The following is a 280,874-nucleotide window of genomic DNA, read 5'->3' on the forward strand; positions in this document are numbered from 1 at the left end:
TCTTGTTAGTAAGAGGTTTATACATTCATATTCCTAATTTTTTTTGTCTGTGGGAATCTTCTCTTCAAGGCTGATGTTTTGAAATGTCATGTTTAGGTGCCTCATGGTGCTAGGTACTGGGTGGACCTTTGATCTGAAGACCTCATCCTTTGGTTCTGGCAAATTTTCCTATATTCTTTCTTTGATAATTTCCTAAATTTTTTAAAGAAAAATTTAGAAAATTTCCTAAATTTTTCCAATTTTTTTAAAAAGATTTTATTTTTTAAGTAATCTTGACAACAAATGTGGGGCTCAAACTTATACCCCCAAGATCAAGAGTCCCACACAAAACCGACTGAGCCAGCTAGGCACCATGGTCCTCTAATTTTCTTCTTTTTCTCTCTTATTTTCCATTTATCTTTTTGTTCAATGTTTTGGGAAACTTCCTTTATCTTTAAACCCTTTATTAATTTTTTCTGCTGCCATATTTTAACTTCTAAGTTATCTTGTTCTTATTTCATGAATGCAGTATCTTCACTTATTCTGAAGAATTATGGAGTCTTTAAAATGTTCTGTGCATATACCATATCTGTTTTCATTGAGTTCCTCTATTTGCTTACTTGTTTTGGTCTTTCTTTCATGGCGGCACTTTTTTCTCTGATGTCTATGATCTTTATTTGTATATTCCTATTTATGAGTGAGATGCTGAAAACTGACTACAAGTTCTGTGTACCAGCTGGCTTATTTTTTTTCAGAACCTATAGACTTAGTTTGTTTCTTCAAAGAATCATCTTTCAATCTCCTGCCTGGAGGAGGGAAGGTGGTAGAAGCTTAGGTGCCAGAGTCCTGGAGTTAGCTGGAAAAGGCAACTGCTGAACCCCACTGATAATCATAATCTTTTTTATTCCTCTGGTTGTCCAAACAGACCCTCATCACATACCCACCTCTGTGCCCGGTATCCTCATGTCTAGGGCCTCTCTGGTTCAGTGTCTCAAGGGAACAAAACTTTTTTTCTTTCTTTCTTTCTTTCTTTCTTTCTTTCTTTCTTTCTTTCTTTTTTTAAAGAGAGAGCATGTGAACAAGGGAGAGGGACAGAGGGAGAGAGAGATAGAATCCCAAGCAGGCTTTACATTGTTAGTGTGGAGCCCAAGACCCTGGGCTTGATCCTGAGACACTGGGATCTTGACCTGAGCCAAAATCAAGAGTGAGATGCCCAACTGACTGAGCCACCCTGGTGCCCCACAAGGGTACATACTTACTGCCCTCGGTGGAGACAAAGAAGTGGTGACCTAGCTGTAAGACTAGAGAGTAAAGACAACTTGAAGGCCTAGCTGAAGCTTACATAAAGATTTTCAACCAAACTCGCATTTTTAGGCTCCCACCTGGACCCCACCTTCCCTGATATCAGGTTCCTCCAATTTCTGATTGTTTCTGAAACTACATGGGTGCTTAGGTTTGACCCACACCCACTCTTCTGGATGACTGCTGTTCCTTTGCTTTCTGTATTCATGTATTATGACTTGGGAGTATAAATACATCCTAGTTTTATTGAAAATAGTGACAGCTTTTGTTTTTTGGCCTCTTTGCTTTTGGAGTGATGTTGAGAGAAGGGGAGAAGAAATGTCTCCATGCCACCATTTAAATCCCCAAGTCTCTGCCTTGGTTTTTACCATAACTGTGATTATGGTTTTGGTTTCCTATATCCTCCAAATTTTCTGCGATGCACATGTATTACTTTAATAACACACACACACACACACACACACACACACACACACGTTATCTGAAGTCAAGAAAGCCCAAGAAGGCCTAGAGCACCCAACCCTGTATTTCCTTCCCTCTTTTGCTGAGCCAGCTGGACCTAAGAAGTCCCCTTGTCTTTCACACTTCAACTTCTTGACACCATGCAGCCATCCATGTGGCCTCAAGTACCTGCCAGAGAGCACCACAGCCTCCCAGGAGTACATTCTTGGCTTCTTCATCTGTGGACCAGGGCTGGCTATGGAGCAGCCCTCCCCAATCATTCAAGCTAATTTGCATACAGTGTGGGTCCCTTAATGCATTCTGAATGGTCATGCCTCCAGAGCCACAACAGTTTGTATAAAAAGAGAATTCAGTGTGTGTGTGTGTGGTGCTTTGCCACAGCATCTGCAGCTTTTTGTTCCCACTGATGCCATTCCAGTCAATACAGGGTGACTGTTAGCTGGGTGTTTCTCCATTACCACTTCCTACAGACCTGTCCAGTCCCTCCACTTGGACATATGAGTGGCCCTTGTGAAGAAGGAACCTTGGACCTTTGAACACTCTTGATCTTCACTGCCTGAACCAGGTCCAAGAGAATCAGAGACCCCAAGATCTACCACACCCCACAGGCTCCCACAGGCTCTGGACTCATGATGTTAACAGGAACCCAATAAGAAAATTCCAAAGCAGAAGGACTACTATGTCCCCTGAGCTCTCTCTCTGACTGGGCTCCACCCAGGTCTGAGGACACTGCTACTTCATTTGTCCCAGTAAGCACAAGGGATTCCAAGACCCAGGGCCCAGGAAGGCTCTTTTCCTCCTCCTCACCACTAGGATCACAGGGTTTACAGCCTGGCCTACAAGTAGAACTCCCTGGGAGCCCAAGGAGAACTGACCCAGTCAATTAAGTTGGGAAATTGCTCTCTGAATTTGACATGTCCATCAACTCATCTCTCTCTCCCTCTCTGGCTTGGTGGACTGAGGCTTCAAGGTTTTCCTTAATCCATCATAAACTATACTGGGCTTCTCCCACTTCAGAGGCATATTCATTTCTCAGTCATTTTCAGCTTTATTAAACTAAGCCTTATAAATACCTCATAAAACAGCCCTCATTACTACTCTCCTGCTGGGCTCATGCATTTCCACCCTGGAGTGGTTGCCTAGAAGAGCTGCTAAGGGAATGGGCAGAAAAATCTCCTATTGTGTTGCCTTTGGTGTACCTTGTGTTCCTACTTAGGGTTTTGCTTGTCCCTAATTTATTTTCCAAAAAGTATGTACATATACTCACAAGTGGAAAGATCCCCTCTATGAAAGTCAGGCTCTATGTGGGTCATTTTCTCCACCCCGAGAAGACCATCTATTAGTCCAGTGCATTGCTCTGATTGCTCTAACCCACACCAAGAGGAGCTCACACACATATGCATAAAGACAGAATTACATTTGGAGACTGGATATCATCTTTAATAATGCCACAGCCCAACATCCTTTTTGTTACTGTAGCATGTTGTGAGTGTTTGTGTGTGTGTGTGTGTGGGGGTGGGTGTGTGTGTGTGTTCCTGAACAGATGAAGGGCCAGCAGAGACTCCCAAGCAGGTCTCAGCCAACATCTCTACTAAGCAGCAGCTAGAAGACAGTCTCCATAGTGGCATGGAGGCTGGACTCCTGCTTCCCTTTCTCTTGGGCCACCTGTTGTGCATTCTGATGGTAAAGCTGAGGCCTGTGCCAACCCAGATTAAAGGGCTTCTTAGCAAAGTTCAATCTTCAGTCCCCAGCCCTCACTGCCTCTGACCAGAGGGATGTCCCTGGGGAAAGTACAGACTGCTAGGCAAAGGTGGACAACCTGGGCCAGCCTTGGTCCCCAGGTCACACTGGGGCAGCACCACAGCGGCCCAGCCCTGGGTGGAGAATCCAGAGCTTCTGGGGCCATTTGATTGGTTCCTCTCAGAGATAATCAGGATGTAGCCTACGCCCTTCCTGAGGCCAGCCAGAGAGGGACAGCCTTGGCCTGTGATGGCCACATGAGCGTCATTTCCAACCCAAACTTAAGAGCCTGCTGTTCGGCCATCTCCACTCTCCAGTTCCTCGCACACCCAGTAGGTCCACAGCCCAGACAAGGCAGGGGATATCAGCACGGTAGTGAATTGCAAGGAGGCCATGAGAGACCTGGGCTGTGCTGGAACTGCAGCCACGTGCCAGCCTGAAGCCAGCCCTCTCCCCCATGGTCACCGCCAGCCAGAGCTCTTTGAAGTTGGATGGGACCCCAACAGGCAAGGCAGCAAGTTCTTGGCCTGGTGCAGAAGGAGAAAACCAAACTGGCTCCACCGTCCCATTTCCACCTGCTCTGTGCCTTAAAAAGGCAAGGAGCCCAAGTCCCCAGGACAGTGTTATCAGCTGTTGGGGAAGCACCGTTGTCCAGGTGAGGCCTCAGGCCGGAAGCTGTGTTTGTTCAGCGGGCTGGGATAGTAGGTGGTTGTGTACACATTGGTCTGCTGCAGTGGGTAGAAATTGGCTCTGTCATCAGGGATCAGGTTATTCTTGTTCAGGGTCTGTGGAAGAAGGTAGGAACCAGAAAGAAAGGGGTGAGGGAGGGATGGGGAAAGGCGACAGGCCAGGGCAAGATCAGGGACTAGTCAGTGAAAAAACATTCTGGCTGCTGACGCAGCTCACGATACCCTGTGCCCTCCCGAGTGCCCAGCCCAGTCATGCCCAGCTCAGGGCCAGAACCACTGCCCCCTTTACCCTGCACTCTGCTTCTACAGGTAGGCTCCCACCTTGAACTCCATGGGCGTGTACTTCTCGTTCTTGGGGGTGCCCCCACCCTTGTAGTGCAGGTGGTTGGGGGTGGCAGGATGGACGAGTGTGGATTCCTGGGACTGGCGCTGGCAGTGCTGGCAGGACAGGTACACCGCCAAGGTCAGCAGCCCAGAGCCCAGGAAGCAGGAGACACCTGTGGCTACCAGGTGGATAAGACTGAACCCTGGGAGAGGCAGAGGCAAGTGGTAAGGAAAGGGCCACTGCGAAGAGAAAAGACTCCTGACTGCCTCCCAGCAGGAAACTCTGAGTTCTAAAGAAAGGGCTTTGAGGCCAGAGCCCATGAAAACAGGAAGAAACAGGAAGGCGGGGCAGCCTGCCGCCAGGGGCCTCTCTTAGGGGACACCTTTGGTTTAGGTCAGAGGAGGCAACCACAGGGTGTGGAGTTGGGTGACTCTTCTTGAATACAGACTTGGTGACCGTCGGCTAGTTGGGGGGCATGGATGGAACCTCCCAGCCCCCGCCCCCACGCATGGTCTAAAGCAGCCAGGATCTCCACAAGGTTTGTCTCTAGAGCAAGAAATTGAGAAACTCCAGATTTCAGGGTAGGGCTGGTCTCCTCCTTGGGGAGGAGAGGGAGAAAGCATCACGAGGTGGGGCAGGTTCCTTTTACCTCCACAGCTGGTGGCCTCCTCCATGCTAGAGGCAGGCAGGATCACTGCAGGAAGACAAACAGAGAGGGTGTTGGGGCAGGGAGGAAAGAAGGGTCCCTCTTGGTCTAGGTATATCTTTAGGAAGACCCATGTGTCAGTGCTGAGCTGTGGGACGGGGCCTGGGGAACTTCATTCCACCCTGTCCCCACTCTCTCAGAATGGGGGGTCAGCCCATTCTCTAGGTGAGAAGGGGCAAAAGCTCAAAGTGTGTACCCCTCCCACTCTGGTGTTTCATCCTAGACCCACCAAGATTCTTCAGAAGGAGAAGGAAGTTGGGGACACGGGGTAGGAAGGATGGGTGTGAAGGTGCTGGCTTGAGGACCTACCAGGAATCTCGCTGTAGGGGCAGGGGCGGCTCTGGCTGCTGTTTCCAGCACAGGTGCTGGGCCCTGGGACCAGCTCCTCACAGTGCCGGCTGCGGCTTTGGACTCCGTCCTCAGTGCATGCACTCCACTCAGACCACGGTGACCAGCCTTCTGTGGGTTGTGGGCTGGGATGAAGTTAACCGCTCTGGGACCCCCTGGTGGGGATCCGAGGGATCCATGGTGCTCCCCAGCCCTGGCCGGATGTTCTCAATACCTGGGCAAGCCTGTGTAGCACACAGCGCCTCCTCTGTGTGCAGACCAAGACAGATGTCCTCGCCCGGGGAGGGCGCGGGGCTGGTGCAGGAACGTGTTCGTTGATAGTGGCCTCCACCACAAGACGCTGAGCATGGGGACCATGAAGTCCAGCAGGACCAAGCACCCCGCACTGCAAGTGGACAGGGTGTGTGATGGGGGCTGCAGGTGCAGGCACAGCCCAAGACAGTCTTCTACCTTATGGCACGCTAGGCCACCCTGCCCTGGGCCACCCTGACCCCATCATTTGCACCACCCCCACAGCCCACTGTTAAGGATTGCCCCTATCCCCTCAGGGGTGCAGTGGGGAAATGAGGCTGCAAAGGAGACATCAAAAACCAACTCCACCTCAAATCAATCTCTTTAGCTAGCTAACCTACTAGGGACAGAGAAGAGAGTGACACGGAAGGTGAGAAAAGGCCCTGCTCTGTGGGACAAGCCACTGTATCCAAGTTCAGGGCACAAACTTGCTCTAGGGCCCAGTGGACAGAGCAGCCAAAAACAAAAACAAAACAAAAACAAAAACAAAAAACGAGGAAGATGAGGTCCTCTGGGCATGAGGTGTAGCCTAGGGGGGTCTCCTAGATGGGGATTCCTAAGCGGAAGGTCACCTGGACAAGCCTGGGGGTTGCAGTCCTGGTAATCGGCAGCGTCGCCCACGCATGGCAGGCCTCCGTTGCGGGGCTCCGGGTTCGTGCACGTTCTCTTGCGGACACGGAAGCCCAGCTCGCAGTCCCGGGAGCAGGACGACCACGGGCCCCACGCGGCCCAGCCCCCGCTCACAGAGTGCGGGGAAGTGGCCCCGCTGCGCAGGAGATCCTCCACCAGGGCTGGGTGGGGCACGGGTGGGGAGACTGGCCTCAGCGACAGGACACCCAGCGGCCCCCACTCCCGCCCCACACACAGTCCTTCTGGCTCCTTCCAAACCCCGCGATTCACCGCCCTGAGCTCCACCGGACCCCGGCCTCCCCCAGCCCCGCGCCAGAACTCTGAGCCTGGGAGGGAAGGGGCCGCGCGGCGCTGTACCATCGGTGTCGCAGGCGCCCGAGCCATCCGCGGGGCAGGTTCTGGTCTCCGTCCTCCTCCGGCCAAACTGCAGGCCGTGGGGGTCGGGCAGGGGCGCGCGGCACGTGAAGCGGAAGCGTTGTTCCTGCCGCGCCCCGCCCTGAGTCACGTTCACCGGCAGCCAAGGTGTCCAAGGGGTGTTGCGCCGCACTTCCGGGCAGCCGTCTGGGTTGCACGTCTTGAACTCCTTCGGGATGGGAGCACGCGCTGTCTCGTGACTTACAGCCCCAGGCCGGCCCTGCGCCCCCTCCCGCTCTCCCCTTGGTGCAGGCCCTCCTGCCCGCGCCCCCTCTTCAGGCCCTCACCACGCCGCAGCCTGGGCAGGAGTTGCCGTTCTCACAGGACCGCCGCCGCGATTGCACGCCGCCCCCACAGTTGCTGCTGCACTTGCTCCAGGAACCCCACGACGCCCAGAAGATGGGCACCGGGCAAGGCGTGTTTTCGTTACAGAACCTGAGGGGAAGGGTGTGTGTTGGGGGCGGGGGAGAGCAGGCAGCCCCTTCCCTAACAAGAGGTCACTGGGAGTGCAAGCCGGGAAGGTCAAGAATCCACCGCAACACTCAGAGAATCCAGGCCACTTTCTAGGAGGCCGGGGAGGTCTGGGACCTCAGGGCTAGCTTGTCTGAGGAAACTCTGGCCACACCCTCGCTCACCGCTCCTCCCGGCTCTTGCCCACGCAGATTCGGCCCCCGTGGCGGGGAGCAGGGTTGCTGCAACTTCGCTGGCGGACCTGGAATCCGATCCCACAGGACGTGCTGCACAGGGCCCACGAGGACCACGGCGTCCACGCCCCATTCCTGGTGGGGTCAGAGGGGACAGGGACAGATGACGCTCTGAGTCCTGGCTACCCAGATCTAGTCTGTCTCTGGGCGGGTGGGTTTTATGTTGTTGTCTGGAAGTTGTCAGACAGTGACACAGAAAATATCAGCTCCTAACCGGGCCGTCTCAGGCAGACTTATTTATGTGATCATTTGTTCCTTCATTCCCCAAACATGTGTTGAGAACCTTCTTCCATATATCAGGAGGTGCTCGGGGCTAAGGGCATAGAGATAGGGCATAGGCATGGAGATACTCACACAGCAAAAGGACACATTCTCTAGAGAAGGCCCCAGTTGCCTTTACAATATGCAACGTTTGTTTCAGCCTTCTTGGTTGTCCAAGCTTTGCACTCAAACCCATGCTCTCTCCCCTGTTCTACATCAACACGTGCTTTGCTCCAACCTCAGACACTATTCACTGTTGTCTACTTTGATTCCAGTTTTCAAGTTCTGGCTGTACCGCTTACTGGCTATATAAGCCTGGAACTGTTACTGAAAATTTCTGTGCCTTGCAATAATACTCTTATCATTAAAGTAAGGATAATGATTGTATTCCTACCCCCATGAGGTTGTTTTGACCGTCAAATCAATAAACATATATAGACTTGAGTTATTTTAAGAGAGTCCAAGGTTGCACCTAGAGTGGCATTTCATGATTGGCACCCGGTCTGCCTACTTTACTAACATCCCCTGCTGTCCCTTGTGTTTGGAACAGCAAGGCTTACTGAGGCTGTCGTCTGTGACTCCTGTGCCTGTACAGCCTTCCTCTTTGTATCAAGAGCCCCCACGAGGCAGAGACTTCTCTCCCAGTAGAGTCGAAACTCCCCCAAGGCTCATGTTTTAGCTACCTTTCCAGTCTCCTGCACAGCTCTGAAGTGGTTTCTGTCTCTTTGTGGGAACACCTGCCTGAAGATGCCCCATTTCCTCTATTCCACCCTCCTCCAGTCCAAGGCAGGCAGCCACCACCCAAGTCCTGTATCCTCATATACCTGGAACAGTTGGCAATGTGGATGGCTGGCCCCAGGCAGTCTCGGCCCCCACAGCGGGGTCGGGGGGAGTCACAGTCTCGGGCCCGACAAAGGCAAGAGCCCGAATTGTCCCCATCTAAGTGCTCACATGGTTGCCATGGTGACCACTGGCCGAAACCCCCATCCCGAGTCACATTCCGCACCTGCAAATACATAGCAAACAGGTCACACAAGTCAGGGATAGGGAAGGCACCAGGTCCCAGGGGATATGGGGATTCTGATGGACAGTCACAGCCTGAATTAGGGGGAGAGGTCCCAGGTGGGGAGCATGAAAGGGTTCTCACAGGACACGTGGTTATGTTCTGCGTCCAGAGGCTCATGTTGGAGCTGTCCTCAAGCGTGCTGCAACGTTGCTGCTTCCCGTCCCAGCCGCAGTATGGGTCCCGTGCCCCCAGGCATGCCCTGCCAGACAGAGGTCCTGAGACTCAAGCCAGCTGCCTCTCAGTCTCACCTGTATCCCATTAACACACCTAGGTACTCTCCTCTGGGTGCCCTTATCCATCCAGTCACCCTTCACAGCAATAACTAAGCTCATTGAACACTTACTGCGTGCCGGGAATCCTTTAAAACACTTTACAAGCATGAATTAATTTAATACAGCAACCCAATGAGGAAGGTACTGTTATTATCCCCACGATATATGCAGGAAACCCAAAGAGCTGGACAAGGATTAAAACCCATGCCTTCCAGAGCCCACACACTTAACCTCGCCTTCCCCAAGCCTGGGTGCCCCATTCTCTTCATCTAGGTCCACTGGAGAAGATGTGGTAAACAGAAATCCAAAGTAGTGTCTGTCAGACACTATAATAGAGTCCTAAAACATTAATGATGGAAAGCATCTTAGAGACGGTCTGGCCCAGTGGTTCTCAACCCTGGCTGCACATTAGAATCACTAAAGAAGCTTTCAAAAAATATTGATAACCCCCCCACCCCCACCCCAACAAAAATCTCTGGGGATAGGGAGGTTTTTAAAAGTTCCCAGGTGATTCTAATGGGAGCCAAGTTGAGAGTTACTGGGATCCACAGTACAACCTTTTTGTTGTACAAAGGAAGAAACAGAGAGAAGGAAGAGGAGTTTCCCCGAGATCACACAAATTGCACATGGCAGAGCTGGGGCTAGAACCTAGACTTTCTGACCACGCTTTTCCCACCACGCTCTTCCTTCCCAGCTGGAGGCTGTGTCTGACTTCACACACTGAGTGCACATAGGCCCATGCCTTAAAACACAGGCACAGGGTCAGGGAACACCTAGGCATAGTTCAAGGTCGCCTGGGGCATCCACATGCTTGTGCTGCTCAGGGGCAGGAACCAGAGTCCAGTGTGTTAGCATCATGAGAATGAGCTCAGGCTGCTGGGAGAGGGGTCACACATCCGAGGTCCCCCTTCCTGGTCCCTCAGGGTTGGCCTATCTGCAATGACCCAGAAAAGGTAATTGATCACACACCAATGAATGCACCAAGTGCCTTTACTTCTCATATTCTAGGCCTCCTCTCTTCCCTTTCTCTTTCAGACTTACTCATTGTATCCTTTACAGTTTTTTTTTTTTTTTTAACAACAACAACAACAACAAATTAAATCTCAGGGTTCCTGGCTGGCTCAGTCAGAAGAGCAACACTTGATCTCAGGGTGATGAGTTTGAGCCCCCGTGTTGGGCGTAGAGATAACTAAAAACAAACAAACAACAAACAAATATGTAAAAATGATCAAATATCTACTAGTAAGCCTTCAAGGAGGAAAAAAAAGAGTATGGAAAACATTTTAAGGTTATTTATTTATTTTGAGAGAAACAGAGAGAGCACAAGTCGGGGCGGGGCAGAGAGAGAGGCAGACAGAGATCCCAAGCAGGCTCTGTGCTGTCAGCACAGAGCCTGATGCAGGGCTCAACCCACAAAACCGTGAAATCATGACCTGAGCCAAGATCAAGAGTCAGATGCTTAACAGACTGAGCCACCCAGGCACCCCGAGTGTGGAAATTATAGAATCAGGATTTGCTGTTCATTGCTAAGCAAAGAGAGCATCAGACTCTGGCACCTGAAGGAAGTTCCCTACAATACCCAGAGAGCCTACTGCCGACCCCAGGGGATACCCTGGATCCTTTCTGCCTCCTTTCCCCAGCTTCCACCCTTTTTCCTAGGCCTGGCTGCTCCACTGCAGTGGGCCTGCAAGAGCGGGTCTAGAGAGAGCACTGGGACTGGGGGCAGAAATTGGAAGTTAGGAAGCAGAAAAGCTTTCAGGTAAAGGAGGTTCTGGACTGCAAGGAGGGTGGGGGAGTCCACACCATGACGTGACACTACAGAGTGATTTCTGATTGGCCAAAGGGGCCAAGGGTTAAAGGAATACATGAAAGAGTCAAGGGGTTGCTCTTTTTGGTGTTTTCAGGATAGAATCTCTCTTTTCACTTGAAGCTTCAGGGAAAGTCTCCTGTCAGGTGAGTTCTTTATTTTCAGTGGTTCAACAGACCGTGTCAGGTTCAGAGACCTTACGAAGAAGAAGAGGGTTGGGGCTTCCCCTTGTTGCCAGAGAAGCAACAATGATGCCCCAATGATTCTGGCCCCAATGATGCCAGAAGAAGACAATGATGCCCCTTGCTCAGGCAGCCCCTGGTCTCATGTAAGGGAGGTGATGCCTGGGGCTTCAATGGGCGAGGGCCTTGATGGACCCCAGTAAGCACACTCTGGCCCACCCAGAAATCCAAAACATTCATCTGTTACTCAAGAATCTGTTTCCATTTTATTCACTCAAGAACAATTTGTGTAAATTGTACAATATAAGTGTGTTCATATTTTCATCGGGGATCCAAAGGTTTGATTTGGGGGTGTTTCACCAGCAGAATGAATCAAACTAGACATCATGGGACTAAATGCAGTACATATGCAAAGTAGTCCCAGTAGCATGTGGTTTTGAGATTCTGCTCTTCTGGCTGACATTTGAACCAAATTTGCTGCTAGCAAATTCAACCAATCAGAACTCAATAAAACCCACTCCTGAGGGTATTTCCCTCAGCCCTCAGAAGGCAGTATCAAACTCTAGAAGCAGCTGATGTGGCACTTTGTAAGCTACATAAATTAAATGGAAAAAAAGCCATGACTAGTGATTAATAATAATAATAAATAAGATTCTATTCATCAAAAACAAATGTCTGCCAGTAGAGAATATGGATAAAAGCAGAAAATCTGAATCGGTTTATACAAGATAAAAGCAGTAAATACTGGAAGATTGCAATTTGCCTCATGCTACTTCTTTAATCTAGGGTCTAACCAGTTCTAGAACAATTGTTTCCAGTTTTGACTGCAAATTAGAATCTCCTGGCGATCTTTTTTAAAAGCTTCAGCAAACAAAATAAAAAACCCACCTATATCTGGGCCTTCTGGATCAGAGGAGGCCCAGGCACTGGAATCTTTTAAACACTCCCCAGGTGATTCTAAAGTATAGCATGGTTGATCATTGCTTTTCTAAGGCTACATTGGTCAGGGTTCTTAAGCTAAGAGATGAAATGTCTTGTCTTTCCAATCCATGACAGAATAAGAAAAGAATAAGGATGGAAGAAAAACACAGATTGGATGCTGGCCCCAACCCCCTAACTCCCACCCCTGCCCCGCTTAGGCTCCCTCGCCCTCTCAGCCTGCTCTCAGTTCTCCCAGAGAGGAGACTAGATTCTCCACAGATACGCCTGCCCTGGCCTGCCCCTGCCCCTGCCCCTGCCCCTGCCCCTGGCTCTGGCTGCCTGAGGAAGCTTGCATGACTCCCTTGGAGCCAATGCTTGAGCTCTCTCCTTGTCCACATTTGCTGCTTTGGGCCAAAGACCACTCCAAAGCTTACAGAGCAGGGAATGTTCTTAAGAAAATTAAAGCTCCAAGGAGAGAATTAAAGTGTGTCTGACTGTAAGAATGGGTAGCAATTGAGAGTTCCTTCCATAGAAGCAGCCATTAGACTGATAATATATTACCATGTCTTTTTTACTGCAGTGTCTTAAGCAGCCATTACAAAAGGGAACAGGTTCATTCCATGGGCTGGGAGGCAGGACAGAGATGGATGGTGGAAGTTGAAAGCAGGCAGATTCCAGAACCCTGCAGCAATAGTTTCACAATGGGAGCTGTCCAAGGTGGAGCTTGAGAGCAAGTGGCCATTATTTAAGATGGCAGTGGAGGAAAACCCAGATTTCCTGCCTGGGAGGGAGGTGGGAAGGAGATACTCTGATCCACGTTCCTGAGTGAGCTGGTGTAGGCACCCCCACGCCTCCTCCAGTGCCTCAGGAAGGGCATGCTGGAAGGAGGAAGGGGTGGTTCATGCACAAAGCATCTGCTTTTTAGAGCCAGTCAGCAGCTGATTCCCTCTGCTCCACCTTTTGTGAGCCCTGGTCTCTCTCTGGCCAGGCCAGGATCCTGGTCATGCCCTATGGGGCTGAGATTTGCCTGAGTGAAAGGAGAGGGCTGGAGACAAGCCCCTGGATTCCGGGCACAGGAGGGAGCGTGAAGAGGCCTCTGCGCATCCATCCTCACCCTCCTGCCAGTTCTGTTAGGAACGAGGAAAAAGGCATGAAATGTCTATCCCGGGACACAGTAAACCCGTGTGACAATCTGCCCCACAATAGCACAGATTCTCATATAGTGTGATAGTTGGCTTCCAGACTCTGGAGTGCATGGATTGGTGGCTACACAGCCTCACCCTGGTCATTTTATTAACTTTGCAATAATGAGACCTCACATTTTCAGGTCCACCTCTAGTTTTATGGCAGGATCTCACTGTACACATCAAAGGCTCAGATCCCAAATTCAGGAGTTCAAACAGGGTGAAAGGATCAGATTCCAAACTGACTTCTTTCTCCCTTGCTGTTCCACCTGGCCATGCTCTGCACCCTCCCTGTCCCCTCTCTGCAGCACCATGTGAGTGGTGAAATGTCCCAGCGTCTTCCTTCCTCTGGTTCCACTGCAGACCCCATTACTTGATATCCAGCCTGGAGCCGCACTACCTCATGCTGGCCGACCATCTGACCCTCTACAGTGCTGCATGCCACTGTCTCCTTGATGGCTGTCAAACACCTATTCACACTGCCTGTCACTCCACTTCCCCCACTTCAGTGCCTATAGCCACAGATTGGGATCAAATCCTCCCTTGGCATTCTCAGCTGGCCTCAGTACTATTCCTCACTCCTCTCCTGCACCAACCTCCTGTCTCAGGCCAAATAATCAATCTGCTGATGGATCAGTCATGTGTGGAAGGCCATTTTGTGCCTGGGGCTGGGCACGGTCCCCTGGTGAAGTAGAAAAAGTACTGGGACAGGGGTGCCTGGGTGGCGCAGTCGGTTAAGCGTCCGACTTCAGCCAGGTCACGATCTCGCGGTCCGTGAGTTCGAGCCCCGCGTCAGGCTCTGGGCTGATGGCTCGGAGCCTGGAGCCTGTTTCCGATTCTGTGTCTCCCTCTCTCTCTGCCCCTCCCCCGTTCATGCTCTGTCTCTCTCTGTCCCAAAAATAAAATAAAAAACGTTGAAAAAAAAATTAAAAAAAAAAAAAGAAAAAGTACTGGGACAGTGAGTTTGCCTTCAAGGATTTACAACCTCTCAAAGAAAAAGGCACACGTGAGGGGCACCTGGGTGGCTCAGTCGGTTAAGCGTCCGACCTCGGCTCAGGTCATGATCTCATGGCTCGTGGGGTTCAAGCCCCAAATTGGAATCTGTGCTGACAGCTCAGAGTCTGGAGCCTGTTTCGGATTCTGTGTCTCCCTCTCTCTCTGCCCCTCCCCCAGTAACACTCTGCCTCTCTCTCAAAAATAAATTAAAAAAAAACAACAACAATTATTTAAAGAACAAGGCATATGTGAAAAGTTTAATAACAACACACGAGTTAAAGAAGAATACAAGATATGGGAGAAACACTGCCAGTAGACAGCCTATCATTCATGCCACGCAGTATTACCTGTACTCAATGTCAGAGATGCTGAGACTCCAGAGATCCCAGGAGGCTGCAGGGCCCCTAAATGCATTTGTGGAGATGGGAAAGGAATAAGGACACTAGCTACGACTTGTTGGGCTAGGCACTTCATGGATGTAATTCCCAATCCTTACAACATCTCTGCCAAAACCAACTATCGTTTACTCCATCACGGTTTCCCCATTTTCCCCTGAGAGGAAAGCTCAACAGGTAAAGTAACTTGCTCAAGATGACACAGCCAGTAGATGACGGAGCTGAGGGAGAATCCTAGGTGTGTCCCATTCTGCCACATAAGCCCTGCCTAGTATGCCTCACACGTCCAACACAGGGTGAGGTTCTCTCCCCAGCCAGACATCTACAGCTCTGAGGGAAACGAGAGTGTTCTAGGCCGCGTTCTTGCCTCTCCCCTCTCACACGGACAGCTTTGCAAAGTGCTCTGAGCGTGGGAGGGCTTAGTAAATGTTTGGTGTTTTGCTGACGGAGCCATGTGTTCAGACTGAGGGGAGCCTGAGTGTCTGCGCACTGCCCTCCCTTTCTTCCTCTCTGGCTGCCACACCATGGCCATCCAGTGTCCTCCCCTGCCCTCCAGACCTCTGCCCAGCTCCCAGCACACCCCACAGGGGCTGGAGAACGACCCTTGGCAGCAGGGATACCATTTGTCTCTAAATTCTCAGGACAGATGGGCACAGCCAGGAGGTTTCTGTGTTGCAAAGGCCACAGGAGCCCATGTGGCTGTGGCTATGCCAGCCAAGGCAGCCTTTGATTATCTCAAAAATGAGGGGGCACAGCTCAGGGGAGCTTCACGTGGTAGGCATCTGAGATGCATTTCTATTTGGCTTTGGAATAGGCTTTTTGTTTTCCCCCCTAAATGCCAGTGCCGTTATTGCCAAATTTGTGAATCCACTTGAAGCTTAAGGTCTCAGAAGCAGTTGGGAAGCAAACACAACAAACAACTCCACATGGTTCCTCACCTCCACCCCACCCAAGCCAGTCCTCTCTGCCTCCTCTAAGTCAGGAAGGAAGAAAAGCAAAGACCTGGTGCTGACTCAAAAGTATCATCTCTCATCTCCCCCTCCACATCTAGGTAGTAAGTACTGTGGTTTCAAAGATAAAGACCTTTCTCTGAATTAAAGGGGCTGAGAATAAATCAGCTAAGCTAGAGCTGGCTGGGAGGCCTTAACTTTGGGGTTGACAACAGGGATAACAGCAGCCCCCACCATTTGCTAAGCACACACTTCTCCCCCAGGCAGTGATAAGTGGTTTAGGCAGACTATCTCAATTAACCTTTACAAAATCCCTGCAGATATTTTATGAGAAGGAAACCAAGGTTCAGAGAGGTTAAGTGACTTGTCCAAAGGCAAATAACGAGACTGGGTCAGGATGCCACCCTGGGTGGCTCCAAAGCTCTGCCTCTTAGGCGCCACCTCCGAGGTGCGATTGGCGGGCGTAAGCCTCGGGAGGCCCGGAGCCCGCCCACCCGCCGTCCCGCGGCCCCCGCTTACCCCTGGCTGCGGTAGGCGGCGCACCTCTCCAGCGGGACCCGCAGCACGCCGTCGCTCAGCCCCACGAAGAGCGCGCGGGCGCTGTGCAGGATGCGGAGGCTGCGCAGGGGCTCGCGGCGCCCGGGGGGCAGGACGTGCAGCTCCTCCAGGTAGCAGCCGCGGAGGCTGCGGCTCGTCGTGGACAGTGCCTTGAGGATGGTGCCCGACTCTGCAGGGGCCAGACGCAGGTGGCCTTGAAGGACCAGCCCAGCCCCCGCCCCTCAACCTCTTCCCCACCGGGAGCCGGGCTGGACGGGGAGGCTCACCCGTGCCGATGTAGAGCACGTGGTAGAGCGTGTCCTTGGCCTGCACAAGGTCTACTACGAGGTGTGAGAAGCGCACGCTGTCCTGGGTGACACAGGGCTCGGGCGTTACCGGCTGCACAGCTTCGCTCATCAGGAAAAGGCGCTGTGCGTCCTGCAGGCTTCGCTCTGTCAGGTTCTCGTTGGGGCCCACCTCTGGCAGGGTGCCGCACTGCAGCGGGGAGGGGGTGGGGTCACACGTGCCCAGCCAACCGGCTGCCGCAGTCCCCTATCCCTCTCCTTCCTCATCGTAACCCAGGTGGCAGGTTCTGATTCTCCAATCCCGGCTTCCCACCCCCAACATCGCTGCGGCGGGGAGGGGGCGGCTGCAACCCCTTCCAGGGAGCAATACCTCTTTTTTGAGAACTAAGGGAACATGAGGCAGGGAAGATGGGGAGGAGGGACGTTCTGGGGATGGTGAAGAGGACGGGGAGATGAAATAGGAGCTGGGATTATCTAAAAATGAATCATTTGAGTGCCAAAAACAGTGTCCTGTGATTTTATGCTGTTGCTGTAGGGGCTCCTCCCCCATGCTGGGCCACAACCTGCCTTTCCTTTCGTGGGTTCCTACCAGCTCCAAGCTCTTATGCCTTCTAAACCCAAGCTGGAAGGCAACTACCATTTATTGAGCACTTCTACAGTCCAGGCACTGTGTCAGGTACATATTAACCCTTGCATTTATCTTTGAGGTTGAGAGCATTATCCCTATGTACCAGAGAAGGGTAAAGAGGCTCAAGGAGGTTGGGTGACTTGGCCAAGGTCAAGATCACCCAGAGGGAGGGCTAGATCTGGATCAGGATAATCCCACTGCAAATGGTGAGGTCTTCACCTGCTCCATACTGCCCCGTGGGCAGGAAGTTGGATGGATGTGAAAGTCAACCACCTGTAGGTTCCTTTGCCTCATGGCTCTTTCCTCTTCTCCACCACAGCACTAGGTATGCTTTCATTACCCAACGGCTCGGCGCTGACCACTCCTGGCACTCAGACCCTCCAGGAATGAGTACCCAGGCTGGGGAGACTATAAGCAAACTCCAGCTAAAATCCCCAAATTCTGGCCAGACAGCTTGTGAGTGCTTTCCTGGTCCCCTACATTGAGTCTCCCTGGGGGTGAGACATCACATTTAGAGATGGCTCAGAGCATGCTCCCTTGCTCTGCATCCTACCCACTCTCCCTTTCTCAGTCCACAGTCTTAGATGTTACCACCCTCTTAGGGAACTATTGCAGACGGCACAGATGGGTGCAGACCTGCAGGGGCAGGTTTGGTGTTCGTGCTGAGCAGCTGAGAGCCAGCTGGTGGCTGCTCCGCTAGGGAAAGGTGGTCTGTGAGGAGAGGGAACGGGGAGGAAAAGTTGTACCTGGAAGTTGGGGATGGGGTTAGCGATGGGGAGCCAGGCAGCCCTGGGGTTCTCCTGGGAGCGAAATGGGCCATTAAAAGCCTGGGAGATGGCACTGAGGTTGAAGGCGCAGACAGCAGAAGCGGCAATGCTGTTTCTGAAAGGCAAGAGATGGCGGGATGCTGCCCTCCCTGTGGGGCTCAATGCCTGTAACCCCACCTCCCCCCACCGCCAGCTGTCACGTCACGCCATGGCCCGGCTCCGAGGCTGGCTGAGGACCTGGGTGAGCCTGGTGCTTCCCACACCATGGGGTGTCACAGGAGGAGGAGATATGGCCCTCAAACTCTGGAAACTCGGGGGGGGGGGGAAGCCCCCTGACGAGAAGCACTGGGGGGGTCATTCTGTGCTACTTCCTCATCCCTTTCCCTTCTCCAGTGGGAGGCTCAAAAAAGTTAGTGTTTTTCAAACATTCTGGCCACAGCCCACTGTAAGAGATACATTTCATATTACAACTCAGAATAGCACACACATGAGCACACACATCTGTGAAGAATCTTCATGAAACAATACTGGCCCTTACTAAATACATTATTGTACTCTGATACTTCTATTCCATTCTATTCTGCTGTCTTCATTTTATTTTATTTTTAAAGCTGGTTATCAAACCACTGATTCATGCTGCATCCCACAATACTCTGAGCCGGATGACCTCTTAAGACCCTTTCAGTCCCAGAATTAGGTGTTTCTATGAGTCTGATGTGAACAGGTCACAGAGGCTACACCACTCCCCCAAATGTTTCCAGTTCTGTTCTCTGCATTTAGTCTGTGTCTACTTCCCACCCCCACCCCCCCCCCGCCCCCATCTGGGGTCAGCCACCCTCATCTCCTGCTGGATGCTGTGTTGTCCTCTTGGCTGGCCTCCCTGTAGCCTGTTCAGTCTCCTGGAATCCATTCTCCACACAGCAGCCACAGCAAACATTTCAAAATGCACATCCAAGCTAGTCTCTGGTCAGCTTTAAGCCTTCAATAATTTCCCCTTGCTCTTAGAATAAAGATCAAAACACTTAAGCAGTCTGTAAGGTCTTTGGGACATAATTCTTCTTGTCCCAGCCCCTCAGCCTCCTCTCCTGTTCTCTTCCTCATCCTCCAGGCTCCTGTCATGCTGGTCTCCACTAAGTTCCTCAAACATTTCTTTCTTCCCACCCCCAAACTCTTTCCTAGTTAACTCCCATTCATCCTGTAGATGTCACTTCCTACAGGAAGGCTTCCCTGATCACCACCCCTCCACACTGGTAGAGGCTCTCAGCACACTGCCTTTGCCCTTTGTAGCATTTATCACAGTTAAAACTGGGTGTTTAATAACCACTATTTCTAGAATGTAAGCTTCTTAAGGGCAGAACCAGGTCTTTTTTTTAATGGCATCCTGCTTTCCCCCCCACCCCCCACCATGACACACACCTGGCATGGAAAAGGCACACAATACATAAGCTCCTTACAATCCATACCGATGTCATCATTTCCCCCCGATGCCTCTCCAGAAGCTCCTGCCCTTTGCTCATGGTTGCACACTTTCTGGTGCTGACTGCCAGGCTGGTCACTAAGTCCTGGCTATCAGCTCATGGCTGTATGGGCTATGCTGCATGTCTGTCCCTTGCCTTGGATAGCCTCTCTGTTCCTGTTTCCCAGCTTTCCTCCCATCCCTGTGCATCCCCTCAGACCGTCCTTCCTATAGCTAGCCTGGCCCTCATCCAATCCCTGCTACCTGGGGCCAAGGGTAAGCAAACACCAGTCTAGGGCGCATATGTTTCAGAGGTCCTCACAAAGAAGCCCCAGCAGCATCCTGCACTACAGATGTGTTCCTTGGTCTGTGCTGCCCATTCAGCATTCTGTATAAGAAAATCACCTGATTGGGTCAGCCTTTACACAGAAGGAGGCGGTGGGGGCAGAGTCTCATGATCTCCTTATACCAAGGAAACAAAAGGAGTTCTAATTCCCAGCCTGTGTTTCCCAGTGCCATCAGGACTGGCAGAAGACTCTGCTGGTTAGGTTTAGCAGGTTCACGGAGTCCTGAGGTGGAAGGGACCAGAAAGACTTCCCTCTGAGCTTACCAGTAAAGGGCTGCTCCTGGACCCTCCGGGGCTTCCATCCCCTAGGAGGGCTATTTCCCTTTCACCACCAGCAATTTCTTCCTCCACAGAGCCATAATCCAGCTCCATTTACTTTCTTCAGATCTGGTCTAGGCCTGCCCTTCATGGCAATCTAGAATAAGTGCTTACCACTCCAGAGGCAGCAAGTCACAAGCAAGTAAGGAGTGCGTTATCTGGGAGCAAGTTAACCCTTAAGACCAGATAAGTGCTGTTACACTCAGACTACCCAGGGCGGAAGGCACGCACTCCCCATCTTACAGAAGGAGAAACAAGGGCTCAAAGAGGGACCTGCCCACTCCCACCAGGCTGCGAGGACCAGAAGGGGCGGCAGAGGGCAAGGGACTCACACGTTGGTGGTGAAGACCCCGTAGATGAGGTCCTGCTCAGGCAGGTGGAAGGCACTCTGCAGCTCGTTGTAGTAGAAGGGGACCTCGCCCGGGCGGGAGCAGTTGAGCCGGGCCTTCATGAACGTGGTCCACGTGTCCTCCAGCAGGAAGCGGCCGCCCACGTCATTCTTGCATACTCGGGCCACACGAGAATACACCGTGCGTCCGCAGTCATGCTCCACCGCGTTCTCCCGCAGGAAGAAGTAGGCGAACAGCCCGATGTCGTAGGCTGCCACAAAGTTTGGCTCTGGGGGGCAGAAGAGGAGGAGTGGGTCGGGCCAGCAGGGAGGAAGGGGACAGAGTCTGGAGTACCTACTACTTCCGTTTCCCCGGATGGGCATCCTGACACTCTGGCCAGCTTGGGGACCTGGGCGCTCTAACTAACCCTGTTCCTACCTCCAATGCAAAGTGCAGGTATGATGACAGTTAACACGTGCTTCCAAGCACTCACTGCATACCAGACAGTATTATAAGTACTTTATAGGATCCTCTCAGCAACCTATGAGGTAAGTGCTATGATTATCCCCCTATTATGGATGAGAACATTGTGGCAGAGGGAGGTCAAGTACTTGCTCAAGGCCACATAGCCAGTCAGGGGAGAAGCTGGAATTCAATGCCAGGGGGTTGAAACTCATACCACCCTCTCCCAATCTATTCTTTCCCATAACCCTTTCTCCTAATTAATTCCTAACTCCTCCTCTGCCCTCACAGCCTCCCCTTCATCTGTTCTGGGTACTCAGGACATCTGTGGTTTCATCCGGAGTCCATCTCTGATGTGCTATGGTCCTTGGGCAAATATCTCCCTGCCTCTGGGCCTTTTGATGAAGCAAGTGTGAGCCCTTTCAGAGGCTGGGAAGGAAGGAGGATTGATAGGGGTCAGGTGGGCTGGCTGGCAGGAGAACCCCCAACCCCGGGGCTGTGCCCCCTTACCATTGAGCCACTTGGAGTTATACTGGGCGGTGCGAAGAGGTGGCCCGCTGCCCAGGCTTCGGTAGATGGCGGGGTCCCGACCTGAGAAGTCGATGACGGTAGCCGCGTAGAGCTCCCCCTGAGAGGAGATGACAGCTGTGGAGTTGTGGCGCGGGTCGTAGGGGCAGCGGGCCACACCATTGATCTTCTCTATGGTCCGGCTGAGGTTCCCCACCTGGGGATGACGGGCAGATAGGGGCACTTTTCCCTGACACCCAGGGGCTCCCTGTTCTCCCCTGCAACCCCAGAATTTGCTTCCTCCTGGATTCCTGGTCTCTCGGGGCCTTTCTCTGTCTCCAACCTCTTCCTCACTCCCTCCCCCACACATAGCCCTCTGAGGGAGCAGCCATCATGGAGGGGGGAGACTGAGTCACAGGAGCTCCATCTGCCTCTGTTCCCTGCATCCCAGTCAGAACCCTCCAAGGTGAGGCTGACTGATAAAATACAGCAGGCCCAGTTGAATTTTTGATGACTAATGAATAATTGTTTAGTATAAGTGTATCCCAAATCTCCCATGGGACATACTTACACTAAATATAATTTGATGTTTATCTGAAATTAAATTTAATTGGACATTCTTTTGTGTGTGTGTGTGTGTGTGCGTGTGCCTAAATTTGGCCACCCACCCCAAGGCTGTGTAGTGCCTGGGAAAGACAACCTCTTGTGACCCCTTCAGTTTGTCTTGCCCTGAGGGGGCCCCACCTGTCTGCTGGAGCACACTGGGGAAAAGGCATTGGTCCCACACATGAACACTTTCCGGCCAGTGACAATCAGGACTCGCACGTAGTTCTGACATTCCTCCTGAAGCAAGAAGGGGAAGTAATAAAGGAACAAGAACACCGGGTGTGGGGCTGGGTGTCTTTCCCTCACACCACTGCCCCACAGACATTTGAAAGCACTCCCCTCTGCCCCAGATGTGCCCTGCTCTGAAGTTCAGGTTGCATCTGTGGACATCCCCTGCCCTCACATCTCCCTCCCAGGCCAGGTGGCTGCATCGCTGACCAATCGGATCAGGCTGGGCTTCAAACACAGGCAGCCTCGTGCCCACATGGTGACCCTCCATCCCCACAACCACACACCTGACAGCTCTAAGCCAGACGCCTGCACCCACCAGGGCCACATACCTCAGTCTTCCCTTTGCTTTGGCAGGAGCGACGCGTGTCCTCATTGGAGGCCCACTCTGTGGCCTGCGGGAGGAGCACACAGACATCATATGGCCGTGGCACTCACGGCCGGGGCAGGCAGCAGTCAGGGTCAGGAGTGGACCGGAAGCTGGGAAAGGGTCAATGACAGCCTGCAGGGTAAGGGTTCCCCTCACCACATCTACTCGGACCCAGAGGGCTGCCAGATCTCCTTACTCAGAGACCTTTAAGGAGGATGTGCCCTCAGTCCCTCCCCACCTGCCTGGGTCAGGGAGGCCTAGAGTAACAACTTCCTCATGCTGAATTACCCCCATGCAGCTCTGTCCCAGGACTCTCTGTCCTTCCTTCCCCAGGTCAGCCAGGGAGCTGGAAGTGGCCAAGGACGACCTTCAGAACCACCCCAGACCCAGAGCCCGAGATGGAAAATGTGCTCCCTATGTGTCAGATGTCTCTCAAATGAGTGGGAAGAAAGGCTAGATTTTGCAAACCTCAGAGATAGATCTATTTAATTTTCCCACTATTATCCTGCAAAGTGTTTTTTTTTTCCTTAACAGATGAAGAAACTCAGATTCTGTGTGACTTGCTGCTGCCATGTGCTAGAGCAGGAATTGGAACCCTCATTCTTGATTCAAAGGCTCTGTGTGTTTTTTCTCTTTATCCTGCTGTATCAGGACCTTGGGGTCCCTATTTTTTTTTTCTTTTTAAAAAAATTTATTGATTTATTTTGAGAGAGAGAGAGAGAGCAAGCGCATGCAAGTGGGGGAGGGGCAAAGAGAGAGGGAGAGAGAGAATCCCAAGACTCTGCACTGTCAGTGCAGAGCCCAATGTGGGGCTTGAACTCACAAAGCATGAGATCATGACCTGAGCCGAAGTCAGACGCTTAACCAACCGAGCCACCCAGGCGACCCTGGGATTCCTATTTCTTAATTGCTACCTCTCTTCCAGATTCTGTGCTGTCTGCTTCCCTTCTTGTTTCCCTTGTAGCATCACTCGTGCTCTATTATGGGGTGCACCATGGGGTGCTAGGGGACACAGTTTTCACTCAGGGCCTCATGTTTCCAAGTGTCCATGGCATTAGGAGAGGGCTATTCCCCACCTGGGAACCCCTCTGCCCCTTCACCTATTCTGTCTCCACTCTGAGACATCCCTCCCAGCCTCTGAAGAGCATCTGGAGGGAAGATTGCTACCCTCCAGGTCCAGGCAATGTCAACAGCCCTGGTGTGTGGCTCATTATATATTTCTGGGTCACATGTATAAACATGAACTGCCTACCTGTCCTAGGAGAGGGAGCCTTGAGCAAGCAGGTCTTCCATCCAAACAGGGGGGAAAAAACCCCATCTGCTTTTCATTTCTCACAGAGCTTCCTCTAGCTGTGAAGTCCCTGCCTGCAGAGCTCCAGGGTTGGGGTGTGGAGGGGGGTTGCCTGAAGAGGGAGCAGCAGGCTGCAATCCACCCACAGCTCTGAGATGGCTGCTTTGTGGGGCAGAGGGAGGGCTGGTTCCTGCAGACCCTGGATTCAGGAGCCGGGGGGCAAGTTGGTCATGCCACCATCAGACCTTTGAGCAGGCTGGGCTCACCCTGCCATGCCGGGCCCGGAGCTCAGGCAGGCCTCTGCTCCCAGACCTTGAAGGAGGGCCCATGACCCTGGCATCTGGCCACAGAGCCATGAGGTTTATCTGGACAGGAACAATGGAGCCATTGTCACCCTCCGGACCCCATCAGTTCCCTGGCTGAGCCTGATGTGAGAAGAGGGACATAAACAAGCAATTTCAGGGCCTTTGGGGTCAGAAAAGAGCAGTGACCCATAGACACTGTAGATGTCCAGGCTTAAGACTCTGGATAACGGATAGCTGTTGGGGTGTGGGGGGGTGCTGGTGGTGGGCAAAGGGGCCTTGCTCATAAGGGGGTGAGATTTCCATTGGGTGGGTGGGTGGGGCAGTTGTACAAATGTACAAATGTACAAATGAAAAGCAGACACCCGGACAGGCTCTGTGCCAGGGACTGACACACCTCTCTTGGATCTTCACTGCAGCCACTAAAAAACATTTAGACTTCTGCTCATTTTACAGGTGAGGAAAATAAAGTTCAGAGAAGTTGAGCAACTTGCCCAAGGTCACAAAGCTAGTAAGCAGCAGACCCAAGATGCAAACCCGGATAGCTGACACCAGAGCTGAGCTCTCTCCGTTACATCCTGCAGCTTCTCACAGTGAATAGATTTCTCAAACCCAAAGTTAGAACATATGGCCTGTAAAGAATATGTATATTTATAATGATAACAGCACAGAACAGGCTTGTTTGAGTCATTTTTAAAATTTTTATTTTATTTAAAAAATTATTTATATCAAAGTAATGATAAAAAAAAGAGTAATGATGCACAGAGTTGAAAAAGTTAGAGGATATGAAAAAATTATTTAAAAAAAACCCCAACAACTCACTCCTCCTCCGCCCCAATCCCATTTCCTAAGGACAACTTCTTTCAATGCTTTTAGCTGTTTCTCTGTGTGTGTGTCTTTTAATCCAATTTCTTGAAAATATGTATCAAACTCAGACTTTTTCTTCTTACTTCCTGTTAATGGGGGTGAAGATTTTTCCCACTCACCCATCCCATTCTCCCCCCACGTTAAAGCACACATACATTTCCCTTCTCCTCATCCACCCACTATAATTATGTAATATTAAACTAATTTAATATATTAATATAATTATTTAATTTTAAATTAAAATCATCAGTATTTACATTATTATGAATATATAAAAATTGTTCACTACTACCAGTCAGTACCCTGGATTTCACTGAATGTAAGACACCATTGATTGTAATATGAAACACCAAGAAAGAAAATATGCTGCCAATCAAATACTTTATTGCTTAAATTTTTAATGTAAACTTATTCAAAATGCTCTTACTGAGACCTACGATTTTTATCACCTATCAATCTTATGAGTACAACAAAGAAAAATGTAAGCAAAATTAATTATTCCAAAACCTTCTTTGAATTCAGAGTTCACCTCTTCTGAATCACTTTTCTCTTTGGTTGTCAGTGCTCATTTGTTTTGTTTGTTTGCTTGTTTTAGAGTATCATTTTTTGAACCACCCAGGGTTTCAGTGATACCACAGTTCTTAAAGAATATTCCACTCTGGTCTCCAGACTTTTCTTCCAAGCTATTGTTCCCATTCTGCAAGTTTGGATGCTGATACTCTCTTGATCTTACCAGAAGGTATCCACAGAAGGTTTTCTGAAAAAACCAGGACTCAAATTCCCTCCTCATATGATCCTGAAATGTTAATGTGTGCTGTTACCGGAATACCAGGAATGATGACCAAGTTATTGGTCAATGTCCAACAGCTGCTACAAATCCCTCTCGATATCATTTATTAAATGTAAACACAAATGGTTCTGATCATCTATTCAGTCCCATCCTCTTTCTTCTGCCCCTAGGCTCCAGCCTCCTGCCCCATTGTGGACTGGTTGCTCCTGGGGCTTCCCTGCTTCGCTGTTATCCTGGGACTTACCTTCTCTCCTCTCCTTTTCACTGAATCCTATGTTTCCCAATTTTTTGATTTACTTATTTTGGTAAAACACATCTCCACTATCTTCCTAAGAAAAGGAACATGATAGATCAATTTTTAAAAATTCATTGGGGCACATGGGTAGCTCAGTGGGTTAAACATCAAACTCTTGATATTGGCTCAGGTCATGATCTCATGGTTCATGAGATTGAGCCCCACGATAGGCTCTGCACTGTCAGTGCAGAGTCTGCTTGGGATTCCCTCTCTCCCTCTCTCTCTCTGCCCCTCCCCCACATGCATTGGAGTGTGCACGTTCTCTCTCTCAAAATAAACATTAACAATTTTTTTTAAAAAGATAAAAATTTTTGCATGTCTGATTCATTTTATCTCCATACTTGATTGATAGCTTTGATACAGAATTCTAGGTTAAAAATAATTTTCACTCAGAATTTTAAAGGCATTCATTCCCCCACTGTTTTCTAGATTCCAGTGTTGTGATTGAGAAGTCTGATGTAATTCTTATTCCCCAACTTTTCTAGTTTTTTCTTTTTCTTTAGGCTCTAGAAACTTTTTGGATCTTCTCTTTCATTACAATATCCTGAATTTCCAACTGAGGTGTCTTAGTGCATGACCTTTTTGGGAACTCACTCGGCCCTTTCAGTGTGAAGCCTCATCCTCCATGCTGGCAGATTTTCTTATGTTATTTCATCCTTAATTTCTTCCTCAACTTTTCCTCTGTTCTCTTTTTTGTAACTCTTATGAATCCAACCAAGTGATGGCCGTTGTGCATTGATCCTCTAATATTCTGTTATTTCTCTCCTGTTCGTGATTTCTTATTTTTTTCTTGTTCTAATTCCAGGGAGATTTTTATTCAACTTCATCTTATATTCTTCAATTCGATTTTTATTTCCCCAATCACATTTTTAGTATATTAAAAAATATATTTTTATATATCAGAAGATTCAATGAGTTTTTTCTAATTACTTTTTAAGATGTTTTCTTATATTTCTCTAATTGTCCCTGCACCTTTCTTCATTCCTTCTGCTTGTTTGTTTTGATCTTTCTCTTTCACTTTATAGGCTTTTTTTTAAATGTCTAGTGATTTGGGGCTATTTGTTTGTATTTAAAATAAATCAACTAACCATTTCCCACTGAAAGGAACCGGCATCTTAGAGTAATGGCTGAGTCCGGGTCTGAGGTTAGGAAATGTACAAGGTGAGCCTGGAGCATCTCTTCACACCAAATAGCAAGGATGCAACCAAAGGCAAAAGGGCCATCAGGTCAAAGGACCCAGGAACCAACCTGAAGAGGCTTTGTCCTGGAAGAGATGGCATAGCCATGAAAGATAAGTGCAATGGACTGAGACACATCAATAGTGTTTAAAGCCATTTTGAGTTTGTAATAATAATAATAATAAAAGAATAAGATTAATTGATCATCGCAGACACTAGGAAAACAGCTCATTCTTTGAAAGGTGGTAGATGAAGAGTATCAAACATTTACCCTGCTTTTCCTATACGACTCTATCATTGGGTAACCAAATAGGAGATGAGAAGTTTTTCTTTGTAGAAGTCCAACTAATACAATGTAATCCCCACAACATTAATGGATCTGGGAAACAATCAATGGCTGCTAACATTTAAAAAAAACACAGAGAAAATCATATACAACATACCTCCTAAAAAAAAGTACACAAAACACTTATGAAGTAACCTTGCTGGAATCTAAACTGAATAAAGTCTTTAGATCTAGCATCAATTTACAGATGATACAGAGAATAGTGGAACATGTTAAGATGTACCACTTGGATTGCAATCAGAAAAATCTGGACTGTGGAAAACGCTATTGGACAAATGACCAGGTTCTTCAGTAAATAAATTGCATAAAGAGAGAAAGAAGAGAAACATTGTTCTAGCACCATACCCCGTTAGTGTCCTTCAGCTTTCTTGGAGTCTCCAAATTTGGAGACTCACCAGTTGGCTCTTTAGAGTAAGGGTCTTAGTCTCTCTTTGTTGGGGAAGGGGTGAAATGGATGAAGGGATTGCTGTGTAGGATGGGATAGAATCCCTGGATTACAATCTCTCAATTTAGACAATTTCAACTGCCCCCCCCCCCACCTTATACCTCATCTTCACATTCCACAATACCCAACATCCCAACTTCTAAGCCCTTCCAGGGGCTGGGATCAGTTTGCTTCTCTGCCATATTTTCCTCTGTAAACTGTTCTGTTCTGCCTAGTCAATTATGACTATCCATCCACTTTCCATCTCCCTAAAATATGTTTAATCTCTTCTCCATTGATGTCTCTTTTGTTCTCTCTGTCATTGTGGACCTATACCTTTTAAAATTCCTCACTGTCTTTTTAGTGGGTTTTGTGAAGGAGTAGAGATATACATGTATGATCAATCAATCTGCCATGCATAAAGCTTTAAACTAGGACTGTCCCAGAAATTCTAATACGGCAATCTCCAGTAACAGAGTAACTGTATGGTTTTCTGCTACGGGAGAGAGCAGGCAAGACGGCCAGGGCCTGGATAATCTCCTTGCAGACCCAGCAACTTCCTTGGACACCAGCGACAATGGCTGATCATTAAAACATTTTCTGAGCATTAGGTCCACCATTCAGCAGACAGTTTAGATTTCAAATAACTTGAGAGCTGCCAGACCAGCTTGGAGAATGTAGAGATAACTAGAAGAGAGCTCAGAATCAGCTTTACTGTCTGCCAAGGCCCAACAAAGCCCCATGTGTATCCTGATGGGGTATGTGTAGAAAAAGTCCGTGTTTCTGCACTTCCAGGACATCTAGCAGCCCAAGATCATGAATCCATTGCAATTAGGCCTCCAGACACATCATTCCCTGAACTACTCTGGCAAAGGCCAGAAAATTGCCAAATCCAGGATAGCTCATCACACGGCAACCCCCTGACACTGTTGACCACTCGCCACCTTTTCTTTCTCCAAACCAGTTCAGGTTACACTGATAAATAACCATCACAGAGGAGCTGATTTTATTTCCCCTTCCTGACTGCAAGCAGCAGTAAACACACACACACACACACACACACACACACACGTATGCATGCACTCATGCACTGCCCTCTGTGCTGCTACCTGTATCTCACCTCTTGTGCTTGGAGAATTGGGAAGGAGGCTGGGTATTTAGATTTTCCTGAAGGAATAGTAGTTCACGTAAACTGTTTAATAGGGGTTAGGCACTTAGAAGTCCTTTTAATGGACACTGGTTTGCATAAACTGTTTGTATTTAGATTTTTTTAAGGGATGTTAATTATTTAAGCTATCAATAAAGCATTGTTAAATCCTTCCTTGGAGTCAGTGGATCATTTGGCTGTAACTTAGAGTTACCGCTTTGCACCCCCAGGAAGTATGGACAGTAGAGGAAGCTGGCTTGGAGGACTGGGTCCTACCTCCTCCTGACACTGGTGTTCAGCTTTTGGTTAGCACTTGGTTTCTGTAAGCAATTGTGATAGCAGATGCTGAGGACTGAAAGCTTATGAGCAGGAACCCCAAAGCCCCAAATAGGGCAATGGAAGGGTACTTGCGGAGGCCAGGCTTCTGTGGTCAAAAGTCAAGGCTTTCTCACCAGGCCAGATGACAGACCAGGGGACCTGAGCCAGGGGTTCACCTCCAGTCTGCCCAGGAATGCTGGACAGCCCACTCTAACTTCTCTCCCTTTCTTTCCCCTTTGTGGTCAGATGGTAGTCCACTATGGTAGGGATGTGGACATGAAATCCTCTCCTTATTCTGTCATGGAAAATCTAGTCTAGACTCCTGAGATCAGGCTCCAAAGAGACATCTTGGGAAGGTGGTGAAACCAATTCCTAGTGTACCTGTGGCTGGTTGGCAGCAACCTTCAGAGAAGCCCCTGCAGCTGAGCCTTTGCTCCAAGTGCGAGTTATGGGGTTAGCATAAGATATCTTCTCACGGCAGAGGCCAACTCAACACAGAGAGGTTTGAACCAAATGTCAGGCCTCATCATCAAGCCAGAGAGTCCTAACATCTGATAAGGTATGGGACCCGGGAACTGTGGGCCAACTGTCAGAAGCCAAACCAGGCAGGCAGCACCTACAGAAAAGGCATTGACATCCTAGAGCAGCGGTTCCTAAATTTGGCTGCGTGCTGTAAGCACCTGGGAGCTTTAAAAAATCCCAGTGCCGGGGCGCCTGGGTGGCTCAGTTGGTTAAGCATCGATTTCAGCTCAGGTCATGACCTCACAGTTTGTGAGTTCAAGTCCCACATCAGGCTCTTTGCTGACAGCTCAGAGCCTAGAGCCTGCTTCAGATTCTGTGTCTCCCTCTCTCTCTGCTCCTCCCTCGCTCATGCTCTGTCTCTCTCTTGTCTCTCAAAAATAAATTAACATTAAAAAAAATTTTTTTTTTAAATTCCCAGTGCCCAGCTGCACCTCAGACAGATCAAGTCAGAATCTCTGAGGTTGGGACCAAGCATCAGTGTTTTTCAAATCTCTCCTGGTGATTCTACTGGGCAGTCAAGGCAGAACTACTGCCAAGAGCCAGGATAGCTTCATTCCCAACCTGATTTATGCTACCCAGCTTTGTAAGCCAGAGCCCTGGATGGCACCACCGTGGGCCAAGCCTTTGGCCGAGCCCCCCAGAGCTGCTAACTTCCCTTCCTCCTTCACGCAAAAGACAGTGTGCCTGATGCGTCCTGGAGCTGTTTGATGTTGTGACCTTCTGTGTTTCCGTCACCTGCAGATCTTCCTCCTTCTTCTCTCCATCCCCACCCCCTGCCTTAGTTCAGTTTTCCCCATCACTCACCTGGGCTATTGCAGTGGCCTCCTAACAGGCTCCCTGACTAACCCATTCTCTGCACCAGGCCAGGTGCAAAGTGGTCTCTCTCTTTTCCCAGGCCTCATCTCCCACCCTTTTCCCACTCATACCCCATGATCCTGCCACCAGGTCCCTCAGTGCTCCATGCTATTTCACACCTCTGTGTCCCCTCCTGAGCTGCCTGGAAAATCCCCATCCTTCAAGCTCCAGGCCAAGGGCAGCTTTCCGAGAAGGCTTTGCAGACCATGCTGAGCCTGATGGGTTTCTAGTGCCTCTGGTGCCACCAGTGCCACCACTGAACCTAGCCTTCACCCCTCCCTGCATGCTTTGCACGGCATCTGTTTCTCTTTCTCTCTGGGACCACTTTACTGCTCCTAGAAGATCTTCACTTGCAGACCTTGGGAACCTAACAAAAAGCCGACTGCCTGGGCTCAGGGTAGGACCCCTGCCCAGGTCCACTTCTTCTCACCCACTTTGAACCACCTCTGCGCCCACTCTCCCCAGGCCCTGACCTGCTGCGCTTGGCAACTTGGTTTCATTTTCTGTGGATGTCAATTGGTAAGTAGGCTCTAGATGGGCTGCTTGTGACCAAGCCAGCAGGTCACTGAGGCTGCTCTAGCCCAGGCCCCAAGATCATGCCACAGAAATCCCATCCAGGACAGGGAATCCTTTGTGATCTCATCTGCTTATTCCTTGAGGCCAGGGACTAAGCCTTATTCAACTTTGGATCTCAAATGCTTAGTACCATGGCTCCAACCAGACCCAGCATTCTGTAGGTACTCAATAAATGTTAATTGGGTGGGTAGTTGGATGAATGGATGGCAGCTTGGCTGGTAAGGGTAAGGACTGAAGGATAGATGGAGCCATAAATGAATGAATGGTGTTTCCTTTCTATTTGCCCTAGTTCCTCCCTTCTGATGGTCAGACCTTTTCTGCTCCCTTATACCTCCCCTCTGGCAGTCAGCTGCAATGGCCCATGGGGGTATACACCCAGGTGCAGCTAGAAAAGGTCAGACCAGAATGTCACAACAGCTCACCAAGGAGGTGTTCCCTTGCCCGAATGCCATTTGCAGTGAGACTGTACCCCAAACCATCCAGCACCTGACTGCCTCCTTTAACCATTCTGTAATTAGGTTAGATGCATCACTCACCATCTTTTCTTGGCTATACAGTGAGCCCTAGAGGTCAGAGACTCTGCTTGTCTTACAACCCCTCCTCCCCCAGCTCAGATCTGATGCACAACAAATACTCAAGCCTCCTAGACACAAGAACGGAGGCTTTCCCCTCATTGAGGAAGAGATGGACTTCTTTCATCTAGAAAGTTCCGCCTCTGCAGAGATGGTTTGGCATCTGTTTCTCAATCTGGGATAAATGTTCTGGATCAAGGAGTCCTATTAAAATGCCTCCTAGAGCACTTAGGGAATTATGCTTGGGGAGTCCTTCTTGGCAGCAGATAATAAATCAATCACAGTCCAGTGAAAACGCTGAGTTAGAATGGGATCACTCAGGCCAAGCTAAAAAAGGAACCAGGGATACCCTTTCTCTTGAGGCCAAAACTCAGTCCTTTCTGTAAGACTTAGAATGACCAACCAGTCCAGTTTGCCCAATTCTCTCCCAGATTTAGCACCTAAAGTCCTGCATCCCAAGACCCCTCAGTCTCAGGCACACAAGGCCAGTTGGTCATTCTCACTTGGGTGCTCCTTCTCTCCCCTTGTCAGCAGTTCCCCTGCACAATGCAGGAGTCCCATGTGTGCCTCCATGTTTATGTGGGTGACCCTCACTTCCAAATACCTTCCCGGCTGTTAGACCTGGAAGCCAGCGTGAGTCCACGGCCAGTGAAAAGAGCATGGGGCTCCTGTTTTCAACCATAGGGGCTGAATTCTGAACCTTGCTCCCTGTGCTACCCCAGCCCCAGCTCCCAAATACCGGGGAAATCACAAAGAAAGGGAAGGGAAGGGAGGCAAATGTACCTGAAGGAGGGAAACATTGGCAAGGCTGAGTCTGAAGAGGTAGTTCCTGTGAAAACAGAGACAAGAATCATAAATCAAGCTGGTTCTGCAGGCAGGTCCCCAGGAAGCAGCTTCCCGGCTCCAGCTTCATAAGGTGCCAGGACAGGGTGCAGACTGCAGAGGGCCTGTGGTGGGTCAACCCCCTGGGAGAGTTTTATCTCCATTGGCTCTGTTAACCCTCACAGAAACTCCATGAGTGGAGAGGGAAAACTGCATTTACAGATGAGGAAACAGGTTGGCCAAGTCATAGACAGTAAGTGAAGGAGTTGCGATTCACGCCCAGACTTGTCTACTCCTGAAGCCCACACCGTCCCTGCTCCCTGGCTGTCCTGGCAGGTCCAGGGAGCAGCCCCACCACCTTCCTCCCAGCCAGAGAGCCCACTTCTGTTAAACGTGATGCCTCATGGAGCTCCTGCAGGAGCCTAAACACACCATCTCCTTCCTTCCACCCAGACCCACTCCTGTCTGACTCCCCTCCTCAGACAGACCAGCCATCTCTCCTAACACCATGCCTGGGGCCCCTGGAGTCCTGTCTGCCTCCTCATCTCCCGTAGCCCCTGCCTGCGGTGACTCTGGATCTGACCTTCCCACGATCCCCTCCCTGGATCACCCTATCCGCTTTTGCCCCAGTGGCCCCCTCAGCGCCCCCACGATTCCTCTCCTGCGCCCCCCACCCCCAGCCCACATGGGGCTGCCAGCTTCATCTGCCTCAAATACTGTTTTCATCACATTAGCCTCCTGCTCAAAAACCGTAAATAAAGAAACGTGTCCACACAAAAACCTGCACATGGATGTTTATAGCAGCATTATTCACAATTGCTCAAATTTGGAAGCAACCAAGAAGCCTTTCAGCAGGTGAATGGATAAATACACTGTGGTGTATCCAGATAATAGAATATTATTCAGAGCAAAAAGGAAATGAGCTATCAAGTCATGAAAAGACATGGAGGAAACTTAGATGCATAATAGTAAGTGAAAGAAGCCAATCTGAAAAGGCTACACACTGTATGATTCCAATTATATGACATTTTGGGAAAGGCAAAACTATGGAGACAGTAAGAGATCAGTGGTTGAGGAGAGGGAGGATGAACAGGTGGAACACAGGATTTTTAGGGCAGTGAACCTCCTCTGTATGACGCTGTAACACTGGATACATGTCATTATACCTTTGTCCAAACTCCCAGAATGTACAACACTAAGAGACCATAATATAAACTATAGATGTGGGGTGATAATGATGTATGTGTCAATGCAGTTCTTCAGCGACAACAAATGTACCCCTCTGGTGGTGGAGGCTATGGGAACAGGAGACACATGGGAAACATGTGTACCTTCTTATCAAGTCTGCTGTCAGCCTAGAAATGCTCTAAAAATAATATAGTCGTAATTTTTAAAAAGGCCTTAAATAGCAGTGATAATGATACTACTACCTCAGTTAGTCACCCATTGAGTACTCACAGCGTCAGACACTGAGGAAATTGCTTTGCCTGGACTCTGGAGCCACAAGCCCACTATCACTATGCACAGACTTGGAGGGGGACAGGGCCACAGTCAACACGCCACACAAAAGTGGCTGCAGGCTCACAGAGTAGACCCTGCAGCGGAGGCAGGGAGAATCCCAGCTTGGCTTCTTTCTGGGGACATTGTGGGGGCCTCAGTGTCTGTGTCTGTAAAATGGAGAAACTAACGCCGTCTTTCTCATTTCACAGGACTGTGGAGACAGGGGATGGTGTGGTGCATGTTAAAAGGCTTTATTAATATCAAACAGATGTAAAGTCTTGGTTTTCCCTAAAAATTTTTTTTTCTCTCCTTCTAACATTTTCTTTTAGCTATTCCCCTTTTGGTTCCTGAGGTTTTTAGGAATAATTGCTTTAGAACATTCTGGCCTACCTCGGCTGTACTGAGAAGAGAATTGAAGGGAAACGCTGTGGAGTGGGCCAGGAGGAGATGGGGGGTGGAGGGGTCCCTGTTGAATGAATCCAGGGGCCTGAAGGAGACACTTCAGCCTGGAGGCTTCTTGTCCCCAGCTCTGGCTCCAGGCCCAGCCGCCGCTTAGCTTCTTTGCTGTTCTGGGGCCGGACAGGCCTCGCCATTGACCTTGGCTGCAGGCCTCTGCTGTCCCTCCCCAGCCCCCTGCCCTGCAGAGCTTCCCCACCCCCTCCCTCCTGGCCTGAGAACAGATGGACTCGGACTCTGCCCCAGCTGTCTGCTCAGGTAACAGAGGCATCTGCTCACAGCTTTAGAAAATTAGGGGAAACATTGCATCACTTTATTAATTTTTATCCCATCAAAAATCGTTTATCACAGCAACGTAGTCTGCTCCTCTTGGAGACGAGAACAGAGAGAAATCTCTTCAGCCTGACCTGCCCCTAAATCCCCTATGGAACAAGGCAGGGTATAAATAAATAAAAAATATTTCCAGCTGAATTCCAGAGACCTAGGGGGTCAGAAAGAAGAGGGAGAATGTCAGGCAGAAGGACGGGAGGAAGGAAAGTTCTTTCTCCCTAGAGAACGGGGGAGAAGAAACTGAGGAACCACTTCATTTGCTGTGAGGGGTGCAAGGGACCATGTCCTGCCTGACTGTCCCCTGTCTCTGAGGGCACAGCCAGGCTCAAAATGCCAGGAAAAGGCATGCCTGTCGTTTGGGGAAGCCCCAGAGTGGATCCGAAACAGCAGCGAGAACACAGGCAGGCGGCCTAACCCTTCTGAGCTTCAGTTTCCTAATCCATACAGTAGGGATAATTACAGAACCCTCTGCCCGGCGTTCATGTGAAGGTTAGGTGATTTATTATATGCCTGATTTACTATATGCTCTAGATGCTTTACTACATATATGGTACATAAAATAGTGCCTGTCACATGGCTGGCACAGAAAGACCAGCAGTTTTCAAAATGTGTCCACAAGGTTCAGAGCAGAGGCATCAGTGGTATCCTTTTGGGTTTAAGAAGTACAGCTGTGAGACTGGCAGGACCTGAATAAGGGAAGATGGTCTCAATGTCAGCTTCCTAACTGCAATGCACTGTCATTATGCAAGATGTCACCACCGGGGGAAGCTGGGTGAAGGGTATGTGGACTGACTTCCTACAACTGCATGGAAATCCATAATTATCTGAAAATAAAAAGTAAAACCATTACAGCTGACCCTTGAACAACTCCAGTTTGTTCTACACACAGATTTCTTTTCAATACCGTACTGTAAATGTGTTTGCTCTTTCTTATGATTCTCTTAATAACACTTTTTTCCCTAGCTTATTTTGTTGTAAGAACACATTATATAATACATATAACACACAAAATACGTGTTCATCGACCATTTATGTTATCAGTAAGGCTTCCAATCAACAGTAGGCTTTGAGTAGTTAGGCTTGGGGAGCCAAAAGTTATGGGTAGATTTTCAACTGCACGGAAGGGGAGGGAGGTCAGTGCCCTTAACTCCCCATGTTGTTCAAGGGTTAACGGTATTTTATTTGCTGGGAAAAATAAAGCCCATACCCTTGTATATTTGCGTAAGCACAGATTACCTCTGGAAGGACACATACTTGTCACAGGATGTGCCTCCAAGAAGGCGTCCTGTTTGGTGTGTGTGTGTGTCTTTCATTGTATATTCTTTTGTACTTTTTGAATGTTTTACCATGACACATTCATATCGCTGATGCAAAATAATTAGTTAATTAAAAAAATGCTTTCAGCCCTGGCTTCACAACAGTCCTGAGAGGTTGGCAACACAGAAGACTGGAAGCCAGACTTTACAGATGGTTCAGAGGTCAGTATCCTAAGAGCAGTGCAGCTCCTCTGGTCTTTGTCCAGAGCTCTGCTTGGTTTGCTTCCTTTTCATAATGTAAATAGGGGGTGGGTACACTCTGGAAAACCTGAAGGTCAAGGTTGGTAAGCCACGCAGGATAGCCTGGGGTTGCCCAACCTAGTGGCCACCCTCCCCTACCTTCAGACCTGCTGAATCTGAACATCTGGGGTGGAGAGCTTCTGAAAAACACCAGTGCAGTCAAAGGTGATAAGGGACTGGCAGAAAAAAACTCTAGCCCAGAGGTAAGGAGACAGGAGTTCTAGCCCCATACTCTGTTGTCGTCTTGTTCAATGGGATCTTGGGAAGGTCAATTCCCCTCTCCTGTCCCTTGCCTCCTCATATTGAAATTGAAGGCAGTTAGATTAGACTAGTGATTTTCAAACCTAGGAGTCCTCAGACTCACCTGGAGGGCTTGCTAAAACACATTGCTGGGCCCCACCCCCAGGGTTTCTGATTCAGCAGACCTGGGGTGAGGCCCAAGAATTTACATTTCTAACAAGTTCCTGGTGCTGTTGGTACCACTGGTCCGGGGATCACTCTCTGAGACCCACTGGAGTAAACCATCTCTAAGCTCCCTTCTCTACTAGAGCTAAGAGTCTACAATTTTGTAAGGTCTCCACAAGCCCTCCCTAGAGCCAGAATAGTGAGGCTAAACAAGATTAGGCAACAGGGAGGGAAGTGAGGTGCTTCATACAAGAAGGCCACGGCCTGAGTCCAGCATCCCAGGTGCAGGCGGCCAGCCAGCCAGCAGGGGGCTCTTGGGCACCTTCCCTGCATGGAGCTCTCAGGGAGGACTTTGCCTGGGCAGTCCAGGAAGCAGGGTAGGGACGCGGGGTAGAAGGTGGCCAGCAGGTGTTCCTGCTCTTGAAAACTACCAGCCACGGAATCTGGGGGTCTAGAGGTCACCCTCCTCCCCGCCTCTTAATGCTTCCTCTTGTGGGAGACAGACATTCAGATACAGAGAGGGCCTGGCAGAGAGGAACACGGGCCCAGGATGAGGGCCTGCCCATAGCGGGCTCATCCCAAATGATATTCCCTCCATCCAATCCTAAGCACACTACCCCTCGTGGCACCAACCCTCCTGCACCTCGTTACCTGGCTCCCACGATGAGCTGGTTCCTGGAGGGATCCAGAGCAAGCTGGGAGAAGTCTCGGGCTCCAGGGTAGGTGAAGTTGAAGACCCACGGCTTCAGATCTGGTGGAGGGAGAGGCAAGCATTCCAGTTACTGTTGGACCAGCTGTGCCAGCACTGGACCCCACAATGAAAGGGCGAACATCAGCGAGCGGTGAGGTGGAAGGAGACTTGGCACCCCCTAAACCTGGGTTCCACTTGGCCCCTCTGTGAGCAGCCAGCTGGGGGAGAGGGGGTGGGGGTGTCGCCACTGTTCCTGCTATGTCCGCTATCTCAGAGAAGGGCTCCACCTAACCCCTAGCTGCCCAAAGGGAAAACTGTAATCATCCTTCCCTCCCCTAAACCCTCACCAGCACTTAAAAACACTCAGAAATCTTGTCTGTCCCACTTCCAAGAAATCCATCCCTTTTGCCCTCTGTACCCTATCCCCATCCAAGCTAGTATCATCTCTTGCCTGGCCTGGTGCCAGGAGCATCCTATCTAGCCTGGCCTCCACTCCTGTCCCTCTGGTCGGTCCATTTCCTACATAGCAACCAGAGCGATCTTTCTAAAATGCAAATCTGGTTTTGTTGTTCTGCAGCTTAGAACCCTTTAATAGCTCCCAGTTGACCCCAGGAAAAGTCTCAACTCCTATGAAGGCCTTTGGGCTCTGCACTGTCTTCCCAGTTTGGATGCCTGGCACATTAATTATTTAGTGCCACAGAAAGAATCATACTTCATATTTTACATTTCCCCTCAAACTACTGCTCCAGCCATACTAAACTAGAACACTGTGCAGATCTATCCCACCAGAGCCTGCAAACTTTGCCTTTCTGTTCTCCCTCAGTAGAACAGTTCCTGTTCAGCCCCATCCCCACCCTACCTCCTCCAAGAACCGTTTCCTGACTCCCGAAAGCCTGGGTGAAGCCTCTACTTTACTGCCATCAAAGCCCCCATATTGCTGGGTGTATATCCCCCTTGTTTTCCCTGGGGGGTAGGGAAGCCCTTGCTTCTTAGATCTCTAGGCTGTGTCCAGCACCTGGAAGGAATTGAGTAAATGCAGGATCAATCCACAATTCCCATCTGTACAAGAAGAACCAAGTTTTCAAACAAGCTTCCGTGGAGGTGGGAAACAGAAGGTGGGTTTATCCCTGTCTATCCCTGTCTCCAAGGAAGGAGCTTCCCAGCCGAGGCCAAAGTCTTCCATGGAGATTGGTGGGCAGAGAGGAGATCTCACAGCCCTCTGGATGGATGGGGCAGTGGTCTGTGGGAGGTACGCCTGGGGAAGGTACGTCAGGGTACGCTGACCTTCCCTCTCTCCCTTCCACTGGAGACCCACTTCTCCCACTCCTTAATAGCACTCCTCAGCCTCTGCCTCATAGATGGGAGGGAACTGACCAATAACGAGAGAGCCAGAGAACCATGGGGCAGAGAACTTTCATGTCAATGGAGATAAAGATGAGGGGGGAATGTGAGGCCCGGTGCTTTCTCCCCACAGTCTATTAGCAACTGGCTCACAGAAGGCCCAGAGAAGTGCGTGCGTGCATGTGTGTGTGTGTGTAATCCAGGGGAAATAAATCATTGCTCATCATCCCTCCACTACAGAGTAAAAGCAGCCCTTCATTTCTGCACGACAAGCAAACACTTAATCGCTCCCTGGAGAACTTGAGGTTTTGTGAGTTGGATGTTTTTCAGAAAACTGTGATATGCATGATTAAAAAAAAGAAGAAGAAAGAAATTCTACAGCAAAATGTAGCAAACCCCTTGGGTCTGCCTCTGTCCTCAGCAGGGGACTATAGGTTAGCAAGAATTACTGTGAAGTTGCAATGGCATTTGGGCAATATCGGTATAAGAAGTGGATCAGGAGTCGGGTAAGCTGGATTTTTAGTTGACCTCAGGGCCACACTCAGAAATCCTGGTAGAATAGTATACTACTTTATAGACTAAGCCAAGGACTCTCCTCCAGGAAGACTTCCTGGATCACAACCTCTCCACCCTGATTTTATTTTGCTCCATATTCTCTCTACCTTGTCTATTCTGTTCACAGTGTATTTTTTTGTCACTCTGAATGTGCTCAAGCCTGTTTTCTGTGGTGGGGGTGGGGAAGATATGGAGGGCTTGCCTGTCACCATCAGATGAGTGCTCCCCAAAGGTAGCAACTGAGTCACCCTTTAGTTCCTTTTGTCCCCTCCGACAGGGGTCTTCCAGATGTGGGCAGCTGAACAGGGGAAGGGGTGGCATGACTGGTGTGCAGCAAACCAGGAGAAACTCCATGTGGGGGCTTCTCAGCTCAGTCTTCACTCAGGCCCTTCCCTGGGGCAGGGAAGGGAAAGGAAGACGAAACAGGGTAGGAGATGTGAAGACAATGGGAGGCAGGGGCAGAGGAAGGAGTGGAGGGTGACGGCCGCTTCCAGTTTCTTGTAACTGACAAGGGCAAGGGGAAAGGGGCGAGGGGGGAGAGAGGCAGGCGGGTGCAGCACGCTGATCTTGGGGGAGCTGTCTTGGGAAAGGAGCCAGCTTCCTCTTATTAAACAGGCAAACAGGACCAGAGGGAAACCTGTCTTTAAAACACCAAGCACGTTCTGAGCTCCGTGTGCAGGGAAGGCTTTGGACGGCGACTTTACGAGAAAAATGACATTCTCCATGACGCGCCTGTGATTTTAATTATAGTCAATTCAATTACCCAGTTTGTGGATTAACCACTGTCAGTGTTAACTCCATCCTGGCTTCTCCCTGCCTCCTAGAAATTCCATGCCGTGGCAGAAGGAATAACGTGCAGGCCAAAGAGAGACACAGGTGGGCCCCCCTTAAAAGAAGGAGAAAATTCAACCTTACAAGATGGAAAAACGCCTGCCAGACTCTGCAACTGGCAGGTCCTCTAGGGTATTTAGGGGTTATTCACAGATCAGCCAGATGTCAGGGGAGAAGGCAACTCACAGCTACCGAGTTGGAAGCCTACTGATCAGTCAGAAATAAAATGTAACATCTGAGGGGATCCTGGAAGCTGGGGGTTGGCACTGGGCTGGGTTATATGGCAACCTCTCTGGAACGGCAGCATCACCCAGAACACAGTTCCCAACATGAATTGAGTCCCTGGTGTGTGCTCACCAGTACTAAAGGGTGTGGGGAGACAAGAGGACCAGTCCTAGTGCAGGACCAACTGCACTGGCAGACCAAAGGGAATGATCTTTAAGGAACAACAAGAGATACTCGAGTACCCAAAGGGAAACTCTTACCTCTGAAGTCCCACAGCATCTAGCCCTGTCCTTGGTTCAAGTAGGGCCCAATAACAATTTGGTGAATGGATAGGAAAATCCAAAGCTGTCAGAACGGATACCCAGGTGAGTGGAGGGGAGGCCAGGAGGGCTGGGGAGGAAAAGTAGAGATGATGCCACACTCTAGGGCTGTCAGTCTAGGATGATGGACATCTCTGCTTGCTGGGGCTAAGGGGATTCCTTAGTTACTCCATGACAATCTGAGCCTCATTCCTCCATTCTGAAAGAGGGTGGGGAAGGAGGTTATTTCATTCAAGTAATATACACCTTAAGATAAAAAATGGTGGGAATAAAGCCAGGCATTCAAGGAACACATCTTCCACCTGTCCATTACCCCTACCCCCCTATCTAGTTTGCCCCAGTACAGACCAGCCTGGCTGGGGGACAGAAATTCTCTTGCTCTCCTTCCGTTGTACCTGCCCCAAGAATCCACCAGGCCAACAGTGGCCTCCAGCAAAGCCCCTCAGAGGAAATGGTTCATTAGGAGTTGCCATGGGGCATCCAAGGTGAGGATAGCCCTGAGAGTCCTGCTCCTTCTGTCCCGCACTTGGTCCTTCCCTTCAGTGACAGCCACCAGCACGCTGGGAGCCATCAGAAGTCTGAGAGTGTACGGGTGTTTTGTAGCCTTAAGGACATTGCTAATTTACTTTAATCCACTTAAGCCTTCAAAGCCTTGGATCCCAGCTCAAACAAGACAGCACTGAGAAGACAGCTGCAAATTCTCCTCCCTGAGGCAGGAGCCAGCCCACAGCTGGGAATCCCACACTTCCCAGCCGCCCCAGCCTCCCCACCTTGCTAACCCTAACACCTATCCATATCACCCCTCCTATCCCCCAAATCCCATGCCAGCCTCGCACTCGGGCATTTATTTTTCTGCTCTGGTTTCCATCTCTGCCCTCTCGATTAGCTGTGTGGAATCCCGAGGACGGCTCCTCACCCTCCTGCCCGTGGCACCTAGAAGGTGGAGCCCCGATCGCTCTGCCACGGGGAGTAGAAAGAGCACTGGATGCCCAACGTGAAGGCCTGCCTCTGACAAGTCTCTCCCACCCTCTACACCTCAGCCCTCCCATTTGTAAAGGGAGGTGACAGTCCTTGCCTTGCCTCCTTGCAGGGTACTTGTGATGAGGAAATAGGGCAGGTGTCTATCAGACTTAAGAACCTGGGGACCTCTGAAGCTACATCCGCAGATCCCAGTGTGAGCTGCCATGCAGGTGACGGATTCGGAAGTGCTGATGTGGTCCTAGCACCACCAGGGAGCCCCAAACTGGCCAACAGGTCATGGGAAAACATCCTGCATGTTCTGGTATTTATGTTTTGTTTTGGTTTTCGATTATCATCGACTGTATGTATTAATTTTAGAAACCCTTATTGAGAATTTATAGGCCTCTCAGAATACTCCCAGTGATTCACAAATTCCAGTTTGGGAAACACTTTAACAGGACACTCTCATGCCCTCCCTTGACAGACAGAGGGAGTTATCAGTCACCAAGGACCCGTTTCCCTGTGGGTTCCCAGGGCCCTGAAGACAGGCATCTGCAACTGTCTTAGAGCAGAAGGAAGCCTTCCAGAGATTTCCAGGCACCTCCTAAGGAGTGAGTCATCTTCATTCTGGCCCCCCAACGAAGCTAAGAAATACTCATGCTTCCAGAAGAGCTAGAGCTGAGATGGCCGATGAACCCTTGTCCACTCTACCCAGAGTACCCACAACCCCTCCTCCTAGCAGGAATGCCAGAGCAAGGTGCCCTCCTCCTCCAGGTAAACATGGATGGAAGGCTTAAATAAATTGGAGACTAAAATCAGACCCCTCCAGCCCATGGCTACTCATCCTTCTAACATTTATCCCTAGGGGAACATCCCAGGACTTCCAACATCAAAGAGACCCTGCTGAGTTCAGACCTAAGTCCTTCAAGGCACAGCCACTGCAAAAAGGACCGAGTGGGAAGTGGCTCTCACCTGCAAAGGCCACAGTGGGGTGTTCCCTCAGGGTGCACAGCTGCTGCTCACTGCTAGGTTCAGTGACGACATCCTGGGAGCTGGACAGGTGGAACACCAGCAGTGTGAGGCTGGGCGGCAACAGGGTGACAGCCAGGGGTCCCAGGAACACCATCGTTGGGCCCCTCTGCAGTCCTAGCTCCGGAGGCAGGCAGGTAAGGTCTGCAATGCAAACATTGACTCTCACCACGAGCTCCCTCAGCAAGGCCCACTTCTCCCAGTTTCCTCCATGGTTGTTGGCAGGCCCACGGGCTGTGTTTGCTTGTTTAAATACATTTACATTTTACCTATGTTACTTACAGTTTACTCTACTCTAGTAACACAGAGTTATAGATCATACCTGGAGAGCTAATTTCCCTTGCAATGGTATTCTGGATAAAACTGACAAATTATAGAGCTTTTTCTATTATGATCCCAAATGGCGTAAAATTAGTTTTAATGATAAAGGTGGTATCTGGGGATCTTAATAAGTGGAGCTAGGACCGTGGGTAGCCATTTGTAAAAAGATAAATTTGGATCCATAACCCACACCTTGTACTAGGAAAAATTCCAACTGGATAAAAGATTTAGGTGTTAAGAATAAAACCATAAAAATACTAGAAGAAAATGCGGGCAGAATTCTTTATAATTTTGGAATAAAGAACCGGGACTCAAAATCCAGAAGCTATTAAAGAAAAGATTGACATATTTAACTACATAAAACTTCAAACTTCTGCATGCCCCACCCCCTGCAAACAAACACCAAACAAAATCAAAAGGCAAATGACAAACTGGAAAAAAATATTTGCATTACATATCACAGACAAGGGGCTAATATTCCTAATGTATAAATAATTCCTGGGAATCAAGAGGAAAAAGGTCAATAATACAGTACAAAATAGGCAAAGAATATATGTACAAATAGGGCTTAAAGATATGAATGACACTGGAGCACCTGGGTGGCTCAGTTGTTAAGTATCCGACTCTTTTTTTTTTGTAACATTTATTTATTTTTGAGAGAGAGAGAGAGAGAGACAGTGTGAGTGAGGGAGAGGCAGAGAGAAGGAGACACAGAATCCGAAGCAGGCTCCAGGCTCTGAGCTGCCAACACAGAGCCCGATGAAGGGCTCGAACCCACAAACCACGAGATCATGACCTGAGTTGAAGTCAGACACTCAAGGCACTGAGCCACCCAGGTGCCTCAAGCATCTGACTCTTGATTTTAGCTCAGGTCTTGATCTCAGAGTCATGAGATCTAGCCCTGCAGACAGTTTGGTGTGGATGGAGCCTGCTTAAGATTCTCTCTGTCCCTCTCTCTCTGCCCCTCCACTGCTTGTGCATGTGTGCATGCGTTCTCTCTCTCTCTCTGTAAATAAATAAATACTTTAATTAATTAAGACACTATTTTCACTCACAATAAGAACAATGCAGATTAAAACCTAGACTGAGCTACTACTGTTCACCTATGAGTTTAGCAAAATTCCAAGACAGATGACACTCTCGGCGAGGCTGTGGGGAAGGGGGCACTCTCATATACCATCGTGCAACAATGGTACAAGCCCTATGGAGAGGAATCTGGCAAAAAGACAGAGGCATGTACCTTTTGATCTAATTTCTGGGAGTCTTAACCAGTGCTACTCAAAGTGCGGTCCGCAGATCAGTGTCAAATCCACAAACTGTGACAACTTCGTTGTAAGATAAATGCAGAAACTTGAGAGTGTTTAAAAATCTTTATAGTAATGTGACAGAGTAATTTTCATGTCTATTGGATCTAATAAAATTTGGAGGTTTGTATTTTTCATAGTTTTTTTGTCAATTCACTTCTCCAGTAATTCACTTTTATTGAATTTTATGTAAGTATCCATCTGCGACAGATTGTAAATTGAAATGTAAAACCTGCTCCTTCACCAGAGATAGTTGAGAAGCAAAAATAGACTAAACAGGCACCTGTACATGTGCCAGGTGATTTATGCACAAAATTACTCCTTGGGGTCATTCTCTGAAGTAACAGAAGACAGGAAACAACCAAACACCTAGCAACTGGAGACTGCTTGAATATGCGAGGGTGTATTTGTGTAACGGAATACTACACAGCTCTAGAAAAGAATGGGGATTTTTCCCTAGATTTCGATATGGAGAAATCTCCAGGTATAGTGACTGGAAAAAACCCAATGCAGAACAGGGTATTAGCTTGATACCTTTTGTGTAAAAAAGAAGGTGGAAATAAGAATACATATTTATAATTGCTGGTATGAGCATTAACAGACACTGGAAAAATAAACCCAAACTAATTTTAAATCAGGCTACCTATAAATAGCAAAATCATGACAGATGCTCCTTAATACATACCTTAAAAAATTTTTTTACATTTATTTATGTTTGAGAGACAGGGCACTAGTGGGGGATGAGGGGGGAGAGAGAGAGAGAGAGAGCAGGAGACACAGAATCCAAAGCAGGCTCCAAGCTCTGAGAGGTCAGCACAGAGCTCGATGCAGGGCTCAAACTCAAAGACCATCAGATGATGACCTGAGCCGAAGTCGGACGCTTAATTGACTGAGCCATCCAGGTGCCCCAATATATATACCTTTTTATATTATCTTCACTTTTGATTATTAAATGTTTAATATCACCCATTCAATAAAAACCTCAAAAACTTTTTATTTTTTTAAAGTTTATTTATTTTGAGGTGGGGGTGGGGAAGAGAGTAGGAGAGGGACAGAGAAAGAGGGAGCCAGAAAATCCCAAGTAGGCTTTGCGCTGTCAGCTCAGAGTCAGATTCGGGGCTCGAACTCACAAACCCAGACTAGTTTTGGTTCCCTAAAACTTCTAATATGGGGCAGCACAACACTTCCTCTGGAGCTTGACTCAGACACTCTGAATCAGCTCCCACCTCCCTCCTTTCCTGGCCCATCCAACGTGTCACCCACCAAGCCTTTCTGACATCACATCCCTCACAGGTCCCTAACCCACCGATAGACCTCCTTGGTGACACTGTCGTCATCTGTGAAATAAAAGGTTGGACTAGATCAGGGATTCCCTGCTGGAGGTGGGGACAAATCAGAACCCCTTCCACTGGAGGTGGGGTCCTGGGACCAGCAGGTGAGTGATTCCAAAGATGACTGTGACAAACCTCTGCAGGGACTAGGGGCCCCTAGGGTTCCTTTCCTCTCGAACATCCTTTGCTCCTAACCCCTCCTCTCTTCCTTTCCTACCACCACTACCTTACTCTAGGTCTGGAAAATGAGAGTAGGATGACTGTCTTCTTGTCTGTCTCCTCACACCTGTGTGAGATGGGGTAACTCCTGTCATCGTGTTGCTGAGAGGCTTTGAGGAAATACCCCAGTGACTATGCAGACGGTGCACCTGGACGAGCTCCCTTCTCCCTTACCTGGCCTCATCCTGGCTCCCAGGGGGCCTTAGTCTCTGGAGCACCTCTTGGTCCCCACATCCTTCAAATGTGGAATTCTCGGTCCCTCCCCAGGAGAGGTTGGACACCCCTGCTAGTGGAAACCCTCTGGGAGGGAGCTTTGGCCCAGACATCCTCCCTGGAGTGACTTTCACATGGCCGCTCACGTGGCATTATTCCTGAGAGCTAAACTGGGTCTTTCCTGCTGCATGGGGCTGGCACTGCTATGGAATTTCCTCTTGCCCTTTGACACTTGTGCTGGATGCTTTCTATTTGTCCCTCTACTCTGTCCCTCCTCCGTGCTCAGTGCCTGGGCTGCAACAGGGGACTCCTTCCCTCTGTTTGGCCAGTGGGGACACTGGCGGAAGATGGGAGGAATGGGAGAGAGAGGAGGCAGCTGGGTGAGCAGCCACATCCCCCCACAGAAGGTCAGAGTTAAGCTCCCCCTCCTCTCTTTGCCTGGGGTGGTGCCAGCCCCTCATTATCAGCGGCGGCAGGGTAGAGCCCAGTGAGCAGTCCCATATGGCTCCCAAACCCCTTCCCACACCTTCGTAAATAGTTCCTTTATTAAACTGCCCTCCCATTTCCCAGTTTGAGTGTGCCATCTGTTTCCGGGGAGGGGGGGACCCTGACTGATATAACATCTCATTGGTGATATTCGATGCCTATGCAAATATCATCTTTTTAGACCTTAGCTGGGGCTTTTCCTCCATCAGCCATCAGCCCTTCATCTGAGGCGGTGTGACAGCCACCCTCCCCTCATTATTCCCAAGCCTCCCCTGGCCCCTGCTTCCCCCAGGAGCCAGGCCTTAAAGTACCTAATTTCCACAGCAGAAGCTCCACTCACATTATGGTTTTTATGTAAATATGTCCTCCAAGTCCCTCTGGAATCAATAATTACTAGATTACCATCACCTGGTCCACCTGGGCCCCAGCACAGCATGCCTGCTCTTTAAGGAGAAGGGAAGGGAAGGGAAGGGAATGCAGCATGTGGATGGGGGTGGGGAAGGACTGGGGGCAGGACCTAGATCCAGATCGGCTCCACTCAGGTGAGGGAGGAAAAAGGAATAGAGAGCCAGAGCAGTGGATGGACATGTACACAGCACACCGACCAGAAAGCCCCCAGAGAGAGACAGACTGAAGGCTAAGCAGGAAGAAGATAGGAACAGCCTTTATTCAGATGAGCATTCCAGTCCTTAGGGATGCAAGTATGGGCCAAGGTGCTGACTTCGGGGATCCCATGGGGGCACACGCACAGGCCTATTTTGCCATCACCTTCAAGGACGCCTTCTGTCCTTAGTAAGGAAGCCAGTAGACCCTAAGAGGGGTACAAAGGAAGGAGAGAAGCAGGGCACCGAGGAGTGGGGCTGGGGTGTGGGGTGCTGGTGGTCAAGGCAGAGCTCGATGAGCCAGGGCTTGCGGCTTAGCAAATGTCAGCAAAAGTCAAGGGCGCCATACTGAAAAAAGGAGAATGGTCAATCCCCACATCACTGAGTGTTACAGGACTGGTCTTTGTGAGCAGAGTTCTAGATACTTGGGTGGGGGGTGAATTTCTAGCTCCCGAGAATCCCCCTTCTTTGGAAATTATCTCCCCCTTCCCTCCACAGGTCAAAGGGGTAGGCCCCCTCAGCCTTACATATGCCTATCCCCACTCCACCATAGCTGCGTGCACCAAGGATAGTCATGTCAAAACAGACCAATCAGATGTTCTCTCATGGCAACGTGGGGCTGTAACCCCCATCCAACCCCCAGGGTCAAGTCAAGTCAGTGTTGTAGAGGAACCTGGAACAAGCAACATGGGCCCTGTGGGGTGGCCATCTTTTACCTGTCATGTGGGCTGAGGAGGGGAGCAGAGGCAGTCTGAAGACAGAGAGCCAGGACAGGAGACAGACAGCAGAGCCTCTCTGGGATGCTAACAGACTCCCAATTCTAGCCCTTTCCTGAGGCCTGACTACTTTCTACTACCACGAGCCATCAGCCGACTTCCTGGATCCTTGTAATAAAATCTCCCATTTTCTCTTAAGCCAGCCAGAGTTGTGTCAGACCAGGAGTTGCCTGCACAGTATTGCCTCCTTGGTGTCCATTCTCACCGCCTCCTTCCTAAAGGAGCTTCTGCGTCGGTGGGGGTTAGGGGGAAAGGTACCCTGCTCAAAGCCATCCAGACAGGGGTGGCCAGTGAGATGTGTGAGGAAGTCATCGGTAGGGCTTGTGGGGAAGCTCTCTAAGAGGGCTTTCCTTCTCCCAGAGCGGCCGGTAGCTAGGATGGATGATGCTACATTACTTAGCATCCCTTAGCCTTGTGATCCAGACTGCGGTGCAGAAAGATAGGTGGGACCTGGGAGATTGATGACAGAATCAGGCAGCTCTGGCCTGCCCTCCTCCAGACTTCTTTCTGTGATGTTTGCTCATCATACTTCTGTGCCTGTTTCCTTGTCTGTAAAATGGGGAGAATAACACCTACTGCAGAGAGGTGTTATGAAGATTGAATGAGTTATTTTGTCTAACAGGCTTAGAGCAGCAGCTACCCCAAGGTACACAGCATGGGATACACAACCTATCCCATACAGCTTGGGTTTTCATTCTTATACCCAAATATGCCTATGACAAACAGGAATTTCTATTTGTAGTATATTTGTCTGATCTGACACTAAAATAATCCGGGAGTTTCTCCGCCGGCAGTGCGCAGCGGAGGCCTCTCGATCTTCCTGAGGGCTGTAGTTACCACAGCAAGTCCTGAGCTCAGGAGGCCACCAGGTCTCTACAGATCTTAGTTCTGTCACCTATAAATTGGGCTAATATTTCCCTGCCTTGGAACTATGTCTGGCACAAGTAGTCCCTTTATGAAATCCACCTGTAAAAATGTATTCGTGTACATAAAACACTCCCTAGTCACTGAAATGTCTTCCCAGATTCATCCATTCAGTTGTTTATACAATACTTCACTGAGCATTTGCTGAACACCTACTATGTGCTGGTTCTGGTACAGATGGGGGAAATGAGGGATGGGGGAACACTCCTTGAAAAAGTATGGTCCCTGCCTTCAGGGAGCTTACAGTTTAATAGAAGAGAGGAGACAGTTCTCCAAGGAACAATATATCACAAGGCAGACACAGTGAGCTGGGGCCTGGACAGGTAAGGGAGCACAGAAAGCCTGTGCTTCATCCTGTAGTGGAGCCACGTGGCGCTGGCACTGTGTGGTAGGGTGCTCTAGGAGTGGGGAAAAAGGGAGACGTAGCAGCAGCCGACTCCTGCTATTTTGGGAAAGCTTCAGTGATAAGGAAAGCATTTTCCTAAATCATTGGCCAGAGCTTCCATTGCTTTCTCTCTCGTTGCTGCCCCAATTCCCTGTGGTCCTCGATATGGGGTCACTCCGATGACACTGGGAGGCATGTGATGCATGTGCTTGTGTGTGAGAGAGGACGCACACCCACACATGCACCCCCCTGAGGACTCCTCGCCTTCCATGGGACTCCTCCAGGGCTTACTTTCCCAGCACAGACAGTGGGAGGAGGATTAGCTGCAACCGGGGGAGGGGATGAAATTGCTGAGTGCAAAGGAGAGAAAGCAAGAGAAGGACAGAGGGCCAGGGCCAGGCCTGCTGGAAGGCCCAGTTACACAAGGACCTTTGCTCTTCTCTCTGGGGCAAAGGAAGAGGGAAACAGGGGTGGAATGTGTGTGTGTGTTTGTGTGTGTGTGTGTGTGTGTGCGTGTGTGTGTGCGTGTGTGTGTGTGTGTGTGTGTATGTGTTATGAGAGAGAGAGAGAGAGCGGGCTGAATCCCCCCCAAAAGCCCAAAGCAGACCGTGCTGCTTGCTGGAGCGCTGACTGCCCAGACCTTCCTGCAGCGGGAAGAAGCTGAACTACTGCACTGGAGACCATCTTCATTCACCAAGCCATTCAGTGCCGGGAGGAACAAAGGGGCCTCAGTGTCCGGCAGGTTACAGTCCTACAAAGGAGATGAAGGCCTGAGTGCACGATGAGCAGGAAGCAGATGACGAGGGGGGCCTGAGACAGGTGCAAGGTGACCTGGGAAAGGGAGAGAGAGGAATGCCAGGGGCCGGAGGTCTAAGATGCCTCCTGCAGAAGGGAGAACTCAAATAGGGCCTTGAAGGAAAGAAGGTGGGAGCTTCCCCGGCCATCACGGGCAAAGAGCATTCCAGAACGATGGAATGGCAAACAGCACAGGCAAAGACTTGGCCCTGGACCATCCTCACATAATCTAGCAAGGCTGGAGAACGGGGCAGAGGGAGCTGAGTCTGGAGAGGAAGACCAAGGCCAAATCATGGCGAGACTAAACCTAAAGCGTTGCGAGATTTCCTTCTGCTGAAACAGAGGACTCATTAGTGGCTGGGGCAGTGGAAAGATGTGGTCACATCTGTGCTTTGGGAAGTTGGGTGGCAGTGGACAGTGACAGCAATAGGTTAAAGCAGCCATCAGTCTGCAGGACAACTCAGAGAATGGAAGTGGGTGTGCCTCTTGCTCCAAGAGACTTGAGCCCCACGCCTGGAGCACGGCAGATCTCAGCTCCACCTACTCCCCCGCAGGGGACATATCAGCTCAACTACAGGCAGTGGCCCTGCAAAAAGGCTGGGAGTGACTGAGGGATCAGGTAGGAGAGGGTGTGTCATAGGGATGAGTCAAAGGGGAAGACCACTCAAATTGCTACTGCCAGGGGGTCCTCTCCAGAGAGACCAGGGACCTCTTTCCTTTTGATTGATAAAAAGAGTAATTGGAAAGGAAAAGACAACCTACAACCCTAAAGATAAGGGCTTAAATAAGCATGGTTGCTGTGTATGGAGAAGTGCCAGGTACTGTGCTAAGCTCTTTCCCGGCAAGACCTCATGGCATTTTGGCAAGAAAGCTGAGAGATGCCCTTGTAATCATCATTCGAAGATCATCATTCATAGCTGATATGAAGAAACAGAGGTTAGCCAGGCTGAGGACCATGCCCCAGGTCCTAGTGCCAGTTAATAACTGAGTAGGGATTTGAACCTGAGACTGTCTGCTGTAGACACAGGCCACTACACACACAGTGTCCTCCCTGGAGGAGAACTGGCCTCAGCCCTCCTGGCACCTTCCAGAGCCCTAACTCCATGCACTCTCCAAGCAGCCTTCAGAATTTAATTTGGTTTCCTGAGTTGGCTTCCCAACCAGGGAGAGCACTTTCTGGCTATAAATTATTAAACTGACTTCCTGCTGCAAATCAGTCTCCTGTGAGTTTGGGCTGTGGGAGCCAGTTTTCCAGGTCTTGAGCGGCTATGGAGAAGGAAATTCCAGAGGTTGCCTACAGACAGGGCAGAATCCAGACCCCAGCCAGAGCACTGACAGCCACAGCCCACCCCCCAGCACAGGCTGTACAGCTAGGGGCCAGGGTGGGTGGGAGAGAATGAGACGCTTCTGTTTGTCCCCACCTCAAGCTCAGCCCAGGAGCCCTTGAGTACCTTCCAGGAAGGGTGCACTGCTGCTCCTCCTTCCCGGCCCCTCCCTTCTTGCCACCATTCAAAGTCCCCACTTGGCTGCCTGCCTGGGAAAGAGGGAGAAAAAGAGAAGGAAAAGAAAAGAAGAGGAAACAGGGGGAAACCAAGAGCAGGAAAGAATGCATTCTGTCTGCGGTTTGGTAAGGAGGGGAAGGCGCGGGGGTGCCCCTCACTCCCCCAAGGGGGCCACCAATGCCATCTTCCCACCCACCCATCACTCACCACTTGGGGGGCAAAGTTTAGCCAGGCTCAGCACAAAGATAAAATTGAGATGCAGATTCCTTCCCATTGCTCTGAATAGAGCAGATTGGATACGGATTTTCCTCTTTTCTTCCCATTTAGACCATCTGGGCGACTGGGGCCCAGAGGGAAGGGTTGGGACCAGGTGGGGGAGGGACAGAGGCTCGGAAAAACTTAGCACTTTTCAGCTCTGGAACCTGGGAGTGGGGGTGGGGATGCTCCCCCTGTCCCAGGTCAAGTTCACTCCCTGCCTTTGCACCATGCTCTCTGCTCTCTGGCCAGGCCAGGCCCTGCTTGGGTTCTCCTCTCCTCTGTCTGTTCCTAGCAAACTCCAGGTTGTGCATTTGCCCTATCAGCGTTGGGCAGTCCTTGCCATCCCACCCACATCCTCCCAACTGCAGTGAGACCCAGGGGGAAGATAAAAGGAAAAGGGTGATCATAAAAAAGTTAAACAGGAAGGGCTCTTGAAGATCATTTAGTTCAATCCCATATTTTACAGATGAGGAAACTGAGGCTTGGGGGAGCGTATCTAGCTCAAGGTTGGGCAGGGAGGTGGTGGGAGATCCAAAACTAAGTAAATAGCAACAACAGAGACATGTTTTCATACATCAGGTGGTATTCTTTTTTAAAAAAATTTTTTACTGTTTTATTTTATTTTTTTTGAAAGACAGAGAGAGACAGAGTGCTAGCAGGGGAGGGGCAGAGAGAGAGGGAGACACAGAATCAAAAGCAAGCTCCAGGCTCTGAGCTGTCAGCACAGGGCCTGATGCGGGGCTCCAGCCCAAGATCATGACCTGAGCTGAAGTAGGACGCTCAACTGACTGAGCCACCCAGGCGACCCTCAGGTGGTATTCTATGCTCGTTATGCCATTTAATCCACACAATAACCCTGTGAGGCACATACTATTATCATACCCATTTCATAGACAGGGAAACTGAGGCATCAACCAGTTAAGTAGCTTGCATACGGTCAAACTGGTATCCAGATCCAAACCCAGGCAGTCAGGCTCCAGAGCCTCTCCCTTACACAGTCTCAGTGCACCAGGCAGGAAAATGGCATTATTTGACATAGCTTCCGGAGCTTCTCACCAGGGCTCAGGCTGCTCCAGTGATCATTCGCAGATGGGAACCCTCTAATGCATTCAGTCATTCTGTATTTATAATCACGGAGCCTGGACTTGCTCCTGTGAACAAAGTATGTCCACACAAGGTAAGAATTGAAAACAGGAGTACAAAGGGAATGTTCACATTACTTGGGAAAGCAAGCAAACGTGAACCTCATGGGGGCAACTTTGTAGGAAACAACACGTGTGTGGAGGAAGCTGGACCAAACGCACAAAGAGAGAATGAGTGCAGAAGGGAGATGCCATGGGTTAGGCCCAGGACACTGCCTCACAGTTGCCACGCAGCTTAAGCGAAGCAGGGTGAATAAATGTTTGGTTCGTGCCTTGCACAGATAACTGTCCTGAATGGTGATAGTGGTCCCACAAAGGTAGTATGACAATGAGTAGGGATTCTTCCCCCAAACATTCTGTGATATTTTATTGTTTTTGCAAGGAAAAGGAAAACAAAGGAGACTTGCCTACTTTAATTGCTAGAATTAAATGCTAAGGATGTTGCCAAACACAAATCAAGCTTATCTATTCATTAGAGCAGCCTCCTTTTCCTCCTCCCCATGGGCAAGCTCTCTCTGTGGAAACATTTTGCTATCAGATATTCAGTTACTGCATAAAAGGAAAACTGCATTTGAAAACATGCCTACAGCTCAAAAATAGAAGGCAAATCCAGCTGAAGGCCTGGGCTTCCTCGGGGTTTCAATGACAGATTCACTTGCTCAACATAAACCTTTGCAAAGAGGGCCCGTCTCCACTCACTCTCCTGAGCATGGCTCTCCACACCCTGGGTGGTGCTGACGGTTGCACAGCAGTGTGAATGTATGGAAGACCACTGACCTGGACACTTAAAAATGGCTAAAATGGGTTGGTGGGAATGTAAAATGGCACAGCAGCTATGCAAAACAACATGGTGGTTCCTCAGTAAATTAAAAGTAGAAATGGGGCACCTGGGTGGCTCAGTCGGCTAAGCATCCGACCTCTGCTCAGGTCATGATCTCTCGATTTGTGACTTGGAGCCCCACATCGGGCTCTGCGCTGACAGCTCAGAGCTTGGAGTCTGCTTTGGATTCCGTGTCCCAATCTCTCTGCTTCTCCCCCACTCTCGCTCCAGTCTCTCTCTGTCTCTCAAAAGTAAAATAAACGTAAAAAAAAAAAACAATAGAATCATCATCTGATCCAGCAATTCCACTTTGGGTACACACCCCAAAGAACTGAAAGCAGGGACTGGAAAAGGTATTTGGACACCTATGTTCCCAGCAGCATTATTCACAACAGCCAAAAGGGGGAAGCAACCTAAGTGACCACTGGCAGGCGAATCGATAAACAAGATGTGGTACATACATACAATGAAATATTATTCAGCCTAAAAAGGAAGGAAATTCTGACACATGCTGTGACGTGGATGAACTTGGAGGACCTTATGCAGAATAAAATAAGCCAGACACAAAAGGCCAAATATGTGATTCAACTTAGATGAGGTACCTAGAATGGGCAAATTCATAGACACAGGAAGTAGAGTAGTGGTTCCCAGGAACCAGGGAGAAGGGAAGATGGGGAGGTCATTATTTAATGGGTGCAGAGTTTCAGTTTGCAAGAGGAAAGAGAGCTGGAGACGGATGGTGGTAATGGTTGCACAACAATGTGAATGTACCAATACTACTGAGCTGTATACTTCAAAATGGCTAAGAAGGTAAGTCTTATCTTCTGTGTATGTTGACACAATTAAAAAAAAAAAAAAAAAAAAAAAAAAAAGAACTCCTAAAATCCACTGGTCCAAGGAGGACCAGGAGATCCCAGGAGGTGAGCTACTGGCACACCTTACCCCTGAACTGAGTGAGAAGAGGCCCCCTACTGTCCATCCACAGCTTGGCTGTGTGGCTGAGACATCGAGCGGCTCAGGGATGAGGTGTGGGCAGCCAGAGATGGAGGGGAGCCATAGGACACCCAAGAGACACAGGCCCCAGAACCAGCTGAAATCACTCAGCAAAAGGGGGAATTTTTGGGTGAGTCCATAAGCACGAGGTGAAGGAGGCAAAAGAGACAAGGTCAGGTGTGAGGTCAGACTGCTCCACAGACAGGGTGGTTGTCCCTGCACTTGCTTCCTGTTGCTGCTGAAACCAATTACTACAGACCTCATGGCCTCAGGCGACACATTTATTCTCTTACAGCTCTGTGGGTAACAAGTCCGACTTGGGTTCTGCTGGGCTAAAATCATGGTGTCAGTAAGGCTGCCTGCCTTTCCAGAGGCCCTAGGGGAGAATCCATTTCCTTGCTTTTTCTAGCTTCTAGAGGCCTCCCATATTCCATCTCAGAGCCAGCAACACTGGCTCCCTTTACCCATTCGTCCATACTTACATCCCTCTCTATCAAAGCTGGGAAAGAGTCTCTGCTTTTTTTTTTTCCTCTAAGGTTTATTCATTTTTGAGAGAGAGAGAGAGAGAGATAATAGAGCATGAGCAGGGGAGGGGTTGAGAGAGGGGGAGACACAGAATCCTTAGCAGGCTCCCGGCTCTCAGCTGTCAGTACAGAGCCCAACACGGGGCTCGAACCCACAAACCATGAGATCATGACCTGAAGCTGAAGTCAGAAACCCAACTGAGCCACCCAGGTGCCCCTTTAAAAATTTTTTTTAATGTTTATTTGTTTTTGAGACAGAGAGAAAGAGCACAAGCTGGGAGGGGCAGAGAGAGAGATGAAGACACAGAATCCAAAGCAGGCTCCAGGCTCCGAGCTGTCAGCACAGAGCCTGGTGCGGAGCTCGAACTCACGAACTGAACCGTGAGATCGTGACCTGAGCAGAAGTTGGACGCTTAACCGACTGAGCCACCCAAGCACCCCAAGAGTCTCTGCTTTTCAGGCCCCCTGTGATTACGATGGGCCCACCTGGATAATCCAGGATGCTCTCCCCATCTCAGCATCCTCAGCTGAACCACATCTGCAAAGTCCCTTTTGCTGCATAAGGTAACATACTCACAGGTTCCAGGGTAAGGACAAGGGTATCTTTAGTGGCCTACCACACCCGTCATACATATTCCCACCCAAGTGGTCACACGTGGCAAACATATCTAATGTCCAGAGACTGATCTGTGCCTGAATTTTGGAAGAAGGAAAAGCAGCAGCCAGTAAAGAGTCACGGGCAAGTCAGGGCCACACAGTCTGGGGGTGGGGGAGAGTGGTCAGGGGGTGTGATAGGAGAACCCTAGGGGGCAGGGAGAGGGGGCTACACATTGGACAGCACACACAGGGAAGGGGCACAGTGTGTCCCGTGGAAAAGAAGATGGTCACAAGATGAAAAGAGGAGGTCACGAGAAAGACTTTACAGGTGAACCGCACTTCAGACAAAGAAATTCTTGAATATTGGCACAAAAGTTTTACCAAAGCATGATTATTCTTCACTTCCCAAAAGGATTTTCCAAAGCTTTCTTCAAGTAATGAGTTCCACTGTGTTCTTAAAATAGGATTTACACCCAATTTTTCAGTAACACATAAAGGGATGCTTGTAAATCTATTGAAATGAAGTGAGACCAGTAACATCTGCTGCCTTCTGTGCTGTTGGTGTCAGGGGGAGTGGGAAGGAGCTTCTGTTGGGGGTGACGGGCCCAGACTCCAGCCTGGACGGCCCCACCCCACGAAAGCCAGCCACTTAATCCTCATGGCAACATTCCCTCATTCTGCACATGGACGAAGCAGCGGCAGAGAGGTGACAGAAAGGACAGCCGCAGGCTGGGGACTGGCCCCAGGCCTCTCTGACTCCACAGCCCTGTTCCTTCCGCCTCTCCCGAGAGAGGAGAGATTTTTGGGGTGGCAAGGAGTTGTGTGTCTGTGTTGGCTACAGAAGCTGTACCCCTCCTACATCCACACTCAGGGCTGCTGCTTACCTAGTGGGTCGTTTCCAGGATGATACTGCAACTTTCCAGTAGGGACAAAGCCTTTCATTCTAAAGTTATTAGAGAAAAGACTCTGGGTGGCCTGAAAAGGGTAGAACTGCCATGATGTAAATGCTTGATTTCACGCATCTTTGGGGAGCCAGCAAACACAGAGCGCCAGAGGAACAAGGGCTTTAGCCCCATTTCCTTCCCTTGGGCCATAGAGCTTGCTGGAAGTACCCCTTGGGCTTCAAAGCAAGTAATATAGAGGAAGGTGCCATAAAAATCTTGGACGCGATGCCTACTTCTCTGTCATTTCACTGTCCACGTTCTTCCCAACCTCTCAGTCGGCCCTAACTTTCATTTCTAGCTCTTTCTCCCAGATACGTGGTTCTCCAAGTTTCTATTCTCAATTCCCTCTTCTCTCACTCTGCTCCCAGGATCGTCTCAGCCCCCGCTCCCTCTTCCCAGTGTTCCCACCTGGACTCCAGCTCCCTCAGCTGCCCAGATCTCCAGCCCCTCTCTTCAAACGCCAGACCACACGGAGTGTGGTCACACTCCATCTCTACCTCAGGTCACACAGACATGACCACTGCAGCCTTCCCCAAATTAATTTGTCACTTTTCTTCCTTAACTTACTCCTCCCATGTCCCCCATTTCTGTCAATGGAACTACAACCCCCCCCCCCCACGTCCCAAGGTATCCTGACTCACATCTCGGCATTCCCAGACTACCCCCTTCCTCATCTCCCATACCCAACCCATTGTCAAGTCCTGGGACTTGTGTCTCTGTAATGGATCCCAAACCCAGAAGTCCTCAGGGGCAGCAGGGACACATGAGCGAGGTGGTGAGGGAGGGGGCAGTGGAGGATGGAAAGACACATACTCCATCTGGACAGGACAGCTGTGTCTCAGTTCCCTCTTCTCCAGCTGACTGTTGCCTTCTCAGGGCATAGGGCTTGATCTGTCCATTAAAAAAATATATATTTATCTATTTTTGAGAGAGTACAAGCAGGGGAGGGGCAGAGAGAGAGGGACAGACGCGGACAGGCTGACAGCAACGAGCCCCATGTGGGGCTCAGACTCAAAAAACCGCGAGATCATGACCTGAGCTGAAGTCAGATGCTCAACCGACCGAGCCACCCAGGTATCCCACATCTGCCCATTTTTAAAGAAAGTCTACACATCCATCTGGATTTATGTGAAATTCCCTTATTTTTATGTTTATTTATTTTGAAAGAGAGAGGGAGAGGGAGAGTAAGCACACGTGGGGGAGGGGTAAAGAGAAGGAGAGACAGAATCCCAGGCAGGCTCTGGACCATCAGCACAGAGCCTGATGCAGAGCTCAGACCCATGAGCCAAGAGATCGTGACCTGGGCTGAGATCAAGAGTGGGACGCTTAACTGACTGAGCCACTCAGGTGCCCTGAAATTCCCTTATTTTTAAATGGCGGCAAATACTTGCATTTTTCCAGTCCCTGTATGCACCAGACAAAACAGGTCTGTGACCTCAGGGCTTCATCCTCTCTCCCACTATGACTTTCCTCTGTTCCCAACGCCAGTATGCCAGCATGTCCATGCTCCTCTCCTGGACAAGGGAACCCCCCTTCGGGACAAAGGAACCCCCTCCTGAGCCACTTTCTCCATATTCCCTCTGCTGGTCTCAGGCCCCCTGCACCAATATTGGCCTCTTCAGGTTTACAGAGATCAGTAAGGGTGAAGGAGACAGATAAGAGAAGGCTGATGCCACTCAGGGTAAGAGAGCCATTAATTAACAGAGTTAAACATCTGGTGTTTAATTAACACTTCCCCTGCTCTTTCATCCTCCCTCCCATTTTCCTTTCCCAAAGGGGCTCCACGGTGGGTAAAAGTAAAGTGAAAACCAGGAGGGCAGAAGGCAGATGCGGGGAATGGGGAGGTTGTGGCTGGCAGTGGGCCGGGGGTGGGGAGGAGGAGAGACGGTCTCCATGTGAGGAAGGGGAAAAGGACAGGCTAGAAAGAGTCAGGTTACGATTCAGCAGGGGGGGCTCGGATCAGTACAAAAGTTTCTTGGGCAGGAGCTAGGGGCAGAAGCTCACCGCCCAGGTTTGTACAAGGAAGTCCACAGCTCTTCTTGCGGCAGCAACTAGTGACGTTCACTCCCCCATCATCCTCAGTGACACCCCACGTTGCAGAGTGGCCACGCTGCCAGCCCCGGGTAAGATGCTTTCCCAACTTGCATGCAGTGAGGTGGCTATGTGCAGCCAATTAGAAATAAACAGAAGTCAGCTGCAGATTCTGGGAAAGTGCTGCTTTCCTTATAAGAGAATAGAGTCAGCTGGCCCCTCCTGCCACCTTCCTGCCCCGCAGAGGAATGTGATGTCTTGAGCTATGGCAGCCACGTTGGCACAATGAGAGACAGGCCGAGAGAATCAGAGAATATCCTGATGCTGTTGAGCCAGGGAGCAAAGGCCAGCAGCTGCTGTCACCTCCGACCACCTTTGAGCGGTTAAATACGTCCTCATGTTTAAAGTTATTCTGGTGGTGTTCTCCGTCGCTTGCAGCCAAAAGCATTCCTAGGTGACACACTCCCTCCTCTAAAACCTCTTCTCTCTTGGGAGGGAACAAACCGACCACTTGCTTATGTAGAGTTGAGCGAAGTAAAGAGCAAACACTGCTGCTCAGCCTGGACTGCATAGGCCCAGGGATTAGGGACTGGAAAGATGACAGCAGTGTGGGCCATGTTTGCATGAGATGGTGAGTTTCAGGGGGAGCCCTCTCCCCACTGCCCTCCCAGAACCAAGCACAGAGCCTGCCATGTAATGGGAACTCAGCTGACACGTGTTGTGTGAATGAATGGATGAACGGACGGATGTGCCACTGCTTGGCACAGGTCTCCCAGTGACAACCAGCTGGCAGGAAGGGATTATTTAGCAGCTAGCTTGAATCTAGCCGATTCAAGACCCACCCTTCTCCAAGGCCAGCCTGGAGCACCTCTCACCTTCAGAAGACCCCCCCCCCACATCCAGTTCCTATGATGCCCACCTAATCCTCTCAGTTGGCATTCGATCCAACCTCCCTCTTTGTTATATATCTGACTCCCTGGTTAGACTGAAAGAAAGCCCCTTAGGCAGATGCCACAATATTTTTAAAGTCCCCAGAAACTACCAGTGTCTTGAACACTGAAGACAGTTGATAGAAATTTTCATTTGAGGTTGATGCTTTGGAGAGGTGCTAAGAGTTTGACGATTTAAAGAGCTCTTTTTAGGAAAGAGCTCCCCTAAAAAGAATAGTCCCTAGATGTCTGTAGTACCACCTGAAACTTTACTGTTAGAAATGGACTACTTTGATTTAGCTGAGTCACCTTATGTAAAACACATAAACATTCTAAGCAACAGTTTGTATAATGGGAATAATAATAAAAGCTGTTTCGCAGTGCCCTTTTGGGAATCAAGTCAGCACGAAATCTCATTGTAAGAATGTTTATTAAAATAAGCCTTTATGTGTGATTAGTCTTGGAAGAATTATCCCAATAATTATTCACTTTTGAGTGCAATCTTGTAGACTTTAGGCTAGAGAAGAACTTTAGACTTCCCTCTTACAATCACCCCACAAATGACCTCTATATGGTCTTCAGAAGTACATGAGGAACTTCTTGAGTTTAATTAATGCGGCTTTTCACAGGAGAGAAAGAGGAGAGGACTGATGTGGGACTGGAATAGCTGTGTAGCAGGTGCTGTTGGCGCCTTGCCCAGACCCCCATTCCTGGGCCAGGGTACCCATCCCCCATGTCCCAGCAACCTTCTCGAGAGGCTGGCCCTGAGCCCAGGGCAGTCGCCTCGTGGAGATACGCCTGGGAGACTAGGGGGCAATCACGACTGACACAGAAGTATAAAAGCCCAGCCCCCTGTCTTGGATGTACCAAGTTCTGTTGCGTAATTCACACCCCAGAGCTCCCAGCGGGATCAGGCAGGCTTCCCCGGACAGTGCATTTTCACCTGGCTTTGTCTTCTGTCCCATCCTGCTTCCCTCTCAGGTGCTTACAAGGGCTCTCCCAGTCAATCACTTGCACAAGAATCCCAGGTCAGGCTCCGCTTCTAGGGAAACTGCCCTAAGAAAAGCCCTTCAGAGGCTTTGCAGAGGAGGGCTGATGAGGAGCTAGGGGAAGGAGTGAGCTGGGGTCGGGACTAAACTGCACACATTGTTTGGTCTGGGGCTCTTCCCCTCACCCTGTATGCAAGGCAAAGTGTGGGCCAGGCCCAGACCTCCATCCTTGCCAGGGCTGGAACCTTCGCCAGGGCTGGTGTCTGCATCTCCCTCCTCCAAGGAAAGGTGTGCATCCTTTCCAAGGCCCCACAGTGTTTTCCTGAAAAGCTGTGAATCCAGAAATCAAATGGTCTCCATGTCACCCGATTACCAGGGTTGGCCCCCAGGAATGTTTAGGCTCATAGACTCACACGGTATTTGTGCAGAAAAAGCCTTGGGGGATAGTGTGACTCCCTTTCGCAGTTTAATTTGGATTATACTTCTGCACCCGTGCTCTCCCTGCTCATTATAATTGTGATAATTATGGGTTGCTTTAGTTTTCACTAAGCCACTTACACAGCTGGACAGAATCAGAAATGCATGGATGTTAATCTCCCACCTCAGGCCCTTTTTTCAGGGCTAGTCTCCCCAGAAGCAATGAACCTGGGTCAGAAGGAACAGTGGTCCTGGGGGTGATCTAGCAGTGGGGTGGGGGTGGGGCTGAGAGGGCCGGAGGCGTCCCTCGTCCAAGAACTGTCCCTTTCAGATTGGAAAAGAGGGCAGTTATTTGCATCCCAAACCCCACACCAAACACAATTGGAAATAATCATTTCTTTGTAAGAAAGGGCAGGGGGAAAGCAGGTAAAAATTTGGATCTTCCTGGGGTTAATAATGCTTTGTGTGGACATCTGAGGTAATTCTGTTCATTCTCCCCAGGTTCTAGGTAAAATAGCTCCTCCCCACTCCAAGGCAGCTGGATTTGAGGAGGGGAGGGGTCACTTCACATTAACCACATCTCTCAGTGACCTCATCAGTGTCTGGTACCCATCACTAACAGGACATTCTTGCATCTCTTCTGCTACATGAACCAACACTTATCAAGGGCCCTAATAAATGCCACGGGCCCCAAGTACTGGGGAAGGACAGTGTCTCTTTCGTTGGAGGACTCCTCTTTTGAGAATTACATGACCTTCTGCTCACTTATTAATGCTTACATCCGAATCCATTTTCCTCACCAATGATCCCAGCTTGCCAAAATTCAATACCAGGTCTTCCGGTGGAAAATACAGTTTCTGCTCTGTGATAATTATAATTATATGTAAGCTTTTTGTGTTCTTTATTCTATGACACAGTGTGCTAATTGTTTTACAAATGTTGTCTCATTTTATCTTCACCATATGCCTATAAAATAGGCTTTACTGACTTTGACAGGTGAGAAAACAGAGAGGTTGGGTGGCTTGTCCAGAGTCATACAGGCAGTGAACTGAGCTGGGATCTGACCTCAGATCCGTTTGATGCCAAAGCCTGTGCTCTTAGTCAGCCTGCTTCCTGTCTCTAGACAGGGCTCTTGTAGAGGGGTGTTCCCTCTAGAAGGAAGGCGGGCATTAGGGTGGCATGGGGGTACAGAACAGGGAAGCTTCCTGAGTCTCCTCTGCACCCCTGTGTCCAAGGCTGAGTCCAGCTCAGTTCCTCTCCCACAGCCCAGAGCGTCCGCCCCACATCCCATCCCATCCTACTCCATGCAGGGTTCTGGGTCCATTTTCAGTTGTGCTTCTCTGTTCTAGCCTCAGCAATGAGAGCTCCCAGCTCCACCTCCATCCTGCTCCATCCCCCAGACATCACAGCACCCCCCCCCCCACCGCCCCGGTCCTCCAAGCCTTCCCAGAGCCCACCTGTATTGATACTTCTGGGGTGGACAAAGTCCCCACACCTAGCTGAGCTGCTCACTGCTGGGGAGCTGGAGGCACCAGCCCTTCTGCTTCTCCACGTTAGCCATCACTTTCCAGTCACTGCTCATCAGCTGGGCCAATAGCGGGGGTGGCACAGAGCAGCCAGGCAGATAATCCAAGGTAGTGGGGAATGTAAAAATCATCTCTATTTGGCTGCGGAAGGTATTTTTGGACCTAGAGTTGAATGTGGGTGTGTATGATGTGCTGGGAATTCACAACACTTCAAACCAAATCCTGAAGTGAAATCAGCACGACCTGACTGCTGGTTTGGGGAAGGAGAAAACCGCTACCCTGTACCTATTTCCTGCTGGGCCAGGTGGCTCAGCATCTCTGGGCATTCTCCTGACCTCCTGATGCTCAGGAGCAGCTGAAGCAGAGCTGCTGCCTCTCCATGAGTCGGATCTACACAGTCCCCTGACCCAGAGCCCTGGCTGCAAATTCAGATGCCTGCCGACAGGGGCTGGGCGGCCAAGTAAGTGGGGCCAGCTGGTGTAACGCAGAAGGGAGCAGCAGAGTGAAGACTGTAACCCCTTCAAAAGGACACAGCCACTCCTCAGGGGCAGCTGCTATTCAGCTCCAGCTGATGACAGAAGCCAAACAAAACACATCTGTAGAAGAATTTGGCCCCCTGACAGCCAATTTGCAGTCTCCAGCCCAGAGGTTCTCACATTTTAGCATGCATTAGAATCGCCCGGAGGGCTTGTTAAAAGACATTGTTGGGCCCCTTCCCCAGAATTTCTGATTCAGTGGTTCTGAGGTGGAGCCCAAGATTTGCATTTCTAGCAAGTTCCCAGGTGCTGCCGAGTCCAGGGCCACATTTCAGGAACCACTGCTCTGGCCTAGTGGTCCTACAACAGAGGGCCTGATACGTCCTTACCTTCTAATACTTGCTAGGCTTTTCTCAGTAAGTGTCAGCTCCAGAGGTAATCATGTCCTTAAGAAGTTGAAAGTCATTTGTACACTGAAGGAAGGGTGGCCACCCATCTAATAAATGGCAAACATGCATCAGAAACTTTCATGAATAGGATCTCATTTAATGGCTGCAGCAGTCCTGGAAGGCAGCGATTATTGCCCCACTACGGCTGAAGAGCTAAGGTGCAGAGATGTTTACAACTTGCTTCAGCCCCACAGCTAGGAAGTGACAGTTCTGGGCCTGGAATCCACATCAGCCTAACTCCAGTGCCCCCTTTGCCAAGCCAACAAACTCCACAGAGGAAATAAGGCCCCTCTTCTGTCCTCTTTCTGGGAGGTGAACAGAATGGCCTCTTCTTTTCAGAGGATCCTCTGAGCTCTGTCCATTGGGGCAACTCTCATAAGAAGGGCTGGATCAAAAGCCAGGAGACCTGGGGAGTTATAGGCATCCTTTTCCTCCCTCCAAAGGGAGGGATCAACCAACACTTGGTCCTTGGGTACTGCCCTGTGGCTTATCATTCCCAGATGGGATGGGCTGACCCTGGGGCAGCAAAGGACCCTAGGAATGCCATGCCTGCTGGAGACACTCCTGAACAAAGCACCTTAGTCCTTGGGGACACATCAGGGCAGGATGGGGGAATTGTCTGGTTAATGTCTGTAAACTCCAAAGGGCAGGAACCATGTCTTTTTTGCTCAGCACTGTATCTCCAGTTCCTCACACAATACGTAATGTGTAGACCCTGAATTATTTGTTAAATGAAAGAATGACTGAATGATGGAACAAAAGGTAGGGAATCTTCGGTCTTAGCCAAGGGGACTTTAGATAACGTGCCCACTCATGATTGAAAGTTTAGATACTCATAAAGCAGCCAGCTTTGAGAAGGAGAATGTGGCAGGTGATAATTCTGCTCAAGGTAATTGATAGGAAATGTTTTCTGAATCCAGTGTGGGCTGAGAGGCAAAGATATTAACAGGTCTGCTAAAATCTGAAAAGAATAATGTCATATTCATCTCTGGATCCCCAGCCCCGAAGTCTGTTGAATGAATGAATGAATGTGAGTCTCCCATCCTGAATGCCCAATGAGGAAGGTGTTCACACACTGCTGCGTGGGTGGTGTCGTGCCTCTGCAGAGGAAGCCTTCCCCAAGGCTTTTGGGAAGGCGGGTGGGGTGTGGTGACAACAGCGTGGACTTTGCATGCAAAACCCTGGCTCTGTCCCTGAAATAGTCAACGGGCACAATCCCAGGTGGGCCAGGGCCAGGCACTGTGCCCTGAATTGTTGGGCCCCACTGCCTCCCTTCTCTGTAAAAGAAGGATGATGACAACAGCAACAATAGCAATCATGACAACTCCTTCCTTGACTTGGCAGGAAGACAAAATGCTTGTGGATGTGGTAGCACCACCATGAATAGAGTCGGTGCTCAACAAATGCCTATTAACCGAATGACTTCATTGAGAGACCCACTGTGGCTAGGTCACTTCTCCAGTCTAGATGGTTGGAGAAGAGTTCCTCAGCTCTCCAGACAGAAGGTACTTCCAGGGTCTAATTTGTCTTCCTCCTAGAGCAACGGGAAGCTTCTTACTCTGCTGTTCATGATGACAGGGAATAGGATAGCAGTTGGTGGGACCTTTCTACAGTACTCATATTCTCCAGTATTTCCAGGAAACCAGCAGTAACACGTTGTGGAGCTGTGCACTGACATTGTGAAGAGTGTGCATTGACTTAACGGATGATATGTCCAAATCAACGCAACTCCAAACCACACGGTAACATGTAGGGTGCTGGTGCCCCATGAGAAGCGTGTCAGCTGTTTTCCCTGCCACCCGGCACACGCTGGACCTCCCTGTTAATCCAGTTGTGTATGTGCAACACTCAGCCTGGACTAGCCATCCTCAGAACTTGAATCAAATAAAATTTGTTCAAGGGTTGCACACTGTTTTGCATTATCTGCGCTATGGGCTATGATTCAACTTCATTCAGCTCTTTGTTTAACCCACTAGCTCCAGATGATCCCACTCATGCCCTCGGGCTAATAGGTCCAGCACTGGGGAGAGAGGTCCCCAGGAGTTTGTGAGAGTGGTTAGGATGCTGGCTTGGGTGCAGGTGAACTGACTCAGCGGAAAGGCTGGTGTCAAGGATCACACATATCCCCTTTCCTTTGATGGGCTTGTGCTGCTCTTTATAGCCATGATCCCATTGGATCCCCTTTGCAGTCTGCAGGAGGGTTGTCATCCCTTCCACTTAACAGATGAGAAGTCGGAGGCCTTGAGAGCCATCACAGATCCAAATGCTCAGAATGTGAAGTTAACCCAGATCTGCCCTCCCCTGCTGTACCTTGCCAGACCTTGGATACAATATTCTCCCCAAGTCAAGCCTTGATGGTTCACACTGGATAAGGCTCTGAGCAACTTGAGCTGAGCCTGAAACCGAGAGAGCCCCTACTCTGGATGACAGGTAATTCAGAGCATCCACACACCTTGATTCAGAAATCTGGGAGCTAGAAATGACTGAATCCCAACGTCTCCAGAAAAATCACTCTAAATACCCCCTTTGGGGAGTGAACAGTCCTAAGACCAGGGCAGGAAAGAGACATGATAGCTATTCATCCAGCCTGGATCCCTAGCCTCCCTGAATCCAGCCTGTGCTCCTTACATTTCTGTCCTCTCTCTGCCTACCCCCAGTCTCCCAGTCAGAGCTGGGAGAGCCAAGTGGGCCTGGGTCCCCAGACCCCTGAGGGAAGCCAGCCAATGAGCTGCCCAGCCCAGGGTGCCCAAGCTGCTCCAGCTCGGCTTCTAGGATGCAGCCACCCAAGGATGGCATCCAACCCTTTGTGCTGCAGGTGTGTCTTCTCTCCTACCTCGAGGTGAGCGGGGCAGAGCCTGGCAGCATGCAGAAGGTGCTGGAGTCTGCCCCCTTTCCTCTTATAGGAAGGAAGGAAGGAAGGAAGGAAGGAAGGAAGGAAGGAAGGGAAGGAGTGGAGAGGGGTGGAGGAGGAAGGCGGGAGCGATGTAATAAGAACAGGGACCATAAGGGAACAAAGAAAACTGAACAGCTCATCTGTTAAGGTCACGAAATGGAGGGAGATTTTTTCTTTGGTTTATGTTATTGCTGTTATGGTGGTGTTCGTGCAATAAATAAAACAGCAAAGGGATAAGAGACTGGAGTCTGTGCTCATGCAGAGTTGGTATCCCTGCACATTCCCAGGGAAGGCAGACAGTGTGGAGCCCAGGTTAGGGGAGGGAGAGGCAAGGAGTGACTCCAGCAGGGTTTCCTCCTGGAGGGCTGAGAGTTTTCTTTACCAGGCTCAGTTCCTGGTGATCTGGATCCTGCCAGCTCAGATTCCCAAACTTCCAGAACATAATTGTGTCCCAACTCATTGGGGCAAGGCCATGGGCTGGCTGTGAGCCGGCTGCCATTCCCTGTGCACGCCCCATCGGCACCCAGATCCATCTGGCAGCAAATGGTTGGCTCAGAGAAGCTGGGAGAAAGAGCTCAGGGACACCAGCCCCCATCTGCTCCCCACACATGCTACACACTTCAGCCCAGGGAGGAGAAAGGCTCACAGGTGGTTGGCTGATGGGGAGGGGAGGCTGGGACGCAATCAGGGCACACACGCTGTCTAGCCCTAGCAAGGAGACTTTTCAGAAAATGCTTCCATCACCCTTCCTTGCCAGGTGAGCCCCATCTCTCCTGCACAAACAGGTGAAGAGTGGGTCTGAATGAAGACCAGGTCTGGGATTGCACCACCACCACTGCCCCAAACGCACACCCTCAACATGTGAATATGCATGCGTGTACACACTCAACTGTGCACACACACGCACACACGCTCAGATGCCTACAAGGCTTCTGTAGGTACAATAAGAGCCTCACTGCTGCCCTAGCCCCAGGCACCTATGAAGCAGGTCCTTCTCGTTTGGGTGTGGGGGGCAGCACAGGGCCCATGCTCAAAGACCTCTCAGGTGGACAGTATCCAGGAGGTGAGCAAGGCTCAGAGCTTTGTGGAGGGCAAAACAGAGAGCTTCAGCCCTGGGCCAGGGGATGGGAGGAGAGGAGGGGGGTCTTTAAGAGAAGTACAGTGAGCTCTTTCTGACCTGGTATAAAAGCAGCCCTTCTTAGAGACAGAAAGATGGTCAAGATCTGACAAAGCCCTTCCAGTGCTTAATGAATGTCTCTCTTTAAACCTGGTCATTGGTGCCAAAGTCCCTAAGCTCTGCATTCATGGACCCCAGTTATAATAAGAATAACAGCTAACAGGCTTACTATTTGCAGGCATTTTTCTTCTATAAGGACTTTATTACTCACCCTACAGGTCCTGCCCCCAGCCCCATTTCCTTTTCAGTAATGGAACTGCCTGGGTATAGAGTGGCCATGGTATGGGCCTGTTGGAGGAACATCTGAAATGCAAGAATTCTGGGAAGGTGCCTAGAAGTGTCTGCTGCTCAGGCTCAAGAACAGCGGGGACACAGAAGGGAGTAGGGAGCAATGTCCTTTTTCTTCTAGAAGTTTTAATTAAGTGACTACAGGTGTGGTTTGCAGGCAGCTGTGGGGAGCACTGGATGAGGAGGCACAGAGAGTGGGCGCTGGGCCAGGGGGGCAGGGTGGAGGGAGGCACAGCTAAGCCTCTGCTTGCCGGGAAAGCAGTGCTGCTAGCTGGTGGGGAGGGACAGTGATGGCTGCTCCCCCGCCCAGCTGCACCTCTCCCGTCTCAGGCCTCAGCCTCAGCAGGGAAGTGAATGAGGCCCCGAGCCAGGGGACATGGATGACTATCTGCAGAAGTGGAGACCAAGGTAGGGACCTGCTGGCCTCCTGCTCCTCCCCATCACCCCCCTTGCCTTTGTGTGAACACTCACACAAAATGCATGGCCCTCGGTTCAAGTCCCAACCTGGACATTCCTTAACCTCTCTGAGTTGGTTTCCTCATCTGTAAGACCAAGCAGGGCAGTTGTGAAGATTAAAAAAGAATGTTTGCAAAATGCAGATAGCACTGGCTGGCACCTAGAAAGCACTCGATAAATGTTAGCCATTATTTTATCATCATTATTAGTGTCATGATTATGCGGACCCTCCACATCGCTCACTGCAGATGCTCACAATAGCCTCCTAAGGACACTGCCTATCTTTCATCTCTCCTCCCCAATCTGTCCTACACAGAGCTGCCAGAACAATAGTCTATGGCGATGATTTGGTCACATCATTTTGCTGCTAATAAACCTTCACCGGCTTCCCACTGCCTATATGATCAAATCCAAATCCATCTGGCATGAGCTACCGTTCCTGCCTCCTCTCTGGCCACTCCCTCTCCACCCCACTTCCCCCAGCTCATCCCAAATCCAGCTACCCCCCATGCACTTGCCCACCTCTACTGTTCCCTCTGTTTAGAACGCACTCTCCTCCAACAAAAACCTCTCCATCTTTCGAGGCTCACAGACAATGCTGGCTCTTCTGCAAAACCTGTTCTGACCCCCACACAGCTAATGGCTTCCTCTGCTAACAGATGTGGCGTGTGGTTTATACTAGCATTTATCCATCTTGTGTTTGGCTGTGTGTGTGTGGGCAGTGCTTCTCAAAGTGTGGTCCCTGCACCAGCAGCATCTGTATCCCTTGGGAACTTGTAAGAAATGCAAATTCTCACCCCCACCCCAGATCTACTAGATTCGAAAGTCTGGGAATGAGGCCCGGTAATTTGCTTTAAGCAGCTCTCCACACTCGGATGCACTCTCCGTCAGGGAACCACCAATGCAGGGTACCTGTACCCTGCAGGTGATGCCCAGTGCACAGTGAGAAGTGAGGGGTTAGATCAGATCACCTGGGTAGCTTTGAAAAGATCCTGCTGCCTGGGCCTCACCTGGGAAGATTCTGACTTAATTGCTCTGGGATGGGACCTACGTATCCAGGTTTTTTTCCTCCCAACCTTTTATGAATACCTTCAAGCACACCAAGTAGTTAGAATATTGTACAGTGAACACCTGTATACCCATCACCTAGATTTTATCATCAATGTTTTGCTGTATTTGCTTTATCACATATCTATCTATTCATCATCCTTCTACCCATGCATTCATCCATTTTATTTTTTTGATGCATTTCAAAGTTAATTGCAGACATCATACACATCACCCAAATACATACATGGGAGTGATTTAAAATCCCTCCAGGTGGTTCCACTGTGCAGCCAGGGCTGCTCTGATCTCAGTTGGGAACCTCTGACAGCCCCCTAGCCTCAGTTCCCACTGTGAAATGGGGATAGGATTGCTCTGCCTCCCTATCATTGTAAGGATGGAATGAGATCACATCAGAGAAAGCCCTTTGTGAAGGGAATATAATTAACAAGAACCAGTCGCTGACTCCAGGCTCCAGAGAAAAGTGTGCAGAGCTGTTATAGGGTTGCCAGATGAAATACAGGATGCCCAGTAAGATTTGAATTGCAGATAAATAACAGATAATTCTTTTAGTATAAGTATGTCCCAAATACTGCATGAGTCATACTTACACTAAAATATTTCATTGCTTATCTGAAATTCAAATTTCATTGGGTATCCTGTATTTTCATTTGCTAAGTCTGGCAATAATATCTAAACCCTGTCCTGTGGAGGGCAGCGGGGTCAGGACCCTCCACCCAGAAAAGAGTCAGGGCTGGGCCACAGCAACTACTGCTCTGCCCAGTCAGTCTCTCTGGTGCTTTAGAGCATGTGCCTACAAAGCCAGGGCTGATGGGCAGAGCCAGGCAGGGGTCTGCTTTAAGCTGACATCTGCCCAAGTGTGACTATGACGGCTAGGACCTTGCACATAGCAAAACAGTGTATTAGTCAAGGTTGTTTAGACAAACAGAACCAATAGGGTGTGTGTGTGTGTGTGTGTGTGTGTGTGTGTGTGTCTGTGTGTGTGTGTGTGTGTGTGTGTGTGTCTGTGTGTTGTGTGTCTGTGTCGAGGGGGGGTGTTTATTTTAAGGAACTGGTTCATGTGATAATAGAGGCTGACAAGCCCAAAATCTGCAGGGTGGGCTGGCAGATTCCCTCTTGCTGAGAGGAGATCAGTCTTTGTTTTATCCAGGCCTTCAACTGATTGGATGAGGCGTACCTACATTATAGAGAGCAATCAGCTTAATTCAAAGTCCACCAATTTACATGTTAATCTCATCCAAAAACATCTTCACAGAAACATCTAGAATAGTTTTTGAACAAATATCTGGGCACTATGGCCCAGCCACATTGACACAAAATTAACCATTACAGCCAGCAAGTCTCAAACATTAGGGCACAAAAGTATCACTTGGGGGAACTGATTAAAATGCAGATCCCCAGGCTCCACCCAGAGATTCTGATGCATTAGGTCTGGCGTGGTGCCCAGGAGCCAGAATTTTAACCATCATTCCAGATGGTTCCAATCCCAAAACTCCATGGGCCCACTTTGGGAAGCACTACAGTTTGAGCTCAATAAATATTTGCCAACTAAAGGAACGCTGCAGGCAACAGTGTGGGCAGGAAGATGTCCAAGCCAGGGCGAGACTGCCCCTGCAAGACTGTGTGCTGGGGGCTCTGGTGTGGGGGCAGCGAATGGCAGATGGGAAGCCTGCCAGCTAGTCCTGCCCCAGGTGGGGATCCACAGCAGCATGTGCAGAGAGACATGGGAGACAGAGGGCAAGACCGTGACTACCCAAACCCTGGAACTAACCTCAGGAGTGAAGCCCTGAACCTGAACCTCCCCGAACCCCACTCAGACCCTAGAATGCCCCCGTCTCTCCAGCGTGAGTCTACGTGCTCAGCCTCTCATGAGCCGATGAGATCATGGCTCAGGAATCTGTGCAGTCGGTTGCCCCTGAAAAGAACCACTCACTCGGCTGGGGAAGTGAGCAGCTGAATGCTCACAGGCCAGTGGGGGAGGCTGGGTGTCGGGCTGCGGGATCGCAGCCTCCCAAACACCAGCCAGCCAGCATTCTTCCTTTTCTGCAGAAAGGAGGAAAAATTGATCCAGGACAGTAGAAGCCCATTATAACTCAGCTTGTTTTTTAATGGACTCCCATAAACCATGGGTCAAAGTTATGTCCCTGAAAACCTAACAGCTAAATAGGTGACAGCTTGGGAGTGAAGGAAGTTAGGCAGGCAGAGAAACTCGGTGGTTGATTAGCCAGTCTCCCAGTACTAGCTTCTCAGAGTAATATATTAGGGGAATGGAAGCCTCAGCCATGAGGCCCAGAGTAAGGCTCTGCAGGGTTGCAGAGGAAGGACACAGGCTCCATTCCAGGAGACTCATTCACCCCCAGCTCTCCACGGAGCGTGTAGGTACTCCATAAATGCGTGATCAGCCTAACTGGGCAAAGGGTGAGGGAAAGCACAGGGCAGGAAAGGAAGCTGAGGACTGTTCCTTCTTCTAGGGCCATTCGGCACCTGTTACCATGTCCTGTAGCTCTAGGCCGCTCTGTCTCTGCCCCTTTCCTGGGATCTCAAAGCCACCATGCTCCCTCACCTCCAGTCATCCTGCCCAGGTGCTTCTGACTTCTTCAGCTGGTCCTGAGATTGCATAGTGGCTGGGAGTGGGGGTTCAGAGGGAGATGTGGGGTGCAAGGAACACCTCAAAAGAAAGGATAAAGGGTTGGGACTCTACAGACTGGAAAAGGAACAAAATATCGGTGGAACTGGAGTTAGGGGGGCAATCAAAATTTTTAAGTCTCTGAAGGGCTATCACCTAGAGAGGATGACCAGAGACAGCCACTGCTCCAAGGACAAAACAAGGCAAAGAGCATAGGAAAAATGAGAACCGAAGCCAGGGGGCAGACTTAGCTCTCAGAGCACTTGGAAATGCCGTGCCGCCTGACACAGACCACAGAAGCTGGCCCTGCAGCCTGGCTTCCCTGACCACCCATTATGGCTTGTCATCCATGAACATTTTTGCGCTCTCCCTGAGTCTATTCCTATATTAAGCTTATGCCACCTCTGGGGGTTACAAGTTCCACATACACTTACTACCTGCCTTGTAAATAGCACTTACTTACTCACGTTTGTGCGAAAGCTGCCTTTTGCCAGATCCTCATTCTGATTTCAGGGACTTGGAGATCAAGTCCATATGTCACCTCAACCACAGCGTTAATAGGGAGATGGCATTCACAGTGTGGATGGTCCCCACCTCCCGATTTCCTTCCTGTCCTGGAGTCCTGGTAGACTCAGTCTCACCTTGAAAAGACAATCCTTTCATGAAAGAACAACAGGCTACATGTCCGGTTTTGCTGAGGTCAGAACCAAATGCCGTGCTCTTTCCCTCACTGTAACCCCTGGCTATTTGGCTAGTCTTTTTGTCCAAACCAACGCATAAGGCCAAAGCCTTTAGGGAAATACTTCCAACAGCTTCTTAGATTGGCTGGGCTGTGTCAGACCAATGGCATCTCCCAACTTGTGGACATGACTTTACTTATTTTCCCTAAATGGCCTCATACATCTGAGGTAAAGTGGAGCTGACACTGTTTGGGGCCACACACACCAGCTGACCTGACATTTCATCACTCGGAAGCTTTTGATGTCATCCACATTTTCTATGAGACTCTGCCTTTGGCTTCCCCCATGTGAAAAAGTATCATTTCCTTCTGTTTTGTTAGGCCAGTCTCATGACACAAACCCCTCTCATCCCAGGATGACCTACTGTGATGTCGATCTGAAAGACTCAAGGAAGGTCTCCCTGTCTCCAGGGGTGTGGGATGCTGGGCAGGGCAGTGGAAATCCCATGTTCTCTGGAGAGCTTCAAGGTCAAGGCAAGGCTGATCATTCTAGCCAGCACAGCTCTTCCCAGGGGCAGGGCAATGGCTCAAATTACTATAATTTTTTATTGTGGTGAAAAATGCATAACATAAATTTACCATTTTAATCATTTTTAAGTGTATAGTGACATTAAGTACATTCACATTGCTACCATCACCACCATCCATCTCTAGAACTTTCTTCATCTTCTCTAAGTGAAACTCTGTACCCATTAAACACTAACTCCTCATTCCCTCTTCTCTCACAGCCCCTAGTAACCATCTACTTTCTGTCTCCATGAATTTAACTACTTTAGGTACCTCATATTAGTGGAATCATACAGTATTTGTCCTTTTGTTACTGGCTTATTTCACTTAGCGTAACATCTTCAAGATTCATCCATACTGTAGCACGTATCACCAAAATATTTTTTAACGTTTATTTATTTTTGAGAGAGAGAGGGAACTAGAGCATGAGCGGGGGAGGGGCAGAGTGAGAGAGGGAGGCACACAATCTGAAGCAGGCTCCAGGCTCTAAGCTGTTAGCACAGACCCCAAGCTGGGGCTCAAATCCACGAACCATGAGATCATGACCTGAGCCGAAGTTGGACACTTAACTGACTGAGCCACCCAGATGCCCCCAAAATATATTTTTTAAGTAAGCCTTATGCCCAGTGTGGGGCTTGAACTCTACTGATGGAGTCCATGGGTCCCATGCTCTACTGACGGGTCCCATGCTCTACTGATCAAGGGTCCCATGCTCTACTGACGGAGCCAGCCAGGTGCCCCCTCACCAAAATATTTTTTAAGACATGTCAGCAGGTGGCACTGTGAAGGCATGATGAACTGAGAATGGGCCCAGTTACCAGAGTGGCACCCATAAACATGGACATGTGCATGCACTTGGCTCCTGCAGATCCATGTGTATAAATGTGCATGTGCTTACAAACTCTCCTCCATGTGACCTCCATGAATCCCAGAGGGCTGCCCTCTGTCATCTAGGAGCATTACCTCTAGGTAATGCACAGACCTCCTTGTGCATTACAGACATGAGAAGGGCTCGTCACAATGCCAGTCCCAGGCCCTGCAGAGATTGCTTCGGGCAGAGTACATCAGGTGATGCTGAGTCAGGGGGACCAGGTGCCATGCAGTCATGGGAGCTGTTGCATGTGCAATAAAAAGAGGACTTGACCTCAGCCTGAGCTCATGTGTGGACAGTTTGTATTGGACAGCTTCTTGTGAAAACCGACAGACAAGTGCTCTGTCGGGAAATGAGGTCATCAGGGTTTTGGAGACCTAGCTGGACCTACGACAGTCAGCTCTAACTTGCTACTTCCATTCCAGGGGGTGTTCCCATCCTCTCTACTCAAGTAACCCCTGGACAGCACAGGCCAATGGCAAGACACTGTCCTGGGGGTTCCACAGGGAGGACAGACTAAGCAAGAAGTTCCAGGGTGTCTGGGTAGAATGAGACAAGAACGCCACAGCTGTCACACAGGTAAAGCTTAACATGAGCCATAAGAGAGGCACATCAGCCACTGGTTTTTCTGAGCAGAGAGAGAGAAAGAGAGAGAGCACTTTCAGAGCAGGGACAGCTCTTCAGAGGAGGTGGAACTTGAGATCAACAGAGTCCTGACAGCAGATACAGGAGATGAGGCAAGAACCGAGGTGCGGCTTTGGGAGTCAGCCAGGATTCAGTGCAATATGCATGGATAAAGTCTCTGAGTCAGAATTCTGGGTCCAATTCCAAGTGCTTTGCATTTAGCCATGTGACTGTGGCAAGCCACCAGGCCCTATAGGCTGTTGTTCCTAATGTCAAGAGCATGGCTGGAGTGATGGGAGAGAAGGTTGAGACCTCGTTGTGGAGGGCCTTTCGTGCACTTAATTCAGGGAGAAGCTGGCAGCCATTCAGTGCTCTAGAGCAGAGGCTCATGCTCCTCTTTTTTAAGCCACAGGCTTGCTGGGGGATGTGGGAGTCTCTCTTGACGAGTGCCCTCCCATGAGACTGCCCTGGTTAGCCTAACACTTCCAATCTCTTCTTCATTTCCCACTTCGGGGATTCCCTCCAGTGAGTGCATAATCCCTGGAAGAGGGTTTCCTCTGGCTTCTGGGAGGATTTACAGCCCCCTCCCAGCACCCGTTCACAAAATCACGAAATGTGAACTCTAAATAATTTATAAACATGTTAAATAAGACTGGTTCTAGCCTTGATCCCTGGGGAGCTCGCTGTTAATACTTCCCTCATTTAACATCAGCCTGAGCCAGACATCATTAGGAAGGGAAATCTCCTTCTCTCTCTTTTAAAAATCATGTAGCTTAAATGGTTTGGGATTATTTGCTGCTTTGAATCATTCTTGCCACTGCTCCCTCCCATTACGGGGATAATTAAGAATTGACTATGGTTGGCAAAAAGCATTCGACAGCCAACTTTTCATTTGGTTTTTCAAGTGCCCCCGCCCTCCCTGCCCACCCCCCAGTCTTCCTTTTCTTGTCCCTGCAGCCTTGCAGCCCGGTCCCCAGGGCTCCCCCCACTCAGGTCTGCTGCCTATAAACACACTTGGGGCCCCATGGAAACCACACACTGAATGGAGGGAAAGCAGGGAGGCCATTCACTCTCCTCTTATTCCACTGCCCCATTTCCTCCAGGCACCTTGCCTGGTGTCCCTTGGGCCCGGGGCCAAAGTGTGTTTGTTCGGCTGCCCTGGTCACCCAGGAATGGGGTGGGCTCAGATCCCAGGCCTGTCCCCCAGCTGCTCATTCTTTCTTTCAAGAGTCACTCTCTCTGACGGGCTAAGGCAGGATTAGAGGCTTCAGGAGGAAGAGCATATCTCTGAAGAGCATGATCAGAAGAAGGGGTCACGACACCGGGTGACCTCCAAGGCCAGCCAGTCAGGGCACTGTGGGGTGAGGTACCACCTGTCTCCATCTTCCCCGCCCCACCACCACACACAGAGCCTCCTCAATCTCCTGCTGATCAGAAAAGGCAAGGGGTTGAGGTGCCTGGGTGGCTCAGTCAGTTAAGCACCTGATTTCGGCTCAGGTCATGATCTCACAGTCCGTGAGTTCGAGCCCTGCATCGGGCTCTGTGCTGACAGCTCAGAGCCTCGAGCCTGTTTCAGAGTCTGTGTCTCCTTCTCTCTCTGTTCCTCCCCCATTCACACACACACACACACTCTCTCTCTCTCTCTCTCTCTCTCTCTCTCTCTCTCCCTCTCTCTCTCTCTCTCTCAAAAGTAAATAAAGATTTTAAAAAAGAGAAGAAAGGAAAGAAAAGGCAAGGGGCACCCAGCCAGCCTAATTCTTTGAGGGCAGCCCCCAGACTGGGGTGACCTCTATTTCCCTGCCCCCAGCCAGAACCACATCTCAATCATTGCACGGATTTTCTGCCTCTATCTCCATGTCACTGATTTCTAGATTTCTAAATTCTTTTTGTAGTCTAACTTCAATCTTTTCTGCTGTAGGTTCAATGAATTATGGGTTGTTCTGGGTTCAGGAAGCAGAGGCTTTGTCTCTTTCCTCTAATAAATCATCATGGAAACAAAAACCACCCATAAAGGCACACAGGTAGTTGAGCTACCTTTTCGGGGAGATTGGGATCAGAACGGAGAGAAGCTTCTAGAGTGGTTGCCAAAGGTCTTTTTCTCCACCTGGGCGGTGGCGTAGGGCATTAACCTTAATATAACTTGTTACTAAAACATCTATGTTGTGGTTTTCTATATTTGTTTTCTAATATCTCAACTAAAGTTAAAAGGAAAAAATAAATCATCATAGTGTTAAAAATAATCAGTCATTTGAATCATCATTCAGGCCGCCCTCCCTATGAGCTCTTCTTTGGGGTGAAAAACCCCAACTTCTTTAGCATCTCCTCCAAGGTTCAGGCTCCTGCACCAAATGGTTAGCTAAACCCTGTGACATTTGTCTCAAGGGACCATTTCAGGCCAGGTGCTGCTGGCCCACTTAAAAGGGCAGAGTTAGCACTTCCCTGAGCTTCCAGAAGAGGTTATATGACTGTTTTGTGCTGGGTTACTAATAAATATCTACATATAGAGAGAATTTGGACTAAGAATTATCTATACAGAGAGAATTTGGACTGAGAATTATCTATATATAGAGAGAATTTGCCTTTAATGGCAACCTGGTAGTGAGGTGGGAAGGGGCCCATAGCCCCCACTTAACCCCTAAAGGTTCAAAGTACTCAAGTTTACCAAAAAGAATGAAGACTCAGGCAGTTCATCTCAGCCAAGCACCTAGTAACTGCTCAATAAATGGTAGCTATCATGACTCCCCCCATTACCACCGCTGTGAAGAAGAGGGGTGGGGGTGGCAGGGAATGTGGTATATGAAGGGAAAAGAGGGGGAGGGAGAGAGAAACAAGGGCAGGTCACCCTCAGGGTTTGGCCCTAGAAAGGCATTAATTCATCAGCTTCATAATGTCCTGCTGTGAAAAGAGGTAAATAAATAAACAGCTGGCAGGGCTGATAGGAGCCACCCTTAGCATCTTACAGTATTTTGCTTCAGAGGGTTTGCCCATAATTCTCCAACTAACCTTCCCCCCTCCCTTCTCATTGGCTCCCCAAGTGGCTCCCATAGGCTCATTCATATAGGGTTGTCCTCCAGGTATTGGAAGCTGCAAACGTAGGCCCAAAGGCCCAGAGTGGACCCTCCTCTTGGGGATGGGCTCACTGTTAGGAGGGTGTCTGGGTTTACTCCTAAAGTCCTCTTTCTTTGTCCCTTGTCAGTTGGGGGCTGCCAATGTGTCCATGTCTCTTTATATCCATCTGTGGTCTTTATCTCTTTGCTATCTCCAGCACTCTTGGACTCCTCTGCTCCAACCAAAAGCCACAGTGGAATTCTGGGTGTATCACACATGTTTTTCTTTAAGAATAATGACAAAGGACGCCACAGAGGAGGGAAGAGGAAAGTAGATTTCATTCTAAATTTGCTGAACACAGGAGATTCCCCAGAGACAAGACTGAAAATGTGAAGGCCTGGAAGAAACACGTAAAGCAAAAAAAATAATTCCCCCTCTGTTTTGTCCCAAGGACTTCTTTGAAACAGATTATTTCAAATATGTTTCGGCATTCTAAAACTTTTTCAGCATGAATAAAGTGTTGAGGATGGAGTGTTTTTACGTTTCCAAACCGTTTCTAAAAATTACACAATAAGATTTTATGTTAAACGAACTGTATCAATCTTTTTGTCTGCATATAATGATGTGCCTTGTTTGACATTCCTTTCTCAATGACCTCCTCCAGAAAAATCAATTGTTCCTGGGAATCCAAGTACATCTCCACTTATAAGTACAGAGGAAAGTAAAATAAATTACTTTAATCAAGTATGGGAAAAATTTTATCCTCAGCAACTCAAATTGTTGTGGAAGCCCTGGGTCCAGGATTCAGAGGCAGATTTGCAGGCAGGCGGGAGGGGAATAGCCACAGCGCTTAACAGAGCCACTAAAATAAACACAAACCATGCCCTAGCTGCTCAGGGCTGCAGACAGTGATGGTATCAGTGGAGGCCTGAGTCTAGGGAAAGCAGGGTTGGGGGGGGGGGTCCCAAGCAAATCCCCCCAACATGGTGGCCTTGCTTGCCATCCTATGGCTCCAATCTGCCCCCCAAAATATCTTATTGCACGTGACGGACATGGAGCCATACTTGGAAAAACATGGTGCAAATCAAGAGATGAATTAATATGTGAAAAAGGAGAGAAGTTTGTCTCCAACTAGGCAAATCTTCAGTTTTCAAGACTCTGGAAAGACCACAAAAATGCAGGGTTGGAAGAATCCAGAATGACTCAAGGTGAGGGCTCAGAGGATCAGGCTGCTTAGAGAAAGTTCTGTGGAGCAAACTGCATCCAGCGAGATTGGAAGGTCTCCCTCTTCTTTTTTCCACAATTCCCTTTCTGAAAATAAGTGCTTTTCTGTTTCTCCCAGCACCAAGTCCAGAAAACATAATACTGTCCTTTGTCTTGTTCTAAGTGTATTTATTGTAGATGGAGTCTTCTGTTCAAGGTTTTACTACTTCTTAAAAACGATCAGAAGAGAAAGGATGCCAGGCTTCTGAAAGGGTGGGCACTTCACAATGGGAAACTTGGAATTATTAGCAGAATAAACTGCAGCAATTTCACATACCCAGCAAGCTAATTTTCTTTTTTAAAAAATCAATTCTATACAACCATTTTTGATGTTTCAAAACAAAGGGAGATCACCAAAGGGAAGTTTTAGATGTATGTTCATTTTCTTTCTAATATTTGAAAAAAAAACATTCAATCGTTTTTCCTCACGCCTCCCAAATTTCTGAGAATGTTTAAATCCAAAATACCACACTCCAGGTGTTCCCCAGAAAGCAGAAGGAGAGGCAGGATGGGGCACTGGGAGGGGAGGCCCACTCCAGACACATGTGTGCACATGTGTCTATTTGTGTGTTGGTGTGTGTTGCCCTCCCCACCCCGCCCCCCTGTCTGGTGGACAGAAAGAAACAAGGGACACACACACACACACACACACACACACACACACACACACACACGGAAGGGCATCCACTCAGCCAGGAAAAAACTCTCAGCTGAGGTTAACCCCATAACCCTGCATTCGCTCTGCCCTCTTCAAAAGAGATTTTGAATTCTTTCCCCAACTTTGCTGCACTTTCCATGAGAATGGGGATGTTCCTGCATAAAACATGAGTTTGGGAGTGAAGGAGCTGCAGGCTTGGGGGAGCCTTGGGGAGTTAGGGGGAGTGGGCAGGGAGAACAGAGCAGTGGGGGAAGGGAAGGGAGGCTGTTTTCTCAGGCTGCATTTCTTGCAGGCTCCTTGGAGACCAGAGAAAGGCCGGGAAAGGTCTCAGCTGGGGCCAGCCGCTCACAGAACCAGTGCAAAGCGGGATGCTGAGCGTGACCTGATGGAGCCTGACCAGCAGGGGTTTGAGGACCTCCAGGAAACTGATGCCAGCTGTCTGCACCGAGCAAGGAGAGAGGCTTTGAGCAAGGGGAAAGGCCTGCAGGAGGAGGGAGGAAGCCAGTATTAAAAGCTGTGGACTGTGGCACTGGTCCCCCCTTTAGACTGTCAGTTCACAGAGGGCAGGGACAAAGGTTCTATTTCTTTCGGTATCATCACAGAATCCAGTCTAGCGCCAGACCTTTTGCACGTTGTTTTGTGAATGGCTGCAGGTGGCCAGACAGGATTCCTAGCCTGTTATCAGCACCCCAGCGAGTAGGATTTAGGGGTCTGTGAGAGGTCTGCTCACCGGCAAACCGGTTATTAGTATTGCTTGAATTAACTCAGCAATGGGCTAAATGCCAGCAGCGGGAGAGAGATGTTAGGGCATTCTGCTCCTCTGGGGAGAGAGGCATTATTAAAGTCACTGGGGCAGACCTGTGGATGCTGCTGTGGGGGGTGTGCGGGGAGGATCAGAGCAGGGCATCCCGTGAGGCGAGCAGCCAGCCGTGGTTCTCAGGTCTGTGGTGTGCACGCGCCCCAACCCCAGGTTTCTGATTCTGTGGTCTAGGGGGAGGCCTGAGAATCTGCATTCCTAACAAGTACTCAGGTGATGCTGATGTTGCCGGTCTGAGGACCACACAAAGAGGACCCCTGTTCCAGTACAGGTCTTCATTTTATATACGATGGACAAGCATCGATGCTTTAATGGTAGAGCCAGGTACCAACAGCCCCTTTCTCGGAGCCCTGAGCTTAGTGGAATAGGAGAATGTGGAGGTGAGCTGAGGAGAGGAAAAATATCAGAGAGCTAAAATCTAACATATCCCCTCCCTCTATCCTCCACGTGTTCAGGTAGAGTTTCCAGGAACACCAGCCACGTGGGTCCCACTGGAGGGTCGGAGCGGGCAACCAGGGAGGAAGTGACAGTTCCAAAGCTGGACAGGCAGACAGCAGCAGGAGGAGGAAAGGCAGGAGCAAACAGATTGTGGAAAGCAATTAACTGAGAGCAGAGAATAGAGGGGCACCAAGGAGCCTCCTGCCAGCCCCGGGAGGCAGAGATTAACAAGCCCCTTTAGGACCTGGCAGTTTGGGAGCAGCCCCACTGCTTCCAGCTGTGACTTGACCCCACAACTCTGTTATCTCCCCAAAGCCTTGGGGTGGGGCCTGGAAAGCTCTGCTGGGAGAAGAGCCAAAAACCCAATTAATCTGGACCTCAAATGGGCTCCCACAGCTGTGTGAGGACCACCATGTCTCAATCAGCCTCCATCCTTCTTCCCCTGGCTGTGAGTGCCGTGAAGCTGGAGAGGGTGTCACCCGGCACCGGGCTGGCAAGCGCTCTATAAAAGTTGGATAAAGAAATGGATGTCGTAATGAATGTAGCCTCCTCTTCCCAAAGAAGCGGGCTCTGCCCTCAGTATACTTCCTCAAGAGGAGTCACATCTGCTTAAGCTTTCAGTGTAACTCCCAGGTGGAGATGGCTAGCAGGGCTCCTGTTGCTAACTGGCATGGGCAGAAGTCCCCTTCACAATGCCACATCTCTCCACATCTCTCTCCCTCCCTGCTCCACTATGGGAAAAAAGGTTTTTGCATCTGACAAGCACATGTTCTGGGAGTCTGACAGAGTCTGACCTCTACTCAGGGAACTGGGCTGGGAACCTCATGACCACCCATCCAGTTCCCAGACTCAGGCCCTGCTGTTTCCCAGCAGCCACACAGAGGCAGCTGGTGGGCCCGAGGGGGCTGTGTTAGGGATGCTGCCTAATGTCACCAGGGCTCGCTGGTACAAAGAAAGGTCCCACGTGCAGGGCTGTGCCATGACTTTCCCCTGTAAGCTGACCCTGAAACGGCCCACCAAGACCCCAGATGGGGCTTCCTGATTTGTGCCTAGTCTCACATACATAGGCGTGTGCCCTCTGTGGGAGCAACGAGGGCTTCTGTCCTTCCGAGTCACCTCTCTGTCTCTGTTCCACAGCGGAGGAGTCTCATGTAAGCCCTGGAAGTTACATAAACCCAGGCCTGGCCCTGCCCATGGGCCCTGTATTCCTATATGACCAGCCAGCCCCGAAAAACACAGAAAAGTAGGTGGGGACCCAGCTCCCTCTTGGGACCACAAAACTGCAAACCTCAGAGCATTATCACAACACTATAGGTTCAAAAGCTGCAGATCACAGAGCTGTTTATTGCCCCAATACTCCACCTATAATGAGATTTCTCTCCCCTTCTCCAATGCCCATCAGGCTTTTCAGAGAATAACTGGCTTGCTGAGGGAGACAGGGCCAGGAAAAGGGAAGGTCGAAGGCTCCCAAAGAGTTGCTGGGGAAAACAGTCTGTGTACTTAGGTGGAGACCATGGAGACTCAGGCCTAAGGACAATGTGCTGTGGCTTAGCTGGGATAACCAGAGAGGCCAGGCAACACTGTGCAGCCACCTCCCCATCCCTGAAGTTCAGACACTGTTTGGGGACTGTAAACTCACCCACCAGAATCAAGCATCATTAGAAGATATAATCTGCTGAAATGGATCACGGGAGGTATTTCAAAGCTCAGCAGGCTGATTAGATGATGATTTGCTGGTTCGTGTCACCTGAAGCACCTCTCTGCTCTATTCAACAAATCAGAATTTGGCCATCATTTCTCTGCAGCATGGGGCTTTCTGTAAGTCCCTCCTCTGTGCTGGGGGTGGGAGGGTCTGCCTTCCAGCTCTGAAGACAAGTTTCAGCAGAGTAGATGGGAGGCATGGAGAAAAAGGGCTGGCACCTGCTTATTCAAGGAGGAAGGAAGGACACGCCTTAGCCAGCTTCTCTACCTGCCCCCCCCCCACCCAGAGTCACTGTCAGATAAAAGATCCAAGGGCTTCACACACACACACACACACACACACACACACACACACACACACATGCACCATGCTGCCTCTGCCCACATTATAGGCTCTGAAATATCTCCTCCTTTATGAAGTCCTCCTGGATTGATGAAGGGCAAGACCACCATGATCCCACAGAGATTCTGATAAACCAAGAAACTCAAGAGCCTTCTTCTCCCCTTGATTGTTCTTACTGATAAGTAATTTGCCTAGAAGGATGAAACTTAATCCAAACAAGGCACAGAATCCTTTCGATTGGTTTATCTCTTTATTAGTACGTAATAGGATGTCCATCTCACTCTGCAAGTTCCCCAAGGCAAGGCTGGCCTCCACATCATTCATTCAGTACAGGGTCCAGAAAGCTGCAACCAAGTGCGTGTGCATATATACGTGCACATGTGTGCATATTCACACTTGCCCTGGGTACAGAACCCATCCTGGCTCCCATGCCACTTTTGGCTTTTGGGAAAATGTCAGGAAGAAATGGTGGTATCCTGGAGTGGGGTTTTCTTTCCCAGACCTCATCCCCCACAGAAGGGAGGCCCTACCCAGCCCCACTGACCCTGACCACTATGTTTCCACCAAGAAAATCTGGAAGTTGGTGGACACAGGGGAGGGCTAGAAGTGATTCTCCACCTACACTGAGAGAAATCACTCAAGCCCAGACCCCAGGTGTCTGTATTCCTAGGCCAGGGATGGCGACACTTCACTTGGCCACATTGGACCCAGTCCCATGAGGCCAAAGGAGAGACTATAGAAGCAACAGCATTAACATGAACCAGCAATTCTCAACTGCTGTAATTTTGTCCCTGGGCAAAATTTGGTAACGTCTGGAGATATTTTTTGGTGTCACAAACGAAAGTGGTAGAGTCCAGGGATACTGTTAAACATCCTACAGGGCACAGGACAGTCCTCCCCCGCCCCCCCCCCCACCAAGAATCATCCAGCCCCAAATTTCAGTGGTACCACTGCTGAGAAAACCTGCCCTAAATACACACTGCTTGCCCAGCTCTAAGCCATGATTTTGGAATCATAAGGTCAGAATTCTCAAATGAGTCAGAACCACAGTTCTCTAGCCATGCCTTGGATTTCAGATAGGCCTCAAAGGATGGAGGTATAACAGGACATAGGGTTACAGAGTTGTCCCCCAGTGATCCTCCAGAAAGATGTTCTTCAAAGGGACCTCAGAAGTCATCATGTCCAAACGCATTCACTGTATGACACTTATGCAGATATAGGCAGACTGTGCAATCACAAGGGAACAGAAAACATGATCACAGACATGTTTGGAAAGCTAGAAAGCATGCACTTGACTGTGGACTCAAAAGAGACAATCAAGGGCTCATATAGGAGTATAGGAAGTATGACTTCATCCAGCATGTGGCAGCCTCCCAGACCTCCTTATTCCCAGAGGCAGCCCACGCTGAGAACATAACCGTAACCACCAAGGACAGCGCTCTTTTAGAGGGATAGGCAGGGACCAGGGCTACCACAGAGAGCCCCAGGGTCCCAAGGCCGCATCTCCCCGGCCTTGCTGGGTCTCACTCTGCACATGTGAGGGGGAGACTGCTACTGTCCCATGCCCTGCCCTGGGAGTGCTGACAGCAATCTGGCCCTCAGGAGGCAGCCCACGGATCTGAGGGAGCAAGGAAAAGAACTAAAGGGCCCTCTTCAATGGCCCCAGGATGATGACATCAGAGTGGGAAGAGGCAATAAGCCACATGGCCAGATAGGAAAAGGGGAACCTCACTGAGCCCTTCAACCAGCAGGGTTTGGGCAGCAAGAGTGCAGCTGGCCCCAAAGCCTGAAACACCTGTGAGGAGCAGGCATTTTGGGGGCAGCCTTTCCTCCACACGCTGCTTAGGTACATCTCTACCCAATCGGGAGAGGGAGCCAGTGAGAGAAGCTTCTCCTTTCAGGGACCTCTTTGTCCTAAGAAAAAACACTTGCAGCCCCAGTTGCATGAAGCTCACCTCCACCCCCCCGCCTCAGGTTGGCCCTGCTCCCTAGATTTTCTACCTCACCCAGCTGGCACGAGGTGAGGCAAATTAATGTCTATTCTCTCTGAAAATAAAGCTGCAGAGCCAAGCCACTGTGACTCGTGCAGGGCATGGCCAATGAACATGAAAAGGGACATCTGTCCAAGTACTCACCACTAGCAGTTCAGCCGCGGGCACCCAAGGCTCAAACACGGTTTAGGCAGGAGAAGCAATCCTGGGGAAGCCAGCACCGTCAGCCCGGCTGTCAGAGCCCAGGCGAGCAACCATGCTCTCATGCTCCTCACCCCCAGGGCTAGCACTCACGACCCCAGCCCCAGCCTAGGAGCAGAGCCAGGGCCACAGGCACGCCCAGCTCCCAGGTCTCTGAAAGGGGCTGGGGGGGGCTTCCTTGGGATGGTGAGGGGCCAGGGCTTGAGTCCCTGCTAGTGTTTCTCAGTCCAGGGGACCAAGGCTGCTGCCACTGCTTTCAGGAAGAAACACTTGCTGATAAATCGACCCGGGCTTCTGCGCTCAGGTTAGCCAGAAAACACCTCCGTCCTGTCTTGGGGCTCTGGTAGCTCGGTCTGGCCACAGGGACAGCAGGACACGATGCAGCAGCCTGCCCGAGCAGCTCTGATTGTCCCTCACACTGCTGAGCCTTGCTCCCAGCATCAGACAAAAGCACGGGAAACAGCTTGCAGCCCCAGGCGTGACACACCAATCACCAGCTCCCAGGCTGTCCTCCGGGCCACCCCACAGAGGGCTGGCTCTGTCTCCCGAGTTTCCTCAAAGGCGCCTGAGGATGGTTTGGGATGATTTATCCTCATGGAGTAGACTGCTCATCCCAGAAATACTCCAACTTTGGCTGGACCGGAGAGCAGTGGTGTGATGCTTATGGAGACAGAGAAAAGAGAGACCTGCAAGAGTTTGTGTGTGTGTGTGTGTGTGTGTGTGTGTGTGCACGAGCGCGCGCGCGCGTGGGTGTGCATGTGAGCAGGAGTGTGAGAGGCAGGGTGTGTGCATCTTCCTGGGGTGTCTGTCCCTCTCTCTCCTTCTGGGTTTTGAGCCTGAGGGTGCGTGGGGGGATGGGTGGTGAGAGACACAGATTCCAGAACAGGCAGGAGACACCACTCACCCCCCCTCCCGCCCCGGAGGGTGATAATGCCACCCCTCTAGCTCCCGCCGCCTCCACAGCTGCTGCTGTCAGCAGTCAGCTTCCTCTGCCGCACACTCTCGGGTAACAACTTTGGAGGAAGCAGTGTTTCACAAAAGAGTCAGCAGCGCAATCTCTCTTTTTTCTAGCCCAAGTCATTTCCTGTCCCCATTTTGGTCATCGTCCTCCCTGCTCCCATCCCAGTGCCCACTCTCCCAAAGATGGAGAGCCCAGAAACCTTCCCCATCTTCTCCCATCACAGAGCCATATCCTTCTCCTTCACCCTCCCGGGGGTCCTGGGCTAGGAAAGGAGAAGCCAGCCACTGTGGAGCTTCCCACCAGGGGAAACAGGGAAGACAGTAAGCAGGGTGCAGGCCCTGGAATAGGATGAGTGCTTTGGAGAAAAACCACCAGGTGTGCCACCCAAGGCCTAGGTCATGGGCTTGGCCATGCAAGGTGGCCACCTGGGCAGCTTGGTCTTGTGGGTAACTGCCTACGCTCGGGAGTTAGGCACAACTAGGACTTTGAAACTTATTAACTGTGTGATCTTGAGCAAACTGCTAAATCTCTGACATTCAGTGTCCCTACATGAAAACTGGGTGAATGCTGTGAGGGTTCAGTGAGATACGATGTATAAGGTGCCTCCCACATGCCTGGCCTGTATCAGGCCCCCAGGAAAGCCTGGAGCCTGGTTTTCTTCATCTGTGGAATCCTGAGATGGTTGTGGTGGTTCCTACAATGGGCAGGTGTCCAGGGGGCTGACTGGAGAAGAAGGCCTTGGCTCTAAAACACTAAGAGAAGCAGGTAGAAAGTGCAGAGCCAGCACGTAAATCTGGAAAGGAGAGGCTAAACGGAAGCATGCTGGAAAAGTGAGTCTAGCAGAGGAGGCAGAACATAAAACAGAGCAACCGTGCTGGAGAATAGGGCCCACAGGAATTGTAGGAGAGAAGCAGGCATAGTTGTTGGTGGTGGTAGAGAGAGCCGCCTGCCCAGAACGAATGTTGTTAGTCTGAGGTTTTCTAGAAAAGAATCCAGAGACTGAGGCAGAGAGTGGCTGGATGGGCACCAGCAATCAGAAGCCAAAACGGACAGGGGCACCTGGCTGACTCAGCTGGGGAGCCTGAGACCCTTGATCTCAGAGTTGCGAGTTGGAGCCACATGTTGGGCGCTGAGATTACTTAGATAAACAAACAAACAAATAAACCTTCTTAAAAAAAAAAAAGAGGACAAGCCAAAATGAACAAACTGAGACCTAAATAGAAGAGAGCCAGCTCTACTGGACTCCACCAGAAAACCCTCAATAAACTCCAAGGCCCACAGGGATGGACGATAGGGGAGCCACAACCCAAAGATCTGGGCCTGGAGACAGCTCCAGGGCTGAAGACGCCACAACTGGAGGTTGATCGTGGAGGTCTTGCTTCACACCTGAAGTGACTTTGCCTGGGTCACACATGATTTACACCCGGAAGCCCCTTTTGGCAGAGGAAAAGCTAAGAGGGGCATGGCACCCAAACTCAAGAGGTGGGCCTGACTGTTGGACAGAGAGGGGGAAATAGGAGAACTGCTAGGGTGGAGAAGTGGTGTTGGCCATGAATGCTCAGACCAGCACCTTCAAAAAGGCAGCTCAGTATCATGGAGTGATGGGGGAACCAGGGGGTTTGGGCTCCAGTCCCCATTCTTCTAGCAACTGGGCCAGGCTACTGGCCTTCTCTGGACCTCTGTATCTTCCTCTTTGAAACGAGACCAGATCTGTGGCCTTCAAACTTTCGTTTTCAGCAGCAGAATCCATTCTTTCAAATGAAATCTTATCTAGAACATCCATATCTAGATCAGATAGAAGTAGAGTTACACTGGTGGGCAGGGAGCTGGGCCCTGGGTGTTCAGCCTCTCTCAGCAACTCTCAAGGTAGCTCACAGGAAGCCCAGAGTTCCTGGAACATGAAACTACAGTCCTAGCTATCTCTGGAGTCCTTTCACCTTTCTGACACCAAGGTTTTTTATTCCCAGGGGAAGTTAAGCAGACACCAGCTAGGATGGGTACCAGCTAGAGGCCCTAGTAGGAGAGGGTCCCAAGACAGGGAACAGGCTGCCTGCCCCCCATCCCCTCAAGGAGCACCTGTTGGGGCTGCAGGCCCTGCAGGAGAGGCTACTGAAGGTGGGAGCTGTGGCTACATATGGCAGAAGGGAGGCAAGCCTGGTCCCAGGCTCCAGGGTGAAAAATGTACTACACGGAGAGGCCAGATGGATGCCCCTGCCCTTGGCACTGTGGCTCCTCCAGGAAACACTGGGCTGCTTTTCAGACCCTGGATGGTTGCAGGCTCACTCTCTCCCCAACTCAGCCAAATCATAAATCTAGCCTGCCAGGGGAGCTGGCCACCCTGACCCCAGCCCTGTGCTTCCCCCGTCTTGGACTTGCCTCATGCCAAGATGGAGATCCAGACACGAGCAGCAGAAGGAGGAACCGTGGGTGGAGCTGGGCCACATGGACTGAGGCTCCTGTCTTAGTTTGGCTTTCCAGAACTCCTTCATCCAGATTTTTCTCTTTTTGCCTTTCGCATCCTTTCCCTCTCCTGTCTCAGATTCTGCCTTGGGCTTTTACCACGCTCCCCTCACACCAGCCTCCTCAGTCAAGAGTTTCAAGTGTGACAGAAATTGGGGAGTGCCACGACACCTCGAAGCCCCAGTCTGCCTTCTCCCTTCCCCGGGCGTCTGGGAAGGAAGCTTCCTCCTGCCCTAGTCCCACTTGGGCTGTTCTCACCCAGGCAAAGGCTCCATTGCTGGAGATGCAGCCTGCCACTGGCAGCTGCCTGGATTCTCTGTCTCCCACAGGGAACACAAACAGCCTCACCAAGGGAGGGTTTTATTTCCTCCTCGGTCCACCTTTGGTTATTTCCTTCCCACTCCCTACCCCTCTCCTCTACCTACATCCCCAGGAAAGAAAAGGTTCATGAAAGGATCTCCCCTGGCTCCCTGCCCCCAGCCTTCCCTGCCTCTCTTGTCAGTGCTTTTTATTGCGAATTCAGCATGTTAATTTGTGTGGTACTTTATGGTTTGTAACCTGCTTCTTTTTTTTTTAATCCTTGTATCCCCAGCACCACGTTTCAGGTATGGAAGCCAAGGTTCAGAGAGCCTGACTCGCTAGTGATGGGGTGGAGACTCAACCTCTGAGCTCTGTGTGTTTCTTACTTTATCACGGCTCTCTTCTCCCCATGTCTATCTCTACCCTCCTCTTTTCTCCCCTTTCTTTCTGGTGTCTCATCTCAATCCTTCCTCTGCCCCCACTCCAAAAGACCTCCTCTAGACCACCTGAGGTCAGAGCAGGTAGGGACCTCGGGCCCATCTCCCCCCATCCCCTGGTTTACAGATGAGGAGACTGAGGCCACATTACCAGGCTTGGTCCCCAGGCCTCTTCTCCCTCTCCACCAGGGCACGTAGGTGCCTGCGGGAGGCCGAGAGGGGTAATGGATTTCTGAAGTCATCCTGATTTTATTACTTGAAGCATTTCTAGGGCAGGACGCAGACAAATGCTTGCTGGTGTGCTCCCTCCCTCCCTCCCTCTGCAGCAAAGACTGCATCTCGGCATAATGCTTGCACCCTATTTCACTCAGAAAGGAAAGGTCAAGGTCTCGTGTCTCTGCAGTCAAAGTCACCAGCAGTTGACTTTGAGAAGTTTATCTACTTGCTTCCTGCCTCTACTCCCAGGGCAGGAGACCCTACCCCTCCCCACACCACACAGAGGGGTTTCTCTCCTTGCTGGGTCTCCTTATTGTCTGTCTCCCTGGGACAGAAATCTTCCCCACCTCTATGGATCACCCTTTCTCATTCTCACTCCCTCACTTTAGGGCATTCCCCAGTTAGATACAAACTCAGGGGCTCTGCAAACACTGTCTGAGCACTGCCATGCCAGGGACTGCCATGCTGGGTTCGGTGGCATGTGTGGCTGTGCCCAGCTCTCAGCAACCATGCCACGGTCTGTCATGAACCACGGAGCCTGCCCGGGAGCCTTTGTACCGCAGATTGGACGCCATCACCCTCCACGCCAGCCTGATCTTTCCCACCCCCACAGCCAGCTCACAAAGCCATGTCCCAGGTGGCTGTGCAGGCCCTCAGCGTGCTCTTCGTAGGGAGGCCAGTAGAGGTGGCCTGCCAGGCACGACAAACTAGCCAGATAGGGCAGAAAGGACATGGGCTTTGGAATCAAGAACCTTGAGTTGAATCCTGATTATCACTGATTAGCAACTTAACCTTACCTTGAGTGAGTCACTGCTCTCAGCCTCCATTTTTCATCCATTAAATGGGGGAGATAAAGGTTCCAAGTTTATCTATTTCACCAGGTGTAAGAGGATTAAACAAGATGATGCAGGTGAACGTGTTCTGGAAATGGATACAAGGCACTATGCAGAGCTGCCAACATTCCGCTTTATCCACGCGGCTCCAAGCCTACCCTGAGAGGTGACTCGTTTTTGTTTTAGGACAGTGCCACCTAGCTTCCTCTATGTGTGGCTTTGTCCCTGACTCCTGGCCTCCCTGAGCCCCCAGGTAGGAGCCTGTAGTCCCATGCTCCCTCTTCCCAAGGGCTCCATTAAGTGAAAACAAAATCCAAGTCTCATCTACTCATTACTAGAAGTGGAGAGATTTACTTCTGAGGCCTTCATTATCACCTAATTGTGTTCCCACTAAAAACTCATTAATTAGCCATTCTAAAGCTGTCGGCACATTTAAATAGACTTATAGACTTACAAACTTTTAGAGTTGGAAGAGAACTTTGGCAAGTCCAACCTGTTCAACCCCTTTATGTTAGAAATGAAGAGGGTGAGGCCCAGAGAGGTCAAGTGACTCAACCAAGGTCACACAGCAGGCTAGTGATGGAATCAGGGCTAGAAACTCAAGCTGTTGAGTTCTAGCCCAGAGACCCTTCTTCCCACTCTGCTACTTTTCTAAAGGAAAGCAATGTCATGCCTCACCTTCTCTCATCTATCCTTTTCCCAAAGGAGTGATTCTAGATTGAGGCATGACCCCACCTGGAAGGAGATGTAAATGTGGAATTTTAAGTAGATATTTTTAAATGATGATATATGTACCTGAGGTGTAACATGCGGAAGGGCTTCATGCTTCCTGGGGGCGGGGGCAGCAGAGGCCCTCCCCTTCCTGGACAATAGCAGACACAGAGACTGGACCTACAGAGCTAGAGGCCGGTGCTGTGGAGGCCACCAGTGGCAAGTTAAATACAGATTCTTGGTCCCCAGCTGGATATCCTGCCTCAGAATCTCTGGCGTGGGGCCCAAGAATCTGCATTTTGAGTACCACTGCCTAATAGAGGTTCTAAAAAAAAAAGAAAACAGTAACAAACATATACAACAACTACGGAGAGAGAAGAAAAGAGAAATACCGTGGAAGTAGACTTCTAATGAAAGGCACACAGGAACAGCCCTCTGGAATGATCACATGGAGTGAGGGCAGGACTGGGAACAGAGTCAAGGAAGCACAGGTTCCCAAGGGCGGCTCAGGTCCAGGACCCTGGGTAACTGCCCATACCTGGAGCCAAGGTTCTCAGTCCCGGTGGCCACTGGCCCAGCTGTTTCTGAAGCAAGTGTCTGCCAGGAGCACAGTTTGGACCTGAGGCCAAGTGAGGAGCCCGGGAGGCCTGGGTAAGAATAGCGAATGCTTCTATGGCACTCGGTGCGCACGGGCTGTCCTAAGTCTTCGTATATATCAACATCAAATTCTACTTCAACTCCGTGGAGTGGGGGCATTGTTAGCACTCCACACTACAGTGAGGAACCAGGCTAGGAAACTAGTCACAGGGCCGTAAGTGGCAGAGCAGGGGCTCAGACCTGACTCCGCTGCACTGCCTCCTGCATCTGGAGAAGATCAGAAGCTCATCATTGAGCCTGGAGTGCACAGTGTTTCTCAATGAAGGAGCCTATGACATGTTTTGAGGGCTATGCCTCCCCTGTGCCCTGCACAGACTTAGATCCCTGGCTTCTACCACCAAATGACAATAGAGTTTCTAAGTCACCCTCACAACAAAAAGAGCCCCACACTTCAAGACCCCTGTGTGGGGGGTGGGTCCAACCTAGGAGTACCACCTGAGGTGGGAATGAAGGATGGAGTAGGGAGATGCATTGGCTCCCAGAGGCTCAGCTCCCGCTGTGGGGGGCTGTGGTGGCAAAGGAGCGGGCCGAGCCATGCAGCCATGTGAAGGGTGCCCGGGAGGAGCAGGGGGAGTTTGTATCCAAGAGCCCCTCAATGCTCAGGCTACTGGGCTGCTGCAGGAGGGATAGGCAAGGGTGATGCTGGAAGGAAGAGGGAGAGAGTGAGAAGAAACCATAAATCCAGACACCAAGGCTTGAAAGGGAAACCCCAGGTCAGTCTGAGTGTGGGATTTCCTCAACTGCCTTCCGTTGACCTCAGCATCTCCTCGTGCTCTCGCATGGTAGCACAGAGTGGCCCTGGCTCTCAGAATCTCAGAGGGCGACCGTTTCTGCAGAGGCCTGGGTAGCAGCAGGAGTATCGTAGAGAAAAAGAGAGAAACAAGTCTGAGAACCCAAGCCACTGACTTTAGAGAAGAAACCATCCCCCCACCACCATTTTTTAAAGCTTGGTTGGTGGCAGGAGAAAATTCGCAAAGAGCGCTAGCAGTCCCGAACGGGCTAGGAGAGCCCTGTGTCCTTGTTTGCGAGGAACCCCTCCATCTCATCATCAGACGTGGCATCAGAGCAGCGCACACGCGGTCCTTCAATCCTTTCTCTCATAGTATTCAAGACACCAAACCCTCAGCGTGCAACTCTGTGCTTCCCACCGCTCTCCCCTTCAGAACTCCCGGGGACTAAATGCTCAGAATGAATTTGTAATGTACTGAGGAATGCATTCAGATATTATAAACCGTGTTCACACCCACTCATCCCCTTAAAAACCCAGGCTTCGTGACTCCCAAATTCAGTCTCACAGTGAGTGGCCAGGCAAGGTACTCAGAGGCAGAGGGAGTGAGCACAGATAATCCATAAAGTAGAACTCTAAGAGGCGATGACATTCCTCAGGTATTTATTGAGTAACCCAGCCCTTTGAAAACTCTAAAATTCTACAGGATAAGGTAAACGCTAGGTGCTGTGCATCATATGAGAGCAATGTAAAACATAATCCTTGCCCTCCAGGAAACAAGGCATACACACAAAGCCATTTTCGAAATAATGTCAAAATAAGTGTTCTACACAACAATTTCTATTGATGCTCAGAAGCAAAGCAGAGATCGTTTCACCATAACCAAAGGCATAGGCATCAGAACAGGCTGTGCACCACACCATGGCAGGCATCGTTAGCAAGGCTCTGGCAGGAGAAGAGTTCAAGTGCAGGAAAACAAAAATAGGTTAGGTCCATGAGGCAATGGGGGGCGAGAAGGGAAGGGCTAGTGTGAGAGCATCATTTTGGGGTGGGGGCAGCAGAGGCCCTCGGCAGGCATGTTCAGGTAGGCAGGCATCACGGAAGGAGGGATGTGGTAGAGATAACTTTTCACTTTTCAATGAACCTCATGCACTGTGTACTGAAGGGGCCCTTCACAGCTTTGATATATACAGGGGAAGGCCTTCACTGGGCAGAAGGGAACTTCAGAGTTCCCAAATGGCTTTGTGTGGATACCCATTGTGACTTGCGCCCGGAGCAAAAAACCCGCAAGTTTCACAGTTCATTTTTAGCTGCAAAACTTAGGAGAGCAGAGGGAGGCGAACTCCAGTTTCTTTCATTGGGGAGCGCAACCCAGTTTGAAGAGTAAGTGCCAATTAGCTAGGTGAGAAGCTCAAGCTGTGAATCTTGAAGAGCTCTAAGCTGATGGCAAATTGCAATTCTTCAGGTGGCAGTGGGAGGTAGGGTCAGTGCCATCCGGAAGCCCAGACCCGCAGATGCTGATCATTACGTTATTTATGTCTCTTAGTGACCACAGGAGTACCCGTGTAGGAGAAGTCTTGTAAGAGAGACTCCTTTTGGAGCACAGGGGTTATCTGTTCTAATAGGAAGTGCTTTGGATGCCACTTCAAAATTAAATTTGTTAAGAACCAATGATAACATTAAGCTTCATGTAAATCCACTGAACTTTGGTTTTCTTCTCTGTAAAATGGGAATGATCCTGGCCCTGTTTCCTGAGATAAGGTCCAGGTGGTGTTTTGTATGCTGGAAAGCACTACAAAAAATTACCAGTGTTAAGAGTTTGTGGCGTGTCTTTAATATTCTAAAACCTTGATAGGTAAAGGGCAACAAGCTCATATAATTGCCAACAGGAAGGAGAATGCACCCCGCAGATACAGGCAGGCTGCTGAGTTTAAGTCAATTTAACAATTTTTTGAACGTCCAGTAAGTGCAGAGCACTGTGAAAAGTACTGGGGATACAAAGATGAACGAGAAGTAGTCATTAACCACCTGGAAAAACTCAGGAAGAAACAAACTCTTCAAAATCAAAACACAAAACCACACTTCTGAGAAACCAAAACAGAGTAACGAAGTACACATACGAAAGTCCCCAGGCCTCACCCAGAACCCACTCACTTTTATTTCATATATTGGATTTTTATCCATTGGTATGCTTTTAGCTATAAGTAACCCCGAACCCTACTCAATTCAAAGGAGCTTAAACCAAAGCAAGTATAATAATTCACATGAGAGGAGGTTTAGACATTCAACCCCCCACCAGCTCATGGTGCTTTCCAATTTCTCCACTACGGCAGCCTCTGTAATTCCACGTCCCTCTCTGCCATCCCCAGTCGATTTTTCCCAAAGAAGGCGACTAGAGCTGTGTCTTTTCACTTATGTCTACTTGGAGAATGACTTCCCATGGCCGTCTATTACTAGTGAGGAAGAACTTTCTCAGAGATCAGGGGAGAACCTCTCTTCAAATCCCATTAGTCAAAATTGCATCATGTGTCCATTTAGGACCCAACACTAAAGAAGGAAGACAGTGTTCCCTTAAACCAATCAGGTCACCTCCTCAGGCTGAGGTCAATCTCAAATGTCATTGCTGCCACTCAGGGAGAGGGTGTGGAATGAATAATGGCAAGTTAACCACAGATTTCCTACCCAATTACAAGGACTTTAGTTATCCATTTCCCAAAACCATATAATAAATGCAAATTGAAAGTGAAGAGACATTTGCTTTAGGCAGGTACATTATGTCTAGCAAGAAGGGACATCAGTCAGCAAGAAGTACAGCTGGAAAAACTAAAAAGCAGACACAAAAACTCAAAACCTCAGGGGGCCATTTGGTATAAGCAAATTGTCCCATAAGCCCCACTGAATTATAGCTCAATACATTAATTAAGGTTCCTAACATACCCGTGGGACATCAAGAAAAGGTTACATTTATGCTTGTGTGACTGTTTAAAAAGTCAGGGACGCATGTAATACATTTTACACAGAATCACAAACACAGTGGCTGACAATTTTTTTAAGTGTTGTTGCTTAAAAGGACAAATCTTAAGCTGGTTAGAGAACTTTGAAATTTGGAATGACCCAGCCCAGCTTCCCTGGAGAGCTGGGCTTTCGTGTTCAGACTGTAAGACTGTAAATAGGGTACAAGGCAGGCGGCGAGATGTCACGGCTGGCCTCCTCCCAGACTCCTTCGCGCTGATGGAAATTGATTGCCCCTCATCTCCTGACTAGGTGGCTGATTACCAATGCCAAACAAATAGTAGGTATTCGAATAATGGTGTTGCTCCTCTACAACAAATATTCAGACTCTCGGCCCCGCCTAGATCTATCAAATCAGAGTCTCACAGGTGTGGCCTTAAAGTTCCCCTAGAAAAATCTGATGATCAGCCAGACCAAACCTCACACTAGCTCTCTGAGAATCCAGAATGCTCTGCAAAGAGCAAAAGCCCTACAGATGAGAGAATCAGGTCTTATGAACTCTAAGAGGCCGCTTCTTTTGTACTTTCTTGTAACAGGAAGGCCAGCATGAAACGTCAGAAACAGTGAACACTCTGGGCACTCACCCCTTACAGCTCAGCTCCCCCCACCCAACAGGAAGGCCCCAATACTACCCGACACACATCACCATCAGGTAACTCTCTCTTGCTCAAGAACCACAGCCAATCCACCTCCTAGGCCCAGCTGCTCCCCTCCTCCACCCCTTCCTGCCCACAGCCTTCCCCTACCAGGCCTTGCCCCCACAGCTTGACAGCTGGTCCCTCCCCAGCCAGGAATGATATTCTTTGTTTCCCATTAAATGACACCACCACTCCACAGGTTACCTTTGTAACTGACCCCCCCCCCCACTCCATCCTGTCCCACTCTTCAAGACCTTATTTGTGTTATGTCCAGCCCCAGTCCCTGTCATTGCAACTGGCTGAGCGTGGGGGTGGAATAGGGACTCAGGACTCCGTGGTCACCAGAATGTGACTCTCAGACAACAAAGGGTGGTTGGCCTGAAAGTGATATGTGTTCTTTACCTTTTTCCAGGCAAGGGAGAGCACAATGTCCTGACCTCTAACACTCCAGCCAGGGAGATTTGGGTCCCAGGCCAGACAGAAATAACTGCAGACAAAAAACTAAAAATAGAACTACCCTACGATCCAGCAATTGCACTACTAGGTATTTACCCAAAGGATACAAAAAATACAGATTTGAAGGGGTACATGCACCCTAATGGTTATAGGAGTATTATAAACAATAGCCAAATTATGGAAAGAGCCCAAATGTCAATCAACTGATGAATGGATAAAGAAGAAGTAATGTACGTATGTGTATGTACACATATATACATACACACACAATGGAATATTACTCAGCCATCAAAAAGAATAAAATTCTCTCTCTCTCTCTCTCTCTCTCTCTCTCAAACAAAGTGGGGTGGTGCCCAGGGTTATGGGATCAAACCCCATGTCAGGCTCTGCTCTGAGTGTGAAGCCTGCTTAAGATTCTCTCTCTTTCTCTGCCCCCCTCCCTGCTCTCTCTCTCTCTCTCTCTCTCTCTCTTAAAAAAATAAAGAATGAAATCCTGCCATTTGCAACGACATGGACGGAGCTAGAATGTATTACGCTAAGCAAAATAAGTCAATCAGAGAAAGACAAGTACCATATGATTTCACTCATATGTGGAATTTAAGTAACAAAACAGATGACCATGTGGGGAGGAGGGAAAAAGAGCAGAGAGGGAAGCAAACCTAAGAAGCTCTTAACTATAGAGAACAGACTGAGTGTTGCTGGAGGGGAGGTGTGTGGGCTAGATGGGTGATGGGCATTAAGAAGGGCACTTGTGATGAGCACTGGGTGTTGTATGTAAGTGATGAATCACTAAATTCTACTCCTGAAACCAATATTGCACTGTATGTTAACTAAAATTTAAACATTTTTTAAAAAGAATGAAATATTACTTAGCAACAAATAACAATTTACCAACACATTAAAAAAAAAAAAAGTGACTGCAGACAAAGGTCACCATATCCTGTAGGCCAGCCCTCAGCTTCTTTGACACTCTGCCTCCAACTTCCCAACTCCTGTGACCTTTTGTTACCAGTCTCTGTGCAGCCAGAGATTATGGGATTGACCATTACCCGAAGGCTCTTCCAGTCCTGGCCCCACCTAGCACCACCTGTGTGACCTTGAAGATGGCCTACAACCTCTCTGAGCCTCAGTTTCCTCTTCTGGGATGGATAATGCTTGTCTTGGTTCATCTCCCCAACTCTCATGAGGCTTAAAACACACAACAAATGTGAATGGGCTCTGTCAACCAGAAAGCACTGTTCACTCATGAAGGATCACTGTCCACTGGGCTCAGAACATCTCCAGCTGGGAAAAGTGTCTCATTCATCTTTGTGTCTCCAGTGTCTGGAGCTGGCAAATGTCTCCTGAGGGATGGCTGGGGGTGGTACATGAACGGAATGAGAAGAGGGCAATAGAGGAGGATGGGAGCGCCTGACAAGCCAGGACAGTGAAAATGAAGGAAGTCAGGGAGAGAAGAAGAAATGCCCCCTCTTTCCTATCACCCTCCAGTCTCCAGGACCAACGATGTCCCCCAAATGGTGCTCCCCCATCATCGATTAGACAGGTTGCTTTTAAAAGTTACCCTAGTTCCAAATAGGAATAGAAAAAGATGTTATTAAAGCTTTTCCATGCTAATTGAAATAAAATGTCAAACACACCCAACCTTTAAAGTGAACGGAAAATCCCTTTTTGTTAATAACCCTCCACAGTGCTTGCTTGCCTTGGCTGGTGCCACGCAGAGCACTGAGATTGGGAACTGGGGGGCCTGGAAGCTTGGGGTGGGTACCTGGAGGACAAAGTCTTGCCTTAACTCCATGTTGCTTTGGTTTTCTGGAAGAAGAGGCAATCCAGAGGCTGAGGGAGCCAGGACGGCAATTGGATAATTTAAGTAAAGGGAGGAATCGTTTCTGCACACTGAGCAGCTCCAGTCCTGGGAACCCACAGGACAATTCTTACCACCACCCCATCAGCTCTGCTCCACACGTATACCCTACCACCACCACCCCCTTTCTTGGAACAGAAACACAACCCCTTAGAAGATAAAAAGCACAGCTGCTTTTCAGCACACACAATCCCTCCCACTACAATCTCTACCACATTGTCAATATTCTTGCCTCCCTTTGCATCCCCAAGCCTCAATTGTAATGGAACAATTGGGATAAGCTGTAAAGGAGAAGCCCTTCCCAACCCAGAAAAGCATGAGGAATCAGAAGGGGGTAATTTGGGGACATAAAAGAACACTCCCACAATGTTATCCTTGCCCTCTGAGCATGTGGGGCAAACTGGCAAACCAGCATGCCCTCCTGGGCACATCCCTGCCACACATACTTGCACACTTACACACACACGCGTCTTGTTCTCACCCCCTTCCGTCCTCCCCACTCAGTGTTAGAGTTGGACAGAGCCTTGCTCCTAGGAGCAGAGGGTGGGCCAGGGCTCTCCAGATAGCCCCACATCCACAGAACCTGACCCTCCTCTCGCTTTCCAGGGTAGAGCACAGGGAGCCAGGGCCGAGGGGCCTGCTTTAGCCATGCCACCCTCACTCCAGAGCTCTGTCACATCTGCTATGCACTTCTCAACTTGAAACCTTGATTCTTCCCATTATAATAGGATACCGAGTCAAGCATAAATCCCATTCCACAACCATCTAGTCCACACCGAGCAGCAGACTAGACTAAGGAAAGAGGAAGAAAATGGATAAGCCACTCTCAAAGTGTGGTTTTCCAAATGCTCTCATACAAATGTAATTTAAACTTAACTCATTAGTGAGGGATGGTAAAGTTAGCTCCAGAGAGAATTTGAGAACAGGGGTTTGTTAGTAAGTCAGGAAAGGCATGCAGAAAGGAGTTTGTGAAGCAGAAACAAAACTGGTTAATGTCCTACAGGGCAAAAAAACCCCCATAATTTTGGAGTTATCTCTTCTACTGAACAGAATCATTTGTCAAGGGTAAAGATCTGGGTTATCTTATCAACCTATATGGTAACATTTAACTTCATAAAGCCTGCCTCCCAATCAATAATACATTGAAAGTCAAGCAAAAGTACATCCCCATAGAGAATTAAATAACCTTTGGGTGGACCTGTTAGGCTACAGTACAAGGTTGCTCGGACGTGCAATCATACTTTTGCCTTGTTTCCAAGCTTTGGATGCTTGAACACCATGGTCCTTGCCCTCAGGGGGATTCCGACACCTGGCGAGGCAAGACTGTCAGACATGGCAGAGTTAAACAGTCCCTCAAGAATTACTGCTGGTTTTGTTAGGCGTGACAATAGCACAGTGTGTATGTACAATGTAAATACATCTTAACCAGTTGAGCTGGACACTGAAGTATCTATAGATAAAATTTCATGATACCTGGGATTTATTTAAAAATATGCTAGGATAGCGGCGCCTGGGTGGCTCAGTTGGTTAAGCGTCGGACTTCAGCTCAGGTCATGATCTCACAGTTCATGAGTTCGATCCCTGGGTTGGGCTCTGTGCTGACAGCTCAGAGCCTGGAGCCTGCTTTGGATTCTGTGTCTCCCTCTCCTTCTGCCCTTCCCCCACTCGTTCTCTCTCTCTGTCTCTCTCTCTCTCAAAAATAGATTTAAAAAACATTAAAAAATTTTAAATATGCTAGGATAAATAAAAGTTTGGTGGGGGATGGAATGGATAAAACAAGATGGGCAAAAATACTGATAACTGTTGAAGCAAAGTAAGGGATACATGGGAATGCACATATTGTTTAGGGATATATTCAAATTGTTGTCCTGCTAATAGTTAAGACCACACCCTATCACATTTTTTACTTTTATTATCATCTTCTCACACACTACATGATTTACTGTGTTTTTTCTCTGTCTCTCTCGATTAGAATATAAAGTCCGTAGGGACAGGGCTTCTGTTCAGAGCTCTGGCTCGCAAGCATTAGAAGGGCAATGTGCACCTGTGAGCACACAGTAGGTATTTGTGACAAGATTATTTGAGATGCTCCACCTCTCAGGGCCCAGGAGAAGGGGCCACTTGCATCAGGTGGGCTAGTCCTGGCCCTAATGGGCAGGTGGGATCAGAATGGGAGAGGAGAGCTGTTAGCAGAGCAGAAGGAGGAGGTGTGCAGGCAGGCCAGAAAGAAGCCTGGGAAGGGCAGGATTTTGAAAAGAGGTTGTTGAGAGTGTTAAAGGTGGGGGATCCCCAGGGAACGAGCACCGACAAAAGGCCACCGGACTGAATCACTAGAAGCCCACCTGAGAAAGTCACCCAGGGAAAGTGACAATGGCAATAAAAGACTAAGGTGGGAACGGGGGAAGGGACTGCACAGATGTCGAAGGCAGAGACTGCACGTTTGAAACCTGACTTACAAGAGACAAAGCAGAGGCAATCCAGCGAGCAGCCAAGCTGAGCGCAGGTCTGTGGAGAAGGGTCTGTTTGGAGATAGGACGAGAGAGGTGTCCAAGTGGCGGGTAGGATGTAGACCTACTGGACAGGGGTCTCCCCTGGGCCCTGGGTTCAGGGGCAGTGGCAGGGGGCGGAGCCTCCAGCTGGAGGGGGAGGGCCTGCAGATGCCCAGGGCTGGGAGGGGGGGGCCTCCCTGCCCCCACTGCAGGTGCGCCTTTGATGTGGTTCAGGCTGTGGGGCAGGGGAAACCCGAGCTTCCCAGTGTGAACCGCAGCATCAATGCCACCCAGTCTTGAATGGGGCCGCAGAAGATGTGGGTCCATGGGCCCGTGGCGGGGCTGGCAGGAAATCAAGGCGCAGCATTTCAGCAGGAGATGAAAGGGAGTTTGTACCCAGACTCCTACCAATGCACCCATACTCCATTCTCTCCTCTCTGGGAGGGGTTCTCAGTGTGGGGAGCAGGCTCAGAGACTTCTACTTTCTCTTCCATTCCCTCACTTCACTGAGAGGAAGAACCCACAGTGGGGTGTCCATAAGGAGAGAGGCTGTGGGCTGAGGGAAGGTCTTCCTTATCTCTGCAGGTTTCCATTACCCAAGCTTCCCCTGCGGGATGAGGGAGGGACCTGCGCATACATCAGGTAGAAATACACAGAGACAATATTTGTTCCTTCAGCCCTTGCACGTCAGGCCCTACCCCTGTGTTTAGAGATTTACCACCTCCATTCACAATTACATCCAAGTATGAGAGAGACAGACAGACAGAGAGAAAATAAGAGAGAGTACAGCTCCATACCTGCCCCACAAAGGACCCCTCCCATTGTCCCCTGCTCTATTTCCAGCTATAGAGACTCTCCAGTGACCCTGAAATTCTGCAGGGGTTCAGCACCCTACTCCTCACCCCACACTGGAGATATAAAAATCAAAGATCCTGTTTTTGAGAACATGCCCCGTCCATGTTTTGAAAGAAGAGAGAAAGAGAAGGGGAAACCAGGATGTTCTCTGACTGGCTCTCATTAACAACTCAACACGCACTGACTGAGGCTTTGGTGCCAGGCATTAGGCTGAGCAAAGGGACACAGAGACAAACAGGGCTCTCTCCCTTCCCTGGGAGATGGAGTGCACATCAGGGAGACCATCACAGGTTCTAAAGCAGTACAGGCAGCACAGAGTGCTAAGGGCAAGGCAGAAAGAGATGTCCCGGGGTTTCTCCTCCTGACTGTCCCTGAGATTCACCTGGGGCGCCCTAAAAATATATCAATGCCCAGGCTCCATCTGGACAGATGGAATCCCTCTTTGATAGTGGGGCCTGGGCTTTGGTGGTTTTAAACCACCCCCACACTCCATCCCCCACCACCCTGGTGACTGTATTGTTCTGCCTGGGAAGAAAACCGCTAAACATACATCCCTTCACAAGATGGACCCGGACAGAGGAAAACAGGGGTCAGGGCCCTAGGGAAGCATAACCAGCTCAGATTTGCTCTTCTCCACCAAAGCATGGCACGGCAAGTGCGCAGAAACAGTCCCCCCTCCTCAAACACACTCCCCCCCCCCCCCCTGGCCAGTGCCAGGACAACACAGAGCAAGAAGGCAGTGGTTTGGACTACTCCCCACCCCCCACCCCACCCGCCTTCTTTGACCTCGAAGGTGGAGAAGACCAAGAGGTTTTGCTGACCTGGAGCCCAGAAGCATCCTGTCCCTCCCCGTCCTTCTGAGTTTTATTGTTGCCTCTTTTAGGGCACTCCAGTGTGCTGGTGGAATGAAAAAGGACAGCACCCCTGCTGAGTGTCCTATGTGCCCAGGGAAGGGAGAGGCACCGCTGATAACTATGGGCGCTCTGGGTGGGCACCTTCAGGTCCAACTCCAAACAGATCTAGAAAGGAGCGGGCAAGGCTTACCCTTAAGGAACGGGGCAAGTAGCCAAGGTGGCAACTCCACTAGGTGTGGGGCAGGGAGCCCTCAGCACCCCCAGGATACCAGTGCTCGCCAGAGCCTGGCACCAGACTCCCCCAGGACACTCACACTTACAGCAGATACTATGTGGTGTGACAGGACACAGCGTGGAGTTTGGAATTGGAAACAAGGATTTGAAACTGCCTGTTAGGTTGATGCATGACTGGGACATATTCTTCCTGGAGAACTTCTTCATTTCTAAAATGAGTAGAACAGTACCAAACTCTGAATTGTTTGCTATTGGTATAAGAATTAAATGAGATAATGTACAAACCAGTTAGAACAGTGTTCGGCATAGAGTTCAGTAAAGGGAAGTGGTGGTTTCTGGGAGAAGAAAAGAAGGATATGAATGTCCTTGGCAATAGTAAAGCACTCCATTAAAACATGGGTTTTGTCAATATCCTCCTCATCATTTTGCCCGGAGCAGGAGAAGGTGAATTACCTGAGCCAGTGAGTGGAGCCAGTATGGAGCCAATGAGTGGCCCAGCCAGTTCCTAAGAATTTAGCCCTGCAGACAGGGCAGCCATGGGTGTGGGCAAGGCCAGCAGCTCAGCAGACTACAGGGGGGCTAACAGGCTTCTTGCCTCTCCCTGGAACTGTCACCTCCTGCAAGGAAAGAGCTGTGCCCTATTCACCCCTATCTCTCCAGCATCCATCACAGTCCTGGTGCATGATGGGTGCTCAAGTCAATATTCGTCATTACTGGACAGTCAGTTCAAGGTAGAACTGGAGAGGCTGATAGGGCAGGCCAAGGGGTTGAGTCTGTGAACTCAGAGAAGCTCCCTGTGTTGCCCTGTGGTGAGAGCTGTCACAGCCCAGAGGACCGAGTGGGCAACGCCAAGGCTGGCTCGATCCCGGGCACCACTGCGAGCCTCCACCCTCTCTTTCCCACCCTGGCTCTTCTCTGTCACATGTGGGCCCACACATGGGGTGTGGCATCCCTGGTTTCTCACCTCTCACTTTGAGATGTAAATCTTATCACCAGATAATGAAAACTCTAGAAGGTTGTCTCTTCAAAACCCCGAGAACAACGGTGACCTCCCCATACCTAGAGGAGCCCATCTTCCATTTATGTCCATTGTCACTCAGTGAGAAGAATGGCTCACCTCTGAAGCCAAATTCACAGACAGGCATAGCCAAAACTCTGGAACCACTACAACCTCCACATCCCAGCTCCTGCTGCCCACACTAGATGTTATCCCAGATCCTTCCAAGCCCTGTGGTTCTCCAGTTCACTGCAAACATTTTTACCCACAATGTAAACACTGTTTTGAGTTTAGAACCAGGAAGAATTTTGGCACAGTCCCATCAGAGCAAATCCAATAGGAGAAACATCATTTTCCTCAGTGCCTCGAAGGATGGATCATCCATGCACACAGGTCACCTAGCGTCTGAAGCCCAGCCTCCCTCCCACTGACCTTCACACCCTCATAAAGGGCACCAAGTTGTGTCATACCCACAATATGGGTCTTCTTAACATAGAAAGATCATCTGAGACCTGCAGTGAGTGGTCTGATTTCTATCTTCTGAGATGTGAGCCTCTCCAAACCCCCTGACCAGCTTCACCACCCCAAATCTCTATGACAGATATGGGGTATGATTTGGACTGAACATCTGCGTGTAAAGCTGTGGTTCTGTCCTGGGAGCCTATCCTCCAGTGGGCAGGCCCCAAAGCCATTGCTGAATGCACTAAAAGAGGTGTGTGCAGTAAGCCCCTCTCGTGGAGCTGCTGAGCCCCTTTCTCTTGCAAGCCTTCCCCGGCCAGGGCTGCAAGGGAACAGAGAGAGCCAGTGAGATTGAGTGTGCACTAGGGCCAGTTACCTAACTACAAGAGCCTCAGTTTTCTCATTCATAAGATGAGGGAATAACTCTTGGGACGGTCCCCTGGTAATTTAGAGAGCAGAATGCCAGGCACATGGGGCATGCAAGACATGGTCCCCCTGGTCTAGCCTCCTTGTCACACATGAGCAAGCTCAAGGGTGTGCAGGTCCAACATAGGGCACTATGGGGGGACATCTGGGATGGCAGTAGACGGAGTCTGGAGTTTTGCCCAAGAACAATGGGAATGTGAATTCTCACTGAGATGGAAGATGGGGCCTCCATAGGGCAGCAGACTCTACCTCAGACTACCCCCGCCCCCACCGCCAGCACATACACGCACACACAGCCTGTGACTCAGGGCCAAGGCTTCCACACTGGAGGTTCAGAAAGTGCGTAGGACATTGGCTCTTGGCAGAGGTACAGGCCTGGGAGTGGTCACTAGAGGGCTTAGGATGGCATTGAGGTAGCTGCCCCAGTGAGGTCACAGGAGAGGGACAACCTGGGGAAGGGAGACCATGGCTATGCTATGGAAGAGTAGGATGGCTTCCCATAAAGCTTCCTATCACCTCCTCAGGACACAGAATAGCCCAGAGAAACCCAGAGCCCCGGGTTTCCCAGCAGCGACAGCACTTAAGAACAACATTACAGCAGAAAACACGGCGTATCCCAATCTTTGGATTCTGCATCCCAGATCTACAGGAGACTGCTACTGGGAGAGGCGACCAGCTACTGGAAGAGGCCCATTGTCAGGTGGAAAGAGCACTTGTTCTGGGTTTACTGTGACCTGGGTTCAAATCCTTCCTTTACTTCACCTTTATATGCAATGTTAGGTAAGTTTCTTAGCCTTGCTGAGGTCTTTCCTTCCTCTGTAAACTAGGGGCTAAATCCCTCCATTATAAACCTCCATGAGGACTTAAATGAGAGACTGGCCCACAGTAGGTTCCCACATGTAGTGGTTATTGGAGAATACAAAGCAGATCCCACCAGGATTAATCCTTGGGTCTGGAGGCATTCATCCACCCCTAGGGCCACTTGTGCCTTCTCCTCCTGCTCCTTTCTGCCCTGCCCCCCCATTTCTGGCTCTCAGAGCCCCTGGACGAGGCTGCAGCACCAAACTGCCAGAAGAAGCCTAATTCACAGTCAGGGAGGTTTCCCCAGACAGGCGACCAGGACAGGAGGGCAGGAGGGTAGGGGACGGGCACAGGCACACTCCTCATTCCTATCCCCCCAGGCCCAGGCCCAGGCCCAGACAAAGCTCTCCCCTGTGGTCCCACCCTCGCAAGGAGAGGAGTTTGTGAAGTGGAAACTGCTTCAGACATTTAGCCCAGTGCCACAATCTCAGAGCAATCCTCTCTCTCAGCAGGACCAGGCTGTGAAGTGTAATTAAAGCCATGGGTTAATTAGGAGTGGCAGCCATCTTGCCAAGAGGAGCCCCTCACTGACACGCCTCTGGCATCCAGAGCTGTCATCTCAGAGGTCCAGGACGCAGGAGCCATACCACCTCTCCTCATCCTCTTCCTCTTCCACCCCTCCACCTTAGCCCTAAAGATCTCCAGCTAAGTCACGCTGTTTTAATTTCTCTTACAATTCATACTTGGGAGGCTCTTCCTGAAGTTTAACTTAAAGCCACCCTTCTACAGATCGACAGTGGGAGTGGGGGAGAACCGACATGGATATGAGTTAGGGCTTCACGGAAGGTGCCCTGAGAAGTGTCCTGAGAGAAAGGCAGGGCCTTGCACCCCACCCCACAACCGTGAAGAGGAGTTGGCGTGAGGATCCTACAGGATCCAGCCGGGGATGGAGGCAATGTGATGGACGAACAGGAATGGGAAATGGAAAAACATATTGGTAGGAAGGAGGAGAGAGCGAGCTGGGAGGTCGTGGGCCAACCTGGGTTGGAGGCCTGGACTGGCTTAATAGTTATGTAATATTTCTGTGTCTCAGTTGCCCCCATCTATAAAATGGGGGTAATAAAGCCATACCTACCCCTAAGACTTTCATGAGCTAAAATACACAGAGCAGCTTTTTAAATGGCCTGGCACATACAGAGAAAGACAGATACCATATGTTTTCACTCTTATGTGGATCCTGAGAAACTTAACAGGAACCCATGGGGGAGGGGAAGGAAAAAAAAAAAAAAAAGAGGTTAGAGTGGGAGAGAGCCAAAGCATAAGAGACTGTTAAAAACTGAGAACAGGGGCGCCTGGGTGGCTTGGTCGGTTAAGCGTCCGACTTCGGCTCAGGTCATGATCTCACGGTCCGTGAGTTCGAGCCCCGCGTCGGGCTCTGTGCTGACAGCTCAGAGCCTGGAGCCTGTTTCAGATTCTGTGTCTCCCTCTCTCTGACCCTCCCCCGTTCATGCTCTGTCTCTCTCTGTCTCAAAAATAAATAAACGTTAAAAAAAATTAAAAAAAAAAACAAAACAAAAAAACTGAGAACAAACTGAGGGTTGATGGGGGGTGGGAGGGAGGGGAGGGTGGGTGATGGGTATTGAGGAGGGCACCTTTTGGGATGAGCACTGGGTGTTGTATGGAAACCAATGTGACAATAAACTTCATATATTGAATAAATAGATAAATAGATAAATACATACATACATACATACATACATGGCCTGGCACAACACAAACTCTCAGTAAACTCTAGGAAATTTTCTTAACAACCCCATCCTCTTCCACAAATTGCTCAGAATCCTGGGGCTTCTTCCTTCCCGCTTTCTCTCAGACTAACTCCTTCTTTTCCATTCTCGTGGCCTCTCTGCAATCCTGGCACTGTGATCTCGTCTCCTCCCCACCCTCGTCACAGGCCTCCCTCTCCCCCACCACATCCATCTCCAGCTCACCAGGCTGCTCTGCAGAAGGGCCGGTGTGTTTGGTACCCTTAGTTCCCAGGTACTTTTCCATACGTCCTGCTTTACTCAGAGGAGCTCATTTAATTCAGTTCCCACAACTGCCCTCTGAAGCAGGTATTATGGCCATTTTACAAATGAGGAAACCGAGCCTCTGAGAGGAGAAACCATCTGCCCAAGGTCACTCTGCAAGTATACGGTGGAGCCAGGATTCAAGCCCCGCTGTGTGGCTCCAGGCTGCCTTCCGCACCAGACTCCTCAGCAAAGCATCTGAGGCCTTCAGCAGATGGCTGCCCTCACCTGTCCCAACGCAGCCAGATGCTTGCCCATGCGAGATAGGCCAGCCCCCTGATGCACACCTCTCATCTTCACTTGTGTCTTACCCTCAAGGAGTCAAAGAGCAAGAACAGGAAAAAGAAAAGGAGAGGCTGTAGGAATGAGAGGGATTTGGGAAAGAGAAGAGCGGGAAGGGGAAAGCATGCTGAAAGGGAACTAATGTGGTATCCAGAGGTTTGGGGGCTTCTCTGGTGGGCCTTCAGCTCTGCCTCCAGTTTAGCTTCTGTCTTCTCCATCAGGGCATGGGATTCCACGGAAAGGAAAGAGTGAGAGGAGCCTCGGGCACAGGAGGCCCAAGCTGGAGGCTGGCGCAACGGCTGTAAAAAACTCCAGCTGCTCCAAATGCATTCAAGCCACTTGGCCCAGCCGCACACCCAGGGTACATGCAGATGAGGCTCGGACAGCTGTGGGGATCTCCCAGGAATCCTGACAGGATCCTGGCCAGCACGAGAGGGGCTGGGAGGCCTCAGGCAGGCCACAAAGCCCTCACTTCCAGAAACGGGTCTGGGGTGGATTCTGTCAACCACACAGTGGGAAACTCAATGTGCTGTCCGAGAAAAATTCCTGAAAAGACTATAAACAAATGGTGGTGGGCACTTTGAGAAAGGCAGCTAAGATCATAGTCAGGAAGTGTGTGTTCAGTAATAAAGTCCTGTCAGGCAAAGCTCATCTTCTCTGTTGACAGGGTCACCAGGCTGGTAGACGAGGGAAATGGGGTTTGCCGGTGTAGCTGATCTTGAAACCATCTGACAAGCTCTTCAAGAAATTGTTGCATATAAGCTAGAGAAAGGAACCTAAAAGGTGAAGAATTAGTAGCACACAGAGCTGGCTGTACAATCTTACCCAAGGGTGCCTACCGATGGTTTGAGTCCCCTTGGATGGAAGCAGCCAGGTACTTACAGGGCTCTGAACTATCCCACTGCATTCAATACCTTATCAGTTCCTTGGATCGATAGATGGGAAGCATTTGAAGGTGGGAGTTATTAGCAGATATATTGGCTGTCAGAGACAGAATCTTGGATTTTTTTTAAATTGTATCTTTAACCAGTCTCTACACCCAACGTGGGGTTCAAACTCACAACCCTGAGATCAAGAGTCATGTGTTCTACCGACTGAGCCAGCCAGGCACCCCCAGAATCTGAAATATTTTAATCAGCTAGAGAGAGGGGCTGAATTTAGACAAGATGAAATGAACTAGGGAAAAACGTAGAGTCTCAAACATAAGACCAGAAAGACTACAGCGCTGTTATGGGTTGAACTGTGTCCCTCTAAAAGTCACATGTTTAAGTTTCAATCCCCAGAACCCCAGGATGTGACCTTATTTGGAAATAAGGTTGTTGCAAATGTAATTAGTTAAGATGAGGTCATACTGGAGCAGGGTAGGCCCCTCATCACATATAACTGGTGTCCTTACAAAAGGGGAAATCTGGAGACAGGTGTACAGGGAGAATGCCATGCAAAGAGAAAGGCAGAGATTAAGGGGGTGCTTCTATAAGCCAAGGAATGGCAAGCACTGTCAGGAAACCACCAGAAGCTAGGGGAAGGTTCTCCCTCAGCCCTCAGAAGGAACCAAACCTAACAACATCTTGATCTCGGGCTTCTAGTCTCCAGGACTGTAAGACAATACACTTCTGTTGTTTAAGCCACCCAGTCTGGGGGACTTTCTTACAGCAGCCCTAGCAAACTAAAGCAACACAAAGACATACTTAGAAGATGGGGCTGAGTTACAGATTATGCTAAAAGGGAGACCTAAGGGGAATGGTTGGCTGCGAGATCCGTGAAAGTCAGCAGGGCCACGTGGCTGCCAAAAATAGCCAGGGCAGAATTAAGGCTGCGTTAACAGAAGCTGTGGTAACTGGACACATGAGGGTGTGCTGGCCGGGCCTCACCTGGAAAACCAGATTTGGTCCTGGTGACCGCAATTTAAGACAAGTGGGAGGATGTTCAGAGTTCTGTGCCCAGAGATGAAGAGACAAGTCAGAGGAGCACTCGTGGAAGTGGGGAAGAGGTGAAGGCAATCGGTCTCCCATGCTGGATAAGCTCTGGCATGGAAGTGACCGGGTTTGCCTGGAACAGCCACATGGGAAGAGATGGGGCCCACAAGGAGAGACACAGACTTCAGAGAAATATAAGAACTTTCTATTAGACATTGTTGAGCAAAAATTGAATGGGCACCTTGTGGGGTGATGAGCTCTCTGTCTCTGAGGAAGACTCCGCCAGCTGACTGCTCAGTAGGGACCTGTAGAGGTGACCCTGGCCACTTCCATCTCCAGGAAGGACCCACTCCTATTCCCCTGCCTGGCTGACACCAGAAGCTCAGGCCCCTTACCCATGTAAAGTTAGAGGCTCCTGCGGGTTGTTTCGGCCCAAGACCTTTCATCGATGGCTTTGGCAGGCAAAATGGCATGCCGAGAGCAGGGAGTCTGGAATCACACACCTCAGAAGATCAGGTTCAGCGAGACGCAGGTGCACTGGAAGGATGAACTTGTTCATGCTCACAAGGATGGGCATGAATAGGGGTGGGAAGGAAAGCAGCCATGGCTCTCCATTGCCCAGGGAGCGAGGAAACTGGCAGCCCCAGGGTTCACCAACTCGAACTGGGTGGGAAGGCCCTGCTGGTGGGTGCTGAGGGGATACAGAGGAGGCTGCACCCAGGCCTCCCTTTGACCAACTCCTATGCTATTAAGACTGTTCCCAGGATGACCTGATACTAAGAGTGAGCATCTGTCTACAAGAGTTCTACTACTTCATTCCATCCTCCCTTAAACTAGTCCTCCCTCACTTCACAGTACAAAAAGGAGGCTCAGACAGGGAACGGAACTCATATGAAACCCACAAACAAAAACTGGGTTTGAACTCAAGTCTGTCTCATCCCAAAGCCCGTGCTCCTTCCAAGTTTCCACACTAAAGTGGAATGGGATGTAGAAGTGTCACAGGCACCCAGTAACAGAAAGAATAGCCTAGTGTGGTCTAAAGTAGAGTCTCAAACTTCAGCAGGCATGAAAATGGCCTAGAGGGTCTGTTTAAGTGCGGGTTGCTGGGCCCCAGCCTGGGAATCACTGAGTTACTAGATCTGGGGTTCAGTCCAAGAACTGTTGCATTCCTAACAGGTTCCAGGTGGTGCTGATGCTGCTGGCCAGGGACCTGCTCTGTGAACAACTGCTCTGGAGTAATCAGGAAAGGAAGCAGGTGTCCTCCAGACTCAGAGCCACGGAGAGATAAAGGTTCACTGCCGGGATCATCATCTGTCTCCAGTACAGGAGTCCCCCAGCAACATCCTGGGCAGCAAGACTGACAGCTGGTGCTGCTTCACCAGAACCCATCTGGTTGGGAAGATGCCCATTCTGAAAAAAACCCAGCTTCCTGTACTTTCTACTCTGGAGTCTTCTGCTTTTCCCGGGCTGATGAGCTGTGTTCTCTCCTATAGGAAGTCCTGCCCCTTCTGCAGTCAGCTAGCATGACCCCTAGGGTTTTCTCCCTCTCTAAATAAATGGACAGGTTCCCTTCACTGGAACTTTTGTGGCTGGGTTTCCCAAGCCCCTCCTGTTGCTGGCTGCCCTCCATGGAGCACACTGAAGTTGGTCAGGGTCCCCTCTAAGATCCATGTCCAGAAATGAGGACAGAATTACCGGGAGAACCCAATCTGGTTCCTGCACTTCTCTTAGTGCCATTTAAGATGGTATTGTTTTGAGCAAGCCCATCACCCTGTCAGTTCCTATAAAGCCTGTGCACAATTAAACCCCTCAGATCTTTTTTTCTTTTTTCAGGATCTGCAGCCAAACCAAGTCTTCTCCCACTCCCATCCCCCTTATGAACTTGAGTAATTAATTTGTGCAATCTAAATGTGACTTTCCATCTGCCCCTGTTAAATTTCATCTTGTTGGTTTAAACCCAGCATTCCAGTCTGTTGAGATCATTTTGAATATTTATTCTATCTTTTATAGGAGCTGCCCATCATAGTCCTGTCATCAACCAATTTGATAAGCTCACTTACACCAGTTTCATGCAACTCATGGATAAAAATGTGAAGCTTCATTTTTCAGAAGCTCACCTGCCACACACCATCTTCCCTTTGGGAATCCCTAATCATAAGATCAGACTTCCTATAGTCTAGGGAAGGTCCGTGGGCATGTCATTTCTTTCCTTGGCTGTTATTAACACCAGGCTGATGCGGTGTCTTTCATATGAATGCTGTCACATCACAACCTAGTTCTTGGTCATGGTCAGAATCAAATCACAAGGATAGTTTCGGTTGCTATCTCTCTATCTTTTGGGCAACAGTAATGTGAAAGAGGCAAGAATGCAAAAATGTATCCGAGCCTCCACTTTAAACAGTATTTGACATCCAACAGAAGTCAGGCTGCCTATCCCCCCATCATTACTAGAGCATGCCTCATCATTACTAGAGCATGCCTCCCTGGCAGCTTTATAAGCCATACTGGGCAAGTAGCATCCAAATCCTTCCGACTGGGTGGGGAAAATGCAATAGGGATATGTCAAACTTGGACCTGCTAAGCTGCAAGGCATGCTGGGATTTTGGCAGCTTGTCAGTGAGGAGGCATGTTTTCTGGCATGGGGTACCTGGAGAAAGGGGTGAAGACAGAATCAAGGAAGTGAAAAGGAAAATGGGGCCTTGACAAATGGCCACTCTGCTGCCACTCGTACGTGAGAAGTGTTCTTCTGCTGGAGAAAGACATAGGCTATGACCATGGGATGCTGAAGGAGCATTTGTGAACAATATTTTGATACCCTCAGCCAAGGGTGGAAAAAAGTAATATACACAGTTAAGAGTATAGGCTCTGAAGTCGATAGTCTGGGTTTAAATCCCAGCTCTACTACTTTTTAACCATGTGACCTTGGGCAAATTGTTTTCTGTCTCAAGGTTTCAGTTTCCTCTCAAGGTTTCAGTTTCCTCATGTGGCAAGTGGAGATAAAAATAATCCGTGCACATGAGGCACATGAGGATTAAAAGAGACAATGGGTATACAGAGTTTAGCGGACTGTCTGGTACATAGTAACAGCTCAATAAATAATAGCTGTTATTATGGAACAATAACTTGAAGGCACTGAAGGCTGATAGTTTCTGGGCTGGAGACGTGAAGAAGAAAAAGCTAAGCAGGTGAAAGAAGCAACTAAAGACACTGGGTTAGGAGCAGGAGAGACCTGGAGCTCACCTGGAGGTGGAGCTGAGGCATCCGGCCAGGGCGAGGATTCTGACCCCCAGGTCAAGTAGGGTGAAGCAGCCAGCTTGAAGCCTCAGAGGAGGTCAGTGAAAACAGTTTATTTTTTCAGCTCTGAATATGAAAACATTTTATTGCTATAGAAAGTCCACCAAAAATTGTCTAGATGGTCCATGTGAAAAAGAAGCATAAATATTCCACTTCTAGAAATCTGTTCTGAAATAATCATTTACAGGCACAAAGATTTATATACAAGGATGTTCACCGCAGCATTATTTATATTAGTAAAAAGTAGTTTACATCTTAGATGTCCAACCCACAGAGGATTCAGTAAATAAATTAGGGCACATCCATAGGATGGAATACTGGCAGCCATTAAAAAGCCCATTGGAGAAGAAGACTTAAGACGTGGGGGAAATTACCACAATATATTATTAAATGAAAAAGGCTACTTACAAAGTGACACAAACAGTACAATCACAATTTTGTTATATGTGTATCTAGAAGTAAACAAGCAACAGTGTTGAATGAATGTGCGTTACTGTTATAAATGCTTTTTAAGAAGAAACGATCTCAAAGAAGTTACACTAGAAGGGTGCTCCCACAATCAGCTTATAATACAAAGCCATTACATTCAGAACGCAGGAACACAAACAGTAGCTATGATCTGAATGCCAGGAGCTGTAGCTGGTGACTACTAGAAAGGACCTGGCTGTTTGGAAGGGCTGAGGGCAAAGAGATTGGGCACGCCATGCCATTGGCGTGCGGCCAGGGGCAGCATAAGAAAGAAGATTTAGGTCAGCGGCTCTCAACTATAGCTGCATATTAGAAGCGAAAAAAATATCAGTTGCTCAGGCTCCACACTCAGGGACTTTGACTTAATTAAAGTCTAGGATGGAGCTGGTCATCTATAGGTTGTCAAAGCTCTGCAGGTGATTCTAATAGACATCAGTGGATTCATATTGAACTGAGCCAAGCTACGGTTACCTGAATACAGAGGTCACTGGAGCCTTGCTCCCTGGACTGGGCCCCATATATCAAGAGAGACTCACTCTATAAGCTGGAGAGATGCTGAAATAGAGCAGGCAGCCCCCAGGTACCTGGTTTATGCAGGAAAACGACCCTCAGCCTTGAGGGGCTTTCACAGAAGTGCTCCTTGGAGCTGGGCTGTTTGGGAGTTTTTGCCACAAGGACACTGCTCTCCATTGAGGCTCCTGATGGGGCCCAGGTTACCAGCTGACTCCATAAATTGCAAGTACAGGTGGCTTTACAAACAGGAGAAGGGAAGGAAACAAAGATTGCGGGAAATCTACAGGGACCTGACTCTGCAGAAGCCAGAGCTGGTCTAGTGGTATTTTCCTCTTCTGTCCTGCTTTCGGGCAGAAACACACCCTGGTCAAGAGAGCAATGGGTAGACCTTAAAGGCAGTCTGTTCTGGGTGGATGAGGCCTCTCAGAGGGCTCCTGGTTTCCCCCAGGCGCCTTAAGGGAAGAGGAGCAGAGGGAACAAGCTGCTGGAAACAAAAGTTTGTGTTAAATGATAAGATCTCCCCCAGCTTCTCGATACAGGTATAGAGTTACCCAAGGCACCAAAAGAAGGGAAAGAACAGGCTTGGGTCGGTTGCTTTACACACTGGATCCATCCATCCCTGAATAATTAAGAACCAACTACAGCTCTTTTGTGCTCCTTAAAGGGGAGCTCCTGGGGGCCCCCTCAGGACAATGACTAGGGCAGTATGGAGGGAGTTTTGTCTCAGGTGGAACAGTGGGGTTGGCAGATAGGGACAGATCTAAATTGCCACCCCACCATTTCCCTAGAGACATTGACATTGTCTCCCTAGAGACAGAATTACATCAACTCCGGCAGAAGAACAGAGCTGCAGATAATCCAAAATGCTGGATGATCAAACCCTAACAGAGCTTTGCAATGCATTGCGTCTATTTGTACATGGATGTATGTGAGTATATTCACACTCTCTCTCTCTCTCTCTCTCTCTCTCTCTCTCTCTCTCTCTCTCACACACACACACACACACACACACACACACACACACACCCCTACTGTGCAGCAGATTTAGCTTCCAAATGATGTTTGGCTCAGGCAGAAGCTAAAGGGAGAAAGAATGCACTCTCTGAAGATACTGGCAGTCAGGTGGCTTATCAGCAGTGGGTCTGGAGGGAACTAGAAACTGGTCTTAGACTAAACATTCTCCACAAGTGATCCACAAAAAAGAGATTTTCCTGGAAAATGAAGAAGTGACTGTAATCTCCATTCAAGAGTGCTGACCTCAAGGGCCAGAAAGAGTCTTAGGGTTCATCTGACCATCTCATTTTCACAGATGGGGAATCTAGGTCTGGCAGAAGCTCTCAAGTGGGGCAGACTCCCTCATTTCTAACCCAGCCTCCCCTTTTGGGAATTTAAATCTATCCGCTCCAATTTGATCCTCGGGGGACTGACAAGCAGATGGTCACCAGCCATCCTCCAGTACCATCCCTTCCTATTGCAGAAGAGGCCAGCCAGAGACATTCTTGGTTCAAATGCAAAGCTATTCTGATAATATCGACAAGGCTTCAAATTCAAACGAGTTCCAGGTGCAAGTCTGATTAAGTCATCCTTATTAAGGCAGATCAATGAGGGCAGTGTCATGGCGCAACTCAGCACACACAGCATTGCCTATAAAGCTTTCACTTGCTCAGGAACAGCCCAACAGAATCCTTATCCTTCTGTTTCAAGTCAGACTGGAGGAGGGTGAACAGCCCAACTGTTGGGAAGTGTGCTCAAGGTCAAACTCTCCCGAGCCTGGTCTTCATTGCAATGGTTCCTCCTCCCGCTTTCCTCACTGTGCCCAGCAGCAAACTGGATAGGAAACCACCTTCTTTTTTTCCATTTTGAAGCTACCAAGTGTAGTCATTTCTCATTGGTGAGCCCCTGACTAATGTCAGGATTAAAGAGTGCATCCTGCAAGGTTTGGTTTTCATCTCTCATGCTCATTAAAGCAAAACACTACAGCAGAAGGGAGAAAAAGTGGCATGGCAGAGCCATAGAACATTCGGCACCCTGCTTCCCTTCCAGAACCCTACTCTCAGCTGGAATTTGCCTTGCTACTTTCTAGCATTCAAATCCGTTATTAGGGACATTTTTTCAGAAAGAAAATCTTGGGGGAGAATCTTCCATCTGAGACAGAGAATGGCATATGCAAAGATCCCCTTTCAGATTACCCATCATTGAGCCGTCTCTTCAGTGAAAGCACCCATCATCAAACCAAAAGGAGAAGGAGGTTCACAACAGTATAGCATTGTGAAATCCAGGTGTTGCCCACACAAGCTGTAAAAGAAGGGCTCAATTTGGTCAATTCAATGAAACTCCATTAGTCAAGCCACTTGCTTTGGCTTCTTTTCATACATTTAAGACCAAGTTAGTTAAGCTTTGTCATAGATTTAGATCAACTTAGTAGCATCTGAATTCAAATGCAAAGATCTGAATGTGAAGAAAATCCATCCATTAGAGGTAGCTATCTCCAACACATACACACACACACACACACACACACACACACACACACACACACCAGTCAATGAAGACAGGCTAGTGATCTAGGTGACTGGATGAGGCAAAGGATGGTCCCAGGACCCAGTGGGGTTCAGACCCTGAAGAATAAGTAACCAGCACTTCCTCCCTATAGTTCTCATTTCCAGATCTTCAGATGCCTGGCTTTGTCTCTGTGCACACCACAGGCACAAGGTAGTTGTTCAGCCCCGCTCAATGAGTGACAATCTGAGGAGCCCAGGGAAGATCTGAGGTGGTGGAACTCTAGCCCTCTCAGCATTCCCCACAAACCCAGGACTCCAAGTCCTTCAGACAACTCCACATTAGCTGTCAGATCACCCAGTCAAACCCCAAGGGGAAAGAAAACCCCAACAGTAAATTCCATCACAGAAGTTAAGGTAATGCTAGTAACTGTGTTCTCCTAGTCATACCAGTTCACCTCCATTCTGATCAGAGACATGCCTTGTGTATCCTCATATCCATATCTTCCAGCACAGTGCCTGGCACACAGTAGGTGCTTAGTAATAAATGGTGAACACAAGAGTTCACTATTATTGTTGGTCTCATCTATCCTGTACTTAGGCAATAACAAAGCTAACACTTGCAGATCTTGGGGAACATCTGGCAGCTGGGGGTGTGAGTCTCAGCCCTGTATCACTTAAGGTTTCCATGGTCCTTTGCCCTCTGTGCCCATTCTAGCACTTCAGTCTTCAATGAAAGTACTAAATTGGTTGATTATATGCTAGTGATCCGAGTTTCTACCTTGTTGACTTTCTATGGGATATAGGAGGGTTACCAAGATTAAGTATAAGAGTGTCAGGGCACCTAGGTGGTTCAATTGGTTGAGCACCCAACTCTTGATTTTGGCTCAGGTCATGATCCTAGGGTCGTGGGATCGAGCCCCATGTTGGGCTCCACACTGAGCATGGAGACTGCTTAAGATTCTCTCTCTCTCTCTCTCTCTCTCTCTCTCTCTCTCTCTCTCACCCTCTGCCCCTCTCCCTCACTTGTGTGCATGCCCTCTCTCCCTAAAAAAAAAAAAAGTGTCATGATCAATGCTGAAAATAATTGAACCCACAGCATCTTCCCCCCCAAGTGTACACACTCTACATACTCATCTTCAGCCTTGTCAGGCTAATCCTCCATAAACGTCTTCCATCCCTCTCCCCCTTGCTGGGGCTCCCCTTCTCCTTTTTAGACCCATACTCAGAGCTCAGGGCTTTCTGGATAATCCTTGGGATCCCTGAATATCTTTTCTCATCTAACCCCTGAATAAGATTTTACTACATTAGGGGAAGCAAAAAGTCATGGTTGGATTTGCTTCTTCTTCTTTCTTTCTTTTTTTTTTATTTTTTGCAGAGAACAAAGCTGGCTTATACTCACGGAGTTCTTCGGGTGCTGGGGAGGGAGAGGGAAGAGACCTGAGTTCCAGTCCTGGCTCTATGTCTGGAACCTTGCATCAATGGATGTGAAGTGCTCAGATTTATATAAGACAGATAAGTCCGTGACCTCAAGGAACTCATCATCTAGAGAACTCATCATAGTACCCCCAAGGTTCTGGGAGACATGATAACACGTACACACAAAGAGATCATGTTTCTTAGGATCTTAAGTTCTTGATCTGTAAATATAGGGGGTCAGGCTGCTCAAGAGCAGATATTGGTTTTGCTTGGACCATTTTATCTGGCCAGTTTGACTTTGAACATCCAGGTGTCCAGCCATTCTAACTAACTGCCTGATCAGCACATTGCTACCTGCTTGGCTTCTATAGGCATTGGAGTTTGTGACTTCCCTAACATGGACAATCTCTAAGCCATCTTCCAGGTTTGAGCCTCAGTAAGAAGTAACGAACAGAGTGGCTTTCAAACAAGCCAGGGAGGGTACACCAAGACAGAAAAGCGTATGCAATTCTCCCAGTCCCCAAAGGGACATGGCAATCCACAGAGCCAGGCTGGACCTCTCAGCTTCTTTGCCTTCCTGGTCTGGCTCTAGGAGAAGTGGAAAGGGAGCCCCTTCCTGGCCTTCCCTTCTCTTCTCCCACCCTCCCTTTACAGACAGCTGGTGGGCAGGGGGGCAGAGCCAACAAGCCCAGCTCTCAGTCCCACCTGAGTCCCAGAGCTTTCTTCAAACAGTCTTCTCCTACGCCCTAGGTCACCATTTGGCACCAAGCCCTTGCTGTTTTGTACGGCCTGTGCTTTTCCCCATTATGTTCTCCCTTCCCAAACACACACATACACACACGCGTCTTCTTTAGATCAAATTGGTGAATTTAGCAGCCTCTCTGGGCATGGGCTCAGCCCTGTACACCTTTGTATCTACCCACATGTAGTCTGGTGCACTGCACACAGTAGGCGCTTAAAAAGTGTTTGACGTCCAAGTGATAATAATGCTGGCTATTGTCAGGTCTGGAGGACAAAGGCTCTGGCACTGACTCCCTGGAAAGAGAACAGAGTTGGAAGCTCTGCCGCCCCCTCCCCAAACTGCTGCTGGCAGCTGTTGAAATCAGGAAAGGAGTTGCCCTCCTGCCCCTACACACACACACTTTCTTAACCTGGCATCTTCTTGCTGAGCAGGTCTCCCAAAAACAATGCTCACTGTCCTCTGGGTGACCAAGTGGCAAATTCCCTCTCTCTTTGATATTTTATCCCCCTTCCTCCTCTGTTGGGAGTCTACATTTGGGGCAGGGTACTGGTGGGTTTTCCCAAACTGTTTCTTAAGCAGTCCTCCCTTTCCTGGATGTGAGGTCCAGTTCTCAGGCTCAAGTTCCCCCCTGCCCCTACCTCAAGGTCACCTATCTAGGCTCAGAAAAGGTGAGAGGTCACTTTTAAACGTCAAGAAGAAATGGGGGGGGGGGGGGAGGGACGGCGGCGGGGTAAGTGAGGGGAATGAATGGGAAAAGACAGACTATGAGATGAGGGAGAGTGGGGGTGGGGAGGACGGAGTCGCAGGCGTGGAGGGCGTGTGAGAGGCGCCGCTGCTTTCAGAGCAGAATGAGGCCGAACTGGGAGGATGGGGAGAATAGGAAGCGGGGTGACTGGTGGAAGCAGACTGGAATCGCTAGGGGCTGAAGGAAAAGGATGGGGGTTGGAGGCACAGAAGGTAGGGTCGCGGTGGGGTCTAGACCCAGGCAAGCCTCCACGCGTCCAACCCCATTCGCGTTTGCTCAGGCACGGGACCGGGAAGGAGCGCGTCCCGAGGGTGGGCAGCCCTCTCCCAGCTCCTGCTCTCATCCCCGCCGCGGAAAGCCTGCAGAGCGTCGCGGGGGTGGGGGCAGAGACCGGCGGCTACCCGTCCCCGTCCGGCTCGGGGCCCACTCCAGCCCGGCGCGGCGGGGCGGGAGGAATGACCCGCGGACTCGGCACAGGGGGCTGGGGAGGAGGCAGGAACCGCGCTTCAGGTGGCTCCTCCTCGTTGTTTAAAGTTTGCGGCAGGCGGAGGAGCCGGCTCTGTCCTCCCACCGCCGCCGGCTCGCGGCTCCGCACGGCGGGGTCGCCTCAGCCTCGCCTTCTCCCCCGGCGCGTCCTACCGCCACTTCCCTGTCGGCTCCCGCCCCGCGCGGGTCCCGGATCCCCTCTCCTGTCTCCATCCCTCCCGGTGCCCGAGCGCCCCCCGCTCCCTCCCTCCGCGCTGGATCTCCCGCACGACGTGAGCGGAAAGTGAATGAGCAGCCCCAACCACAAAGACGAATTACCATGAGAAAAATAAATCGGGGAATCGCCGTCCGCGTCCCACGTTCCCGCCGCCGCACCCTTCTCCACCCTCCGAGGCGGGAGCGCGGGGCCCCCGGGTCGCCGCGTCTGGGCCCTGGCGGGGCACAGTTCGGGCTCCAAGGGGCCCTGCCAGGGCAGGGGGTCTGGGAAGAACCGGGTGGGGGCCGGGCAGGCGGGGACGTCCGCGAGCGCGAGATTTCACACTCCGAGCGGGCCACGCGTTCCCACGCGCCTCGCCGCCCGCACTCTCCTTCCCTCCGGTTTACTCGTCGGCCCTCGGTGAGCCTCCATCGCGGCACCAGTCTCAGCTCCTCTGCCCCGCGCTCTCTCAGCCTTTCATTCGTCCGTCCCCTCCTCCAGGCCCGGGCGGCGGGTCCCCATCACGGCTGCTGCCCAGACGCACCGGCCGCGCGGCCAGACCAGGGCCCCGCGCAGCCGGGACCCGGAGCGGGCGGTCGGCGGGAAAGCGGCAGCGCGGAGGGCGAGGATGCCCGGGGACCCCCTTCTCCTCCCGCCCGCAGCCTCCCCCACCCGGTTCCAACTTGCTAGCTCCTCCGGGCCCCTACCCCTCTGCCCAGCCGAGTTGCTGAAGTTTGCAACTTGCAGCCCCAGCCCGCTCAGGGGAAACGCCCGGGGCTCCCGGGACTCACCTCCGGGCTGCGGGCACAGGTGCCCTGCTCTCGGCGGCTCCCGGCTCCCGGCGGCACGGAGCAGCGGAAGCCAACCAGGAAGGCTGGCGGCCCGTCTGGGAATGGGCGGCCGCGCTGGAACAGCCCCCGGCCCTGGGCTCGGCGCTCCCCTGCAGTCCCGACCCGGGCCCCGCGCCGCTGCGCTCGGGCTCCTCCAGCAGCCGCTGGACGCGCGGCCGACCCGCCCGGCTCCGTGGAGCTGGGCTCTGGCAGCAGTCCCCGCGCTCCAACTAGCTCCCGACCCGGAGCGCGGGTGAGAACGGGGAGGAGACGGAGGAAGCCGAAGAAAGGGGGGAGAGGCGGTGGGGGGAGGAGTTGGGAGAGAGCGGAGGGAAGGAGGGAGCGGGAGCGAAAAGGAGGAGGGGGTTGGAGAGGACCTGCCGCGGCCGGCGCTTCACCCGCCAGCCCCGAGGCGCGCGGAAGAGCGCGAGGGGGCGCCCTGCATCTCAATGTCCCCAGGCTCGGCCCGACTCCCGCCCCTGGCCTGCCTAGTGTGTGTCACCCAGTGGGTGGACACAAGTCCCGCTCCGCAGCCGGCATTCGGACGACGAGACCCAGGTCCTCCTGAGCCCTTGCTACCTTTTGCCACATCCTGCCTTACTGTCCTCGGTGACCCCATCTCGAACCTGACTTCCTCTAGGGGCGTCAGCCCACCAGAACCCTACCCACCCCAACCCTTGGCGCCTGAGAAAAGTCTCCCTTCCCCCCGGCTCCCAAATTCCCCAGCCCTATTAGCTAGGGACGATCTTCCTGCCTGTGGATTTAAACGGGGGAAGGAATCGCGTACAAAACAGGGGAAATCTGGTATAAATTGCGGTCGAAGACGAGGCTGCTGGGCTGGACTGGAAAACCAGAACTGGCTGGATCAGGGTTAACTTTACCAGCTACACGACCTTGAGGGAACCTCTCCATGCCTCGGTTTCCCCAACTGTAAACTAGGGCTGGCAACACCTACCCTCAGAACGATTTGGGGAACAAGTAGGGGCTGTAGTGAGTAAAAATATCCTCAAGGAACACTGGGAGGACATCCAGGAGATTAGCGATCCCGGGAGGCAGAGGAGTGCTCTCGGCTGAGAGAGAAGGGTTACGGCGATCTCACCGATCAAGGCTGAAATGTTTACAAGTTTAAGCATCTAGTGTTTCTGAAGGCAAGAACCGGGGAGGGAGAGACGGGGGGCTTCGAATCCTATCTGCCCGGGCTGCAAGAGGGATGGGAAGGGAGCCCTCTGCTGAACAAAAAAAGGTATTTTAAAATTAAAAAGGTGACCTAAGAAAAGAAAACGAAATAATGAAGGATAAAGACAAAAGACTTGAAAAATTAAACCTCGAAAAGAGTAATTTTAAGAGATAACCACAGAGAACTGTGAAATAAAAATGGGTAAGTCAGAAAAAGGACAACATTAAAAGTCCTCCTGGAGTATGCCAGAAATGGAAGAAGGAGAGTGAATCATTTTATATAACAAAATTCTGGGTGAAGGAAATCCCAGATAAAGCAGAGGAACGGAGACAATAAAAGAACTCCAGAGCTGTGCTTCCCTACACACGCGCGTGCGCACGCGCGCGCGCACACACACACACACACACACACACACACACACACACACACCTGAACCAACATGAGAAGCAATTTGGTCAGGATGATGGGAAAGAGAGAAAGAATCCAAGAAGGGAGTTTATGGGACGCTGTAAAAAAGGGGGAACAGTGCACAATCTCAGAAATAAAGACTTTTTAGGGCAACAGAAATGCCAGAACTCATAAGGTACAGAGTGGAGAGGAATTGCAAAAGTAAGACACACTCTTGACAAGAGGAGAGATACAAAGAGGAAAAAAGGAAGGAAACGTGTGTCAGCACATACCAGCACATACCATCTGGTAGCCCTTCCATTTACTTAGGGGTAGAAATCAAGTTCAAAGACGGAATTCAGGGCACTGATCCTGACCTTCTATCTGAGACCCTTCCACTGCTGTGAGAGCTGCTTCCTCTCCCCCCAACCCCCACTCTCATTCCCGACAGAATCATGGAGACAGGTTTTTGCCATTGCAAAAATATAAATGTATGTAATATATAGACACCTTTTAATTAATATGGAAACAGGAAAATATTCGATATACTGTAGGGAAAAAGGGTGAGCAGGAGAGTCTGTCTGTTGGGAGAGTAGACGAAATGCCTTGTGAGCAATTCTGTCTGCAGCAGCTCTCTCCTGAAAGGTAAAAACAACCATCTCCATCCTTCATCATATTCTCTCCCCTCCCCCTCTTTCTCCACCGTGTTTGATTGCTTTATCTTTCTGCCTTTCCAACATCGCTTCATGCCCCTTCTTGGCTCTCCATCTCCACTTTATGAATGGGTGAATGAATGACAGAGGGCTTGGTGCAGAAAGAGAAGAAAGGAGACCCGAAGATTCAGGCCAGGGACTCTTCCTTTCTGGGGGGAAGCAGGAGCCAAGAGGCAGAGACACCCAAGGAGACACAGACAGAGGAGCATAGCTGCTGGGGATGCGGGCTAATTAATCTTAATTGCATCCTACAGTATTGTATTGATTAACAGTGATTACTCAAGAGCTCTCAATAAAAGAGAGCTTCAGAAGTCCAAGCCTCAGGAACGGACAGTTGCTTCACTAGCCTGGCTCACCACATGCATCAGGCATCTCCTGAGTTGGACAAATCCAATCCAGTTAGAATCTCTGACTCATTTACTAGGAACAAAACCTGGAGCATTGACCCCCTCGCTCAGTGTCACTATCACCTTCTGTCATCTTCCTTAAAACTCTGTAATAACCTGTACAATAATTGCTTCTATCAGAAGCAATTCTCTACCTACCGGAAATGTGTTAATTAAGTAGAATGTAAATACAGTAATTAACACAGAATTACCCAAAACAAACATGCTAAAAGAGCAGTGATCATGGTGAGGGGAGGAGGTGAAAAGTTCTTAGAATTCGCTGTTGACCTAGAAATTCCAAACTTATCTTGAACTAAGTTGTCAAGAGGTTAAGAAAGAAGTCCAGATTTTCCTGCTCAAGGATGACAAGGCTGAGCACAACACTGCCTCCTGCCTCCCATCTGAGGGCATTTTTCTGGGAGCTCTGGGTACCTCCGAAAAATGAGAGTGCAGCCCTCCCAGGAAGGCGTGTACATGTGTGTATATGTATGCATACATGTCTATGCATGGCCCAGGCACAGACACAAATCTGGCCTTGTAGCAAAAGGCATACAAACCACAGTCACACATATATTGATAGCAAAGAGAGAATTGAAAAGAAGGCACCAATCACTTATGATGCCTGAACAGTTTCCTGGTCCCAGAATCACCTGTTTATTGTGCCTGGGGAGAGAGAAGAAAAAAGAAAATTCCCACCCCAGAAGTCATTGTCTAACTGTGAACCAAAAGCACACTTATGTCAGAGGAACTGAAGTGTCACTAAACAGCTTTGCCATTGTCCTGAGCTAAAGTGAGAGAGAAGATCTTCCTTCCTTCCTTCCTCTCCAAACATTTAAGTGCCATTCACTGTGCTAGGTGGAGAGGTCATAGGAAGAGGAGAAAGTCAGGGTCTCACAGGCATACGGGGCAGGGCGGGGGGCGGGGCAGACATAATCACTGCAAATCTGAGGATTCTGCTGCAGGACCAAAGCTCCACGGGCACGTGGAGGGCCAGTGACCAGCTCCACTCGGCAGGGCAAGGAAGGGCAAAGGGTCCTTCTAGCTGGGAATGGAGACAGGGCAGGAATTTGCCAGACAGAGAAGCAGGAGGAGGCAGAGTATTCCAGGCAGAGGAAATAGCATGTATGAAAGCACCAGGCGATATAATTAGATTTCTGTTTTGGAAGAATTACTTGGCCCTGGTTAACAGATTCAGAGAGAGCTGAAGCAGTAAATGTGAGCAGGTGCATCGTGTGTTGGAAAAGAGCACTGCACCAGCAGTTAGGGCTTCCCATTTCTAAGACCAGCTCAGGAGCTGATGACCTGGCTGTCCTTGGCCACCCTCTTAAACTCTCTGACCTCAGTTCCTCATGGGTAAAATGAGAGGGGTTGATCAACCAGTTTCCAAGGTCTTCTCTGTACACACATTCTATGATTCTAACTTTTCCGGCAGACAGTCCTTAAAATTATGTTTCTTCACCGAAGGTATGCACTTTGTCCTTTCCATGTGTGTAGCACTTTCAGCTTGCAAAAGTACTTTCCATTCGATACGTTTTGACCTTCATACTCCTATGAAGGAGATGGTTCCATGACACTGCAGACAGTCTTGTCCAGCTCCGTGGTGGTAAACACCATCTCTGTGATGATGACGTCCAAGTTTGTGTCTGTGGCTCTGACCTCTCTCTTTTGAGACCCAAATGTACAGACCCAACTATCTGCTCCTTTCGTCCACGTGAACATCTAGTAGATATCTCGAGTTTAACATTCCCGAAATCTAACTTCCAATTTTCTTTCCTAAAACCAGCCCTTCCTTGTGACTTCCCTAATCTAGTAAATAAAAATTCTGTTCTTTGAATTCCTCAAGGCCAAAATCTTGAAGTCATCTCACGCTCCACATCCAAGCCATCATAAATTCCACGGTCTTGACCTTTGAAATATTTTCAGAATCAAACTACTGCTCACCCCCTCCTCCACTAGCACCCCAATTCAAACCACTATCTTCTCTCACCTGGATGTTTGCTCTGCCTGCTTTCACTTTTGCTGTTATAGTCTGTTCTCTGCACAGAAGCCATTCCAAGTCAGACCCTGTCACTCCTCTGCTCAAACACCTTCCACAGCCCTGCAGCTCACCAGAGGAAATGCCACATCCTTAACAAGCCCATAAGACTCTCTGACACCATCTCCTACCACTCTCCCCTTCTTCACTTCTCTTTCGCCTTACCATCCTCTCCGCCATTTCCCAAACACCCAAGGCTGCCGCGTCAGGGCCTTTGCACTTGATGTTCTCCCTGCCTGGAAAGCTCTTTTGACAGATGTTCACATGGGCAGTTTCCTCACTTTCTTCAGTCTTGTTCAAATATCAGTTCATTAGAGGTAGAGGTACATTACTTATCTTTTCAGAAATAACAAACCCCTAGGGGCGTGTGGGTGGCTCAGTCGGCTGAGTGTCTGACTCTTGATTCCGGCTCCAGTCATGATCCCAGGGTCATGGGATTGAGCCCCACATTGGACTCTGTGCTGGGCATGGAGCCTGCCTGAGATTCTCTCTCTCTCTCTCTCTCTCTCTCTCTCTCTCTCTCTCTCTCTCTCCCTTTGCCCCTCTCCTCCACTCCCCCTTTCTCTCTAAAAAAAATAATTAAAAAAATAAAAAAAACAGAAACAAAAATAACAAACCCCTTTCACCTTCTATCCTCATTCAACAATGTACATACTTGCTTATTTATTGTCTATCTTCCCTGACAAGAATATGAATTCCACGAAAGTGGAGACATTGTCTGCTTTGTTCATTACTATCATCCCAGCCCACAGAATGGTGCTTGGTAAAGAGAAGAGCACAATGACAAGTTAATGATTGTATTAGTATTATCCTTATTTTACAGACAGGGGAACTGAGGCACAATAACACAACTGGGCATTTTCAGAGCTGAGAGTTGAACTTAGGTTTTTCCACATCAAACTGTTCTCTCCACTTGTTTGTTAGTTAACATCTATATTTTCACTTAAAACTTTTTAACAGAAAATGCATAGTAGAGAAAAATGTACTAATTGTTTTCCACTCAATTAGACACATGGGTCCGCTGGCCCACACAGTCAAGACAGAGTAGAGTTAGCTCTGAAAGCCCAGACCCTCTGAAGTGTCACTCACCTCACATGCGCATCCTCATCCTGGCATCGTTTTTGTTTCTTGTGTTATAGTTCTGCTTCTTCTTCTCAATTCCTGAAAAAATAAATCCCCTTCCAGGCATTCATCTATTTACCCTCACACGTTCTCTCTGGCAACATGCGTAAATGAGTGTGTACATCATGTGTGCACACACAACATACACACAACACACACACCCCATTTTCATGTCTCCTAAATCAGGGGTGTGGTGCGAGAGAAGGCAGGCTGATTTTGCAGCTTGCCCTCATACGCAGGGGCAATCACATGTCTCTCCCCAGGCACTCGGGAGCACCTTTCGCCTTCCCCTTTCCTGCTGTCCCAGCAGGCACTATCAGATCTAGGCTGTGGATGAGTCAGGAAGAAGTGAGGGATGGGAGGGGTGCAAAGATCAGAAGGAAGGACAGAGGCACCGCTGGCCCAACAGATGACACCAGGATGCCTGGTAGATGAGCTACAAAGGGACAAGTCAAGTGCTCAGCTAGAAGCCAGCAGGCAGGGGTCACTCTCAGGACACTTGGACTCAAGGAAGAACAAAAAGTGTGGTCACTGTTCTTAAAGACATTTGAAAACGTGAGATCTTTGTCTGTGATTTTCTCCCAAGACCAGCCACAGACGTCCCAAATTGATCAGGACACAGGATGGACATTGGCCAAGGAAACATGAGACAGTGTTCCCAGAGTGGGATCAGAATCCTGCCAAGAAGAGAATCCCAAGTTGTGACCAAGAAGAGGCCCAGGTGTGGTACTGAGAGGACCTGAGCAGGGCTAGCCCTCTGGATGGGAGAAAAGGAGGAATCTGAAGAAGAATCTGCTGCCTGAGTGGAGATGGAAAACCATCAACATGGTTGAGAGGTTATAGAAAGATTCCTTTGCAGGATGCCTGGGTAGTCGGTGGGTTAAACGTCTGACTTCGGATTTTGGCTCAGGTCATGATCTTCAAGCCCTGCATCAGGCTCTGTGCTGAAAATGCAGAGGCTGACTGGGATTCTTTCTCTCCCCTTTTCCCTTGCTCAAGCTCACACTCTCTCTCTCAAAATAAATAAGTAAACATTTAAAAAAAAAAAAAAAAGATTCCTTTGCCCTGACCAAAATGTCTCTCCTCTGGTGCTCAGTGACTTCAGAAATCCTCTCTGTTGGGGAACAATAGGTTGGCATAATGCCTTATCTAGATAAGGCAACCCATAAATAAACAGCACTTTTACAAGGGTGGGGAATAAACCGTCATTCCCTTCATATTATCCACTGAGCACACCACTATACTGGGACTGTACGATACCCCCAGAATCCTAGCCTGAGAAGAATCATTCCATACATTGTTACTCATGGAACACATGGGGGGATATAGTAGGGGTTGATGCCCACCTGTGAGCAGGGCCAGATTAGAGAAGCCTTGAATGTCATGGAAGGGGGATTGGATTTAATTCTACAGGCCAGGAGAGGAGGATCATCCAAGGTTTGGAGCAGGAGCCTGATGGGGTGAGATGGGTGGCAGTGGGTGGAAGTGAGAGAAGGAGACCAGTTAGGAGACTGTTATGACAGCCCCTGCAACCCACTGGGCAGAGACGATGAAAAGCATAAAAACCCATGTCCACTTTTGCTGTATGAGGAAGGAATCTAAGGGATGGGAATCCACAATAGGGAACTGAAAGGGACAGGGGTGAAACAAAAGCAGGAATATGGGTACCCAGGGAAGTCAGGAGTGAGAGCCAAGTGAATAATAAGGTAAGTCCTGATGAAGAGAACTTTGCCCCCTCTCAGTATGGCTGAGTGTTGGCTCTTACCCAAGTCTGAGAAGTGCAGAGGGGTGGGATGTGCCCTTAACACATCTTGGTGATGCTTCAGGCAGCTCAGATCTCAGACATTGGCTGGAGGCACTGATTCTCAGGGAGAGACAGCAAACTCCTTCATTTCAATTAAATAAGAATCGTCCCCCCCCCCCATTATTTGCTCAGTTTTGCACTGAGGCTGGAGAAGACATAGATAGAGGATGAGCAATACTTAGGGGATGATCATGTTATTGGGAATGTGACGTGCATGTGAGAAGTAAATAGCAGGTAAATGCCAGATAGCCTGCTGTAGGCAGTAAACACCAGACAAGCTCAAGAGAGAAGGAGCCCATGGAACTGTGTCCTGGAAGGCTTCCTGAGGGATGGGGAAATTGCCCTGGACCACACAGAAAACGTAGGAGTGGACAGACACACAAGAGGGAAGAGACACAGTTAGTGGAGTTCTTTGAGACAGTAAAAAAAGTAAATATAAAGGAGGAATGACTGTAATCTACTTAGACTAAGTACTTAGACTAAAGTACTTAGACTAAGTACTTAGACTAAAAACTTTTGACTAAGTTGTCTAAGAAAGGCTGTTTTAAAAGGTTAAGTCATCATATGGCTGCAGGAGGGAATGTCTCTTTTCTTAAGATTAGTGAATGGCTTAGATTCCGAAAGTAAAATTAGGAGCAAAATTTGGTTTCTTTAGATGGTGCACTGTTAAAACTCCCTCCTTTTATACTGATGCAATGAATAGATAAACAAAATGTATAGACATACAGCGGGATAATATTCAACTTGAAAAAGGAGGGATATTTTGACACATGCTACAACATGAGTGAAACTTGTAGACATTATGCTGAGTGAAATAAACCAGACACAGAAGGACAAATATTGTATGATTCCAATCATATGAGGTACCTAGAATAGTAGAGTAGAATGGTGGTTGCCAGGGACTAGGATGGCAGGGAATTGGGGAGTTCGTATTTAATGGGTGTAGAGTTTCAGTTTGGGATGATGGAGAAGTTCTAGAGATGGATGGTGGTGATGGCTGCACAACACTGTGAATGTTCTTAATGCCACTTCACTGGCCACTTAAAAAATCATGAAGATGGTAAATTTTATGTTAAATGTATTTCACCATAATTAAAAAAGGTTAAGGGGTACCTGTGGCTCAGTCGGTTAAACATCCAACTCTTGATTTTGCCCCAGGTCATGCTCTTACGGTTCATGAGTTTGAGCCCCAAGTTGGACTTTGTGCTGACAGCGTGAAGCCTGCTTGGGATTCTCTCTTTCCCTCTCTCTCTGACCCTCCTCCACTCATTTTCTCCCCCCACCCTTAAAATAAATACATAAATTTAAAAGGGGGGGAAACCAATACATATAGAATGATACAGTATATATATTAAAGAGGAAATATTTTTTAAGATTTTAGCTTTTTAAAAAAATTTTATTCTTAATTTTTTAAATGTTTATTTTTGAGAGAGAGAGAGAGAGCATGAGCAGGGGAGGAGCAGAGAGAGAGGGAGACACAGAATCTTAAGCAGGCTCCAGGCTATGAGCTGTCAAGCACAGAGCCTGATACAGGGCTCAAACTCATGAACTGTGAGAGTATGACCTGAACCGAAGTCAGACACTTAACCAACTGAACCACCCAGGTGCCCCATTAAGATTTTATTTTTAAGTAATCTCTACACCCAGCATGGGGCTCAAACCCACAATTCTGAGATCAAGAGTAGCGTGCTCCATTGACTTAGCTGGCCAGGCGCCCTTAAAAAGGAAATATTTTTAAAGAAATAGTTAACATGCTAAATATTGCATTATGTATACTTTACCACCAACACCACCACCACAACGAAAGAATCTATGCCAAGACTGAGCAGATTTAGTATCTTTATAAATGTTCTGGAGCGAGGGAAAGTCACAGGATGTACCTGCACGTAGCAGATGACTAAATGTATTCTTCTGGGTACAGTAGAAAAAACTAACAGGCTTTGACGGTAGGAGGCACCAGAGTAATGGCCCTCAATCCTGGGTTGATGACGGAATTGCCTGGGGGAACTTTTAAAGATATCTGTATCTGGACCCCAGCCCCCTGAGAACCTGACTTTGTTGCCCTGGGGCGGGGCCTGAGGAATTGGCGGTTTCTCAAAGCTCCTAGGTGATTCTAATCTACGGCCAGGGTTAACTGCAAAGAGCATTCAGGCTGAAAAATCTCAGCCTCTCTGGGTTTGAGATTAGGTTCTGCCATTTGCCAGCTGTGCAATGACCAAGTTACTTTTTCTCAATATTTCTTAATATTTTCATTTCTCAATATTCTCAATATTTTGTTCTTCAACATTCTCGTCTTCAAAATTGGGTGATAATAATCCCTACCTCAGAGGGTTGCAGAGAGGATTAAGAAAGATACTACACATTTAGCACAGTGCCTGGGGCATTTTCAGGGCTTACTAAACGTTAATTATTATTGCTATTGACTGACTTTGTATAAATTGGCAAAAAAGGGGAAGATGAATTTAACATGGCATGAGCAAATATGTTTTAAAAATAAACAAATCCAAACTTTGTGACTAACATCTCTGTCAGAAGCCAGGAGAGAGCCTGTGTCTTTAGAATACATGCATTTGAAGTGCTTGCTTTTGTTCCAAAGGCCAAGAAAACACACATCAGACATAGGCAAGGTGGGGGCAGTTTGGGAATAACTTTGCTCTCAAACCTTCGTGTTTCTCTAAACACCATACATCCTCCCTTCATTGATTTGTGGTGAGTTCTAGTCAGTGAAACTCTGAAGGGATGTTCTGACCCTGGAGAAGGAAAGGAGATAGAACAATTGAGGGCTGCGGAGGGAAGACAGGCCATAAAGGTTAGAGTTCTCCAGATGGGAAAAGGACACGATGGAAATCAGTAAACTCATCAATAATCAGGAGAGGGTGAACAAGGACTTATTCAGCGCAAACACTAGCTGGAGGGAAAGATGAGCGAGGAACAGTTAGAACAAATAAAGGGAATGGGTAATAAACTTGTGAGACACATTACTCCAAGATGTAGCACATGAGGGAAATATAAATGAATTCACAAAGGATCTGGACAAATTAATGTCAGATGTAAATGGATGCCCAGGGGAGCTGACATATGCCCACCTTGAAGGTCGGTGTGGGGGAAGGCAATGAGTTTGTCCTTTCCAACAATGGCTGGAGACTGTGGTCTGACCAGGATGTATTTTCCAATTTTCTTAGTCTCCCTATGGAGGGATTTGGCAAAGGGTCAAGAATGAATATGAATGTGCTATGTTCAGCGACAGTGAGAAAACTGGTTTGGCTAGAGTAAAGGGGCTGTGTTAGGAAGCAAGGGGGTTTTGTCTGGATATGCAAGACTGGATTAGATTATGAAGGGCGCCCAGAGTGGAGCTGAGGGGCTAACATTAGTCCAAGAACCACAGAATGTTGTAGCTCTCCTAGTTTATCCCCTTCCTTTATAGGATGAAAAACTTGAGCTCAAAGAGATAAATTCACTTGCCCAAGGTCCCACAATGTGTTAACAGCAGAGATGAGAATCCTGGGGCTTTTCCACTATACCACATGGTGGACTGGGTCTTGGAAGGACTTTGGAGAAAGATCATTACTAAATCAATAACCTTTGGCAAGTATCTTATCTCCTCTGAGCCTCTGTGAAACAACATAACCCTCCCCGGCCACACTACCCTGGGGGTAAACATGGAGACGTGGCAGAAGTCACAAAGCTGTATTCTCAGACTCCAGCCCCATCAGCCTGTGGGAATTGGGGAATTCCCCAAAGTCTTCCCAGTTAGTTCTTGCACACTCCAGCATAGATCTCAGTCAAGTCCTGGGCTCAAGGCATACTGGCTGCTCTTGCTTTATCCCTCCTCCTTGCTTTGGTTGTTTGGGTTAATGTCCCATCAGAGAGCCCTCCTGGTGTCCAACAGTATTCCAAGTTCTGCCTTGACGTTTGTGTAGAGGACATTGTCACACAGAGTGCAGGAAACACTGGTTTTCCTCTCGCTGTCCTTTTTTTATTGTTTCTCAGAAATGGAACCAAAGTTAATTTTTGGTGTTTGATCACTTTGTACTGCAGCTGTCATTCCTTAGGACTGGGGTCTGGGTAACAGGACAATCTGAGTGGTTCACTCCCTGCTGCGCTCAGAATTCACCCTCCCCTCCAAAACTGGCTCATTGTCCTTCAATTTCTTACAATTGTATCCCTGGTGCCCAGCACACTGTAGGGGCTCAACAAATATTTGTCGAATGAATTAGTGTGCAAATTTCTCTTCCAGTGGATTCTCTCTTCAAACTTAGAAAATTAATTTTTTTCCCAGGAGGCTCAAACCAGCCCCTGCATTCTTGCTCACCTCATTCTCTCTTCAGACTCCAGATGGGTTTGTCTGAACCTCAGAGCAAACAGAGCTTAGGCTTCAGCTAGGACCCTATAAATCTAGGGTGCATGCAATGAGATAATGTAGATAAACGTGTCCAGCATAGAGCCTGGGATATCATAGATAACTCAACATTGTTATTCTTTTTCTTTCTTTTGCCTAACTAGGATCACTGACTCAGAAGGGGGAAAAACATCAAAGCCTTCACACAAAGAAATTGATTCAAAATGAAAGCAATTTGGAGTCAGGAAAATTATGGTGCATCCACATATGGCATAATGTGGGTGGTTCTACTCACCGAAACTTAAAAGGGCTACATGGATTTTATTTATTAGAATTTTACTTTAGACCCTCATCTATTTCCAAAGAAGACTGAAGACAAGTGAAACAGTTGGAAAACAAACATTTCTGTATAAGAAAAGAAGGAAAAGAAGGATGAACATATCGACCAATTGCATGGGTTTATGTGATAAAAGAATGGAAAGAGGGAAAAATGAATCTATGGACAGAGTGATACATCCCAGGTGCAGGGCCCAACGGCTGGGGAGGGCAGAGATGGTTGTCAGTGGATGAACACGTCACAAGGGAGTGTGTTTTGGGGCCAACACAACAGAGGTACATCTGTGGGAGCTCCTGGGTGAGGGGGAAGTGCTCAGTGTTTTTTCCATCAATCTAAGAATAAAATGGAAAACTGGTTAAAAAGCAACAAAAGAGGTATGTTGGTAGATTAAAAAAAATTTTAAGGTTTATTTATTTTTAAGACAGAAAGAGAGAGAGAGAGGCAGAGAGAGAGGCAGAGAGAGAGAGAGAGAGAGACAGAGGATCCAAACCCAGCTCTGAGCTGACAGGCTGACAGCAGAGAGCCCAAGGCAGAGTCAAGCTCATGAACCATAAGATCATGGCCTGAGCTGAAGTTGGACGCTAAACTGACTGAGCCACCCAGGGGCCCATTTTTTCCTCTTCTCCTTCTCATTCTGGCCTCAAGGCAAGGGAAAATCCCCTGGATTTTCTAGACCTTGGGATTGGCATGAGAGGGCACATCTAGTTCCTGAGAGTGGGGCAAGAGAGTTAATTGAGAGAGTGCCAGAGAGCACTGTAGGGAAAGCTGGAGCCCTGGGAGGGGTGTCTCCAGATAAGGAGACAGGCATCAGAGGGATGTAGTCTGGACATTCCCAACAGCGAAGCTGATGAGAATGTGACCACAAGTCAGGGATCCCCAGCACCAGGACAGGGCACTCTCCCTTCAAAGGAGGACCAAACATTATCCCAGCCAAGCCCACCTATCAGGGCTTTGGAAGCTGAAGACTGATGCCACTATCTGCTTTACAACCCCCCTGCAGGGGAGCATTTGCAGAATCCCACCTTTCTCTGGGAACTCAATACCATCCCCAGGGGGAGAGGGGAAATCATCTTGAGTTGACTAAGTTTTAAATTAAAAAAAAAAAATGGCTAAGAAATACTGAATTTTATTGAGTTTACTTGAAAGTGACTAGAATACATTTCTTGCATCAAGCAGAATGGGAGCTCAAGATCAGAAATTAACCTGAGTTATAAGAAAATGAAGTTACACGTTTGCACACCCTAACCTGTGGATGTGAAATTTGTACATGCTCTTCTGGTTTTTATGGTCACTGTTGCCATAGTAACACTTCAATTAACCAGAAAGCAGCCTTCCAGGCTTTAAACTTCAGGCATAGCCCCAAAGTGGAGATTAAAGTTGTTCTAATGACAAATGTCCCCAGATGGGGAGTGACAACAAAATGGTAAAAGTAGGAAAGGTGTGAAGAACTCATACTAAGATGGTTGATTTGCATGCCAGAAGCCTCTCTTGTCTCTTGCACCACTTCTTAGTTGTGTGACCTTGGATAAGTCATCTAACCTCTCTGAAACTGAGAACTGCAGTGGGAGAATTGTGAACGCACTTGGGAAACTGTCACGAGCTATACATGAGCAGTGTGTACTCTCCCTATTAGATGATGAGTTCAGCTCACATTGGCCATTGTGTTTGCCTGTATCAGCCCCTGATACAGTGCTCAGCATGGCTAAATGCTCACTGTATACAGGCTGGAACTGAACTGAACAGGTTGACTATAGCTAGTAAAGTCAGGATGCTCCCTAAGAAAATGAAGAATGCAAGAAGGATAAGGAGAGAAGGAGAAGACAAAGAGGAAGGAGAAGAGGAATCAGAGCAGAATGAACAGAACAAGAAACAGGAAAAGTCAGGCAAGAGCACTCCAGAGTGAGACCCACTAGCTGTGTGACCTTGGCCAAGTTAATTCATCATTCGGACCTCATCTGCCAAATGGGAATTATAATAGGACTGACTGCATAGGGTCCAGTGAAGATTAAATGAGTTAGCATCAGCAAAGTAGCTGGCATATAGTAAGAGCTCTGTTAATTATTTTGATTGTTAGACACATCCACGGGGTGTGTGAAAAATGGGTAGTCATTAACAATTAAAGAAATACAAATGAAAACAATGCCATTGTCATCTGTTGGCAAAGATTATTTTAAAAAATTATAATTCTTGAACCCTTCACATTCTATGAAGATATAAATGAAGTACAGGGGATGGCGATTGGGAGGAAAGAATTATTTCAAAAAGATTTCCTGGAGAGTGTTGTTCTGAGAATCACACACACACACACACACACACACACACACACACACACACACCACTAAGCATGGGATGCCAGTGCTTATCCATCAACACAAGCCTAGTGAATTGGGGATCCAGCAGAACCACTCAGAAAACTAGATACGTGACCCCTACAGTTGGAAGAGGGGAGTGCAGGAATCCAATGTCTGTTCCCATGAACCTAGAGGGCAAGAGAGCTGTATGGGCTGCACAGAGATTGAGAGCAAGAGAGTTGCAGTCAAAGACACACAGCAAGGAAGCCTCAAAAAGACACATGAAAATGCCCATCAGAGAGTCAGCTTTAAATATTCACTGTGCCATGAGGAGCACAAGAACATTTTATGACAATCCCAGTTAAATAGAATCTTTCTTTTCCTCCTTCCCACTCCTTCTTCCCCGGCTGTGACCACGGAGGGAATGAGAAGCAGCAAGTAGCGAGAAGAAGAGAATATAGGCTGACCACTCTCATTGCCAAAGGCAGACAGCTTGCCTGCAACTGATCCCAGTTGGGGAATGGCGGAGAAGCCTTATCTCTGAATGAAGATTAAAGTGCTAATAGCATTAACATTCTATTACTGAATTTAAGATTGTGTTTGCATCTTCGAGTGATCACAGGCTGTTTCACGTTTTAAAAATGAGTAAAGTTTCTACATTCAGGGACAGAAAGTCGATTTCCTTCACTAAGCAGGATTAAAGAGACGTGGGAAGCAGAAAAAAAGTTGTTTTGTTATTACATCCTACGAATCCTGTTTACCGATGGTGTATTTTCAGGCAGTGCTTCGAGGTTGCTGTGGATGGCTGTTTGCCTGCCTGGCATCCACCCCCTCTGGTAACAGCTCCCTGATTTCCCTGTGGGGAATGACTTCCTCCAGGCAGTGGTTTCGGTAGACGTGTTAATCAAGGTGTCCCCTCACTCTGCCTAAGAGAAGGGCACGTACCCAAGCTAAGCCAATTAGACTTTCTCTTCAGACTCTTGGACCTTGAAGACGGGACTGGCATGCTGGAATTATTTCATCCCCACTACTCTGATTAGTTCCTCTACCCAGATCTCTGGAAATTTCCCTCACTCTGTGGGCCAAGCTGGAGAGAAACCATACATGGTTTCAGAACAGAACTGGTGATGCGACCAGTGCCCTCTGATAAGGGGGATTTCCTAGTTCCTCTAAAGAAAATGTCACAGAGCACATCTCAGCTTTTGTGGATTGTGGACAGTTATAAAAGGTGGCAGGCAGGTAGGTAGGTAGATAGCCAGACATATAGATAGATGTGGATAAAGTTTTTATTTCCTATATCATATGGCCATCCCTCTAGCCTAGTACTAATGGAAATGACATACGGATTTGAACGAGCAAGTGTGGTTGATGGAGTCATGTATCTTCTGAAGGGCTGCTTTGGCATTTCAAAATGAGACTCATAATCAGAAGGTTATACCAAGTTAGTGAAAAGTAATCACTTCGTCATGAAACTGTAGCCCAATTTTGTGGCTTTTTCAAGAAACTGTTTTCTGAATACAGTCTCTCTTGAGTGGTTTTATAGTGTTTCGGAAACTGGTTTGTTATTATGTGAGGCTTAATGATCTCTATCCCAGTAGGTGTCAGTGAATCAAATGTCCTGAGGTTTAAGCAGAATAAAATGGATTAAAATCAAGAAATGTGTATCGAGCCCTATAGCAGCCATCATTGTGCCCTGCCTGAGAGCTATCCCCCCTCCCACCACTTCTTTGCTAATAGAATATGTGCACAGTTCAGATGCCAGGCAGTCATGTATTTCAGGGATATGCCACCTCAGTCTTCAGTCCTTCAAAATAATTCTATTTATTTTGCTAGTGATCGGCTTTGAAAAGGACAATTCTGTTCTTTGACTGAATTCTGTTCAGTAGGATATTAGTATCTGTATCCATTTTCTGGGTAGAACATTTCAAGAGAGATTTCTTAGTCTTAAACAAAGGCACAAGAAAGAGATTGCCCTTCTTCTGCCTCTGGATGGTGGTATGTGAGGATGTGATGCCTAGAGATGGTGCAGCTATCTTGTGCCTATGAAGAAAGCTAGCTAACATACTTGAACAACAGGAAAGGTAGATAGAACTTGGATCACTGATAATGTTAAGCGAATTAATTCACCATCTCTAAAATTGTCTTACCTTTAGGCTTCTGTTTTAAAAAATGTTTGTTTAGTTTTGAGAGAGAGAGAGAGAGCATAAGCAGGGGAGGGACAGAAAGAAAGGAGGACAGAGGATCTGAAGCGGGCTCCACAATGACAGCATAGAGCCCAATGCGGGGGTCTCACTCATGAACCGTCAGATCACGTCCTGAGCCGAAGTTGGACCCCCAACTGACTGAGCCACCCAGGTGCCCCTCCTTTAGACTTCTTACTATGTGAATTAATGGTAAATCTTTTATTTTTTCAGTCATTTGGATTTGCTTTCTGTATTTGAAAGCCTTTTTCCTTGAGGATTTTATAATCTCTTTTAAAATTTTTGCAGTTCCTGTCAGACAAAGATATTTTTCTTAACTGGTACTAACATCCTTTTGAATCTTATATGAAAGATTACTTGAGAACCACAGAACTCCCTAGGTAAGCAAAGCTATCCTATTACTAGATAATTATAAAATGCTCCCTGAGGTTACAATCTGATAATATTTTTACCGGCTTCCTGCCCTCCCCCATCACCCTCGCACTCCATGTTACTTCCCTGATCTGGCCCATGGACCAGGGGATATGCTGAATATGAAATATTATTACAAAACAAATGTCACGAGCAAGCTGCTTTACCATGTAGACACCATAGAGGATTTCTTCCGTCTTGTGACAATATTAAAGATATGCCTTTCATATTGCTTCTGCCTGAGAGTCTGTCAAAAGTCAAACATTAAAAAGAACTTGAGGAAATCATGATCAGTGGCATATTTGGAGAAAAGTGTCACCTGATGAGAAAGAGGATGATAATATCAACGATATTTTGAATAAATTGGTGTCAAAACACTCTTGCACAACTTCTTGGCAATGGCAAAATACAATCTTCCCACACGTTCAGACATAAACCTCCCACACGTGAAGGCATAGTAGGTCCCAGTGTAGTTCACAGGGTAGAGAATAAATGATATGGTTTTCATGGCTGCCAGAGGGTTAAAAGACACGGATGGCCACGGTGAAGGGAAAAAAGCTATTCTGGAGGACCAAACAGTCACTGGGGAGAAAGCAGCTCTGACCTTTGATTCACCAATTAATTTTGCAGAAAGGCAACTTTGCAGTACGTTGTCCCCAGGAGCAGGCAGGATACAACCTTCACCTAGCTTTATGAGAGAGAAGCAAATAGCCAAAGCAAGCTGACTTTGGGGTTTTCCAAGAGAGCAATTTGCAGGGTTTTCTGGGGTCAGTGAACATTTAGCCCTCTGGCCACCCTGTCTGCCACAATTACCACAGTGCAAAGTGATGGGCAGTGTTTGGGAGGTTGATGGGAGACTGCGTGGCATGGGGGAACACCCCAAGCTTTTATGCCACCTACCTCCTACCACTCCTGCCTCCAGCCTCCCCATCCCCAGCTGTGTGATCTCAGGCAAACTCTTTATTCTTTCTCAATCTTATTTTTTCCTCTTGTGAAGAACAGATGACAGGCTTGCCTGCCTGAGAAGTTTATTTTAAAGATTCAAGGAGATAATATGAATGTAGTGGAAGCTATTGTTTTGAAGATCCATACCCCTTTGCTTGAGGACACACCCTCCTCCACCTGCAAGGTTTCCAGAGCGTTCATCTTATTGGTGACAGGACCACCCTGCCCTGACCCATGCCACAGTTGACTGGCCTGAGATACACATGAACCGAATTGAGGTTTAGGAACTGAAACAACCCAGAAAGAAAGGCTAATCTCATTCTGAAAATGAGAACCAATAAACTGAAAAGAAGGTAGCCGTATTCTGTACAGCAGAAAAACGTGGTCAACGAGAGAAAGGAAGGAGAAGCCCAAAGACAAGCAGAGATGAGAATAAGGAATTTTTCCTGGGTCCCTCCTCACCCGCTCTTCCCCAGGCAGGGCTCCAGCCTGGTGCCGGTCAATTCCTGCTGCTCAGACTGCAATTAGAGACCCCATAAATCCCTCAGATCATCTTCATTTTTGCCTAGCTTAGCAATAACCATTTTCTGATAGTAGCAACAAGTCCTTCATAATACAGCATATTGTACAACAGTGGGGTCTCACTCTTTCAACAAATACGTCTCTGTGCCCACTCTGTGCCAGGAATGTCCTTAGGAACGGAATGTAGGGTTCCAGACTTCATGGAACTCACAGTTGAGTGGGAAACATAGCTGTTCACAGACAACCACTCAGACAGATACATGATATACCCCTGGCTCTCTTCCCTTGTGTTATTAGAAAAAGGCTAAATTATGCCCCATACAGACACTCATAAGATGGAGAAACATCTTAATGGGGTTAAAGGTCAAGTCCTGGCACTTCAACAGTTAAACATCAGTCAGGTGGAAAATGTACTAATCCTAATGGCTTATCCCCTCCTGCCAGATGAGTGAGGACTTCCGTTTCCCATCATCACCTTTATTGCTCTCTTTAAATCCTGGGGTTTCAATTTCCCTTCCCATCAGAATGATTCTGCTTTTTAACAACCCCAGACCTTTCTCCCTCTTTCTGTAGCCCCAGGCTGGTGCATCCACATCTTATAAGAGAGCCATCTCTCCCCAGCAGAGGGCTGCGCAGACCCCAAGGAGCTCTGTTGTCACTGATTTATGATTCCCTGTCCTCTGCCTGTTGAGGGAAATCACTTTATCAAGATGAAAAGTCAGGGGTGGGGGTGGAGCATGATTTCCTGTTTGGCTCCACGCACTCTCCTGCATATTCCAGAAGCACTTATATTTACAAGCCATCAGGACTGCATGTGAGTGATGTGGAGAGAAATTACCAAATATTGAATAGAGGTGTGTGATTTGCCTTACATTTATTCAGTTATGCTTTTAAGGATTTCAATACAGGACAGGGAGGGAGAGCCATTCTGGATGTAGAAATAAGGAGCAAAGGCATCTGGTCTGCAGACATTTTCGGGGAGACACTTTTCTGCCCCTTACTCTCCCGTTCAACGAATCGGAATGCACTTGTGGGTCATTAGCACTATCTGCATTGTCACCTTTCAGCACAGGACGTTTCTTGGGCACTCTCCAAGATAAACCCATTGTTTCACAGATGTGAGAACTGAGGTTCAGAAGGGAGGAACGATTTGCTCAAGGTCATACTGTAAAATGGGGGCAGGGACTAAAAACCAGATCCTTTGACTTCTGACCCGTTGTTATTTGGACTTTTGCTCTGGGTGAAGTGCTGGGTGAAGCCTAAAGCACTGGGTGTTGTTCAGTGGCCTCAGCATGGTGTGTAGTGACTTCATCATCAGGGTATTACCAGTCTTGGACAGACATGAAAATACACACAAGGCAGAATTTTCTGCACAATCTTGTATCCTGCGTTTTCAGTTGACTTTATGGCACAAGCTTTTCCCATGTTATTGCTTTGTCTTCATAACCATTTAATGATTTTAATGATTACTTAATATTTTACCAAATAGATGTGCCACCGTTTACTTACCCGTTCCTGTAACATTGGACATTTCGGTTTCTCCAGTTTTCCATTAATATAAATAATATTGCAATGAGCATTTTATGCATATAGCATCTCCCCGCCCCCCCCCCCCATATTTATGTTATTTCTCTAGGATAGGTTCCAAAAGTGGAATAGTTAGGCCAATGATTCTAAACTCTAAAGAGGTTTATGGCTCTTGATACATATTGCCAAATTGCCTGCTAAAAGCGTCTTACCAATTTACATAAACAATTTTGAAGAAGAGTGAAGAAGGTGACCAAATAAAAACTTAGCAAGGAATTCAATAAAAACCACCTCATGTATACATCATGTATGTACGCTGGGTAAATGCATTCTGGGTTGCATGCCGTGGGATAATCCTCTCTCTCATAGAGTTGAAAGAGAGGAAGAAAGTAAAGGCCTTTGGGTTCATCATGCCATTATTATCTCCAGGCGTCTCGGCTGTAGTTCTTGTGGGCTGTACAATAGACAATCACCTAAAATACTTACCAAAATGCTAATAATGTGCTGGGCTGGTCTCCAGAGATTCTGGTTTAATTGGCCAGGGGGTGGGGGGTGGGGGGCAGGGGGTGGGGTGATCCAGCTCTGAGATTGTAGAAGTTCCCCCGGTGACTATAATGGGCCAGCATGCTCCCTGCATGGACTTAGAGGCAGGCAGGGAGGCAGAAGAGATCAACAGAAGCAAAGACCCTGAGTGATGTCCCCAGACCTACTTCCCTCTCTGCTTCCTGTGCCCTAGGGAGGCCTCAACACATGGGTGCCAAAAAATCTCCCACCGCTCCTCCCATCCTGAGGCCGGATGTGTCTGCTGCATCCAGCTCCCACATCCTGATTTTAGAGGCCCAGGGATTCCAGTGATCAAGAAATGCAGAAGAGCATAATGTCAGGACAATTGTGGAGTCTCCAAACGGCCAGCCTGAGGGGCCTTAAAAGAATGGGAATGTCCAGCTTTGAGTAATCAGTAAACACATCATAGTACATTCTCATTGTAAAGTGTCATACAACCATTACAGAGTTTATCTGTGCTAAAACAAAAGGTTCTTCAAAATACTGAATGAAAATAATCAGATACAAAAGGGACATACAGAGTGCTCTGATTCGGAGATAAAAAGAACCCATTGTGCACCAGTCGCACGTGCATAGAAGGTGTCTAAAGAGCTACATACGAAATGAACAGGAGTTCATTAGAAGGGGAATGGAGGCGTAGCATGAATGAAGGGGAGTTGAGCTATTCCTATCAGGCTCTGCTTGTATTGTGTCTTAAGCATGTGTGCTTTTAATTGTGTTTTTAAGAACCTACAGGGTGCCTGGGTGGCTCAGTCTGTTAAGTGTCAGACTTCCACTCAGGTCATGATCTTGAGGTTCGTGGGTTTGAGTCCCGTGTCAGGCTCTGTGCTGACAGCTTGAAGCCTGCTTCAGATTCTGAGTCTCCCTCTCTCTCTCTGCCCCTCCCCAACTTGCTCTCTCTCTCTCTCAAAAATAAATAAAACATTAAAAAAATTTTTAAAAAAAGAACCTATAATAAGGTTTTCCAATAACTGAAGGGCAGGAGAGACAATAGTAATAATAATCTTATACCTTCTTCATAGCACATTACAGTTCTAAAAGTGCTACCACTATCTCTTTTGAGATGAGTTGGGTCAGTATTTTTCCTGTTTTATAGACAAAGAAACTGAAACTCAAAGAAGTAAAGAAATAGCGAAAGCATCAGGACCAGCAAGAAGTGGGCTAGAGTTCAAGGCTCCAGACTTCTAGCTTCTGACCCTAGCATTCTTTTTACAATTCCATACTTCAGAAGTAAATTCCAGAGGGGCAGGATTCTAATGTCCCAGGACACACTAATTTTCCTTGGCCACAGCTTTTCCTGTCCCCACCCCGTACACATGGAGCCCTGGGTGGCATCAAAGGGTGTCAAGGACCTGGATCCCAGACAAGGTGGGAGGTGAAGGTTTAGGTAGCTCACCTTCCAGAGCTTAGGTAGCTCTGTCAATGGCAGAGAGGTCTAAGAGGCAAACAGGACCCTCTCCTGGAGGGTCTGCTGTTACACGACTCCTCTGCCTCCCAGCATGTGGGTTGAACTGAGAAGAGAGGCAGTGGGAGGATGAACTGGCTGGAACAGTGTTGGGGGAGAGGAGGAAATGCCATCATTGACTACTGACAATGCAACACGCAGCCTGAAACTCACTAGTAGCACTTCAGGCAGCCAAGACCCGGCTGACCTGGCAGGAAATGGTTAACTCACCACCTGAGTCTGGGCCTGAATTCTCCCAGGCCTGGGGCAGAGCCCTTCAGAGTAGGAGAGAGAGACAGGGTGAGAGAGAGACAGAGACAGAGAGACAGAAGAGGAGAGAGACAGAGACAGAGACAGAGACAGAAAATAGCTCAAACTCTGTCAGAGCCCCATAAAACACCACACCTGCAGAGAGAATCTTTTAAAGGTCATTTGTGCACTTGGCTTCCACGCTGCACCCTTTTCACCTCTACCCACTAAATCTGGAGTCCTGGGGGATGAGGAAGGGGGAACGCCTGAGGCCACCAGTCGGAGGGGGAGCAGGGGGAGGCCTGGAACAGTTTCTCTGTCACAGCCCTCAGAAGAACCACCCTGCCCACATCTTCACTTCAGCTTTCCACACTCCAGAACTGAGACAACAAATTCCTGTTCCAAGCCACCCAGTTTGTGGTACTTTGCTACGGCAGCCATACAAAAGTCATACACACTCCTTTTGGTGACCTGCTCCTTCCCTCTCAAGCATGAGGCTCAAGGAAAGTTTACTGTCTCCTGCTCCCTCCTCGTGGCTGTCACTGTCGCCTGTCACTGTCATCAGTAATACTTATGGAGCCTTACTTTGTGGTGGGCATTATCCTAAGCACTCTAAATGTAATCTTAATAACAATCTGTGAGGTAGGTCCTGTTGTTCCTTATTTTACAGATAAGGAAACTGAGGAATAGAGAGCTTAAGTGCCAGGTGTCACGCTGCTAATTTTTAAATTTTTAAAAAATGTGTATTTATCTTTGAGAAAGAGAGAGAGAGAGAGCATGAGCAGGGAAGGGGCATAGAGAGGGAGACAGAACCCAAAGCAGACTCCAGGCTCTGAGCTGTCAGCACAGAGCCCGACCTGGGGCTCGAACTCTCGGACCGTGAGATCATGACCTGAGCCAAGTCAGACACTTAACCAAATGAGCCACCCAGGTGCCCCATCACTCTGCTAATTAATGGCAGAGCCAGGATTTTAATCCAGGCAGTCTGACTCCAGAGTCTGTATTCTATCCTCTACCCTTGTCTGGCACCCATCCCACGTAGACCAGGAGTGACAAGGCATGCCCCAGACTGGATCAATTAGAGTACACTCTCAGGATTTTCTTAAATCAGATTTTGTGGAGAAGAGGCAACCTTCTCGGGAGCCAAGATTTATCAGGTGCCACTAGTGTCCTTTAACATGTAGAAGGCGTACGCTTACATTAAGGAAAGGATACTCCTAGGCAGGGATGAGCAGTGGAGAGATGAATGACAGCCAGTCCTGGTTACCATCTGTCCAGGAGGCCTAGCCTCAGTCCTGCTCTTCCTGAAGCTTGTTCATCAGAGCCCTAAGTTATGCTTTTGTCCACACTAGTTATGTTGAGTGTCCCTCATTTGCGAGCAGAAGATTCCTGACTCGCACACCTGCAAATTGGAAACGGAGACTGAGAGGCGCCGTTCCCAACTGGGGAGTGGTCTCTTGAGTGGTGGGGATAAAAATAAACCTTGGCTCCTGTGAGGCACCATCCTTCCGCAAGGGGCTGAGTACCAGAGAGAGCTTGGTCTGTGGGGGAGATGGAGAAGCAGATGCCCAGAAAGACAGAGAGGGGATGGAGAGAGAACCCTGTGGAATCCCGATAATTTTCCGGTTCTGAGGCTTGGCTGCATTCCTGTCCTTGGGTTCTAGGAGGTCTCCCCTATTTTGGAGGAATCAACTCCTGTTTTTGGTTGAAGCTGTCACACAATGGCTTCAGTAGGCTGTGTGCAAACCATCATAAATAATGCACTTACCGTAGGAACCCAATAGTTCGATCATATTTGAAGGTCTTTAAGTGAGTAGGATGGGAGCTCTTCCTCAGGTATCTCACTCTGGAGACTGTGTGTGGGAGAGATTACTTGGGGGAGCAAGGATGGGGGAGCAGGGGGAGCAGAGAAGAGGTGCCCGTGGAGGCCAGTGTGAGAGGGGAGCTTGTCCTGAGTAACCGGAGACAGATGTGGGGGTGCTGAGGGAAGGATGCAGTGGCACTCAGTAACTGAGGAGCGGTGAGGGGAAAGGAGAAGGAAAGGCAGAGAGGACAGGGAATTGGAGCCTGGTTTCCAGAAGGAAGGACAGTGCCGTGAATAGAAAGAGGGAGGCAGGCGAGAAGATGAGCGGGCTTTCACATGCTGACTAGCTCAGCTTCCAGGGACAGAGCTAACTGAAGCAACTGACCAGAAAGAAATGTGTCCTGGCATTCGGGAGAGGGGTCAGCAGTAGAAGCAGATACTTAGGGTCACCCTCAGCTGAGAGCTGGAGCCCGCAGAGCAGGAGCACAGCACGTGCAATGTGGAAGGAATGGAGGAAGGAGACAGTTTCCAGAAGGGGATCTCGGTGAGCGGCATTCAAAACTGCAGAGAGGCCGCAAAAGGACAGTTCTCAGGGGTGGGAGACCGGGTGATTTAACTCATGAGGAGGAGAGTATGGGAACCCCCAGGGAGCAGCGAGGCAGTGATGAGTGTGGAAGACAGATGGCAAGGTATTGGGGAGGGTTGGGCTACAGGTAATTTAATGCCACAGCAGTCTGCATGCAACTGCTTGTGCCTTCTCAGGGAGGTGTGGGGCTGATTTTACAACTGGGAAGATACCTGGGCAGCCTGCTTGAGTGTGAAAGTGAAGCATTCGGGACATAACCTGGATACGCCGGTGATGTCATGAGAAAGCTGAGCCTGAACTATCCTGCCTGATAAAGGAGCAGGGGCAAGAGGCTGGGGCTGTGGCTTGGGGGTAGAGGGAGAAGATCTGAAGAAGTGGTACCAGCCAGTGCTCTTGGTTGCAAACAACAGAAATGAACCCCAGCTAAGTGACACAGAAAAATAATTTACTGGAAGGTATTTTGGTGGCTCACAGAATCTAGAAGTGCACTAGCTATTTATGCTACATAACAAAATGATTCCCAAAGTTAGACACTAAAAACAATGCACACTTATTATCTCATGGCTTCTGGAGTCACTCATTCAGGAGCAGCTTAGTTGGGTGGTTCAGGTTTGGGGCCTCTTAGTGCGTTACAGTCAAGATGTCGGGGGCGAGGGGCTTCAGTCATCTAAGTTTGACTAGAGCTGAAGGAGCTATTTCCAAATTGGCTCACTCACTTGAATGTTGGCAGGAAACCTCAATACTTCATTGCCTCTTAGCAGGAGGCTCTTCTCCTTTGCATAAGGGTCTCTCCATAAGGCTGCCTCAGTGTCCCTATGGTAGCTAGCCTCTTCCAGAACGAGTGTTCTAAGAGAGTGTGAGCAGAAAGCTGCGATGCTTTTTATGACCAAGTCTTACAAGTCACACATTGTCACTTCCACCATATTCTATCCATGAGACGTAAGTCACAAAACCTAGCTCAGCCTCAGTGGGAGGGGAATTAAGCCCCAGCTCTTGAAGAGAGGGGTACCAAAGAATTTGTCGACATATTTTAAGTGAAACCCATTCCAGGAAAAGTTGGAGAACTGGAAAAACAGGCTGGAAGCTGGATATCCAGTAGCTCAGCCAGGGTTACACCAAGCAACAGCTTGTTAGCAGTTGACGGTAGACAAGTAGATGCTGTGGGCCCTGCTGCTCAGGCATGGGTGTTCCTCTTGTAAACATTCCCTGCTTTTTTTGTAGCACTTGCTCCAAAGATAAAATCACTGGCTTAAAGAGCTGATTGGCTGAGTTGGACCATGGTACCCACATCCCACCTAGCAATATGGCCTTCGGGGCTTCTGTAACATGAAACAGGATCTTGACTCCTCTAAGATCTACATTGTGCAGATCCCCCCCAACCCCCCCCCCCAACAGAGCAATGTGCATCACAGAAGGACTCCTGTCTGATTCTCCCAAGCGTGTCCAATCATTTAATTCTGACACTCCCGGAGTTAGCATAGATCTCACGTGTTAAGTAAGGGCTTATTCTTCTAAGACTGCCCCCACTTCAGATGCAAGCCATAAATGGAATCCCCAGATGATCCATGCTTCTGCCCAGCTCACTTCAAATTTGGGGTTCCCACAATTCCTCTTGGGTTTGATAACTTGCTAGAATGACACACAGAACACAGGAGAACACTTTACTTATGTTTATGGTCTTATTATAAGAGGTATCACTCAGAAACGGCCAACTGAGCAAGGTATATGGGGGTAAGGCACACAGAGCTTCCATTCCCTGTCCAGGTGCACTACCTTCCCAGAACATCAATAGGTTCACCAACCCAGAAGCTCTCCAAATGCTATTGTCGGAGACTGTTTATTATATCTCAATCTCCAGCTCCCTACTCCTTGGAGGTTAGGGTGGTGGTTGTAAGTTCCCACCTTCTAATCAGGTGTTGGGTCTTTTTGGTGACAGGTCCCAGCCAGAAGCTACCTAGGGGCCCCATCCTGAGTCACTCTTTACCATAAATCCAAGTGTTGTCAAAAGAAGCTCTTTATGAATAACAAAAGACAGTCCTGTCACCACTTGGGAAATCCCAAGAGTTTCAGAAGCTCTGTGCCAGGAACCAGGAACAGAGACCAAATATATTTTGATTAAACCACAGCTCCAGAGAGAGGTGAGGTAGCAACATAGCGATGGGGAGGGGGGGAAGGGGGGGAGGGGGGGAAATCCCCAGCCAGTGAGGAGTTCCTTGGGACAGAATGACACAGGCTTTTATTATTTATTCCATTTAGGTCATTTGCTGTTTGTGATGTTCTCCCTTAGCTGCATAATGCAACCCTCCTCCATAGTCAGTAAAGCCTTCAATAAACCTGCTGGATCTTTGTGTTTATGCTAGCCTCAGAGAGTCAAGGGAAAAAGGGGCTGCATCCTCTTTGTGCAGGCACAGGGTGGGGAGAAACCAAAGTGCCAAAGAGATTCAAACGCTTCCCTGGAGACTGGATTTGAGTTCTCATCCCTGAGACTTCTCAGAATCCCACCTGATTGTCCCCAAAACCTCAGATCTACTTGTTGGGGAAGGTCTTGGGTTTCCCACCATATGTGGGATGAGGTTTTGAGTCATGTAAATGTAACTATTAATAGAAGGGTGATCCCACAAGGTAGAGGATATGAGGGCATCCTGGCTTTTGACACTGGGCTTTAAATGTAAACTTGAAGTCTTCAGTAATGTGAAGACCATTGCTAAGGAAGAAAATGGTATCATCTAAGGTCAATTCTGGATTTTAGTTTTAACAAGCCAAATATTTTTTTTTTTTTTTTTAGTGAGCTAGAGCCTGAGGCCCTGTAGTGAAGCCAGTTAGAGAGCTAAGTTATAAGAGGAAAGTAGAAAATGAAAAAGAGAGAGGTCAGGGACACAACTCTCTAGGACATCTTCTGACCAGGACAAAGGAGTCAAGATGCACAATGTCAGGGTGCTGTGGTCTCACCCAAGGTCCAGGCTTCTAAAAAGGCCTAAAAGCACAGGGCGGGAGATGGTCACAAGGGAAGGATGACTGTTCCAACAAGGCCGGCTCATCAGCTTGAGAGGCCGCGGGTTTAAGCAGCCCACAAGCTGTAGCCAGGACCCGTGGGTGGGAAGGAGGGGTGACGCAGTCAGGAGAGAGAGATCAATCTCTGAGAGGACAAGCAGAAAAGTGCTCTTACCAGCCTGAGAACCGGGTTTTTTAATGTGATATTTTCTTAATGGAATGTCAGAGGGAGAGACCCTGCAAATGAGTCTATGGTGAATGTTCAGTCAATGTCCAATAATGAGTTACTAATTATTATCAATGAATAACCACACTTTTTCCAGGCCTGCCATGGAAACAAGGGGTGGACAGGGATCCTGAAGCCATCCCCTAGATACCCCTGTTTTAGGAGGACATACTTTAACCCAGACTTGTGAGGGCTCTTTTTTGGTCTTAAAATTACTTGACTAACCTGTTCTGTTTGTCCAAATTAATGTTGAGAAACTTTCCTTTCCTGTGTTGTCAAACACTCCTGCTAAACTTCACTTCAAACATTTAATGAGCTCCTACTATGTTCCAGACACTGGCCTGACCACGGGGGACTGAGGTAAACAAGGTAGATCAGATGTAGTCTTTGTCCTCAAGAGATCACATCAAAGTGCATGTGTGTGTTGGGATATGGGTATTAGGGTGGTTGAGAAACTGGACACTCCAGGAAATATAATACACTGTAAAGAAGGCTATCAAATAAGAGATAAATATTTATACAGTAGAAATGCTAGCTAGATATTTTGTATATATAATCTCACTTAATCCTCAGTATAGCCCTCTGAGGAAAGTACTATTATCCCCATTTTACAGAATGGGGATCTGAAATCACGTGACTTCTCTAAGGTCACACAGCTAGTAAATGGCAAAGACAGGATGCAAACCCATGCCTTTCTAAGGTCACAGTTCATATATATTTTTAAATTGGGGTAAAATATACACAACGTAGAATTTACCATTTAACCACCCGTTTTAAAAAAAACTGAAGAGTCTTTTTCTTTTACTTATTTCGAAATTTTCACATTTCAGTTTTTTATACTTTTGATTTTTAAAAAATCATAGTAAAATATAAATAATATAAAATTTACCATCTTCACCATTTTTAAGTGTACTTTCCATGGTGATAAGTATGCTTACATTGTTGTGCAACCTATCTCCAGAAAACTTTTCACCTTGTAAAACTGAAACTCTGTACCTACTGAACAACCGCCCAATTCGCCCTCTTCCCCCAACCCCTGAAAATTACCACTCTACTTTCTGTTTCTAAAAATTTGACTACTCTGGGTACCTCATATAAATGGACTCACTGGTTTATTTCACTTAGCGTAATGTCCTCACGCTTCATCCATGTTGTTGCACATATAATTTCCTTCCTTTTTTTAAGGTTGAGTCGTACTCCATTGTATGTACAGTTGAGTCTTGAACAACACAGGAGTTCAGGGCACTTCTGCACAGTCAAAAGTCTACATATTATTACTACTATTGTTGACTGGAAGTCTTACTGATAACATAGTCAATTAACATGTGTTTTTGTATATGTACTGTACCTTGTGTTCTTACAACAAAGTAAGCTAGAGAAAAGAAAATGTTATTAAGAAAATCATAGGGAAGAGAAAACACATTGATATTACTGTACAGTAGAAAATGCACATGTGAGCTCAAACCCATGTTATTCAAGGATCAACTCTATAGACCACATTTTATTTATCCACTCATCTGTTGATGGACACCTGGATTGCTTCCACCTGGTTATTGTGCTGCTATGAACAGGAGTGGACAAATATCTCTTTGAGACCCTACTTTCAATTCTTTTGGGGGTATACCCAGAAGTGGAATTGCTGGATCATATGGTAATTCTAGTTTTAATTTTTGAGGAATCACCATACTATTATATAGCTGCTGCAACATTTTACATTCCCACCAACAGTAGGATTCCAAATTCTCCACATCCTTGCCAACACTTATTATTTACTGTTGTTGTTTTTTTATTTTTTTATTTTTTATTTTTATTTATTTATTTTTTTAACGTTTATTTATTTTTGACACAGAGAGAGAGTGAGCGTGAGCTAGGGAGGGGCGAGAGAGAGGGAGACACAGAATCCGAAGCAGGCTCCAGGCTCCGAGCTGTCAGCACAGAGCCTGACTCGGGGCTCGAACTCACAGACCGTGAGATCTTGACCTGAGTTGAAGTTGGATGCTTAACTGACTGAGCCACCCAAGAACCCCTGTTGTTTTTTTTAATAGTAGCCATTCTAATGGGTGGGAGGAGGTAACTCACTGTAATTTCGAAAACCAAAGAAAACCTAATGATTAGTAATGTTGAGAGTGTTTTCATGTGCTTTTTGGCCATTTGTATATCTTTTTTGGAGAACTGTCTATTCAAGTTCTTGGCTTATTTAAAGAAAAATTTTTTAATGTTTATTTATTTTTGAAAGAGCGACACACACAGCAGGAACGGGAGAGGGTGGAGAGAGAGGGAGACATAGAATCTGAAGCAGGTTCCGGACTCTGAGCTGTCAGCGCAGAGCCAGAGTGGGGTTCAAACCATGAGACCATGATCTGAGCCAAAGTTGGCCGCCCAACTGACTGACCCACCCAAACGCCCTTCTTTGCTTATTTTTGAGTTAGTTTTGTTGTTGTTGTTGTTGTTGTTGTTACTGAGTTGTAGAAGTTCTTTAAATATTCTGAATATTTACTCCTCTCAAAAGAAACGCTCAGAAAGCTTTACTTCGTATGAATATTTTATTGAGCAAGAAAAAACTGCTTAAAAACAGGGAGAGTTCAAACCCAAAGTGGTTGGAAGCTTGCTTTCAGCAGTTACAGCTCAGTTTATAAAGAATGAATGAGGGAACACCTTATTTTCTATTGTGACTGATTACTAGAATCTTACATTTCTTTTCATTGCATAAACTGGCTTGTTTGTGGTTGCCTGGCTGGCTCAGTTGGGAGAGCATGTGACTCTTGACCTTGGAATTGTGGGTTCGAGCTCCCAAGTTGGGTATAGAGATTACTTAAAAATAAAATTGTATAAAAAAAAGCGTCCTTGTTTGTAGCTGATTGGCCGGGAAGCTATAAGATCATACTGATCTGAAGAAAGCTTAAGTCTTAAGGGTGGAGTCAGTATAACGAGAAAATCAGACCAGTGTTAAGTTTTGGTTATGTGACTCTGATGGTTGGGTCTAGGGGTATATTCAGACTGTGGCCTCTGTTTTGGTTTTTCTTTAATGCCTTTTATCGAATATATGATTTGTGAATATTTTCTCCCATTCTGTAGCTTGCCTTTTTACTCTGTTAATTGTGTCCTTTGATGTAAAATTAAAGTTTTAAATTCTGATGTAGTCCAATTTATCTATTTTTACTTTTGTTGCTTGTGCTTTTGGTTTCGTATTTAAGAAATCATTGCCAAATCCGATGTCATGAAGTTTTCCCCATATGTTTTCTTCTAAGTGTTTTATAATTTGTTTTTTCATTTAGGTCTCTGATCCATTTTGAGTTAATTTTTGTACATGGTGTAAGTGAGGCTCCAACTTCATCCTTTTGCATATGGATATCCAGTTTTCCCAATACCATTTGTTGAAAAGACTATCCTCTATTTTTAACCATTTTTAAGTATTCCGTTCAGCCATATTAAGCACATTCACACTGCAGGGCAAACATCCTCACTATCTGTCTCCAGAACTTTTTCATCATCTGACTGAAATTCTGTACCCATTAAACAAAAACTCCTCATTCCCCTCTCCCTTCAGCTCCTGGAAACTACTGTTCTATTTTTTTGTCTATGAATTTGTCATAGTCCATGCTCTTAAGGACTACATTTCACACGGGAAATTGTGAGAGCACAGAGAAGGGACATTTAGGCCCAGACTTGGTTGTGGCGGGGGGGGGGGGGGGGGGGGGGGGGGGGGGGGGGGGGGGGGGGAGGGGGGTTGGTGGGAGACTGTTGAGTGTCTTCAGAGGAGGGGCTGCCCAACGCGGGTGGGTACCAGCCGAGCAGGGGAGTATGGGTGGAGTGACACATCAGCAGACATGATGAGCAGAGGCAAAGGCTCGTAAACAGCACAGGGTGCCCTGGGCGCTAGGAATCTTCATGTTCAATCTCTCTTTGGTGGGACTAGCTGTTCCCCCAGGTGTATGGATCGCTGAATGACTTCCAAGCTATCTCTTCTTTGGATTCTCTCCCCTGATTTTCACCTTCCCTTTTCAGAGCTGACTTTTCTTTCCCTCCATCTCATTCCTCCTCTTTTTAAATTGTAGACTTAATGAAATATAACATATGTACAGCATAATCCATGAATGTGTGTGATGAATTTTCACAGAGTCAGCATACCTAGGTGCCCTGTACTCAGAGTAACAGAACCCAACCCAAGAGACCCCTTCCAGAGATTCCCCACACACTTCCCTGCCCTTTTTGTACCTTGTATAACTGACATTATACAGAATATACTGTTTGTGTCTGGCTTTTTTTGGCCCAACATTCCTCCTATTTTGTTCTGGCCAATTCACATCCTCGCTTGAGTGTCATTGTGCTAGCTCTCATCCCAGTCGAGATGATGGAGAGGAACTGGCTACACAAATATAAGGTAGTGTCACAATTCACAATAAACCACAGGACAAGAAGTTTCTCTGGCCTGGCCCTGCGGGGCTGCTGCTGGAAAATGGATGGTTCCCGTTGAGGGCTGTAATGGAGGAGGGACAGCATTTGCCCTGTGCTGGTCTCCTAATATTTCAAAGAGAGTGGAGCTTAGAATTGTTAAACATTCCCAGAAGGGCCATAAATCTCATTTTAGTTAGTTTCAATTGCAGAATTAAATGGCCTGTTTTCTTGGCAATTTTTATTTTTCCCTTTCAGTCCCTTGTCCTCTTGTTCTCTGGCTCACAGGCTCATGACTTCCTTCCTTCCTTCCTTCCTCTCCCAGACTCTTTCCCTTTTGGCAGTTGCATTGCTGCAGAGTTCAGCCCTCCTCCCAACCCAGGAGCTTTTAGACTGCCTTGGACTCTTGAGATGTAAGAGTTATAAGGGATAATAGAGATTAGCAGATTTACCCTACCCTTCATTTTTTTTTTTTGACTTTTAGAAAATTGAGCATGATTTACATAAAGTGTACAAATCTTAGAATATAGCTCCAATAATAAGCTCAATTAATAAGTTAGTTTTTACATATGTAGACTGTTGTGTAACTATTATTTACTATTATTGTAACTATAATCAAGATACAGAACATTTATAGCACCCAGAAAGTTTGCTTATGGTTTTTCGCAGTTGACCTCTCTTCCTTCCCCTCCCCCTCCCCCCCCCCCCACATTGGTAAGTCCTATTTTTCTATTATCGCAATAGATCACACTTGCCTCTTCTTGAACTTCTGATAAATGGAAGCATACAGTATGTCCTTTTTGTCTGGCTACTTTCACTCAAAATCATGGTTTTGAGATTCATCCATGTTGTATATCCATAGCTTGTTCTTTTTTATTGCAGAATATGCTATCATTTATTCATCTATTTTTCTTTTTTTTTTTTAATTTTTTTTAAACGTTTATTTATTTTTGAGACAGAGAGAGACAGAGCATGAACAGGGGAGGGTCAGAGAGAGGGAGATACAGAATCTGAAACAGGCTCCAGGCTCTGAGCTGTCAGCACAGAGCCCGACGCGGGGCTCGAACTCACGGACTGCGAGATCATGACCTGAGCCGAAGTCGGACGCTTAACCAACTGAGCCACCCAGGCGCCCCTATTCATCTATTTTTCAAGGACATTTGGATTGTTTCCTGTTTGGGCTCCCATATTAGTTTGTTAGAGTTGCCGTAACAAAGCATCACAGACAGGATTGCTTAAACAACAGAAATTTGCATTCTCACAATTCTGGAGGCTAGAAGTCCAAGGTCAAGAAGCTGGGCTGACTTCTTTTTTTTGAGTGAGAGAAGAATATTTATTTATTTATTTATTTATTTATTTATTTATTTATTGAGAGAGAGTGTGAGTGAGGGAGAGAAGCAGAGGGAAAGGGGGAGAGAGAGAGAGAGAGAGAGAGAGAGAGAAAGAGAGAGAAAGAGAGACCTGTAAGCAGGTTCCATGCTCAGCCTGGAGCCTGATGCAGGGCTCAATCCCATGACCTGAGCCAAAATCAAGAATTGGATGCTCAATCGACTGACCCACCCAGGTACCCCCGTGTGTGTGTGTGTGTGTGTGTGTGTGTGTGTGTGTGTGTATATATATATCAGAAAGCTCTCTCTATATAATAGAGAGAGCAGAAGCAGGGTAGGGGGCAGAGGGGAAGAGAGAGAGAATCCTAAGCAGGTTCCATGCTCAGTGTGGAGCCCAACGTGGGGCTCAGTCCCATGACCCTGGGATCATTACCTGTGCTGAAATCAAGACTCTGGACACTCAGCCAACTGAACCACCCAGGCACCCCTATTTATTTTTTTATTGAAGTATAGTTGACATACAATGTTATATTAGTTCCCAGTGATTCTATAATTCTAAACATGACACAATGCTCACCATGAGAAGTGTAATTACCATCTGTCACCATACAAAGTTATCACAATATTATTGACTATATTTCCTATGCTGTACTGTTCATCCTCATGTCTTATTTTATAGCTGGAAGTTTGTATATCTTAATCCCCTTCACCTATTTTGCCTGTATTTCCTATGACTTATCTGTTTTATAACTGGAAGTTTGTGCCTCTGAATCCCCTTCATCTATTTTACCTTCCCTTCCCTCTGGCAATCACCGGTTTGTTCTCTATATTTATGTTCTATGTATTTATGTTTTTGTTTGTTTTGTTTTTTAGGTTCCACATGTAAGTAAAATCACAGGGTATTTGTCTTTTTTTTTTTTTGTCTGACTTATTTCATTTAAGGTAATACTCTTTAGATCCATTCATGTTGCCACAAATGGCAAAATCTTATTTTTTTATGGCTGAGTAATGTTCCATTGTATATTGTGTGTGTGTGTGTGTGTGTGTGTGTGTGTGTGTGTGTACATCTTCTTTATCCATTCATCTATCAATGGGCATTTAGCTTGCTTCCATACCTTGGCTATTGTTAAATAATTCTGCACTAAACATAGGGGCACATATATCTTCTCAAATTAGTGACTTCGTTTTCTTTGGGTAAATGCCCAGCAACAGAATTACTTGATTGTGTGGTAGTTCTATTTTTAATTTTTGAGGACCCTCCATACTGTTTTCCACAGTGGCTGCATCAATTTATATTCCCACCAACAGTGCACAAGGGTTCCTTTTTCTCCACAGGGTTGGTTTCTCCTGAGGATTTCTCTCCTTGGTTTGTAGATGGCTGTCTATCTCTGTCTTCACATAGTCTTCCCTTCTGCGTGTACGTCTTTTTTTTTTTTAATTTTTGAAGTTTATTTTATTTTTGAGAGAGAGAGAGAGACAGAGCACTAGCAGAGGAGGGGCAGGGAGAGAGAGGGAGACACAGAATCTGAAGCAGGCTCCAGGCTCTGAGCTGTCAGCACAGAGCCCGACGTGAGGTTTGAACTCATGAACTGTGAGATCATGGCCTGAGCTGAAGTTGGCGCTTAACCAACTGAGCCACCCAGGCGCCCCCTGTGTATGGGTCTTAATGTCCCTTTTTTATAAGGGTACCAGTCATATTGGATAAGGGTCCATCCAATGACCTCACTTAACCTTAGTTACTTCTTTAAAGGCCTTCTCCCCAAATAGTCATATTTAACATACTGGGGTTTAAGGCCTTCAATATATGAACTTTGGGGGACACAATTTAGCTCCCAACAGGTACTATGAAAACACTGTTATGGGGCGCCTGGGTGGCTCAATCAGTTAAGTGTCAGACTTTGGCTCAGGTCATGGTCTCGCGGTTTGTGGTTCAGCCCTGCGTTGGGCTCCGTGCTGACAGCTCAGAGCCTGGAGCCTGCTTTGGATTCTGGGCCTCCCTCTCTCTCTGCCCTTCCCCCGCTTTTGCTTTGTCTCTCTCTCTCTCTCTCAAAAATAAACATGAAATTTAAAAAAATTATGAACACCTTTCTACATATTTTGTACATGTACTGTTGCCCAAAGTTGTTGAACCAGTGTTTACTCCCATTAGCAATGTATGAGAGAGTACTGTTGTTTTAACATCCTTACCAGCTGCTTCATCTTACTGATGCGAACTAGAGACCCATGGAGCTGCGAGGCCCACTTTTCCACATACAGGTCACGAGCTTGACGTTGCAGAGCAAGCATGCAGAGGAAGCCCTGTCCCCCAGCCTGCTTCAGGAAAACTCCCCACCATATCACTTCATTTAATCATTCAGTCTTTCATCGAGAACAACTCCAAGAACCACCAGAGGCTCAGGTCCTGTGGTAGGTTTAAAACTTAGCTGGCAAACAAGAGAGATGTGAAACTTACATCTCAGTTGTAGCAACAGACAAGGAACACACCAACTAGGTAAGTACTTGCAGACTGTGGTAAGCACCCAACAGCAAAGAACAAACAGAACCTGAGCTAGAGAATAAGGGATTTGGGAGTGGAGAGGGTAAAATCTCCTGTAGATGGGGAGAGCCATGAAGGATTGGATGGAGCCAATCAGACAAAGGGCCGGGGTAAGTGTTGAGGCAGAGGGAATAGGAAGAGTACCGGCCCTGAAGTGGGAATAGCTGTTAAGGGTGGGAGAAGGAAAATGATGATCTGAGTAACTGGAGCCAAGTGGACAAGGCAGGAGATGAGGTCTAGAGGGCTGGGACCAGACCATGCCAGGTTTACACGTCCTGAGAAGGAGTCTGAATTTCATTCGAAGGGCAATGGGAAGCTACTGGAGGTTTTCAGGCAAGTGACAGGCAAGATCCAATGCATTATAGGGGGTATGCAGGAAAATGCATCCAGAGATTTTACCCCTGCTTGGGTGAGACATGTCAGTGACTTAGACTCAGGAGGTGGCAGAAGAGATGGATTGTGAAGGTAGAAATGACAGGACATGATGACAGGTTGGACGGTCCTCCAGACAGTGAGCAAAGATCTTTCACTTATAGCCTACCAAACCCAGTCTGTGCACTTCCTTGTACATCACGCTACTGTATATCTCAGGCCTCAGGATGTAGTAGGTGTTCAATAAACATTAAAACAAATTCTAAAGTTTATTTACATTTGAGAGAGAGAGACAGAGAGAGAGAGAGAGAGAGAGAGAGAGAGAGAGAGAGAACACAAGTGGGGGAGGGGCAGCGAGAGATGGAGACAGAATCCAAAGCAGGCTCCAGGCTCTGAGCTGTCAGTACAGAGCCCAAAGTCGGGCTCAAACTCATGAAGTGTGAGATCATGACCTGAGCTGAAGCTGGACCCAACTGACTGAGTCACCCAGACACCCCTAAACATGTTTGAATGAATAACTACATGCAAGAATGTTTTAGCACATGGAATGAGTTCAGTAAAGGTTTCTTAAACATTTTTTATTGAGGTAAAATTCACATTACCAATTCAATGGCATTTAGTATATTCACAATGTTGTGTAACCATTATCTCTTTCCAAAATATTTTCATCACCCCCAAAGGAGATCCTATACCCACTGAGCATTCATTCCACAAACCCTCCTGCCCACTAGTCCCAGACAACCACTAATCTGCTTTCTGTTCCTATGGATTTACCTATTTCTGGATATTCTATATTAAACGTAATCATACAAAAATGCAATCATTTGTGTCTGGCTTTTTTTTTTGCACAATATTTTCAATAGATAATATTTTCTAGGTTCATCCACATTATAGCATATATCAGTACTTCTTCCCTTTCTATGGCTGAATAATATTCAGATGTACTATATATATATATATATATATATATATATATATATATGGATGTACTATATATATATACATATATGGATGTATATATATATTTAAATAATTTATTGTCAGCTTAGCTAACATACAGTATATACCGTGTAGTCTTGGCTTCGGGAGTAGGTTCACATGATTCATCACTTACATACAACACCCAGTGCTCATCCCAGCAAGTGCCCTCCTCAATGCCCATCTCCCATTTTCCCCATCCCCCCAACCCCCTATTCCCATCAACCCTCAGTTTTGTTTCTCTGTATTTAAGAGTCTCTTATGGTTTGCCTCCCTCTGTTTTTACTTATTTTTCCTTCCCTTCCCCTATGGTCTTCTGTTAAGTTTCTCAAATTCCACATATGAGTGAAAACATGTGATATCTGTCCTTTTTCTGACTGACTTATTTTCACTTCGCATAATACCCTCCAGTTCCATCTTGCAAATGGCAAAATTTAATTATTTTTAATTGCTGAGTAGTATTCCATTCTCTCTCTCTCTCTCTCTCTCTCTCCTCTCTCTCTATATATATATATATATATATTATATATAATAAAACATCTTTATCCATTTATCAGTTGATGGACATTTGGGCTCTTTCCATAATTTGGCTATTGTTGATAGTGCTGCTATAAACATTGAGGTACATGTGACCCCTACGAATCAGCACTCCTGTATCCCCAGTAGTGCTATTACTGGGTCACAGGGTAATTCTATTTTTAATTTTTTGAGGAAACTCCACACTGTTTTCCAGAGTGGCTGCACCAGTTTGCATTCTTACCAACAATGCAAGAGGGTTCCTCTTTCTCTACATCCTTGCCCACATCTGTTGTTTCCTGAGTTGTTAATTTCAGCCACTCTGACGAGTGGGAGGTGGTATCTCAATGTAGTTTTTGATTTGTATTTTCCTGATGACTAGTGATGTTTGAGCATCTTTTCATTTATCTGTTAGCCATTTGGATGTCTTCTTTGGAAAAGTGTCTATTCGTGTCTTCTGCACATTTCTTCACTTGTGCCATATTTTGTTAACCATTAATCCCTCAGTGGACATTTGCATTGTTTTCCAACTCTTGTGAATAAAAGCGCTAGGACCATTTGTATACAAACATGTTTCAGTACTTATTTTCAACTCTTTTAGGTATATGCTAGAAGGGGAATTGCTAGATTGTATGGTAATCCATATTTAACTTTTTTTTTTTTTTTAAGTTTATTTATTTTGGGAAAGAGAGAGAGTGCAGGAGGGGCAGAGAGAGAGGGAGACAGAGAATCCCAAGCAGGATCTATGCTGTCAGCATAGAGCCCAATGTGGGGCTCTATTCCACAAACCTTGAGATCATGACCTGAGCGGGAAACAAGAGTCAGTTGTAACTGTTTCCCATTAGCTAAATAAAGTTTTTTCTGAATGAACAAAAGACGAGGGTAAGGTGGGAGCCTGGGAGGAAGGGAATGAGGGCTTTTCCTACCCTTCACAAACAGTGCTGGACTCTGCCTTTTGCAAACCGTGGGTCTGGGTCAAATTACTTGAATTCTCTGGTTGCCTCTCCATCCTCAAAGTAGGGAAAAGAAAACTTATCTCTGTAAGCTGAATGAGATCTTGATCTGAAACTCCAGGCACAGAGTAAGCCCCGCAAATTAACTGCCTTCCCTTACTGGGCTGACCTCGCCGTTTAGCACTCCACTCATGCGCCTCTGTGCCTCTGGGGGCCAAGTCCACGCCGGGATGCCCCCAGCCCAGCCTTGCCGCAAACTACGACTCCCAGCAAGCACCTCTTCCAGGCCGCCTCTTTCAGCCTCGTGCGCATGCTTTGGCAGACGTGGCACCGGGAACTCGGAGGCGGGGAGCGGCTGGGAAGTGGCCGTGGCTGTTGGACCCGGCGGAGCTGCGGGCGCGGGAGCCTGAGTGGAGAACGGAGCCAGCCGTAGGCAGCGGCGGCGGGGATGGCGCGGATCGGGCCCGGCATGGCTGCTGCTGCTGCTGCTGGCAGTCTGGGTGAGGCTGTGGCGCTGGGGTCCGGGAGGGGGGCGGCACGTGCGCCCCCACGCTGGGGGTCCGCGCTCCCTGCTCCCGGCCCTCGCGGGACGTGCGGGGAGCTGCCTCCAAACCCCGGGGGTGGGGGCATGCGTGCCGGGCAGGCGTGGACCCGGTGGCCGCCGGGGAGGCAGTGGGGCAGTCCCCGTGCCCTCCCCGCGGAGCCCTCCCAAGGGCGCAGGGTCCGAGGGAGCCACGCAGTGGGGCTTGCGCCGCGGGCACAACTTTGCGGGGGTGCAAGTCGGGGGGGCAGCCGGCGGCTAGGGGCGGGACACAGGCGGGATGGAGGGTGCGCCGCGCCCATACTCTGGGCCCTGCACCTGTGTGAGTGCGGGGTGGGGAAAAGGGGTGTTTTTATATCTGTACTGCTGGAAACCTTGCTTTAGGGCCACCTTGTTCTTGGTTTCCACCCTGAGCAGCAGAGAAAGTGCCAGTCTCCACCTGGTACCCCTGCCTGCAGGCAGGGCTGGGGTGGGGGTCCGCGGAGGAGTTCTTGCTTCTACACCCAAGTGCCCTGGCCCGAACCTCAGCCACTTTCTAGTTTGTGACACTTGCGACTTAGTCTCCTCATCCATGAAGTGGGGACGGTAAACCCCCCCCCCCCAAAGCCGTCGGGTGGGGGTCGGATGGAGGAAGTTCTGTGAACTGCAAAATCATACAGGAGTGGAGTAGGGGTGAGCCAGCGTGCTGGGAGTGGTGGGCTCGCTGAGAGGAGTTTGCTACAATTGAAAGGGGCAGGGGCGGGCAGGGGTGGCTCCAGGAAATCCCTAGAAGAGGCCAAAAAGTATGTATTTGTCCACAGTGCCCAGGGCTCTCCAGGTTTGGCTTTGGTGTTACTGTGGGTGTGTGATGGGATAATGTGGCCTCTTTCCACATCACTCCATAACTTCTGGTCGGTCTCCCTTCTTTTAGGACGATCTTGGCTCCTTTTTTCCCCATGAAGTTCCCAGAAACTTTCTGCTGTGGATACCCTCTCCAACCCAGATTTTTCGTTTTTTTTTTTTTTCTTTTGGGTGTGACAAGAATGCTGGGCAACAGGAGGAGAAACTGGAGTGTGGATTTAGTTGCTTTAAACAATTTCATCTTTTGATATCCTGCCTTTGGGGCATCACCAAGGAGGAGTGGCCCTGTATTTTCTGGTTGTCTGGAAGTCGGTGGGAAAGGCTGCTTCCTGTTCCCTAGATCTGACCGTTCTCCCTCTGGGATAGAACTAGCCTGGAATGGGACAGTGTCCCTTTACCTGTGTCTACCTGTGGATGATCTGTTTGCATTCTGTTTTCTGGAGCCAGCTGGCTTGGGCAGGTCTCTGGGCCAGGAGATACCGCAGGACTGTGCAGAGGGGGCCAGCTCCAGTGGGAGCCCCTATCAGGTCTTTGCATTAGGGCTGTTTTAGGGGGTCCTGCTTTCCTCTATTCTTTTTTCGTCTCCCTTCTATAAAAATAGAGGGCTTGGGAATCTGACTGGAAACAAGTTTCTTTCGGCAGTCATTTATTTATCAACGATGTTGTTTGGCGCTGGATTGGATTTTGGATGGAGAGCAAAGCACAGATTATCCCTGACCTCTGGTGCCGCCCTGGCTTGGGCAACGGAGTCAGTCCTGTGAGCAAATAAAGACAGGGCAGTGAGCACTAATACCCGAGGTGCTGGCAGCCTCCTCATTAATTTGGTGGGAAGGTCAGAGGTCAGCCGTGGCTTTCCTGAGGCAGTGGGTTGTGCAGTCTGGAGGAATTGGGGGTGGGGGGAATCAGTGAGGCAGTTAAGGTCTGCTGGTGCTCTCCACCTCCAGGTGTGGAAGGATGGGTAGGTTTGCTGAGAGCACTAGAACCTGGGAGTCTGCAGCATGAAATTGACCTTCTCCTTTCCCCATGCCCTAGCTTGATTCAGCAGGTGTCAATGGTGCAGGGCCAGTGCTGAGTGGCTGGTGGACACCAGGGTGGGCCTCTGTAAATTTAAACTCTATGTATGTCCAATACGGGCTCCCAAGGTCCTAGGAGAGTATTGGGTTTCCTCGTTTGCTCAATATTTACTGAGAGCTGGTATGTGCAGAGCACTGGACTGTGACCCAAGGGACATGAAGCAGTATAAAGGGATCTATAGAGATTCACGGACAGGGATATATACCTACCACATTTTTTACAATAGTAAAAATATAGAAATGGCTTAAATGCTCAACAATAACAGCATAGTTAAATGATTTTGGGTCCTGTCCATGCCATAGAAAGTGATGTTTATAAAGAATATTTATATTTACTAGAATGCCACGTTGACTATCAAAATATTTTATATGCTTATGAAGAATATCTAGGGACATGGAAAAGTGCTTCATAATTAGGGGTAAAGCAAGGTACAGAACGAATCCCAGGGTGGCTGAAGATAGCTTCATATGTGATTGAGGAATTAGCAGTGCATCAGAATGTTAACAGCGATTGTTCTAGAAGGCACAGCTCTGGGTGACTTTTGTTTATTTCTTTGTTTATGCTTTTTTCTATTTCCCCTATATGGGATGTGTATTTGTTTTTTGATCAGAAAAGTTAATTAAGGAAAAAGCCTCCTTTGGGGCCTCTCAGCCTTCCAGAAGAATACTGGGATGAAGAGTCACAGTCAGCACTTGGGACAGGTTGGTTCTAGCCCTTCCCTCCTGGCTAGGTATCTCTGCTCTCGGTCTGGGGAGGCTGTGCTGTCCTGGCCCCACCCCTGCAGCTGACTGCCCCTTCCTGCTGTCCTTCTCAGCTCCTCCCTGCGGTGGCCCCTCCCCCAGGCCATCCATGCTGATTGTGGTGTAGTCGACATCCAGTCCTCAGAATGGAGACATGTCGGAGCTGGAGGGGACGTGAAGTCATCCGGCTCAAGTGGTTCCAGCATCAGGCCAAGGATTGGAACTGGGCTGTGACAATTTTCACTGGTCCATAGACACACTGGAAAAGTAATAATGGTGAATGGTTTTTCCACGAATCCAGATACTTTCAGTTTAAAAACCTGTCCATTTTTCTGACATGATGTCCATATTGGAGGGAAGGGGCGGTTTTCAGTGTCCTTTAGAAAAAATTAAGTAGTGATAGTATATTGATTTTTTTTAGAAAGTCTTTTCTAGATAAAATTTATTTTTAAATGTATAATATACATTATATATTTTAAACATGTTATATATTTTTAAATGTTTTAAAAATATATAAAATACATTTTGAAAAATATATTTTGCCAATCCCTGAGATTCAGAGGTCTGAGAACTCCTGATATAACTCAGCTCTTTGATTTTAGAGAAGTGGGGCTTTGAGAGGGAAGGGTCTCAAGGCTGCTGAGTTTGTAAAGACAGAGCTGGGATTGGTGCCAGTCTCCTGAATTATAGATCAGATTTCTTCCTGCTCCATCTCTGCCATCCCAGCCCCCCATCTTCCACCTGCTTCCTTCCTGCCAAGCCACTGCTAGGGCCTCCGCCCTTGACGGTGGCTTGATGCTGGCTTGATGCTCAGAACCTGGTGGGACAGTGGGCGGAGGTGCAGGAAGCAGGAGATGTTTGTCCCTGGTCTCTCCTGCAGAGCTTTTAATGTATACATATTTAGGTTCTACACCATTATATATTTAATAGGCTTTTGTGGGCTGGCCTGGGGACCTAATTGCCATTTATAATGCTGTTTGGAACCTGGAGTGCACTTTTCCCACAGAAACAAACACATTATAGAGGAAATTTTAAAACAGAACTGGCACATCAATGGGAGGAATAGCCGAGCTCCGTGTGGGTGGCAAATGCTGAGTGCTGTGCGTTTGGGCAAGGGTCAGGCCGAGGGCCCCCAGTCACTAGAGAAGGGTCCTAGCTCACGCCTCACGAGGGCCGACTCCAGGCTCTGTGACGATGGGGATCTTCCCTGTTCTGCCTGTTGTGTTCCCAGCACCTAGCCCAGGACCTGGCATGCAGTCCTCCCCAGTCCATGGTTGGCCGGAGGAACTAGTTTTGCAGGCAAAGAAAGGAAACCATCTCGGGTAGAAGTACAGACAATGAGGAGTTATGGGCCGGTCTGGATGGAAGGAGAGATTTGAGTCTCGGGAGGGGGAAATCACATTGGAAAAGTGGATTGTGATGAATGTTAAATGCCTGACAAAGCTTTTGGGACTTGGTTCTGTAGGTGATGGAGAGACGTGATGAAAGCTGCCCTTTTAATAATAATATCAGTCAGTCCACCCTGTGGGGTTGGAATGGAAGAGACTGGATTAATTTTCCCAAAACAACACTTTCTTCCTCTCTCTTCTCTTGTATCTATAAGATAAAGTCAAAGTGTGATGTAATGGGTAGAACATGGGTTTTTAGCCAGCTGGGCACTGAAGAGCTGTGTGACCTTGGGCCCTGCCTCAGTTTTCTTGTTTGTCAGTGGTGGTAATAATATCCATTTGCAGAGTTGAAAGCATCAGAAATAATACAGGAAGCACCCAGCACAGTGCTTGGCATATGGGGGCGGGGGGGGGGGGGCACAATAAATAGGAGCCAGGGCAGTTATCTCAAGTTGGGAAGGAGAGGTGCTGGGGAAGCCGGTTAGGAGGCCAGAGAGGGTGTGAGCAGAGACTGCAGGCTGTGAGTTGGGGGGCTGTGCTGCTGGGATTCTCCCCATCACAGTTCCTCTGAGCTGGGCTCTTGACTCGCTCTTTGCCACTCCCCAGTGGGCCCTTGCAGAGCCTCTGAGGAAGTAGAGGGGGCTGCAGAGGGTCTAAAGATTTATGTTTCTCTCTCCTTTCTTCTGAAAGTGGATACTCTTTTGAGAATGATGATACCAACCACACCGCCTCCCTGATGGGTTTGCTTCAGCTTTGCGGTTTTGCTCAGTGGGGCTCTTGTGTCTCAACTGGTGGTGGTGGCTAAGTGACAGTGAGTCAGAGAGTGATGCATGGGGTGTAAGGAACGTAAGTGCTCATGTTACCAAGACTTCCACGGTTTCTTTGGCCCCACACTCCCATTCCTCCTTCCTTTTTTTTTTTAACATCTAGCATCTTAGATCCCAGTGGGAGAGGGGAGGAGCAGGGATGCCCACCCATTGCTAGGCTGCCTGGCCCATCCTGCAGTACTGGCTGGAGCCTCTGGCTACCCAGGTGATCTGTCAATGAGAATTATAAAACACTTGGCATATCTATAGAGGGCTTTGGAGTTTGCAAAGCATTCCCACATATTTCATTTTGGTGAAACCACTTCTAAATAATTAGCTTTGCAATCATGTGGTGGGGGGTTAAATACTCAGATGGACTGTGGGGCTAGAATAGCCTTTGGTGTCTTTTTATTCTCCAAGGGCATCCTGAGCCCCCAGTTTGATGTGTACTCTGTTCCCAGATGGCCTGATGGTGAGGCTGTGCCTGGCTTTATTGCACCTGGCTGGGATTGGAGTAGAATGTCCATCTTCTGACCCCCCAGAGAATCCTACTATTCCCCCAACCCTTTGGCATGAGCAGATGTCATTAACTCATGAGCAGATGCTTTAATCCTTGCTTTGGAAGGTATTAACGGAGATCTAGGTCGAGAGCCCTACGCTGGGGCTGAAACACAGAGGTGGTCTAGTATCTGAGCTGAGAAGTGGGGTTGGCTGGAAAGTTCTGTTGTTGGGCCAAGTAGGGCAGGCTTGTGAAGAATAAGTGGGTTTACTTTTGTCAAAGGGTCTGACTTTGCTAGGTCCTGGGCAGAGTATGGTACCTGCTCCTTATTTCCAAGGAATGTAGACCAGCATCTGCATGCTACCCAGATGTTCATTCATCCCATAGGTCTTTTTTATGTATTTAGTTTTAATTTTAATTGTTTTACTTTAGAGAGAGAGTGCAAGTGGGGGAGAGGGGTAGAGGGAGAGAGAGGGAGAATCTTAAGCAGGCTCCATACTCAGCATGGAGCCCGATGCAGGCCTCAATCCCATGGCTCTGGGATCATGACCTGAGCCAAAATCAAGAGTCAGATGCTCAACCAACTGAGCCATCCAGGTGCCCTATTTTTTCTTTTTTCTTTAAACAGATACTTCTTGACAGTCTTTTATGAGTCAGACATACCATGATAAGGCATTAGGGACATAATGATAAATAAGATGGCCACCATCCCTTCCTCCTGTTGCTTAGTGGGAGAGCCACTAACTTATTACTTAATTCAGGTGGTAAAGTGCCGGAAAGAGGAAATACAAGGTGATAAGAGAATGTGTAACATGGGTCCCTAACCTAATGCAGCAAGTCAGGAAAGGCTTTTCAGAGGACTTTCTTAGAATCATGTTTTTAAGTGTATAAAACAGTGCATAGTACAGCAAAGGAAACCAATGATACTGAAATATAGTTCCCAAATTCTATAACAAATATGTGATAAAATATTTGTATTTATTAATGTTTCATTTAGGAAGATCTAATGGCAGGTTTGATATTTTCGGTAATATTTAGTGACGAGCATCAACAGTGTTTCAGGATATCTACACCTATTGTAATATGAAAAGTGTGGTTTCTGGGGGTAAGGGCTAAAAAATATATGATTTCTGTTGGTGGCAAAGTCACAGACACTGCTAGTGCTACTATAATTTGTTGCCTACACTCATGATAAAAGTAAGGCTAAATTTCAGTTAGAGGTTAGTGAAAATAAAGATACGATTTTTCCTCACTCAAGTTCATAGGCCCCAGTGTAAAGAAGAATTATCCAGGGGCGCCGGGGTGGCTCAGTCGATTAAGTGTCTGACTTTTGATTTCGGTTCAGGTCATGATCTTGCAGTTCATGAGGTGGAGCCCTATGCCAGGCTCCTCTGTGCTGACAGCCTGGAGCCTGCTTGGGATTCTCTCCCAATCTCCCCTCCCCCCCACCCCCAACGTGTGCTCTTTCTCACTCTCTCTCAAAATAAATAAGTAAATATTTAAAAAAGAGTTATCCAAAACCATGAAATAAAAGATGATTTAGTGTCTCTTTAATGTCATATTAGAGCATTGTCTAAGAGGGACACCTAAGGGCCATCCAGTACTCTAGGGAATATAACTGTATTATTCTTTAGGACCCATATTTTATTTATTTATTTATTTATTTATTTATTTATTTATTTATTTAACATTTATTTATTTTTGAGACAGAGAGAGACAGAGCATGAACGGGGGAGGGGCAGAGAGAGAGAGGGAGACACAGAATCGGAAGCAGGCTCCAGCTCAGAGCCCGACGCGGGGCTCGAACTCACGGACCTCGAGATCGTGACCTGGGCTGAAGTCGGACGCTTAACCGACTGAGCCACCCAGACGCCTCTAGGACCCATATTTTAAAGGTAGATAAGATGCAAATGATTTCTGTTTGGTAGAGAAGAGAGACCCAGAGGTGATTGCCCTGCAGGACTTTAACCAGTTTGATACCTAATTTAGCAGTCTTACAACAGGATTCTTTTTTTTTCTTTTTTTTTTTTGTGAACCATATGCATATTAGTTTCTTATAACTTTTTTTTTTTTTTTTTTTGAGATCTTCTTTAAACCTTTTTTCCCTTATATCCTTTTTTGATGTGACTATTTTTAGTGGGTCACTTATTAAGAGGTCAGTAACCCTGGGGCATCTGAGTGGCTCAGTCGGTTGAGTGTCATGATCTCATGGTTCATGAGTTCAAGTCCTGTATAAAGCTCTGTGCTGACAGCATACAGCCTGCTTGGGATTCTGTCTCTCTTCCTCTCTCTCTGTCCCTCTCCTGCTCTCTCTTTCTCTCTCTCAAAATAAACTTAAAACCGAGTTCAGTAACCCTTCGAAATATGCTATTCGTATGAGATTTAGGTTCTTAACATTTGAGAATTCTATGTGACCCCAGTTTAGGAACCAGAGTGAGCAGGATGTGAGGATGTGGCTCTGAAGAGAGAGATCTGGGCTGGACATGTTAATTTAGGGGTGCTGCTCAGGAGGTGGGTGAGATCCCCATGGAGAATGGAGAGAAGGAAGAGAAGGTAGAACAAGTGAGCCCTGAGGAACTTCAGCGTTTGGAGGTTAGGGGACGAGGGATTACAAAGAAGATAGAGTTCAAGAGGTTGAGGCAAAGGAGAACTGGAGGTATCTGTAACGTTATCCATGTTGGAGTCGTTGCGAGTCCTCAGAGAGCCTCTCTATCTGAGAGGGGAGTGATGTGGGGTCCAAAGATGGGTCAGTGATAGAGGTTTTTCCTACCAGGCTGTGGATCCAAATCACCTTAAGGGTCTATGTATACAGTTGGATTCCTGGCCTCCCCAGATCTGTGAGATGCTATTCTTTAAGGATAAGGCCCAGGAATCTATTTCTAAAAAGCCTAGACTTAGAGCTGGTGTGCGTGCAAACCAGGCAGATTTACAAGTAAACAACATTAATTTTGTGTGGTGGATAGTATTTTGCCAGCCAGGGCTGCTGCTCTGGGCTGGGTGGTGTGGCCCAGGTTCTGCCCAGGTCATGATCCATGTACACCAGGCACAGTGTGAGGTGGCACTTGGCTTGAACACACACTGCTTTGCTTTTCCCTGAAGGCGTGTGGAGAACTGCAGGCAAGCAGGGAGCAGGGGAAAGATGGGTCAGGCTGTCACTGTGGCTTTTTCCAGTTGGTTGTGCTTAATGGCTGCGTTGGAAGGGGAGGCAGATTTGCCGTCCTCTCTGGTCTTGTATTGGGTGGAGCTCTAGTGAGTGGAGAGGGCTTGAGGGGCACCAGTGGGGAGCATTCACCTTGGCTCACTGTGCTCAGAAGGTCTGGGCTGAGTCCTGGGCTTCACCTGAGGGGCGTTTGTTCACTTCTGTGAGCCTCAGTGGTCGTATCTCTAAAATGGGGATAGCACCACCTCCCACACAGATTGTGACATTTTTTCAGATATTTTTGCTGCAACTCCTGCAAGGACAACTGTACGTTTTACATTATAGCCAAGTATATGTAACAGATATAAATGTTTTGCTGAATACTTAGTCTTGTTATTTATGATACATACTGATGTTTTCTATTTGATGTCACTTAAAAAATGTTGGTGGTAATCCACTGAATTGATTTGTGACTCAGCTCTTGGATTGAGTCCTGAAGGGTGGAAAACACTGGTTTAAACCCTCAGCTTTAGAGGATTGAGCGAGATAATGTGTGTAAAAGCACGGATGTACACCATGGGTCATGAGCACTTGAATTGTTATTTTCTTATCAATTAACTGAGCTTTGAGCCAGAGTTCGATTTCTGGAGTGGGAATTTACCTGCTCTTCCCCCTTCTCTGCTGCCTAATTCACTATTCCCTCTACCAGCTCTTGTTAGCAGGCCTGGCACACCAGGCTGGCAGTGACCCAAAGCCCTCTTGGCGTTAGGAGAGGTTTTTCAAAACATTAAAAGCTTCAGGGACTTAAGTCCTGGTTAAATGCACTGCAGTTGCAATTTCAGGATAAGAAAACCTGTTTTTATAAGCTCTCGGATCAGTTGTCCTGCCCCTGAATTGTCCCTTGTTGACAGCCACATGTTGCGGGGGAAGAGAGGGGAGGGAAACTGTACTGTGTAGACCACATGTAAGGTATGGTTTTTAAAGGAAGCAACATATAAGAAATGCAGCTAGCTTTGTATTTGGAAGAACAAACAATGAGATGTGGGTGGCTCCAGGAATCTGTGGTCTTTGTGCTCCAACTGGGGCACCAGCGATGGGGGTCTGAGTCACAGCTCTCTCACCTTCTTGCTGTGTGATGTTGAGCAGGTTTCTTGGCTCTCCTTAGTTTCAGTTTCCTCACCTATAAAATAGATGTACTGCAAGTACCTACTGAAGTCTCTTGCCAAGATAATTAAATTAGATAGGCATGTGAGCTGCTCAGCTGCTCCTGATCACACAGTAAGCACTCTGTACATGGAGCTATTATCATTATTATGGGCTAATCCCTAGGCCTTGAATTTTGGAATTCTCTCTTGGGTTCTATTCCTTGCCAAGTGCTTTCCCATCTCTCTCTCTTAAAAAGCACATTTAGCTCCTCGCTGCAGCTACTCAGGGGTCCATATCTCAGCCAGGCCCTGTCTGTCTGTCTTACACCCACATACCCACACACCCCATTCAGGGACTCATGGTGCTTGCCTTTATTTCGGAGGCTGTAGGGTAGACATTTGCATGTTGGGAAGTACCAGTGGTGAAATTCCCAAACTTGGTTTGAGGTTAGGTCTTCATTCCTGGTGAAGAGTGCTATTTAGCCATGGTGGTTGGTGACAGATGCTTAAAATTTGCCTTTATTAAGGGATGTAAATTACCCATATTTAAAAATTAATGTTCTTTTGTATTTCTCTTTCTCTGTCTCTCATCAAAGACATTCTGGGTATGTGTTGCATGCACAGTGCTTTGCAGATTTCGTATAATAGTTCCTATAAAAAACTACGCAGTGCCAGGTGAGCAGAGGAGCAGACAGGTAGCTGGAAGTGAAGAATGGCAGATGAGCTCTCCTCTTACACGGGAAAGTACCAGTGAGCGCCGGCCGGCCAGCCGGCCGGCCGAGGGTTTCAGGCCTGTGGAAGAGGTGGGGGCAGTATTTGGTTGTTTTCTGGGCATCTTTTTTTTTTTCCCCCTGTCTTTTTTTAGGTAAAAAAAAAATTTTTTTTTCTAACTAACTTCAGACTTACAGAGGAGTTGCAAGAAGAATACAAAGGATTCCCATCTGCTCTTTACCCAGATTCCACACATATTAACATTTTATCACATTTGTTTTATCACATTCTCCCTCACCGTTTATAAAGTTCACAGACGTGATGCACCTTTGCCCCCTAAATATTTCCTAAAAAGCAAGGATATTCCCTTACGTAACCACAGGACAATGATCAAAATCAGAAATGTAGCATTTGGCTCAGAACCTAGTTCAGAATGGCACGCTGAATTATCATCATCTCTTTAGTCACCTTTAATCCGGACCGGTTTCCCAGGCTTTGTCTTTTGTGACCTTGATAATTTTGAAGAATGTCCTTCAACTGGGTTTTTGATGATGTTTCTGTTCAGTGTGTTATATCCAGAGGCATATGGTGCTAATTTTACCCATTACTGGTGGTGCTAATGCTGGCCTCTTAGTTAAGGAGGTCTCTGCCAGGCTTCTCTGCTGTGAAGTTATATTTGCTTGTGGGGTGATACTTAGAGATTGTTAATTATTTCCTTGATGGTGGCCAAGTGGTGATAATTTTTTTTTTCTTTAAAGATTTAAATTGGACATGCCTATTATGGTGACTGAGAAAAACAAAGGGGAAGAATGAAATCTATCTAAGGATGAAGTTTTACTTTGGTGCACTTTTTTCTTCCAGTCTTTTTCTGAGCAAAATTTTGTGTGTAGTTATAATCATGCCATGTACATTTGAACTCCATTTTTTGAAACTTAACACTAAAGCAAATATTTCTTCATTGCACAGTCTTCGAAAACATCATCTAAATGGCTGTATTATTCTGTTGAATGGTTTCCTCTAAATGACCATTCCTCTGCTCTTGAATATTTAGGTTGTTTACAATTTTTGACTCTTACGAGTAGGACCGTGTGAGTCATCTGTCAGAACCCCTGCTAATTTCCTCAGGACAGATTCCCAAAAGTGGAATTACCAAGTCAAGAAGCATAAATACTTTTTTTGAGATACTTGGTGAATTGTGCCAAATAACTTTGAAACGAATTGTACTTTTGCCAGCACTTTGTGACATTTGGGCACCATATTTTAAGAGATTCGTTAATGATGTTTCTCAATTTATTTTTAACTGTGACCCACCAGTCAAGATTTGTGTTGAGACTAATTTCCTCTATTTTGAATTATGAAAGCATCGATATTTATTTCCCCAAATAAATTCTAGTAATATAGCACATTATTCTTTTTAAGCTCTAACACTCTGCTGCCAGCTATTGGGATAGCTCTGAGAATCATGAACATGTCTGTGTCTAAGGTAGATCATTCAGGATGGTGAGGGATTTGAGGGCACATGTGAGGAGCTAGGGTATTTCACCTCTAGGATCCGAAGAAGGAATGTGTTTGCTCTTTTCAGAGTGCAATAGGCTGATAGGCATGGGAGAGGGAGGAATTTGAGCTTTCTGATGATAAGCTATCTAAGATGAAATGGTAGGGTGGAGGACATGGACTTGTAAATATTTCGTTCTCTCAGCCCTGTGGGCCCACTGTGTGGCGCAGCCTCAGGAATTTTGAGTCCTTGGCTCTGGAGGGCTACCTGGAGGCCTGAGATGGCATGTGAGGAATGCTGTGTTGGGGAAACCAGCCAGCCCAGCTCAAGCCTGTGAACTGCAAGGCCTTCTGGTCTCCTGCAGTGGTCCTCTTAGTCATAAAGGGCCTAGGTTGCAGGAAAACTGGAGAGCTACTAGCTGACTTTCCTTTCATTTGTGGGTAGTTGTCACCAAGTGACCAAGACACCTGACAGGAACAGGCATGGTGAAACTTGGGTAATTTAGGAGGAACACAGTGAACCAAATCTTTGATAGTCCCTCTGTCTCCTTCCTTACAACAATTTATCTGAAGTATAATACGTGATTTAGTGCCTTAGACTCTTTGAAATATCCCAACTGGAGCAAATGTTAATATTTCTTTCCAATTTAGGCTTTTGTTCCAGTAGGGACTCAATATCCATTTGTATGCCTGCCAGAAAACCCAGAATAAGTACCTTACAGAGGTCATGTAATTCACTCATGTTGAAGCCTAGGAAGGGGTGTTCTAGGGCCAGTACATACTCCTGTGGGTCAGGGACCCAGGTACCTTTTATCTTACTACTACACCTCTGTAACAAGTCCTTTCTCCTCATTGTCTCAAGGTGGCTGCTTGAGTTCTAGCCATCTTGTCTAAATTCCATCTGGCAGGAGGAGGAGGAGACTAAGAAGACCCAAATGTCTCTTAGGAACAGTTCCAAACACTTCTGCTTATATTTGAGGGGCCAGAGTTTAGTTGCACAGCCAGCCACACTTGCTGCAAGGGACACAGAGGAGTGACTTTTAATGTGGGTAGCCACAGATCCAGAGAAACTCAGCAGTTTTTGTCACAAGGTATAATTTACCTTACAGTACTTCTCTGGTAGTGATCATGAGGATAGATTTATCAAAATGTCACAATTGGCAGGGACTTTGGAAATTATTTTAAGTCCCTTCATTTTACAGAGACTTAGAAAAGAGAGACTTGCCCAAGGTCACATGACCAAAAGGTAAAGCCAGTGCAAAACTTGGGTTTCTGGCTCTTTCCACCAAACCTCCAGCTCTAAATTCTCAGTCAGCTCGAATTCTCTGACCTTGGGTTCAGGTCATCTGTTTTTAACATTTTTCCTGGATCCCTTTACCACCAGCTTCTTTAGAGTCTAGACTTTTAGATTCTGACATTTGAAAACTATTTTGAGCAAAATGTGGGTTACACTAAATTAAAACCGGTTTCTTCACAGCTCCCAACATAGGAAGGGTATCTTTTTTCAGGTGACAGAGCAAAAAAGGTCAAGTTCCACCTCCACCCCTTTTCCTAAATGCTAAAATTTCTGTCTTCAAATCACCCTCCTTTAGCAAGCTGCTTTTACATAATTGAATACCCCTGGCTTCATGATCCACATTGAATAGTGAATCTGTAATGACAGCCAGCCTCCCCGGCTACAGAGAACATGAGGGTGCTGGCACGCACCCCAGAGATCTGGAACTTTTTCCAACAGAGGGTATAGTGTGGCAAGGAGTGTTCTCCCTATTATTTTCCAAGATTGTACCACTCTTTATCTCCTTAGTCTGGTGGGGATGGTGGGTGAGGTTAAGTGAAGAGAGAGCAGTTTAAGTGTGCTGTGTGTTAGAGAGGGAGAGAGTGAGCTGGAAAGGGGCTCAGACTCCTGTACACAACTTCTGATGAACAGCACATCTGGGCTCATTGATCCAGGGCCCTGACAACAGGATACTGCAGAGGGTAATAAATCCCTTCTTGCCATGGGATTTTGGAAGTTTGGGGCTTTTCCTGGCTGCTCTGAAGGGAAGGAGGTGCTCTTTTTCTGCTTGGGTCCAGGGAGCTTGTGGGGTTGAGAATAATAGACCACCTCTGGGCAGGAGCTGGGAGACCTGAGCTCTAGTCCTTGCTCTGCTGCTTACCTATCGTGTGACTTGGTAAGCAATTTAACCTCTCTGAGCCTCAGTTTCCTCATCTGTGAGATGAGGCCAGCACCCACTTGTTAGGTTTTGTGAGGAGCAAACGGGCACAGAATCTGGAAGGAGCATTCTACATGTACCACGTGGCCTCTTGGTCTGGGTTGCCATGCAGATGGGTGATTATTGCAGGTTTCAGGTTATATCCTGAATGTTGTGTACGTGCATGCTCCTTCCTGCCTGGACGTGCTGTTTTGCCTGATTGTAGCCAGGGCCCTGGAGAGGAAGAGGTGGTTCCCGTTTCACTGTTGTTCTTGCTCTGTGATTTGTCTCACTAATAGTACTAATAAGATAATTATGATTATTATGTACTTCTGTGTGCCAAGCATTATGTTAGGTTCTCTATGTGCTTTTTCCCCCTTCATTTAATCCTCAGCCATGCCCCCAAAGGAGGTATCAGTATTATCCTTTCCACTTTACAGGTGGGGAAATGATGCTCTGAGAGGTCATGTTGCTCTAAATGATGGTGCCCGGGTTTGACCCCAGGTCTGTTTGGCTCCCGAAGCAGTGCTCTCTCTGTGCTGTCTGAGGGGTGGGGATCCCTCAAAGGGAGAAGATGAGAGTGGGCCTGTAGGCTGGCCCTGATATGGGCAGGAGAGCACTCAGGGCGTCTGGAAAATGAGAAGGCTCATGCCTCCAGCTGTGGTGGAGGTGGAGTGAGGGCTTCTGCGCCCAGCAGCCGGGGTGCTGCTGGGCCCTGAAGGGGACCCGTGCTCTGAGTGGGGGTGGAGGCTGCTGTTACTGTGATGGAGGGGCATGGTGTTCTAAGAGCGGGTATATACTTTGACAGGGGACGCTGGTGTGTGGGGCTCCAGGATTCCCCAGCAGCAGGAACAGAGGCAGCTGGCCTTCCCAGCAGTGTTCTGCCCTGCACTGGGGGAACGTTTTATGGGTCTGAGCCCAGGCCCTAGTGTAAATACTGTTAAAGCTGAGGGTTGGTGAGCAGAACGATCCGAAGCCAGTGACTTAGAATGTAAAGAGCTGCCATACCCGGGAACAGTTCTATGGCTGGCTGGGAAGGTGGCTGGCTGCTGAAGCACTTCTCAGATGCTGCCCTCTCCCCCCTGAGGGCTTGACAAAGCAGAGAGTTTGTGCATCATTAATGTTGTTATTATTGTTGTTATCAGGGTTTGTGGGTTGTGACTTATGAAGTCTGCAGGAAGGCTCTTGGCAAGGCGATTCAAGGCTCACTGGAGCTGCATCTTCAGGAAAGGAAGGAGCGTGCACACTGCAAAGGTTAAAATAGACGGAAGCGGAGGAGAAAGGAGAATGTTAAGTGGCTGGAGGAGAGACCTCTTGGGGAGGGAGGCAAGGGCAGTCCTCCTGACTGCTCCGTGGTTGTGAGCTGAGGTGATGGTCCGTCTGAGGCCAGGCACCCAGGGGCCTTTCATCTTCCCCCCCCCTCAAAGATACTAAGCATGGCATCTTAGCTCTTAGTAACCAAGTCTTCTGGTTCTCTCGGATCTGGGTATCCTGACTCTTTTTCCTCTCTTGCCCCCAAATCTCCAAATCCTGCCTCTCTAGGCCAGTTCTTTTCTCCTGTGCCCACACTTGTCCACAGTGGAGACAGCCCATCCTTCTCCTGACCCACTGGACTACCTGCCTGGCTTCCCCTCGTCACCCCGGCTCCCACACTGGGGTGTGCTTTCCCTTCTCAGCAGCCTGACTTCCGGCTGCCTTCCCCCCCGCTTCTCTGCTGTTAAGGTTTGCTTGTTATGTCCCTGGGGACTTTGCCACGGTCTTTGCCTGCAGATTGATCACCCCCTTTCCTGTGTGTCTCTTCCCTGGTCTGTGTTGACGCGGCACTTCCACTTTATCCTTCCTGATCTTCCTCCTGGTCCTTCTTCCTCTCCTCAACTGAGGATTTCCCTTGTCATCTCCCTCTGAACCTGACCCTGGAGCCTTCACCGGCCTCAGGGCTCGCTCTCTAGCCTGAAGAAAGCCTGTGTGTCCACATGTCCATGCCTGAGCATATTATCTATCACCTCCCTCAACAGAAGACCAGAGCCTCTTCTGCCACTGCTCCCGTCTTCCATCTTGGCTGTTGTTCCACACTCCTAGCCCAGATCCTTAGAGTCACTTTAGCCTCTTCTCTGTACCCTTCTTGCTTACATAGGAATAGTCACTGAGTTCTGTTGTTTTCCCCCGAGGCTCTTGTATAGACCCATTTCTCTCCTCTTGGGCAGCCACCTCGTTGGTTCCACCTTCCACCTCCAGCCTCCCTGATGGCTTCCCAGTCTAAGGTCATGGCCAGATGAGGCTCTTGAGCCAGGCTTTCTTGAGGTGGGGCATGGTCCTACCCCCTCTCTCCTAGACCCTCACTGTGCTGTGGTTTGTCTGCTTTGGGTGGCCCCTTCCATGTCTCCCAAGAGCTATTATGCCTTCACTTTATAACATCTTCCTAGTGTGTGATCTCTGTAGAGGTCAGGAGTGTGGTAACCAGTGTGATTTGTCAGGTTTATGTTGCTGGGCAGATATTTCCTGGGGGCTTTCAAGGGGCCAGGCACTCTGCTGGGCCCAGCCCTCCGGAGCTCTTAGTCTAGGGGCAGAATAGGGATTGGAGGAGGTGGAGAGGAGACACCTCCATAGAGAGTTCTAAAGTAGGCTGGCTATGGGCAGTGCCCAGTTTAAGTCCTAGCATCCTACTGGGTTATAGTGTTCAAGCAAAGTCAGTTTGCTCAGTGTATTTCTTATTGAGCTTAAGTTCCCTGCTGTGTGAGAGTGAACGTTAGGTCAGAGCCTTTGGTAGCTGGCTGGAAAGTGGTTTTACTTTGAGGGTGGCTATTGGTTAGATGATCTGAGGGGTTCACTGGGTTTGTTTAGAAAGGAAGCTGTGGGTATGCCATAAGACTTGTCTCTTGAGGCTTCTGCTGTACACACTTTGCTGTCACTGTGGCCCAGCAGCATGCCACTGTGCTGCCTGGGCAAGTGGGCACTGGACCCATCCTCCCTCCTTTCCCCTTTCCTTCTCACCAGTTCCAGAAGTGTAGGTGCCTGCCAGTCTCAGGAGTGCTGGTCTACAGGTCAAAGTGCTGAGGCACTGGGCAAGGATAGTTGTTTTTCCTGACTGATAATATTATCTGGGGATTAAACACAGAGCAGCATCAATGTGTTTTTCCAACAGATTGTTTTCTTTTTTTCCTTTAATCATGTGCATTGAGCTATGGACTTTTTAGTCTGAAGTCCATTAGCTCCCTGGGAGCAGTAGAGTAACATGTAATAACATAATGGAATGACCTTTTTGGCGAGCTCTCAAGATGGGCTGTGCAAGGGCAATGGGTCCTTAGGCATTATACACAGCTCTGGGAGGGCAGAATGAGGGTGAAATAATTCCTCAACTCTTCCTCCTGGATAGTTTTACCCTAGGGGGAAGGAACCTTTGAATGCCAATGGCAGATTATATTTAGAAACACTAGAATATGGCCACATTTCTATCTTCTATTCTGCTGAGATGGAAATTTGTATTATATATTATGGTAACTGATACTGTTGAAGTGCTTTATGATTTATAAAGGATGTTCAGTAAGTTACCCCATTTCATCCTCACAGCAGTCCCACTAGGGAGGTATCATTATCTCCCTGTCAGATGCAAGGCACTAAGCTGTAGAAGTTTGAGTGATGTTGGCTAGGCATCTTAGGTACTAAGTGGTAGAGCTCAGAGGCAGCTGAAGACTTCTGGCTGCAAAGAGGCAGTGGTTTGGCAGGGTAGAGAGACTAGGTTCAGGTTCTGGTCCTGTTACTCATTAACTATGTAACTTTGGTCAGATTATTTAACTGATCAATATAATTAAGCATATCAGATAATCTACAATTGTCTCATTCATCCATAACCTTTTGTCTTTGCTCCATTATGGGCTCATTGCTTTATAGACTACAGGATATTTGTCCTGGACTCCTCTTCACTGTCAACATGGTAATTTTCCTTGCCTCTGTCTGTGGGATCCTTTGTTTCCTAGGTTCCATGTTTTTTCTCATTTTTTATTCACTTGTTGTTTTGGTAGAGCATGAGTTCCAGTACCTTCCTGAGAAAGGGTGTATTGGTGGTAAGTTTTTCACATCTCAGCTCTGAAGTGTAAGTCTGTACTCACTGTTGACAGTTTGGCTGGGTATAAAATTCCAGTTGGAGATCATGTTGCATGAGAGTCATGAAGGCAAGGCTTCATTATTCTGTGGTGTGCTAATGAGCAGTCTTATGCCAATTCTGACTCCTGATCTTTTGTATATGGTGGGATTTTTTTTTTCTTTGAAATTTTCAGAATCTCCTCTTTGTCAGCAGTTTTCTGAAAGTTTTCAGTGATGTACTTTGATGAGAGTTTGTTTTTTTTGTTTCGTTTTGTTTTTTTTTAACTCGTTGTGCAGGGCTCTCTCGACTGGAAACTTATATTCTTCAATTCTGGGATATTTTCTTGAATGATTTTTTTTTTTTTTTATAATTTCTTTTCCTCTGTTTACTTCTTTTCCTGGAGTTACAGTAAAACCTTGGTTTGTGAACATAATTTGTTCCAGAAACATGCTTGTAATCCAGAGCACTTGTATATTAAAGCAAATTTCCCTGTAAGAAATAATGGAGGGGCACCTGGGTGGCTCAGTTGGTTAAGTCTCAGACTTCAGCTCAGGTCATGATCTCACAGTTGGTGGGTTTGAGCCCTGCGGCAGGCTCTGTGCTCACAGCTCAGAGCCTGGAGCCTGCTTCGGATTTTGTGTCTCCCTCTCTCTCTCTGCCCCTCCCCCACTCAAGCTCTGTCTCTCTGTGTCTCTCAAAAATAAATAAACATTAAAATTTAAAAAAAAAGAGGGGCTTCTAGGTGGCTCAGTCAGTTAAACATCCGACTTCAGCTCAGGTCATGATCTTACGGCTTGTGGGTTCAGGCCCCGCGTTGGGCTCTGTGCTGACAGCTCAGAACCTGGAGCCTGCTTCAGGGCAGGGAGGGAGGAGAGCCCTCCCTCTCTCTCTGCCCCTCCCCCTTGTGCTTTGTCTCTCTCTCTCTCTCTCTCTCTCTCTCTCTCAAAAATAAAATAAACAATTTTTTTTAATGTTTATTTTATTTTTGAGAGAGACAGAGACAGAATGCGAGTGGGTTAGGGGCAGAGAGAGAGGGAGGCACAGAATCTGAAGCAGGCTCCAGGCTCTGAGCTGTCAGCACAGAGCCCGATGCGGGGCTCAAACTCGCTAGCCGTGAGATCATGACCTGAGCTGAAGTCGGATGCTCAACCGACTGAGCCACCCAGGCTCACACCCCCCCAAAAAATTTTTTTAATTAAAAAAAGAAATAACGGAAACTCACATGATTCATTCCGCAACCCAAAAATATTCATATAAAAATTATTATGATACTGTAATATAATACAAAATAATAAAGAAAATACAAAATATAAAGAAAAATAAACAACCTGCAGTTAAACTTTTAAAGCCTTCGTTACTGGTGTGAGGGAGATGAAAGAAGAGGGTTATTGTGTAGGATGACTTTCACTATCACTAATGGAATCACTGCTATCTGTTGGCTCCATGGAATCTTTTTTTTGCATGGGGGCCATTGTATACACTCACATAGATGTTGGCTATAGTACAGTTTTAATAAACTCTTGTCATATACTATATTTAATGTAACTGGCAGTAGGGCAACAGAGGAAAGGGATCTATATCTGTAGGCAGCCTGACCCAGAATGAAGCAAAGTATTCATTAGCTTACTCTTGTATGGAAAAGCAAAAGACTGTCCATAGGTGCTTTGAAGTGACAAAAAATACACTAGTTCCAGTTGTGGGTACCTTCCAGTGTTCTGAAAAATCACTGATTTCTGTCAAATGCCACAGCCTGAGGCCGAGCATCTGAGCGTGGGAGCTGGTCACCCATAATCCTAAAGCGAGAGAGAGAGAGAGAGAGAGAGAGAGAGAGAAACCATTAGCTCAGTTGTGATCATGTGATGTTTGGCATCATGTACTACTCATATTGCAAGACATTGCTCATTTATCAAGTTAAAATTTATTAGAAATATTTGCTAGCCTTGCGGAGCACTTGCAGAACAAGTACTCACAATCCAAGGTTTTACTGTAGTTTAATTTGGTATTTGCACTTAATGGATCCATCTTATTTTTCTTATCTTTTCTTCTATTTTTTATCTTTTATTTTTGTGTTTTATTTTCTAGGAGTTTTTTTTTAATTCTACTTTCAACTCTTTTGAAATTTTTTATTTCTGTGAGAGTTTTTTTGTAAGAGTTTTTCCTGATTCTCTTTGACTATTCCTTTCTCATAGCATTCAATTCTTGTTTTATGGATGCAGTATTTTGTTTCTCTGAGAATAATAATTATAGTTTTGCTGTTTTCTTCTGTTGTTTTTCTTTTCTTCTAAGTATCATCTTTCTTTTAGTTTGTTTTCATCTCTGTCTTTTGTGTTAAGGGCTTTCCTCAAATATCTGGTGAACTTGAGTTATCTGTATTGAATAGCAAGGCACTGGCATGGGCGTTGGAGACTCTGTGAGTGTGAGGAGGAGGTGAAGGGCATTTGTTTACTGAGAGGGCCTCACAGTGGGTATTTCAGTGGGAAGTTAGTTGTTTCATTGGAGGATCTCCAAATCACCATCTTTAGGTTATTTTTCTTGTGCTTCTCAGTTTCCTTAGAGAAACATTCTCTAATGTCCTGCCTAGGGGAATAAGACTGACAACATTCTGGAAAAGGGAAGGGAGATGTGGGGGGAGTTGGGGCTTGAGGATCAGTGATCTCAAGGTTCCGTGTATAGACTTTCCCTTAAATCCCCTCGATTTCTCTCAGGGCCATACTTCTACTCCCTGCCTGGTATCTCCCAGGAGAGCTTTTCTTAGTCTCTCCATATAGTAGCCCCGTGTTTTCTGACAGCTAGGCAAGGAGCCAGCTATGTAGGCTGGGTGAGGGGATCTGCTGTATGACTGTTCCTTATTTGGACTTTTAACACACCTCCTCCCCAGCCTCTGCTTCTGGCCACCCCTCCTTGTGCCTGCAGAGGTGCCTGGTGCCTCCAGTGCTCAGAGTTCTCAGGGTTCTCTGGGAAGAATTGGCTCGTTTCTTGTTGGCTGGCCTCCTGAGATCATTGGCTGAGTGGGAAAAGCTGAAAACCTTCCATTCCCATCCTGAATATGAGAAGTGATGTTACTTCTCTCTGGATTTGTGCATCCGTGCTTCTAGGTGGGTGGCATTTTCACGTTGCTCTGGTGTGTGGTGTTGGAGTGCCGTGCGGAGTACAGATGTCCACCTCCCAGACAGGTCTTGATTGAGTGGGTGGCAAGTGTGTCCATGTAGCATTCTTGTGTAGTATGCAGCCCCTACAGCTTGACAAACTTGCCTGAAGATGAGGGGGGAGTTGGAGACTGGGAATGGTCTGGGAAGTGTCTTGGGGGAGAGGTGTTGGTAATTTGGAAAAGGGATGATGTGGAAAGGTTGATGTAGTGTCCTGAGAAGGGTCGGTGTGCCCTTATCCTTCTGAAGTAAAATGTGTTCTAGGCAGCACTTCTGCGGGCACCCATTCTTCCTTGGGCTCAGCGGGAAGCTGGGGCTCATGGTCCTTGGCTCCTTGATCCCCAGGTCGTCCTGCCAACGTGGCTGTCCTGCACAAAGGTCTCCTCACTCATCGAGAGAATTTCTGACCCCAAGGACTTGAAAAAACTTCTCAGGACCCGGAATAATGTGCTGGTGCTTTACTCCAAATCTGGTGAGTGCCCAACCTGGCCTTGGGGGTCATCCATCAGCGATGGGATGGTTTGGGTTCGGGGCACCAGTGGGAGGCAGAGACCTCAGGACCAGGAGCCACTCAGGGAGGGTCCGAGGGTCATCGGGCTTGTCCACTTTCCCCAGGAGATGAGGCAGAAGCACAGAGGGGTGTTAGTTCTGTTTCTTTTGCATCCTGAGAGGTTGTTTCAGTTCCCTATAATCAGTCTTTCTTGGGAAGAGCCTCTGGAGTCCTCACTACCTCAGGAGGGAGAGGATGTGTGTGAAGGGAGACGGAGGATGGTGGTCAGTGGGGTGGATGTTCTGGCTTCCTGGACAGGCACGGACTGGCCATCACAGGACATGCTTTGCCAGAGCTGTTGATTAGCTGGCTGGGTCGGCCTGTCACCAGCTGAATTGGTCCCAGGCTTGGGAGCACGCACCCAGGTTCGCAGCCCTGGCCCTGCCTGGCCCCCATCTGTCCTGCTTTGGGGTCAGAACATGAGACTGAGTTTGCAGTGGGCTCCAACAGAGCAGTTTCAGTGGAGGGTGGGACTGTGGCTTGCTTGCCTCTTCTGACCTTGAGGCTGGCAAGGGCATAGTGGATGGAGAGAGGTTTGCTCAGCTCTTGGCTGCGACTTTGAACATCTGACTGTTGATGTTGTTCCAGCAGAGTTAAGTGTTTTCACTGCTCCTAAGGATGCCAAGTTTTCTGTGCCCTGGAGAAGCAACAGCCAGTGGCTGGGCCAGTTCCTGGGCACAGTTCTCCCTGGCAGCTCATCCTTGACACTCATTGGCACTAGGGGCTGATGGATGTTTTGGACGTGTGTCTCTCCTGAACCCTGCGTCCTCTAAGCACCCTGGCACATGCTACTTCTTGCCCTTTTGAGGGCCTGGCACACACTTCCTGAGGTTGTTGTTGGGAGCCCAGAATGTGTCTAGTATCTCTGTTGTCAGGAGTAGGGGGGAAATTGAGGCAAGGGAGGAGCAGAATTGCTCCTGAGGCCTGGGGCATAGGGCCCTGAGTAAGCATGGCTCATCCCCTTGGATGCTCTTGGAGCTGGGCAGTTGCCAGTGCAGGACCATGCTCAGTTCCTTCTCTGGGTAGGTCCCGTCACATAAGCTCATCATCTGACAAGGACTGCAAGGACCTTCTGCGACATGCTCCTGTTTGCTCCTTTGCCTCCTTGAGGGAGACGGTGCAGGTTGTCAGATAATGTCCAGTGTACAAGTGAGGAAGTTGAAGCGGAGGGAGAATAGCCAACTCATCTGAGGTCTAGCAGCCGGTAGATGGTGGAGCTGTTCTCTGTGCTTCCTCTGCTGGAGGGTCGGAAGAAATAATATTAATCCTGCTGGGACGGAAGGGCTCTGAGATCACTAAATGGTTATGGTAAGTTAGAGAGTAGGAATGTGGGGTCTCTTGATAGGGGCTTGTGGGGCAGGAGGCAGGGCGTGGACCTCACTTCTTTTCTCTTCTGCCCTCAGCCAACCCTTGTTGGCACTGGGGCTTCCGGTGCTTCCTGCTTACTAGGCCCCTCTCTGCCTCCTACTGCTGGGGTAGCAGGACCCAGGTGACTACCTTCCTGCCTCCTTGCCCAGGCCTGCTGCGACACATGTGACCCTCAGTGGGTTTTTGGAGCAGTGCAATAACTGGATTTTCTCCACTTCCACTCTCTCAAGCAGTGTATCCCTTTCCCCTGCCTCACCAAGCCCAGGCTGAGCCCAGAGGAGTGGTGGGGCCATGGCCTTTCCTGCCTCTGCCACGCTCCCTCCTCCACCTGTCCTTGTGGGGGTTCTTGGGAGTGCCTCCCTCGGGTGGCTCCCTGTGCGTCTCTAGAAAGATGCTTTTTGTTCACTTGTGTGAAAGGCTCAGCATGCTTTGTATTCACAAACAGCTACCATTATCCACACTAGAAAAGGGGATCTGTGGAGGTGAATAATTCAGACATCAGTTTTGCTCGGCTTTGGAATGTATCTTAGGGTTTTTAGTGAGGGAGGCAGCAGACCTGCTCTTGCTACCAGTGTCTGTGTGGCGGGCCCTTCAAGTGAGCTCACAGATGTGATGGGGGAAGGGGACACACTGGCCATAGCCACTCTGCGGCAGACCCTTGTAAGTTGTCAATGTTGAAATCCTGGCCACAGAGGCTTCATCCCCAAGTACCTGCCCTCCTACAGTAGTTCCCAGTGCTTCGCCCAGGTACCTGGACAAATGAAAAACTTCCTGTCTTGTGTTCACCCTACCTTGCCTCAAGGTATAGTCCATGTTTTTATAGCTAACCCCTGAGGTACTGCCAGGGCTGGCCCTTCTGTCGCTTCTGGGGAAATGGGCTGTGAAATGTGACTTGGGTACACTTGACATTGGTCCATCTGGGACCAGTGTCCCATATAAACCTCATTTAGCCACCAGGTTGCTGAGCCCCTGCCAAGATGAAGATGTGATGCACAAGTAAAGGAAGTATCTGGTCCCTGTTCTTGTCAGCTCATGGTTGGAGCTCCAGGGCAGATGAGTGTGGAATCGGCAACCTTGTTCCTTATATTAGTTATAGAACTGTAATTGTTTGGTTATAGAATTTTCACAGTTTGTCCCAGAAAAGTAATGAGTCAGAGTGGAGGATCTGGCTGTGAGATCCTTGGGAGAGTGAGGCATGAGATATGGCGTAACAGAGGTGTGAGTTGGGGTCTCGGTGTCTGTGGGGAGGAGTCCAGAGCCTGGCAGGAGCAGGGGTTTCTGAGAAGAGTTCTCCCCGAACTACTGATCACAGGGTCAGTGTTTTAGTGGCGCTCAGGATCTCACCTCAAGGATGACTCCCCATTCTTCCTTGCCCCTAAAGGAAGATGGCAGGGGTGACCCTCATGCACTTGGGCACAGATGTTTAATTTTTAATTTTTTTACAGAGGCTGCAGCGGAAAGTCATCTCAGGTTATTGTCCACTGTGGCCCAGGCAGTGAAAGGACAAGGCACCATCTGCTGGGTAGACTGTGGGTATGTCCTGGGGACATGGGGCGTGGTGGCTGGAGGGCTGGGCGTCCCTGGGGGATCTGGAGGGTGGGGTAGGGAGTTGTCCCTGATTAACTCTTTGGGAGAGAGGCTGTGATAGGAGAAATTGCTGCAGAAAAGCTTCCCTAACCCTACTTGAGGGTCACCTGTGGACTGGAGAAGGGGCAGTTCTGGCTCTCCCACTTGTTCTTTCCAGCCCCAGCACTCTTCCTCCCTTTTTACTCTGTTGTCCTGTGTGACTTGACTTTTTTCTTCCCAGCAGGTGAGAGAGGGGGCCTTGATGGCCAGAGAGACAAGGTTCTTTTCAGAGGCACCCAGTAGGCTTGCTCGTGAAGGGGGTCTGCAGCAAGAATCATGGGCTTCATCTCCAGCCCAGGGCATTAATAGAGGTCTCCACTGCCCTCGGTGCAAAGGTGGTGGAATCAGCCACCTTGCCTTCCGAGGTGGCTCCATTAGATGTGTCAGTCCTGGACAGGTGGCTTTGTCCTTCTAGCGCTCTCTTCTGACCTTTGTCTCCCTGCCTGCCACTGCCTGTCCTAGTGCTGGTGCTCCCAGCTCCTTCTCCTTCTCTTTCTCCTCCTTCCTGACCTCCCTCCTCCCAGAGACTTTCTTGTCTGTGTTAAGGCGGCAGGATCAAACACCAGCCCACAGGAGGGAGTCTGTAGGAAGGGGGGCTACCTCTTAGTATGGGGAACGGGGCTCTTGATGGAATTCCTCTGATTCTTCCTAGTGTGGGAGTTTTAGTCCAGGGTGTACTCAGCTTCCCTTTCTTTTCAATCATTAGGAATAATTTCCACATCTCTCTGTGGTCAGTGCATTGTGCATGCAATGCACACACACCCACACCCCCTCTTGTTATATAATTAGCTCCCAATTTGGCCTAGATTGGCATAAATGCATAAAAGGCACTTAGATAGTGAAGGAACTTAGGAGGAGAGGTAACTAAGAGCAGGTTTGTCCTTTGCATGTTTGAACACCTATTGTATGCAAAGGTCTATGTTGCACTTGACCGGGATACCAGCGTTATACGCCCTTGTGACTTCGGACAGGAAGAGTTTCCGGAGTCACTGTGTCCAGCCACTTCTCACCTGGACTTAGGGTTTATCGGGAGTATGAGCCTGGGAAGAGGAGGGGAAAGGAGAATATTGCACTCTTGCAAGTACGGGAAAGAGGTGGGTCTCTGCTGGGAAAAGGGCTTTTTAACCTTCACTTTTATTGTGGCTATTCTTGCCTGAGCTACAGCCTGGCTACCACATTTAACCCTGTGGGTGAAATGAGCTTTAGGGCTGTACTGCAGTATAGCCTTCTTCCTCTTCAATCTGAGTTCTAAATTTCTGGTTTTTTGGGGGCGCTTGGGTAGCTCAGTCCGTTGAGCATCTGACGTCAGCTCAGGTCATGATCTCGCAGTTTGTGAGTTCAAGCCCCGTGCTGGGCTCTGTGCTGACAGCTCAGAGCCTGGAGCCTGCTTTGGATTTTGTGTCTGTTCCTCTCTCTGCCCCTCCCCTGCTCATGCTCTGTCTCTATCTCTCAAAAATAAATAAACATTAAAAAAAATTTTTTTTAAATAAAAATAAATTTCTGGGTTTTTAAAAATTTGTTTTTTAAAGTTTATTTTTATTTAGAGAGAGAGAGTGTGTGAGAGAGAATCTCAAGCAGACCCTGTGCTGTCAGCACAGAGCCCCATGTGGGGCTTGATCTCACAAACCATGAGCCAAAACCAAGAGTTGGACACTGCCTGAGCCCACCAGGTGCCCCTAAACAGCTGTTTTGTGAATGAACTTCTGGCACACAACTGATTTATAAGTTGATGGCCTCAAGTTTGTCTTGCCCATGATTGAGGAGAATTGAAGGAGATTTATATTTTGACAAAGCACTGAATGAGACCAGGAGAAGGAGTCTTAGCTGAGTGGTGTTTGCTGTAGGGGTGTATGTGCGTGGGTTCATGCTCCTGTCTGGCCTCACACCTCCTGATTTATTCAGACATCAATTTACTGGAAGAGACTGCTCCCCAGACATTTGATAAGATCTTGGCCATTGGTTAATTCTAGTGCATAGTTGGTCTAAAAGTGTTCTTGTCTTGTAGGTATGTCTCAGTCTCCCACATTTTACCAAGAGTGTGCTACGTGACTGGTACATAGCCTTTGTCAGTATTAGAGGGGACAGGACAATTTGGAATCTCCATATCTGAGGATGACACCGGTTCTGCCACGCTAGCCTTATCACAGGAAGTTCTTAGGCTTGCAGGTGGCAGAAATGGGCAGAAGAGCTTTGATTTAGTTGCTGCATTCCCCTGCAACATTCCCAAGCATTTACTATGTGCCTTGAGGTACACAGATGGACAGTAGTGTCCTCAGGAGCTCAGTGTGCAAGGAGGAAGCAGACATCGAACCAGGTGATTATAATCCATGTGAGAAGTGCAGTGAGTGGAGGCTATATATGAGAGGGGTTTTGCTTTATTCTGCCTGTAAAATTCTGCCTGAGAAAGCTTCACAGAGTAGGTGGAGTTCCAGTTGATGCAAAGACCTTTGAGTACCAGGACTTTAAAGTGCCCTGGCTTTCCCTGCAGGCAGCTCCATGTGGTATGGGCCCCGAGGACTGCCTGGGCCATCTGCTGATGGGTGTAGAGGTGGCAGTCCTGCTCTGCTCCATGCAGAGGCAGGACTAAATGGGGCCAGGGTTAATGTGTGAAGACAGACTAAGAACATTAGAATTCAGGACTCGTTTGGAGACATGATGTCTGGAGTCAATAAAAGTGCCAATGGGAGAAATAATCCTATGACTTTTGATGTGCTAAAATGGAAATCTAGGGAGGCATCTTAGAGCCTAAAGAGGTAACCTTAAGACAAAAGGATAGATTGTTCTGTGTAGTTGCCACTCAATTCATTCCTCTAAGAAGTATAAACTGAAATGTTAAATAGCTTTTAAAATAGTTTAGATAAGTAGATGGATTATGGAGCTCTAATGTATTGTGTTAGAAGAGGGAGGTATCTGGGTCCAAATTTGAAATCATAGGTAGGGTGTACTGAAATCTTCCCAGGGCAGCCCAAGGGACAAAACTTGGGGCTCTAGTCCACAGAGGCCACGGGTGGGGGTGGGGGGGTGGGTGGCAGTTCTCACTGATCACCATTACATAAGGAGTTCCCCAAGGGTGATGGGTCTGCCCTCCTGCTTGGCCACACCTGCTCCTGGCCTTCAGAACATGTCCCGTAAACCATTAGGGGAGCCTACCACGTTAACCCCGTGGCCCAGTGATGAAAGCTCTCACCGTGTCCTAAGTGCATTCAGTCTGTGTTTATGAGTCTGAGTGAGACGCTCCAGGGATGGGCAGAAGCGCTCTCGAGAACGCTTTCTCTTGCTGTCTGCAGTGGAGCGAGCATGTGGAACGGAGCCAATGTCTGCTCGCTTTTTATCCTAGCGGCTACTAAATAGCAGGTGGTCAGCCAGAGTGTGCCTCCCCTCATGTAGGGGAGGCTCAGTCAGTTAAGCATCAGACTTCGGCTCAGGTCATGATCTCATGGTTCATGGGTTCAAGTCCCGCATCAGGCTCTGCACTGCCTGGGATTCTCTCTCTCTCCCTCTCTCTGCCCCTCCTCTGCCTCTCAAAATAAATAAAACTTAAAAAAAAAAAAGGACAGGTGAAGGGAACAGGGGACATTCTAGGGCAAGAGAAAATAGTGCTCTGGTGTGAAGTGTCTTTGAAGGTGTGCCTAATAAGGGCAGAGGCCTGGGTTGAAGGTTCTGTTCTGCTACTTACTAGCCCTATGACCTTGGACAGGTCTGTTTACTCATCTGTAAAATGGGACAATAGTGCATATTCTGCCTTCTTTCCAGGTCCCAGTAAATGAGCTTTTTCTAGAATATAAATGTGAGATCCCATTTTACTGTTATTTTTCATCTGGGCAGGATTGTTTCAGAGCATTCCCAGAAGTTGAGGGGGAGAAGTGGTGCATGCATTGTTCAATGGCTCTTTCTTGGGTGAGGATCGCTTGGTTGTTGAGAGAATGCCCCTGAACAAAGTCCTGGGCATCACAGTCAGCCCCAGTGTTCAGGATGATTTGCTGTAACCTTTAAGAAGTCTGGAGTGCATTGGGACTTACAGGACTGCGGGTCCTGGGGCTTGGTTTTAAGTCCAGACTCTGGCAGCTAATAGCTGTGGGATCTTTGGCAAGTCGCTGCCCCCTCTGGGCTTCAGTTTATACTTGTGTGAACCATGGAGTTGAATCTTCCAGTTTGCTCTCATCCCTAAATAGCCTGGTTCAGAAAATCCTGGAAGCTGCTAGGCTTTGTGTGTAGTGTGTATGTACCTAAGTGTCCTCCAGTCTTTTGGGGGGTCTTTCTGTGTCTCCCCCCATTCTGGGCATCTGCTTCTTAGGTCTCTCCTGTTTTTTCCTTAGAGCCTCTGTCCTCTCTCCTGCTTTGTTCCCTCTTCCTTGCTGGTTTCTGTCGCCTCTTCCCACCTCTGGGTCCCTGCCTCCCCCATTTGTTTGGTCTTTTTCCTCTGCTCTTCTTTATATGGGTATTTCTTTTCCCCTTATTCTCAATTTCCTGGCTCTCCACTCCCTACCCTTGCCTGTATGGCTGAAGGCACCCCCCACCCCCACCCCCACCTATGCTGGTTTTCTCCCAGGTCCCAGGCCTGGTAGCTTGTGGCTGTGAGGTGTCTGTAGGGTGTCTGGATTCTATCCAGGGGTTTGTTAGCTGTCCCTTCCCCTCCCTCCACCTCCTGGCTCAGACCTCAGCAGCCACGCTCGGGTTGGCTGGTGGTGGTTGTCCAGCTGTTAAGCGGGTTGTGTGCTAGGGAGTTGGTATTCCCCTCGTGCCCTGCAGCCTGGCATTGGGCTCGGCCTTGGCACGGAGTGCTGCTGTCAGGGCAGCTGAGCCGGAGCCAGCAGGCGGGAGCTGTGCCTGGTATGCTAATTCCTGGGGCCGATTCTCACTGGGCTGAGGCTGCATATCTGGAGCTCACTGCTTTCTTTTCCTGAAGGTTTAAGGTCATTACCTATAGCCACATTTTCCTTCTTCTCCCTTCTCTTTCTCCCATCTGCTTTAGTTTCCCCAGAGCAGTGCTGGCTTCCAGATCAAGACTTGGGGCCTTCCAGGGCAGGCATAACATATTTTGAAGTCTTATGTTTTCTTCTAAAAATTATTTGAATTTAGCATTTGCTTCTTCATGTGTAAGCATGTTTAACATCACTTACCAGGAGATAAAGTAGACTCCCAGGAGAAGTGCTGTGTTTATGTTGTGGCTTCAGATGCTTCCTGACACATTGCCCTTTGCTCATCCGGGTGCCATGTCCCTACTGAGGAGCACAGCCTGAGAATCTCCGGGCTGGGGGCACAGGAGGAGGAGGAAAGGGCACGCCCCTCTTTCTTATTCCCATCCCTTTTATTAGTTGTGCTGTGTAAGTCTTCCTTCATTCTGTGCCTTCTGGAGGGAAGGACCAGAGGGAACAGCCAAACCTGGGAGGATCCCTGTTTTTCCAAGTCCTCATTAAAGGATGTTACGTGACCACCAAGGCCGGTCCAGGTCTAAGGCCTAGCTGTGCCGGGCTGTTCTGTCTCCTGCCTTGTGCTCTCCAGCTGTGTTCATTCAGGTTGTCCTGAGTATGTGGCACCTACCAGTCACTCTGACAGTATTTCTTGCTTACTCGCTCCTAGTCCGCCCATTTTTATGTCTCCAGAGTGAGGCCCTTCCTACACTTTCTGTCCTGCCCACCCTTGGGGATTCCACCTGCTCAGAATCCCACCATATTAGACCCAGCACATGGGAGAAAGAGATTTCTGCTGCTTTGATGGGGCAAAGGGATCCAGAAAGGCTGGGTTAGCCAAAGGGGCACACCATGGCCAAGACAATGTGGTCTGCTTTCTGCCCTGCAGCAGGAGGCTGCCCACAGCTTGTGTGGATAGAAGGATGCCAGCTAGCTGAGTGAGGAGCTGGTTGGGGGTGCTGGAGAGAATGCTGGAGGTTCAGCTCCTTCTGAGTCACCATCTTCTATCCTGGTTCTGGCTCCTAGTTCATCCATCAGGATATAGGCAGCCCGCTTTATGTTTTACTAATACAGGGCCCTGTAGACGAATTGAAAGCTCCATTTACCTTGTGTGGACAACTCTTGCATTTTTCAGCTCGGGAAACCAAGGGCCCCGCCAGAGGTCACAGGCTGGCTGATGGCAGAGTCAGATCTAGAAGCTGTCAGTCATGCCAGCTGGCAGCTGGGTCTTCCTCCAGGGAGAATCTGGTACCTAGGCTGCAACTTGTGAAAGTCACAGCTCCCTTCCCTGAGCCTCCAGCACCTCGTTTCTTCTCTTCCTTCCTGCTCTCGCCCCCAACCTTTCATCCCTGGGTCTGACTCCCTGGAGTGGGGGTTGCCAGCCTCTTGGATGACCATGACTGCACATGAAGAGCTAGTAAACACAGTACCATGCACCTGCAGCAACCACCCCACAACAAATATAAATGAAAACATGCATGTGCATTTGTCTCCTTGGCCTGGGGGTGGGGAGGGAAGTGGGTACAGGTCTCTTTAATCTTTCTTCCACATTCTGTGTAGAGGAGGGCCAAGGGGGGCGGGGTGGGATAGGATGTAGCAGGTGCAGATGAGTAAACAGGCAGGGGAGGGCAGGGTTTCAGCCTACCTAGTAGATGGAGTGGCTGGTTCTTGCAGGACAGTCTGGTTGTGCAGGTGGGGGCCTTTGCACAACAGCCCAGTCTCTGTGATCCATGGTGGTTTTTTCCTTCCCTTTGCATTCCAACAAAGCCTCTCATTTCCCTGATCACTGTCTTTGTCTCCCTGCCTTTTTCCCCCTACAGCCTCAGTCACTGGCTGGGGAAAGGAGGTAGAGAGGGAGGTAACCAGTAACTCAATTAATTGTGATTAATCTATCAACCCAGATCCTTTTAAGGTCCTGAGTTTGGGTAATTTCTCTTCCCTTTTTAAACTCTTAAGACTTTTATTGTCTGTACAGAACAATTAGCACACACATTGCACACTCACACACACTTTCATACTCTGAGAAACAGGAGGAGGGGGAACCAATCTGAGAAAATACTATCAGAGAAAATACTATCTGAGAAAACCTGGCAGGATTCCTGGAGCTCAGTAGACAGAGCCCAGACAGCCAGAAGTGCAGGGCCTCATCCCGACAGTGAAAAGACAGCATCATTCATTCATTCACTCCTTCGCTCAGGCTATTTAGAGAGTGTCTGCTAGGTGCCAGCTGCTGTTGTAACCCTGGGGAATCAGCTATGAATAAAACAAAGCCCTCACCTTCATGGAGCAAACATTTATGATGGGGGTGACAGTGGACACGGTCAGATGTGGAGCTGTGCTCTGTGGAGAGAAAGACCGCGGGGAAGGGAGTGCGGGAATGTGGGAGGTGCTTGGCTGAGGCTCTGAGATCTGTGACAGAGGTGCTCAAATAGGCCAGGAAGCGACCTCCCCAGTGACCCCCCTGAGAACTGTGCATTATTGCGAGCACGCATGTTGTGTGCATTTCTGTGTGTGTGTGTGTGTGTGTGTGTGTGTGTGTGTGTGTGTCTGTAGGGAGCAGGGGAGAAGAGAGAATCCTGGGGGGAGTGTCATAACCCAAAGAGGGAAGTGGGTTGCACCACGTCTGCAACAAGGAATCCTGTGGCAGGGACAGCTGTGACTCACTTAACTGGAGTGGGGGGGCCACAGGCCGAAGGCAGGGCCGGACCCGCAGCCAGGGGTCCACTCTGAGGAACAGGCGGGAGAACCTCTGTGCCCCCCCTCCCCAGCTCCACTCAGCCTTGTTGGTTCCCCTAAGCCTGGTCTGAGCTCCCCGGGGACCCTACTGCTGCAGCAGCAAGACTTTTCCTTGGCGTGGGTTCTGGCAGAGCAGGCAGGGATTGGGGTTAGAATGATTCTGAGCCCTGTCCCTCCTCTCTCTACTTTATGAAAGTCACGGGAAGAGGCTGCCAGCCAGGCTTGAGGGAAGAGAGCCAGCGTGGGGTGGTGCTTCTCCCCTCCGGTTGGCTGCCTTGCAAAGTCTGAGCGGCCACCTCAGGTGTAGCAGAGTGGGCAGGCCCTTTGGGTGCCCCTGCTGGATGCCAGGATGGGGCTGAGGGAGGCCTGAGGTGCTTGAGATTGTTGTTGCAGTTGGGTGAATGGCAGGTTGTCACCCAGAAACAGTTGAGATCGGCAGAACAAAGCTGGACAAGGCAAGTGCCAAGCGAACGGTTGTAAACATCCCAAGTAGAGTCCTCTCCTGGGGAATTAACTCAGGCAGGGAAAGGGCACCTTAGATGCAGCTGTTTGCAAACAAATCTACCACCTGTAATAGAAGGGCTTCACTACAGAGCCCCTGTGGGCAGGGCAAACCCAAACTGTAATAGCCCTTGTCACTTGGAGGCATGTATGGCATCTCCACGGGGCTTTAGGGGACGAGTTTCTAGCAACTGGATTCCGTGGGCTGCCCTTCCAGGAGCTTTCTGATGTATACCCTCAGCCCATCTGGATCTCCTCCCCATCTCTGCTTATCCACCTTCTCTCTGGATTCCCTGTCTCTAAATGCCCCTGCCACCTTGGGGGAGCAGCCACTGTATTGTCATTAGCCTTTCCTTTTGGAATTTATCATGCATTTCTTTTGAGTCCCCAGTGTTAGCCAGGTCAGTGGCTGTGGTGTTGACTACCACAGGCAAGACTAAATAGGGAGGGAAAAGCCTGGGCCTGGGTTGGGGTGGGGGCAGGAGGGTGGCCCCCTCTCTGACCTACACACATCTCTCTAGTAAGACATGCTTCTTGAATTGCAAAGTGTGTTCTACACTTAAAATGAGGTCCCACAATTTTGCTTGTCCATTGATGAATGTTGCTTTTAGAATTGAGCTGAATGGTTGAATTAGCTCTCTGTATTGGGGCTGGTGCACAGCTGTGTGAAGCTGATGGCTGTAGAAGGTAGTGAGGTATGTAAACAGGTGAGAGATGAAGGGACTTCCCTCAGGTGGCTGTCATACCTGGCAGAACAAAGTTTCTCATGCAGTGTGGTCAGTGGGAACCAGTGGACTTGGGTAGCCAAGATACCCTCACTAAGTCCATGTGGCTCTGGAGAGAGGGCCCTGCATGGGTGGGGTAACTGGCTGCCTTTGGCTGGCCATTGGGCAGACTTGGCTGAATATGGTGAGGTTATGGGGAAAGCTGTGAGACAGATGGGGTCTCTGAGGGGCTGGTGGGAGTCATAGGGGAGGCCAAACTTTGGAAAGATGAGGGAAAGGAGGAAGAGCCAGAAGAGGACAGTGGTGTGCATCAGGATCACCTGGAAGGCTCCTTAAGACATAGTTGCTCAAGTACCCGCAGAGTTTTGATTCAGCAGATTTGGGATGGGGCCGAGAATTTGCATTTCTAACAGGTTCCTGGGTGGTGCTGATGCCGCTGGTCCAAGGACCTGTGAGGTCTGTTGATCTTACAGGAAGGAAACCTGAGATGAGATCGGGCATGAGCACTCTGTAAATGCTGAGTGGCACCAGACAGATGTTTCTTATCAGAAGAAGTGTGAGAGTGTGATATTGCAGGAGCTGCACCTCACTGAAGCGTTCTCCTCTCTCCCTGTGGCTTCTGTCAGTACCTGCTCAGATTTTGTAACTTCTTCAGCCTTGTAGGACATTCTCCTCTTATCCTGGTCAGATGGTATATAGTAGGTGGGATATGGTACACATTTGAGCTTAAAAACAAAAACTTGCTTGGGCCTTAGGCAGAGAGTCTGAAGTAATGGTCTGGGAAGGGCCAGGTTAATCTGTAGTCTTTTAAATTTCCCAGGTGGTGCTGATGAGCAGCCAGGACTGGGAGCCACAGATCTATACTGTAGTTGGTTTTTCTTCTTAGAATGGGCTGTACTCCTGGGGACTTGCTTTGTCCAGAGCTGTCCATGTTGACCCTCTGCTTATCTCTGTCTTTCTTGATCAGCCCATATCCTTTTGGTTACTCTGCTTCCTCCAGTTCTCTGAGAGCCCACCTATAGTCAGGGCCTTCCCTGCTATTGAGAATTTCAAGGTACCAGGCTTTTTTTAGGCCACGAGCAGATTTTACTCTGTCAACACCTTTGTGAGGACCTCAGGTAACAAATGGTTTTGGACATTTGTGTCTTTTCAGTGATGCTGAGAGTAGAAAATTGTGCAAGAAGATGAAAGTTGACCTGAGCCCAAAGGACAAAAAGGTTGAATTATTCCATTACCAGTAAGTACACATGGGCATTTCCAATTTCCAAGTAAGTGCTAGAAAGCTTTCATTGGTATTCCCAGTGAACGGTTTTGAGTTAGGTTAATTTTATTTCAGTGTTTTTCTTCTGTGTTTATAGTTCTTTTTTTTAAAAAAAATCTTGAACTGTGTTCAATAGCTGAATGTTATTAAGATGCTGCAGGAAACCAAAGGTATGTATCTTCATAACCATTCTTAAAGTTAACACCTTTTTCTCCTCATTCGACAGGGATGGTGCATTTCATACTGAATATAACCGAGCTGTGACATTTAAGGTAAATTTACCTCCCTCATTCTCAGCAGAGGTAGAGTCTGAACAGATGCCAAAAGCCTGGCAGGTTTTCTCTGAGAGAAGGAAGGGCAGATTGCACAGATAGCTCTTTCAAATGACCTGAGGGATTCTTATCTCTAGAGCACATGTCAGCAGAATATCTGGAAAAGTTTGTAACTGTTAGCACAATGGGGATGGCCAGCCTTATAGATAAGTGTGTGAATCTATGAGCAGAGGCATGTGGGTGAGACATGTGACGTTACGCCTCTCTTCTCCAGAGGCCTGGGTTTCCTTTTGCTGTGACTTGAAGCCCTCCTTCATCGCCATGGTAGTGTCCATACTGGCTATCCAGAGTCTGGGGGGCACTTAGCACAGGGTGCAGGACACGGACAGGTTGACACCTGTTGGCTGATGCACTTCATTTCAGATGACACGCCGATGTCACTGAGTCATTCCCCTGCTACAAGTCCGATTTAGCAGTGGATGGAAAAGCATCAGTGAAAATAGGTGTGGAAGGTCTTTGACCCGCCGCCCTGAGTCCTTCGAATGCCTTTGGATTCTCCTCCTTCAGCTACCCATTCTCTTCCTCAGACAAGTCTTCTCCTATCTCTGGTCCAGGCGGCATGCCTCTGCCCTGTCTGGGGCCATGTATTTCTTCTGTTCTCAACATAGACTGAACTTATTTTTTCAGACTCTCCTGCTTTGCGCTCCTCTCTCTGTCTCTCTTTCTCCATCTCCTTCCATTCTTTCCTGTTCATCCATCCATGCAGCTGTCAGTGCCCCACTCCTCTGCCGCTCTTCCTTGGCTCCCTGGTCATTTCTTGCTTATCTACCAGCACTCGTTCTTTTTTAAGTTGCTACAGCTTTACCTTGTACAGATTCAGCCTGATTACTCATCTTAACACCCACTTAGACACTTAGAGAAAATTCTACCACCTAGAGTTGCTTAACCTCTTATTCTGTGTTAAGATGTCAGCCGAAGCCCTCAGAGAGAACACACACTCCCCAGGAGCAACGTGTAGCCGGGCAGGGCAGGGGAAGTGCTATGCAGTGATGGAAGGGGGTGCCGGGGGCTTTTTGTTTTGTCTTTGGAGGCTGTGTTCAGTTTACATTTAGGGGCTCCCTCTGAGCAGTCTGTCCTAGGATCATGGAGCAGGAAATAGCAGCTGCTCAGAACTGTAGTAACTAGGAAGGAGCAAGGAGCCCAAATGGTCTGAGCTTGCCTAGGTCAGGGAGGCTGAGTCCTGGCCTCTGTCCACCCCTTACAAAGACCAGGTGTGTGGCATTTGCTCACTCGTCATCCTTCCTAGGATCTCTGCATCAATAAGTTGGAGAAGCGGGCTGAGCATTGGACAGGGTCAGAGTCTTTAGTGGAAAGAGGGCATCCTTAGTTCAAGGGTTCCCCAAAGCCCACAGGGTCATCAGGGACTGGGGTAGGGTCCCTGGAGTTCTCAGGGCAAGGGTAAGCAGCATATTGTTTCCCATAACTGCCTGATGGCTTCTGCTCATCATTGAGCAGGAGCAGCTGAGACCAGTGCCCTCCTTGGTCACAGGTTGGTTTTCTTCTCAAGTTTCCTCCTGGGCCTCCATCTCCAGAGAGACAGAGGAGTCCCTGCCAGGGTTAGGTGCCCAGTTGCAGGTTCATGCTCTGGCTATTGTTGCTGTCGTCCTGTGTGGTTCTGGGGGAGCCCAGTCACAGGCACCACGCTGTGGCCCCTAAAGAAGCCAGAGACCAGACAAGTGAGGGTAAAGAGCAGGAAGCTCAAAGAGGGGAACTTCCTGTATAAGTGGCCTTTTGCTGGTCAGCAGTCTGTCCTGCAAAATCCTTATTATGTGTCAGTGGTGAGGACTGGAGATGCCTGGAAGCCAGGATTCATATGACCCTCTGACGACCTTCTCCCAAGACCATGTAGCTATGAGTGTGGTTTCCCAGACGTGAAGATGTCCTGAAAACCAAGGTGTGGGTGTGGGGCCATTTCCCTGGCATTCAGAGCACCGAGGACAGGATGGCTGAGGGAGTGGGGTGTTCCCCATGCGGCTCCCTGCAGATTTTTCCACCCAAGATCTCATCGGTTACAGTGCTTTGGAGAGAACCTATGGATGGAATCACTCAACTTCAGTTAAACAAGAATAATCTCCACCTGAAAAGCAAAAGATTGCTAGTGTGATTATTTCAGTTCTTACGTTAGAAGAGGTGGCTCCTTTCCTCTTTGCATCCACTTTTGTCTTTTCTCCTTGATGCTGAGGCAGGGGTGGGAGTCGGGGAATGGGAGACGGTGCTAACCCTTTAACTCTGCTTGTGCTGGTGTGTGGACAGGAGGCCCCTGAGAGCAGTAGTTCCTAACCGATTTTCGGTTCCTTGTCCCACTGAGAATCGACTGAAAGGCATGGATCTTTTCCCTAGAAACAGTGTGTTTGCATGAAGTAAATGTAAAATGTTGTCGTGTGAGTAAATGTAAATGTTAAGTAAAGTAACATAAAGAGTAATGCTTTCATGTGAGGCTGGGGTTTCACAGATCCCTGAAGGCTGCCTGTGTACCCTAGATTGAGAACCCCTGCACCAGGTATTTTCTGAAACAGGTGGGCAGCTGTAAGCATCTTTCTCACATGGCCCAGGTGGGCAGGTGCCTGTGCAGCTCTGGGTGAATATGGGTTTCAGGAGGCCCTGCCAGTTCCATTCTGGCTTATACTGTCACAGGGAAGGTTTGACAGAGACAGAGGAGGCAGACCTGCCTTTGCCACGTGGAAATGGCCCTCTCTTCTTGCCAGAAGGTGTTTCACAGCCCCATTTGGAACAGCAAGGGAGCATTACCTGAATGAAATTCTACGAAATCTTAGCTGTCTCCCATTTTTCCATAGTAGCTCTTCCAAAATAATAAGCTCACGGAGGTCCTGTGTGCATGACTAGTGGATGGCTGAATGCACAGCCTCCCTAAGAATGTGTTTCCTTTTCTCACCTCAGCCCTCCTCCCTCCCACCACACTTGTGGACACATTCAGGTTGTCATCTGCTCTTTGGGACTTGATCGAAGTGGACAGAAGTGACAAAATCTTGCATCAAATTGGGGATGCTGAAGGCTCTGTCTTTTGGCATGGAAGCCAGCAACTCCCCTCCAGGGTTGAAGGGATGGAGGTTGGCTGGTTTCTGGTACTCGTTCCTGGCTGTCATAGACTTTGAGCACCATTTCCCAGAGTGGCTGTCTGAGGGAAGGCTGCTTCTGTCCTGGACCAGTGAAGTGTGGCAGGGATAGAGGGCAGTAGAGGGACAGCGGCCTCCACATGGGAAGATTGTGTCTTTCCCAGAGGGAATGAGATTTGAGTCAGTTGTCCACATGACAAAGGCTAGGTAAGTACTTTATCCTGAAGGTCCTTGTCAGATCTTCATCCTGGGCATGTAGAGGGAGGGTATTCAGGCAAGTAGGCAGTCACAAAGATGAGCACCCTGCCCCTGGGGGCTTCCTGGCTTGAGCTCCTCAGAGGATGATCAAGATTTAATGCACTCTCAAACCAGTTTAGATCACAAAATATTGAGCAGGTGGCAATTAGATGTGCTTACCTGCTTGTGCGATCGGCAGTTTTGGAGGCTGCACGAATGTGGAATCCTTGGACAGGACTGGAGACCTTTATTCAAATTGATCAGACAGGCTTCCTGGAGGAGATGAGACTTAGAAGCATGAGCCTGTCTCTGGTTTGAATAAGCCAATGAATTGTCTCAAATCTCCTCTTTGATGTCCATTAAGAAGCACAGTAGGTATGGATCAGCTGACCAGATTAAGGTGTCACGTGGCTGAAAAATTTTGGTGGAGGCAGTGGGGGTGCATTTTTAGGGCCTTCAGCAGTGAAGTCAGTGGGCAATGGAATGGCACCCCTGCCCCCCATGGGGTTGACCACGTGCGACATGCAGACTCTCTCCAGGCACGTGGGTCTCTGGGCAGAGAGATGGGGCAGGTTCCTGATTTCCCCACCTCCCTCTTTTCCTGGCTAAAACGACTTTTCCCTTCTTTGTTCTTTTCCGCAGTCTATAGTGGCCTTTCTGAAGGATCCAAGAGGGCCTCCACTGTGGGAGGAAGATCCTGGAGCCAAAGACGTTGTCCACATTGACAGTGAAAAGGTAACTTATTTTGCATCGATTCTGGTGGACACTGGAAACTTCCCCCAACCAGGGTCTCCCTAGGAGAGATGCCCAAAGAAATGAGGAATGGGACTTTTCAGAGACCAGTTGTACTTTTCTCCAAGGGAGCCGGGCCACTAGGCCCCTAATATTTGTTCTCCTTCCCAGCTCCATGACGGAACCTACAGGAGATCACAGACTGGCTGCCTGAGACCTTGCCTGAGACCTCCCATTCTTCACTGCCTTATTTAATGTATTTTAATGTGTTTAGATTTTTCTCAGAGAAATATCCATTTAAAAAGCCTTTCCTTATTATGTAACCCAGTCATTGCTGGGATTGGCTGTGTGTGTGTGTGTGTGTGTGTGTGTGTGTGTTTAAAAGTAAGTTTTGTTTTTTTGTTTTCTTTAAGAATAATCTCAGAGGTTTGGGTTGGAGTTCCAGAGACTTGGGTCAGATCTCTATAATTCTAAGTCATGTAAATTTGAGCAAATTATTTACCCTCTTAAGTTTTAATTTCTGGATTTGGCTGGGCTAGGAAGTTAGGGGGTAGAACAGTGGTTCTGATTTATAGTCTCCATACAACCTGACCCTCCTTTCTAAGACTGCCCCACATGACCTGAATGTGCATCTTTATCCATGTATTGTGACACGTGCGTACCTCGTTTGTTTGGCTGTGTCTTCACCTAGGGGTGGGCAAGAACGTCTTTGTTATATTCCAGATGGTCTGTGAGGCAGGCAGTGCTATTTTGTAGATGGAAGGAGAATGTCCTTTTTTTAAAAATCTATGAAATACTGTTGACATACAGTGCTATATTAGTTTCAGATATATAACATAGTGATTCGACAGTTCTACATATTACAGAGTGCTCACCATGAGAAGTGTGGTTACCATCTGTCATGATACAAAGTTATGGCAGTATTACTGACTCTGTTCCCTTTGTTGTACTTTTCATGTCTGTGACTTATTTCTTTTATAATTAGACATTTATACCTCTTTTTAAAAAAATTTTTTTTAATGTTTATTTATTTTTGAGAGAGAGAGAGAGAGAGAGAGAGAGAGAGACAATGCAAGCAAGGGAGGGGCAGAGAAAGAGGGAGACACGGAATCCAAAGCAGGCTCCATGCTCTGAGGTGTCAGCACAGAGCTCAATGTGGGGCTGGAACCCACAGACCGTGAGATCCTGACCTGAGATGAAGTCGGACACTAAACTGACTGAGCCACCCAGGCGCTTCTGGACGTTTATACCTCTTAATCCCCTTCACCTATTTCACTTATGCCCCCACTCCCTTCTCTCTGGCAACCACCAGTTTTTTCTCTGGTTTTATCAGTCTGTTTTTGTTTGGTTTTGTTCGTTTGTTTTGTTTCTTAGATTCCACATATAAGTGAAATCATATGGTATTTGTCTTTCTCTGAATTATTTCACTTAGCATTACCCTCTAGATCCATCCATGTTGCTGCAGATGGTAAGATCTCATTTTTTTATGGCTGAGTAATATTCCATTGTTTGTTGTGTGTGTGTGTGTGTGTATGTATATATGTATGTGTATATACACACACACATATATACACATACATACATACCACATCTTCTTTATCCATTTATCAGTTGATGAACACTTGGGTTGTTTCTGTATCTTGGCTGTTGTAAGTAATGCTGCAGTAAACATAGGGACATGTATATCTTTTCAAGTTAGTGTTTTTATTCTCTTTGGGTAAATACCCGCTAGTGGGAATTACTGGGTCATATGGGATTTCTACTCTCAATTTTTGGGTGAACCTCCATACTCTTTGCATAGTGACCGCACCAGTTTATATTTCCACCAATAGTGCATCCTTGCTAACACTTGTCATTTGTTTTTGTGATAGGAACTAGAGAATGTTTGTTCTTATCTTGATAACATGAAATGTACTTTTTATATTCCTCTGCCTCCCCTCCCTTTTCATTTAAAATTATTGACCCTTAATGCTTATTAATCCAGAAGAAAAGGATGCCATTTATACTTTCTGGAGGAGGGATCATGTGTGATCGTTATGGGCTGGGCAGTTTGAATTAAGGGGCTGGCCATCAGCATTTCTCTGGGATAGAAAATGCCAATATCATCAGAAGGTAAAAAGTATGTTGCTGGCAGGGGAAGAGGGGCAAATGTCAGGAGGTGGTGGCATCTGTGCCCGTAGTTATGAGGAAAACAAGCAGCCTAAACTCACTGTTGCTCGTGGGAAGATTTTGTGATAATGCACGTTTCTAGACTTTCTGGAAAGTGATTGCCTGCTGTCTCCTTCCCCTGAGATGATCATGTCCTGAAACTCCTAAGATCGTTCTTCTGTAACTAGAAATATTAAGGAGAAAAAAAATGTTTTCACACCTGTAGGCAATCCTCTTGTTACACTTGGTGCTGTTTTCTCTTCTGTAGAAGCTTAAGGTATAGCTGCCTTTCTGCTGATAGAATTTCCACATAAAATAACTAAAAGTTCCCAATTCAAGTTAATTGCCAATTGTATTTGTGAGGTTAGTATTCTGCACTGTTGAAGGTAATTAAGCATCTTTGAATGTAATGTAATGATTGTTACTACCCAGGGTATGAAACCAAATGGCTACAGGCTCAGAAAACCCTTTTCTTCTCAGATCTCCAGGTTTTTTCTCCAGGGATTTCAGAAGATCATTTTCAAAGCATTTGCATTTTCTACCCATAGTCAGGGTCAAAGATCTTAGTTGCTAATTCTGTTTTGTAAAATTATATAATTCTAGTTATGTAAACAAGGGTGAACATTTTCAGAATTTATTATAAAATGTTTTAAATTCCTACAAAATATTTGTAATATTTTTTATCTAACTGAAAAATTATAAGCAATGCGTATTCATTGTTGAAAATTTAGAAAATACAGCTTGAGTTTAAAAAGAAAAACAAGTTACTTTATCCCTTCCCATTGAGAAGTACCCACTGCTGGTATTTTCTGTAGCCTTCCAGGCTTTCAACATAATGCATACATATTTTTACTTACAAAAGTGTCATTACATTTTATATGCTGCTTTCTAACTTGCTTTGTTCCCCCCACTTAACGTAACAGGCATATCTTATTGTGACATTAAATATTCCTCTTCATCGTTTTTAATGATGCAGTAGTATTCCATAGAGCGGGATGTACCCTCATCTATTTACCTAATGCCTTGTTGCTGCCAGAAAGCTGCATTTCGCAATCTCCTTTTACTTTCCTTATTATTCAAAAGAGAAAAACCTCTAATTTTCTTCTATGGAAACTGGTTAGAGAAGCAAATTATTTTAATCAAAACATGCTTTGTCATTGCGTTTCTCTGCAGTCCTTGATAGATTTGCTTTTTCCGGAACATCGTTGACTTTCGTTGGAAGAAAGGTCTTTGACCCTGCTTTACGCTGAAGTCTCTCCATTAGCACTGTTGTGAAATATAAAAAATGTCTTTTTTTTGCATTTATTGTATTTATTTAACAAATAATTATGTATTGCATAATAATGTGCCAGGCACTGTTTGGAGGGTTTTACAAATACAGATGATCTATATCTCATGGGGGCAGGAGGGCATGCCTCATCTGTGTGTTCCTGTGCACACGATGGGCTCCTGGGCACATGGACGGTGGCGGTAGGGCTGGGGAAAGAGACAGTGGGTTTGGGTTAGCCCTGTGTGACCTTAACCAGCAGATTTCTGTCTAGCCAAGTTGGCCATGTGAAAACAACCACCCCCCTACAACACAACCACTCCATAAATCACATGAGGGGGCAGCCTGGTTGAGCCTCACGGGACATAAATAGTTCCTTGCAGGTTTTTAATCGTTCAGGTGGAGCTGCAGGTAAAGCTGGTAGCCTGGTCCTGACTACTTCATCATACCAGGTGGCCTTGGGAAAGCCATGTGTCCCCTCGGGGCCTCAGTTTCCTCATTTGTAATATGCAGGGGTAGTACAGATTGTCTCGATCGTCCAGCTCCTGACAGGCTGAAACTCTTGCTGCATGCCCCAAACCCCACGTCAGACCATGGGACATCTGAAGTGCTGGACAGCTCCTTCCACCGTGGTGGTGCCCCCACCCCCCAGAGCCAGGGGCATGTCGCCTCCCTGTTATGTTATTGTGTGTGTGACCTGCCGTGTTCTCTCTTTGTGCCTCAGGACTTCAGACGGCTCCTGAAGAAGGAAGAGAAGCCCCTCCTGATGATGTTTTATGCCCCCTGTGAGTGACCTTTCTCCTTTGGGCCAGAGTTCATTGTTCAGCCTCTTGGAGGGGCAGCTGGGGGTTGGGAGGCGGGGGACTGGGAACTAGCCCCAACTCTCTTAGAATGTGAAGTGCGTCCCTCACCCCATCTCTCCGTCTCTGCCTCTTTGCCTTTTCATTTGGCTCCTCCCCTCCTACTGTCCACATCAGTTTTTCTCTCACTAGAATCTGCATCCTTCTGCCCTCCTTGCCCCGAGCTCTACCTAGCAACAACACGGATCTCTCCAGGTATTCCTTTCCCACCAGCTGTGTGCCTGGTGGAGCTATGTGCCGATGGAGCCACACCTCACCCTCTAGGTCCACTGCTGCTCACCAGCCAGAGCCTGGCCAGCCCCCCAAGGCAGCCATTTGCCCAGCTCTGGCTCCTGCACACCTCTGCTGGTGTCACCTGGGAGGTGTGGGGGAATTAGGACCAGGGAGAAAAGGGCCTCATATTTTGGTTCATTCTCTAGATGAGGCACAAAGCCATAGGAACAGCAGAAAGATCATTGAGATGACAACCAGAAGACCCAGGTTCTAATTCCAGCTATGCCAACAATCGAGCTGGGTGACCTTGGTCAAATCCTTTGCCTTCAAATCCTTCACCTCTCTGCCCCTCAGTTTCCATTGCTTTTTAAAAAAATTTTTTTGATATTTACTTATTTTTGAGGAGGAGAGAGAGCATGAGCAGGGAAGAGGCAGAGAGAGAGAGAGACACACAGAATCTGAAGCAGATACCAGGCTCCAAGCTGTCAGCACAGAGCCCGACATGGGGCTCGAACTCAGGAGCCATGAGATCATGACCTGAGCCAAAATCGGATGCTTAACCAACTGAGCTACTCAGGTGCCCCCACCCCCCTCAGTTTCCATTTCTATACGAAAAGGGAGTGTATCAGAGCAGTGGCTTTCAGACTTTTTGACTGTATTTCCTAGTATTAATTTAAAAATATTTTCCATGGCAACCTGGTGCTATAAGTATACATGTAACTTATATATACTTATAGTAAATAAGTTGACTAAGTAAATAAGCTGAAACAACAGTTTTACAAAACCATACTTTACCCTTACTACTTGCCATCTACTCTGCCAGATGTAGTATGCAATATTTCGTTTTTCTATTTTGTTTTATGTATGTATCTTTGTTTGTTTATATTTGAGAGAGAGACAGAGCACAAGCCGGGGAGGGGCAGAGAGAGAGGGAAACAGAACCTGAAGCAGGCTCCAGACTCCTAGCTGTCAGCACAGAGACCGATGCGGGGTCCAAACTCATGAGCCATGAGATCATGACCTGAGCTGAAGTCGGATGCTTTAACCAACTGAGCTACCCATGCACCCCAGCCTATTTTGTTTTATTCAGAAGTTACTGGTTTTTCCTCTAACCCTCTAATAGAGGGTCTGCAAACTATGGCCCGTGGGCTGTCCATCTTTTTTGGTAAGTTAATTTTTGTTGGAATAGACATATTCATTTGTTTATAGATTGTGGCTGCTTTCAAAAGCTAAGCAGAGTTAATTAGTTGATAGTATGTTCTACAAAGCCTCAAATAATCTGCCTGGGCCACCCTGTAGTCTAACAGGTCCCGACCCACAGATTGAAAAACCCTGGAATAGAGCCTATGTAAGGCCCCTAGAGCTGTAGCTCTGTGATCTGCATAATGCCCTTCAGAAAACTAAAGACTGGAGAGAGAGGGGCCATGTGTGGTGGGATGTGGGTGTGCCCTGGCCTGTCCGTGGCTTGGAGGAGTATCAGTGGCTATCATCCATCACCCCACAATGGACTTCCTTCACACACCCCAGGCCCCTTTCCCCTCTGGTAACCACTGAACTATGAGTTTGTTTTTGTTTAGTTTGGTTTTTAGATTCCACATGGAAGTAAAATGATAAGGTTTTTGTCTTTCTCCTTCTGACTTATTTCACTTAGCATAATGCCCTCAGCGTCCATCCATGTTGTTGCAGGGGGCAAGAGTTCATTATTTTTTATGGGTGAGTAGTAATTCTGTTGTGTATATATGTGTGTGTGTGTGTGTGTGTGTGTGTATATATACATACATACACATATATATACCATACATACCACAGCTCTTTATCCATTCATCCACTGATGGACATATAGATTGTTTCCATATATTGGTTATTGTAAATAATCCTGCAATAAACATAGGAGTGCATATATATTTTCAAATTAATGTTTTTATATTCTTCAGATAAATACTGTTCCAGTAGTGGAAGAGCTGGATCATATGGGAGTTGTATTCTTAATTTTTTGAGGAATCTCCATACTGTTTTTCATAGTAGTTGTACCAACGTACGTTCCTACCAACAGTGTACAAGAGTTCCTATTTCTCCACATCTTTGCCAACACTTGCTATTTCTTTTTGATAAAATCCCTTCTGACAGGCGTGGCACACAATGATATATCATTGTGGTTTTGATTTGCATTTCCCTGATGAGTGATGTTGAACATCTTTTCATGTGTCTGTTGGCTCACTTGATTGTGTTGAATGATCCTTTTAATGTATTGTTGAATTTGGTTTGCTAATATTTTGATGAGGATTTTCACGTCTATGTTCATCAAGGATATTGGCCTATAATTTTCTCTTTTTGTGGTGTTCTTGTCTGGTTTTGGTATCAGAGTAACTGGCCTCATAAAATGTATTTGGAGGTATTCCCCTCCTTTTCAGTGTTTTGAAAGAGTTAGAGGAGAATAGATATTGAATCTTTGAATGTTTGAAAGAATTTATCAGTGAAGCTGTCTGGTCCTGGACTTTTGTTTTTGTCAGGTTTTTGATTACTGATTCAATCTCATTGCTAGTAATTGGTCTATTCAGGTTTTCTGTTTCTTACTGATTTAGTCCTAGAAGATTATATGTTTCTAGGAATTTGCATATTTCTTCTAAATTATCCAATTTTTTTTGGTGACTAATTGTCCATACTAGTCTCTTAGGATCCTTTGTATTTCTATGATGTGAGTTGTAACTTCTCATTTCAGTTCTATTTACTCTTGTAAGCCTGCCTTGAATCCCTTTTCTTGAGTTCTTTGGACAAAGACCCCTCCCATTTCCACCTGAATGATCATGCCTCCCAAGATGGCTGCCCTTTTATGAGGTTCTGGTGGTCCTGTGGTTTGTTCACCATAACAATAGCCTGTCCCCAGCCCCTGTTGATTGCTGGGTATCCCCCTAACCCAGCCTCCTCTCAGACACCTTGCTGGCCTTAAGGGTGTGCCTCCCTATAGAAAGGAGGCCCTGGTGTCCTACTTCTAGTTAGATCAGGCTTTGCTCAGAATGGTCATGCACCTTAACCTTGGGTCATTCGCTTCTTTAATGTTCACTGGTTGGTTTCACGCCTTTTTGTTTCTCCTTGGAGGGATCTTATTAACTGCTTAGCTGTGAGTTGCTTCAGGAATTGTCCTGCCTACGCAGCCCCTTGAGGAGAGGGCCCCCTTTGGTTTATCTCAGAACCTTTCAGGATTCAATGTATGGGCTAGATGAGATTAAAACCGAGTATATGTCTGTATATAGTTCGTGTCACAGGCAGGATCATGGTATAGTCGTGTGGGTTTCATTAAAATGACACTAGTCCATCACTTACAAAGGTGGTTCCCTAGCAGTTTGCGCTGGAATGTGTGTGCCATCTCCCCCACCCCTTTCCCAGGCTGTCTGGGAGGGTGCCCATCCTCCTCCCCATAGCAGGCAGAGAGGCATGCATAGTTATTACCTTTATATAATAGAAAGTGGGATAGAAGTTAGGTCCCTTGTTGGTGTCACAGAGCAGTTAATAGTCGAGAAGGGAGGATGAAAACTTGGAGCCGTTAAGTTCAAATTTGTGAAGGGGTCAGACTGGATGGCCTCCTGGGTCCCAGGTAACCTCAGGACTCTTTTGTTGTTGTTTTTATTGAAACAGACGTGTGCTTTTTATTATACGAGTCCACTCAAGCCTTCATGGCCTCATAATTCAGCTTATTCCTGGAAACGTACTAGTTCTCTAACTGGGAAGTCTTTTAGGACTCTGATCCTTTGATCATGTTCGGGGTGAATGAACCCAAAGGCAGTGGGAGGCTTTACTTGTGACAAGGAATCTGGGTCCCTGGGACCTCTTGTTTATTCAGTAAATGTTGACAGAATTAGTGAGAAAATAAATGGGTGACCACTCTAACTTTCAGGGTTTGAGAGTGACAATTAGTCTTATCTCTTCCTGTGCCTCCCGGTTGACAAATCCATTGAAAGAGAGATTCAGATAGGGATCATGGTACCAGCTCTATTTTTGGTCAAGTTAAATTGGAAACTGGCTTGGCCTGTAGCTTCCTATTACTCTTCCATCACCTCTTCACCTCACTAACTTCTTCTCCCAGAGCTGCTGGGCTCCACCCATGGGGATTTGTGGGGGACATGAGGGTAATGTTGCTGCAGCCTGCAGACGGGCAGAGCTGGAAAAGAGACGCCACCCCTGTGGGAGTAGTTCATAAATTACGCCCCTGACTGATGAATGTGGCCCAGTGGGCGTCAGACTCCCACCATCTCATCAAGCCACTGAATAAAGAGTAGATGAACTCCAAGTGCACTCCCCCCTGCCCCCGACTTATTTTCCCTCCTGGCAGTGACATCCTCTGTCCCCTGTGGAGTGTTCCCCCACTGCAGACCTAGCAGGTGCAGACACTCAGGTCTTGTATTGACAGTGCCTTCCTTGCTGAGCGTCCGGCTCTGTCCTCCCAAGTGTTGGCTCTGCCCCTCAGCCTCCAGGGGAGACTCTGTGTCCACTCCATAGATGGGAAAGCTGAGGCTCAGACTACTCGCTCAGTCTTAGCACAGGCAGCAGATAGTCAAGGGGAGACCTGGGTCTCATACTCCCCAGAGCTGAGCATCTTGTTTGCTGTGCACCCCCCGTTATCCCTGCTGTGTGTCATCCACCATGGAGCATGGGCACCTGGCCGGGTCGGCCTTGTTGTCCCTGTTTCCCTCCTCTGTGAGTGTCCCACCATGGGAACAGTGTCCCCTGACAAATGTCACATTCTTTTCTTCATGACACTTGTGGGGATGGGGCTGTGTGTGGCAGCTGATGGAGAGAGGTGCATCTTGTCTTCTGAGGACAGATGCTGCGGGCTGTCCTTGCAACCACTCCCACACTCCTGAGTCTCCCTGAGTCTGAGCCTGAACTAATGGCATGAACCTAAGCCCAGGCTGGTGTGTGTACAGTGTGTCCGTCTGTCTGCTGGGCAGGAATGTCACAGGAGGATCATGGGCATTTGGGGAGTTCCATGTCAAAACCCCCTGCATCACATTTGGTCCAGCAGACTTGTGCTGGGGAGGTTCCCGTGGAACCTTGGACCTGCTCACAGTTCTCCAGTGTCTGTATCTGGCCCCGTGGGTGAGAGCACCTCTCTGATCTGTATTACTCTGCCCACAGTCTGCCAAGGTGTTAGCTAAACACGGATTAGAGCTTGTCCGCCTACTGCTGCTCGGCCCTGTCCCCACTGTCATGTTGAGATGAGATCCAGCCTGACACAGGGGTCTGGTCAGCTTTGGTGTCTACAGCCTTCAAGTGCATCTCAAAGCCTTTTTGCAGCAGAGCGGCTGTCAGAAAGACTAACAGCCTGACATGTCTGAATTCCTTATGTCTGAAGAAACTGGTACATGTGTCCTGTGGGATCACTATGGAAATGTGGCCTGCTCTGATCGATGCAGGGGCGGGGTGGGCGGAGAGGTTTTAGAGCAAGGTCGCTCTGAAGTGGTAGTGGATGTTTGGGGCCTGGCTATCTTGGCCCTGTGTCCCCCAAGGCTTGGGAGGCCTTCATTATCCCAGGAGAAAAGTGACCACAGAACCCCACAGAGGGTTGAGCCAGAGACATCACAGAATCCTCGATGTCAGAGCTGGAAGGGGCCTGAGGTTGTCTGCTCCAATCCTCCTCATTTGCCAGAAGGAGCCATCACCCAGAGAGCCATGTCCAGGGCCACCACGCAGTGCATCCAGGGAAGACAGGCCCTCAGGTGTGCCAATCCTGGCCTGGTGCGCCTCCTGCAAGGCCAGAGTCAGTATTTCACACCCAGCCCATCTCCACTCACTGCCCAGTTATTCTTGTTGATTAAGAAAAGGGGCATGGAAATCCCAAGAGTCATGGTACCCATGGTTGCACATTTTTCTTCCTAATGGCATCTGATTCAGGTTCATTTACAGTCCCTGACTGTGCTTTCCTGTCACATGTTCGGGTTCCCTGTATTCCTGTTGAACTCATGATCAGCCCTAAACTATTCCACGCTTTGACCTTCTCCAGCTGTGTCACATTTGCTTAGTCCCACATTTATCGAGGGACTGCCGGGCTGTGTCGTGGTCTACACTATCAAGATTGTAAGCTCTTTGGAGGGCAGGGCCTCTATTCCTTCTGTGTCCTCAGGGTCAGCAGCAGTCCTGCCCTTCTGCAGGCTGAATAAATGTTTGCTGGCAGAGGTTAGCCTGAGGGGAGGGAAGCCAGGGCATAGGGGTCCAGCACCCACCGTAACCAAGTTTGTTTCTCTTCTATCTGTGACCAGGGTGCAGCGTGTGCAAGAGGATAATGCCACATTTCCAGAAGGCCGCGACCCAGCTGCGAGGCCACGTTGTGAGTGAGGCCCATGGGCCTGGCAGAGCTGGCCGACTCCCAGATTTCTCCCTCTCACCTGGAGAGGCGGTGGGAGGAAGGGGCCTAGGGTGCAGGGAGAGGGCAGGTCTGAAAATCTCAAGGAGTCACCCTCCCGCTGCCCTGGGCATGTGACTCAGACCTGTTCTTGGTGGATGGCAAGAACTCCCCAGAGTTGCTGGGACCAGGAGAGTTCAGTGCTTGTCCAAGCAAGGCCAGTGACGAAATAGCCAGGAAACCAGCAAGAAGCCCAGGTGGTATTGCTGGGTGGCCAGGGGCCATCAGCAGAGCATCAGGGCTCCAGAATTACTGGGGCTGGGCTCCAAAGCAGGCCAAGGCTCCCAGTGCTGGGCAGCCCAGTGGCGGCAAAAGGGGCATGGTGACCAGTGGTGGGCCCAAAGCACAAGCAGATTCACGGGAAAGTTTCCTGCCAGGCTTACCAGGGATCTGTTTATGTGGGGCTGGAGGAGCCGTGGAAACGACAGCAGAAAGAGGCAGTCCAGGTGGGGAGCCGGACACCCGAACTCGCAGGCGCTCTCTGAAGGAGAGTGTGCAGTGTGTGTGTGTGTGTGGAGGGGGGGGTGAAGCAGACAGGAGGCAGGGTTGTGTCAGGAGTGCCCATCTTTCAGGGACAGGAGGGGGAAGAGGAGCCCCTGAGGAAATGAGCCTCAGGAAGGAAGAACAACCAGGATGGTGCAGCAAGGGCAGGGGAGACTGGACAGTCAGACCTCACCAGGCTGAGGACCACTCACTGATGGTCCCAGTCATCTCTGGGCAGCCTCCACCTGCCAGCCTTGTCTCTTCTGTGCCACGTGTCTATCTAGTTTTGCGCATTCCCTGAGCCACACAAATACCGAGGGTTTTTTGTTTTGTTTTTGTTGGTGGTAACAGAAAAATAACTGTTGGCCCCTCTAGGGAGCATGGAAAAATCCATATGCTTTTCATGAAAGGCTGTGGGGAGGAGAGCCATCACCATGGTGGGGCTGGCCAAAGTCCCACTAAGGGAGTTCTGATTTCTTAAAACTGAATCATGATCTTTACAGATCAAATGAAGTTGGTGATTAGTTCAGAGTCAATTTAAAAAGTGTACATGGGCATGGTGACACAGCCCTGCTAGCCTAGCCTGCTACAAGCCTGGGTTGCAAAGAACCAGTGCTTTCTCTTTTGACCTCATTCTGGGGCAACACCAAGGTCCTGCTTGTTTATCACTAATGAATTTTTAGCAACTCACCTGGAGATGTTTGGCTTCGGGGCACACATACATCACTTGGGGGAAGTTTCACTTCGCATTTTGGGGCCTTAATAGATAGCATATATGACGATTATTTCGCCTGGAGAAAAGACTTAATTATCCAGTGTTCTCCCTACTCATAACTCGCATACTCTTAGAAAACTTCTCCACTCAACTTCCTAACTCTGTGGTGCGGTGGAAGTTAAATAGCTCCAGCCCCAGTCACATCACAAATACCTGGCCAGCCCCACCAAAGCAGGTAAGGTCTTGGTGCTATTCTTGTGCACCTTCTGGAAGGTTCCCAGCCAATGCTGCATCTACCTGCCAAACTCAGTGTTCCAGTCCCTTCCATGCTCCCATAGAGTTTGTCCTTGCCGTGCATGGCCAGGTCTGCTCATCTTTGCTTGTATTCCAGATCACTTTCTTCACCAGTTGATACTAATTATAGTATGATTTTCTCACTGTAGTGTGAGCTTCTTGAGTACTGGGACACTGTTTGGTTCACATCTGTTTCTTCAACACAGAGCACAGGGCCAAGCTTGTGGTACCCCATACATACGGATAAGTGAATGAATGAATGTGTGGCTTATCACTCTTGAGCACGTTTTATTTTAAGCTCGGTATTTACATTAAAAATATTTCTCTTTTTGAAGGAATTCAGAGCATCAGTTATTAAGGACAGAGACAAATTGGGAAGGATGTTTGTGAGCTGAGGGCTTGCCCCTTGGCCCTGGGCTCATACTATGCTCTTTCTCAAGATTATCCCTGAAGATTATTTGTGTTAAGGGTACTTGGTTCCAAAAAAGGAGACAACAGCAACAGCAGTGCCTGCCTTCCCTGCCTGCACCCAGGTCAAGAAACATAAAAAGTGACCCTCCCAGTTCCCTAGACAACGTTACAGAAAACTCAGTGGGATCATCTGAGTACCTGGACAGCCTGGCTGGTCAAGCCCAGCTTTGGCCAGGTGTTAGTTACCTTGGCCTAAGGCATCTGTGTTGTATGAACACATTCATTTCCTTCTGTATTTTCTTGCTTGGGGTATGTTTTGTTCTGTTTCTTAGGAAAGCACCTTTTGAAAGTTCTCACCCTTTCCCCACTCCATAAATAGGGAAAGGTCTGGCCACATAGACACCACCTTCTATGAGAGGCCTCTGGAGGCCAGGGCTCATGGTGCAGCCACAGCTCCCCAGAGAGGGTGACTAGAAGCATGATTCCTTTCCGTCCTCACACTCAGGGCAGAGGTGGGCTGCCCCCGGAAATCTAAAGCCTACCCCTCACCACTGCTGAGACCTAGCTGGACTGGCACCTCGTCTCCTCTTCAACTCTGTCGTCCACGAACCCTTTCTGGCTAGCCCATGGCTGTGGCAAGGGTCAGAAACCTTCCTCCTCTACAGATTTCTTGGGAGGTGTCCAACTTGATGATGTCATGAAGATGTAAGCCAGGCCAGATCAGGGATGCTCAGCCTTTGCCATTTTCCAAACTCAGTTCTGCCTCTCTTTTGCTGTCATTAATGTCTGGTGAATCATCAGTGTCTGTCCCACCTATCCCTGCTAATTGCCATCCTCGTCAGCAGCCGTTGCTGCTCCCTGTCTCAGAGCGGCTGTCAGAGCGAGCCTGTCCCCATCTGCTTCCTCTTCCCAGCTTTGCTAGTTACTGAGGTCCACGCTGAGTCTTTTGTTTCTCTTGGCCATGATGGGCCATCTAGATGTAAACACCATGACATGGGGTGGTCCTGGTGATAGACCTGTGCACATCAGACTCTGGATCTGGCTCTCACTAACCGGTGAGGAGATCTTGGGCAAATAGGCTCGGAGTCTCTCTTTCCCTATCTGTAAAATGAGATGATAATGCAAACCCTGCCCACCTCACTAAGGTTGTTGTGAAGAGCAAGCGGCTGGTGTGTGGAAACAGCTCTGTGAGCTACAGACACTTCATAGACACACTTCCTATTTGTACTTCCTATTCCTCCCACTCACTAAATGAGGGTGCTCCCAAGATTCTGCTTTTTCAGCTTCTTTTCTTATTAGGGCCAAGGGCTTGGCACCGTGCTTTCCTTGTTGTGATGGCCTCTCCCTCAGTGATTTTATCTACATCCATAATTTCAACAAAATGTAGCTCCATGGAGCCTGAGTCCCTGACCTCCAGTATCATGTGTCAGATTCCCTGCTTGACATCTTGGTCTGGATTTTTCTCCCTGTGTCCCAAATGCAGAATGTCTAAAATAAAATTCAGCACCTTTCCATCCAGCAGACTGGCAGCTTTCTTTCATGACTCTTCCCAAGTACCCCAGGCTCCACTGACAACGTGCCTTTCTGCCAGGGCATCCTCACACATCTCTCTTCCTCACACCTTGTCCTCTCCCTGCCTACCATCCTGGGTCAGGCCCTGGTTAGCCCACACAGAGTGGTTGCCAAAGGCTGCTGATTTCTCTCCCTGACCCACGACTCGCCCCTTACAGCTTGACCTGTTTATATTTTTTTTAAAAAAGAAAAGAATGCAGCTGGAAAACCCTCCAGCACCTCTTGAACAAAGTCCTGGTTTCTTAGGCACTAAAGCCTTTTCCAGAGTGAGTTCACTGAACCTGTCCAGCCTTCTCTTCCTGCCCCCTTCTGTGTCCTACAGTCCAGTTAAACCAGCATATATTCCTTACCTCTTGGGCTGCATCTTGTTTTGTCTTGCTTCCACGTTCTCTTTCTGGAATGTCTGTGGAAATCTGACTCTCCCTTGAGCACCAGCTCATGTGTTGTCTGCTCTGTGAAGCATCCATGATTGTTCCTGTCAGAACACGGGCTGAACATGAGGTAGAACGGGTCACGCTAACCGAACGGCACCAGCACATGTGGCTCAGGGTCAGGTGTTGTGGCCGTAACTCTTAAGCCGAGGCCAGTTTTGCCTCAGTTGGCTTTCCAGACTCCAAAAAGTGTACGTAGTTGTTCAAAAAATATTTATCTCATTAATAAATGCCCCCAAGTGGTACAAGAGTGCTACAAAAACCCAGAGAGTTGAAAGTTCATCACAAGCAAAGGTGGTTTGGAAAGGCTGTCCGGGAAGGTGGGATTGGATTTGCCTTACAGGATGAATAAGTCTTCGGTAGTAACTGGGAGATGGGACGTGGGCATCCTAAGCAGAGGGACGAGAAGACAAAATGTCAGGGCCAGGGGAGCACAGCATGTGCAGAGTTCAGAGATGCTTCGTAGTATTGATGAAAACAGCTAGCATGTTCTGAGTGCTGTAGTTACTCTACTTGTACTGTCTCATTCAGTCTTCACAGCAGTCATAAGAGGTGGTTACAGATGAGGAAACAGGCACAGAGGCATCTGACTTAATTCAAAGAAATGTGTCTACTAAGTGAGGAGTTAGGGCTCGGACCCAACATCATGATGCCTGAGCCTAGGCTCCTGGCTACTGTGGTATATTACCCATCTGCAAGGTGCCTTAGACGGAGATCGGTCCAACTTCCTCCCTGTGCAGAGATCTCAGACTTTCCAATTCCTGGGAGAATCATAAACCTAGACTCTAGCAGGTGTACAATTAAGGGTTTTGTAAGAAAGAAGAATTCAGAAATGAGATAGGGACTGTATGATCTTTGAGCGTGGAGTTAGATTCTAGCTCATATTTAGTGGAATTGAAAGGTTTTGTGCAGGGAAGTGATGTAATGAAAGAGGAGGATGTGGAAGATTAATCTCATGGTGGATGTGCACTGACACTAGGGAGATCAATTAGAATAAAAAAAGAACTTTAAAGTAGACAATTATTACTGGAACAGGCTGCTGAATCAGTCTGGGGAAATGAACAGAAAGGCTTTTAGAGGGTTCCAGGTCTTCTTAGTTCTATTTCAGACTAATTCTCCCTGTATTCCTTGCAACATCCCACAAATGAGCTGGGGGGGGGGGGCGTGTGTGTGGAAATTGGTGATTTAGTAAAGATTGTGTGCCTACTGTATGCCAGGCATTGTGCTAGGTACCTAAAACAGTTGGAAAGACATGGTTAATGTTTTTTATTTATTGAGAGAGAGAGAGAGAGAGAGCGAGCGACCATGCAAGCACACATATATGCATGTGCAGAGGGAGAGGGAGGGAGAGAATCCCAAGCAGGCTCCACACTCAGTGCAGAACCCGAGTCAGGGCTTGATCCCACAACCGTGAGATCATGTCCTGAGCCGAAATCAAGAGCTGGACGCTCAGCAGACTGAATCACCCAGGCGCCCCAGAAAGTCTTGTTTAGATGCCTCTGGGGATGGTGCTGCCAGAGGCTTTCATCACCAGGAGGATTTGGTAGGAAGTCAAGAACTTGACGATTGTTCAACATCAGTCCTGTGCTGAACCTCTGACCTGGGTCACCTGGTTCAGTTCTCTTAAGAGCCCTGTGATATTCCCATCGCCCATGTCTTCCACACAAGGAGCCTCAGTGAGGGTAAGTGACTTGCCCAAGGCCACATGATTCCTAAGTGGACACAGTCTTCTGAATCAAGTTTCTTGTCCACTGAGACTATTGTCTTTTTCTTGTCCTATGCTTCCTTCTTTGTTTTTTTAATTTTATTTTTTAAATTTACATCCAAGTTAGTTAGCATCTAGTGCAACAATGATTTCAGGAGTAGATTCCTTAGTGCCCCTTACCCATTTAGCCCATCCCCCTCCCACCCTATGTTTCCTTCTATATTGTTCAGCAAAATGAGCTTCCCGTGTTTCTTCTCTCTGCCTCTATAACTGCTCCTGGCTTTTTGAAGTCCCTTTCCCTTTTCTTCCATGCTGCCCTGCTTTGTGGAACAGCCTTCCTGTATCTGGCCACTCTATCTTCATTCTCCTATAAGAACAGATTCAAAGTCCTTTCCGGGCACCTGATCCTGCCCTAGAAAAGATTACTGCTTCAGGGAAGGAGTTTTAGAGGACTCTGGGTTGTTCTTAGTATTTAGCCCTGTTGTCAGTAACACAGCTACTAAAATTCTCCTTTCCCAGTTAGAAGTGTTGGATATGGGGACCCCTGCAACCAAAAAATGTTCAAATTTTGGAGATGGTACAATCAGGCTGTAGGCGATGCTTACAAACAGGAGGAGAGAGGTGGGGAATCTGGGAGTCTGGAGGGAGGAGAGTCAGGCAGATGGATTGTCACAAGAGCCACACTCTCTCCCTGGCCACGTACAAGCTGTGAGGTCCAAGAACATTGAACACAAAGCCTGGGTGGACAGACTGAGGACAGGCCATGAGGATGTTGTGGGGTGGCTGAGCAGTGACTGTAACTTAAGAGAGGAGTGAAACCTTAGTTGACAGGGGTAGGGAGGAGGCATAATGTTTTTTTGGATGGCAGCAGCCCCACTCTAGGACCTGCTTGAACTTGGTGGCAAAGCCACCTGTCTTCCTCAGCCCTCAGAACTTGGGTTTCACTCTGGGATAGCCATCCCGCAGGCAAGTAAAGGGAATGCCTGTACAGAGGGTGCCACCTGACCCAGGCCCCATGTCTTCCAGAGCTCTCAGCCCTCATTCCCAGCTGCATTAGCTTGCCATGCTCCCCCCGCTGCCCAGGGCTGCATGTCAGTTTGTGAGGCTTTGTCCCCTTCATCTGTTTCTGGTGGGATAGACAGATAAGCTGTGCTTGGCAAGGTGGGGATGTTGTCTGCGGGGCAGAGGGCCAATAGGCCTGTTCTCCCTTTGCTCCTAGGTGCTGGCTGGGATGAACGTCTACCCCTCGGAATTTGAAAACGTCAAGGAGGAGTATAATGTGCGAGGCTACCCCACCATCTGCTATTTCGAGTAAGTCTCCTGCCTCCCTTCTGACGCTCGCTCCCCTCCATGGTGGCATTTGCATCCCTGGCTGAGCCGACATTGTCTGTCCACATTTCACAGGAAAGGACGGTTTCTGTTCCAGTATGACAACTATGGGTCCACAGCTGAGGACATTGTGGAATGGCTGAAAAAGTAAGTGGGGCGGTTGGCTCAGGGGTGTGTGCCTGGAGGGAGGGTACCCCTTCCCCAGGGCGGTCCCTGTTCACAGGGCTGTGGCTGGAGCTGGGAAAGAGAAGCAGGAAGGCAAAGGGCCCTTTGTGCTGCCACCCTGTGGTTTCTGGGTTGCTTCTAGGTGAAGATGGGGTCTTTGTGGGGTTAGGATATGGGAGCCAGGAGGACTTGGTGTGACTGTGGCCATGGTGACAGCATTTTAAATAGCGTTTCCCCCTTACTGTCTATCTGCTGGCTAAGGGTGTATCTCGCCTTGGATGTCAGTTTTGAGAGAGGCCCCACTGCAGGTCTCTCTGAAAATTGAATTGTCAACTGAACACTTATTTCAAACATAATTCTGTGTTCGGTGCTGTGAAGCTGCTAGGAAATACTCTCATAGCTTAGATTTGCAGAGTGCTTTGCCATTCATGTGCACTCCCCACAGATGCTGCTTCTTGGCGACCTTGTGTGCCTATTTGTAACGTGATAGATCCTTATAACCCAAAGTATCCCTCACCTGGACCCCCATCGTACTAGGCTTGTGGCTTGGGCATGACCTTGACTGGTGTGTTGAATGGGGAGTCTGTCCCCCCCACCCCTTCCCGTCACGGGAGCAGGGGAGGGGGTCGCCTCTCCTGGCAGCCTCCTCGGGCCATCCCCAGCTGAGCACTTACCCTGCTTGCTCTGGCTTTACCTGTTATCAGTCTGGCACTTACCAGTCACTGCCGATGTATGGCTCTTTGTGCATAATTCTTGGAATAATAACCAGCTAACATTTTTTGGGCTCTACTTTGTGACTGACCCTGTTCTAAAGACTTCCTATGGATTCTCATGTAATCCTCAGAACAGCCTTGTAAGGACAACATTATTGTTAGCCTTATTTAATGAAAAAGGTAGCAGTGCAAAGGCATAAAGAGCTTGTCCAGGCTCCTGCAGGTGACAGGTAGCAGGGCCAGGCTTGCCCCTGGGCAACAGCAGCTCCCCTGAGTTTTGGCTGGAGCCCTCTACCCCTTCCCCAGTTGCCAGCATGGTGGGTCTTCATTGACATCATTCCCTGAGGGGCAAAAGGTTAAATAGTTATCCAAAGATATGGAGGTTGAAAATGTGTATTTTCAGAATGGGAAAGGAGGATGAATTTTGTACCCTCCCCCGCCAAAAAACAACAAACTGTCAGATTCTAACGGTTGAATCTCTGTCTTCTGTTGTCAGTCCCCAGGAGAAAAAACACAGCGGAAGCACCGTGTTTGCATAGCATCTTTTGTTTCTTGGAAGCATTTCCACATGTCTGTCCCCATCTATCACTCATTTCCAGCCCCTGCCCGGGAAGGTGGCCCCCCATTCTTGTGTATTCATTGTCTTAACCTGGGCCTTCACTCCCCTGGTTTCTTTTCTCATTTGATAATAAGCATGTCCTCTCTTCCAGCCAGACACATCTCACTCTGCTTTGGGAGAAGGTTTCAACAAATAGCCATCTTTTTTGTCACCAGAGCATAAAATCTGTCTGCTTCCCTCCCCCTTCTCTAACCTTTTCTGGTTTCAAAATATACTCCTATCTTTTTGGAAGGATAAGGTTTAGTTTTCTTTTAAATAGTGTTCAGACTTGCTTGCTAACCCTGCACAAGGGGAGCACGTCAGTGGAATTTCTGAGACAGGTGATTAGCTCCCCACTGAAGCCTGGCAGTTTGTTCCCCACCCCACCCCCCTCTGCCCACCACCATCCCACCTCCTCCACCACACTCTGCTCTGGACAGAGACCTGGAGGCAGTCCTGGGCTGGTGCCTCCCCACTTCCCACCTCCTCCTTCCTCCCTCTCCTCACCCCACATGGGAACTTGGGAAGGAAGTCTTGTTAGCAGCCCCTGGTCCAGCCCTGGTCTCCAGGCTCTTTGAGAAGGTTAGTAGGGTGACTCCAGGGAGGGGGGGTGCAGCATCGGGGTCTCCCTGAGCAGCCCTGCCCAGCTGCCCAACCCCCCATGATCACTTTGTCAGGGACACTCATGGGGGCAGGTCCTCCGAAGGCATGGCTGTAGCCCACCCCACCCCAGCATAGCAAGGGTAGGTCCTAAAGGACCCCGCAGTGAGCTGCCTCCTCTCACACCCCAGCACAAGCTAGCAATATCACTGTTTTTTAATTTTTTAAAATGTTTCCTGATTTTAGGACTCTCCAAGTGAGACACGTTATTATAGAAAAACTTACAAATATATTTAAACAAAAGGAAAGGAAAGCCTTTCCATCACCCCCACTGTAAGATTATGTGTTGTGATGTTTTTGTGAATTTCCTTCCAGATTTCCCCCTACAGGTACCCAGCTCTGTGTGTGATTTTTCCCTGTGCCAGATGTTATTTTTCTTAATTTTTTTTAATGTTTTATTTATTTTTGAGAGAGAGACAGAGAGACAGAGTGTGAGTGGGAGAAGGGCAGAGAGAGAGGGAGACACAGAATCCGAAGCAGGCTCCAGGCTCTGAGCTGTCAGCATGGAGCCTGACATGGGACTTGAAGTCACAGACTACAAGATCATGACCTGGGCTGAAGTGGGACACTTAACCGACTGAGCCACCCAAGTGTGCCCCCCTCCCCCTGCTATGCCAGGTGTTTTATGTCTTTACCGGTTTTGTCCTACATTTTGGTGGATAGCAGTGTTCTCACATTTCCTGCTTCCTTGCACCTCTTCCCTGGGCCTCCCTGTTGGTTGCTCAGGGCTTATGTGTGGCCAAGTGTAGAAGAATGAGAGTGGATCTGGCCTTGTTAATTCTCTGGATGACTTTCAGAAGACCAGGAGAGAGGAATCCAGATCTCCTTCCTACCGCCCCCGAGTGGCTAGCCACTGGGCACTGAGTGAGACCAGGTGAAGACCTTGGGGTCTGAGTGTGCAAGGGCCCCAGCGTGGGTGTGTTTATCATGGCAGGTGGGACCCCTTTGGGCTTCCACTGGCTATGTTTCTCATTCTCTCTGTAGGTTTCATGCTGCTGAGTGGGCTTGGCACGTAGAGGGTATATACGTGGCAGTCCATTTTGACTTAGCCACCTGTTTCTGCCTGTGTATTTTTATTCCAACCAGCAGTGAACTGAAAGTAATCACGAAGTTTTCTTGACTTCTGATGCTTATTGCATCTTCTCACCTGTGGCATGGGCACCTACCTCAGATAAGGATCTGATTTGTGTGAATTTCCTAGTCTGGAGAGCCCAGGAAATCAGAGTCGCAAGATTGGAAGGGAATAGAAACATCAGTGAATCTGCCCCTAGAGTTTCCCTTGTAATGTTTGTATTACCTCTAGAACAGATATGGTTACCTACCTCAGTCCCACTCGAACACCTCAAGAGAGCAGGGCCTTGCCTCATGTTGAGGTCGCCCACTCATGTTTGAATGATTTCTATGATTTCAGTTATGAAGGATATGTAGGAACATTTGGGTAGTACTTTATAAATTTATAAAATATCTTACTCTAGACATTATCTGTCTAGATGTACCTGAGAGGTAAGGAAAGGCCTCCAAATACTTCATCTTGTAGGTGTCTGAGGTCAGGTTGGTGGCTTAAGCCGCAGAGCTGGTAAATGGAGGAAATAGGACTCAAACGCAGCTCTTCTGGCTCCCAGCATGGCTCTCTTTCCCTTTCCCTCCCATCTCTTGTAGGTAGAAGGTTCTTCTGTTGACTGAAGGTTCTTTCTCTGGAGCTTCTACTTGTTGGTTCTCCCCTTCGGAGCCATAGAAAATAAATGTTACTTTCTCTTTCTGATGCAGTGTGAAATATTTGAAGATAGCTATTGTGTTCCCCATGTCCTCTCCATATTAAACACACAGTTCCTTCAACCATTCTTCTCTCATTCCATCATTTATTCAAAACGCATCTCCTGGGTGTGTGCATCATTAGGTGTGGGAGGTACAGTGGTAAGTGGGAGCCCCAGTCTTCAAGGAGAGAGATGTAAAAGGCATAATTCAGCAATTATGTTTGGCCTCAGACTTCTGCTCGATACTTCTCTGTCTAGTGAGTACGCTTGCCACTGTGCCCAGCTCTGGCAATCCTCTCCAGAGAGTCAGCTGTTGTCTACTGGGGGGGAGAGGGGCGATCACCTGGCTGCTAGCCTGAGGGCCAGGATCTGAGGGCCTGGCTTTCAGGCTTTCCGTGTGCCCTTGTTTCTAGCCCCAGCCACAGCCCTGCTTCGAGGGGTGGTGCCTCGGGGTCCTTAAGCGCCTTTGCTATGGGTGTGGTTGTCCCCCCACCCCCTGACCGCACCCAGCACCTCAGGTCTCTGCCTTCTGTTTTGCTAGGTCCGTTTCCTAGCTTCTAAAATTGCACTGACCTCTTTTTTCTATCTTCGCCGTTGTATTCTTTCCTGTTCTTTTCGCTTCTGTGGGTTCTTACTTTCTTCTTTTTAAGTCTTGTACTATTACTGTGGTGGTTTTAGAGTGTGTTCTCTGTGCTTAACTAGAAGTTTCTCAGGCACTTTCATACATTCGTACAGCAGCTAAGCCATGTCTTCTCCATTCTGTGCTGTCACAAGATGTTTAAAAGTTATTTTAATTTTTGAATAGATTCCATTCACGTAATAAAAATGATTCTTTAAAAAGATACTTAAAAATCCTACATTGACAGGTCTTGCTTCCATGTGATTCCTTCATCCTGTTCCCCACCCCCCAACCCCCTAGAGGCAACGACTTTGATTAGTTTCTTTATGCAGATACAAGCAAATGCAGATTACTAATTTTTTTTATCTCTCCCTATTTTATGCAAAAATTAGTATGTTATGGCCTGTTCGGTACGTCCCCGTGGTCTATCCACGTCCATGCATAGAGAGGTTTTTGTTCTTCATCATGCTGAACCCCCATAGTGTGGACGGACTGCAATTAACCATTTCCTACCAACTAACACAGGTTGTTTCTAGTCTTTGCCATGATAGATCATCCTACAACCAATACCTCAAACATACATAGTTTTGCATGTGTGCAGGTGTACTGGAAAGATAAATTCCCTAAAGTGGAATTAGTGGTATTTGGAGTCCAAGTATGGGAGCCTAGGTCTCCTGGTGTTGGTCTAGGACCGTCGTCTGGCTAGTGACCCATTCTAAAGCTTGATTTTGCCACCAGCCGCATCTGACACTGGCTGTGCGTGGGCTGGAAGTGGTTTGCCCTCTTACTGCTATTTCCCATTGCTTGGGTTCAGGGTGGCTGAGGCCAGAAGGGAGGGCTTCTGAAGGTGACATCAAACCCAGGCCCTCTGCGGGTTGGGAGTGGCAGGTTCCCCTCTGCTAGTCACACGGCGGGGTTGGCAGATCCCATTGTGTCAGCCACATTTTCTCTCATTATCTCTAGTTCTGGCTGTTGGAACCGTACACCTTTTCTCTACTGTAGGCCCTCAAAGGCAGGAAACGATGGTTGTCTTTTCACATTTGTCATCCTAAAGGGTTTTTTCAAGCGGCAGTTAAGGTGCTCTGGCAAAGGTGCGTGTGGCAGCAAAGCAGCTGGAGCTCTGTGTCACCAGCAGTCTTGTCCTCAACTCTGGAGCAACAGAGGGCTCCTGCAGCCTCTCCCCAGAACATCTGGTGATGCAGATACTAGCATGCGGTCATCCCAGGTGGAAGCAGGCTCCTGGGAGGTTAGACAGCTTCCCCAGGTTTTCAGCTAGCAGGTGGGGAGGAGGGATCTGGACTGACCTCCAAGCCTGACTTCCTGCTCCAGCGCTCTGCCTCTGAGAGAACTAGATAACTTCCTTCCAGTTATCCAGTTGTCTCTAGGAAGGATTAGTGATATAGTGTAGATGCCGTCAAGGTTAGGGTGTCCCTGATCTTGTTCCCCTTTGCCTCACTCTTCCTCATCACAGCCTTCCTCCCATGCTGGTCAGTGAACACCTCGCACCACCCATGTGGCAGCCTCCCTTTCCCAGCCCCTTCCCCAGCCCAAATTTGGTCTTTCTCATACACTTGGCCTCTCTCTTTCCTCCATACCACTGCACATACCCTGCCCCCCCATTCTTTCCTCTCCCCACTCTCTGCCCTTCCTGTGGGGAGCTACCAAGCACAACAGAGAGCTTTTCCAAAAGTCACTTTTTTGTTGCTCTTTATTCTTGCCAGTTTGCTGAAAGTTTGAAAGAGCTTGAGATGCTATCAAACCCCCAGATTCTTGGGAGGAAGTGGGGTTTCTTGAATTGCCTAGGGAGCTCTAGCTGAAAGCCACTATTTATAAGAAGACATCAGCTCTGCACTTCTGGGGCTCTGAGGGGAAGGCAGGGTGGGCAGGGCCAGATTGCTCACCCCTGGCTTCTCCACTGAGGGGTTTCTGGTGAGCCCTTGCAGCAGGCCATATGAGCCAGTGGGAGCTTTCACCAGGGGGCTGGATTTCGTAAGGGCTGCTCAGGCCCCGGGCTTGCTCTGAGCTCTGCCTGTTTTTGGTCTTCCAGTCCGCAGCCGCCACAGCCCCAGGTCCCCGAGACTCCCTGGGCAGATGAGGGCGGCTCCGTTTATCACCTGACCGACGAAGACTTTGACCAGTTTGTGAAGGAACACTCCTCTGTTCTCGTCATGTTCCACGCCCCATGTGAGTGGAACCTTGCTCCTGCCACAGCCTTTCCTCTCTCAGCATAGGACAGGCACTGCTCTGGGACACGAGTCCAGTGAGCACTGGCCTGTTGGATGCCTCCTCTATGCCAGGATGCACTGGTGCCAGGCAAGGTTCCCCGCCCCCACGGCACACACAGCCCACCCTGCATCACCATTGGAACAGTACCCATGTCCTCATCGGGCCCCGGTGTTCCTCACCTCAACGTAGTGGGCCTGAGCACGTTCCCCTAAGTCAGCATAAGTCGGGAAATGCAAATAAATTTCCCAGAATTGGAGGAATTAGGACTGGAGGGGTCCTGAGATACTACCTAGAACAGTAATCACCTCTAATCTAGGTGGGGGAAATTGAGGCCCCAACAGAGCCTGTATCTTGCCCAGCAGCTGAGACGGCCCAGCAAGGCCAGGTCTGGAGCCTCAGATCCCCCAGCATGTAAAATGCCTTCCTTCTGCTTCACCTGAAAGTTTCATGCCCTGAAGTGGCCACAGTGGATCAAGGAAGGGAAATGTGTGTAAAAGGGTCTGCAATAATGGCTGGGAGGCCTCAGGAGTTTTCTAGGCGAGTGTCCTCCCCATCCTCTTGGAGAATGGAGAAATTGATTATAATTTGTTTCCAAGAGGGAGAAGGTTGCTCCTGGAGGGGTGAGCAAGGGGATGACAGCCCTGGGACACAGAGTTCCTAGGAAAGTCAGGCCCACTGCCATGGGTGCCCAGGGTCCTCGGCACCCTGGGACAGATGGGAGGCGGGGCATGCTCTTCTCTTAGAGCTTCTTGCCAGCTCTTTGGTCCAGTGATGGCAGGAAAGAGATTGTGAAGAAAAGCAAGAAATAACTACTTTGGGTTTATTTTATTTTAGTTTTTAAAGTTTATTTGTTTAATTTGAGAGAGACAGCACGAGCAGGGGAGGGGCAGAGAGAGAGTGAGACAGAGAATCCCAAGCAGGCTCCGCACTATCAGCACGGAGCCTGACATTGGGCTCGAACCCACGAAACCATGAGATCATGACGTGAGCCAAAACCAAGGGTTGGATGCTTCACCGAGTGAGCCACCCAGGCACCCCTATAAATAACTACTTTGTAGATCAGTGCCATAAACCGTCCTGTCCATAGAGGCATATTCAGTGAGGAGAATGCAGTATTAATCGTCACAAGTGTAGGGATCTTTATGCTAACAGCTGTGTATCACCCTGTGGTGATAAAGTGGCTCCCCCTAGGGTCACCTTTCACCTTACCCACAGTGCCAAAAGGCAAGTATGATTAGCCCCATTTTACAGACAAGGAGACTGTCTCACAGAGAAATGGCACAAATTGTACATTGCTCTATAAGTCCTATACTGCTGAGCCCTGCTCTCCCCACCCTCCCCTTTCTCTGCTGTATCGCATGGGTTTGGTTAGTTGGGAGCTGTTCACAAGCAGATCACCATTGGGGATTTCCTCAGCTCCTTTCTTTCTAATAAGTGCCAGATTTTTAAGAGAATCCAAAGGAAAGTATTCCTATACCCTTTTTTCTGAATTTCAAGAAAACTGACAAAACACGCAAACAACTAAGTTTCAAAGAGCTTCCTGCTTAAGGGTGATGATGGGGCCTTGGGAGCACTTCACCCCCAGCCCTGCCAGGGCCTTAGTGAGCGTGTCCCTGCGGTTGGCAGGAACTGAAAAGCTGCCTGCCAGTGAGCCCTGCAGCGTCTTCCTGGCTGAGATGTGCTCTCCCCACCCATGTCAGAGCTGCTGATGGAAGCCAGTCTGGCAGCAAGTTACATTGCGTCTAGAATTGGGATCACCCCGCCTGCATCCCTGTCCCAGCAGTACTGGCTGACTGTGATCAGTTCCTCCCTGGGAATGTCACCCCTGCGTGTCGGTCCTTGCAGCCTGCATCAAGAGAGCCTACCCAGCTCCTGACACAGTACAGAATGGTGTGAGCAGTGATTTGTGGTTTATGCATCTCAGCGTGAAGAGTATGGACCCCTTTGATGAATCCTGTATATTATTCCAAAACAATATGTACCAGATACATTGGAATTGTTTTGTTTTGTTTTTTGAGAAGGGGGGGTACAAGTGAGTGAGGGGCAGAGAGAGAGGGAGAGAGAAAGAAGCGGGGCTCACCTGAAGCAGGGCTTGAGCTCACGAACCACAAGATCATGACCTGAGCCGAAGTCAGGTGCTTAACCCACTGAGCCTCACAGGCGCCCCATATTGGAATTGTTTAATAATTGTTTATTAAGCCCTTTCTTTTTAAGAACCTGGGTTGCACACTGGGTAATTTTTGTCTGTGTTCTTTCTTGTAGTCTTTGGTTGTGAGCAGTCTATTGTAGTAGCTGATGCTTACAGGGTCTGGGGCCTGGAACCTGTCTGTCCCTTCCCCTCTTCCCTCCCTGAACCAGAAGGATCTTATTCATTACTTCACCCCTCCCCCACCCAAGGTCATCTGTGGGCCTGGAATAAGGGCTTAAAGAATGAGAAAACAAACTAATAAAGTTGTTTAGAGCTAAATTAGAGAAAGAGAGCTAGAAACCAGATGGCTCTTGTTTTCCCCATTAGTCATTGTTATTAATAAATATTTTGAAAGCCACCCTGCTCTGTGTAAAGCCCTGTTGAGGGGGCTCTGATTTCAAACTTAGCAAACGGGAGACGTCTGCGGCTTCTGCTGGTGGGTGTCTGCCTGCGAGGGCCCCTGCGTTCCCAGACGAAGTACCTGCTATCCCCCTGGCTGTGCACGTGTGTGCGTGTGTGGGTGTATTTCTGCTGGACCAGCAGTGATAGGGATCAGGGCAATAGCATGAGGGGAAACTTCCTGATGAGCTGCCTGTTACTGTTCCCATCAGAGGGGAATGGCTTCCCATTGGATAATCTCTCTGCACAGTACTTCCGTATCCAGGAGCATGGTCTGTCACCTGAAAAGGGAGGGAATGCACGCAGTTTTGAGAGAATTTGGAACCCAAGAGAGGAAAGCCACAAGCACCGAGCTTTTGGCTGCTGCCTAGCTGTACGTCTGATGCTGGAGTGCTCCCCAGAACCTGCAGTGCTTGGGAAACCACTTTTGTGGCATTTGACCTGGGAAAAAGGACAAATGGCAGGAGGCCAGGAGACTGGCAGTGCTGTCCTAGTTTTCCCAAGTGCATAAAAGGTGAATGCTGGAAATCAGTAGTATTACAGGCTTCCATCCCAGAGCAAACAGGAAGTGGTTTAGAAGCAGATCGTTTTGGAGGCTTAGAAGAACAAGTTGGGATCTTTCAACACAGGAGACCAGAGTTTCTACTAAGGACTGCTGGATGTGCTTGATTTGTTTCTTAGGACATGATTACTGAGTTCGTGAATTAGCACGTCTTTCTTTTATCAAAAGCAAATCTCTGTTTTCCTGACTGTATGGATAAGAGGGGCGGGATGGGGTTGCCTTGACAGGAGCACCTCCTTGGTGCTGAATGAATGTGAGTCAGGTCTGGCTCTGTCTAGAGGGTGGTACTTGTTTTTTATTCAACAGTTTTGTTAACACTCTAAAAAACAAGGCATACTTCTAAATCTGCAAGGGTTAGAGCTGGAAAAAGGATAGCTGCTAAAATATTGAACAATTGCATTTAAGATTTTTAAAGATGCCAATAGTCTGAAATAGGGCTCAAACTAAAAAGCTGAATTTATTTTTCTGACTTTCTGGTAATTAAAAAGGGATGTATGTACATTTTATAAAGGGATAATATAGGAAAATATAGAGAAGAAAATTAACATTCCTGACACTGACTCCCAGAAAGAGTCATGGTCCCTCTTTGCAGTGTTATTTCTATGCACAGAGTATGTGCTTGCTCAATGTCAGATGCTTCCCAGTTCCACTCTGAAAGGCCAGGAAGAGAAAGGATCTTCAGCTTTCCACCTGACTGATGCCTGCCCCAGGTGGGTGCTCCCTGGCATCTGTACGTTCCAGAAGCAAATCACTTGGTTCTGTGCTTAAACTTTCACAGGGTACCTATGGAGCTGACCCCCTGGATTCTTGGCAGGAAAAGCCCCTGTTGTTGCCTGTTATCAAACCTCCAGTGGCCTCCTGCTTCTTTACTGTCTTTTCCAGCTTTCTTGCCACTTACTTTCCACCTCAGCCTCTCCTCTTGCCTTATTACCTTCTTTCCCTCACCCTTGCCTTCTAGCTGGAGTGGGTTAGCAACCTCACACAGATCCTTCTGCAGCCTCTACATCTGATGCCTGAGTCATCACTGAGCAAATAAGCACAGGCTCAGCACAGTGCAGGGCCCTCCACCTATGTTAGCTCCAGTCTTGGCCCAGATCACACCAAGGGAACGACAGGGGCTGAGATTTACAAGCAGGTTTGCTCCGTGGACCTCGCCTTCCGGAATTGGGATGAGCCTCCTGGGGAGGACAGTCTGAGTGTGAGCAGTGGGCTCTGAGAGGAGGGTGTGTGCTGTGCAGTGTAGGGATAGAGTGGGGGCCTCACTCGTAGCCCTGGGGCAACCCTCCATGGCTCAGCGCTTCCCCCTTTGCATCCATCTGGCCTTCAGTGTGGGGCCTGGCATGGACGAGGGAGGCTGCAGCACCAGGCCCAGCTCTCTGACCCCACAGAGGACAGTGTCCAAAAAGGGTGTGGTGGCCGAACACGGACTACTGCCGCTCCTGGAGCCTTTTGTTTCTTTCTGCAACTTCCTGAAGGAGAAAAGTCAGAATGCATTGTCCTCATCTTCTTGTCACTGTGTGTTTGGCTGCAGGAACACCCATCTGCTCCCCCCTGTCTGTGTGCCTGCAGCCCTGCATTGGGCCACGGAAGGACACTACCTGAGGGAGCGTCACCTACGTGGGGCTGGTAGAAGGAACAAAGGGGGGCTCACAGGGAGGGTGTCCCCGAGAAGCAGCTTGTCCCCCCGTGCACCCCTGCCATATCCACCTGCGTTCCTGGGCAACAGGTCCAGGGGTTTTCTTGGAAACGTGTGCTGGAGGCTGCTGGGCCTGGCCTGCCTTCCAGGAGCTGGGCTGTCTCCCTCGGCTCGGTAGCAGAGCCCTGTCAGACTCCAGATTTTCTGCTTCTTACTTTCTGTCTTATTCTCAATTAATATGATCTTCATAGAAAATCTAGAAGGTACAGAGAAGTATAAATGATCAAGGCAGAAAAAAACCACCTACAATCCCGTTATCCAGAAGCAACCACTTGTCACTTTTTGGCGTCATTCTTTCTAGTTTATTTCCCCCCCCCCCTTTTTTTTTTAAATTTTTTAATCAACATATAGGTAAATAGAGTTTTTTTCTGACATGTGTGGATTTGTGTAACTATCATGCTATAAAAGTCCTTCATGCTATCACTTTTATTTTTAATTGCACAAACAACATAAGGATAATATTAACGTTTTTATTATTGGCAACGCAAGGTTCAAGGGATATAGAAGAATCTAGTATGAACAGTGAAGTCCCCACTCCCTCCCCTGAGCCCCTACCGGGGCTGACCATTGCTACCAGTTGGAACATCTTTCTCCTCCTTTTGTGCTTCTACCTAAATATCAGTGTTTTGAGTTTAGGTTTTTTATGTTAGTAGTATCATTTCCTGTCTTCTTCTGTGGCTTGCTTTTTTTCACTTACCAGTGGGTCTTGAAGATGTTTTTGTGTACATGTAGATGTTGGCATATAAATCTACCTCGATCTTTCCAACCATTGAATAGTATTTAATAATTGAGATATAGATTTTAAACCATTTCCTATTGATAGACATTGGCCACCAGTCTTTGATTAGTTAAACAGTGCAGTGAACATTTGTAAGCATATGTATTCGGGAACATGTCTAAATATTCGTGACTCACTCCTGAAACTGAAGTTCTGGACCACAGGATGAGTGTGCTTGAGCTTTGATAGATACTGCCAGCTTCCCTCCAGAAAGTCTTTGCCACACCTGGCAGTGTGTGACAGCCTGCATCCTTGCCAGCCACGATTACTGTCCGCCTTTTCAATTCCTGCCAAACTGGGCAAAAGGGCAACTTGCCCACAGCTCCTTGGCCTCTGGAGAAATTGAGCATCCTTTCATGTGCTAGTCAGCCTTCCGTAGTTCTTCTGTGAACCACTTATTCGTATCCTTTGTCCATTTTTCTGCTGGGTTTTTTTCTTCTCGAGCTGGAACTCTATACTTATCGATAGTAATCTTGATATGTTTTCTCACGCGAGCCACGTGTTCTCTTTGTAGTCTGTTACTAGCTCTAACTTTATGGTGCCTTTCATTGTACAAAAGCTTCCTTTTTTGTAGTCAAATAGTTAAGTAGAATATTTATGGAGCACTTACCATGGATCAGGCATTTGTTCTAAGCAGTTTGTATCTACTAACTCATTTGATATTCACAACAGATCTTAAGAGGTAGATATCATGATTATCCCTAATTTATAGGTTGGGACAGAAAAGCACCAGAAGGTTGAGAAACTGGCCAAAGGTCACTTAGCCAAAAAGATAGAGCCAGGATTAAAACCTGCACCCCTGAGCCTTCTGCAAGCCTGTCTTTCCCCATCTTGACCTCTGGGATTCATGGCTTGCCTGGGAAATCCATCCCTAGGTTATAAAACCAGTGCCCTGCATTTTGTTCTAATATTTTTGTTTTTTTCATCTTGTTCTTTAATTCCTCTGTATTCTTCATCTTGTTGTACCAGATGGGAAGAAAGGATCTAATTTTATTTAAGTCCTTGTTTCCATGCATGTTTTTCCTTTACATCTTTCTTAAAATTATCTTGTGTTTTCTTATGTTATTAAAAATTCTTTTTTGTACATGCTTTTTGTGGTCACATAATATTCCATTGTATAATGGCACCATAAATTACTTAGCCAGCACCATAATGTTGCAGGTTCGAGTTGTTTACCGTATTTCCCCATGATAAATCACACTGCAGAGAACAGTTTCATGCATAAATATTTGTCCACATGTCAGATTATTTCCTTAGGATAGAAGCCTGGAAGAAAAAATTTAAAAGCTTGTTATCTACATTTTCCACTAATGTAAAGGAAGAGAAAAAAAAAATACTCTCTTTTTGCACAAGAAGAGGGCTGTGTGATGGATGGAGTCATCCGTCAGTGTGTGAGCCTGCCCCCAGAGTGTCTGTGAGTATCTATGAGTCAGCTTTGTTGTGTATACAGCTAGAAGCTTTGAAAGAGCCCTGCGGTCCCTGGAGGAGCTCATCACAGTGTTAAAATGTGAGTGTGTCTGCTAGCATCTGTAGGAGCCCCACTTCCCTGACATGCTCTCAGCCAAGTTCCAGGCAAGGCAGCAGGAATGTGGATAGGAAAATCCAGGCTCCCTATAGGGTCCCAGTTACATGGGAGCTTTCCAGATTAATCTGGTCCCCTGGAAAATCCTGGTTCCAGGATCCAGGGAAGTCTCCATAGCTGATCTGTAATAAAATCATAGGTATAATTAAAGTTGGTATAATCCAGAGGAATTGGAAAGCTTGGGGTTGACGGGAGGCTAACATTCCCACAGCCAGAAAAGAATGTGCTCGAGGAGTTGACACGCAGCCCCTGTGCCAGGTCATGAAAATCAGCATAAGTGCACTTACACAGATGATAAAAACCCAACAAGGAAGTTTGGCAGTAAAACTTAATGGCCTATCAAATCACAATCAGGACACTAAAACTCAGTGGGCTGGAGTCCTGCTTCTGCTCTGTAACCTCCTCCTCTGGCTCTCACGCAGCCCCCATGGCCAGGACATCCTGAAGGCCAGGCCCAAAAGGCTGGGACTGGGGTCAAGGCAGGCACTGCCCAGGACCCACAGAGCTCCAGAACAGGTGGGTGCCAACAAGGGAGATGTTCGTCTGGCCAGACCTTTCTCTTCTTTGGGGCCTGGTCATTCTCCTTGTCATAACTCTCTTTACAGAGGTTTATTGCCTAGCCTTCGTATCTTGTTCAGGAAGCAGAGGGAACTGGTGCTGTAAGCAAGGGGACGAGTACTCTAGGGTATGAAGGAGAAGCTGTAGAACAAAATCCATAGATGTTGGAGATTTCCAGAGATGTTTTACAGACCTTGTAAGGAGCAGAAGTGAATAAATGGTGGGCAGGGGGTGGGTGTGTACCCAGTAACTGGCTTGGCTGCCAGTTATACTAAATAGTCAAACTAGCAACTATTCGGATACAAGAATGACTCTTGCCCCAAAAGAATTTAGTCCAGTTAAACCTTGTGCGCACAGGTGTAAACCTGAACAGTATAGGCATGAAGTTAACTCATCCAAAATGTGTGTTGACTGCCATCCTCAGTACCAGGGATATGGTGGTGAACTAGACACACAGCCAAGTCTGTACAGAGCTTGCATTCCAGTTGGAATGGACAGGTTCAAGTAAGAAGATGACTCCAGTTGTTGTTTTTTTAAAGTTTATTTATTTTGAGAGAGAGCACGAGCTGGGGAGACACAGAGAGAGGGAGAGAGAGAATCCCAAGCAGGCTTCACTCTGTCAGCACAAAGCATGAAGCGGGGCTTGAACTCACAAACTACAAGATTGTGACCCAAGCCGAAATCAAGATTCAGATGCTTAACTGACTGAGCCACCATAGGCACCTCCTGATTACTCCAGTTGTTTTGAGTACAGTTAAGAAAATAAATAGGATATTGGAAGAGAACATGATGGTGTGAGGCTCCTCTGGATTAGATGGTCAGGGAATTTCTCCATGGAAGTGACATTTGAGCTAACACCTGAATGATGTGAAAGTGGTCAGCCGTGCACAGACATGGGGAAAAGACATGTTCCAGGAAAGAGTAACATGAAGACCCGTGAAGTAGAAGTGAGCTTGGTCTGACAGAACAGAAAGAAGGCCTCAGGTTGCAGAGCAGAGGACAGGAGGGAGGTGACAGGAGCTGAGGTCGGTGGGTGGGAGAGTCAGATGGCGTGCAGTTTATGGCGATGGTAGAGTTTGGATTTTGATGTACCTGTAATGGACAGCCATTGCAAAGTTATAACCAAGAGAGTTTGATCTGATTTATGTCTTGAAAAGATGTCCTGGCTGCTCCTAAATATCAGAAGACAGCAATATAACAGTCACAAGGCAGTATGAAATTAAATGCCATGGAAATATATGAATAAGTACTTTGTGAGTAGAAGAGAAATGGTTGGTTTGGTGGGGATGGAATGAACCAAAGACTCAGGGTAGGGGCCGGAGCCTGGTAGGCACTGTGTGGAGATGCCTGGTCCATCAGGGCAAGGGCTGTGATGATGAGGAGTGGGTGCTGACGGACAGAAGAATTTGGGGGGAATTTTGTGTCATGTGAACACAGTGATGGGAACTCCAGCCAGAAGATCCACCTCAATCCCATGTCAGGGCCCATCTCTGGCTCTAATGAGCTTGTCCCGTCTGTCTCATTGGGCTGGCAAAGCCCAGTACAGTGAGCAAGTACTTTTATTATTTTAAGGAGAGTCCTGGGAGACCGGGCCGGAAGTCCAGGAGAGAGGCATGAGTGCAAACTAAAGAGGCTGGACATTTCCTGGCATATCTTCCACTTGTCCCTCCCATGTCTGTGATAGACCCTTCCTCCCAGTGAGCCAATTCTCAGGCTCAGAGTCCATCTCTGGCCCACCACGGATAGAAGCTAGCAGGTGATATGGAAGTCTATTTGCTACCCCAGCAGGACAGTGGCATCAAAGGGCCAGAACTTGATAAAGGTATGAAGGTGAATTCTCTTATCTTCAGGGGTCCTGTCACATTGACTGGGACATTTTGGAAAGAAATAGTGGTTTTCTGTCAGTGGCAATGGCTGGCTTTTCTTTGTCTTCCCTCCCCTAGTCCCCAGTCCATCGCACTGCCCACCTTGACCATGGGCCCTGCTGGCACTGGCCTGACGATACCATTCATATCTTGTTTATGGGAGAGGGTAGTCAGGGGCGAGTCTCCCTGCCACTCCTGCCTTTTTTAGAGGCCAGTTGGAGCCTTGAGCCCAGGTCTCCACTGGACTGAGTGGGTGACCCCGGTCACTCACTTCCTCTTCTCCAGGGCAGGCTGAATTCTTGGGTGACAGATCAGCATTAGGAGTTCCTCTGAGCTTCCTTTTCCTGACTTCTCTTCATGCAAGGTGAGCCTCCACCGCCACAGTCAGGAAGGGCCAGTCTGGGAACGGGAGAATGGGTGATCCCTTGGGGCAGGCTGCCAGGAGCTGTCAGCCTGGAGGCAGGCCGAAGGAGTGGGGGTCCACTTTAAGAATTCTAGAACCCCTTCATCCTGACCATAAGCTCCAGAGAATGACTTACTCCTTTGCTCTTAGTGAGAACCAGGAAAAAAAAAGTTCATTTTAGCATATTCCACGTCAAGTCAGTAGACTCTTCCGTAGAATATTCCATTACTCCTGACACATGGATTGGTGTGAATGGACACTTGAGCCTGGACACCTGTAGGGACAGCTCTGTGCTCTTTTGCCCCACCTCCCATGGGAAAGAATGCCTTGGAGTTGGGCCTTGTGTGCCTTGGCTTTTAACTGGGGTCTGTGAGCCAGATAGGGGATCGGATCCCTATGAAGTTATACGTAAATTTGGACTTCATACGCATCCGTCTGGGAGAAGGGAAGGAGAAGCTTTTATTAAATTCTTAAGAGTGTCAGTGACCCAAGAAGGCCCAGAGTCCCACCCTGAGCTGAGGAAGATGCTCTCTCTTGCTGTTGTGGGTAGCTGCTCGCCGCAGGCAGAGGCCTGTGTGGTGTCCGGAGCTGGATCGTGTGTTTTCCATCTGGGGGACAGTTCAGTGAAGTAGAAATAGCACTGCATGCTATATATGCTTCAGGCACATTCTGTTAAATGGGTTTTTATAGTCCTTCCTGAGAACCGGCCTAGAATCTGTGTATGAAATTGTTTCTTTGGGGAAAACGTGTTTTCAGTTCTAGATAAACTTAACCAAAACAAAACAAAACAATCCTATGTAACCTGATTGCTTAGAAAGTGACTAATGGCTTGTGATAGCACTAAATGTTCATTTCTGGCAAATGATGTTCTTATGTTTCAGTGTCATGGTGATCTATGGTTCATGGCATCCTGAGTGGGCTGTAGTCAGACCATGAACCCACAGGTTTCCCTTATCCTTGGGCCCATTTGAGAAGGACCAAAATGCTGGTGCCACTGAGAATTGTAGTTGCTCCCTGGGCTGAATTCCATCAGGGACAGTTCTATCCACTGAGTCATCTCATGGCTCCCCAGAGTGCTCTGTCCAAAGAGGGGCTTGACAGCTCTGGCCTGGATGCTGCATGGTCACTTAAAGTTTCTACTATCAGTGTGTGGGTGGGGGAGGGGGGGATGCAGCATAGCCACTGTGGAACCCCTTGTCCCTGGGAGGAACGGGTAAGCGTGGACTGAGGAAGCTGAGAACAGGCAGGGGTGGAGGGGACATGTTTGTGTTCTGGTACCCCCTGGGGCTGAGCTCTGCAGGAGTGACCTTGGAGAAGACAGGAACTTTTGCCCCAGCCAGGTGCTCAGATGGAAGCAGAAAAGCCCTTCCCATGGCTTGGTGGCTTCCGGAGGCTGTGGGAGGTCTCCTCTGCTAATACTGGTATGTCTGTCTGCCTCCCTTTCTCCCAAGTTAGCTACAGAATTGCAGTGCTGTTGGCTTCCACACAGCCGTACCCCCACGAGAAGGCCTTCTGCTTAGCCTGCTTCACGCGTGGCCCCCACACAGCCAGGTTCACCTTTCAGCTGTCCCGAGCCTGAGCCAGTCTGGACGTCCTTGCTTCACAGCCCCTGCAGTGTTAGAAGCCAGAAAGTACTCTCTACTAAAGTGAAAGCCATGTACAAATGTCCTGACATCACCTATCAAAGTGTTTGTTTACTTTTTAATGTATCAAATTTTATTATTCATGATGTTACTGCATGTGTGTGGTTGGAGGAGAGGGCAGAGCAATCTTTATATGAAGAAATAGGCATTTGGAAATGACAGGCCTGATCCCTGTGCCTGTCATATCATACATCCTCCCCTGTGGGGACAATTGGAATGTATTCTTGCTTCTGTGAATGCTTATTCCCGGTTCAAGCCTCGGGCTCCCTTTGCCCCTGGGGAAGGGGATGGCAGTGGTAGTGGTGCTGGGAAGCACACACTGCCTGTGACTGTGGCCTCCAGCCACACTGCTTGGGTTCGCACCCTGGCTCTGTGACCTGTGGCTGTGTAAGTAGCCTTGGCCAGTCCCCTACCTTCTTGGTGCCTTAGTTTTCTCATCTATAAAATGGAGATAATCAGGTTATACCTTGCAGGGCTGTTGTGAGGATATAAAGCTCTTATAGCAGTGCCTGGCACACAGGACCTATATATGTATATATCCAGTATAGGACCTATAGATACATATAGCCAGTCTTTTTCATGTAGTGACTTCATTTTTTTGCCTCTTGCACACCTTCCCCTCTCTACCAAGTGGATTAGGGAAAAGATTTCTTGCCTCTGAGCTGGTACTGCTTCTTTTCTCTCAGGTCCCCCTGGTGTCTGTGAATAGGGCCCAGCTGTTGCACAGAGGCAGGGGCATCACTGGAGCCTCCATGCCATGGGGATGTTTTCTCTTGATTTCTTCCCACAGGGTGTGGTCACTGTAAGAAAATGAAGCCAGAGTTTGAGAATGCAGCAGAAGTCCTCCATGGAGAAGCAGACGTAAGCTTCCTTTTCTTAACCTCCCCACCACCATTTTCTTCTGAAGAATCAGTGACCTGAATCATCACAGTGACTTTCCCGCGCAGGCTCCGCAGCCACTTCCCTGATCCCTGAGGTCTGCGGGACTTCACTGTCCCTGAGTACACATGTTGTAGACAGTGGGGCCCGTAGCAGGGATGGAGCGGTGCAGAGAGACGACGGGGTCGTGTTCCCACACTGTCCATGCGGCCTCCGCCAGGTCATGGCTCTGGGGTGAAGCCTCAAAGTTCTCTCTCTTTGCTCTGGGACCCTGGCTATTGGGAACGGCCACAGTCTACACAGCCTAATTGGCAGGGCAGATTTAAAAGTCCATTTCAGCCCACAAATGGGAAATAATGCACTTTCTAGTGTGCAGTCATTCCCTGGAATATATGAGCCCAGGGAGCCAGCCACTCCCAGTGAAACACTGGCAGGCCCCGGGCGGGTGGGGGGCTGGCATCTGGGCTCCTCTTCTTCCAGCACGGTGTCTGAGGCTGTCATGCATGGTTGGCCTCTCCCCCATCCCAGAGCTCTGGTGTCCTTGCAGCTGTCGATGCCACTGTCAACAAGGCCCTGGCAGAAAGATTCCACATCTCCGAGTTTCCTACATTGAAGTATTTTAAGAACGGAGAGAAATATGCAGTGCCTGCGCTCAGAACAAAGAAGAACTTTATTGAGTGGATGCAAAAGTAAGTGTGGTGGTCTCAGTAGCACATCCTGACTCCTGGCTGGTGGCCACTGGAACAGGCCTGGAGGAGACAGAGTAAACCTTAGAGGCTGCTAACCCTGGCTCAGGGCCACAAGAGCCAAGGCGGACTGGATTTCTCCAATTCTAAAGCCACCTCTGGGGTGCTGGCCACATGTTCTCACGCAGCACGTCACTGGTAGCCTTCCCGGATGCAGTTTCACCAGCACCAGTGCAGCGGGTGGCATGTCTGTCTTCTTAGACCACCCCCTCTCCCCGTGACCTAGCCCCAGGCTTCCTCATGGCATTTTATTCCATTTGCTTTGATGGCTGGAGGACACACACAGCTCTTCACACTCCGAGCTGAACTCGTTCAGGACCAGGTCTGCTGGTGGTTGACCAGGCCTCCGGTAATGTGTCCACGAGGCAGCCTGTGGTGGTCTGGGGCTGACAATACAGATTGTGAAGAGCTCCCTCAGTGTATGTATTAGTTTGCTGATTTATCACAACAGGTAACACAGACTTGGGAGCTTAACAGCAGAAGTTTATTTTCTCGCAGTTCCACAGACCAGAAGTCCAAGATGAGACGTCAGCAGAGCTGGTTTCTTCCGAGGCCTCTCTCCTTGACTGTCTTCTTCCTCTCCACGTCTTCACACAGTCTTCCCTCTGTGTCTGTGTCCTAATCTCCTCTTCTTGGAAGGGCACCAGTAAGATTAGGGTAGGGCTCATCTCAGTGAATTCATTTTAACTTAACTGTCTCTCTAAAGACCCTGTCTCCAAGTACAGTCACATTCTGAGGTGCTTGGAGGCTGGGACTTCAACATATAAATGGGGGCTGGGGGGTGGGTATGGTCACAACTCAGCCCATAACAGCCTGCAAGTCCAGAGAACCTGAGTAGCCTCATAATTACTAGCCCAAGGACCTCCTCCTCACCCAAGGTCTTTGGAACCTGCAGTTCTTAGCATTTCCCTGTCCTATGAGGAAGAAGAACCATTACACAGGTACCCTGGGAAATGGAGGAAGTCCCAGGCCTTGCTTGAGAGGCAGAAATTGTTAGGACGTAGTTAAGGAGACTTTCTCCTATCTACACCCTTCCCCCAAGATGCGCGCGCGCACACACACACACACACACACACACACACACACACACCCCCCTTGAATATTTGGGAATATTTCCTCATTTCAGCACTGGGTAGGCAGGGGAGATAAAGTAAAAGAAGACATATTCCAGCCTTTGCTGAGGTCCCTGGTACAAAGCATAGTGTATTCTCATATGAAAACCAAGACTTTAGAGTCAAATGTGACATGAGAACCAAGCAAAATAGCAGCATCTAGATTGAGTTACTTTGTTAGGACATTTGTGCTCAAACTTAGGAGTATATATGTGTCACATTGTATTGAGGTGCTTGTTTGAAGTACAGATCCTGGGGCTGCTGTCCCTGAAGCTTTGATTCAGGAAGTGGGAATGGAACCCACAGCCATAGTGTTTTGAGAAATACCCACTTACAGAATGGGAACGAAGGTTCCACTAGGTTCAGGAGAGACCCCTGGGAAGAGGTGGGTGCACTAGCGAGGTCCTAGTCTCAGCTTCTCCCACTTTGTCCTGCTCATCACTGGGGGCAGGTTCTCAGAATAGCCTGGCCTCCCTCTTAGGGATCAGAGGCGAGTGGTGGCTCACTTCCAGAAGGGACAAGGTACTCCCTCTTCTGGGTTTTCTGGCGTCAGAAGCAGGTTGCCATTCACACCTGCCTCTCCAGCCTCCCTCTGGTGCCAGAGCTGGTACCCTGGGAGGATTGAACAGGATGGGGTTCAGGTAGTTTCTTGGTGCTTGCACTTGTGGTGGGAGAGTTGAGGGAATCAGGAGAGGCCTGGCTGCAGGTAGTGAGCACAGAGGAGCTGTGTCTGTTCTTTGCAGTCTCTCTGCTGCTGAGCACCTGAAAAGCACTGAGGGTAAAACATGGACTTTGAAGTCTAAGAGACCTGTGCTTAGATTGTGACCCTGGGCCATTTACTTGACCTCACTAAGCCTGTTCCCATCTGTAAAATGGAGACAACACTTTCCCAAAGACTCATCTAGAGAATTAAATTAGACTATTGTGCTTAGCACGGTGTGTGGTGTGGCAATACTCAGAGAAAGGAAGCTGTTTTTATTATTGATGCCAGCTGTTATTTGGATCTATAACTGACAGTATTGCCACATAAGTGGCAATACCTTCCCAGGCTTTACCAATTGCTTTTGTATCTGTTGCCCATTTCATCCTCAGATCCTATGAGGTCAAGAGTTTTTATTCCTATTTCTTTGATGAAGGAACTTAGGTTCAGAGAGGTTGGCGGCCTTGCCCAGAGACAAATAGTAGTTCCTTTAGGAACTCGGAAAGAATTCTCAGGCAGAGCATGAACAGCAGATAGCTCTGAGATGGAGGACCGAGGCCTGTCACGCAGGAGCAGGGTGAGGAATTTGGGTGAGGCCGATGGTGTTTCCAGGCTTGTACACAAGTGTGCTGTGAGTGACTGAGACAGGCCCACCAGCAGGCCAGCCCGGGGAGGCAGGATTCAGGGATAAGGTAGAGCAGGGAGGTCAGGTGTCGGCCATGAGCCAGGGTTAGGGCAGGGGACCTAGAGAAAGAAAAGGGAGGAAGACAGGGTGGCTGGGAGGGGCCAGTCTTGGTCACAGGAACAGCAGTGCCATTGACCAAAATGGAGAGGTAGCTGAGGAAAGCTGGTTTGGGAGGTGTGGAGGAGGGGGAAGAGTGATCTGTTCTGTTTTGTTAGGATTGGGGTGACCTCCAAGTGGGGCCTTCCAGCAGAAGTATCTGAAAAACACCTGGAATTAGGGAGCCTTGTTGAGAGGTCTGGGCTCAGGTCCTCCTCAGGCACAGGAATTATGGAAGCCATGTGGATGAATGGGATCTTTTGAGAATTGCAGGGCCTCAGATAGAACCTGAAGAGGAGGGAGACCCTGTGAACACTCGATAGAGGGGACTTTTGAAAGAGGAATGGTCCTGGGCTGGCTCAGGGCTGCACTCAGCTGGGTTTGGGGCTGGGGCCAGGGCTGAGGCCAGGGGTGGAAACCAGTGGTGCATGGGTGAAGGAGAGAGTGCAGGGGATGATGTGGCAGCACTGGGTGCAGACCACTCCCCAGAGACCCTTCTCAGAGAAGGAGCAGAGCAGTGTGGTTGTAGAGAGGGGGACAAGGCAACAAAGGCTTTTAAAAGACCCTGAGATCTGTCTTTTTTGTTTCTGGGTTTTTTTTTTTTTTTCAAGTTTTTATTTAAATTCTAGTTGGTTAACATACAGTATAATATTGGCTTTAGGAGTAGAACTTAGTGATTCATCACTTATATATAACACCCAGTGCTCATCACGAAAAAATACGGAACGTTTCATGAATTTGTGTGTCATCCTTGCACAGGGGCCATGCTGAGATCTGTCCTTTTGTGAGGCACAATGGAGGGAACTAGTGGACAGAAAAAGACTGAAAAATTAGAAACACACAATGAATGCCTAGTATTTCTTAGAGCACATGGGCTCTTAGCAACTGTTAGTTGCTGGCCTGACTAGGTGCCCTAGGTACACTGTCTCTGCTCTTCATAGGGATCCCAGGAAATAGGTATTATCGTACTCACTTAACAGAAAAGAAAATGAAGCTCAGAGGGGTTTGGTAATTTACCTAAGTTCACACAGGTGATAAGCAATCTGGATCCAGACCCATCTCACTCCTTGGTCCATGCTCTCTCCACCAGTGCAAAGCATAATGGAGGGTCCTTCAGGATCCAAGAAGAGGCAGTAGGAAGAGGGAGGGAGAGAGAGGGAGGGGAACCCAGGTGAAGGAGTTTCTGTACCCGTGGCAAGATGATGGCTGACACCTGGAGAGACTGCTCTGCCCTAAAAGGAGCTCAGGTCTTCCACACCATCACAAAATGGCTTTTTAATAAGCTCCTCAGAGGAAATCAGAATATCTTTGTTGATGGTACAGATTTATTCACATTGGAACACAGGTTTTAAATTAAATTTTAGAAAGGATGCAAAGTGATTTCTTCTTGGGTGCTCCTCTGAGCAGGTGGGGGTGGAAGTGTATGCCCTTACACAGGCCTTCCTTTATGACCGTCTCCCCTCCCTGCCATTCCTGCAGCCCTGAGGCCCCTCCACCCCCAGAGCCCACGTGGGAAGAGCAGCAGACCAGCGTGTTGCATCTGGTAGGGGACAACTTCCGGGAGACCCTGAAGAAGAAGAAGCACACCCTGGTCATGTTCTATGCCCCTTGTAAGTAGCTGGGGGGTGCTCGCCAAGGTGCAAGGTGGAGGGGTGGGCCAGACTGAACCAAGAAGATCCCTCTACCAGGGAACAGTGCAGCCACAGGCGGACCCTGGGCTCATCCCTGCTGTGTCAGGGCTCCTCAGTTTCATCCCAGGCTGAGGTCCTTCCAAATCCAAGGCCTCTTCCTGTTAGCTCTGTCAGGGTCTCTCTCCCTGTTTCTGGGGAGCCTTGCTCACATCAGTCGTAAAGCCCTCTGCTTCTGTTTGTGGCAGGGCCTGCCATAAAATTATTCAGTCTCCCCATGTCCCTGGAATCTTCTAGGCTGCTTGCCTCCCACCTGCCAATTCCACCTACCCCTTGGCTCCTTCTGTCCCACCGAGCACTGACTTCACCTTCAAACCCTGGAATTTAGCCGACCTCTTTTGGCCTCTGCTTTCCTGGTCTTCCTGAGTACCCCAGCCCAGTCCTCCTCCCTGACCTCCACGTGGCTTTGATGCCATTGGGTTTGAATCTGTGGGAAAAGCACACCACATTTTTCTGAGCTAGCTTCCCCCTCTATCCCCCTTTTAATCAAAGTTTAAGTTGAGGAAGTGACACGTGTGATTGTGACCTTTGGATTTTGTGTTGTTCCGTCTTGAAGTTAATTGATATTTAAAAGGGAAGGCTCTTGAATTTCCCACTGTTCTGTTGCCCTTGTCTCTCTCCCCCCGGTTACAGCTCAGCTTAATGGAGTGGGGATAATAAAGCTTCGCTCTACAGAGAAGCCAGGCAACTCAATCTAGTCATAAACCTGCTTGCTTGTAGCCAGCCCTCCTGTTGCCTCCCCTCCTGCCCCACTTTTCAAGTGTCAGTAATCCGTAAAGTCACTCCTCCCTCTCACTTTCTGAGAGGGCTTGCCTCCTGCCCACCTTTCCCAGCCTCAGACCCCTGCCCTCAGGCAGCAAAGTGTCCCTCTGTTTTTGCCTTTTCTTCTCCAGGTCAGAGCAGGACTTGGGCTCTCTCCATTCCTTGCAGAGCCTCTCACTGTCTTTGTCTGTCCTCATCTGTCCTTAGCATATGCCTAGAAGGCTGAGTGGGTTTTAAGAAGTTGTCTTCCTTCTGGGCAGAATGCCAGGCACAGGACTAAGACCCAGAAGATGTGTGACCTACCCAAGGCTTCGGAGCACTGAAGCGACAGAGCCCTCCCTGCAGCCTGGGCTGGTGCTCTTTCTGCTATAGACATAATTCAGAGAGTATGAGCTTTCTCAGCAGCAGTGAAACCCTGGCCACAGAAGCAGAGGTCCTTGACCAACCCCTGGGTGGACTTTAGAAAGTCCAGACTACATACTTTCCCCTGGGATTGCTCCCCTCTTTCCCCCAGACCTCTGGAGTCAGGACTCCTACCCCACTGGGGTGCTAACGACCTCCCTCACAGAACCACTGTGTGCTGGGTGGTATCTGGGGCCCAGGATACAAGAGAAGGAGGCATGGTCCCTGCCACAGCTCAAGGGCTTCACAGTCTATGTACTCTGGCAAGAAACAACTCGAAACAGCCCGTTCAGGGCTGCTCCACTGGACGACTCGGCTTCCATCAAAGGGCCTGGCACCTAGAGTTTCCCTTCTCTACTGCATGTTCCTGTGCCTGAACCCTGTTCCAGAGATGCTCATCAGGGAGGTGGATCTATCCAAAGGCAAATCTTTAAAAATTTTTCAGTTATGAAAATAATATATACTTATTTATATATAGTATATGACACATCCTTATGCTTATTTACATATAAAGAACCTAATAACTAAGAAAGATCACACACCTGATAAAGGTAAGTATAAAGTAGAAGCAAAAGCCAATCCCCATATCCTTCCCCAATCTCTACTCCTTCTCACCTCCCCCCATGTCCCCCACCTCCCATCTACCTCCCACCTCCTGTCTCCCACCCACTTCCCACCTCCCTGACATGTCCCATACTTCCCAGCTCCCCCCATGTCCTCAAGCTCCTGCCCCCTCCCACCTCCCACTTCTTCCCTGTGTTCCCCACCTCCTCCTCCCACCTCCTCCTCCCACCTCCTCCTCCCACCTCCTCCTCCCACCTCCTCCTCCCACCTCCTCCTCCCACCTCCTCCTCCCACCTCCTCCCGGTTTATACAGAGATCTTCCTCTGGCTATTTCATTGTTTTCTCCTGTTCCAAGCCCCCTCTTTGCTCTCAGTGGTCTGGTCATGGTGACTGCCCTTCTTAGGCCAGCGTGCTGAGTCTTTAGCATTGGAATTTTCTGTCCTGTCCTTGGTCTTTCTTTCTGTCTCCCCACTCTGGGAAGTTTCTTTCCTTGCTACACATAGGTGGTGCCTTTTTAAAGAGCCCAGATTAAAAGATCATGCCTCGGGGCTCCTGGGTGGCTCAGTCGGTTAAGCGCCTGACTTTGGCTCAGGTCATGATCTCATGGTCCGTGAGTTCGAGCCCCGCATCGGGCTCTGTGCTGACAGCTCAGAGCCTGGAGCCCGTTTCAGATTCTATGTCTCCCTCTCTTTCTGCCCCTTCCTGTTCATGCTCTGTCTCTCTCTGTCTCAAAAATAAATAAACGTTAAAAAAAAAAAATTAAAAAAAAAAAAAAAGATCATGCCTCTTCTGGTCTACGTGACACCTCTTGGGAACATCTTCATGCCCTTCCTAAAACAGCCTCCCCTCCAGTTACTCATCTGCCATGCTCTTTCTTTTGTATAATGATAAAATTAGATGCACCAGAAGGTGATTAATCTGAGATCTAGATACTTTAAATTGATGGTAATAGGAATTTGCACTAGGCTGACAATTACCTTTATACATTCAGTAAGCAAAGAGCTTAGAAAGGAAAAATTAATAGTGATACCAGGTTTGGGGGAGAGGATAACTTCTTTCCAGCCAGCCTAATGCTATTAGTGGGCATCCGTGTGCCGCTCACAGGGGACCGCTAGGTGCTGCGAAGATGCTGCTCTGGTGAGCCTTGTCGACCAGCACATTGTGCCCTCTAGATGTTTTGGAATCTATAACCATCATTCCTCTATAGTGTGAAATTTTCATGAATTTGAGCTATTCTTCCCTCCATTGGGTCAGATTAGTAAAGAGTTCTTGTAATTGCCATTGAGGCCGTTAAAAAATCATGTTAGTATCTGCCACAAGTTAGGCACTCTGTGGCATTCATTTCTGATAGAACTCACATCCAGCCCAGCTCTCTTCTGTACACCTGCAGTGGATGTTGGGAAAATCCTTTTCCTGCCCCTCCCCATCATTGTCCACACTGTTCTGGGGCCAGCTGGCAGCTCCACCAGCCAGGACATATGGGTGATCCTGCCCATCTCAGGAACTGGCTCCAACGCTAAATTCACATTAAAATTGTAGCTCAGCTTTAATTTGGTTTCACAAAACTCTTTGAAATGCCAGTCGTTATTATCTTATTTTAAAAAGAGAGAAAGCAGATGGGCAAAGCCATTTCTGTTCCTCGCCTTGGCCGGCCCGACTGTTCACCAACTCTCCCCATAGGGCATTTGGCCTTTCCCACCTGTGCTTTGATCAGAATTAATTACCAGAGTCAAGGAAATCTTCCCTCAAAGCAGTTCCGTTCTCATGGCAGTTGTGTTCAGTGTCTGGGGAATGGTAGAAAGAGGTGGGCTTGGGTTTGGATCTGCTCATGCTGAGGGAAGGGCCAAGAAAGGGGGTCTGTCACCCCAGCTGACACTAGCACTGTTGTCACACCCTGGGCCTCCAGAGTTATGGGTCCTCATCCATTGTGATAGGCCTCTCTCCATAGTCGGGAACCCAGGCCCTGATAACCCAGTGGCTTATTCTCCTCTTAACCTGACCTTGGGTCTCCTCTCCCTGGATCCAGGGCTCAGGTTGATTGTAGAGCAGAGGATAGAAGGATAGCGTGAGGCCCTGGGGCCTGGTCTGGCTGCTTGGTCTGGGGTGGGGATTTGCTGGGAATGTAGACGTTAGCAGCAAAACATGAGCAGTGGGGGCTCAGACAGTTGCTCCTGCCACCACCTTTCTCCGTCCCGTTTTCTCAGTCGTGACATGGACAGATTTATCATTGTCCATAAGGCAAGAGCAGGGGGCTTTGTAACAGACTCAGAGAGTCCTGAGCACACATTCTCCTTTTCCAGGCCCAAAGCTCCCTCTGTGCCATAGCTCCCAGGCAGCCCTCCGTGGAAGGAGCTTGCAGAGCAAGACTGCAGTGACCATCTCCTCCACCCTCAGCCTCTTAGACTCAGTGTATGGCAGGAGGATGTGGGGTGGGAGGTCCCGGGCAGGAGCGGACCTGACATTTGCACACAGACTCCTACAAAGCCCTCATGCTGACAGCAGAAACACAGGGCAGTGTTTGAGGGGCAGAGTTGACACAGGACCCTGACAGTGTGGTGTGCAAGGGGTAGGAGTCAGACGAAACCCCCCCCGCCCCCCATGGTCTGTTGGGTGGAGGGAAGCTCCTGGAAAGGTTTCTCTATCAGTTCCAGGAGGAGCACCTGGCTCTGCAGCCTCCCCTGCACGTGCAACATTCTGTCCTCCTTTCCTGCAGGGTGCCCACACTGTAAGAAGGTCATCCCGCACTTTACGGCCACCGCCAACGTCTTTAAAGATGACCGAAAGGTAAGAGACCCCTCTTTGTCTCTTGCCCTGCCTCTGACTTTGCTCTGCCGCCATTTCCTACACCTTCCTCCCTTCCCGTTCAGGTCCCCTTCCTGAATAGGCTCTGCTGAGATCAGAGAATTCCTGGGAACCAGGACATTCTTTTCATAAAGGCAGCATAGAGCAGGCTGAATGTTTGCTGTAAAGTCAGCTAAAAGGGATACACTGAACCATTACAGCCCTTCATTGGAAGAGGGGGGTGGTAAAGGGGTCATCTGTTTATATTTTCTTAGTGCTTCAATCTTTTTACAGTAGGATTTGTAGTCATGCATCACTTATATAATTGAAACTACAAATAAAAAAATTCAACAAAAGTCAACTGGAGGCAGCCAAGGTGGAGGAGAGCAAGGCTGTGTGCAGAGCCTCATCCTGCCTAAGGGAAAGGCTCCTGTAGCTGCCAACCGATGAAGCATAAAATTAACAAGCTAGAGCTGCGGGATTGGATTAGAGGGGAGGAGAGGGGACCCCCCCAGGCACGTCCCCCAGGCAGCTCCAGCAGTGAGGGCAGTGTGGGTCCCTCCCAGGTGAGAGCAAAGTGTGACTTTGGGGCCAAAGGGTGTGTGGCAGGAGAAGACTCTGGAACTCAGGCTGGTGCAGCTTTTGGCTGCTGCTAAACTGTGTGACTCGGAGAAGTCACATCAGCTCTTCAGGCCTTGAATTCTCCTCTCTCTAAGATCGGGGTGCTTCTCTAGACGATCATGAAGACTCTTCCCAGCCTGGGACTCTCTTCACCCAAGAGGCCCCAGAAGCGTGCTCACACACACCCAGACTCAAAGTCACACGCATCTCTGCTGTGGTGCCTTACATTTTTTTGAGTGAGTTCCTCAGGTGCAGCCAGGGCAGGCTGGATTTCCTGGGGTTGGCCCTGTGATGACATGTGAGAGCTATACAGGGCCAGCAGGTCAGAGAGAGCCAGGCTGGGGCACGTGTGTGGGGAGGGGGCAGACTCAGGACTCAGACCCCAGGACCCTTCCCTGGACTCACGATGTCCTGTCATCACCCACAAGGTCTGGCTGTGCCCCTGTGGCTCACTTCTCCTTTTCTCCTTTGCCTGCCACTTGGCCTGCATTGAGAGGGGCGTGGCAAGAAGGGGCTTCCCGTCTTCATCTCTGTCCCCACCTGCCCCCTTCTGCCACCCAGGGCCAGTGCATACACAGGAGCTCCTCCTGGGGGCCTGGGGAGGTCCATCCCTGCAGGACTCCCTTACAATCTGGGTGTTGGTTGGTTGGTGTGGGGATGCCTTTACTCCCTGGAGCCAGCCCAGGACTGTCAGTCACTCCACACTGACTCCCTTTACCCCTCACCCGGAGAACTCTGGGTAGACAAGAGAGTGGCTGAAGTGTGGGGTCTCCCTGCCCCCCGACCTCCGGCTGCTCGGGTCTCCATGGCTCCAGGATCTGTGAAGGGATCACATCAGTCCAAGCAGGGCCAGGCTGGCTATGCCCATAGTGAGTAGCCGAGGGCCAGCCCTCCTCTTCCTCATTCCCATCTGCTGATGCACAGGGACGCCATTTCCATGGAGACCCCCTCCTTCTCTGAGACACTGATATGCCCTTGCTTAATTGTCTTAACTTGAGCCAGTAATGTCACTGGCCTTTTCTGGGGGTCATTTCCTCTGTGTCATTCCTTCTGTTCTCTCCTTCCAGCTTCCCTTATTCTAAGCCAGAGATTACCCTCGCTCATTTCCAGGAACATGTTTACTCTCTCTGTCCCTCTCTGCCAGGCAGTTGGCAGGCCTGGGGTTCCTGGAGGTGGCTCTCAGTAACCCCAGGGAAGTGTTCGCTCTCGGCCTGGGGGACTAAAGTTACTGGTGCCACGATTGCTGGGTGCATCCTAGAACTATCACATCAGAGGTCTAGAGACAGTTCCAGGAATTTATAATTTTTAAGAGCTCTTGTACTGGCTACTGGCTGGTATTTGGGGAGTGGTGGCCCATCCAGCCCTCTCCTGCTCATGAGGGATCAAGGCCCAGAGAGGACCATGTCTCTTGCCCAGGGACACCTGGCTGGTCACTGACAGCCAGAACAGAGTCTCTTGACTCCTAGTTCTTCCGGACACCCATGCTGCCACCTCTTAGCTGGAATTGTATTTTTTTCTACCCAGAAGCCAGTCTCTGTTCCTTCCCCAATCAATATGCAGTTGGTTGTTCACTTCCATTTTCATAGCCAAAGTCAATATTAGCTCCTGCAGAGATTTATTTTACTGAATCAATAAATCCGCATGAGGCAGCTCATAGTTTAGCTGGGGAGCCTCCACCCCTCCCAGGAGCTTACTGGGGAGCTTTAGCAGTTGATACACTGGGTGGAGAAAAGGCTGCATACTGCTAATGTTGGAACAGATGACCGTAGGGAGGGGGCCGTGGAAGACAAGGACCTGAGGTGGAAGGCTGGTGGATTGCAGGCAGGGGTCAGGCGACCACTGGGCTGGCAAGGTGTGGGGCTGGGGGTGGGGCTGGCCTGGAAGGCAGCTGTTGGGGAGGTGTGAAGGTCATCCTAGGACAGGTGCCCGTAGGCAGCAGGAGCTGATGGAACCCTGGCCCTGGTGTGTTTAGTCCCTTGTGTTTACAGGGCTCTCTGTCCTTCAGAAAGGAAGGCTCCCTGAGGGCAGGGACTTCATTTGCCCTTGAATTCCCTCCAGTCTTGATGCCTGAAGCCTGTGTAAATGTTGACTGAATGAAGAAGCAATAATATATTTGATATTTTCTGAAAACTCTTCCACTGATACTTGAGAGCATTATGTCATGTTGTCCTCATCATAGCATAACCAAGTAAATATTATTAATCTCCCATTTTACAGAAGAGGAGATTGGATCTTACAGAGGTTAAAAAACTCTGTCAGACTTGTCCAGCTGGAAAGGGGCATCTCAGAACCAGATAAACAGGCATTGTCAGATGTTTCCCCAAAGCAAACTCAGGTTCTGGCCCTTGTGTGTAGGGGGTTTATTTGGGAGATGGTGTTAGGCTACAGCCTCAAGGATGGAGGAACGGGGAGCAGGCGGGGAAGGAGCCAGAGCAGGGGGGTTGATGAGCAGATTAGTGCATGGGTGATTAGGTTCAGTCCCTGGAGACCTCACGGGGGACCACGTTCTCAAGCCCCGTCCATCACTGGCCTTACGCAGTGGTTCCCTGCAGCCAAGCGTTATGGGTGCCAGTTACCAAGTATTTGGCCAAGGGGCCACAGCAGGATACCAAGTACCGTGGAGCAGATCTCAAAGTGATAGTATACATTCAGTGCTGTAGTTCAGTCAGTGCAAATCTGGAGTGGGTGTAAGGGGTGCAGGCATTTAGACAGGAGAAATGGGGATAGATGAGAAGCGGAATATTTGCTGTCTTTTTTCCAGAGTCTAAGCCCCTTCCTTTAATTTTTTTTTTTAATGTCTGTTTATTTTTGACAGAGAGAGAGGAGGGACAGAGCATGAGAGGGGGAGGGGCAGAGAGAGAGAGGGAGACACAGAATCTGAAGCAGGCTCCAGGCTCTGAGCTGTCAGCACAGAGCCCGATGCGGGGCTCGAACTCACAGCTGTGAGATCATGACCTGAGCCGAAGTCGACCCTTAACAGACTGAGCCACCCAGGCTCCCCCTAAGCCACTTCCTTTAGAAGGAGCCGCACTTCACTCTTCCTGTAGAAATGGAGGGTAGAGGAGCCTTTGCAGCCAGAAGTAGCACTCTATGTACGTGGCTGGCAGCTAGTTGAGGGGATTCAAAATAAGTACACATTTTTAATTTAGTCAATTTATAAAACCATACACTATATTTCCCACAGCTCCAGGGCATGTATACAAATTAAATTCATAATTTAAAGCAGATGCGGGGAGAGCAGCAGCCTGGAGCAACACTCATCAAACACTCTGTCAGCGTAGCAGAGGGGCATCGGCCGCTCACTGAGGGCCGGACGCAGAGGGCTGCCCGGTGTGTGAGGGCTCCCCTGGGCCGGGCCCCAAGAAGTGGAATGCCGAGGACAGTCAGAGGAGCACCTGCCTCGTGTTTCTAAATAATTCAGGAAGTGTTTTACAGGGTGAGCTGAGGTTCTCAGGAGACTGCAGGGGCCCACCTGCTAGCCCGGCGAGTCAGGCTCCGTGTAGACTTCAGCAAACAGCTGGGGGAACCCACCTGAAGGAGACCGCTGCCCTCTGCTCCAGCCACGTGTTGCCTGTGGGAATGCAGGGCAAATGCCATCAAATCTGGCTTTTAAAGAGAAGCTGGAGAGCCAAACTTTTATATAAAATCTTCTGGCTCTTTTTCTAGGTTGGCAGCTAATTCAGGTTTATTTTTTTTTAATTCTGTGTGGGCCAAATAGAACAGGACTGAAAGCCAGATATGGATTGTGCGCAGCAAGTTTGCAAACTCTGCTCTGAGAAGTCTTATTATACAGACGTTATGTAGCTGAAGTGGGAGGGAAGCGTGAAGGCGGGGGAGGGGCAAGTGTGGCATGCTGGTCACCAGAGAGGGAGCAGGCCACACTTCACTCTGTCAATCCCGCTGCCTGCAGAGCAGTGGCCCTGCTCACTCGGGCACAAGGTCAGTGACCAGTAAATGTGACTGTTGGTGGCCTGCAGGGCTCTTCTGCCTGGAAAGGGGGCTCCCATCCCAATGTGAATAACCCGTAGCCATAGAACCATGTGAATTGTGGCTATTGAATGATTTTAACTTTCTTTCAAGTACAGTAAGAGTTCAGTCTGAATGCCTTAATGGGCTCTGGTTCTCCGAGGCAGCACGCTTATTTTTCTCCCTGGTCCCGGCATGGGCTGGTTTCTGGGTGGGTGCTCTCTGCTCAGGCCTTCGTGCACCTGCTGCCTCCTCCTGACTCAGGTCTCCGATCAAATGCTATCTCCTCGGAAAGGCCTTCTTGGCCAGAAAGCAGCCCCTCCGGCTATCGTTTTCTTGAATCACCCTCTTTTAATTTCTTGAGAGCATTCCCTGGGCTCTAAAATGATCTCCCTTGTTATGTGTCTGTTAACTGCTTTCCTGCAGTAAGGATGGCAGTCACTTGATGACTAGATTTTTTCAAGGTCATCACTGTACCCCTGGCATCTAGGACAGGCTTGGCACATGGCAGCACTTGGGTAAGATGCTGCCTTTCCTCAGAATCTGCCCTCCCTTCTTCTGTAATGCTTGTGTATGGTGTATTCCCATTAAGCGACCCTCTCCCCACTTCTCTGCGTTGTGACCCTCAACAGAAAAAAGGTTCTCCCGTGCCTGCTTGATACCCTCTTATTTTGAAAGAGCAATAATTAGGAAAAACTACCCACCATGTGGAATTTGTTAGAAGGGCAGGAAGAGGCCAGTGGCCAATTTGGGAACCTCCTTCTGACCAAAAACCCTGTTTGCTGTAGTCCTGCTGAACTAACTCTTCCAGTTCCTGGAATGTGCTCCCCTGGCCGAAACTTCTTTCTCCTCCTCCTTCAGGACGCCGCTCAGATGGCAAACTAGGGCAGAGCACCTTTGTGCCAGTTCCCTTGGCACCCTGGACCACCTCCGTCACGTCACACCCCCTATCATGCCTCGGAGTTGTCCCTTTATCTGACTCCCCTGACCGGACGCTGAGCTCCTACTGGAGACAGGGCTTGTGTCTGGAGCCGGTAGGCGCAACTATAACAGCAGCTAACATTACTGACCACTAACCATGTGTCAGGTCCTGTGGCCAATTCACCTCCCTGAATTCTCTTACTCAGTCTTCATAATTTCCTGATAACCTATGTGTTGTTATTACCCCCATTTTACAGATGAGGAAATTGAGGCTAGAGGCTAGGTAATTTTCCTTAAGTCTGAATATGCAACCAAGCCAAGATTTGCACTTGGGAAACTTCACTTCAAAGCTTTTGTTCTTAACCTTGGTACTATCCTCCCTCCGCAAACAGATGTTCAGGAAGTGTTAGTTGATAAATGAATGAGTCCTGCCATGCCTCATAGAAATGAGCCTCACAAAACCTGTGGTGTTTACAGATGCTTTCAAGTCATCATTTCCTTTATGGCCATTATACTCTTGATTTTAAAGGGTAGTCTGAGGGTGCTGCAAGCTGAGTCCCCTAACCTTACCCAGCTGCCTTGAGAATTGGAAACAGGCATCACCAGTCTCAGTGGAGCTCTGGGCTGAGGCTGTTTGGTTCAGCTCATCCCTGCTATTGAGGAGAAAAAAAGAAAGCACATGATGTAGGCCCGAAGTGCTGTCTGTGTGCAGAGGGTCCAGGCCCCAGGTCTCACGTGGGAGGCCTCCTGTGCTGACCCACCCTTTCTTTTGGCCTGTAGATTGCCTGTGCTGCTGTTGACTGCGTCAGAGACAAAAACCAGGACCTGTGTCAGCAAGAGGCCATCAAGGCCTATCCCACATTCCACTACTACCACTACGGGAAATTTGCAGAAAAGTATGACAGCGATCGCACGGTGAGCTGGGGAGAGGCATCTGCCCTGGGCAGGGAAACAGCCACCGAGGGGGGCAGCAAAGGGAGGCTTCCAGGGCAGGGCAGAGGTCAGTGCTAGCACCCTGCTGGGAAGCAAGGGCCGTGAGCCTGGCTGGAAGAGTGCCCCAAGAGGTTGTCCCAGAGTCCAGCTCCCGGAGCAGGGACAGGTTCCGGGGTGTCGGAAAGGGCTCCCCAGTAGCCAAGCAGACCGTCCCCGCATTGCCAGCTGCTTCCACTGGCCGCTCCTCTGTCCAGAGAAGTGAGCACGTGGGGCATCAGGGAAGGGGGAGAGAGGGTGCACATCCGCATCAGGGGTTAAAGTTTCCTTTTTCTCTTTCTCTTCCCATTCCCTATAGGAATTGGGGTTTACCAATTTTATTCGAACGCTCCGGGAAGGAGACCACGAGAGACTAGGGAAGAAGAAGGAAGAGTTGTAATTTCTGCCTCAGAGGAAGCTTTTCCATTACACTGTGAATAATACCTGTTTTGTTGTTCTTTCTGAATTTCCACGTGTTCTGAAGACAAAATTTTTTATAGCCGCTTATGGCCATTTTGTACAATTTTGAAATAAAATTAAACCAATTGTTTGGTGGTGTGGGTTGTTTCCACGGAGCCTGTAGTAACAGGTGGGTACTCGTGAAGTCCTCTTCTGGGAGGCGGGGCAGAGACTCTTGAGGGTGGCGCAGGGCACTGCCTCTATCAGCCATTGGAGAACAGAACAGGGAGATCAGACCACAGAATATCCTGTTGGAAATGACTGCTTCGGACAGGAAACGCATTAAGATAATCAGGGAAAACGGGATGCTGAAGCTGATGGTAACCAAGTACTAGCCTCTTTTGGATCATTGTGGTTTCAGTGTGTGTGCGTTTCCCTGGAACTCATTGACATGTTTCCCTTTCTTCAGCTATTTCTGTCTTCTCTGTTCCTCTCTGCAGTCCCTCCCTGCTCCCCCTTTACAGAAAAGCTCAGTCTCCGGGGACGAGCACAGTGGTGAAGCCCGGGCTCAAAGGGCCATCTAGAATGGAGTGGGGAAGGGGCTTTTGTGCTGCTGCTTGCTCTGCACACTGGCTAGGAAGGGGCGGGGAAGGGGACGTGGGTGGCATATTCTCTGTAGGCATGCAGATGCTGGGTCAGCATCCCCTCACCCGCCACAGTAACCTCCAAACCTTCCCCCGACCGTGTTCTCCATGGATGGGCGCCACCCAGGCCCCTGCTCTACCCTACATCTCAGTCTGCCTCCTGCCTCCGTACGTCTCTCTCCTGACTGGCTTTCCCATGCTGGTCGTGCTTTCTGCATCGCTGGGTGACTAACACCAGCTGTTTGCCCAGCGGTGCTGTCAGAGCCAAAGCACCCTGTGACGTGTCTTGTCCATCCAGTGGTACTTTTCCACGGGGAGAACAGCCCTGCTCCCTCTGCCTTGCAGCCATCCTAGCCTTGGATTTGGGTAGTTCAGAAGCGGGGTTGCCTAAGCACTTAGCTACTTACTAGGGTGGTTTTGTTGGTGGCTTGGCCTTCAGGAACACTCTTGTCTCCCAGACCAGCCCCCTGCCCTGTGGCCTCAGTCCTTCTTGCTGACGAGTCTGCTGAGAGGAGGACCAGAGCAGCACAGAGCCACAGAGCTCCTCATGGCTGTGCTGACGGGTGCCACTGCTCTGCTGGGGGAAATTGGGGGTTCCCAGCTTCCCAATCCACCTCCTGCTGCTTCAGCCTTCCTTTTTTAATCCCAAGCAGGCACTTTCTCAGCAGTGGCCTGTGGTCTTGCCCCAGGTGAATGGGCATGAAAGAAGCATGCATTTAAACACATGTACTGAGCTCCTGCTGGGTTCTGTACACAGGCATACAGGAGCCACGTAATCCTGACATTGTGCAGTATACTCATTCCTACAAGGGGATTTGGGGAGGACGTGTGCACATGGACATGCTTTTCCTTAATGGTGGTGTGGAGCCTTTGTGGGAGGAACTGATTTGCTCGTGTCTTCAAAAAAAGTTGTTGAGGCACCTGGGTGGTTCAGTTGGTTAAGCATCTGACTCTTGATCTCAGCTCAGGTTTTGATATCAGGGTTCTGAGTTCAAGGCCCGCATTGGGCTCCGTGCTGAATGTAAAGCCTACTTAAAAAAAAAAAAAAGTTGTTTTTAACTGCATCTTTAGAACAATACCTGACAAGAGCCACTTCCTGCCTGAGGACCACTGGCACCCACTTTCAAGGCATGGAGCTTGCTTTCTTTTTGTCCATTTCATAGCCTCAAGGTCAGATTTGCCTGGTCTGGCTTCTTGGTGAAGGCTTGAAAGCACCAAGGAATGGCATCCTCTTCACTTCTCTATTTGCAGGATTTTGTCATTAAGAGGCTTTGTTGGAATGTCTAGTGTTTACCATGACTTTGGGCATGACCTGAGCAAGTTCACCCCAGCTCTGGGCAACGGTCTCTGTGGATAGAGCTCCTTTCCTCCACTCCCCACCCCCACCCTCTGCTTGTACACTGTCTCCTGCACCCTTCACCCTCATTCTTCAATTCTGGAGCTCTGTGCAGATGGAGCCTGTACCATGGCATCTGGTTAGTTCCATTCCTCATGCCCACACTTGTTTCATTTGGAGTTCCTTGGTCCTCCGTGCAGACCCCTCTCTACCCCTTGAGGACCTGCTGTCTGTCACCTCACCGCCTCTATTCCTCTGGATCCTGCATTTGCAGACTGAGGTCTCTACAGAAGTATATGTGATAGGAGAGAACTGATTCCCAGTCTTCTTTCTGAGGCTTTGACATAGCCTTCACCTCAGCTTCTCTCCTTTGGGTTACTGTTTCTGTTTACCCCTCCCACTGGTTTGCCTTAGTTTCCCACCTTACTCTGCACCGCCCCCCCCCATGCCTCTCACACACCAGTGATTCCCCATCACTGCCTAACTGGAGCTTTCAGAGCTAGCCCCCCAACCCATCTCATCTTCCCCATGCTGCTGCCTCCCTTTCTAGAGGTGCTTGGCTTCCAGAAAGCTCCGTGCCAGGCACAGGAAGATGATGCTCTAGGTTTAAGAAGTGAGTGTGTGTGTGTGGGAGGGGGGTATCTCATTGTGGTTTTGATTTGCATCTCCTTAGTGATTAGTGCTGTTGAGCATCTTTTCACTGCTTTTTGGACATTTTTATATCTTCTTTGGAAAAATGCCTATTCAAGTCCTTTGCCCATTTGCCAAATGGGTTGTTTGTTTTTTGTCGTTGTTGCTATCTTATAGGAGTTCTATATATTTCTAGATATCAATCCCTTAGCTATGATATGCAAATATTTTCTGCCATTCTGTGGGTTGTCTTTTTCACTTTCTTAATAATGTGCTTTGATACACAAAAGTTTTTAATTTTGATAAAGTCTAGTTTATGTATTTTTTCTTTTGTTGCCTGTGCTTTTGGTGTGATATCCAAGAAATCATTACCAAACCCAACATCCAAAGCTTTTGTCCTATGTTTCCATCTAAGAGTTTTATAGTTTTAGGTCTTTTATTTTTTTATTTTAGAGAAAGAGAGAGCACACGAGCGAGGGAGAGGAGCAGATGGAGAGGGGGGAGAGAGAGGAGAGAGAATCCCAAGCAGGCTCCATGCTCAGCACAGAGACCAACACGGGGCTTGATCCCATATCCCTGGGATCGTGACCTGAGCCAAAATCAAGAGTCGATGCTTAACCAACGGAGCCACCTAGATGTCCCTAGCTTTAGGTCTTATGTTAGGACTTTGATCCATTTTGAGTTAAATGTAAAGAGTCCAGCTTTATTGTTTTATACATGGCTATCCAGTTTCCCCACCACCATTTGTGGAAAAGACTGTTCTTTCCTCAATGAACAGTCAAAAATCATTTGACCATAAATGTGAGGAGTTATTTCTGGGTTCTCTATGCTATGGCATTGGTCTATCTGTCTTTATGACAGTGCCACACTGTTTGGATTACTGTAGATTTGTAGTAAATTTTGAAATCAAGAAGGGAGATTCTTCCAACTCTATTCTTTTTAATTTATTTTTAACGTTTATTTACTTTTTTGAGACCGAGAGAGACAGAGCATGAACGCGGGAGGGTCAGAGAGAGAGGGAGACACAGAATCCGAAACAAGCTCCAGGCTCTGAGCTGTCAGCACAGAACCCGACGCGGGGCTCAAACTCACAGACTGTGAGATCACGACCTGAGCCGAAGTCGGACACTCAACCGACTGAGCCACCCAGGCACCCCAACTCTATTCTTTTTAAAGATCATTTAGGCTATTCAGGGTTCCTTAAAATTCCACACATCTGTGCCGTTAATCACGTGTGTAATTTGCAAAATCCACACTGCAATCAAAATGTAGAACTGCTCCATCACTCTAAAGGTTTCTGCTGTGTTCCTTTATGTTCACACGTATTCTCCCCTCCCTCTGATCACAAACACTGGCAACCACTAACTTGTTTTCCATCTCTATCCTTTTTTTATTTGGGGAATGTTATATAAATGGAATCATACAATAAGTTATCTATTAATATGGGCTTTTCTTATTCTACATAATGTCCTTGAGATCCATCCGAATTTATGTTCAATTTTTTGTTTCTTTTTATTGCTGAGCAGTATTCCATGGTACAGATGGAAGTACCACAGTTTAACTATTTACCTATTAGGAAACATTTTTGTTGTTTCCAGTTTGGGGCCATTACAAATAAAGTGGCCTTTTATCTAGATGTAAATTTTCATTTCTCTGGGTTAAATACCCAGGAATATAAATGCTGGATCATATGTTAAGGGTGTATTTCGCTTTTAAGGAAACTGCCAAACTTTTCCAGAGTGACTTCATCATTTACTTTCTTACCAACAATGTATGAGAAATCCAGTTTCTCCATATCCTTCCTGACATTTGGTATTGTCATTATCATTATTTTTTAAAATTTAGCTGTTCTAATAGGTATATAGTAAGATATCATCATGGTCTTACCGTATGTTTCCCCAGCAATTAGTGATGTTGGATATTTTTTCATGTGTTTATTTGCCATCTCTTTATCCTCTTCAGTGAAATGCCTATTCACGTCTTTTGCCCATTTTCTAATTTTTCAGATTTTATTGTTGATTTTTAAAAGTTCTTTATCTATTCTAGATACTAGTCCTTTGTCAGATATATGGCTTGTAAATATTTTCTCCCATCTGTAGGGTGTTTTACAGAGCAAAAATTTTTAATTTTGACATAGTCCAGTATATCGACTTTTTTTTTTTTCATGGATCATGCTTTTGGTGTCATATCTAAGAACTCATGACCAAGCCTTCGGTCTTAAAGATTTTCTTCTGTTTTTTTTTTTTCTAAAGTTTTACATTTAAACGTAAGATACATTTTGAGTTAATTTTTGTACAAGGTGTGAAACTTTGATCAGGCCCGTGGATGTCCAATTATTCCAGCAACATTTGTTGTAGACTCTTTCCTCCACTGCATTGTTTTTGTGCCTTTGCAGAAAATCAGTTGGCTGTACTTTCAGAGGTCTATTTCTGGGTTCTCTGTCCTGTTGATTATATATATGATACATAATACATAATATATACGATTATATAAGATTATACTTATATAATGTACTTGTTATAAGTCTTGAAATCAAGTAGACTGATTTCTCTCATTACCTTTTTCAAAATTGTTTTTAGCTCTTATATTTCCTTTTCCACATAAATTTTAGAATAATCTTGTCTATATCAAAATTTTTTCTGGGATTTCATCATTTCAGATGATTCAGGAAAAGAATATATATGTACACATACATAAATGATATTTCTGTATATATATATACATTTATATTGTATTTCTGGAGAAATATTTCTGTATATATATATAAATATGTGTATATATATACATATATATACACATGCATACACACAGAGAGAAAGATAAAGCCAAATACACAAAATGTAAATGCTGAATTTTAGGCAAAGGGTATATATGACTTTTTATAAGTTTGAAAATTACATCAAAATAAAAAGTGCTTTCCTTCCTCCAATCTCCCACAAAAACATTTTTATATATGGGGGAGAAAAAGCCTGCCCTCAATGTATAAACTCAGCGACCCAGTTTAGCAGGAAGGGCCTGAGTTTAACTCTCTCTCTAGACAGCCGTGCTTCCGTTGTGGCCAGGAACCAGAGTTTTCCTGTGCCCTCGCCCAGAAGGGTAGGGAAGTTGACGAATCTGGCTGGGTTTGCTAGGGGGTATCACGGCAGCGAGATCACAGCCAACCTCAGGGGTCCGCGGTACCGGCAGGGATGAGGTGGTGCCCAGCCAGCACTAAAGGAGGAAGGAAGCCCCTGGTTTCAGTGGCAGACAGGCACTGAAGACCCCAGAGCAGGCCCAGTTGGCCCTTAGCAGCCACCACTTCACGTGCAGTGTTGACCAGCAGGGGGTGCAAGGATCTGCAGGACCTGGTGTACATCTAAGTCCCTCCCTGGCTATGCATCTAAATCCTCTCCCTTGTAGAGGAAGGGAGTTCTGAAAGACTGGGCATTTATCTAGGGAGTCATCCTATAGTTGCCTAAAGAGAATTTTCAGTTTATTGGGTCAGACTGAGATCACTGCTTCTACTAAATCAATTAATGGGAAGACACACTCACATGCATCTTTCTCTGGATAAATAGGCACTGTGTAAATACACAGCTCCTACATTTCTGATAAAATGTAGTGCCCAGTACTGAACACAAGAGTCCAGGTGAGACCTGGACAGCACAGGAGGAGAGGACCATGAATCCCTCATTCCAGATCTTTTAAGATAGATCTTGGCTAATCTAGTCCAAGACTACAGGCTAAAGGTCAACCAAAGCCATCAAAACTTTTTCACACTGTTTACAGAAAAGACCAACCCTTGATAGTTCATCTTCATTGAATTTTTTCTTCACTGATCTTCAAGGTGTGATAAGAAACTTTGCAGAAAACCATGCAGAAGAAAATTTAAATCACTTGTAGACTTGCTACTCATCAGTTATTATCCAGTATGTTGGTGTATTGTCTTTCAATTTTTTATCACACACAAATGAAATCTTTTAGTATAACTTTGAAAAAATTTTATAAAATGTTTAAATATTTTTTGGTATCATCCGGTATTCTTCCTCAACATAATTTTTAAAGATCATATAGCAGAGTTTCTCAACACTATTTGTTGGCACTATTGACATTTTGGGACAGATCGTTCTTTGTTGTCGTTTTCCTGTACATCGGAGAAGTTTTAGCAATATCTCTGGCCTGTACCCCCTTAATGTCAGTACCACCTCCCCTCCCCAACAGGTTGTGACAACCAGAAGACTCCAGACTTTGCCAAAATCGCCTGGGGGGCAAAATCACCCCTCAGTTGAGAACTGCTGCTATATAGTACTTCATCCTATGTGAATACCATCCTTTACTTACAAATCTATATCATTAGATGTGTATGTTATTTATAGTTATTCTTGGTCATAAGTAATGCTGGGATGGATATCTTTGGTTTTGCTATTTTACACATTTTCAGAAGCGGCTTTCTGGGTCAAAAAATAAGCTTTTGTTGTGAGAGAGTGAGAGCGTGTGTGCCACGTGCTGGGTCTGGGAAGGGGCAAAGGGAGAGAGAGAGAATCTTAAGCAGACTGCACGCCCAGCATGGAGCCCAATGAGGGACTCGCTCTCACCACCGTGAGATCATGACCTGAGAGGAAATCAAGAGTCAACGCTTAACCAACTGAACCACACAGGAGCCCTAGAATATGCTTACTTTTAAGGCATGTGATATGTACTGTCAATTTTCCTTCTGTGCTGTACCTATTTATACTCTTACCAAGAGTATATGAGATTACCTGTTTTTTTTTAACTCTGGGAATTATAATTTTTAAAGATCTTTGCAAATTATATTTTTGATATAATTATGAGACAAAATCATTTTAGTTACATTTTATCTTGAAAAATCCATCTTTGTTTTAGCCTGACAGGGTGTTTTAGATTCTGTTTTTGTCTCTGACAAGCTTTCTATCTTTAACTTCATGTCGCTTGCAAGTTTGATAAGAATTAAAATGTGAAAGATAGAGTATAGCCTAGAACGTTGTGACAGGCCAACAGAAATTTCCTGTCAGTCAATTAGTTCAGCATCCAGAGGCACGGTCATTCAGCAAGTTCCTAACCCACTCGGTTGCCCCAGCCTCCAACTCATATTTTCCAGCCTCGCCTGAAGAATACAATGAAAAATGTTATCAGATGTTTTGTTATGGTCTGGCTATCCTGTATCTAATCATGTTCCTCTGCTGAATCAATCTAATAACCCTGTGAAAGAATACTAAAGCTTCACCTCACCTGTGCACAGCCCCTTACAGTGTGGAAGCATCTTTAGCTGCTCCATTTCAGCCAGTGCTCACACCCAGCTGTGGTGTGATGGGGAGGCCAAGGCTCTAGGAGGTTAGGTGAGGTTAGGCAGGTTGGCCAAGTTCACAGGGCTGGGGAGTAGCTGAGCTCAGATGCAACACAGGGTCCCTTTGTCTCCTCCATGACCAACAGAACTTTTAGTTGCTGATGCTTCTTTGTAGTGGTCATTGTCTCCTCCCCAGCCCCATGAGTCACGACTGAACTAACCAGCATAATGCCTGCTCAGTACATCTTCACTTCCTGGGCTATGACACAGCCACATCTCACATTCTTTCAGGACCCTGGGGGGAGATTTTTCTGAGCTAAAAATTTTGAAATTATTTAGAGCAAGCAAGTGCTTTTCTTCAAACTCTAAACCAATGTTGTTTTTCTACAAATTTGTCTTTATTTTATATATCTTCTCTGTAATACTAAATCAACTAATACCTAGCTAATAAATAAATATATAATATATATTTATATTATATATAAGATAATGTATTTAGTTATTAACTTAGTATGCATATATTTTATGTATGCATATACATATATGTTTTATGTCTGTATATGTATATTTATATATAGAAATACATATATACACTAAGTTAATAACCAAATTATATATATATATATATATAGAGAGAGAGAGAGAGAGAGAGAGAAACTATCTTTATTGTCCTCTAGTTTCATGTCCCAGAAATAACTGCTGTCAAGTTTGATGTGCATCCTGCCAAGAATTTGTTTTTTCTTCTTTTAGTTTATGAACAAACATGTAGTATGCTTTTTGTGTGTGTATGTATGTTTGTGTGTATATGTATGTATACATGTATATATGCATGTGTATTTAGATACACAGATTTAGAAAAGATATTTGCAAATGACATATTGGACAAAGGGCTAGTATCCAAAATCTATAAAGAGCTCACCAAACTCCACACCCGAAAAACAAATAACCCAGTGAAGAAATGGGCAGAAAACATGAATAGACACTTCTCTAAAGAAGACATCCGGATGGCCAACAGGCACATGAAAAGATGCTCAATGTCGCTCCTTATCAGGGGAATACAAATCAAAACCACACTCAGATATCACCTCACGCCAGTCAGAGTGGCCAAAATGAACAAATCAGGAGACTATAGATGCTGGTGAGGATGTGGAGAAACGGGAACCCTCTTGCACTGTTGGTGGGAATGCAAATTGGTGCAGCCACTCTGGAAAACAGTGTGGAGGTTCCTCAGAAAATTAAAAATAGACCTACCCTATGACCCAGCAATAGCACTGCTAGGAATTTACCCAAGGGATATAGGAGTACTGATGCATAGGGGCACTTGTACCCTAATGTTTATAGCAGCACTCTCAACAATAGCCAAATTATGGAAAGAGCCTAAATGTCCATCAACTGATGAATGGATAAAGAAATTGTGGTTTATATACACAATGGAGTACTACGTGGCAATGAGAAAGAACGAAATATGGCCCTTTGTAGCAACGTGGATGGAACCGGAGAGTGTGATGCTAAGTGAAATAAGCCATACAGAGAAAGACAGATACCATATGGTTTCACTCTTATGTGGATCCTGAGAAACTTAACAGAAACCCATGGGGGAGGGGAAGGAAAAAAAAAAAAAAGAGGTTAGAGTGGGAGAGAGCCAAAGCATAAGAGACTGTTAAAGACTGAGAACAAACTGAGGGTTGATGGCGGGTGGGAGGGAGGGGAGGGTGGGGGATGGGTATTGAGGAGGGCACCTTTTGGGATGAGCACTGGGTGTTGTATGGAAACCAATTTGACAATAAATTTCATATATTGAAAAAAAAATTCTTTTCCACCATATAATTGACCCTTGGACAACATGGGGATGAGGGGCAACACCCTCCCTCTCCCAGGCAATCAAAACTCTACATATCACTTTGACTCCCCAAAAACTTAACTGCTAATAGCCTACTGTTGACCAAAAGCATTACTAAAAATGCAATCAACAAACAAATATTTTGTATGTTATATGTATTATATGCTGTATTCTTATAAAAAAGCTAGAAAAGATGTCATTTTCAAAATCATAAAGAAGAGAAAACACATTCACAGCACTGTATTTATTGAAAAAGTCCACATTAAATGGATTTGCACAGTTCAAACCCACGTTGTTCAGGGATCAACTGTATACATTCCTTTGTGTTTTTCTTGGCATTTTAAAATACCTCTCAAATTTGTTTCAATTTGAGGAATCAATATCCAGATTTTTTTTTAAGATGGCTTGCCACTTGCCCCAACAACATTTTGAATAATTTATCTTCTTTTCCTCACTGAAATGCCACTATTACTGCATAGCAAATTTCAAAATCTATTTGGGTGCTGTACATCCTGCCCTGTTCCACTGCTTTACCCATTTTCATTTCGTTTTATTTTTAAACATCCCATTCTAACTACTTTTTTTATTTTTAGAATTTTCCTGGCTGTTTTTGCATATTTTTTTTTAGTTAAACTTTCTGTCTTGGATCTCTGTTCCTCATAATCAATGATCATTCTATCCTTTTCAGTACAGTGATCATTCTCCTTGACAGAGTAAACAGAACATAGGGGAAAGAAAGGGGAAAAAATAGTTACAAACTGAGGGAGGGAGGCAAACCATAAGAGACTCTTAAATACAGAGAACAAACTGAGGGTTGATGGGGGTGGGAGAGAGGGGAAAATGGGTGATGGGCATTGAGGAGGGCACTTCTTGGGAGGAGCACTGGGTGTTGTAAGTGATGAATCACAGGAATCTACCCTCAAAACCAAGAGCACACTGTATACACCGTATGTTAGCTAACTTGACAATAGATTATATTAAAAAAAAAGATTTGGTAAGCAGTGATTGAACGAATTAAATATAATGTAGAGATGGTAAAAAAAAAAGGATTAACAGTTATGGCATTTCACTTTCTTTTATCATCCATCAACATTAAGTAGTTGGCTTTAAGCAGTGACCCCATGTCTCCTTCCGAGAACCTCTTCTCATTTCATTATAGCGGCCCTTTCCCTCATCCATAGCTTTTTGTTGCAAGCCTCAGTCAATTGGGCTTCCCAGGAACGCCCTCCAGATCTCTTTATATGCCCTCCTTGTTCCCTGTTGCTTTCCCATCTGAGCTGGCCTCCACTGGATATTTTTTTCTGTGTGTCCTCCTTTTCTTTTCACCGAGATCACTTCCAAGTGTAAAGTCAGAAAATACATTTTCAAGAACCTCTTCATCCTCTTGGATCACATCTCCTACTCCAAGTATTTTAGCTTAGAGGGAAGGCGTTCTTTCTACAACAGTACCTTATAGCCTGAGAGCAGAGTTATGCCCCATGGGGCCCAGATGTCCTCCTCTCTCAAGCTCTAAGTCCCTCACAATGCGAAAAAGGAAGGAAGAGATGCCACCAGCATTTTGTCATTGGAAATTGTTAGCCCTAAGGGCTGAATTCAGTACACTTGCCAGGATTTTCTGCTCTTTCATTCCTTGGGAAAGGGATAGATTGACATTCTTCGCCGTTTTCCCCCAGATACAATGGTTCTCAATCTTGGCTGCCTGATTAACCACCTGGGGATCTTGGAAAACAATCAGAGCCAGGGGCCTACCCCAAACCACCGAACCAGAATCTCTGAGAATGAATCCCTGGCATCGATATGTATTACAAGATCCCAGGTTGTTCTGATGTGCCGCTGAAGTTCAGAACCAGCAGGTTGAGTCCTGCAGGCTTCACCAGTGTGCAATACTGAGCTCACTTATACAGATGGAAACAAGGCAAGAGGAATTTGAAAAAAATTAAGGGAAATATGTTTTCCCAATATTATTCTCCAAAGGTGGAAATTTTTCATTATGATTAAGTGACTAAGTTGCTGTGATCTATTGCTACCTTTAACTCTTCTGAAAATTGTTTCAGAAACATTCAATAGGAAGCTACATATATAAATCTGTCCACATTATCAATGCAATGCAGGATCCATGCAGCTAAAATATCTTGGCTCCAGGACTCAAAAGCAGCCAAGTAAGTGATGGTAACAACACCACTATATTTGTGCAGAGCATAGAGTGAGCAGGACACGCAGAACATGACATTTCAAATGCTGCCACATCACTGGGTGATCAGCCTGGCATCTAGGCTGGGAGTCTGCCAGGCAAATGTCTCTTCTAACAGGATGTTAAAGCCTCAGCAGACTAAGACTTTAATTCCTGTCATCATCTGACTGCTTTCAAACCTTCCACTTTCTGTAGCATGGAAAGAAATTGGTCTGGGTTTCAAAATTCTTCTATCAAGAAATAAACTAACATGTGAAGCATAGAGGGGCTTATCTGAATGCAAGCAGACACTGGGTTTCAGAAGTCTTTGACATGTTGAAAATAAAAGAGGTGTCTGAAGCAGGTAAATTGCTGATAGCAAGAACTCAGAGAATGAATTGGAATAAACCAAGCTCCATTGGCCAGGGTGGGGAGGGAGGTTGGCAGTAGAATCTGGGAGTGTATCTTTTGCCCTGCGTGTATTATACCTGTCCTCTTTTTTTCAGCTTCACTTTTGGGTGTACTTGGGACCCCCAAATCCTAAGCCTGCCCAGAATTCTGTAACATGAATCTGCTTCTGGGCTTTTCCACTGCCAGTCTGGGCTTCTGATCTGCTGAGCCAGTGACCACCCACCCCTGACAGAGATGAGGGACTGATGCCCAAAATCATTGTTAAGAGGTCCATCTCCCAGCCTCCCTTACAGAGTGCTGCCAGCCATGGATCCATCATGAGTGAGGACTGATGCTTACACAATTTAGGGGCCCTCTTTCATAAAGGGAATACAAAATTAGGGACAAAGGCAAATATTTATTCAGAATGAAAAGGAGAAATCACAAATAAAACACTTAAAAAATGCACTATACCAGAAATACCACAAAATCCAGGAAAATAATACTGTTTGTTTGCTAGTTTGGAATCTGCTCAAATACCATCTCTCCAGGGAGCCCTCCTTCTCTCACCTCCCCATGCAAAGGCAGCTCCCTTTCCATTAGTCTTTAACCTTTACCTTGCTTTCTTTTATTCCATAGCACATGTCTCTTTGGATGTCCTATCTATTATTATTTGTTTGCTTATTGTCTTTCTTCCTCACTAGACTATAAGGTCTAGGACAGCAAAGAAATTTTCTGTCTACTTTTCCATATTGCCCCAACACTAAGAACATGGTAAGTGCTTGATGAATGTGTGTTGAGTAAATGTTGGAAATTTTCACAAAGACTTGAATATTTTACAAAATATAGAGAGAGTATGATCCAATTTTTGCAATAATGTGCATAGGAATATACATAGGAAAAAAGACCAGAAATATATAGGTCAGAATATTAAAAGTGATTATCTCTGGATGATAAAATTATGGTTGATTTTCATTTTCTTTATCTTGCTTTCTAGATATTCTGACTTCTTTTCAATGACATATTACAAATTTTAGATAAATTAGAAGCAAAAGTGAGAAAAGCTAGTTACAAAATGTATCTAATAAGATCCTGATCCTGATTTGTTCAGGTTTACTATTAGTATTAGTATTAGTATTAGTATTAGTATTAGTATTAGTGTTAGTATACAAAAAAAAAAAAAGACTTGGGACATCTGGGTGGCTCAGTCAGTTAAGTGTCCGACTCTTGACTGCGACTTAGGTCATGAGCTCATGGTTTGTGGGTTTGAACATGGAGCTTGCCTGGGGTTCTCTTCCTCTCTCTCTGCCCTTCCCCTGCTTGCACGCTCTGTCTCTCTCTTTCTCTCAAAATAAGTAAGTAAACTTAAAAAAAAAAAGACTTGAAGGAAATACAGCAATGAGTTAAAAGTGATTACCTCTGGAAGTTGGAATAACAGGAAGTTTTCATTCCTTCTTACTTTGTTGTACTTTTGCAGTTTTTATAATGGGCATGAATTACTTTGATTACCTATGAAAATTAAGACAAATATTAATATGAAAAAGCAGAAATTATAAAAAATGAGGTCTCCTTAACTAGAGATGCCACCAGATATTTGGTGGTATTCAAAGAAAGAACAGGAGAAGATAAAAATAAGGGCACCCAGAAGGAGGGAATAATATGAGAATGGGGCCCTTGATGAGACTAAAATAAAATAGTGATAGGGAAAGAAGAAACCAACCACATGGAGTGATGAATATAATAATGGAGAAGGAGAAGTGGAACAACGGCCTTAAACTAAGTAAGTTGGACTTTCCTTCATTTGATTCAGATAAATGCCTGCCCTCAGAACATCCTAAATTTTGGAAAAGTCCAAAGTTAAGTGGGAAGTAAATAGATATTATTTTGTAAACTTCTGGTGGGCTCTTTTAAAAAGCAGTGAAGAAAAAAATACATTGTGAAATGACCCCCCAAAGTCTTCACTCCAGTTTTTCAAGAGAGGCACCTGAGTCTACGTATTCATGACTTGACTTAATTGTGCATTAATTCCAATGGTGATGACTGACCATAACTGCAAATAACAGGACACATTCTTGTGGTCTCCAAAGACTACTTGGGTGATGGAATAATAATGATAATTAAGATAAGGTGAATCCACCTTCTCACTATGAAGTAAAATACCAAATAGAAGTAGTTGGTATTCATGGAAAGCCGCATGTTAATAATCAGATAAAAGGAAAGTACTTAGTGAAGGCACAAAAACACTTAGTGAAAAATCCTGTAACATTATTTTTGTAGCGCAATAAAATAAAAATGTGGGTTAGTTTTAAAATTCATAGCTCCTCTAAAGGGGCTCCCTGGGACTTACTGCCTACATATAAAATTACTTTGAAGAGAGAAATAGGGGACTGTATTATAAAATGGGAAGAATTCAAAGTTCCTTTTTACTAGAATACACATTGATCTGTGAAAGTGCTTTTAATTAGAGATAATTAAAATAATAGGCTATATTTAAAATAATTACATACTAAAAGATGTCTACAAAATGATGGGAACTTGGCTATAAAATGTTAACCTGAGCAATATCAAGACATAATAATACCTTACCTAAATGAGTATGTTTTTTTTATTAATATATCTGTTCACCTCACTTGCCCTTCTGCCTAGGAAAAAAAAAACCCAAATCTACTTATATACAGACCCTGGTTCAGCAGGTATAGGAGAAATTTACTGGAGTTGTATCTCTGTGACAAGGTTATAAACATAAATTTACTATTGAAATAACATTTGAAAGTAATAGATCCCCAGACCTATATCTTCAAATTCATATATCTATAGCTATAGATAGCCACATATATAATACATGACAGATCGGACCATGTTCCTCACAATAATTAATTTAGAAGAAATAAAACTGGAATGTCCTACCTACAAAGGATGTTGAATTTAAGTAGTCATAAAATGAAATGCCAATTTGGGGCACCTGAGTGGCTCAGTCAGTTAAGCATTCTACTCTTGATCTAAGCTCAGGTCTTGATCTCAGGATTGTGAGTTCAAGCCCTGCGTTGGTCTCTGTGCTGGGTGTGAAGCCTACTTACAAAAAAAAAAAAATGAAATGAAACTTAAAACAAGGAACTTTTTTTTCTCACTTAAATTAATGAAGTATTTTTTTAAATGACCATGCCCAAAATATCATCATCAATCATCACCAGCAGCAATTCGAAGCAAATCAAACCTTTTGGAAAGTAATCTGGCAATCTCTCTTGAGAGGCACACACACAAAATTATAACTTTCAGTTTAACAATTCTAGGTATGTATCCCAAGGAAGTAATCCCAAGGGTGGAAACAGCCACTATAAGCAAGAAAATGTTCATCTATGCATTACTCATAGTAGGAAACAAAACAAAAGGTGAGAGTTTCTGGAAAAAATGCCAAATATTGAATAAAAGAACAGTTATGTAAACTATAGTACATTCATTTGATATATCCTGCAGCTGGTAAAAGTGCTAGTTATGAAAACTAGGGAGAAACATGTCAAGAATCTTATGGTGGGTTAAACTTAACAGCAGAATGCAAATTTATATATACTGTACGATTGCAATTCTGCAAAGATAAGCTAAAAAAACGTACCGGAAGTAAGTACATGAAGATGATAATGATGGGACTACCAGGGTGATCCGAGTGTGGGCACTTTTACGCCTTTTTTCTACTTTCTGCATTTTTGTGATGTGATTATATTACTTTAAAAATAAATGGATGATGCTTGGGTGGCTCCATTGGTTGAGGGTATGACTTGGCTCAGGTCATGATCTTGCAGTTTGTGAGTTCGAGCCCTGCATTGGGCTTACGGCTGTCAGCACAGAGCCCACTTCAGATCCTCCATACACCCCCTTCTCTCTGCCCTTCCCCTGTTTGTACTTCTTCTCAAAAATAAATATATGTTTAAAGAATAAATAAATAGAAATGAATGGGTTATTAAATTCTTGTTGGGAACTTGCTAGTTTGGGACTTTTTTTTTTTTTTTTTGCAATGTTTTCCCAGAATCTTCTCCAATTCTACTATTTCTTTGAAGGCTTGATAAAACCAGATAGTATAACCTTAAAGTAAAATTTTGGGAGAAAATTTTAGGTAAATTACAGGTAAAAATGCTCACGATGAAATATGTGAAAAAAATATATGGGAACAAAATGTTTTATCTAATATGATTCTTATTTTTAAATATTTTTTATTAAAAATAAGACTTGACCTTCTTATATATGATATAAAAATAACGAGCAACAAAAGAAAAAATAGATAAGTTGGATTTCATCAAAATTAAAAACTTTTGTGATTCAAAGGACACCAGTGGAGAGTGAAAAGACGATCTGTAGAGTGGGAGAAAATATTTGCAAATCAGGTATCTTATAAGGGACTTATATCCAAAATATGTAAGGAATTCATAACAGTAAAAAAGACAAGTAACCCAATTTTTCAAATGGACAAAATATTTAAATAGACATTTCTCCAAAGATATACAAATGGCCAAGAAGCACATGAAAGATGGGCAACATCACTAGTCATTAGGGAAATGCAAATTAAAAGCAGAATGAGATACAACTTCACCCTCACTAGGATGGCTATAATCAAAAAGATGACCAGTGTTGGCGGGATGTGGAGCAAGAGAAACTCTCATTCACTGTGATGGGAATCTGTAGTGGGGCACCTACTTTGAAGAACAGTTTGGAAAAAAATTAAAACATCAGGTTGCCATGTGAGCCAACAATTCCACTCCTAGGAAAAATGAAAATGTGTGTCCATATAAAAACTCATATGTGAATCTTTAAAACAATACTATATATAATAGCCCAAAAGTAGAAATAACCCAAACGTCCATCAACAGATGAATAAAGAAATGTGGCATATACATACCATGGAATGTTATCAAACGGAAGGAAGTTCTGATAAGTGCTACAGCATGAATCAACTTTGAAAGCTTCATGCCAAGTGAAAGAAGCCAGTCATCACAAAAGACCACGTGTTGTATGTTGCATAATTCTACTTATATGAAGTGTCCAGAGTAGGCACACCTATAGGGACCGAAAATACATTAGTGGTTACCCAGAGTTGGAGGTAAGAGTGTGGGGGTGTGTATATGGAGCTTCTTTTTGGAGTGATGAAAATAATCTAAAATTAGATGGTAGTGATGTTGGCACAACTTTTTCCAGGTACTAGAAGCCATGAATCCATACACTGTACTTTAAGTGGTCATTATGTGGTATGTGAGTTATATTTCAACAAAGCAGTTAAAAAAGAAATAATGGGCTCAGCCGGTTGAGCATCTGACTCTTAATTTTGGCTCAGGTCATGAGCCCAGGGTCATAGGATTGAGTCCCCTGTTGGGCTCCATGCTGGGCATGGAGCCTGCTTAAGATTCTCTCTCTGTCCCTCTCTACCCCTCTCCCTTGCTCTCTATTTCTAAAATAAATAAATAAATAATAATAATAATAATAATAATAACATCATCTCTATTTTGACCCAAGGGTGAAAAAAAAGTGTTAAAGGAAATACAGCGATAAATTAATAGTTGTTACCTCTTAATGTAGCCTCTAGAATGGCAGGTGACTCCCCCCCGCCATTTTTTGTGTTAGTCAGTATTAATATCAATAATTACTGTTAAATATTATCAGAGGGCCAGTGAGGCAAAGGTGCTAAATGCTTCAGTTAGGGCTTAGGTCACAGTCCTTGCTCCAGGCTGCTATCATCTACTTGTGCGACCTTGGATAACATTACCTGATGTCTCCGTGCCTTAATTTCTTCTTCTGCACAAAAGACATCATGATTATTTCTCCATACTGGGTTGTTTCAAGCAATAACGGAAAGTTGCGAAACAGCAGAGCCCAGTGCATGGCCTATGACAAACTCACGAACTGCAGGTTAGTGATAGGAGTGACCACAGGATAACAGTAGTGGTAGGAGTACTGGTGGTAGTAGTGATAAGAGACCCAGAATTGCCAGAAAAGACGAGATAAGTACAGGCACCTCCAGTGGTAAGGCCCTCTCTCTGCAGGTTGGTCAGTTGTTATAAGAGAGGAGGGCAAGGAAGGCAACTCACAGGGTTTCTGCAGAAAATGTTGAGAGAAGCCTTCTTTTGCTTTTCTGGGCATGTGAATTCTTACTACTGTTTTGTTTTTGTTTTGTGTTTTTGTTTTGTTTTGTTTCTGAGCTTTGTTTTGTTTTGTTTGTTTCTGGCAGCCCAGAGGGAAGCCAGGCAGAGGCAGAGTATATATTTATATTTTTATTTTTATTTTTATTTTTATTTTATTTATTTATTTTTGCTGCTCTGTACAATTAATTTGTTCCCTTTCATTTTTCTTTTTGAAATTCACATCCAAATAAATGGTTGAATTTTAATTTCTTTTTCAACTAGGATTCAAAAAACTACACTTTGAGAGACATAAAGGAATGGACCTTAGTGGGATGGAAGGTTTATTTATCACTATCAGACCTGTCTTGTCAGCATAAATTCTACAATTTTACTGAGCTTTTGCACAACTAGGGAGAGAGTAGGATGGATTATTTTGCTTTTTTATGCTTAGATTTGCTGCTGAGATCAGTGTGAAAAGTCAGGATTGGTTGTTTCCATAAATAAGTGGCCACATACTATTGTCACATGCATCAAAAATTAGCAGTTTTTTATTTCCTCAATAATTTTCCTTAAGCCAGTCCTCTGGCAGAGGGAGCACAATGCATTTCTCATCCTGTTTGCTTTTCTTGGGCCCTCAGAAATTCTGTTTCCTTGCAGGTACGGGAGTCTATGGCTTTGCTTTTATCCATGAAATGTAGGGGAGTGAAGTAAGCCACCTTGAGTTTGGCTCTTTTTGTTTTTTTAATTTTTTTTCATTTCATTTTTTTTTTACTGTTTACTTATTTTTGAGAGAGAGATAGAGCGTGAGTAGGGGAGAGGCAGAAGGAGAGGAGACACAGAATCTGAAGCAGGCTCCAGGCTCTGAGCTGTCAGCACAGAGCCTGACGCGGGGCTTGAACTCACAAACCTTGAGACCATGACCTGAGCTGAAGTTGGATGCTTAACCGACTGAGCCACACAGGTGCCCCCAGTTTGGTCTTAAAACGACCTGTGTGATCCTCCAACTCTCTCATCCCTACTTTCCATGTGTTTGAGATGAAGGAACCAAGATTCCTGACTTCCTCTTTGGAGAGGAGCTGCCAAGGGAGCCACGCTACCCCAGACGGTGATGTGAGCGGTAAATAAAAACCTTTACTGTATTTTTAAAAAATGTTTTAATGTTTTATTTATTTTTGAGACAGAGAGAGGCAGAGCATGAGCAGGGGAGGGGCAGAGAGAGAAGGAGACACAGAATCTGAAGCAGGCTCCAGGCTCTGAGCTGTCAGCACAGAGCCCGACTTGGGGCTTGAACTCACAAACCGCAAGATCATGACCTGAGCCGAAGTCGGACGCTTAACCGACTGAGCCACCCAGGCGCCCCTAAAACCTTTACTGTATTAAGCCTATAACCTGTCTTATCAAAACAAGTTGCTTTTTAATACCCAAAACCCCGAATTCTCCCATCACAGGGGTGGTGTCACATCATACTAACTGTGAGTAGTTTTGGTATATATTTGGTTCTGCTTTTACTAATAGAAGTAGGATCAGATGTTCACGAAGCCTGTATCCTTACATGTTACACGTGGCATCCCTTGGATATTTGCCTTTATGTTCTTTTCACTTCAACATAAGAGAAGGCTTGTGTTTACCCATGCCAGGGGATGCGACATCCTTCAGCAGAGCTCTCTTTTCTCTTTATGGGCTTCTCTTGGTTCTTCACTTGTAGCCACGTGCAATAGTTCAAGAGAACTAAGAGCATGACAAAGGGTGTATCTATGAAATGCCTTCCTTTCCACTCAAGATGATAGCTCTTTCCCCTCTTGGGAAAAAAAAAAATTGGTAACCAAATTACTAATTCATTAGAGAGATTATCATACTGTCTCTTTTGCTAAGAATCCAGAAGTTCTTAGCATTTTACAAGCCATCACATTCATATTACAAATTTGCTTTTCCCCTCTAATTTATAAGCACCATAAGGTCAGGGGACCAGGTTTGTATTTTTGTTTGTTTGGTTTGTTTTTTTGCTTTTAATCTCAAGTGCTGAGAGTTGAGTTAAGCTTACTCCTTGATTCATGGCAAATTATCATCAGTCCATGCACCCTGATAGTCGTCTCCCAATGTATCTGATGTTGTTAAATATGTACATATCCTTATAAAATATGGGTTGGGTGTGAGTGTGTGTGCGTTTGTGTGTGTGTGTATGTTTATGTGTAAAATCTTTGTTTATTCTCCATAAATGTTAAATAACATTGTTATAAAGTCTGATGGAAGTATAGGCTGGTTTCTAGAATATAAGTAAGTAAGTAAGTAAGTAAGTAAGGTATCTTCCTCCACAGACTTTCAGGTAACAAGCTGATGATTAGACTATGCAACTTTATTACGTTTATACGGTTTTCAATGCCCTTTGAAATGTGATTAGTTCTTTTAAGGATCATGGACCCTTATGACACTTAGCTTATAAATAATTAAATCCTATTAATACTCCAGACTGAACCAAACTTAATTTATTTCAAGTTCTGGCTCTCAGTAGAGAAGGCCTTGGCTCACTACTTTCATAGTAATATCACTACCTCATTCCATCTTCCCGTCAGTTCATTTGAGTGGTAAAATACAGGTGACAGGAGAGGGGGAGTTATTCATGTAGAGTATATATTAAAATACGGTATCTTATTGATTTGAAAAACCCTTCAAATTCCAGAAAAGTAGAGAGAATAATAAACCACGTGCCTCCAAATTTCTTCTTTAAAAATTAATTTATTTCAGATACTTAAAAAGACACTAAAAGAATATAGAGCATCACTGTATCCATTCCTCAGCTTTAGAGCTTACACAGTTGAAAGTACCTTCCTGATCCAATTCCCCTCTATCCTTCCACCTCTAAAATCACCATTATCTTGAATTCTGTGTTTGTGATTCCCATGTAAGTCTACGCGTTTACTACTCCTATGTGCATCCAAAACGGTAGTACTATTTGGTAGAGTTGAAATCTTATATAAATGATATTGTACTCTTAGTATCCTTTTGTAACTTACTTTTTTATTGAACTTCTTTGGAGATTTTTGTTTTCTTAATATGTGCGGTTCTAATTCATTCCAATCCCATTGCCTCCTGTTTTCTTGCATGACTAAACTTTATTCTTGCTATGACAAGTGATGCTGATGTGAACATTGTTGAGCATGTCTTCTTGTGTACACGAAGGAACTTCTCCAAGAGTGGATTCTTGGAATTGAGGGGGTTACAGCTTCTGGTGCACCAGACAAGCCTGCCTGGCCCTCCTTGCTCATCTGGCTTCTGACGCAGCTCCCTCCTCTGTGTCTTGCAGCCACCTGGGCAAGTGTTCTGATGAGGATAGCCACGTGTCAGTGGCGGCTGAGTGTGGGGAAGGGATGCTCCCTCTGGTCCTCCTTGGCTTCCATAATGACTGTGGCTGTACCCTCTCTAACTCTGGCATCCAGGCTCTCACCATACCCTCTGGGAGAGCAGTTAGCAGCCCTCTGTGGGAGTCCTTCGGAATGCTGGCCTATCAGCAGCTTCCGGCAAGGTACCGACCTTGGCTCTGACCTCTTAACGCTCCCTGTCTCTCCCCGTCTCTCACCTCATCTGGACTTCACACTCCATTCACTCCCTTCACCTGGAACTGTCCTCCCTGCCACCACTTTGCCATAGGTCCCTATCCGCTAACCTTTGCTCCCCTCCTACCAATGTCTTATTTCCTCTGCCTCAAAGCCCTCTTTGCCACCAGGCTCATTTTATTTTTCACTTACCCTTTTTTCACCCCTGTCCTAGCTTTCTCATCTTTGCCACCAGGATCTTCTCTACTGCCAGACCCACCTCCCTCTAGCTTTCTCCTCTCTGTCACCAGTGCCCCTTTTGCCACCAGCTCCAATCACCCTCTCTCTTTCCTTTTGTTCACCCTCACCACTGGGCACCTCTCTACCACCAAATCACTTAATTCCATGAAACCACACACTTTGTTTTTTAATTGAAGTATAGTCGACATACAATGTTATGTTAGTTTCAGGTGTATGATGTAGTGATTGGACAAGTCTGTATGTTCTGCTCTGCTCACCATAGTGCAGTTACCATCTGTCACCATACGATGCTATCATAACACCAGTGACTATATATCTCAGTCTGTGCTTTTTATTCCTGTGACTTGTTTGTTCCATAACTGGAAGCCTGTATTCCCGTTCCCCTACACCCATTTTACCCAACCCACCCCCACTTCTCCCCTCGGGCACCCTTTTGTTCTCTGTATTTATGGATCTGTTTCTGCATTTTTTGTTTATTCACTTGTGTTTTAGATTCTACACATAAGTGAAATGATACAGTATTTGTCTTTCTCTGTCTGACATTTTACCTAGCATAATATCCTCTAGATCTATCCATGTTGATGCAAATGGCAAGATCTCATTCTTTTTTATAGCTGAGTAATATTCCAGGGTGTGTGTGTGTGTGTGTGTATCACATCTTTATCTATTCATTTATCAATGGACACTCAGGCTGCTTCCATATCTTGGCTATTATAAATAATGCTGCAGTAAACATAGGGTGTATATATCTTTTCAAATTAGTGTTTTCATTTTCTTTGGGAAAATACCCATTAGTGGGTATGATCCATTCCTGGATCATATGTATCATATTTTTAATTGTTTGAGGAAACTTCATACTGTTTTCCACACTGGCTGTACCAATTTACATTCCCACAAACAGTCCACAAGCGTTCTTTTTTCTCCATATCCTGGCTAACACTTGTTACTGCTTATCTTTTTATTTTAAAGTTTATTTATTTATTTTGAAAGAGAGAGTGCACACATGTGTGAGTAAGGGAGGGACAGAGGGAGAGGGAGAGAGAATCTCAAGCAGGCTCCACGCTGTCAGTGCAGAGCCCGATGTGGGGCTCAAACCCATAAACCGTGAGATCATGACCTGAGCCAAAATCAAGAGTTGGACACTTAACTGACTGAGCCATCCAGGTATCCCCATTGTTGTACAATGTTAACAGTCATAATTTCTATTGATATTTTTCCTTTAACCCATGTGTGATTTATAAGTATGCCTTTTATTTCAAAATGTATAGGATATATTTTTATATAACTTAAAAATAAAATTTATATTTTTAAATATATAATTTAACATGGAATTTATATAATTTTTAACTGTAATTTTTTATTATGATGATTTTTATCTTATTACAACATGGGCATTCTTATACTCTAAATAATATCATTGCCATTTGGCACATGGTTCACAGTACAATTTTAATAAATACTGTCCATCTGCTCTTTGCTCTTCCCAGTAAAACAGTCATTGGCTGCCTGGAAAGAGGAGAATGTTTCAGAATAGCATGTGTGTCATTGACTGAATTATCAAAGGTTTCAGTTTTGATGCACCGTCCCCATACCTTTCCGATAAGTTTGTATACTAATGAAGAGTATTGAAGCACACCTTTAGTTGATTTGTGATTCAGTTCGCCATCTTCAAACAAATTACAGCCAGTAAGAGTTTTCAAATTAACATCCCTCTGGCACTTGCAGGTACCAATGACATTTGTGTGTGGATAGAGGTTACGGAGATTTGTGATTGTGCCGAAGAATATAGGTCCAGAATCAGTACTTATTATTGCTGGTGTTAAAGTATGACAAGTAATATCCTGGTGAATTTATATATTCCCACTGAGCTAAAGCTGGAATCTGAAGACAATGTTAGGAAAGTAAGTCTCTAAAATGGAATCTAATGAGATTTAATATACAAGGGAGGGGAGTTTTTATACCATATTCTGTTTTGTGGTTTTGTGTGCTTTCCTATGAACCTAAGATGTTAGAAGTAATAACCCTAACTTATCTAGAGTAAAAAGAATCTAATATTAATTATCTATCACTACCTGTATAAGCAGGGTTGTCTAGAGATGCAGGAGGGTGTGTGTGTGTGTGTGTGTGTGTGTGTGCACAGAGAAAGAGACAGAGAGAGTGGGAGAGAGAGATTGATTTTAAGGAATTGGCCCACACGATTATAGAGGCTAATGAGGCTAAAACCTGCAGGGTGGGCCAGCAGGCTGGAGACCCAAAGAAGAGCCAGTGCTGCAGTTCAATTCTGAAATCTGTCTGCTGGCAGAATTCCTTTTTGCTTGGGAGAGGTATCTTTCTTCTATTTAGACCTTCTACTATCTGGATGAGTCTCACTCACATTATGCAGAACAAGTTGTTTTTCTCAAAAGTCTGCAGATTTAAATGAAATCTCATCCAAAAAACACCATCTCAGAAACATCCAGAATAATGTTTGAGCAACCATCAAACACTGTGGCCCAGCCAGGTCGACACATAATATTAACCATTGCACTGCCCAAGGAGGATGGGGCTGTAATGGGTGGCTGTTAGGATGTTGGTCTTTGGGAGACAGAGTTCCCACAAGGAAAAGTGGCCTGACTTTGATTCTCAGCTGTGTTTGTTCTTAGTTTTGTGACCTTGAGCAGTTTAGTTAACCTTTTGGAGCTTCACATTCTTTCTATAACTGAATAATGAGGCTGTGAGAGTTAAAGGATATAATTCTATGTAACATCCAAGGGTCCCTTCGTAGGTGCTCAAAGATGGCTCATTTCCCTCTGCTTCTTCAGGAAGGAGCGCTCTCCAGCTGCTGCCTTGGCCAAAGCCAAACTTCTTATAAGATGACCCAACACTCTGGGCTCTGGCACTCTGATCACAAAGATTACGAATTCCATTTTCCATGTATTTGGACATAAAAGTTCTTGTTGGAAAGGACTGTCTCACTGTTCATGAATACAATGGCATTCTATTTTTTTTTTTTAAGTAGAATTATGTCCTCCATGCATGCAGTGTGTGAGTGTGTGTGTGTGTGTGTGTGCGTGCGGTCATTTTCTTAATTAAAAAATTTGACACACAGTGTTACATTAGTTTCAGGTGTACGAGATAGTGTTGTGACAAGTTTGTGTTATGCTATGCTCACCACAACTGTAGCTACCATCTATTGTCATACAACATGATTCTAATACCATTGACTGTATTCCCTATGCTGTACCACAATGTTATTCATATTCACAAATCAATTCTGAGTCAGAAATTATTGGTAAGAAAAGAAATCCACTCTAAAAAACTCATAAAAAGAGGATTTTTTTAAAAAAAATTAAGATTGAGGGGAACCTCACAGAGAATTTAATTGGAGGAAATCCCCTCTCCTCAATTGGAAACCATAAAATGAGTTACTTGCCTCTGTCTCTGACTGAGCATACACAGTCTTGTTCATTTCTCTTGGACTTTTCTTGCTATGTTCCAAACAATTTGCTCCCCTGTAATTTGAGCCATGTGTGGCACTTCGTAAACTCACTGTCCTACCCACTACATGACCTTGCAGCTCCATGCACATGGCATCTGACCAACTCACTCTTTATATTTCTTAGATCAAATTTAGAGTCTGACTGGTTGCTGACCAGCTCCTTTGGTCAGATGGTTCAGTCAGCTGTGGCTAAGCAGGAATGGATCATGTAATTGATAAACTAATCCTTCCAAGAATATAAGTCAGAAACAGGCTGGAAAGGGAAGTTGAGTGTGCTCGGCGAAGTAACCTACAACTTAGGTTTTTTTCTTTTTCTTTTTTTAATATGAAATTTACTGTCAAATTAGTTTCCATACAACACCCAGTGCTCATCACAACAGGTGCCCTCCTCAATGCCCATCACCTACTTTCCCCTCTCTCCCACGCCCCATCAACCCTCAGTTTATTCTCAGTTTTTAAGAGTCTCTCATGGTTTGCCTCCTTCCCTCTCTGTATCCTTTTTTCCCACTTCCCCTCCCCTATGGTCTTCTGTTAAGTTTCTCAGGAAACAACTTAGTTTCTAATATAGCTGCCCCGCTGAGTCAATTGGGCCACCTCAAAAAGCTGCACCTGCCCTCTTCTCTGAAGCCCCAGCCCACAATTTGCCTTTCATTCACAGCTAGCTTCCAGATTTGCACAGGCTGGCTTCTCCCCAAGTGGGAGAAGCTAAGCTCCTATAGACCTTACTGCCCCTGGTTGCCGTTTGGCCACGGGAGAACCTTGACCATACCATTATGTGGCTTTCAATAATAGACTGCTATGATCTTTGGCGTGGACTTCACATCTCCTCTTATGTTGTCTTGCTTTGGTATTTCCGTCTCCAATCTCGGTGCCCTCCCTAGTTTTTATTTCTTCTCCCCTCCAGAGACCTGTGGATTTTGTCTGTGCCTGGCTAGATCTTGCTTGGGATGCTCATGGCCTAGTATTTTACTCCACTCCAGGATGAACCAACTCACAACATAGACTTTCTGAATTTGCACAGCTGAAAGGAAAACCCAGACGTGGCTGGATCCCGGTGACATGTGCAGTGTCCTAAGAGGACAAGTCTAAAACAGCCGGTCTGCCATCACCCCTGCAGAACCACCAACTGCATGTGGCAGCAAAGCTTCGCAGGGAAAAGAACCAGCATGTGAGTCAGCAGCCTGGATTTGAATCCTGGCTCTTATATTCA

At 47.7% G+C, this 280,874-nt stretch overlaps 2 protein-coding genes and 1 pseudogene across 7 annotated transcripts; 1 reads left to right on the plus strand and 2 right to left on the minus strand.

The window, feature by feature from the left end:
* Positions 1-1,025: 1,025 nt before the first annotated feature.
* SEMA5B (semaphorin 5B) lies at positions 1,026-121,833 on the minus strand. 6 transcript variants are annotated; one of them, XM_019448590.2, is made up of 23 exons: positions 121,450-121,833; positions 42,931-43,131; positions 37,687-37,786; positions 32,750-32,795; positions 22,446-22,508; positions 22,024-22,122; positions 21,283-21,496; positions 20,314-20,599; positions 17,841-17,976; positions 16,449-16,656; positions 16,144-16,351; positions 14,627-14,683; positions 8,999-9,116; positions 8,676-8,857; positions 7,522-7,665; positions 7,174-7,321; positions 6,830-7,055; positions 6,415-6,633; positions 5,766-5,936; positions 5,513-5,662; positions 5,147-5,191; positions 4,494-4,699; positions 1,026-4,268 (listed from the first exon to the last, which is right to left on the minus strand). In XM_019448590.2, the coding sequence occupies exons 2-23, from the start codon at positions 43,082-43,084 to the stop codon at positions 4,110-4,112; spliced, it is 3,339 nt and encodes a 1,112-aa protein (XP_019304135.2). In that variant the 5' UTR covers positions 43,085-43,131; positions 121,450-121,833; the 3' UTR covers positions 1,026-4,109. The 6 variants fall into 6 exon arrangements, with proteins under 6 accessions (XP_019304135.2, XP_053759420.1, XP_019304131.2 ...); XM_053903445.1 differs by lacking the exon at positions 121,450-121,833 and adding an exon at positions 85,590-85,750 and having other exon boundaries at positions 21,283-21,400; XM_019448586.2 differs by lacking the exon at positions 121,450-121,833 and adding an exon at positions 85,590-85,750.
* Positions 121,834-161,072: 39,239 nt separating this feature from the next.
* PDIA5 (protein disulfide isomerase family A member 5) lies at positions 161,073-254,148 on the plus strand. The gene is made up of 18 exons (XM_053904161.1): positions 161,073-161,124; positions 162,950-162,963; positions 182,766-182,892; positions 185,784-185,871; positions 195,990-196,073; positions 196,324-196,369; positions 200,383-200,475; positions 204,612-204,672; positions 211,215-211,282; positions 218,188-218,279; positions 218,373-218,444; positions 224,854-224,990; positions 237,497-237,567; positions 238,114-238,274; positions 242,404-242,534; positions 247,054-247,124; positions 253,410-253,544; positions 253,918-254,148. The coding sequence occupies exons 1-18, from the start codon at positions 161,073-161,075 to the stop codon at positions 253,996-253,998; spliced, it is 1,584 nt and encodes a 527-aa protein (XP_053760136.1). The 3' UTR covers positions 253,999-254,148.
* Positions 241,639-241,700, minus strand: LOC128777490 (U6 spliceosomal RNA; annotated as a pseudogene).
* Positions 254,149-280,874: the final 26,726 nt, after the last annotated feature.

The sequence above is a fragment of the Panthera pardus genome, unplaced genomic scaffold, assembly GCF_024362965.1.
Source record: "Panthera pardus isolate Hobbes unplaced genomic scaffold, ASM2436296v1 HiC_scaffold_16, whole genome shotgun sequence".
Taxonomy (NCBI): domain Eukaryota; kingdom Metazoa; phylum Chordata; class Mammalia; order Carnivora; family Felidae; genus Panthera; species Panthera pardus.

Bases quoted from the DNA above. Each gene is read 5' to 3' on its own strand.
- SEMA5B (XM_019448590.2), bottom strand. From the start codon at position 43,084: ATGGTGTTCCTGGGACCCCTGGCTGTCACCCTGTTGCCGCCCAGCCTC. The intron at 16,352-16,448 runs GTGAGCCTCCCC...TGGCCCCTGCAG, and splicing joins CGTGCTCTACATCGGCACGG to AGTCGGGCACCATCCTCAAG. The intron at 7,056-7,173 runs GTGAGGGCCTGA...CCCATCCCGAAG, and splicing joins CCTGCCCAGGCTGCGGCGTG to GAGTTCAAGACGTGCAACCC.
- PDIA5 (XM_053904161.1), top strand. From the start codon at position 161,073: ATGGCGCGGATCGGGCCCGGCATGGCTGCTGCTGCTGCTGCTGGCAGT. The intron at 238,275-242,403 runs GTAAGTGTGGTG...CCATTCCTGCAG, and splicing joins TTTATTGAGTGGATGCAAAA to CCCTGAGGCCCCTCCACCCC. The intron at 242,535-247,053 runs GTAAGTAGCTGG...CCTTTCCTGCAG, and splicing joins GGTCATGTTCTATGCCCCTT to GGTGCCCACACTGTAAGAAG.